The 283,189-nt window shown below is 45.9% G+C and overlaps 5 protein-coding genes across 11 annotated transcripts; all 5 read left to right on the forward strand.

Moving 5' to 3' along the window:
• Positions 1 to 23,794: 23,794 nt before the first annotated feature.
• PACS2 (phosphofurin acidic cluster sorting protein 2) lies at positions 23,795 to 74,221 on the forward strand. 3 transcript variants are annotated; one of them, XM_018079025.2, is made up of 23 exons: positions 23,795 to 23,892; positions 27,102 to 27,191; positions 29,582 to 29,707; positions 31,724 to 31,886; positions 32,954 to 33,027; positions 33,790 to 33,870; positions 36,194 to 36,253; positions 37,516 to 37,673; positions 39,722 to 39,812; positions 40,541 to 40,618; positions 41,096 to 41,217; positions 41,981 to 42,113; positions 42,811 to 42,915; positions 44,432 to 44,538; positions 45,260 to 45,414; positions 48,704 to 48,814; positions 50,807 to 50,915; positions 57,998 to 58,040; positions 61,357 to 61,399; positions 62,594 to 62,729; positions 65,610 to 65,836; positions 67,825 to 67,938; positions 68,881 to 74,221. In XM_018079025.2, exons 1-23 carry the CDS (start codon positions 23,887 to 23,889, stop codon positions 68,997 to 68,999), a joined length of 2,451 nt encoding a protein of 816 aa, XP_017934514.2. In that variant the 5' UTR covers positions 23,795 to 23,886; the 3' UTR covers positions 69,000 to 74,221. The 3 variants fall into 3 exon arrangements, with proteins under 3 accessions (XP_017934514.2, XP_017934515.2, XP_017934516.2); XM_018079026.2 differs by having other exon boundaries at positions 33,790 to 33,846; positions 41,978 to 42,113; XM_018079027.2 differs by lacking the exon at positions 48,704 to 48,814 and having other exon boundaries at positions 41,978 to 42,113.
• A 3,135-nt stretch (positions 74,222 to 77,356) lies between these two features.
• Positions 77,357 to 154,488, forward strand: MTA1 (metastasis associated 1). 5 transcript variants are annotated; one of them, XM_029962241.1, is made up of 21 exons: positions 77,417 to 77,508; positions 92,545 to 92,612; positions 95,009 to 95,102; positions 102,819 to 102,945; positions 103,111 to 103,174; positions 108,500 to 108,617; positions 110,241 to 110,343; positions 112,367 to 112,466; positions 113,574 to 113,762; positions 114,915 to 114,989; positions 121,721 to 121,779; positions 128,552 to 128,667; positions 129,534 to 129,685; positions 131,313 to 131,502; positions 131,889 to 131,978; positions 133,896 to 134,048; positions 134,798 to 134,833; positions 140,544 to 140,555; positions 145,441 to 145,472; positions 148,326 to 148,477; positions 152,802 to 154,488. In XM_029962241.1, exons 1-21 carry the CDS (start codon positions 77,481 to 77,483, stop codon positions 152,938 to 152,940), a joined length of 2,097 nt encoding a protein of 698 aa, XP_029818101.1. In that variant the 5' UTR covers positions 77,417 to 77,480; the 3' UTR covers positions 152,941 to 154,488. The 5 variants fall into 5 exon arrangements, 4 of the variants coding, with proteins under 4 accessions (XP_029818104.1, XP_029818101.1, XP_029818102.1 ...); XM_029962242.1 differs by lacking the exon at positions 140,544 to 140,555; XM_029962244.1 differs by lacking the exons at positions 140,544 to 140,555; positions 145,441 to 145,472 and having other exon boundaries at positions 77,357 to 77,508.
• Positions 154,489 to 162,863: 8,375 nt separating this feature from the next.
• On the forward strand, positions 162,864 to 177,582 carry CRIP2 (cysteine rich protein 2). Its single transcript, XM_018079114.2, has 8 exons — positions 162,864 to 162,978; positions 172,524 to 172,618; positions 174,525 to 174,582; positions 175,095 to 175,235; positions 175,413 to 175,481; positions 175,893 to 175,987; positions 176,271 to 176,328; positions 176,470 to 177,582. The coding sequence occupies exons 1-8, from the start codon at positions 162,936 to 162,938 to the stop codon at positions 176,535 to 176,537; spliced, it is 627 nt and encodes a 208-aa protein (XP_017934603.1). The 5' UTR covers positions 162,864 to 162,935; the 3' UTR covers positions 176,538 to 177,582.
• Positions 177,583 to 186,081: 8,499 nt separating this feature from the next.
• CRIP1 (cysteine rich protein 1) lies at positions 186,082 to 190,077 on the forward strand. The gene is made up of 5 exons (XM_018079115.2): positions 186,082 to 186,189; positions 188,930 to 189,024; positions 189,134 to 189,191; positions 189,323 to 189,370; positions 189,727 to 190,077. Exons 1-4 carry the CDS (start codon positions 186,150 to 186,152, stop codon positions 189,361 to 189,363), a joined length of 234 nt encoding a protein of 77 aa, XP_017934604.1. The 5' UTR covers positions 186,082 to 186,149; the 3' UTR covers positions 189,364 to 189,370; positions 189,727 to 190,077.
• A 3,858-nt stretch (positions 190,078 to 193,935) lies between these two features.
• TEDC1 (tubulin epsilon and delta complex 1) lies at positions 193,936 to 269,745 on the forward strand. Its single transcript, XM_029962231.1, has 8 exons — positions 193,936 to 194,148; positions 199,491 to 199,569; positions 206,191 to 206,393; positions 219,194 to 219,364; positions 224,969 to 225,067; positions 244,380 to 244,466; positions 247,441 to 247,653; positions 268,526 to 269,745. The coding sequence occupies exons 1-8, from the start codon at positions 193,936 to 193,938 to the stop codon at positions 268,883 to 268,885; spliced, it is 1,425 nt and encodes a 474-aa protein (XP_029818091.1). The 3' UTR covers positions 268,886 to 269,745.
• The last annotated feature ends 13,444 nt before the right edge of the window (positions 269,746 to 283,189 follow it).

The raw sequence follows: 283,189 nt of genomic DNA on the forward strand, positions 1-283,189 counted from the left end.
CAGAGTGGGTTTCCATTCAGAGTAGGTTTTGATTGAGGCTATTGACTTAATTGTCACAAACTTGTAAAAGTTCCTGCTAAGCTTTGAACTGTAAAGTGAATTTTAGCGTACTGTAACCAAACTGGATGTGGAGCAGGTGTGACCTGGTGTCCCTTGGGGATACAAAGGAAGAAGCTTGTGGAACAGACCTGTGAAAAGGCAGTGCTGGAGATCTGAGGTTGTTGACTGGGCACTGCCTGAGCATTTCACGTGTTGGCTCACCTCTGTGGTTTGCCTGCTCTGTAAGGAAACATGAAGGGAACCCATGCACACCCCGTGAACTCGAACAGGAGGTTGGTGGTGTGGGGATGTGACCGCTCAGTGTGCTGTGACATGGCCTTGCAGCACTGGGACATTCACACCAGCCCTGGTATGGACATCCCCAGGGGGATGGAAACTAGTTAGGGTGAGACTTTGGATTCACAGCAGCTGAGTGGATCCTAATAGTTTGCCCATGCCCCAGGCTATGTGCTCTTCTCTCTCTGCCAGCTCCCATGTTCTTCCACTGATCTATCTCCTGTGACCAGGAGGGACCCAGTGAGGACTGCTGGGGTGTGGAGCCGCTCCAGCAGTCTGCAGGCTTGAACCCCTACATGGTAATTCCCTCTGCTAGCAAAGTGTTGAGGGGTTCTGAGTATTGAGGGGTTCTGACCTATGTGAAGTCCATGGCTGACTCTTCACTATGAGTATTTGGTGCAAATTCACTTGGAAGTGAAAGACTTTACCCCTTGGTGTGAAGGATGCGTGCCTACAATGGGAATGGGAGTTTGTTTTGGCCAGTGAGAGCATGTTCTGTCCTGGCTTGAGCAATGGCAGCTATGCACCATATTGGTAGAGAAAGGTGGACAACTTGCTAGAGTAATAATTATGTTCAGGTGATGCTGCATAATTAAAAACATTGATTAATTCAGGTAGGGAGAGATGTTACTTGAAATGTATCTTAACCTCCTATTCCATGGAGAGAACTCTTGTTTGTTAGGATAACTGCTGGCACATTCACTGGGAGCTGACAGTAGATTTTTCAGCACATTTGGAACTGGGAAAATGTCTAATTACTCAGATGACTAGGTACGTTTCAGAAGTGCTTATTTGGAGGCTTTGTTTTGACTTTGTTTGAATAGCATGAAATGCCTAACATTTTACCACGGAAGGAAATTGAATACAAATGAGGGCACAGGATAGGCTTCAAAAATATCACTTAGGTGATGTTAAACGTGTGAGATGCATGAGGAAAAACATCCACAACTGAGCAATGGAGATGAACTGCTTGGAGTAAAGCACAGTGGCCAGAACCAGCCCCTTTATTCTTGGAGATAAAATATGCTGTGTTTCCCTCTTAGTCTTTGTGGAAGAGATCAAAACCAAAGTAACAGTACTTTGGGCGAGACCTAGTGATCCCTATGTAAATCCTATCACAGCAGTTATTGTCACTTTATGTGGTACTACTGAATGTAATTTGGACTCTTGTGTTATTCAGTAGAAAAGTTCTGTCTAGAGGCTGAGCTGTTTGTTGGAGTCAGATGTCCAGTTAGACCTGTTTTGGGGCATCTTTTAAGTGACATAAGGTGAAGCTTGTGCATGTCATGAACAGTTCTGGAAACATCTTAAAATTTTAAAGCTGCTAGCCAAAGTCTCTGGGTGGGATTGTGTGTGGTTTTCACCTGGATGTTTTGCACATGGCCAGTGCAAAAGGATTTTGGGAGTAGAAGGAATGGGCTACTCTTTTGAAGGGCCTCTTTTCTTCTCTTCCACCAAATGAGGGTGCCCAAAGGACCTTCCCCTCTTGTCCCCTGGCAGGTCTGGCCTGTGTTCCTGTAGCCCTGCTTGGCAGGAGGCGACCCTGTAGCTGCTTGTCCAGGGAATAAAAGTTCTCTCCAATGGAGCTGTTGATGCTCCACCTTTCATTGGCTCTGAGCAGGCAGATGATTTCTGTGGCAAGCTTGTGGCTGTATCAAATTAGCTATGAAATGATTTGCATAATAGATTAATCAACCAGCAACAAAACATCCCTCTTTTCTGCCAAGAAAAGAAAAGCAACAACTCAGCTGTTACAAGAGGCCATTATGTTCCTTGCAACCCTTAATCTTTCTTTTTTTCCAAGAGCGCTCCCTGTTTTGGCCTCATGCAGGAAGCTGGCCTGCTCGCTGGCTTTATTTGCGTCACATCTTGGCAGCTTTTTCTAATTCTTTTGGGCCAAATTTTGCCACCGTTATGGTGACCTTCTCGGGAGGGTATTTCCTATGGAATTGGTGGCTGACTGCCAGACACCTCTGTATTGCCAGGTCCTCTATTAGCCTTCACCATTCCATTGAAATTCCTCTGGGTCCCTCGTGCTTCAGAACTGTCCCATTTCCCTGGGAAGTCAGGGAGCAGGAAGACAAGGGCGAGCAGGTCTCCTCAAAGAGCATATAACTGAGTGGGCAGGAACTGGTCACTGTATTTTATTTTTCCTGTGTTTCTACCTCCTTACAAGCCAGCAGTATGAACCTCCTAACCTCTATGGTCCTCCTGCAGCCCCAGATGCAATATCTGTGTGTCCTTGGTTGGTTGAATAGTGCCACCTCCCAAACAGTGCTGGGGGAGTTTCAGTCTGAATGGATCCTAACGTGCAGATGATAAGAGGCTTAACTGGGTAATTGAATGTGATAGCATGAAGCTTCTCTCATGGTGAGGTTTAATTGGATTATGATACTGTACAGTGGTGTGGAGGCTTGCAGGGCATGCAGCCAGTTTTGCAAGGAAGAGAGTGGATCCTTGCTAATCACTCATTTGTTTAAAATAATGAATTGCCTGGAGAGCTCTGATGGGCATGCTGCGCTCGATGCAGCCAGTATCCCTGGAGGAGGGATTCCTCAAAAACATGTAGGACCCTGTCCTTGGGTTGGTGCAGCTGTAGCAGGTCTGCCTGGTGAGGAGGAGACAAGCTCCTTGTGTTTGGAAAAGTAGATGCATGGACTCTCTCATTGAGTGCTGTGATCTGGAACCCTTTTTCTCCTCTAAAACCATTTCAGCCTTTCCTGCAGTGCTTTGCGTGGCTGTGTCACTTGTAATGAGCTGTGCCTTGCTTCTGAGGTGGCCTCCTTGTTCCTTCTCATCTAGCAGCTGAGAATCTGCAGGCCAGGCTGCCTTCCAGCACAGTTACTTGCAGGGCAATAACTATTTTTGATCAGGAGCTCAAATGCCTCCCCTGCTGCAGTGGGAAAGCAATCTAATTTTTAAAGTGTGCAGCAAGAATAAAATTGAGAGCAGCTTCTGTATGCTGTGAAGTTGGCTTAGTGGAGGCTCTCATGCATGTAAACCATAGCTGGGGTCTGCAAGCCAGTCAGTGTGCAGGTGCTCACCTGGCTTGGTGTGTTGGCAGCACTTGTGTTTTGGGTGCAGCTCCTGGGGGCTTTATGCTTTGTGTAACTCACTGCCTGAGCTGCAGAGAGGCTGTTCTTGGGAGTTTTTGCATTGAAAGTAGGAGTGTTTGGTCTACTGGTATTTCAAAAGAGTTTGAAATCTGCATAGTTGCTCAGATCTTACTTCAGAAGAGTTGTCAAGGAAAATAGCATTTGTTCTCCCGTAAGCAGATAGATTAGCATAAAATATCAGCTTTGATGTTGTGTGCAGTGTGCTACTCATCCATAGCCTCTCTGTGGGTTTGGACAGTTAACTGTTTGTCTCATCAGTGTTTGAATGGACTGGGAAATGCCCCCAAGGATGGTGTATGCCATTTGGGCAGGGAGCAGCACCTGGGCACTGGGAGGTTTTGAACAACTCATCCTGTTTCCTGCAGTGGCTCATCCAAACTGTATTAAAGTTAAATAAATGTGATTGCTTTACTGCTGCTGGCTGGGAAATGGTAGTCTAGCCACTTTTCCCCCAGTGCTTTAAAATGTGTGGGACCTCCCTCCCCAAGCTCTAGTTTGGTCTAAAGATAAACCAACTTCCCTCTCCTCCTGATTTTCCTTTTTGACAGTCAGGTGCTCTGGAGCCCGTAGGAGGTAAGTGGAAGGGAGTAGCCAAGAGGGAATGTTTAACCAAAGTCTGCACAGCTTGCAGGTCCTTCTGGACCTCAGGGAGGTAGTTAGCTTTGTTCTAAAAAGAAAAAGAGGAACAAACCTGGTGACCCAGGATGGCTTTTTTTTTTTTTTTTTTTTAGTGTGTGTTGCTGGGGCTGGGGAGAGGTGAAGGTTTGAAGGTGTGAGGCTGTGAAAGAGCAAGGGGATCAAGTGTGTGCCTGTGTGCAGAGTGAAGTGAAACGTGCTCACTGCTCAACAGAGCACTTAATTTTGCTGCTAAAAATCTTCTGAAGAAAGACACTGTCTCCTTTCATCAGATCCCTCTGCTCTGTTGAGCTTGACTCTTAAAAATCCTTCTCTGCTCTTTTTATTTTTCTACAAAGCCATTGCAGTGCAAGGGCTTGGAGATGCTCCTCACTGCTGGTAAGTAAATACCATGTGCAGGAGAGAGATTTCTAGAGGGATCTTCACCTCTGCAGGGAAACACATGGAAGGCTGCAAATGGAGACATGGGAAAACTGTGGAGCTCATAATGGGGTTCTGGCCTGTGTTATAGAGGTTTCTAGTGCAGGGCTGTCATTAGTGGCCTAAATGAGCTGCAGTTTGCACATATGCCTGTCTGATATGTGTTTCCCAACAGGCACTAGGCCAGATCTAGATATAGAGCAGAGAATAACCCCCATGGAGAGATTCTTAGGAAGCTTTATCTATATATAGTCTATATAAGTCTGTATCCCCTTTCTGCTGAGAGGACAGTCTGCCCAGGGAACGTGGTTAATGCGGATACACCCCAGCTTCCGAGAACCAGGCAAAGGTCCGTGAGTACCACGTCTGCCACATCCTGTGAGCGATCCCTGGCGTGTCCTGGCTCCTGCTGCGGTGGATTGCAGTGGGGAATTCTCTGCTGAGGGCCCCAGCTGTACTACCCTGTCGTGACCGTGGTGTTGTGGCAGGCTAGTGGCACGCTCCTGTGGCCACCCAGGCTTGTCCTCTGTGGGAGCACGAAGCAGCCGTCAGCCAGAGGGAACAGCTGCAAAGGCTGGGGCACAGCATTCGTGCAGAGCTGATGGTGCCTGTGCCTTTGGAGCACGTTGGTCTGTTGGGTGCTCTCATTAAAGCGATGAGATCGTAGCTTGGCAGTGACTTGTCATGAGACAGCCCTTGTAGGATTTGTATGCCAGTGCAGTTCCCTTTCTTGCGGCTGCTTACCAGGGTGTTCTGCGAGAGGAACCTGCACAGGCATACTGCTGCTTCTGGAAGGAGAAACAATTTACAGTGCTCAGCCCACCTGCAAAAAAAAAGCACAAAACAAATAAACAAACAAAGCATGAGCAGGTGTCTTAGATCAGAAGTGGGAACACACAGTGAGGTGTACAAGGCTGCCCTTTCACACTGCAGTGTGGCCTCATATTAATTTATGTATGGGTGCAGTTTCACACTTTGGATGTCTGAGGCCATTCCCAGCCAGCCTTTCTTTCCACTTAGTAGGTGAATTTTTCCAGCTAGTGCACCACCATATTTTGTAGCTGTCCTGGCAGCTGCTGAGTGCCAGCCATGGGGGAGTAGAACCTTCTTTCTAGGCGGAGTTTGCAGCCCACCAGGCAGTTTTGCAGTGCATCCTGAAAACACAGAAGTGAGAGTCTGGGGAGCTTTGTACCAGCTTGAAATGTCAGTCTGTGAACAGCTCATGAGGTTCTGTTGGAACTACTGGAGTTATGGCTTCTCTTTGGATGCATTTGTCTTTGGGATTGTGAGTCTAGGTCTTTTTAAAAGAGCAGCCTCATTTTCTACACTGGAGACACTGATTCCTTTCTCTCTTAGGGAACTGGTCTGATGTTGTAACTCCCATTAAAGTCATAGGGTTGCTGGAGGACGTCTCCTCACACACGTTTTTACAAATATAGCAGGATCGTTTGAGGTCACTCAGTCTTGAGTTTCTTTAGGGATTGCACACTGTAGCTGGAGGCTGTGCTGGAGCTAGATTTCATTGCCTCTGGAGGGGCTGCGCTGAAAATGGGCGTCCGTAGCATAGGGTCTGATCTCGAGACAGTCTTGCAAACTTCCCAGCTCCTCAGATTCACATGCAGTCTTTATTTCACCTTGTCATGTGTGTCCTGATTTCAGTGCTGCCTCAACCGTGTGAACTCAGTGGTTTGTAACAGGGACAGGGACACTGCTGTTCTCAGCAGAGACAGTAGTACCCGTTTCCCAGCCACCATCAGGGCTCTGTCTTTTTACAGTTCCATCTGTGCAGTGGGTAGTTGGCAGTGTAAGACAGGAGCATTTACCAGTTCTGCCCATTACAGCAGGGCTCCAGCAGGTCACTCACTGGAGAGCTCTCTCAGATGTGTGCAGAGCTGTTGGACTGTCCTGACACCCTCCAGGTAAGGTTATAGGTAGCTTTTATGTGCTCCTCTGAGGCTGGTGTGTGGGGTGTCTCTGTAACCTGCCCACTTAGGCTGCTGCTTGCCATTGCTTTCTGCCTTGTGCCAGTGTAAGCATTTGAGAGTTCACATGGTAAAGTGGCTAGGGATAGAGGGTTTTTGAGGGGTAGAGATGAGAAAGTGGACTGTGTTTCAGTTGGATCAATTCTCAGCTGTATTTTGAATGGTCCAAATGGTTGTCCAGGCAGAGTGTGAGGATGAGGATGGAGCAAGTAGCCCACTGCAACTCCAAAGTCAAGTGGAAGCAGTAAGTGGTTCTGCACGCTCCCAAAGTATGCACCACGCTTCTAATTTAGCAGAGTTTCCCTTTAGGCCGGGGAAATGACTTTCAATGACTGTGGGAGGAGAAGTCCAGCCCTTTGTTTAGAGGCTCATGTTTTAGCTCTGTGCTAGAAACCCTGGGTGGTCCAAAGGCTTGTGTGTGTTCTCCAGCTCAGGGCTGCTGTTGTCAGAGCTGCAGAGCGGGTCAGGGGGAAGAGATGGCTGGGCTAGAGGTGGTCTTGCCTTCTTTTGGGCTCTAAGGGGAGGTCTCTGGTGGGAAGAAGGTTTAGGGAGCCTGACTCTTTGTAATGGGGATTCTCAGACAAGCACTTTCTAAGTTGAGTAATTGACAGTGTAACCAAAGCTACTGGAGATTGCCGGGGATGTAACTGAATCTTTCACACCGATTCTTATGCAAATTTAAACATGTGCTCCTGGCTTCTAATGGGACACCTACAAATACAACTGGCTCCATTCAGAACTCGGCATTGGTGCACTGGAGTTTTAATTGCTAATGGCTTTATAGTAAGAGTGTGACTTGCAGAGCTGCATCTGTAGCAGTTTCTCAGTGCTGCCCTTGCCTATACAGGTGAAGTGTGGCACGTGGTTCGATGTGTTTGTTGTCGAAACTGTCCATTGCCATACTGCTCTGGTTCAGTAGCAAATGAGCCTGAACGTTTCAGTGCTTTTTTCCTTGCTGTTGTGTTGGGGCTCATTGAAGGTAAATTAAATGACCTTGAGGTCTGCAGAAAATAATTTAGTCTAATTAACACTGAGTGCAAATTTTCTTAATTTTCTACTCAGTAAATATATAACTGTGAGTTGATAAGCCCATTTGATAAGTATTATTTTGGGACTCCTGGGGGAGAATGGTGTCTGCAACCTCCTGGCATAGTTTCAAATTCAGGCTTTTTTTCCTCTCATAAAGGTGCCGCATGGTAACGGGGTAGTTGGTCAAAACCACGTGAACTTAATTTCTGTAAAGTAAAAACAGCCTAGAAATGTTTATGTACAAAATATTCAGCCAGTGACTGTAAGTATTTCCATCTTTCTGCAAGAAATGAAGGTAATTATATAATCAGCAAAGATTCATATGGCTTAACTTGTTTCCCATCTGGCATTAGTTAAATTGATGTTTTCATCTGCATGACCTTTCAGGGTGGGGAGAAATGATGAAAATGGAAAACATGGCTGAAAAAGACCTTCCTAGAACATCCAGCCCATGTAAAGGCTGGAACAGGCCCACTGAACAGCCCCTGACAGCTGCTTGTGGGAGCAACTATTCCCCCTCTGCTATGGTCCATGTTACTGGGTATTGTAGGAGTTTTAAAATGGGTGGGTTTAGTTGACCAAGGAGTTGCCTGTCCTGTGTGCAGTCCTTCCCCTGTGCATAAATGTACGTTCAGACTAACTAGATTAACTACAGCAGGAAGAGCTTCCTTCTTAAAAGAAAGCTATTGTTAGAGCATTGCTTATCATAAATCTGTAGCACTTCTAATCCTGCTCTCCTCTCATGGCACTTTCCACTCTTCCATCCACCCGCTGATTTACAGTTTGCAGGGTCTGCTTCTGAGTTTCTTGGGGCTGTCCTGCAGCCTTCCTCTGTCATATCTTCCTCTCAGGTGGGCAGTTTTTAGCATCAAAAGGATCCTTCCAAAACGTCCTCTTTCATGAGAATACACCTGCGTGCTTTCTAACTGGTAGAAAGATGATATGCGGCTTTCCCGATCAAGTTGCACCCACTGCTTCAAAATGAAGGATTTGCAAGGAAAGCTGAGAACTGCAAGAACTGGATCATATATATTTCATGTTGCTAGTGGCTTGCTAGGGGCTGAACTCCCTTTTATTTGCTCTGCTACCTCTTCCCTACGCTGTGCCTGAGAGCATGGCAGAATTTAAGGTGCTCCGATTTCTCTTTAGACTGGAGGGATCTGTATCTTCTTTCTGCCAGGATTCTGCTTTATTTCGCTCAGTAGAGTTGAAGACCGTTGATACAGGCTTTATTCTTTCTTCATAAATAGACTTTGAGTGTGTCCAGGTACTTGGATAAGCTTTGTCTGTTCGTGTTCAGTCCCAGGGAGAATCTGAGACAGCCACTTGCAGATACCAAAGCAGATCAGAGGATGTTTTTCCTCCCAACGTAGCATTCAGCAGCTCAAGTGTAAAGCTGTTCACTGAGACATAACTTTGGTGGCTCTGTACCCTTGGCCCATGGGGGTGTGCTTGAGGATCAGAAGCCTGACCAGTGCTTCGTTCAAGCAAGTGGGTAGAGCTTTTTCCAGGGAGAAGAGATTTCAGAGCTGGATTTTCTCTGTTCTGCTTTTGGTCAGCATGCTCCTGTTCTTCTGACATATAAATGGCAGGTCCTGCTGAGTGTCCTTAAAAAAAACCCAAACCCAACATTTATAATAAGCTTTTACTGTTCATTCAATTGTTTCCTTGTTCCAAGATCATAACCTAAATGTCCGGTAGCTGTTTGTGTTCCTGCTGCACCTGTGTTCAAGGCCAGCTTTCTAGTGCCGGTCCTTTGCTGTGCATGTGTGGAATGCAAAATGCTTAGCTCTCCTTGATGCCACAGTGGTGACATGTTTCAAAGATGCACCTGCCTTGCCTGGGTTTGCATGCTCAGGTTTGCTCAGCAGCACTGCTCTCCTGCAGGTCCGAGTAGCCTGATTCCTCGTGCTTCCACCTTTGCACAGCACTTGCACTCAAGAGGATTTCTGGGTCAAAAAACCACACTCAGGTACTTGAGTACAGGCTCTGGTCCAGAGCTGGGTTGTGGGGAAGTTTAGTCTGAGCTCACCCATGTCCCAGCTGCATGCTGCCTCCAGTGTTCTGTGGTATTTCCTTGTCCTCTGGACTCTCTCAGCATCACCACAGGCCACTGTTGTGGCTTTGAGCCCTGAAAGCAATGCAGAATGGACAGTAAAACTGTCTGGTGAACATTGGTAAAGCTGTACAGTGCTTTATAGGGCTTCTAGGGAGGCAGGAAAAGGTGCTTTTTATCTTGTGTACTTTTGAGTGCCATGTAAACAACTCTGGCAGTAAAGCAAACAGGAATTGTGCTTTGCTTTGCTTTGCCAAGGAGTGAGCTGGACACTGGGCAGGTGTTTGTGTGAGGGTGCCACTATGGTGAGCTCTCAAAGGTAGCTTGAGTTTGCACAACAGTAAGATGATTTCACTCTGCTTTGCTTTGCGTCCACTAGGTCGTCGTATTTTCTCTCTGGTGGTGGTCAGATCTGCTGATAATTCGTATTTTAGCTGGGAAAAATGCCCCTTGTTGGGATTCTGGTATGTCTGTATACAGTCAAAAATGTTGAGTGGGCTGGGAACAGCTTCCAGCAAAGTTGTATCCGTTTCTTGGAGCTCTTTTGTTCGGTAGAAATTCCTTTCTTTTCTCTCCCCCTTCCCATCCCCCTGACAGCCCACCTCTTTTCTGCAAGGACTTGCTGAGGTATAATTCACAATTGTGTGATTGAAGTGAAATATGCACAGCTGCAAATGCATTTTTAAATGATGCTTCATCGTTTAGGCATCTCTCAGAACAGGTTGGCAGTTCCAGTAGCCATCAGAGTGTGGTAACAAAGAGGATTTTGTTGAAAACATTTGACTTTGATTTTTATCAAGCTCTGATAATGTTTTGACCATTTGCTAATTTTGAGTGCAGATAGAAAGTGTCTGGAGCAGGGGAGATCTACAGTGGGGAAATATGTTAGATGTGTTCCTGAGAAAAGGGTACGTAATTGAGTTTTCCTTTGTTCTCCCTGTGTTGTATTGTGGAAATCATATGACAACTGGAGTGCAATAAAGGACAAAAGTTAGAAACGAGTTTTTTTCTGATGTTTGAGGCATTAGAAATATCCAGTCTTGTATGCTGCATCTTTCCTCTACCTTCCCACTGAACAGAGAAATTTTGCAACTTTCCTCTTTGAATCCATCAGACTTGATGCTTTTGTGATGCCTTGCTTTTTCTGGTGTGTAACAAAGCCCAGGAAGTGGAAGCTGCAGGCATACAGTATCCTGTTGCAGCCACTATGGCCCAGTGCTGCCAAGATTTGGTATGGGACTGCCTGAATCACAGCCATACCAGGAGCCAACGTCTGTTTATCGGTAGGTCAGAATAGATTTATTGACATGCAGGGCATCACAGAGGGCTTGAACCAGCTTGCAGGGCATCACAGAGGGCTTGAACCAGCTTGAATGGCAGAATTTGGTGTAGTTCAGTGTAAACAGTTCTCTAATCTCTGGAAATTGAACAATTCAGTCTTTTCTCCCACAGTTACTGACTCTTGAATAGCGAATTGAGGCTCCTTCTCTAGCTTTTGTTTCTCTGTGTTCTGTCTTCTGCCAGCAGGCTGCTGCTGCTCCTGCTAGCAGTCTCCTGGGCTATATTGGTTCCAAAATTATCACCACATTTTCCAAGTTATTGCAGGAGTAACTTTGGGCTTTTCTCCTGTGACTGAATTCATACTCTCCACCAACCCTCCCAGAGTAGAAGCCAATCTCTGTTTGACTGGTACATCTGCAAACAGAGGACCCCACTGAATATCAGTCATGGGGGTCCATCTGTGTCTGCAGCATTCTTGCTGATTTGGATGTGAAAACAGAGAAATGGCTTAGTAATTTGTAGTTATATGAACACTTATACATGGTCAGAGTTCTCATATACATTACATACAGCAATCTGTTAGTGAAGCAGTTGTAGCATGAGCTCCCTTGGCTCCAGTGTTACCCTTCAACCAGTTTCAAGGTGCTTGCTGTGAGCTGACCTTTGTTTCACAGTGATGGAAATGAAGGCTCAAACACCCAGGGACTGGTAGCAAATCTACACTGGCTCTCTGGAGAGCTCACCAGGATTATGCCAAAAACATATAATGTGCATAAATACATTTCTTATATGATTAGCCATAGGCCCCATTGCAGAGTTTGTGCTTGGTGTTAGCTGCAGTCATACGGTGAAAATCAGAGGTTGAATGTGATCCTGTGAGTGAGGACAGCATAAAATTAAGGATAAATCCCATCCTGATGGTTGAAAAAAATGTTGTGGCACTTATCCCTGTCTCATCCCCCGATGATCCTCAACTGTTCCTGTGACAGAAATGCTCTTTGACAGCCTGTGTATGTGTACCTAGTTTCAGATGTGCCATGCCTCATCCATGAGCAGAAGCACTGACCACAAAATGATGGTGATATCTATTCCTTGGTCTTAGCATCCCTGTCATGTTAGTGTTAGCTGATTGCACCAGGCATTAGAAGGGAATGTTTCCAGGGAGCTGAGACTGGTTCTGGCTGTTGACTTTGGTCTCCAAGAGTGATCTAATGGTGTGGTCCTGTGCACAAATGGAGTAACTATCTTATTCCTGGATGGGCTCCTTGGTAATCCCTCCTAGCAGTGAACCTTAATATTCTGCTGAGGAAAAGCTGCCTCACAGCCCCTGCTTGTTCATGCCTCATTTACCTCTGCCTGCTTATTTTGTAGAGCATCTACATCTTATCTTGATAAATCCTGTTTCAGTGGGAACTCACAGGCCTGGGGACCGAATGAGTTATTGTTATAAATTACTTTTTGCTTTATTGCTTATATTCAGCATTAAAAAATCCAACAGGGGTCTGGAACAAGTTCTGAACAAGCAAAGATGAGCATTTTGGAACACCCTGTGTCTGTCACAGCTCACTGTTTTACTGGCTTACACAGGTCACACTGATATTTTAATAAATATTCTTGACAGATCGAACTAGCAGGTTCACACACTTGCTTTGCTGCTCCCTTATTGCTTTCAGGAATGAAATATCACCAGTAATGATGCTGAAGAAATGTAATCTCTAAATAATATTGAATCTCTGCTTGCCAGCTCAACTTCCGACAGCTGCTGAAGAGGTTTAGAGTATTAAGGAAATGCAAATGTTTTTCTGGAGCAATTCAGTGTGTTCTGCCTGCCACTGCCAGTGTTTGGCACCGGGATTCTTCTGAACTCCTTCAGTAAAACCTGTGGTTCCTTTTTTCCCTGATAAACCTAAAGGTCATAGTAGCTTTAAGAAAAGAGGGTAAGCAAAGTCTGAGTTGCCAGGTTTTCTCCCTTTTTCAGGAGAAATGCAGAGAAATCTGTCACGGGCGGTTTTTACAGAGAAGAAAATAAACAGAAAATCTTGTGCTGAGTTATTTCCAAACAAGTGCTTTCTTTTCAGTAGTGATTCTTTAAACTAGAGCATACAGAATATATTTAGATGTGACGAGAAAGACTAGGGGGGTAGAAAGAAATTTTTTAAGTAGTGTTGAGAGACATTTTTAGATCATCTGGAGACTGGGATTTTCTCTAAAGGAAGCTGCTCTTATTGAGAGAGGATCAGAAGTGCTCTGAAAACCTGAGCTGTTTGCAACCCCCCTGCAAGGTCTGGAAATGCATCTCCTGGCTGTCCCCCAGGCTATAAGGTTAGCCTGGTCATGGAGGTGCCTTCCCACTCAGTTATCTCCTCAGAGCAGGGAGAGGATGTTTTGTGCAGTCTTTGCCAATGCAAAATCTGCTGGTGCTTCACTGTAAAGTGACCTCCACGGGTCATCTTTAAAGACTGAAGAGATCCCGATTTCTGTTCATTAGTGTGCTTTTGGTGGGTTCTGTAGTTTTCAGGGCTATAGTTGGAGAGCTTGTGTTGTGCTTGGCAGCAGGCTGGGCACTGCACTCTCTGTGAGCCTTTTCAGTTCAGTTCAGCTGGTTTTGGAAGTTAAAATATTGGTTCTGGTTACTGCTGAAGTTCCATCCCTGGCAGTAGCGCTGATAGTTTCAGTTCAGCCATCTCATTCTTGCATCAGCTGGGGTAATGTGGTTAACTATTTGGCTTTTAGAATCTCATTAGATCCCTTTTTCCTGTTCTTTGGTAATTTCTTTCCCAGCTTATCTGTGCTCTTCTGAGCACTCCAGCAGACAGTGTGGCAAATGAGCAAGCGCTGCCCAGAATATTTGATGGTAGAAATGCAAGGGATATGTGCTGGAGCACAGTGCAGCTTCAATCAGAGGCATCGAGGCATTTCTTTCCTTGCAAGGAGCACTGAATGCTTTGGCATTTACAGACCTTTTTTGACCACTGTTAATGTTGCAAAGCTCTTCTCAGTTTGCACCTTCCTTTCCAGGGAGACAAATCTGCCAGGGACAGAACCTTTCAGCTGCTCTACCCTCGGTGTTTTGTTCCAATTTGAGGGATGTTAACCAATGTTTCCAGTGTGTTAAATACTGAATAGAGTTCCCCAGTTTAAGTGGCAGGATCCAGAGTTCTTTGTGAATTATATTTAGCGCTGACGGAGGCTGCTTTGTCAGCTGTGTGTCGTTGCCTTGTAAAAACCATCACAGTTAAATAAATGCTTCTGGGAAAGAACCACCTTCCTTTTATAACTGTTTAATGTGTTTGATTTGGAAGCATCCTTTGAGTTGTGGCCAGCATTGCAGTCCCATATTTAAAGCACCTGTGCACAGATGAGCCAGAACTGTGGGGCTCAGAGGAGCTTGGTGCTGTCAGAGCACACAACTGAGGGGCTGTGAGAGTTACACAGGGTGTTTGGTACAGCTGTAGAGATTGCTCTTCGTGGAGCTGGTGGTTCTAACCTTCCTTTTGACTGCTGTTGAATACATTGGGGTTTGGGGTTTGTTCTCCCTTTGCTGCTCTTTCCCTGTAGTTGGGATTGCTAGTGTGCTGTATTTTTGGAACATCTGCATGCTGGAGAGAAGTCATACTTTGGAGTGTTAAATAGTTCTGTTGTATTTGAGGCATGATGAGAATTTTGCAAAAAAAAAAATTGTTTCTAACTTGGGTAATGAATTCTGATATTTCTTTGACCGACATCCCATTAATCTCTGGAGTCAGAGAAGGAAGGAGCCGGCATTAAACATGGGGCAATTAACAAAACCGTGTAGACCATCATCTCTGCGAGCTATTGGGGTGGCTGGCTGCACGTGCCTATCTGGAAGAAGGCCAGAATGGCAGGCTTGGACAGACTTGCTGCAATGAGAATGGTATTGGGATCTGTGAAGTGTTCTCCTAGTTTGAAAACAGGCCTGCCAGTGAGATGCTTTGCATATTTGATTGCTATGCTGGCTAATACCAAATGTACCATCAAAGTTCTCAAATGTTTTTTACTGCTGCTGCATGTTCTGCCTGTATTCTTACAGGATGCTTTGAGTTCTCAGTAAAAAAGCAAACAGCCATTTGGGGTCTAAATTATGCCTGTATGGTTCTTCCAGCTTGTATACATTGGGCCACATGGCAAACTTCACAAACAAAGCGATGTTCGTTGGCACTTGATGCAACTGGTTTAAATCAAGGTCTGTTAGGAATGGGCCGACTGCCCTGGCTTTGCTGCCTTGGGTCCAAGGAAAAGCAAACTCAAAAACAAATGTAAAACCCACCCCCAAAATTCCTTTTAAAAAAAACTCCTACAACAGTTTTCAGACAGTCTTGTTTATTCACAGTGGTGTAAGGTGGTTGTCTTCCAGAGAAGCGCCAAATCTTAAGAACTATGTGGCATCAAGATCTTGACTTTGACTGAGAGGGCAATGTTTGTGTCTGACTTGCTCGTGAACTGGGAATTGTTCTTAGATGACTGAGTGAGAAGTAATTTGATGTGACCCATGGCATGAGCCAGTCTGGTCTCTGGAGTGACGGGCTGTTCAGCTCGCCTCTGCATCGGGTGATGTGGAAGCTATTCAAAGTGGAGAGAAATAAGGCAGAGAGATGGCAAGTTGTTCATGCCTTGAGAGCAAGCTCAGCCTTGGGTACAACAAGAAGCCATCTGTTTTTCCTTGACTGCTTTCTTAACTGAAGGCTTCCTAGTCCTGTTTTCTTATGATGAAGAGATCACAGTGACAGATAACCCGAGCCCTTCGTTACAAGCTCTTCTGACATGGGCTTGAAGTCAAGGCTCCTGTTGGCATAGTTTTTTCCTCTTGATGACTGATTTACAGACAGCAGGGAAGATCAGGATATTTCAGGCTGAGCCCTGATCTCTAAAGATTTGCAGGCCTTAGGGACAGTGTGTGCTGTGGCTGGGAATGTGCTGTGTCCCCAGGGTACCACCAGGTAACAGGAGTGTGCAGAGAGCACAGTACCAGGGGCACAGCAGCAAGCTGTCTCTGTGGGCGGCTCAGCAGTGGGAACAAAATGCAGAATGGCACCTAGTGCAAGAGTACTTGGAGACCTGTGCTTCCTGCTATCGAAAAGAAAATATTGAATACTAAACCAGACTAACTGGTGCAAGACCTCCCTCTGAATGTGCCTGCACTGTGGCTCCTTGCTGGGATAGGTCAGGGGAGCTGCTGGGGAAGAGAATGTTTGGAGAACAGAGTTTTGACGCAGTAGCGAAGGAGGATTTGCCATCACTCTGCTCCAGAGGGAGTGAGCAGGAACAAGCAGGCTGTCAGAGGAGCTGGTCTCATTTGTTGCATGGATGCAGAGAACTGGTCACGTGCGGGCTGTGACATCCCCAGTTGCTGTGGAGATGTTACAGCTCCCAACCTGATTCTGCTGCCACTGTGTTTGGGGATGCTGTGCTCAGGGTTGAGGCACAGATGTGGTGGAGGAGAGGACAGGGAAGAGAGTGAGGGTTATCTGGACAAGGCACATGCTGGAGAAAACATGTGCCTTGAGGCACTTTCTTTAACCCTTTTGTCTCACTGACAGGTGCCTGTAACAGAGCTGGCTACCACTGCCAGGATTTCCTTGGGTGTGTGCTGGAAGACTGGGTGCTGGCTTTGTTGTTGCAGGTGGCTGCAGCACTGTCAGCTTGGGAGGGGGATGCTGGTACAGACGAGGATGGATGTGCTGCTTCATGCCCTGAGGCAAATTGGACTTACCAGGAAGCCTTTAGCTGTGATGGTCCTTCTCATCAGCTGGTGACTTCAGGCAGCTCCTGCTAGTCCCACAGGGTTCAGGGGCAGATGGGACTGGCTCCTGGCAGGCAGGGAGTGTTCCTGTAGCATGCCTGGAATAGTCGATCCGGGTGACCAGGCTGCTGTGTGACAGGCACGGCTGTCTGGAGCAGGAGGCCAGCGAGAAGGCAGGTTGCATAAGGAAGGCATGCAAGGGAGGGGTGAGCCAGAGAGTAGAGGGCTGTTGGATTTGTTCCAACTGTGAAGGTCTCTCCTCTTCATCCCTCACGCCTTGATTTATTTTTTGCATTCTTCCTCTCAGTCTCCTTTTGGTTTGGGGAGTGATTCACTTGCTCATTTGTGTATATGCTTTTGCACCAATGTGTGAGGCATGTGGTGGGAGCTGCCCTCCACCCTGGCTGGCTCACAGAAGTTTAGTGGGTTGTACCTTTGCCTTGTTGCTGGCTAGCTGAGAATTGCAGCCCTAGCTACAGAAATGGTTGACCAGCCCACATCCTAAAGGCTTTCCCTCCCTGAGGAGGTGTTTTGACTCTGTTCATTTGCTGTTCAAATGGGAGACTGGCATTTCAGTGCTTTTAAGAGTTTCTGGGCTGTACTGCAGTCCATGGATATCTCTGCAAGCTTGTTAGACCCATAGCTACCACTGCCTTTTGGTCAGATGGATGTGGTTATGCCTGGTCTGTCTCCATCTCATTCCTTGGTGGTGGTGCCTCTGGCTACTGCAGCTATTACTAAATCAGTACAGCAAATATCAGGTGTGTTTGTGTCTTCTGTAATATGGAAAGTGTAATCCTGATGTCTGTCAAAGGAGCTTTAACTATGAATCAACTTTTCATTATTTGCTGACTTTAGTCTTTAAAGCTAATAAAGCACCTTCCTACTGCCTCAAAGCTTTAACAATATTGATCAAACTTAGTTCACCAGTACCATAGGTGCTTTCGTTGGTGCTCACTTTGGTATCAGGTCGCCATGCAGTCCTGTTGTTCAGGATGCAGGGTTTGGAGGAGGCAAGCCAAGAGAGGTGTATTTAACTACACTTAGGTCTATGCTTGGTTTTGCAGGCAGCACAGTGTGAATACATAGGTGAGTTTGCCTAACTCCTTTACACTCCATTGCATGTCTGAGAAACAAACCTAGTCCCTGCTTTGTGGCTGGTTGGGTTTTTTTCCTTCTCTAAGTGACCCTGTAAAGGGGTTTGAAACCATAAAAATGAAGAGTGAGAAGCTGAATGTATTGTGTGTGTGTAGGAACTGAGATCTGACAGGCCAACAGATGTGCTGAGAGCTGCTTCTGCTCTTGCTGAGACGACTTCTTAAAAGGAGAGGAAGCTGCTGCTTCTCGGTAGCACAGTTCAGAGCATGTACCTGGAGGTGAGCAGTTGGGGACAGACATGCTGATTTACTGGTAGTGTGACTTGGAATACATCACATCTCTGTCAGTTTGTCAGAACATGGTGTGACACAGCTGCCAGCTCGCAAGAAATTTTGCTTGGCTGCCTGAAGAGTATGTGAAACTGTGGAGATGCAGCTTGAACCACTGTGGGTTTCACCAGCATGGCTATATCTCAGTAGTGCCCTTTCCTTCCCAGACTACTGAAGCACTAACAAATGAGAAGTGCCAATAGAATATGTAAACTCTGTTTTGTGAGCTGGATTGTTTGGCTTGCAGGAATCCTGATCTCTTTATGCCCTTGGTGAGTCCCCTGGAGCCAGCCAGCAATGTCTTGCCCTAATGAAGGTCGACATCTCTCAGCATTTTCCAAATGATGTGCTGGGTTGGAGTATGTAAGCTCGGATGCGCTTTACTACTTAGTCATATTAAATTCAAGTAGCAAATGTGCCCATGCAGAGTTCTAGGATCTTGTAAAAATTACGCTGATCTGCAAAACTTTAACAGACTCACCCCTTTTGTATACTCAGTTTAGAGCAGGTATATTTGTAATATATTTGAAGTGAGCAGGACAGTATTTCACCTATAAAAGGATAGTGTCTGGCTGTACATGTGTGTCCTTCTGAGGTCCAGGGTAGAGCCTGTTGCATAAAATAAGCTGCCATCCTCTTACCTGTCTGAACAAGACCTGCTTGGTACAGCATTTCTATGGATCTTAGTCTCTAGAATCTTTAGAGCTTAATTCTCTGTGTTAATGCTGGGAAGAGGATTTCAAGATCCTTCAGAAAAAGAACAATGGAAATACTGGTTCTGCAATTGTTTCCTGGCTGCTTAAACCTTACTCGAATGGATCTGTAGCTAGAACAGCTGACTAAAGGTTAGCTTGGTGGGAAGTGTGAATGAAGGACTATTGGGTTTCTTTGCAGGTTGCTCAGGTTATGTTTCTGGCATGACATAAATTGGGTTGCTTGACCTCTGCATCCTCTCTTAATTTCATCTTGCCTTGGAGCTTCCCTGAGAATGGGACCAAGATTAGATCACTTTGATTAAATTAGCACATTAAGCTTTGGAAAGTGAGGAAGCATCTTTCTGCAGCTCCTACCACTGCTGACCTTGCCCAGAGGCCCCACTCTGACATCAGAGGACAGCACTTCTCCCCTGCTTTGTCCCAAAGCTAACTCCTAAGCCAGAACAAAACCCCACCTTTAGCATGTCAGTGCAGCAACAGGTTCAGCCATGTGTTGTTCTTCTCTCCCTGGGCATGTGTGGAGCAGGCACAAGAAACTTATGCAGTTGGCTGTTCGTGCACTGCATACATTCATACCTTGCTGAAGCAGCTGTCTTCGAAAAATGCTGTGCAGGGCTCTTCACTCCAGCCTCTCCTGCACAGGCGCCCCCTTAGCTATGTGCAGAATGGCTCTGTTTGTCTGGGCCAGTGCATGTGTAGGTGGGTATCTCCCTCCACTTCTCCTTCGAGGGACTCGCAAATTTTTTTTGGGGGGGGGACTGACTTGGGTGTAAAGTGTCAGCTCAGAGCAAAACACTCAAAGTTGATGTTGAAAGCACGAGGCTAGTCCTGAAATGCTGAAAATAACTTGGATGAGGTGAAACTGTGCAGTGGCCAAACGGAAACCAATTCTTCCTTATAGCCATCGGTGGATTGAGGTTTTCAGACCTCGGAGGAGAGCACTCTTGGCATGAAACACTTTCTCTGGGGACAATATCTTCACAGCTTTTAACTTGGACAAAAGATTTCTGTGTATTAGAGTCTTCCTGCCCCAGCTCCCATTTTGCACTTGGAGTCCCCTCTAGCTATGGATGCATCCTGTTATTATTCTCCACTTCTGCGGGGTTTAATTAAAATGCAGGTCTTTAATTTTTACTTTTTCCTTCCTGTTGATTCGACTGTCTCTGCGTGAGCGAGGTCTTGCTGCAATTACTGTGCTCCCTGTGGAGAAACAGGCATTTAATTCAGCGAGGCAGACTCTTTCTTGGAGGGGGTTTATTTTCCTGATTTTCTTACGCAGAGGGATGCAAAAACAAAACATCCAGCAAGTAAAGAATGTGACACTTTATTTGTTGTTCTGGACACGTTTGCTGAATCTCGGTTACTAAATGTGATGTTTTTGCAGATAGCTGCCTCCTTAAGCAAAGAGCTCATGATGAAGCTGCTCGGCACGGCTTGCATTAGAGAGGCGAGTTGAAACTGTTGGGTCAGGTCCAGGTTTCCTCTTGAAAACTGTGTTCTTGCAGCAGTGATGTAAAAAGATGGAGTTCTGTTGTAGAATGCATTAAGCATGATTTGTTAACCTGAGAATGGGGTCAGGCCAAGTAACTTGTGCCTGCTTGCCATGAGGGGCACGTGAGTGACCAGAGGGGACACAGCTCCTCAGCAGGCAGTGCCTGCTGCTGTGTGGGACCCAGCTGTGCTCCTAGCAGGGAGATCTACTATGAACCTTCAAATAAGGATGGAAATATTGGCTCTGATTTCCACTGCCCTTATTTAACACTGCTTCAGCTAACTTTGTGCTTTTGCTAGCTAACCACCCCCATGCAACTGTAAGTCACTGCTGAAACAAACATGCAAAGAAAGTTTCTCTGCACCTCCTGTATTGCAGAGGTTTCATAATACTACAGGCTCTTTCAGGTCCAGACTTGAGGCTTCCTCAGTTCCCTTGTGTGTGTATGATAGGTTATTTCCTGTGTTCACAGGTTATTTTCTGTGTTCACAGAGATCATGTCTATATGTATTAAAAACTTCTGAATGTAGCCTTATTCTGAATGTAGCCAGGTGGATCTTTGCACATCCACTTGTGTCTATCATGCTTTTCTTACCAGCGTCTAACCTCAACAGGCTTGTTGATAGAAGTGGTTGCAAGATTGGTCCCTTTCCTGATCCCTAAGACTTGATGGACTTACAGCAAAACCAAGGCAAAAGATGAGTGTATATGAGGAGGTGCCACCATTATCAGAGGCAGTTATGATACGAATCCTTGCTGTACCTGTGTGTGTGAGTAGTTCAGGATCCTTATGCTGATGGCAGGGACACCACACTGGCTCTGGATGCAGTTGACACACTTGGTATATGCCTTTTCGTGATGATTTGAGTAGGATATGGCCCCTTTCTGCCACATATTCTGAAGATTGCTTTCATTTGTAAGCTGACCTGAAACAATAAGTATGTTGAGGGTAAAAATGATTTGGTGGGATTTAAACTCTGATTTTTATCCATCCCCACACACACCCCCGCTGATGGAGAGGATAAACATGTCATTGTTTTTTTGTGTGAAGTGCCTTTTAGTACCAGCAGCCCAGCCATGGGGGATAAAGAAAGCAGATGTGTCCCATGTCTTTTTTAACTGCTTTTGTTTTTCTGATCAGTTTTTTTCTCCAAGCAGCAAGTGCTCCACAGGGCTTGATCAAAGCTCATAAATGATGAATTGAAGGAATGCCCAGCGGAGAACAGAACGCCCTCCTTGTGCTCTGCTGTGTATGCTGAGAACATCATTGTTTCTTCCCGTACCTTTTCCATTCTCAGCTCGGGGCTGAAGAGAAAAACCCTTTGTTCCTTGTCCGTCAGCTGAGACAATGCCAGTGTGTTGTCCTACCTCTGCTCTCAGCACCTGACTGGCCCAAGCTCTGTGGGTTTTGGCAAGCTGAGCGCAATTGTCCTCCAGCTACAGCATTACAAAGAAAACAAACGGCTTCACAGCCTCCTTCCTCCAGATCCTGGCCTGGCTGGTCCATGGCAGCAGCCACGTGTGCCTGTGCTTGCCGTTCTGTTCAGGGTGAAGAGCACCCTCTCCTGCGCTCCAGGTTGAAGGATGCAGTTTCATCTTTCCCAGGTTTCCAGTGCCCATGGACACGTGGGTTTGCAGTTGAACATGCTGGTCTTTCCTGCTTCGCTCAGGGAAGGCTCCAGCCGTGGGGAAAGCGCGCTTGGTTCCCCTTCGCCAGCCCAACCCAACTGCAGTTGCCCTGCCCTCTTCTGCCGTCCCTCCTCCAGCACCCAACGCCATCTCCAGCACATCTGTCTCAGTGACACTGCACACAGCTGCTGGGGGTGTGACAGAGGGGGACAAAGGCCCAGGCAGGCCCAATTTTCCCACCTCCCTTGTAATTTCTGCAGCATCTCTGGTTTTGCTGTCTTCTGGTGCAAAATTCTGCAAAGGAGAGAGCTTGTAGATCTCTTTCTCTTGGTTTTAGGGGGCTGATAGCAAGAACCGGTACTTTGCAAATGAGCAGGGATAGCAGATGGCATGGGCTGGGGTGGAGAAGAGGCTGGAAAGGATGTGCTTGGAGAGGTGTTTGACTGCAACTCAGACTGGCTCTGCCCTGTTGCTAGCCGTGTTCCAGAGCTCAGGCAAAGCCACGGCTGTTTCTGGATGAGGCAAGCGTCACTTGCTTCAAAATCTGCCACAGCTCCTGTCAGGAATAGCCTTTAGCTGCATCTCCCCTGGAGTTCTGCATCCAGGCTGATCATGTCAACCCTGAGGCATTGCAGCAAAGCAATGTTTCAGCTTCCCACTGTGGTGAGAAGGTGGTGGAGGTTCAAGTCACCCCTTGGCAGTACTGACTTGTTGGTATCCTGGCACCAGTGTGGAGTCCTGTAGTTCAAGTGCAGGCTTCAGTCAACAGCACTTGTGCTAGTCCTTCTTGGTCATGCACCTAAATCCAGCATAAGGTCCTCTTCCTTTCCCATCTACTGCTGGACTTCAACCTTTAATGAACACCCCTCATGTTACACTTGATGTGGGAGAAAGAACTCTGCAGTGGATTTCAGAGGAGCCATGCTGAAGCCTGCTAATATTTGCATGTCAGAGGCCAAAGATGCCAATGCCACGGAGTAGGAACTGGACACACAAAGACCAGACATGCTGGCTCCTGGCCAGTGTGACAGATGATGTCTAGTCACTAAAGCCCACCCAGCAACTTTCTCTGGCCTCTGCTCTCCTCAAACTGAGCTGCCTTTGCTTCAGGTTTATCTTTCCCTGAAGTTTGTTTATGGGTGTGCCTTCTGAGTTCTCTCAGCTGGTGGTAACTTGTGTGAAATTGTGGCGGTGCCAATACAGTGATCCCTTTACCTCAGAGCCTTAATTTGGCTGCACCAAATCCCAAACTTCATCTGCTCTCAAGCTCCCTGCACTGGAAGTGCAAACAGCTTTAATGAGAACAATGTAGCATTGCCTGGGTAAAGAATGTGATTTACTTGCATATGCATGCCATGTGAACACCAGGGCCAGAGGGCACCACTTGAGTCCTCCTCTTCTTTCTTTCTCCTTTTTTTTTCCCCCTTTCCCATTAGAGACTCCGCTTGCACTTCTTTTTGGGGATGAGAAGGAGAATTCCTGGGTTGACAGGAGGTGGGAGCAAGATCTTTGGGAGCCAGGAGTCTGAAACTGAAAAAGCCAACAATCTAGGAGAGCTTTGTAGATGAGTTTAAAATTAGACTGACCCAGTGCTTTTATATTGCTGGAATTTAATTCCTCTGACCTTGAAACTTTTGGTCTGACTGGGGGCAAGAGTTCCCAGGCTATGATCTGTGGAAGTCAGTGCTATGTGGTGCACTCATGTGGCCATGAGTCTGTATCAGAGATGTATTTATGAAAAGTTGGAGAAATTCAGATTGAGAAGCCAGGGAAGCCTCATATGTCTCTATGTCTGTATAAGTGTGTGGTTTGTGTCCAGAGCCTGTTCACCCTCAAACTGGGATAATGCTGCATGTAAAAGCTGTTCAGAGCTTTTCCTTTTTCAGGCATGATTGTAACTTTCTTTTCTGTTCCTGTTTGCAGGTTGTGCAGCTTGACATTAAAGAAACTGGTAGTCTTAAAGGAATTGGATAAGGAGCTTATTTCTGGGGTCATTGCTGTCAAAATGCAGGTAATTGCTGCTCAGTTCTAAGAATTGTGTTGTTTGACTAAAAATACTGGCAGATGCCCAAACTGAGCTTCCCCTCCACGTAAGGTCCACTGCAGCCACGAACTTCTTCCCAAGTCTATCAGGGCATTCTGGGTGTGTGCAGTCTCTTCTGACCCTTCCCCCTACCACATTTTGCTGTTGTAAGCAAAGAATATTCACTGATAGCTCAGCATGAGATTATTTCCATGTAAAAACGCTCTTTACAGTTCATGTCCTTCGCCTCTTCTTCCCGAGCTGGCATTAAATCCAAGCCTGGTTCTCTATTTAACGTGCTCACTTTGGGGATGAACGTTGTGGTAACTTAGTCCTGGTTTGGGGGGTCTGGAGTGTGGGCCTTCCTTTGCTGGTGGGCAGCTCTGCTGTTGAGTCCGTAGCCAGGTCCTTGTCGGTGGATTTGTAGGCTGCCTGTACATGTTAATTTGTTTCCCTGAAATACAGCTGTCATCCTAGGTAAATAACCCACTTTACAGCATACGTTTGTGCCATTTAATTAGGTGCCTTCATGTAGGTCACACTGCCTGGAGGCAGGCTGGGAAGGAAGGGGACTCGGTTCCACCGTGCGTCACAGCATCAACTCAGCTCACGTGCTCCCACCACTGCAAATGCTAAAGTGCTTAACGAGTAAAAGCCTAGCAGTCCTATAAGTAGAAAAATACCATTAACCAGGCTGGAAAAGCTGCTGCTTTTCAAATAAAAAACTAGGCAAACCCCTGCAGAGATCTGGTGGTGTCAAAGCACACAAAATCTAGCTTGGAAGGTGAAATCTGTGGGACAGAAGGACGCAGCTGAGGATTTAATTGGTACCTCTCATCTCCATGAGTTATCCAGCTGGGGTAAAAATGTGCCCCTCTGTGTTGGAGGAGGTTCATACACCCATGCAGTGAGCAGAAAGGCAGGGAATTGCTTCACACACCTAGATTTGCAGGAACCTTGGAAGAAGCACCGCTGTGGGTTTCCAGGCTGACAGATACTGCTTGTCAAGGCTGAAAGCTTTCCATATGTTTGTGCTCCTAGATGGTTAATGCATCACTCTAAGGACCTGAGTCTTGTCAGTGAATGATCTACACCCAGAGCGTGTCAGATGTGGGTTGGAGAATTCAGTATCTTTTACTAGAGCAACACCTTCTTTTCCTGTCCAGGTTACTGCTGACTGCTTGCACTTTCTGTGGGTGAAAGCTTGCCCCAGACCTGCAAGTCCAGAGGGAGTTTTAACACATGGGGCTTTTGGGGTATGTGTTGTGACCTGCCTGGCTGCAGTAATTCAGATGCTGGAATCTGAGCAGTCCTCTCCACACAGGGCAGATCCCTGAGGAACTGGAAAGCAGAAGGACTTACCCTGTTCAGGATGTGCATCTGCCAAGTCCTAGGCTGCAGCTCACATCACCAGGATATCCTTATTTTGCCCTTTCTATTTGACCTAGAGGTGACAGTGGCTGGAATGACCATTGTCCAGAGAGTGCCTCACCTTGCATGTCCCTCGTGGGGGACTGCACCCGTATTTCTTTTGGGATGTGATGTCAGTAGCAGTGCAGCTGTCAGACATAGGCAGGTTTGAAGCCCTGCTATTAAAAGTCCCTTTATAGCTTGCAGGTTATGATGCTGACAAGCTCTTTCAGGGATGCTTTGTTTGCCAGCACTCAGGTTTCTGACATGGCTGTTGTTTGAACCTGGTGATACTGGATCATCAACTATATGATCTCTGTCAAATGACTCACTGCCTTTGTGTGGGGAATTGCACGAGAGGTGTCAGACACCAGAGTCCTTCCAGAGAGGATGACTGAGTTCAGACCTAATGAGAGCATCTTACCTGCATTTCCCGTGTCTCCTTGCAGCCTCCTGAACAGTGATGTTCAAAGAGTTGTCAACTGTATTTCCCAAGCCGTTGCTCTGTTTATCTGCTGCGGTCTTATAAAAGCAACTATATTTGGTCTTTCATTAGATTTCAGGTTGCATAACCAGTAAAGCAAGATTGCTGCTATTAGGAGCTTTGCACAGATGGAGCAGCTGCCACTGTTGCCAGCGGCCAGGCTCGCTGTGCTTCACTTTCACATGTGCTGCTTGGCCTGGGGACAGCCCTTCGGTCCCTCGCTCTGCTCTGCTGTCTGTCTTCTGATCTGCTGGAGCTCAGGCACCTCAGCTTTTCCACAGAGGAGCTGGTGCTGTGCAGGAGCTGAGGCACCACTGCAGATCACAGCATTTGCTCTGGCTGCCTGAGCGATGCGTTTGGGGAAGAAGGGATGTAAACGAATCTCTGCTACTGTCTCATCTCATGATGCTATTTGAGGCTGATATGAGCAGACCACATTTCCCTTTGGATGTAGCTTGGAGGTGTTTGCCCCCCCAGTCTGTCTCCGATTTCCCAGATGCTGCTTTTTTGAGAGCTACAGTTCTGTGCTTCTGGGAGATCAGCCTGTCTGGACAAAGCCAGATCTGCAGCCTCAGCAGAACATTGAGCCAGAGACCTCTGAAACTTGCCACTGTGTTTGAACAATGCAAAAGGGTTTGCTAGGCAGCAGTCTGTCATGTTTTCCTGCTAGTTTTCCCTCAAACATTCCCTGAGATGAAACACTCACACAGTAAATAGCCCAGTAACTCTGTTAATATATGGCAGTCCACATACAGGGCTGATTTGGAGTTGCCCTGTGATACATTAGGTCTCCAGACTCCACTGAGATGCTTAGTGGATTTTTTTTCTTTTATGTCCCCAGCTACTCGCAGTTGTTTAAACAGGTTAAAGTCTCCTCTTTCCCCAGGGAGGGGTGTGTGCACAAACAGAGAAGCTCAGTCTGTTGTGGCTAACGCTGGGGATTTAAGCATAATGCTGCAGCATCCAGACCCTGGAGATGAGCCTTGTACCTACTGGCTGAAGTGAAAATATGAGACTTCAACTGGAGGGGTGGGGGTTGACTCACAGCTTTTCAATGCTGGTGTTTGGCAGAACAAAAGTGCATTGTTGCAGTTAGGGACAGTAAATATGCCCAAGTCTTTATTAGTCAAATATCTCCCTTTCATCTCATTAATATTTCACAGAAGTGCAAGGGCAGACCCATCCATTCGCTTCTCCGTGGTAGTCCCTGACAACGTTTCCTGGTTTGCAGTAAATAGGACTGGAGTGGGATATGAGGGCTGGCTTCTGGGGAATTCACCTGATGGACTTTGTTTCCGTACAGGGCTCCAAGCGCATCCTGCGGTCTCACGAGATTGTATTGCCCCCGAGTGGACATGTGGAGACAGAGCTTGCACTGACCTTCTCGCTGCAGGTAGGGTGGGATGTCTGTGCTTGCAGTGAGCAGGGATATGTTGTGGGTCTGAGGTGAAGATCCCTCAGCATGTTCTCATGTGCAACAACACAAACTTGTCTGAATTGCCTCTCAGCATTGAGAGCCTGAAGCTGGGTGCTAGTTCACAGTATTAGGGGACCTTCCTTGTTGTGCATCCTGGTTTTGGAGCCCAAGATAACCATGAAGGAAGAAGAACATGAAGACTGTCCTCTTCAAGTTATGGACAGGAATGTCCGTAACAGGAACTGGAGCAAAACAGGATGGCTCTTTTTTTGCCTTTTGTTGCTTGCTTTATGAGTAAGCACTGGAGGATGGCAGCCGTGGGGGTGACATGGAGTGCCAGTCTGACAGAAGGCAGTAGTAGGAATGAATCAGGGGAACTTCTGATTTGGAGTTGCCAAAGGAGGCACCATTTGTGGAGGCAGGAGCAGTGTGCTTATAGTTACTGCTGGCTCTGGAGTCACAGAAATAGCTGCGAATTGGAGCCACTGCATTTCATTAGTTCTTCTTTTGCTCAAAGTGTGCTGCTGCCCTGGTGCTACCTCCTGAGCAGGAAAGTTGGGTAAGTAGAGGCTAGCTTGCTGCAAGTAAGAGAAGATCCTCAACACAGCAGAGCCAGACAGACACTCAGAAGCATTAATATGTGGAATCTCGATTATCTGTGTTCTGGGACTGTTGGTTAGATCTTGACTTCAGGAGTTTGGTCTGGTAAGGAGAGAGGTTGAAGTGATGATGTGAGTCTGGTTGTTGTTACTCAGACCTGTGCAGACCTGAAGCAGGTAAGATTTTGTTGCAGACAGATGATAACCCTGCAGCTGCCCAAGCAGATACACAGATGGTTCATGCTTCTGGTTCTGTCCTGATGCAGCTCAGACTGGGTTAACTGCATTCCCTCTTTTGTGAGCAGGAATGACTGAGCCACATACCAGGAATAGGCACACCTGGGTCCTGCGGCTGCAGGTTTCCCATGGTTGGGAGCAGAGCTGTAAGATGAGCCAGGTCTTCCTTTGCCAGTCCTGTGTCAGCAAGGAGCAAGTCTGCAGATCTTTTTGGAATTAATTGGGAATATGGTTGGAGTTTTTTCTGGATCTCACAGCAATGCTGCAGCAGGATGCAGAACATTGCCTTTAACTCTATTTCCCCTGACGGGGCTGGGAATTGAGCCAGAATAGGAGAGAGTGATGTCCATGACACTGAGGCTTAAAAGAGGTGAGTGAGCTTAAAGCAGAGATGTGCTGCTGATGTCTGCCTGACTGCATGAAGGATTGGTTGTCTTGGATGCAGTAAGGCTTGGGAAGCATTCTAGGATAGCAGGATTTTTATGACAACTTTTATTGTTACTTAATTGAACAACGGCTGGAAGCTGCTCCTAGCTAACAACCACAGCTTAATTCAGATACAGTCTGAATTTAGTGTCTGGGATGTATTTGAGAGTGGTGATGGGATGGGCCACAAAGTAAAAGCATGTGGGTGTCACAGACAAAGAAGATTTTTGGTGTCTTGCTGCAGCCACTATCGTCATATGGCACTGTCAGCTCTTCAGACCTTATGCCTTGCCTCTGACTTTTTGAGCCCCTCTTACCTCTTCCCTCTAATAACTTTCTTCCATCCTTGTTTAGGGATGTTGCACATTTGTAAAGTCACAGGCTCTGTGTGTTTTGAGGTTGTCTTTTAATTATGGGGAGTGCTGTTCCTCTCCTCTGCAGGGTTGCTTCCTTGGGCAATGAGCAGTAGATCCTGCCCTTACAGAGCATTCAGCTAATTAGTATTCTTGTTTGTGTGGCCACTGCTCCCAGCTCCCTGCGGAGCAGTCAGGCTTGCTCTGGACTGCAAATTATTATCTCAGGGGTTTCTGGTGGCATTTGGTATTTGTATTTGTCAAGTGTTTTGATGGGCAGGAAGTTATTTTCAGAATGTTCCAAGGAAAAAGAAAAAATAGGTCTTGCCTGCAATGGAAGCGGCCTTTGCTTGGGAATGTCCTATTTGTCCACTGTTTGCAGGGCAACCTGTGCTCCAGGAGGCACCTCTGGGGCTCCAGTTCTGGGCAGCCTCCATTTAGCTGTTGGGGAAAGTGTCTCCTGAAGGCTACTTATCTCCCTGGAACCAGGCTTGGGTTCAACCCTTCTCAAACTGAACAGTTCCTCTGTGCCCCTGGACTGTGTTTTTGATGTGCTTGGCTGAGCTGTTCGGGCAGAGCTGAAGTCTTCTGGGCAATAATGAAGGACTGTCCACTGAGTGCGAGTTTGACGTAGGTGCTTCTAAAAGCCCTGGAATTAATCCCTGGGAGTGGAAGGTACTTGTGGAGCAGGTAACTCGGGAGATACTGTCAAGAAAGGTAATGAACTTTTCTATTGTGTTTCCCATTGCAGTACCCTCACTTCTTGAAGAGAGAAGGCAACAAGCTTCAGATCATGCTGCAGCGGCGGAAGCGGTACAAGAACCGAACCATTTTAGGCTACAAGACTCTGGCTGTGGGGTCTATCAACATGGCTGAGGTGAGCTGCACTTGACATGGTCTCTGTTTACACAGGTGGATGTTTTCCCTTCTCTTCAAACTCATTTTTATCCTTTTCCTCATTGAGAAGTACCTGGCAGGATTTCGTATAGCTGTCGTAATAGCTGTAATCAATATTCACAGAGCAATATTTTAAATGGGTTTTACTACTGAGTAATAATATTGAGCGTTTTCTGCATCATATCTTGAGAGCTAAAGCTTTCACAAGGCTAGCTTATGACCTTGTGAGGGTTTTGTTATTGTTTTGTGGCTCTTTTTAGAGTTAGGGGTCCAGATCAAAAGTGCAGAACAAGACAGATAGGGTCACTTGGGCAAGCCTTTCAACCTTGAGAAATGGTAAAGTTAAAGCAAAGTTTGCTGTGCTTCTCAGTGCAACAGTATGACAGCTCAGCATTAAGTAATTCCTCCCATTTTGCTTAAAACACCTTTTACCATTCTTATTTCATGGCTGTTGGTAATGTAGGTGGAGTTCTATTCATGAGAAGTAAATGATAAAGTTAATTCTGGAATCAAGTAGGGATAAATTATTCACTAAGGCTTTCTGAATGGTGTAGCTCCATGCTTCATTATTTCATGCCCTGCTTAATGTCTGCTGTTTCTGTTTCTGAGTATTTAGGGGTGGGCTTAGCAGTAGCAAGTCCAGCTTAATCCCAATATTTTTCATCAGACTGCATTTTGTCAACAAATCATTTTTATCCAAAATAACCTGGCCTTACGTTGTGGTGAGTTACTACTATACTAAATAATTCATTATAAAGACTACTTCTCTTCTGTGAGTTCAGCTTCCCTCAACCTTGCAGTAAATGGTGAATTCCTCATTTGAATCGGTCAAGTTTGTGGTGTTGCAGCTAACATTTTTCCTGTACTGTGTTTGAGTTGTTGAAGAACCAGAAATTAAATACTGCTGTAAGGCAGAAAACATGTGGGCCCATTAATTAGAACCATCAGGGAACTTCTAAGTGTTGGGCATTTGCTGCTGCATGTGGTTTCTCTTATGTCTGTTTGTAATGTCAGCTGACTGAGATCAGAAGGTCAAAAATGTTCAAAGGTGCACCATGTTAGGAAATAGTTGCTCTCCAGCTCATCTGGAATATTTATGAAATTGAAGTCTTAAGGAAAACAAATTTTACAAGCTCCCCCCCTTCCCTTTTCAGTTTATAGGATAATGACCCCTGAACTGCACTGACTCATTCCTTAAAAAAAAGAAGTTCTTGTATCTGTTGAAACAAAGCAGCGAATTGGAGTTGAGGGTCTGAGCAGAGTTTCAGGGCAAGGGCATGTGTTCCTCATCAGCTCAGGTCTGTTTAGAGCCACGTGAGGAGCTGACAAAGCAGCCTGGTGTATGTTGGAAAGCTGAGGTGCAAGAGAGGGGATATGCTTGCTGACTTACATTCTGGGAAGAGCCCTGTGAGTGGCAAAGGAAGGAGGAACCTGCACTGAAATGTCCCTTTGCCTCCACCACTGTCTTGTTTTTCGTGACCTACTGCTTCATTATACTGGGGTAGCCAGTTCCTCTGAGATTCATGGGCTGGCTCTTTGGAGCAGGGATTTTTGCTTTAGGAAGCACTTTACGTCTGTATCTCACAAAGAATTTTTGCCTTTACTGGCTCTTCTGCAGGGCTTTAAGACAAAATTATGTTCCTTAATTAGGTGTTCATAAGGTGGGTGACTTGATAATTCAAATCAGTACTGTGCCATGGAAGCCTATACATGGTAATGAGGTAGTCAAGTACTGTGCTTCAGGGATGAGCTAATCACCTGTTAAGCTCAGAATGTTTTTTCTTTCCTTCCATCACTTTCATTAGTAGTCAGATATAATCTCAACTAACACTGTGTATTGCCTGCAAGTGGCTCCTGCAGTTGCAGGGTCTTGGCTGCTTCTGTTCTTTGGAAATGTGGAGTAACTGTGTTAACATAAATAACTCTTGTAGTATGCAAATGATGCAAGTGTAAATACATTTAAATGCAGATTTGTACAGCTTAATTTCTGTCCCAGGTCATGCAGCACCCAACAGAAGGTGGCCAGGTTCTGAGCCTTTTCAGCAACATCAAAGAGGCTGCAGTGAAGGTAGCAGAAATCTGGATCTTCTCCTTGTCCAGTCAGCCAATCGACCATGAAGACAGCACCATGCAGGCCAGCCAGAAAATCAAGTCAACAGGTAAGAGTTACAACCACATGCTCTGAGGACCAGAACCAGCTGCAGTTAAACCCCACCTGAGTTTAGATGCTGCCTGAGACAAATGAGAGCTGGTTTGCACAAGTTCCTGTGTCTGTAACTGATTAATACAAAGAGAACCCACTTTGCAAACGAGTTGCTGTGTAAGCAGGGAGTGTGACAGGAGTGGGGGATCAAGTTGTTAAAGCTTCTCCTGCATACCAGACCAGGCCTAAGCCATCCAGCAAGGGTTAGCTGTGTTCTCACCAACCCTCTACCAGCATTACTGGTGGGTGTGTTGAGAACCTGTAGCTTCTCACCTGGATAAGTGTTGTATTCAGGAGATTCACATTTAAGCTCCTCTTCCATCTTTTTTTTCTTTTGAGTATCCTACAGTAAATCTCATTAACTTTAGATGAGACCTGCAAACCTGCAACGTGTTTTGCTATGGATGATGGCCTGGTTTAATGAGTGTAGATGGCCTGGTTTAATGAGTGTAAATCCATGGTGTTGTGCACTATATAGGGAAGACACTGGGTTTCTACTTCTGATCATTTTTTTACATGGCACCAGCTTCTACTCACTGCTGCAAGAGTGAACTGTTGAAGGTAGTTCACACAGGTGCTTGTGTGTTGTTGCCTGAGTCCAGGCAGCTCACCTGAAGTGTCATTTCAGTAAAGGATTTAGACTCTCCTGTCATGTTTTACTTGCTCCTTTAAGCCAGTTATGCCCATGTTAGGGGGAAAAAGTAATTTCACCTGTGGAGAAACCTCTTTACTTGCTGCTGTCTACTAGGTGATCCTTTCTAGGGTAAATTGAGGTGATGTGTCAAGGAGCCTTATCTATGTGCTGGTCATTCCTTCTTGCTGGAAGTGTTTCTCCTTGTTCCTTACCTCCAGACAGTTCCCATCTCACTGGTTCTAGCACAGATAGATGCCTGCTAGTTTATCTTCTCCTTGTGTGCCTCCTTTCTTGATTTGTGACTCGGCCTTTTCTGCTCCTGAGATGAGACCATGTCCTCACCTTAAAGGAGTTTCACAGGATCTCTCCCCTCTTTCCTTCCCTTTCAGACAACTATTCTGAGGAAGAGTACGAGAGCTTCTCTTCTGAGCAGGAGGCCAGTGATGATGCCGTACAGGGCCAGGTACTGTTTAGGGCATAGTTTCTCTCTGTGAGCTCAGTAGAGCAGGTACACTCTCAGCTCATGCTTGAAACTAAAAGTCTGTTTCTTTAGCTAAGCCATGCCAGTGTGAGACTGTAACCAAGTGTTTAGCTGTGGTGGAGAAAGCCTGCACAACAACCCATTTCTTCTACTGTGCTGTGATTTATCTGTTCACATGTTTGGACATGATCTCCCTTAAAAAACATTAGTATCCTTGTGTTTCTCTGCTTAATGGTCAAGGCATGACTCTATTGCTTCTATAGTAGTGATTGGATTCAAAGAGCCCAACTGGATCCCCAGCTGTAGTTAAAGGGCCAGTGGGGTCTGAGGCAGTCTTTAGTCTTTAATACCTTTTGCAAAATAGGTCCTTACAGAGAACTCACTGGTTAGATGCGAGATGCTTTTGAGTTTGGGTCTTATTTGCCTTCAGACTCTGGCATCACCTGCCTTCCACCTCTTGGAGGGTACCGAGAGAGGAACCCACCAAAATGTGGGGTTATGACTGTCCTTGTTCCTTGAATGTAAAACTAGGGCTGTTTTGCTTCTCCAGGCTGTTATTCCTGTGTCTGCAGACCTGGAATAACTGCCTTTTTCCCTCTACCATCGTAATTGCAATTAAGGCAAATGCTGAATGCCTGGAAGACAGGGCAGCGGGTTCATCTTCATAGAAGGAACATTTTTAGTGCTTAAATGCTCATGTGTCACAGAATCATAAGGTAACACAGGAATCCTCTTTCTGTTCAGGATTTGGATGATGATGAGTACGAGCTGGGGAAGCCCAAGAAGCAGCGGAGATCGATAGTAAGAACGACGTCCATAACCAGGGTCGGTGGAAATTAGTTATACTAACACTGACGGGGTTTGGCCAGGATGTGCAGTGCATGTGGCTTGTGGGAGCAGCAGTACTAGGCATGCTGCCCCGCAGAGAGCTTGGGGGCACTGTCACAGCATGCAAAGAGCTAGGAAAAGCAGCCAGTTCAGGGAGTGGGACCATCCAAGGTTGTGTGCATGTGCTGTCTTCAGTGTCCTTTGGCTGCAAAGTTAAGGAGCTCTAAAAATCATGCAAGTGTATGAACTTCCAGTCCCATTGAAGAAACCAGTGCAGGATCCATGCTCATGTAAGTCCTGAAAGTAGCTGTAACTGAAGGAAAGCTGTTTGATCTCTGCATGGGAGAGGCCAGCAGGAGGGTTTCAAAATGAAGCAGCTTAGTCAAGGCCTGGAGTTTGACAGATGAACATGAGGTGTTGCATGTGGTGCTGAGGCAAAACAAATAGCTGGATATTATATATATAGAAGCTTTGGAAGGATGCATGCAGCTATCTACCCGCTCACACAAGCACAAGTGTGCCTGCAATGCTGCACTTGTATGGAGCAGGGACTTGTGCTTGACCAGTCCATAATGCAGCTTTCTGCTTGTACAAGTGTTTGTGCATGTCAGTGATGACAATAACTCAGAATCAGCGAGATGCATTAGGTTTGGTTTTGGTCTTAGGACTAAGTTTGGAGATCATTCTACCACCTCTAAGGCTATTTCTGAAATGCATGGTTTTATAAAGTTTGAAATAAACCCTGTTTTGACCTGAATCTGACATTATAAAGATCCTTTCTGTGAGACCAGGAGTGTGCTAGTTCATATCCTTGGTGTCTTTAGTATTGTTTTGAAGTATCAGTGACCAGCCAGGACAAAATTCACCACTTGGTTATTAAGGAACCAACTCATAATAGGAAAGTCTTTCTGGCCCTGATCTGTGAACTGATACTGAATCTCCAGTGTGTGCAACTGGTGCAAACCCGGGTTTGGTGCTGCTACATAAGTTAATATCAGTGCAGCTCCAAACCAAATCTCCTTGCTGTCAAACCATTCAGGCCAGCAAACAGCTCTTGTCACGTCACCTTAGCTACTGCATTTTGTGTCCTCCCTCCACAGACTGACCAGCTGGTCCAAGGTGATCTGTGTGATGGATGATTTTGCTTGATGTCCTGAGCCAGAGGAAAACCCTCACTATCGTGAGAGCATCTTGGCCTCACAGGTGCATTGGAGACAGAAATAGGGCAGTCTTTGAAGAGTCTGGGGCATTTATTCCACCTAAACTTCAGCTGTCTAGGAGGTGGCTGCAGCTCACAGGATGTGAGTTCAGAGGTAAAGGGCTAGTTTTGAAGACATGGGTTTGTATGAACTGTCTGAGGCCAGAGTGGGAGCGAGCGGTTGGACTTGCAAGAAGAGCTCATGTGAGATACAGGAGAGCCAGCAAATGAACAACTTTCCTCACTTAAATGTGTCCTGGTACCAGCCACTTTCTACTCCCTTTCCTTCTGACACAGGGATGCCACTTCAAAAGCTCTGTACCAGCACTCAAACCTAGGCCCTTCTCATCTTCCTTTTATTCACACTGTGCATATTGGGTTGGTCAGTGACAGGCAGAGAAGGGTTGGGCAGCTCATGGCAAATCTCAGCTGTTTCATCCTGCAAAAGAGGGGCTCTTAGGGGCAAGCAAACACAAAAGAAATGCAGTGGTTTGGCTTGTGTTGTTTTAGACTTGGTCCTTGCTGTGTCTAGGATCTGGGTCTGTGACTTGGGAAGCATTTTTGTGATAGGGACAAGAGCTAAGGACAAGCCCCACAGCTTTTCTCCAGTGCTACTACTCAAATAAATGAACCTGCCAGGATGAACTGCGAGCTCCTGCAAAAAAACCAAACCCATGCTTTGGTGGTAAAAGACATAGTTGTTCTTTGGGTCAGTGGGTGGATGCCTGTGTTGGCTCACCCTTGTTAAGAATCAGAAAAGCTGGCAGTCAAATGTTTGCCAAAAATCTGTCGAACAGGTATAGGAGGTGATCTGGCAGATAAAATGATTTGTTATGCCCTGTGTGTCCAACCAAGAGTAATGTGCCATCTGTCAGGGCCAGAAGACTTATATTGCTTGGTGGAGTGGGACTTAGGTTGTGGTAATGCAGGAATGAAATTATCATAGGTGTGGAAAAGCTGATTTCAACGTAAGAAGAGCAGAGATGTAGTCTGTGGTGCCAGGAGTTGTTTGATTTGAGGCAGCAGCTAGAGCACCAGTGTGAGATGTCTGGGCTTCTTGCAGACTGAGAGAAAACAGTTCACTTAATGCTTTACTTATGTAAAAGTGTCTTTAACTTACAGCAACAAAACTTCAAACAGAAGGTTGTGGCATTGCTGAAGAGGTTTAAAGTGTCTGATGAGGTGAGTAATTAATTCTGTAAGCCTTCCTGTCTTCTGTGTTGCCCTCTGCTTGGAACATCTTGCTTTAGTCTTCAGAAACACTCTCCCATTTTCCCATAGTTTCCCTCATTTTGTTTATAAGTCTGCAGTGGATGTGACCTTTCCTTACACTCTGGCCTTGCATGGAGGCTTGAGGGCCAGCTTCTAAATGTCAGCAAACATTTTCTAGATCAAGTTTTATCAAAAGTAGATTTTGGCAGCCATCTGTGTACCCATTAGTTTTGCAGACTGCTTTGAAATTATCTTTGACCCTTTCAAAGGCAAATAGTCTATGGTGTATATTGCTTGTGAAGTTAAATCCCAGCCTATTTGATCATCTCACTAGAACAGCCAGGCAAGACATGTAAAACTTGGACAGGGAGCACAGATCCCCAGGAGTCAGCTGTTTGGTCATAGCTGAAAATGATGAAACAGATCCAGAACCCCTGTGTAACATTAAGTGTCTAATATAAAAACAGTTAACAACTCAGTTGGCTGTTTGGCCGTGTGTTGATTTTGTGGCTTGTGGGAAAGAGTGAGTAACTCCTCGTGCTTCCTTATGCTTTCAAACAGTCCTGTTAGCTTTGCTGTTCTTCCCAAGTTAGCTCGGCAGAGTCAGCACCCATAGCTAAGGGCTCAGACAGCTGAGCTGCTGCTTTTCCAGAGCTGCCACTCAAAAAGCAAGTCTGAACTGAGCACAGCTCCCTGCTTACTCTGGAGGATGTGCAAAGCAACCAGGAAAGTTTAATGTGAGGTGTCTGTTCTGCCTTGTGTGTGGGTGGCAGTGGGTCCTCGTCCAGGTTTCAGGTGCCTCCTGTGGACATTTTTGGGTATCAAATGAGAAGTTGTCAGGGCAGCTTTTTCAGTAAAACCCAGGACAGGTTATGCTGTTGGGAATACTGGAATTTTGTAGTGGTTCTAAGAAAACTGGGACTCCCTTGCGGCCTTTTCAAAGCATTATTTATAGAATGGGGTTGAATAATGGACATAACCTATAGTTAAATGGCTTGGTCATGGATGCCTAGTCCAATATGAAACTCCTGCTTAACCAGACACTGACAAGCTTGATCCAAAACATGCATTTCTCATACACTTAATGTTCTTATCAGATATAGTATCCAAGCACCAGGAGTAGAATCTTACTCCCAGGACTGTGTACTGCAGTCCTGGGGAGAGTACAGGTGATGTGGGATCGATCTGTCTCCTGACAGACTCAGTGATACCTGTTTCTGTCCTGTGTGTAGGTTCTGGATTCAGAGCAGGACCCAGCAGAGCACGTTCCAGAGGTGGAGGAGGATTTGGACCTTCTGTATGACACACTGGATATAGAGAACCCCAGTGACAGCGGGCCAGAAATGGAGGATGATGACAGTGTCTTGAGCACTCCAAAGCCAAAGTTAAAGTAAGTGTGAGGCAACTTATGCTGGGCCAGAGAGAGACCATGCACAGTGTCAGCACAGATCAGATGTTGGTTTCATACCCACACCTCCATTCTGGTTTTCCCCCTCGTTGGAACCCTAGTGTGTGTTGTGAGAATGGGAACGACTGCTTGTGAGCTTGGGATAGTGTGTGTGGGGTCTAACTTCTCCTCAGTGTCAGTTCTTCCCTGTTCCCTTTGCAGATGTTATGCTGCCCTGCCACCTGAGCACAGGGGGTAGGAATTGCTGACAGGCAGGCAGAGTTTTGAGGAAGTGGTAGAAACAGATAGGAAATGTGTGCTAAGGTAGAAGACAGTGTTGTTGGAAGCTGCAGAAGTAGTGGCAGAGATGGGCAAGGCAGACTGTCTTTCTGGAAAGGCCGGTAATACCCTGTGTGGAAAGACAGTCTTTGCAAGGATTAAGGAAACAGAACTGCAGAAAACAAATGAATTCCTCAGGGCCCAAGGGCACTGACTGCAGCACACGTAGATACACTCAAGCCTGTTCTGAAAGGGCTTTTGTGGGCACTGATGTGTGGGTCAATCACAGCACTGTAGAGCTGAGCTGGGGATTGCTGGCTCAGGGTCTTGAGCAGATACAGAACCCTGAGCTAACAGGGTTCTGTGTCACATCTCTGCCCAATAAAGACTGGAGACATGAGACTGTTTGAGCTGCACTCATGCTTCTGACTGGTGTGTGGTTGTGTGCTCAGACCTTCACTGTTGTGATGACTGAAAAAAAGCACTGAGGTGCTGACCGCTGCAGTTGGTCAGTACAGCACCTGCTAAATGCTGGCTAATTATCAGGTGTACTAATGTACTCATTAATGTACAATAACCTAGTTGGTCTGAGAATAAATTCTGAGTCTAGAGTGACTTGTTCCCTATCAGTGAGCCAGAATATCAAGAATAGATTGGAGCAGCAGTGATAAGTGATGGGGTTGGTGGCTTACAAAGGTTTGGAGCTTGACCCAAGATATCACCAGTTGTTAGGCCCTACCTTGAAGGGATTTGAAGTAGATGTGTTGTGGTAAGCAGCAGTTTGAAACAAGCAAAAAAGTTTTACTGTACACACAGAGTTCATATCCTGTTCCCTGGAGCCAAGGAGCTAACTGTTCTGGGATATGTGATTACTGGAATAATGCTGGAATTGGAACTTTACTGTGTCTGGTCCTGGAGAGATGCTTTGTGGTTTGCTGCATCCAGTTCTTGAGTTCATATCTTGAAGAGGATGTAATAAATGCTGATGGCTTGTAGGTAGATTTTTCCTGCAACAAAAAAAATCAGTTCCTTAAATTGTAATTGAGTCTTGTAACCTGGTGTGATGAGCTGCCTCTTATGTGGAAGCACAATCTGATTGTGTGTGTGCTACCTTATCTTATTGAGCAAATGTGTAATTGGAGCCTAGGGCTGAGAGCCAAATCCAGATGCAAGCTGGAAATAAAATGCATATTAACACCAAGAGTCACTTACCCACAGGAGCAGAGTATCAGGGGGATGGGAGGGGAGGCAGTAATTCTAGTTGCTGTATTTCAGTCAGGAGCTGGACCCTGTCTGGAATGTTGTGTAGTTCAGTCAGCATTTGCTACGTGAAACAAGATGGTCATTGTGAAACTTTGCACCTGGTGCTTGGGATAGTAAGGACACAAATGCTTGTGTGGGGTCAATGTGCATTCTGTTCTGCTGTGGGAATATGCTGGACCACATGCCCACCCTGGATCTTATGGAAGCAAAAGCTGCTGTTTACTGTGTAGTGTGAGAGTGTGCAGGCATTCCTAATAAGAGCTTTATAAAAATAGTCTCCTGTGTGACAGTCAGACAGTGTCAGGGCTAGACAGGGATCCCTGGACTTTTTGGCTTCTCTTACTGTCCTGGAGATCTTCCTCTCCTTTCAAAAGTAGCCTATAAATTTTACTGGAACCACTGGGGAGCAGTAAGACCCCCTGGGAACAGTCATGTTGCTTTGCTGTGAATGTGGTGGACTTCTGTGGTGTTTTTGATAATAAGGAAGTCATTTTGCTTTTCTTATTCAGACCTTATTTTGAAGGACTGTCACACTCCAGCTCTCAGACAGAAATTGGTAGCATCCATAGCATCAGGAGCCAGAGAGAGCCATCAAGTCCTGTAAGTCATGTTTCAAGAGTTACCTGTCTGCAGGTAATATAGCAGACCTGCACTAGCTCTATTTGCATGTGTAAATTAAAGCACCCTCTCTGACCTCCTCCAAAGACTTGGATGCAGAGATATGAATTTTCTGCTAAGGAAACACGTTTGGTTGTTGGTTTTCCTTGGGGGGTTGGGGCGTTTTTTTGTTTGGTTGGTTTGGGTTTTTTGTTTTGTTTTCTTTTTTAATGCAAATATTGTATTAACTTAAGGATACATCTTTAGGTTATGTATTAAACACTCGCTAATGGTATGATTAGTTTCAGATTCTCAGGTGAAGTGACTGCCAGGGTGAGAGGTGTTGCCTGGGAGTTTTAGGGACTTTTTGGCACTGTTTGGAGGAGGCTTTACCTTACTGTTTTTGGCATATTTTTCATGGTGGCTGAGAGTGAACACTGAGAGGCAGCTCAGCCCTTTTTCCATCCCCTTGTGGATGGGCATATTGGCTGCATAAAGGGTCAGTTCCATTCCAGGGCACTTCCTTGCCTCTACTGTGTATTGTGCATGAGCTCAACTACATCCCACACTAATATGTTTGGTCCTGGTGTGGCCAGGAAGTGCTCCTGTTCATCCTGCAGAGCTGTGCCACGTTTAAACAGAGAAGTCTGTCTCTTGAGTAGCCTGATCCAGAGAGTGTGGCTGGAAACTGTCCTCGTGCTAAACCTCCTGATGATTTTTCTCCTCTCAAGCAGGTAGAAGTGCCTGAAAAGACAAAGAGTCTTGGAACCAAACATACAGGAGACAGTATTTCTGACACTGTCCCTTATGTAAGTTGAAAATGCATTTGTTGATGTTCCTCCTGTCAGTTTGGGTGTCAGCTTGGAGCTGCGTTCTCTGCCGTGTTTCTGTCTGTCCATGTAGTTGCACGTGCAACACAACCTCCAAGCTCAAGTTGCTCTACTGGGGACATGAAGTGTGTAACATTTATCCCATGTCTTTCTCTCTCTGCTAGTTCATTTGGGTAAACTGAATTAATCTGCATTGCATGAGGAGTCATGTCCCTGGCTTTTAGCTGGGAAGAGGACCTGTTCCAAATAGCATCCTACCTTTTCTACCTCAAGCTCCCTTGTGAGGCAGAGCTGGGAACTGGTAACCCCAGATAGCCAGTATTGGCTTCTCCCTTTTGGCAGTGAGTAGCATGTCTGGAGGAGGAAGGCTCAATGTGCCCCAGTCAGAGCAAAACTCTCCAGGTGAGAAGAGGGGAGGGTTTGTTCCTGGTAACTCTGTACCCTGTGTTTTTGCAGGAGTCTAACCAGCAAGCTGAGGTCCAGGAGGCTGAACTCCCCACACCAGATGTGTTTGTTGAGAAGCTCCCACCGAGCGGGAAGATCACTAAGACCGAGTCCCTCATCATCCCATCCACCAGGTAGAGAGAGGGGGGACAGCGTTGTGCCTGCTGCAGGGCTGCTCAGGAGGTCAGGGACAGCGTGCTAGGGTTTGGTCATGATGCCACTGACTGCAAGGACACCCTCCTTGTGTTTGGGCATTTGAATGATGGGTCTTGAGCACTTGGTAAAGGAATGCTCAGAGCCCTGAAGGGCAGCACTGCTCTGAGGCTGCTTTGGTCTCCTGTGTTGTACTTGCTCCATGACCAAGGAAGTTTTATAGAACTCTGGAGCTGCTTGCTTAAAGATACTGTTGCTAAGTCAATATCTGATGCTGATTTTGGCCTGAAAGGTGGTTGGTTGTCAAGTCTAACCTTTAAACCTTCCCAAATAGGATAGTGAATGTGGGCGTCAGCAATCCAACAGTATAGTTTCTCTAGTTTGCAAGTAAATAGTTGTTCTTTTGGAGGTATTTCTGTGCTGCTTGGGAGTGCATGACTGCAGTTTGCACGGCTGGATCCTATTATACTGGTGTAGCAATAGCAGAGCAGTGGTGTGGGTCTAAGCATGGGCTGTGGAAGTCTTCCTGGGACTTCTGGGAACGTGCTTTGTAGCTGAACCTTGCACTCTGCACTATCAGAAGCAGAATTAACAGGTCTCAAGCTAACTCAGATCTACGTGCACAATTCCCCAGTGCCTTCACTCGCATTATTGAGATTGCCAGACTGGGAGATCTGGGATTTGGGAGGTGGGTCTCGCTCAGATACGAGCCGGCTCTGGAATGTAAGCACATCTCTCTAGCAGGTCTGAAGGGAAGCAGACGGGACGTCGGGGAAGAAGCACATCTCTGAAGGAGAGGCAGCCAGTGAGGCCACAGAACGAGAGAGCCAACAGCCTGGACAATGAGCGCTCTCCAGACACCCGGCACCACTTACAGGTGTGAAAAAGATTACTATGTCTCCAGCCACCCATAGTTTTTCCTCTTTTCCAACTATCTCCCATGGTCCTTTTCATTCTGGTCCGAGTTCTGTCCCTGCTGGAAAGGAACTGGGCCCTGTAGCTTCAGGAAGGAGGGAATTTATGTCTTGGCTAAAACTGCATCTTCCATCCAGTCTGCTGGGATTTGCCAGCTTGTTGTTTTGTCAGCCAGCCATAAACTGAAAACACTGGAACAGATTGTTAGAATGAGAAATGAATAGGAATGTGTTGAGGAATTACTCCTTTGAACTAAGGCAGATTGCTAGGGATTGCAGTAGGGGACTGACTTGTGCACAGCATATGTGCCATGCTTTTATTAGCTGCAGGACTCACTTATTTCCCTCTTTGGAGGAGACTGTTCCTGGCTTTTATGAATCCTAAATTGTTGGGCTACTATCAGTTGGTATAAAGTGATGTAAGTTAAAGTGCATGGCAGAAGAAGTAATGGCCAACCAGTCCAAGGTGGCTAATACTGAAGAAGCTGCTGAGTGTCAGTCCCAGCAGCCCATGTGCTGCTAGTGTGCCTTTGCTGATGGGATGACTGGCCAGCCATGCATGCACAGCCACCTCTCATGAATTGCAAGAGCTGGAGGTGGTGGCTTGATGGTTACAAGTGACATCTTCTACTGTTCTCTTCTCCATGTCTTTATTTCCAGATCCCCAGGAAAACAGTGTATGACCAACTAAATCACATCCTGGTTTCCGACGACCAGCTGCCAGAAAACATTATTCTTGTCAATACATCTGACTGGCAAGGCCAGGTAAAGGCAGGAGACGTTACCTGAAGCACAGTTCTCCTGCGCTGTTCCTCCTCAGGAATGGACAGGCCTTGAGCTCTACCACTAACCAAGTAGGTTCTGTTGCTTGGTTGGAAGAGCAGTGGTGGTGCGTGGGGGCTGGCAACCTACTGAGTGCTTAGTGCCTACAGGTTGGATTTCATTTGACCTGGAGATGCTGTGGGTCTTGTAAAGCTTTTGCCACCTAAATGTTTCCACAGAGGTGTTTTCTCTTCTATAAAATGCCGTTCCTTCTGGTTAGCAGCACACTGGGAATGTCTTGACCCTTGCACTTAAACCCCTGCTTCTAAACTGTGGCAGAATGGAACAAAAGCAGCAGGGAGGTCTGACCTGTGGTTTAGGCTGAGATTTCTAAACACAGGTGGTGAACACAGGAGAAAATATTTTGGGTCAGCTTCGTAGCTGTGCACATGCACTCATGATTCCTGACTGCAGGTCTGTCACCCCATCCTTTCTGAGTGCTAGTTTTGTTAAGGAGAACCCTGAGCAGTATGTTTTTTCGCTGGCAACAAGGGGTGGTTTGTTACAGGTTTGGAACACATTTTTCTCCTTTTGGAACCTTATTCTGAGAAAGCAATAAATTATGTATGGCAGAGGACCAATAAACATGTGCTGGGTGACTGTTGCCTGGAGAACTTGTGCCAGGCATTTGGAGTTACACTGTCTGGTTTGACTTTCTGCTTCTGGAAGAACTAGGGTCTCAATGTGTGAGAGAGCAAAAATACCAGCTGAACTACTCGTTCCAGCTTCTCTATACTCGGAAGACAGAGAAATGCCTTCTAGAGATGAGCAGAAAGCATTGTAGGTCATCTTCCAGTGGTTCTGGCAGCTTGTACCTTCAGTGTCAGATGACATGCACTTAGCAATGACTGGGTTGTATAGATTAGCAGTACAGAATTTGAAAGTGTGAGATAATTGCTAAGTGCCATAATTATGTCCGTGTGTACCCAAGCTGTGTGTTGTTCCCCATTAGCTGCATGGAGGGGAAACAGTCCCTCGTGAGGAACATGTATGTTGATAGCACCCATCCCTTTTTTCAGTGCTCAAGGGTGGGCAGAACATTGCATTTGTTTAAAACCTCTTGAAATCTGGGAGAGATGCAACTGCAGTTCTAGAAGCAGGCAGGTAGACAGTATCTGCTCTTACCCAGTGCTGTCTGCTAAGTGAACAGCCTTCTGCTGGAGCCCTGCCCTCTGTGGCCATAAAAACTGTGCTGTTCTGGAGTTGTTGTTGCTGTGTTTGGGATATGGTCTTGTTGTCTGTCAAGAAGGTGTTTCCATTTTTCTAGAGGAAAAGCTTTCCTTTGGCTGCTGCACAAGGACAAGGTGTTTGAGAAACAGCTATATCACTTACAAATCAGACACAGGGAGAGAGCCCAAGTTTGGGTATGAGAAGACCTGGGAGGTTGGGGGAGGCACATTTTCTTCTTGTGACAAACTGTACCAAAAAAGGACTATAAAATATTCTGTTCTCTCCTCAGTACCTATCAGATGTCTTGCAAAAGCATACATTGCCAGTGGTCTGTACATGCTCCTCCGCTGATATTCAGGCAGCTTTCAGCACTATTGTCTCCAGGATACAGAGATAGTAAGTTCTCACCTTGCTTGTGTTGTTTGTCTCAACTCTAAAAGCCTCTCAGTTCCTGTGCCCCAGGGCCCAGGGAGTTTATTTCTCAACTACTGGATGAAGCTTCTGCCTTTCAGTACTTCTTCCAACCTGCTCTCCTGAGGTCAGAATTGTGTGGCTCTTTAGCCCTCACCAACCTTGCAAAGTTGTTCATGTTCTGCCATGTGTGGGGGGATGCAAGTCACCCACACCAGTGATTATAAAAGGTTGTGCTTTGGAGGCTGCCTCATAGCTCAGATACATGCAGCAGTAAAGCATGAAAAACTAATAAGTGTTTTTTAAATAGTTCTTGCTTCCTCCTCCAAGTAATTCCCAAATTAATTCCTCAAGGCACTCCTTAGTTATCTGCTGATAGCTGTGGGTACCTGAGAGTGTTCTCTGACCCAGTAGTTAGTAGCAGTAGGGTACATCCTAACCTAGATAGTTGAATCCAGCCCTTTAGATGATCCAAATGTGTGAAAGAAGAAGCAAGGAGACCAATTAAGAAACTACTGAAGAAATGTTGTATTTTATTAATAATGTTTTAAGCTGCTGATTATCATTGTGATACTGCTGTTTGTATTGAAGGAACTCTCTTCTGCCATAATTGTTATTAACCTTTTTTTTTTTTTTTTTTTGTTACTTGGTCTGAAATACGTGGTTGAAACACGATTACAAATATGTTTCCTCTTTTTCTGTCTAGCTGTAACTGCAATTCACAGCCTCCAAACCCAATTAAAATTGCAGTGGCAGGAGCCCAGAATTACCTCAGTGCTGTATTGAGGCTCTTTGTAGAGCAGCTGTCTCACAAAACTCCTGACTGGCTTGGCTACATGAGATTTTTGATCATCCCTCTAGGTAAATAAGGAACAGTTTTTCTTCATAGAAAGATGAATGGCTTAAATGTGCTGTGTTTGCTCAGTAGAAGGCTTTCTGGAAGCTTTGGCTATAGGTATATGTCTGTTAAATGAGGCAAACTGTTGTATTATTGTGTAATGCTGGTGTTGCTGCTCCTGCGTGAGTGAATTTCATCTTTACGTTCTTGATGCCAAAGTCTACTTTGTAAACCTTTTATTTGAAGCAAGGGGTTAAGTACTTCTTCCCCATACAGAGAGATTCTTATATATCTTTTTATCATGGTACAATAAATGCACAGAATAATGTCCTAGAAGCTCTTTCCCTGGCCAAAATGTTAAATTCATTGGGCACCATGTTTCCCAAAGCGATAACTGTTCTGGCCTCCATGAACCTGACTCCAAAAATGTTAGTGGAGAAGGGGTTGAAAATTTTTTAAAGGCTCTGAAACTGCTGAGAATTTCAATTATTCAGATTACATGCATCTTTTGACCTTTCCTTTACGTGCTGTTCTCCTCAGGTTTTTCCCTCAATTTTTCTGCACCTTATCTCTGCCTTTTAAGCAGCTTAACAAGCCTGCCTGGCTGGAAAGTTACCCAGCTTCAGTCACCTGTGTTGAAGGAAATAGAGTGGACTGATAACAACATTAAGGGTCTTGTTCTAGTCAGAAACTTAAGGAATGTTGTAGTGGCAATGCCTGGGAAGCCACACAGTCACTGATGCTGTGGGCAGGGACCTCTGGGCAGTGCTGGTGTGGTAAGAGTGTGAGGCCAGGAGCTGGTCTAGTCCAAGTCTTGGCTTGTGTGAACAGAGCACTTGGGTGATGTAGGCAGCAGAAAACTTTGAAAAGCCTTTTTCTCGATGTTTTCCAATCTTCTAGGATTGGGACCAGGTGATGGCAACTCCTGTAGGAATCAGAAGCTGGTGGCCCAGCACCATGAACAGTGGAGTTAGGCTGCTGATTCAGTGGTAGGATTTGCAGAAGTCAAATGAAAAAGGCAGAAGAGAGTTGGATCCTTCTGTAAGGAAAGGCATTTAGTTTCCAAAGTGGTTGGCAGGAAGAGAAGAGAGAACCCTTTTGGGACTAAAAACAAAAAAATATTTTCTGCAAGGTTCAATGTGCTTTGAATGAGAATCTGTGTGACTGAGACTTTGATCCTCACTTGCTGACTGTCTCCTGGCCTCAGAAAAAGAGTTTTCTGTCCTGCAGTCATTAATGATTTGAAAAACGTTCTCTCTTTGGAAGTGAAACACAAGGTTCAGCTAGTGTGGCTTTGGGTTGACTTTTTAATCATAAAACTTTGTTTTGTAATTTAAAAAAAAAAAAGAAAAAATTAACAAAGAACTTTGATAATGAAACTGCTTCAGAACTCTGAATCCTTTTTAAATGTACTTCAGATATAGAAACTTCTCTAACAGGGCCTTTTCCATAGAAGTCTGCAGTGTTTCCTGATCGAATCAAGAGCTTATTTCTGACCAGCCTTCTGGCAGTTCGTTAAAGTGATTGAGGAGCAGCCTCTCATTTCTGACAATTGAAAAAGCACCAAAGACAGAATGTCTTAAAGGAAAAGCCTCTGTGCTGCTATCAATACTTTTGAACTAGGGATGGTGGAATTTTTCCTAAGGTGGTTTTACCTTCTGAATCCACAACTACACTCTGCAATGACAGTGGTTTATTAATAATGAGAAATGCTTAGTGTCTGTAAGCAGCTGTACTGGGAGGTTCAGTCCTGCTTCATACTGCTGATTCTATGGCTGGAAGATTCTTTGGATGTCCAAACCACTGTATAAACAACTGAAAAGGGGCAGGTAAAATAAAATAAGAAGTTGGGGGCTATTTTGGCTGTTTGGGGTATCCTAACATTTTATTTAGCTCCTGTGTGTTTTCCCAGCATGTGGGAAGGCTTCTCCAGTGCATGGGGCAGAGCTGTTCTGTGTGCACTGTTTAAAAGTTCACTGCAAAAGAAATGATGGGTGTGAAAGTAGCCAGGAGGGGCCGGGAAAGGATTTAGGCCTCAGTCTTTAATGACAATGAGGGGAGCTCAGAGAGACCTGCTGCTTGAACCTTTCCTGGAGGTCTGAAAATTAGCACTTTTTTTTTCCTGAAAATTATCAGATTTTTTCCACAATAGTCTTTGCTGGAGCACAGTTAGTCCAGTTAAACAATTGGAGTTGCCTCGAGAGAATTTGTAAGGTTACCAGTTACCAGCTGGTGACTCAACTGTTGCAGCCTCTGGAAGTGTGAGATGTGAAAATGGAAGATGTGAGAATTTCGTATGCAGGAAAGATGAAAATAATCGGATTAGTAGGAACATTACAATGGCTGATTGTAAATGTACAGGATTCATACTGAGCATGGCTGCCATGTGGTGACTGGGAAGTGTGATCCTGGCACACCTTTTCTCTGATGTTGAAAGACTGGAGAGGTAGTTGCAAGAGGGTACTGTCTGTTTTAGGGACATAGGTGGCCTAAAATGAAAATTTGCCACCTCCCAGGGCAGAGTTTGTCACTTAAACACCTTCCTTCTCCTGCTCAGTGTAAGTGTAAAGTCAGATCTCCATCCAGAGCTGGAGGCTGAACACACAGAGCTTCTACAAGGAGGTCTTTCCATGCTCACAGAGGAGCTGAACCATGAGGCTTAGCTAGAGCAAGCAGGGACCTGATGCATATGCCAACATTCACTGGGGGCTGTAATCCTTGGACTCTGTCTTCTGTCTTTAATTGCAGCACATTTATTGAGCTTATAGCCCTTTTCCACCGATTAAACAAGCCTCCCTGGGTTGTTTTTCCTGGTTGAGGGCAATTGCCTCTTAGTATTGCAAAACACCTGTGGTGTGTGAATGGTGTTGGGAAGAAGAGGTCTGGCTCCTCCTGGCAGAGGTGACCTAGCCATGGCGTGTGTGGTGCAGGAAGGGCTGTTTGGGAAAGCCCCTTGCAAAGCTGAGAGACTGAGATGGAGAGTCATAGGGCCTCTGTGTCTTCCAAATCATTTATTTCCTCAACAGTTTCCCAGTCCTGTTTTCTTTGGCCTTCTAAAATTTAATTTGTTGGGGTGAGGGGGGAAATGTCAACTGAAGGATATCAGTGTGTTGAAGCAGTCTCTGCTGGGAAGTCTGTTTGCATGCTCTTGTAGAGATAAGCTGCACTAAATTACTTGGTTATAATTGAAGAAGTTTATTTCTGGGATGTCTAGTGTAATTTTGATTTTGGAGTTTAATTCCTTACAAGTAAAAATCATGCTTGTGTGAAGTGCTGGGAAGAACAACTGTCCTGTTTTCCTTTCTTCCTTAGGCTCTCATCCAGTGGCCAAGTATCTGGGGTCTGTAGATTATAGATACAACAACTTCTTCCAAGATCTAGCCTGGAGAGATCTATTCAACAAACTTGAAGCACAGACCACTGGTAAGACCATGTGTCTGTGTCTGGCCTGTGTGGGATGAAAAGTTTGAATGAGTAATTTTAGCAAAGGTCAAGTAAATACAGGAGGAAGCAGACAAATTTCTGTTCCTCTTTTCTCCTCACTCCACCACATTCTCATTTCAGATCTGACCTTTGTAAGCCCTTCACGTGGCGGTTTGCAAAGAGTTGTTGGCTCCCAGAGGCACTAACTAGCTGCCTCTGAGTCATGCTGTTCTTACCTGGCTCTCAGCTTTGTTCTTTGATGCAGACATCTCTCTGCCAAGTTCAGTACATTGCTTTCCTTCAGAAACTGTACAGCCTAAAGATTTGGAAAACTGGAAAGTCTGGGAGGATTAATTTTTCTTAGTTGTGTGTGAGAATGTTCTGAAGTCTGCTGGCAGGACCTTTCTTGTTAAAGAATTTTGTTCTTCACCGGTGTGGTAGCAAGTGGGAGCTGCCCTAGGTCAAATCAACAAATTCCTGTTCTGATCTGAGACTGTTCTAGGCCAGGTTAAAGCCTTACTCTATGTTAAAGTATTCATTTGCTTAAAATATTAATGCTTATGGTTTTTTCATCGATTTCAAGAATGGAAAGAAACAGGAGAGAGGGGGATTTGCATCTGGCATTTAGGGCTACATGAAAGCTTGAGATTTGATGCTGTCACGGCAGCATAGCCCATAGGGAAATTTCACTAGAAGGAGTTTGTGGAGCACTGTGAGTGTGGGGAGGTTGCAGTGTGGTTCTCCCTGTTGGAATTGCAGTGCCTGAGACTCCCAGGATGCTCCTGGAAGTCCTTTAGCCATGAGAGGAAGAGAGAGAGACCTCTTCACAGGTAAATCTGCTTTCTTCAGCAGATGGGAAGGTGGCTGGACAAGGCCCTGGGCACCCTGTACTGAAGTGAAGTTAGTCCTGCTTGAGCAGGAGACTGGACTAGAAAGAGAGTCTACACATTTCCTTAATCCTAAGCTTGTAGAAGAACAGGTGTATGGAACTGGTTTCTTTTAATTCCTTACTGCACTTGAAAATGCAGACAAATGTCAATACAGACTTGATTTTTGTGTCTAGGTTAGGAATGCTTCATAATACAGTACAAATCCAGCCAGAGAGCCACAGGTGTTCCTTAGTGAGATGTCATATGCTGGTTGTATGCTGCAACCCTTATTTATTTTTGCATTATTGTTCAGTGCAGATCTTGTACATTCTGTGTTTTCATCTGTGCAGTGGGAACTGCACAGAAACCCTGTGATGGCATAAGAAGATCTGGCAGAGAATTGTAGCTCTTAATTAGTTCACTGTTCAAATACAAAGAGTTGGGTTAAAATGCCTATTTATAAGGTATGGAAGTGCCTAGTGAAGGTCACTTGCATTCCTGTGATCTCACATTGAGGCTCTTCACTGGAAACCAAAGAAATATTGAAGGTGTTTAGGAAATGTCTTCCTGTCAACTTGAATCAAGCACAGTCTCACCTATCTGGAGCATTGCTGCCATAGATGTGATCTTTGTGCTTTCCCTATCCTTGCATGTCTCTCAGTCTTCTCAGTGAACTCAGCAAGGCCATGAGGTCATTAGGAATTCAAGTCACTGAATGCTGGTGTGAGCAGAGCAGCTCACCTGGGAGGGGTGGCCAGGCACTTTCTTCAGCAGATATCTGCAGTCAAGGTGTGGAAAAAGCCTTAATCTGACTCTGGGCAGGTACATGTTTTCAAAGAAAAGCTTTTAACCACTATAAAATACCCATGACACTTCAGTCAGTAACGCTGTGTGCAGATGTCTGTACTTATGTACTTAGTGTTCCTTCCCAGTGTTTTCACCTTAATGCTCTCATAGGATGTTTGCCTTTGGTTGGACAGCTTTACTGTGCTCTGGAGTAAGCAGAGCTTCCTGGGGGAGATGCAGTTCAAATGCAGGTGGCAGGGCACCATCAGCAGGTGGGAGGACAGTGGGGCTGGTGGTTGGAAAAGTCACTTAAATGCTTTTCTTTGTTCTCTTGCAGTTCCAGAGGCGCCCGATGTCGTCTCCCGGATAACCCAGTACATAGCAGGGGCAAACTGTGCACACCAGTTGCCCATTGCTGAAGCCATGCTGACATACAAACAGAAAAGGTATGTCACTGCTGTCATACTGGCTCCCAGGGTGAGCAGCTGGTTGAAAACAGAGTGCTTTTCTCATCTCATGTGCCAGCAGTCTTAAGATCACTCCAAATGGCAAAACCCTTGGGAGCCTTATGGTAGCCTGCACCCAGTGATGTGTCCCACTTAGTGAATCTACAACAGGGGGGTTACTTCAAGTGCAGTGATTTTCTTGAAGATATGAGAGGTTTGGGAAAATGGGGACTAAGGAGGATTGGGGACAGACAGAGTATATCTGCTTAGGTTCCAGAGATCTCTTAACCACAGAGACCTTAGTGTGTAAGACTGGACCTCAGCATTCCCCCTCAAAGTATCTCCCATGAGATCTAACCTTTTTACATCAGCATTGATGGAACTGAAACCCTTTCTTTTTGGAGTGTAAATAACAGAGCTTCTCGCAGGAGAGACAAAATCCTTGTTGATTGGCAGTTGCAGGCTACCAGGACTCCTTCTGGGGAGGGCTGACATTCACCAGGTTTTACCTCAGCTTCTCTTAAGGGATAAGCAGCCTGCAGGAAGGACGTTTGGGGTCTGAAAGCAAGAGCAGGAGTGTGTAGAGCCTCATGTGGCCAGGGTCCAGGAAGAAGAGTAACTGTCACTGAAGGGTAGAGAAGCATTGTTATGAAGGGACAGACAGAATAATAGATTCCAACTCACATCCTAATAATTTCCAAGAGTAGGACAAACACTCAGCTCATGTGATTTTTCTCAGTTAGGGACTAGCAATTTCCTATGAGGCATGGATGGTGTTAACTGTTAATCACTTCTATTTGATTTTTCATTTTTGGTCCATTAACATCCCTCGTTGGTGTCTCCTTTGTGTAAGAATTGTGAGGGATTTAAAGTGTGGATAGAGTAACTTTTTTCCCTCTTTTTGGAAATTCTCATTGTATATTGCTTTTCCATTCCTGTGTCTGTTCTTACATTACTTCACAGAAGTGATTCAGTAAAATTCTGCCCATTCTACATATTTTCCTAGGGAAAATATTTCTGAACTGACTAGTCCAGTAAAAGAGACTAGTCCAGTCTCTTCATGTATTTGTGAACTTCTGTAAAATTAACGTGATAATAAGAATTAAATTTGAAGAGCCACAGGGTACTTGAAGCTCTTGTCTTCAATTTTCCATTTTGTTTTTGGTGTGAAGATTTACCCTAGTTACCAGCAGGGAGATCAAACACCCCTAGTGCAGTGTGAACCCCTTCTCAGGGCAGCCTTGTTCTTTCTCTGCACTCCAGGGTTGCTGGGTTCTGCACTGGTTTCCACTGCCTCCTCCATTCTGTTGCAGATTCATTTTTGTTGTTAACATATATTTAATCATTTTGAGTTTCTAATGTGCTCATAAAGATAAACTCAGTACTTTGTTGAAAAACATCTGAAATGTACTTGAGCAACACATGCCCTTAGTCCTCCCAGCAGTGTGCATGACAGCTTTAGCAGGCTGGTCTGGTCCATTTGGATTTTAAATCCTTTGGGCTCTGGTGCCATGCCTGAAGCTGTCGATAGGTTTAAGTCAGGCTCAAACCCTGCAGAAGGCTACTGGGAAGAGAGATTGCTGAGACTGGTAGTCAGACTGGCACAGCTGGCAGTCTCTCAGTGTCTCTGTGTCCCCGCTTTAAAGTAACTTCTGCGTTCAGGTCAGTACCCCATGAGCAAACCAGAGCGAGTTAGAGTAACAGGCTCTCCCATGGAGCGTGGGCAGTTGTCTCCCAGTGTGCCTTCCTTTAGATATGCCTGTCTCTCTCACTGGCAGCAGCTTAGGGAGGGTATTGTGAAAAACAGCACAGAAATTGTGTCTCCATTAGCACTATCTAAATGAATGCATCACTTTGTTGTAAGTATAATAACGCATTTATCTTTTTCTTTGGTTGCTTCCTGAAAAGGAAAAAGAGCTTTCATTTTGATTTTACCTTAAGGTATCAGTTCCTTTTAGGTTCCCTCTCCCATCTCCTATCTCTTTTCCCAGTGAACTGGTCTTTTGTGCCTTGTTTAACAGTTCCTGCGGATCTGGGATGCACAGTTTGTGCTTTAGGTTAAATTCTGCTCGCTGCTTTGAAACTATGGCATCTGCTGGCAGAATGCATAACTGAAAGTGACTGCTGTGCCTTTGGACCACACATTTGGGTTCCCAGCATGTAGATTGAATGGGAACGAAGGAGTTATTGAGAGAGTAGCTTTGAGCAGTAAAATATGGAGAAGGTAGGGTTTTTTTCTTGCCTTTTTCCTGGCTATCAGAGGATATTGTGTAGCCCCAAAAGGATCAGAACTGAGAAAAGGCTTTTCAGTTCCCGTCTGTTGGAACTGGAGTGCTGCAGGTGGCACTCAGTGGCTCAGGGTGGAGTTCAGCTGTGCAGTGTCTGAGTGCAGACCAGCAAATCTCCTCCCTGTAATCAAAACAATTGAGGACTAGTCTCTTACTGGCAGGGTATCCCAAATGAATGGGACTTAAGAAAGAGAAGACAGATGTACGCTAGCAGTGGAGTTGTGCTCTCTGAGCTACCTCCAAGACCCCCTTGCTCTGCAGGGTCCCATCCTTTCAATCATATGATAATTGGACATTGTTTATTTTGTCCTCAGCTCACAAAGTTACTGCAGCTCCCTCTCCCTTGAGGACAGAGGTGAATGGCTTCTCCAAGTCCAGCTTTCAATGCAGTGGTCTATGCAGAAACAGCAGCACTACCTACAAATTCATTGCAACAGAAATCTCCCAGAATCCTAGCATTTGTTCTGTTAAACAAGTCCTAGTGGTCCAAGGAAAGCCAAGCCAGTCTTTAGGATGTAGCTGTATGTGATGAGCTGCTTTATAACTTTACTGCCAGCTATCCCTATTTTGACCTACCTACACTCTCCTTCCCGTCCCCGTGTTCTCTTTGTCATGGCAAAAAGTTGGCGCATGTGCTGCCTGTGATGGACTGCAATGGTGCCAAAGCTTTGTCCTGTTCTTTTGGAGCATTTGCTGGCCTTACCTGAAATCAGGGGGGCTGGCAATGAGGAAGGGGTTCAAGAAGGAAATGAATTGCCATTGCAGCTCCTCTGCCTTACACTGGGTGACTGACTTTGTCTGTGAGCTCTGGGTGCTGGTTACAGAATTGTCAAGGAACAGTGCAGCCCAGGCAACATCTGGGGTGCTGAGACCGTGGTGGTGAGGTGGGCTTCTCACTAGGAGAGGTGCCTCATTGATGTCGATAAACTCTCTGCATTGTTTTCCTGAAAGAGACACTGTGGTATTTGAGATCTGAGGCTCACCAGACACTCATTCCCAGTGCTAGATTGCTGATCAGCTCTGTCAACCTGGGCTGGTGTCACCCACTGTAATTCAGTGCCCAGCACAGCTCATGCCATGTGGCTTCTGGATAGCCCTTGCATGAATCTGGGAAGCAGCTTGGCTACTGGAAATGGAAGCATTGTTCACTTGTCAGGACAAAGGCTGGGTCATTTCCTGCCTGGTTTACCAAAAGCTCTTCACTCTGTCCTGTAGAGCACTTCCCAGCTTTTGCTCCCTGGAGCACAGTTGCCTTGGGTTGGAGGGTTCCTGAGCAATAGGAAGCAGGGGTAACACTACTTTCTGCCTGCTGTGTGTCTTGGAGGCTCTGCAGAGTCCAGGTCATTGCTCCGAGTTCTGCTTCTCGAACACACCCTGCAGCAGTCACTGGACATGAACGCAGCTGGTGAAGATGGCCCGGGTCTCTCCTCTGGCTCAGCAGAGCCCATGTCATCTGTCTGGTTGTTTCAGGAACCTCCTTGGGCAGCTGGTGGAAACGTAACAGGAGTTCACTGTGCCCCTGACCTGGCCAAGCAGTGCAGCAGAGGAGAATCAAGGCTCAAGAAAGTCTGGGTGTCCTGTTGAGTATGTCCAGCTCACTGTAGGAACGTCAAGAGTGTTGTATGGGAGGTTTTGGGGAAGGTTGAGAGGTGACTCATCTGATGTGTCCTGAGGACCTGGAGTTGCTTTGTCCCTTTTTTGGCTTGACCACTGGAGACTTGGTGGAACTGGGACAGTGTTGGCGAGCAGACAGCTGCAGCTGCCTGGTGATAATGCTTCATACCAAAAATAAACCTTGGACAGTTTTTGGTAGTGCCTGGTCTGAAGTGGCTCAGAGGTGATAAAAGTCCCCTCTTTCCTATTGCCCTGCTTCAGGACTTGCCTGGAGTAAAGGTAGTGTCTGAGACCCTCCTACTAGGAAATCACAGGTGTTTGGCTTCATTTGAATCTGTTTTGGGTTGCTTAAATATTAAAGGCTAATAAGTGGCATAACTACTCTAAGTGGTAATTCAGTCTCTCTTACTGTAATATCCAAGTGCTTTGCAGCTTAGCTTGTACACTGAAAGGTATTATTCCTTCTGCTTGTCAGGTGGCTGACTCCTGGTGATACAGCTGCTTCTCCTTTCTAAGAGTCCTAAAACATAAATCCGGATATCATGTCTTAATCTGAATTAATTTCTTGGGGTAGGGAGGGAGCCTGCAAGTCCATTTCTGGACAGGTTACCTTTGAGGCACTGATTACAGTTGCATGAATTTTGCCCAAGCAAGAATAGTAATTAGACAGCTCCAAAATCCAGATAAAGATTTTCTTTCTAGCCTCTCTGGTTTTTGTTGTCCTCTAGAATTCGTTGGTTTGTGGTTTTTGTTGTATGAGGGTTTTTCTTCCCCAGAATTAGAGATGTGAAATATCAATAACGCTGTTGGAAATCACAACCTAGGGTCAGGTCTGGCTTTAAATTACAGCTGAGGCACCAGGGCCTTCAGAAGCCCTGTAGGTAAAAGTAAAGCCTGGGGTTAAACCTCTGGAGCCTGGGAATCTGTGCAGCCAAGGTAATAAGGGGGAGCTGCCTTTTCCAGGGACAGGGGATATTTTTCATTGCAGGGCTGTGGTAGGAGGAGTTGAAGAGGCTGTTACAAAGGCAAAAGGATTCTGGATTAATATTTTGGGATCTTGGGATCCTGAAGAACAAGAATTGTGAAAGAGCATGAAAGAGGAAGTGGAGAACAAGCACGATCATCTCATCTTTCCTTTCATCCACATGAAGAGCAACTGTTTTGAAAAGCTGCATTTTCAGAAGTACACGTGCAAGACCAGAGTTCCCAAGAGGACATGTGACAGGACTAGGCTAGCTGAGCTGAAATCCAGCTGGATTGCTTCAGGAACAGCCTGTGCATCATTGTGAGCTGTGATAAATGGTGACTGAAGCAATGATTTATTTCAGAATTTCCACTGAGCTCTCTGCAGTGGGAGTCAGAGCTCCCAGGGGAAACAAGAATGAGTTTTCTGCTGGAATTGGGCATGGTTTGTTTTTTGAGAGCTTGGAGTAAAGCCATTAGTAGCTGAGAGATGACTGGGCAACTATTGTGCTTCCCTCACTTGGTCAGCAGGACTTGCTTTCTGCCTGCTTCTCAGCCCATGGAGCTCAAGGAATGAGAAAAAAACTGAACCTCTGTTCTGTGCTGCTCCCAACAGCTCAGTGGTTTTCTTGTTTCCCTTTGCAAATGAAAATATCACGTGGAAATATCACGTTTGTAGGAGATGTGTTTGCTGGGGGCCTGCAGCTGTGTTTGCAAAGATGTGACCTTTCTACCTTCCAACACAGAATCGGGGATTTGGTCACTTTGTCCTGTGGTTTGGGGGAAGAATGAAGGGGTGTAGTGCCTGGGTCTGTGAGGTAGGAAGGGAGTAAAGCCCTACTGTTTGCCCTAGGAATGGATAAGAAGAGCTGAGCCTAAGTGAGAGGCTGTTTGCAAAATTACACTGGTTTGGACCAGGAGGGAGCTCTGCCTGAGTCACATTCACTGCAGTTCTATGCCATTCTTTCCATGAGGCTTAGAGGAAAGTGTCCGGCCTGTGCTAATCACACAGTGGTTGACAACCTTTGTGCATTTGGTGCATTTCTGATCTGTGCTGGAAACAGCACAAAAACACCTGTGTTCCTGCAGTAGTCATGCTGCCACAAGCTCAGTTCTGGATGGTTTTTCTGGGAGCAGAGGGATGCACAGAAAGAGAAACATGAGAAGTCTCAGTGTTTGTCTGCTTCCCGCCTGTCTCCTGTGCTTGGTCACTGAGAAATGAGTGTCTTGCCCGTGCAGTCACTTCCGCTGCTGAGCTGTAGTTCCTCGGAACATGTGGATGTGCTCCTGTGGTTCTCTCCTTATCCTGTGGGTCCATCTTAATCTCTGTCGCCCTTGAAGGGAGCAGTGGCTCTGCAGGCCCTTTCAGCCTGCCTTCCTCACTTAGATCTTGTTCCTCTTGTGTTTGTTGAGTCTTTCCCTAATTCCTTCTAGGTTTGACCGTGACCTTTGTTGCTGGCTCTTCTCTACCCTCTGGCTTCTGAATCCTGGGCAGGGCCAGAGCAGGAGGGGCTTTCCAAGTGTGTGCATTGTCTTCAGTTGTCTCTGGGACATGGTGTGCCTCTTGTTCGGTTTGGTTTAGCTGTTTGCAGTTCTCGAGTTGGTGTCCTGACCTGCCCGGTGTGCTCTGGTGCCTGACCTCTCCAGTGTGCCTGTGGAAGGGACTGCCAGCTCCCGGTGGCCTGGGACGCGCGTGTGTGTGCGTGAGGGTGTGTGAGCACGTCCTTGCCAGTGCTTTACCAATAACCACGTGTCACGGCTTGTAACCCCGTGGCAGGCTAACTGCTTTAGCGGTGCCGGGATGTGCAAGGTATGGCACATGGCTCCAAAGGTGGGACGCGGGAAGGCCGTGCGTGCAGAGCCCTTCAGGGACTAGTAAGTAACGCACAGTTCTCCGTGTTGTTGTGGCACAAGATCCATTTCCTTGCAGTAGGAGGTCGTGTGTCTGTGATGACTGCCATGCCATCAAAGCATGTTTCTCTGTCAAGCGTGAGGGAGGGAGGAAGAGACTGTTCCCCGAGGGACATGCCGTAGGCTGCGTGCTCCTCCCCACCCGTGCGGACTCTTGGCGTGCTGGCAGGGGGCCTTGAGAGGAGCGTTGGACTGGCGCTTGCATACTGTCCGTCCCTGCTGCATGCTGGAATGCAACGTATAAAGTGAGTATCGTGACCGGGGTGGAAGCAAAGCTGCTAACAAGTCTTTTCTCTTTCCCTTTAGCCCTGACGAAGAATCTTCGCAGAAGTTCATTCCCTTCGTCGGGGTGAGTGTTGCTGTAGTTACACTGTCTCAAGTCAGCTAGAACGAGTCCATAAGTGTTAACCCGAACTTACCTGGTTTCTGGAGTAGAACAGAAGCCATTGGGTGCTCTAAGGCAGAACATCAGCATGAGAATCTGATGGTTGGATGCAACTGCCTGATATGTAAGCATATCCTTCTAAGATCCCTCAACAAACTGCAGGGCGTATTTTACTTCTCCCACGTGAAAGTGACGTGTCCCTGGAAATCTGATTGCTCTGGTTGATTTGACCAAATTTGCTATTCTGCTGTCAGTCCTCCGTGTGCTTGTCATGAACAAACTCTTCAGTCCTCTTAATATCCCATCCACTCCTGGGATGTGGGTAGTACATCCCACCAGGGAGATAATTTATACCTCTGTTAAGCTTGAGTCTGGGGCAGAGCTATTTAATGCATTTTATTACGTGAACATGTATTTGGGATAGTAGTCCCTAGTTTTCCCTCCTGTCCTTATCTTTAAGTGTTCCTGGTAGAGGTGGCCAAGTGCAGAGTATCTAGGCAGGGCCATGTTTGTTCTTCTGTCCATGTATTTCATGCACTGTGTCCTTTGCCTTTTCTAGCTTCCCTCCCCTTATTTGATCAAGCTCTTCAGTTCATTAAGTTTTAGGTACAAAGTCATTGACCTGCAACTAAAAAGGAATCCCCTGGCTGCTCTTCAGTCGTTGGATGTCCTTTTCACAGTTTTTGCTGCTGTCTTGTAGCTTCTCTTTCTTGCATGCTGGCTGCCTTGCTCTGCCTGCTCTGTGTTTAGCTGACTTGTGTGCACTCCCGTTTGTGTCCCTGTCGTCAGAGCTAATCCGAAATCCCAAGGCATTTAAAGAGCTTAGCCTCTCTTGCCCTCAGGCTGACCCTGCTTTCACTCATGTGTCTCCTCAGAGTGAGAATCTCTCCTTGCATTATTCCCGAGAAGATACATCTTCCCAATTTGTTCCCTGCTGATGAGCTTTGCTTGATCTTGTCCCTCCCATGAACTGCAATTTCTAGTGAAGAACTGTTTTTATAAAACAGCTGTTTCACCTTTCCTAATAACATGAAAAGCCCAGAAGGGCGTGGAAGCTCCCAGACTCCTCTGATAGCTGCATGGCTCTGTAAAGCTTTTCTTTAGGACTGATTTAGTTCTGTGTTACGTGCAAGCAAATGGGGCTCGAGTTGTTTATCAAATTGCTCTAAAGTGATCATTGTCCTGACATTAGCACTGCTTTTCCAGTCTGGCTGTGATTGTCTGAAAGTGGTGGAAGGTGAATGACTTTGTTGTTTATATAACACTGCCAACCCCCCAAAAAACTTGCCTTGAAAGCACAGACTGACTTCCTATGTCAGCTGGTGATGAGGGCCAAATCAATGCTGCTTGCTCTTGCTTCTGAGGTGTTCCTGACACAGTAATTCCCCATGAAACACATGTAAAGAGACTCTGAAAGGCCAGTTGCAGGTGTCTCACAAAGTCAGAGGCTGGACATGAACACCAAGGCTCTTTCCCTCAGCTGCAGCCTGCTTGGAACCCAGAAGTGAGCAGGGCAGTGCCTTGCTACTCAACTGGGCTCTGAAGTGGTGGGAGTGGAGCCTCACAAGGGGCCAGGGTCAGGTGGTGGAGTCTGCGTGGTCCAGTTGCCAGGAGAGTTAACAGGATGTGCCTCTTCCTGAAAGGAAGGGAGGCTGGCTGCTGACACATTCATGGATGGAAGCATGTTGGAACTGCAGCAGTCTCAAGGGCCTCCCTGAATGGAGGGAAGGGAACGTGTTTGTGTTCCTCCTGTGTGTCTGAACTCGAGTATCTTCAGTCAGCCAGCAAGGAGGAAAAGGCCAGAAGAGATTTCTGTCTGGCTTGCAGATCAAGGTGGCTGTAGGCAGCTTCCTGTGTTGCTTGTCTTTCCTAAATCTTCTGCCTTGACTCCTCTTGCTCACAGCCAGTGACAGTCTCTGAAACATCCTCTTGGTGTTTAACACATACAGCACAAATGACTGCTGGATTCCAGAGCATGATTTGTTGCCCTTTGGATGGAGACTGGACAAACTGAGCTACAGCCTCCTTCTCCCAAGCCAGTGACCCCTCAGGGAGGCTCAGTACACACTGCTGAGTTCATGATGGCTTTTCCAAGACTGGATCTAACAGAGAATCCACCAGAAAGCCTGAGAGCTCTCCAAGATCAGCATACCTCTCCCCACCCTCAAAACTCTGCAAAGCTTTCTGCTTATAATAAAGTTTTTTGTTTTTTTTTTGGTCCCATAGCACAGAAACATGTTCCCTAGAGATGTGGTCCAAACGTGGTCATGTCTGAACTTAAGGACCTTCTATTTTCAAACTAAACAGATTGCATGGCATCGTTTCTAATTCTAAAGCAGATTTTATTGACTTGAACTCCCTTTGCAGCTCTTTCCCATTTGTCAACATTTACACAGGGTAGACATTAACCCTGGATACAAGTTTCTTAAAGACCTTAAAAAAGGGTCTCTGCTGTGTTAAGAGGAAGAATCCCTGTGCACCATAGCAGATTATCGCTACAGAAGGTCCTTGCTTTTGTATCACCAAGAGGCATTTTATCTTTCTAGGCGTATTGTGTTCTTGGGAGCTTGTTTGTAGCATGTTCTGTTCCACAAATTATCACCAGTGGCATTTATCATTAATCTTAATGTACTAGCTGGTGGTTGGTTGGCCACACACATTTGTACCCTTATTACTGTGTGATTTGGATCGTTCTGACCAGTCCGTGTGGTAGTTTGTCCATGTCTGCATCCAGAGGCTTTGCTAGGAGCTTTATCTTCTTTGCCTGACACTCCCCTTGCTTAGAGCATAGAAAACTCTGAGCAGAAACTGTACGTTGCTGCTTCTTTGGTTTCCTGACAAACCCCAGCTATGCTGCACCCTGGAAGTGGCTGCACTTTGGTGGTGGAAGCAATGTGTATGTAATTAGCAGTGCTGAAGGGATATTTATGTCCCTTTCTCCTCCCTGACCCACTCCCACAGGTGTCACAGGCACTGTAGTTGCCATAGCTTGGGGCTGATGGTGAACTGTTCAGAGCTGTCAGGTCTGTAACAGCTCCATAGGGTCTCTGCTGTCCCTTGTATAGGTCAGGGATGGGCTGTGAGCTCATACTGCTTGGCTGGATGCTGCTGGAACCTGCCCAGCTCTTAGAAGACTCCACCTTTTCCACTTACTTCAACTACTCTGACTGCAGGGACAGTGCCAAGGGGACTGCAGGGATGAGCTTAGGTTTGGGGTTGTGGGTTTCTGAAGTTCAAGGGACTCCTGTTTCATAGAGCTCTTCTGTTTTGCCCCCTTTAGGTGGTGAAGGTTGGAATAGTGGAACAATCTTCTGCAACATCAGGTAACAAGTATCCTGTGTGCCTTCTGTGTCCTACAGGTGGTAGGAGTCTGACTTCACAGGCTGAACAAACTTGTCCATTGCTGATGTCTTGGAGTGCTTTGAGGTGGAATTGGATTTTATTGGCTCCCAGTTCCACTGCTTTGACTCTGTGGCTTGTCTGCAGAATGAGAGCCCTCTCAGTTGAGAGAGGCCATTTTTCTTGTTACTTTACGAGGAGCTTCAGGCCAGATGAAATTCCCACACTCTCATCCAGGGAAGCTCCACTCACATTTGTGCAAGCACCCATTTTTCTCACGTGTTCTCAGTGGGGTGGATTCACTGCTGTGGTTCCTACTCCAAAATGTGGAAGCAGGCCATCAGAAGTTCACGCCTGTCTCCCTACACTGGGCTCAATTGCCTAATAAAATCAATCTCAGACATGTGCCTTACACTGGGAACTTTAGGATGGGCAAAATTTGGACCCTTTTATTTTTTAATGGGGAATGCAAGGTGATTTACACCATACTGCCTGTTTACACACATGGATATGAGGTAGTGCTATTTTGTCAACGTGAACTTATTTTTTCCTCCTTCATACACACTACTAGTCAGGATTATTTTTTTTGTCATCTGTTGGGATTGTTTCTTGTATTGCTTCACTATTAAACCCAGATTCTTGTGGCCTGTGTTACACATAGGTTTGTGCATGGAGGCAGCCCTTCTGTGAGTCACTCCTTGTGGCCACAGTGATCCCTCCATTCTGAAGGGCTGACATGGAGGGAATGATGCCTTGGTTGTGGAGGGTGGAAGCAGATGGAATGGGGAGGTCCCTGTGATCAGCCCAGAGGTACTGCATTCTAAAAGTGCTGCTGCCCTGCAGTGGTTGCAGGGGGAGATTCCCCATCAGAGATCAGTGAGCTGGGCTCTGACTGTGCAGGAGGCTTAAAATCAGCTGGGAGCAAACCCTAGGAGAGCAGATGCCACATGAGGATCCCGGAGGAGTGTGAATGTCTGTGCCTGCCTTGTACCCAAACATGGAAACCTGGTGGTTGAAGTGTGGAGGCCATCAAAACTGGTGGGCTGGCTGATCTCTGGATTGAGTGTGAGCAAAACCTGTGCAGCAGCAGTGTGGGCAAGGAGACTGAGCTATCCTGGTGTGTATGTGCTGGGCTGTGAGACAAACCCAGACAAACAGTTTGACTTCCTTTTTTTAAGGTGACTCTGATGATGCAGCTCCCTCAAGCTCCAGTGTCCTTTCTTCTACCCCACCTTCTGTATCTCCTGCTGTGAAAGAAGCCTCCCCCACACCCCCTTCCTCACCATCTGTTACAGGCAGCTTCTCGTCCTCAAGGTAAACCATGTTTTGTCTCCTCACAGCCCCCTTGGCTGCTTATCTGGCATATGCATAAGAGAGAGCTCCTCTAAAGGGAAACCCATAGCTCTTTCTTCATCCTTAGCAAACACTCAAAGCTGTCACCTTTCCCCTTCACCTCTTTTGCCTCTGGAGTCACGATGTCTTTGCTGACCAACAAGGAGCTGGGGAGGGCAGGGGGGATCTTGCACTCAATGGGAAGGCTGCATGTCCCAAGGTCAGACACACTGGAATTACAGGGGGCAGCCTTGTTTCTGATAGTCTGGCAGAAACCAGAGCTGAGCCATTGTGGCAGCCATTTGGGTAGGTTTGTTACTTCCATCTACTGGTATTTTCCCTTTGAGACTGGATTCTCTTGAGGAGATACGTAGTCAAAGAAATTACTGACCCTGATACATGTGGGTGCCAGGCTAATCCCTCATGATTCTTATGTTTTCAATGACCAGGTGAGTATAAGGTCAGAGGGACTCTTGAAGGAAGGAGCTGACCCCTTTCTCTGTGAGGGGAGATCTGGAAGTCGTAAGGTGACATAGTTGCCGTTCATGTGTGTGCCTGAAAGTATATCAGAACTGCAAGGAGGCTTCACCTATAGCTAATATTAAGTTCTGGCTTAGCTGAAATTTTTAGGGGTGAAGGGAGGAAATCTCTAGAAGACTGCCAGTAAAGACTTGCTCTGGCCAGGACTCTTCATTTTGTTGCTGCACAAAACATTGGCATAGCTGTCTAACACTTTGTGTGCAGTTCTTGTACTCAGAAGCACTTGGTGAAGTTCCCCTTGATTTGTTAACTCCTCTGAACCTTTAAGGCAACATAGCAGCACTCTTGTAAGAAGGGGAAACTAGAAGCACTTGGACTCTCTCCCTAAGTAGCATCTCCTACTGTCCCTGTTGGAGACAGAATGGGGACCTTCTGTGCCACCCCTGCCCTGCAGGGACCTTTAACCTCTGACTTCTTCAGCTGCCTTAAGAGTTCCCTTTTAACAAGAGGAAATGTAAATGTGGAAGGCCTAGTTTAGCAGGTGCTCAGCACTGGAAGGTGTTAGTGGCTGTTCACATGTGCCAGGAGGTCCAGTTCCCTGGGTGCCTCCTGTTGGCTCCCTGTGCTTTGGTGGCAGGAGAGCCCTGTGTGCCCCGGGCTGGTCCCAGCAGCAGCTGGAGGCTGTGCAGGCTCTGGGGAGCAGACCTGACTTCTCCTGTGTGAGCTTTGTATGGACTTTCCAAAGGTGGAAGTGCTTTGGGAACCAATACACACAGGAGTGTAAGATGTTGAAGTTGTGAGCCGTGGATGTGATGTATCCGAAGTTGACACCCAGGCTCTAGGAGTCTGGTACTTTTTGGTTCCATACTGTAGGGTAAAATCATCAAGAAATGAGGAAGTTTAGGTTCAACATTGTTCCATCTCCCCTGACCTGTAAGTGACAACACAGGGGGTGGAGGGTGACCCAGACTGAAAGATTAAGCCACGTGTTTAACAGGGAATGGAACATAAAATCCTGCCTGGGCATAGTGAACACTAGGATGCTTTGTCTTTACAACTGAGTTGAGAAATGTGATGCAAAGGAGTCTTTAAACTCAAAACAGCATCTCCAAAGCGTCATTCTTAAAGAATCTCACTTCTGAATATTGCCCTGAGAATCCAAAACCTGGTTTTGGTGATCAAAGATGAACTCAGCTTTGCAGTCTCTCAGCTGAATAAATGGCAAACAAAAGGAAGTGCTGAGAGGACTCTAATGATGGGATGTCCTTGTTTAACCTTGAGAGTTTCTTATTAGACAGGTGGTGCAGAGGGATGCATATTTCATTCAAGATCAGATTTATCTTCCTTAACAATTGCCATCTCTCAAACAGGGGACATGGACTGGTAGATAAATTTAGCTTTTTGTCTAGTACTTGCATATTATTCAACACTGATTGTCATTGTATAGGAAGAAGTATAGGCTGTCAGCCATAGGTCTGCTCCCTTGGGGTTAGCTGGCAAGAGGCAGGGGCAGGCAAGGGCTGGAATTTCCCAGGTTGCTCATCTTCCCCTTTCTGGCTCAAGAAAGGCTGGCAGTGTGTTTTGGTGATGCACAACTGTTACCACACAACGCGCGGGAGTTTTCAACAGCAGATCATGTCCTGAAATCTACCATTGTTTAGCAAGCATCACAGGACTGGCAGAGCATTTTTCCATCAGTGGAATTCCCCAGCAAGTGGCAGGGCTTGGGGGGAGGCAGTTATCGCATGCCAACTCCATAACAGGGACCTGGGGAGAGCAGAGATGCTGTTTGATTCTGAGCCAGAAAGGAAGCAGCTGGTGGCAGGAAGAGCTCAAGAACATAGGAGATGGAAGCAAGTCAGGGAGACTGGGAACTGAGTACTGGAGGAACTGAGTTCAGGGACCCACCAGGTCTTTGCTCACCCCAGTTCAGGGTTGATTTTGGCAATGCTGCACCTGGACAGAGTCACTCATCAGTGCTCAGGAGGCAGCGACAAGTGCTTGCAGCCTCTTTTCCCCACTCAAAAGACGAAGTGATCTGGGATGCCTCAAGGGTTGCCTTTAATGGCTGGGTCACTGAATTCCACATTGTGGAAGGAAGCTTTCCCACTGCTCATCCCTATGGCTGTGCAACAGGTCAGCTTGTCTTGGCTCAGTGCAGTTCTGTGCTGCCAAGCTGATGCCCCTGTGCTGCGTGATGCAGGTTGCATCTCTCAGGGATGAGTTCTTGGGCTTTTGTAATTGCTGGGTCTCTGCTGCCTGATTCCCCAAAGAGCCATGTGTTTATCCTTTGATCAGGAATGCCAGCCACTCTGAAAAAAGCACAGATGGGGGGAACTGCTGAGAGCTGGGCAGAAATTACCTTCTTGTCTTGTTTTCCAGCCAGGGCCTCGGTGCTGAGTTGATGGGCCTGCAGGTGGATTACTGGATTGCAGCTCCACCCGTGGATAGAAAGAGAGACCCAGAGAAGAAGGACCCCTCCACTACCAAAAACACACTGAAATGCACTTTCCGGTCCCTCCAGGTCAGCAGGTTACCTGCCAGCGGGGAGATTGCCACCACTCCAACCATGTCCATGACTGTCGTGACAAAAGAAAAGAACAAAAAAGGTAAGGTGAAGGTGGACACATTTGCTGCTGCCTGAGGCCAAGAATGCAATGCTGCTCTCCCTGTCCTGCTGCTCCAGGGCTGCCTGACTTGTCAGTCCTGCGTTACAGCACCTCAGTCATATTATTATCCTCAAAATCCTAATCTGTAGATGAGAAGTGACTACATAAGGTGATAGAGTTTGAAAGGGTGGTTCCTCTTTGTGCTGTAAAAAGGGGATGTGTTCACTCTTACGGTTGAACAGCTAAGATGGTGTAGCTCAGAAGAACAAAGGTGGGGACAGTGCTGGAAACTTGGGAGAGCTATGCTTACTGGGATGATATCCCCATCCTGTGAGCCTTCAGCTCAGAAGAACCACAGAGAATAAAAAAGGCATGTAAGGGGAAAAAAAAAAAGGGGAGGGGAAGACTATAGCCCAGCAAGTACCATGGATCCCTGTGAGATGACAAAACAGGAGAACCCCTTGAACTGCAGTCTAGGACCTCCCACTCTCCCCCTGCACACAGCCTCACTCTAGAACCAGTGGGGTGATCTAGAACCTGGAGCAAAGTCATGTGGGAGTGGCTGAGGGAGCTGGGGGTGTTTAGCCTGGAGAAAAAGAGGCTCAGGGAGACTTTATCACTCTCTACCACTACCTGAAAGGAAGGTGGGAGTCAATCTCTTCTCCTAGGTAATGAGGGACAGGACAAGAGGAAATGACCCTGGGTTCTGCCAGGGGAGTCTTAGATTAGATATTAGGAAAATTTTCTTCACCAGAAGGATTGTCAAGCACTGCCCAGGGCAGTGGTGGAGTTGCCATCCCTGCATGCTTGGAGGTATTTAAAAGATGTGTAGATGTGGCACCTGGGGACATGTTTTAGTGGTCCACTTGGCAGTGTTAGGTCAGCAGTTGGATTTGATGATCTCAGAGGTCTTTTCCAACCTAAAGGATTTTATGACTCTTATGCTTTTGTATGGAGTACTTTGTTGGTCAAAAGGAAGTAGAAGAGAAATGCTCTCAGTTCAAAGCCTCATGTTATCTTTTTTCTTTTTCATTCTTCTTCTTAAACTCATGGCTTTAAGCTTATTTTCTCAAAACAAACTAATGAAAAAGGCATTTTAAATGTTGTCAGTAATTCTGTATTTGCTCCTGGCCTTGGTAATGTGAAACATTTTTGAAACTGAGAACAGTTCTGAAGCGAAGTATTTTCAAGAAGCAGCAAGGCAGTTCTGCACTTACATTCAGCTGCCAGTAGCTGTCCTTCACATCTTCCTGCCTGTGGGCCTGGGAGTCACTCTTGATGGAAGCAGGGGTTTTGGGGGCTCTGAGAGGAGGCTGACAGAGCTTCCTTGCATAACTGTGTAGCTAGGTCAGTCCTGGGCCAACACAGCTGTGGCACTGCTGGTACCAGAGCTGCCACCTGTGATGATACCCTTTAAGTGTCATGCTGATGGGAGAAGCAATCCTGAGACACTCCAAATGTTCTTCCCTGGGGCTGGCCTAGCCTACAGCAGAGGTGTTTAACACCACCATTGTTTGTGGAGCTGGTTTGTACATCTTTGCTCATGCATTTGGACAGTTCTTAGGGGACTGGACCCTTTTTTAACTTCCCTTCTGCCTTCCCTCTCTACCAGCTGCCCCCAGTTTGTAGCCCTCCTGCTCCCCAGGTGTCTGTGCAGCCCAGCCCAGTTGGGGTGCTGTCAGTGCAGCAGACCTGCCACTGCAGATGCAGATGTTTTCCCTGCATGGTGTCTCAGGAGCAGGAGTTACCCTGAAGGTGCCCTTTGGGACCTGGGTTATGAGCTGGAAATGCTTCACAAAGAGACACTTAGGGCTAAGATGCTCATGTGCATATAGGTGATAGTGCTAAGCACTGACAGACTCCTGCCAAGAAGAGAGGATCTTAGAATTTTCAGATGTGCATGTTTAAATACAAAAACTCAAATAAGTGTCAGTGCAGCTCCTGTGAGTGGCATAGATTTACTGTGTGCTGGTTTGTTTTTCTTCCAGTGATGTTTTTGCCCAAGAAAACAAAAGACAAGGAGGTTGAGTCAAAGAGCCAGTGTATTGAAGGAATCAGCAGGTTGATTTGCACAGCAAAACATCAGCAGAACATGCTGCGTGGTAAGTGCATGGCTTGCATCCCGTTAGGCTCTGGGATGAGGCTCAGATGATTGTCCTCCAGGCAGAGGGCTGACTTGGTGTCCTGCCATGTGCCCTGGTGCCAGCATGATGGGGGTGTTTCTGGGGAACAGGCTTAGATGTATCCAGCGTGGGGGAATGCTTCAATAGGTCTGGGATGTGGGAAAATCTTCCCTTACCTATGAACTTCTCTGAATCAATGCTCTGGATGAGGACAAGGGCTGGACCAGGCTCCATTCTGCTCCCTTACATTCTCTATTTCTCTTGCACAACTGGTACAAGTGTTGGTTGGTGGCAACTGGTGAGAGTGTGGCTGCTCCTATGGGCAGGTCACTGCCACACAGACACGCCACAGCAGGAGCCATATATTCATCTGACAGGCAGATCTGAAGTGGCTGTCACTGGAACTGAGCATTCAGGATCAAAAATATCCCTGTAGCCTGTTCAGTTGAGAATCTCCAACAGAGGGATCTGCCTGGGTCACCTCCTTAATCCTGGCCCAGTCTGAGGCTGGTGAGCATGAGAGGTACTCACAGAACATGTCACCCCTCTGAGAGACATGGGTCTCCTGGTTAGAGTGCCAGTGAGGAGAGACCGATGTGCAGCTCTGTAAGAGTGCATTTGCCCAAAAAAGAAAATGAAGTGTGTTTAGGAAATCTGAGCAATCGGATCAGATGACACTGAAATCAGCAGCCTGGGGAGCTCTGGTGTCAGTGAGCAATTCTGGAACAACAATCTGAGCTGTTTTCCCTAAACCTGGTCTAATCCCGAGCCTTTCTTCCCCCACGTGTGCAGCTGGGTGGGGTAGTCGGGCAGAGCAGTGCGTGGCCAGGCCTCCCTCTGCCGACTGCAGGGAGATTTCCAGCAAAGCCATTTCCCCTCCCTATTTCCTAACTTTTCCTCTCTTTTTGCCCTCCCCTGCAGTCCTGATTGATGGGGTGGAGTGGAACGATGTCAAGTTCTTTCAGCTGGCAGCACAGTGGTCCTCCCATGTCAAGCACTTTCCCATCTGCATATTTGGACACTCCAAATCTAACTTCTAGCTGTGCTCGGCGGAGGGACCTTCTGCCTGTCCCAGGGACTGCACACCAGGAGCCAGGAACTGCGTGCCAACTCTGACTCGCGTCGCTCTGCCCTCTCCTGCAGAATTAATTACAGATGTGCTTGGATTACTTTTGAATTACTTTTTTCTATTAACTCTTTAAGTTTACTACAAGGGAAGGAAACCCCTTTAAACAAAGGCAAAAAAACCCAGTCTTAAATATAGATGTGCTGACAACGTGAAGTCGTGGGGGAGTTGGCAGGAGCAGGCAACCTGCCCAAGAACACCTACCACTTACAAGCAGATAGCTGAATAACTGCACTGCTTATTAACCTGAGACCTCATTGGTGTGAGTGGGCTGGGGGAGCCATGGATCAGCTCAAACGGATTTTGCAGAAGATCATGTGTGTTACTGTACATTTGGCCCCCTCCCTCTATATTTCTAGGAGAAAAGGGTGGCCAGTCTGCCTTCCTGCTGCCAAAGGACGGGAGATCAGTGAGTCTGGAGGGAGTTCAACGGTCCAGTTTGGAAAACAAACCACTTACATAGCTAGAGAGGTCTGGAGAGGGGATCCCCTTTGGAGCATGGAGCCTGCCATGGGGACAGGCAGGTGTTTGTGCTGAAGTGATGCCTGAGGAGGGTTGGGCAGGAAGAGTTAGGGAAACACTAAGAGGAAGGAAACTCCAGTGTCCCAGGTCTGTGACAATGACCAAACCAAGCCAGTCACCATGTCCCCACAGCTGGCTGTGCTGCAGAGGGACACCATGTCAGTGGGGTCGCTGCTATTTACATACTCACACCAATTATTTACCTGTCAATAAAACCTCGTCCAGCCTCTAAAGGGAAAGGATTTTTTTTAACAGCTGCAGATTTTTTTTAATGCTTTCTAAAAAAAATAAAACAAAATAAAAAATAACAGGAAAAAATTAATTTGCCAAAAACAAAAAACCAACAAACCCAGGAAGATGAGCCGTTGTCTGTGGAGTGATATATCACTGGAGTGGCTGGACTGGGAGCCAGCCAGGCGCTCTGCGTGTCCAGCTGCCTTCCTGTCCATCTGTCAAACTGCACACATGAGGTAGCGTGGGATGCTCTGTCTGCTGCCCTGACCTGCAGACCTCTGTCTGCTGCCCAGACCTCTGTCTGCATCCTGCCCTGACCACACTGCTCCCTGGAGCCTGCCTGGCTTCAGGGCCCTTGTCCTCGAACCACTCAGGATCTCTCCTCATGGGAACTGAAGGAATTTAACAGAAATGAAGGGTGCTCAGGGCAGGCAGCCTCCTGTGGGCTGCTCTGGAGATGGACATTGTCCTTAACTTCTGCTTCCTGAGTATTCCTCCCCACAAGTGTTTCTCTCTAGATCACATCCTTTCCCCAGCAGAATATGCTTTTCCTCTGGCATGGTGTTGCCCGTGGGTTGAGGCTTTGTGAGAGACTTCAGCTCCAGGGTGCAGAATGGAAGCTGTCATTGGAATGTGAGTGAGAATGAAGCCAGACAGGTTTTCTGTCCACTTTGGTCAGCGAGATGTCCTGTGAGATGGAGGACTGAAATTTTAGGGTATCTCTGTTGGCTTGGCTCTGGCTGCACTTGTGTTCAGTTTGTATGCCTTGTTGCTGCCAGGGATGCTCTTACGAGGAGACAGCGGGACAAAGGTGCTGCAGATTGGACCTTTTGCACTCCAGGCTTCCCAAAGCTTACCTGGGAGCAGGTGGCAGCTGGGATTTGGAGAGGAGAGTGTCCTTGCTATGAGGAAGAACAGACATCTGTGGCATTTCAGGGTAAGAGACTAAAATTTCTGATGGGTGCTTTTAGTCCCACCCCTGCGGACAAGCCAGGCACTGGGAACATTTCCAGAAGGCACTTTCTGAGGGCAGTGATGCTTTTTTTTTTTTTTTCAATCTGATTCCTTACCTTTGGGTTTTTAAAGGCTTGGGGCACCCACTTTTGTGCTGCGTAGCTCTGCACAGGGCCTACACGGGTTCTTTTGGGCAGGGCAGTGGTGGTGTGCTCTGCTGGGCCTTCTGCTGACAGGGACTGAGGAGTTAAGAAGTGAGAGCTGGTTCTAGTGCCTGGCAGAGCTCACAAAACCCTTTCCCAGCACAAGTGCAACCTACTTGACCAGGGGCTGGGTATTCCCTTCAAACCATACAGGGGAGGAGGATACGGTCCCCTGCCCAGTGACAGGTTGCTGGGTAGGACAGATTGTCTAGCTGCAATACTCTGTGCTGCAGGCAGGTCTGCCTGCTGGCTCTTGGCTGTGGCAGAAGTTTGGCTGTAGTTGGGCTGCTGTCAGGTCCCTCAGTTCACGTGTTTTTGGTTGACCTGAGCTGGTGCTCTGGGACTGTATAGCATTGCCTAGCAGCGGCAGTGTGGAAGATGGCATATAAGCACATCACTTCTTTATCTTTATTGAGGCTGCTGCATCAGAAAAAGCTCTGTAAAGGAAATTAGTCAGTTTGTGATTTCTTCCTCGAGTTTCATGCTGGTGTGACAAGAGCAATCGGGCTGGGTTCCAGCGTCAGGAGCCGCATGCAGCCTGGGCAGCTCTCAGTGCTGGAGTGTGTTACTGCTGCAGAGCTGGGGTGGACTGACTGCAATAACTTTTGTTTACTGGGGGGTGAGGGGAGAACCATCACTGTGCTCCTCTTTGTATTTCAATCTACTGTAAAGAAAAAACCTGGTAGCTAGGACAGGATTTCCAGGGTCCTGCCTATCAAATGTGTGTTGCCCTGCTGTACTCTGTGTGTGTGTGTGTGTGTATGTGTGAGAGAAACACTTCTGCTCGTTGGATTTCATGTTGGTTTGTGTTTTGTTCTAACTATATACAAGCAAATTCAGTGGGAAACTTTCCGTACACCTGAGGGCTTGTGTCTCTGCAGGGTTTCTCCCCTGTGGAATGCTGTTGCTCTGAAGTGCTCTTCCATGCAAGAAAACATCCTGAAGTCTCAACCTTGTCATCCTGGAGGGAGTCCAGCAGTAGCAGGCTGGGCTTGCCCAAGGGCAGCTGTGTGCCCAGGGTGTGAATGTGGTGTTTCCTGGCCCTGGAGGGCAAGGGCTGGCCGTGCAGATTTGGTGGCAGCTCAGATCAGGCTGTTGTGCCTCTCTTGTTTCTCTTGTATCACGTGGAGCCACTTTGTGTGGCTGTTTCTGTCCCTGACTGGAAGAGAAACAGATTTCTATCTCTAAGGAAAATGAGTGTCACAGCATGTATGTGGCTCAGACCTTTTTGGAAAGGGGCTTTGCACCTGGTGAATAAGAGGTGAATGAGTGACTGACCTCAGGTCTCCCACCCTCCCACCTTCCGCAACAGTTTCTGGGGGGACCCTGCCAGGAACAAGCCCTACTAGCCAGAGGGATCCCTGCTGCAGGACCAGGGAAAGCTGCTGGGGCAGCAGTGGGCCTGTGCCTGTAGAGCTGTGCCAGCCTGTGGGGTTGGGTGATTGCAAGTCGGTGAGTGCAGAAGGATGGCTTAGAGCCGAGACAGCACCACTCTGCCTTTGGCTTTCTAGAGTTTGGGCAGGGAAGGTACATCTCAAATGAAGAAAGGCAGTGGGGTTGTCTCCCAGGTCGGGCTTGCTTTTGAGCTGTGCAGTCTGACAGTGAAGGCAGGGGCTGGGGTGGGCAGCATCTGAGTGGACCTGAGAAGGGAGGTGCTCTTGAAGGCAATGTCTGTCCCCTGGTGTCCCTGTTCCTTTATGTCCCAGAGCTTGCCCCTGCTCCCTGTGGAGCCTGTCTCTCCAGCTCCTCTGGCTGTGACTTCTCAAAGCAGCCGGTTTCTCTTCCAGCTGCAGTTGGAGAAGGCCCCCGCCTCGCTCGGAGGTGAGCTCTCGGGAGCGGGCTCGCTGCCGCGCCGAGCTGCGTGACGCTGACCTACTTTAACAGCGCTGGCAAGGAGATGAAAGATGGAAGGGTTTTGTGGCATTGTGTTGCACCTTGAGTGCTTCCTGGTTTTCTGGCTTAAGTTTCCTGGAGACAAAGGCTGGGCTTCAGCCCTGCCAGCGCTCAAGCAGGGCTGGCTCTCCTGCGGTGCTGGCGATGTCATGGACATCTTGGGCGGCTGTTTTAGCTCAGTGCTGCAGTTCCCATCCAGTTCAATTGTTACCATTTACATTGCAGTGGTAACTGCAGAGTCCTCCTTAATTACACATGAGTTTGGGGAGAGCCATGGTCTCTTTGGCTGTGTTTTGCTGCTTTAATTAGAACAGAAGATAAAGCTTGTGCCTTTATCCTGCAGAGAGGGCATGGGTAGGTGGCTGGGAGGTTTCTGGGGCTGAGGAGATGTGCCTGTTTGCTTTCTATCATCAAACTCAGCCAAGAACTACAATGCCCTGTGCTTAACCTGCGATTGCAGCACAGACCCTGTTGTGTTTCTCACCAGCAGCGTGTGCTGGAGACAGCACAGGAGAGCCAGGGCAGAGGGCATTGCACCTGGCATTTCCAAGTTTAAGAAGAAAATCCTGTCAAAAGGCAGCAGAGGCGATGGCCTTCTCCTGCTTCTTGGTGTGCTGAGGGATCGGAAAGGCTGGGGTTAGGACAGTCCTGCCATGCAGTAGTAATGGACTGGGGGTCCTGGAGCTTTCTTGAAGCAAGGTAGGATGCAATGCCTCTGTCCCCTTCGGGGGAGGGCTCGATCTCAATGGATGGCTTCGTGGTAGTGTTTAGTGTGGCACTTCCTGTGGGCTTACCTGGCAGGAGAAGGCCAGAAATGAGCAGCAGCATCACCTGGAGCCTCTTCAGCAGTGTTGTCATGGGAGATGTTCCTGGCAGGGCCGGCTCCTGCAGGATCACTTGGGTGCTTTGGGACACAGCCTGGGGTAAAAGGGGATGTGCCACTTGCAAAGCAGCAGGTCACTGGCTTCCTTAAGGAAGAGCACCAGTTTGGGGCCACATCCAGGAAGCTGCTGCTTTGCTCCTTGGCCAGAGAGCTGCCAGGGCGTGTTGCCTGCCTGGTTGCATATACGTGGTGGCTGTGGGGAAGTACCCTGTGAGCACAGTTCCTGGGCTGCGTGCCGCCAGGCTTGTCCAGACCAGGACATCATCACTTTGTAGATTCTCGAGTTGTCCATCTGTTTCATTGTTGTATTGTTTGGGTTCTAGGGTTGTTTTTTATGAAGACAGATTAAATGTAAATAGCCTTTTTTGGAACAAACTGCAATGTGCTCGACCTCGTCAACTATTTTATGGTACTAATGCAACACTAATAAAACTGGACATGAAAGCACACACCCGTCCCCTGAGTCGTCTCTCAGCAGGGGCTGCTCTGGCATGACTGGGGCAGTTGTCTTCAGCAGGAAACAGCAGCATGACTTTCTGACATGGGGGGATCTCTTGTGTTATTTATCCAGCTGCCTGGCAGCACTTCCAGGGCAGAGCTGGTGGCTTGGCACGTCCTGCCCAGCACTGAGCTCTCCTGTAGTTTTTGCAGCCCTGTTGCCCTCTCCACTGTCCCTGCTGCCTCCTTTCCCTGCAGCTCTCCTGGATCTGACAGCCCTCTCCAGTCCTCACCTCCTCGCAGCAAGAAGGGACCAGGCTGGTGCCAGTTTCTGGTCTGGGGGCTGTGTTGGATGGACATGGTGGTGTTTGGGTATGAAGAAGGGGGCATCTCAGTGGGAGAAGATTGAGGCTGTGGTAGCCTGTGTGCGCTCCTGGGAGCACCGTGGGAGAGGAACTGGGATGTATGGGATTCCAAACACCTAGGCTTGGTGTGCTGGGGAGTCAGAAGGTGAGAAGAGCTAAGCAGCTGTTTTGAGGCAGGGAGGTGAAGAAATTTTGGGTAATGGGCCATGGCCTTGGTCTCTAGTATACAGCATGTTGAAGGCAGCGAGGAGGATGCCAAGCCAGAGCAGCCTGCATCCCTGTGCTCCCCTGACCCAGGGTGAGGGGTGGAGGAGTGGCTGCTGATGGAGCAAGGAGCTGGGGTGAAGGGAGCCCCTTGCAGTGGGCCAGGCTGCTCTCAAAGCACTCGGGTCTCAGTGGATGTTCTAGCCCCTCCGTGTGGCTTGGCCAAGTGCAGGCACATTTACGACCCAAGCCCTTTGCTGTAGAAGGGGACACAACTCTCACCCAGGTGGTACGGAGCAGGCATTGGCTCATTCCTGGCAGAAGGAAGGTGGGTAGCTCAGGAGAGGGCAAATTCAGGACTCTTGAGTGCAGAAACAGCACCAACAGCCACAGAGAGAGCCTGGCTGCTGGTGAGATGGGAGAAGCGCTGTGGGGCAGCTTGTGTAGACAAGCGTGTGAAGGCTGTTTTGGCTGTGTATTTTTTGCACAGGTTTAGCTATAAACTTGCACTGAGGGCACAGCTGTGTGAAAGAGGCACATCCTGAGCTTCACTTTTTAGAGTCCAGGGGGGAGCCCATCTCAGTATGGGAAGGAGGGTGCAAGTGGAGGGGACTGAGGTGATGGGAAGGCTGGTGGGGGAAGCAGAGGACCAGCCCCACATCAGTGGGGAACACACCAAGTCAAATGCCCTGGTTGGACCCCGGCTGTGGCCACAGCTGTTGCTTAACCTGGAAGAGGAACGGCAGGGAAGTTCCGACACGTTTTTGCTGCTGTCGTTTAAAGCACACTTTAGCATCTGGAAAAAGCAGTCAACACCACGTGACCCTCCGCTTCTTCATGTGCAACTACCAAGTGCCCTGTGATGCGATTTGTAAATATTTATTGTGGATAATTTTCCTGTGTCCTACTGGATTATTTTTTGCTCTGCTTAATGGTTGCTGAAGCAGCCTGGAGAGAGCCAGCCCTCCCTCGTGTCCTGCGGTGTGCTCGGTGCCTGTGCCGGCACACGCTTTCCTGGCTGGCTCAGAAAGGAGGAAATATCACAGTGGTGCTCCCTGGTGCACTGACCTTTTTTGGCTGACCAACTTTCACCCCCAGAAGTGTTCTCCTCACTCAGCCGTGCTCCTTGCACACGTTGGAAACATGTAAGCAAAGCCCTGTGCCCTACTGGGATCTGAGGACTGTCAGATTTGGTGTTGTAGGGGTTTTTTTTCCCTAACACGCAAAGCAAATTTTAACAAAAGCCCTGTTCTTTCCAAAAAAAATATGTATTTTGGCAGATGTCAATGTTTAGGTGGTCTTGCATAGCTGTTTCAGGACTTAGGAGAACCAGGGTTGAGAGTGCAGGTAGAGGCTGTGCCCAGCCCTCATAAAGGGCTCCAGCAAAAAGTTTCATGACAGATATTTTTTGGCCATTCTGACCTGTCTGATTATGTGGAGGGGTCCTGGACTGACACCTTGTGCTGGTTTAAAGGTAAACCAGCAGGGGAAAATGAACTCAACACTTGGACAGGAGCTGTGCACAAGTGAGGAAGAGGTGTACCTGTGTGGTGCAGCCCTGGTGCACACAGGACCGGTGACCTCCCCGGGTCAGTGGGCAAGGGAAAGCTAAAGCCATAAGCTATACTTCACTTCTAAGGTTGACACCCGAAGAGGGGGGAAAGCCCCAGCGTGGCAGTGGGTGACACAAGTGCAGAGGGAACAGGCACCCTGTCACCATTGTGGGGATCCAAGTGAGGCAGTGGAGGAGTGGGGCACCTGAGCAGGAGGTGTATGTAGGGTATGGGACTCCTGTGTATGCAGGGCTGGAGGGACGTACAGGGAGAACAGGCAGCATGTGGATGTAGGTGCAAGTGTGAGGGGCATCTCACACAGTGTTTGAGAGTGCGTGTGTGTGTGTGTCGGGCTGTACTTGAGGACAGGCTGTTGTGTGTGTATGAGGAGGGCTGTCCATGCCGGAACAGGGATGGTGAGCAAGGATGGCTGAGCATGTGTGGGGACTGGAGAGCTGGGTGAGGAGGACTGTGCGAGGACAGGGGTGTGTGTGTGACCGAGGGGTGGCCAGGTGTGTGTGTGCGTGTGACTGTACGTGAGCACAGGTGGTCTGTGCACGTGAGGAGGCTCTGTGTGTGTGAGGAGAGGCCGTGTATGTGCGTGTGTATGAGGACAGGCAGTCTGTGTGTGTGTTTATGTACAGGCAGTCTGTGTGTGTGTGTGTGTGTGTGTGCAGGCAGCCTCTGTGCATGTGCGAGGACCGGCGATCTGCGTGTGCACACAGGCAGTCTGATCCCGTGTTTGTGGATGTACACGCAGTCTCTCCCTCGCTCCCTCCTCCCGCGTGTGTAGGAGGCCGTGCTGCCCCCAACCCCGCTCCCTCCCGTCCCGTCCCGTCCGTCCCGTCCCTCCCCTCGCGCAGCCGGAAGCGCCGCCCTCTCACCGCCCGGGCGGGCGCTCCGGCTCCTTCCCCTCCCTCCCTCCCTCCCTCCCCTGCGCCGCCGCCGCCGCCGCCGAGGCCCCTCCCCGGGCCGCCGCCGGGCCGCCGCCCCGCCCTCCGCCTCGCTCCTCCCGTCCGCCGGCGCGGCCCCTTTAATTCCCCCGCTCTCCCTCCCCGCCGCCCGCTCCAGCCTCCATTTTCCAGCGGATCCGGCACCTGCGAGGCGGCGGAGCGGCCCGCGCCCCGCACTCGGCCCGGTCGCGGCATGGCCGCCAACATGTACCGGGTCGGAGGTTAAAGGAGCGGTCCCGGCGCGCCGGCGCCGCCCGCCCCGCGCTTGCCTCCCCGCTGCCTCCCGAGCTGCTCCGGTTGGCGGGCCGACGGCGCTCGGGGCCCCGGCGGGGCAGGCCCGGGGCGGGCGGCGGCACCGGGGGGGCCGGGGCAGCCGGGGGAGAGCCCGGGGGGGCTCCGGGGGCGGGAGCGGGGCAAGGCCTGGGGGCTGCGGGGAGGGAGGCCCGTCGTGGGTTTAGACGGGGTGAGGGGCTGCGGGGCCCGCGAGCGGGGCGATCCGGGGCGGGGGCCGCAGCGGGATGTTCAACCGAAGTGGGTTTTTTTTTTTTGAAAAGGAAGGGCAACGATCCTGCGGCCGTAAGGGGGCTCGGGCGGGAGTGGGGCATGTGACAGATGCGGCTGGTGGGGGCTCGGGAGGTTTGGGCAGGTCCAGGACTGGGGCAGGGAGGTGGTGGAGCGGGCTGGAAGCGGGGCAGCCCTGGGGCCGCGGCGCCGGGATGGGCCCGGGGAGCAGTGGCTGCTCGGATGGGCGTCATGGGAGGTTGTCGGAGTGGGGAGCCAGGAGGAGTTGCTGAGATAAGGAGCACAAAGATGGGCACAGGCTGCTGATAGACCGGGGGGCTGGCGTGAGGCACGTCCTGCAGATCTTGGCCTCCCCTTCCACTCTTGCTGTTCTGTTGTATGCTTTCCCATTAGTCTTCTATTCAGGGTTGCGCTCCTGTCTGATTGTCCTTTGTTTTGGCTCACGTGAAGAGAAAGGAGAGGCGATGGGGTTTGGGACTGCATTTTATGGAATATAAACTGAGGGTGGTCTGGCATGAATTTGTGCTCGGCCATTTTCCTTCCTAAAAGCTGGTCCGTGGAGCTTCCTTCTCCCCAGGACTACAGGATGTACGGGAAGATGTTTTCGTGGAGTTCTCTCCTTTTCTAAATGCCTTGTTTCTTGTGGAGTTCTGCAAAACTGGAGTAAAGTAAACAAGACAAAAAATATAGCAAAGGTGGCCAAGCCATCCTGTCTGGCTGTGCTCCATCAACAACTACTTTCTGATCTTTCTGCTGTTCTGGCCTAGCCTTACTTTGTGCTCTGAAAAATGCTACTTCTTTTGTCACGTTCATGCTATTTTTTTGGTTGTGCCTGGTTTTGTAGAGGGATAAGGGATGACTCTTGGCTGTCCCAGCTTTGCGTCTTGGGTTGCTCCAAGCTGATAGTGTGCATGTAATGTTGTGTTGGGATGGACATGCTGAGAGCAGAAGGATAGTGGACAAGATGAGTTGTGAAAATTCACCCTGGTGTGACTTGCAAAGGGAGTTGTTTCCTGGAAATTATTGTTCGTCTTTTAATGGCCAAGTTTTGTGGGGAATGTCATCTCTTAGCATTTTGTATGGCTAAATCTGTACTGTGCATCCCACAGGAGGTGGGAAGGCACCTCTGTAGGTCTCTAGGCCAACCTCATGCTAAAAAATGTCCTGTTAGAGCAGAGTGCTTGGGGCTGGGTCCGTCCCAGGCTTTCTCTAAGGGTGGTGATGCCACCCTAGCTTTGGGCTGTGTCAGTGTTTGACCATGCTTATAGCAAATATTTGTTTCCATGTGCCTGGTTGGATTTTCTGTTGTTCAGCTGTTGTCCCTTTTCCCCTTATCCCTCATCCTATTCCTGCTTTTAAGGAGGGTTGGCTGATCCTTGAGGGGTGCCATTAGTAATGGGCAGCCAGGTGAAGGTTGTAACTGCTGATCATTATCCTTTGAGCCACGTTGCAGGTTTCCTCCCACCTTTATTGTCCAGTTACCCAAGCATTTTGGTTCAAAGGATGCTGTGGGAGACTTAGCATAGCCTTTGACACGAAGTCAAAGTGTCCAACACCCCCTGCTCTCCCCTCAACCACAGAGCCAGTCTCCTTGTCCTAGCTGGGGGAGTCACGTTGGTCAGCTGTGGTTTGTCTTTGGTATATCCGTTTTGGCTGGTCTGAGCTACCTTATTGTCCTTCCTGTGCTTGGAAACGGTGTCCAGGATTTGCTCTGTAGTCTTTCTGGGCAGAGGACAAGGCAGGTGGCTGACAGCCAAGGTTACAGTGCTCCATTATGGCTCATATGGATGAAGTCTTGATTTGATGTATTACCAAGATCAACATATGGATGGATGCAGCTGTTTCTGTGTGAGCACTCTGTTCAGCCTGAGCCCAGGGGTGTGTATTATCGAATTGTTTCTGACCTCTGGTGCTGGTATCTCCCACTAATGGCTTTGTGCGCCGAAGTTGTGTGTGAACTCCAGGGCAGGATTAAATCCTGAATGGGATTTGTGCATAGTCATTTCATACACTTCCCACTGGAAGACAAACACTCAGCAGATAATCTGTTATTACTCTTGTGACTACCTTATTGTGCCACATGAACTCCAGGCCCAACAGCTGCCAAAAGCAGCTTCCTCACTAGAGATCAATACCACTCCTAGAAATGAGTGTTGACTCAGAAAGGCTGGTCATTGCTTTTGGCCTGGTCATGAAACACTGAATTTTTGTATTCAGAAGCCAGTGGATGTGTTGCACCTCTCTTATACATCTGATTTTAAATGTATAGTTGAAGGGTCTTCCAGAGGACAGGAAGTGTCTTGCTCTCTTGACATGCAGTAGTTTCCTGGGTAGACGAGCTGAGGAGCCTGGACTGTGGGAGCTGAGGGTGACATGCAAGTCTTCTCCTCTGTGTTGAGTACAGTGAGCATGCTGGGGGCTTAGGAGCTGCCCCTTGAATGTCAGGCTCTGTGGGTAAATTGACTGGTGGCATCAAATTGTTTGGAGAGAGCAAATGGTTCCCCTGGTTCCTGTCAAGTTTCTACTGATACATTTCTGATGGGGAGAGAGTTGGTTTCCAATACAAATGGGACTGTCACAAGCTAGCACAGCTCACAGGGGATGCGAAACTTTTAAATATGTAGGGAAGATGCCAGGGTGTCGCATTCCAAAATGAGGTATGGGATCTTACTCGTTGGCCAGAAGGAAATCCTGGAATTGCCTGCCTCCAGTGTAACAGAAGTGAAGATTTTCTTAACAGCTGCTGTAGAACCATGAAATAAATGGCAGCATGATGAGAGTGGAGATGGTGGACTGGTCTGCACGATCACAGACCGCGTGGGAATGTTGGATAAACACCAGATCTGAGAAGCTTGGGACCTCTCAGCTGGAATTTGGGGCCTCTAATGAAAAAATGCATGTGGGAGAGATGTTCATTGTACTAGCTAGTGCCAGGCTCCACTTTCAGGAGAGTGCTGTGTCAGCTGCCTGGAAGAGAACAGGTCATCTTGGTATCAAGAGACTTTCCAACAGCTATTCTGTCTCCACCTTTTCCAGGAGAGTGTAACTGTAGTGCGACAAGTATTTCTTTAGTGGTGGCATTGACTGAGCTCCAGTGCATGTTTATGCCCCTGTGGCATTCCCTGGATGCAGTGAAACAATGATTTTTTTTTTTTTTGGATTTCCATCTTGCAGTAATTTGAGGAACTTAATTTTTTTCCACCTTCCCTCCTCCTCACTCTTTGTTTTTTCCTGGATTATTTTTAATCTTGCATCAGACACCCAATCTGGTTCACTGTGGGACTGTGTGAACAGCTGAATGGTCTCAGTGGGAGGGCTGGTAACAAGGGGATGGGGAAAGAAAGGAGAGGAAGGATGGAGGAAGAACTACTGAAGGCAACACTTTTGTCAAGACAAATGTCAGTTTATGCTTTTAGATGAAAAGCTTTTTGTATGTTCTTGACTTTTTGCTTGTTTGGGAGAGTACTTGGCTACAAAATTATCACTGTTTTTGAGTCTGTGGTATATTTAAGGTATGTTTAAATGGCATCAGGAGATCCAATCACAAGTCAGCCAGACACATCAGTACTTGCTGCATCTAACATGTTTAAGGTAGGGGAAATGATGACCCACAGTGCCTGATGTGGGCACCTGAGGTTCCCAGCAGCTTTATTCCAGTGTGCTGGAGGCTGAAGCTCCACAACTTACTTGGTGTTATTCTCATTCGTTTTTTCCTTCCTGGTGGTGATGTGCCTGCCTGTGCTGCAGTCATACATCTTATTTCAGTGTGAAAAACTTGGGTTGTCCCTAAAGTTTTTAAGAATGGCAGTATAACATCATCTCTCTGTTATTATAGGGTGTTATTAATGTGTGGCTGGGGACTGTGGTTTGACCTGCCCCCCATCCCATTACATAGTCCCACTTGGCATCCAGACTCTCATGGCAGTGTACAAGTCTTGATGTCCATACTCTGCTGGAGAGCTCTGAGCAGAGCAAGTGGTGCATCAGTCCTCTTGACATCACAGTAGTGTCAATAATAATATTCTGAGCCTTTCCTGGTAAAGAACTGAGAGCTGTTAAGGAAACTTGCATAAAGTATGTTGCTGTGTCCAGATCTGAAGCAAATTCAAAGCATTTAACTGCAGGATCACATGTAAACCTCCTGTTCACTTGCTTTGTTGTCAGTGTATATGTGGTTTGGGTGGCAGGAAGGCTTACTGTGGGATATCCTTGTTTTGGTTGTGTTTGTTGGGGTTTTTTTTCTTTTTTAACTTTGCAGGTAACCTGAACCGAGGGTGGGTTTCATTGAGAGAGGTATTAAATAACCAGTAAAGATAAAAATGAGAGTTTATTCTTGAAAATTACTAGTAGGCTTCTGCAGTCGTTGGCCCTAATAAATTTAAGACAGCTTCTAGCTTATCACCTTTCAGCAACAGCCAGGCAGTGGGTTTCTTCATCTTTTCCTTTCATTGTTTCTAGTTGCACAAGTTTATCTTCTCCTGTGTTACAGTCTTCCTTTCCTTCCCTTCCCTTCCCCCTCTCCCCCATATCGAACTTCTTCAGCATTTGTTAGCCTTTTGTTGGGAAATGCTTCATGGTGGACAGTGTTGTCTGCCAGCTTAGGTGTGTCTGGGGCTGGAGCTGTGACAACTGTGTCCGTGGGCTTGTGATAGCTGTCAAACCCTTTGCAGCTGGCAAAATGGAGCTAAAGCACTAAGCTTGCTTCTGCCAAAGTGGGGAAATCCAGCTTTCCCCTTCTTGTCCCAGCAAGGTGGTGCTCACCTGCTGCCTCTTGGGCCAGATTCGTGTCACTGGCCCATTGGAAAGTCAGCAGAGGAAAGGAGACAGGTTTCTACTGGGTTGGTGAGTTTAGGCAGGTCCCGGGCTGGTGGGTGGGAGGCTGTGCCAGGGCAGCCTACCAGGAGGGCTGGGGTGGGTGGCACTGCCTGCCGTGGGGGTCTGGGAGGAGGACAGGTAACACCTTGGCAGTACCCATTTTGCTACTGGGCAGCCCCTGGGTCCTCTCAGTCTTGTTCATGTGTTTTGCCTTTCAGTGATGGTGAATAAAAGACACTTTAATAAGAAATTGTGGGGAAAGGACTCTTAAAACTTTTTTGTTTAACTAGTGAGATTTTGTGTGAATGTAAAAGATTCTCCTTAGCTTGCATCTAGTCGTTTTTCAAGCAACTTTCGATGTTTAAGCATCCTGACTTGAAATAAATAGAGTGTTTAGTCTCTCCCCAGTAGGATGAGAATAGTTACTGTTTTTATTTTGATTTACAAACTACTCCTGAGCAGTTCGGGGTCACTTGAAAGCATAGGTAGGAACTGTTGGAGGTCACCTCCTGGTAGTTCCGCACATCTGCTGGCAACAAGTAACCTGTGAAGTCAGTGTTACTTCTGCACCAAGTAAAGTGTTTGTTTTTACACTGTATCTTATTGCTTTGCAAGTGCATTATTATTTTTTTTTAAATCCCCAAGCAGGTAAGTGACCAAACCCTGCAGCTGCTTTGCCTCAGTTTCCCGTGAGGTTTACATAACTGGAACTGTTGGGAAAAGTGCTGTTGTAAGATATCATGGTTCTAGCTCTTTATAGCTCACTGCCATAGATCCAATATACAAAAAGGCCCTGCTTCAGAGTGTCTTTGAAGTTCTGGTATGGTTTCTCATCCCCTCTTTACTTTTAAAACCAGATCCGGAAGGACCTGTGAAGCTTTTGGGCTGTGTAACCCAGCCCAGAAGGAACCGTGCACGTGTTCTCCTTTTCCAGTTCTTTGGCTGGGCCACCATCTGGAAGGAGAAGTGTTTCTGAGATAATTTTTACTTGATGTTGATCAATGAAGCAAAGCAGAGAAGTTAGTTGGCAGCTTAAAAGTGAGTTTGCAAGTGGAAGAAAGATTTGGGCTTCTCCGGTCTCGTTACTCACAAGCTTTTCAGTTGTGATGCCTGAGATTTCATGGCTCTGGTTCCGTGCATTGCCAGATCACCAATCATGATCTCTGTCAGATGTGGCCCATGGTAATGTTTCTGTTAAATTGCATGTGATGTGCTCTGGTTAATTTGGGGACTTTATGCTTTTATGCAAGATGCGGGAGAACAGATGATACTTGACCAAGCATAAAGTTAGTGTGGCGTGAAGAGATGATCCCTGATTTAGCACAGAGCTTGTCGTTATAGAGTTAAGTTGTTAACATCTGAGCAAATTTGAGCCAGCCAAGTGAGACAGTTTCTGTGGATGTTTCTTTTGGTAGGGTGTTGATTCAAGCATAGATGTGTTACTGTCCTCTCCTTCCTTCCCTTGCCGGGCTCACGCAGCTCGGCGAGGCTGTGCAGCGCAGGTCAGGGAACTGTTTTGGTTGGAGACAGTTGTTTGACCTGTGTGAATTCCCAATGAGGTTTACCACGTGCATGTGTGCCTCCTGCCATCCAGGGAGAGGCTGTCACAACTTGAGGGGGTTGTTTGAAGGGCAGGAGATGAATCAGCTTCACTGGCACTCTCATTTGAAGAAACAATTGCAAAAACTATGGCAGGAGTTTATACTTTGTCCATGTTTTACATTGTGAAGCCGTGATGTTTCTGATCTGGCACTGAAATCCCTACCTCTGGACTTTATATTGTCATACTATGGCCAGAGCAGTTAATTCACATTGACTAAGTGAAATTGAACATTGCTCTTAAACAAACAAGCAAACTCAAAGAAAAAAACACAACATTTTTTTGTTTGTTTGTTTCTTGAGGGTGATACCAAACTTGGTGTCCGGGTACTTCAGAGGTTCTTGTTTTGCAGCTCTTGAGATACTTGCAGGAAATATGAACCTGATTTCTTGTCATCTTCTGTGTTGCCTGAATATCTTTTGGAAAATAATGTTTTTCTTATCTGTCCTTAGCACTGAGAATTACAACAGAACAGGCTGTTCTCTTGGCTGCTACAGAAGATGATTGTTAGGGTGTAGCTTGAGGATACTCCTCTTCCGTCTCCCCCCCACCAAATACTCCCCCATGATTTGAGGAGCTCTCTTCTGACTAGTTTCTCCATCTGCTCAAGTGTTTCTCTGGCTCTTCTGTGAATTAGACCATTCTGCTCTCTTTGGGGGACGTTTTTCTCTTTTTAAACCCAAACTATTTCCATGAGCTGGTTCATGGTATTGCCCCACGAAGAGTGGTAGTGGATGCAGCTGAAATTACATAGGCTCACAACTTTGCTACTGCAGCTAGTGTTTGTATGGCTACATCTCTGGAAACTGAAGTGGCAGAGGAGACAATGCAGACACTATGCTTTGTGCCCAGAGGCCTTAGAATCATGCTTAGATATCTCATGAAGAGCACAGATTAAAAAAGTGGTTCTCCAGGAATGTTTAGCATATGCTTGTCCTGCTGGAAGCTGGATGAGGTTGACTTAGTGAACCTGAAGGGTCAGTGCCACATGCAAATGTGCCTACATTACAGCTGGGATATTGGGAATGGATTAATTGAAACTGGTTTTCTTGAACTGCCATATAATTGATTTCTAACAGCAGAATTGCTTCTTTATCCTCGGGGTAGTGCTTTGGAAGCTTAATTTTATTTCCAGGATTCTCGTGGTCTCTTTTCAAATCTTGTTTGTACACAGTCTCCTACCTTACCTTTAAGCTGGCATCCCTAGTAGCAGTTACTTCAGCATGGCACAGCTCTTATCTAAGAGCGACCCATGAAGTGCAGCTGGCACCTATAACCACTCTGGCAAGAGGACCAGCAGGCTTTTGTCTTTGATTTTTACCTCAGATCACCTGTGAGTGAAAACAGCCAGTGGTGCTGTGAGGAACAGAAAGAAGGACACTGACAATCTAAAAGTTGTATTCTTTCTTCCATTACGTGATTCTTCGCCGCCTTCTGTTTCCACTCCTTTGGAACTTACACTTTTACTGGGAAAGGTACCATATGCACCATTTGTGCCTCACCCATGCTGAGATCTTCAGTCTTTAGACTGTTGCTGTGATGCAGAATACCTGCCTTCTTCCATGGCAGAGGGGGAGACATTTGGGAGCACACTTGGCCATCATGAACTGGTTCAGAAGTTAATTGAGCCCAGGACCTACCTTGAGCAGCACTGACAATGCAGGTGTTGGGAGGTGCATAAGAAAGCAACCACTTTTGATAATTCTTCCAAACACTGTGGAATCTCTAGTGACTTGCTTTAAAACCTAGTCTACTAATTGTTTCTGAAATGGGAACCATTTCATATCTCTAACTTATCTATCTTACCTTTCTCGCTTTCTCTTGTAGTTTTAGTATCTATGTCTTTAAGATAGGGAACAGTGATCAGAACTTAATTATCTTTGAGACTTCTGTCCCTCTGTGAAATGTCTGAACAAAGGGTTCAGGAGTTAATAGAGAAGAACTAATGCATGGATAATGGAGTTGCATAAACCTTGTTTCACTAAAAATCAGGCAAAAAATGATATGAGATGGCTGGACAGGAATTTTTCCTCCCCCTGCCTTGACATGATAGAAAACAAAGAACAGAAGACCTCTGGGAAGTTCCAAATACCTTAATGTTTCAGAGTTTAAATTGGATCAAGCAACCGGCAGTTTAACCAAGCAAGTTGCATGTTATTAACTTTGATTTGTTTTGGTTTTTTACTTCAAAAAGATAGAGAATATTTCTTAGCTTGAGCAGATTTCTGCATGGTAGATACTTCAGTTTTTGTTTGTAGCCATTACAGGTCCTTCAGAGGTTTGGTGTTTTAGTGGGGTATTTTTGTTGTTTGGGCAGTTGTTTGGTTTTTTTTTTGTTTTGTTTTCTTGTAATAACTCTTGCTATAAGAGGAGAGCTTGCAGAGATAAACACTTGTATCAACTTTTTAATAGATCTGTGCATAGTCTGTACTCCTGCTATGTGGACTTTGCCATGAATCCCTTCTCCTTTGGGTGGTGGTTTGGGTAATATTGCACCTGGATTTTTGGAGGCGAGTCAGAAAAAGTGATACATAGGTTTCATCTCAAAACATCCAAGTAACATTGGCTGTCCCTCTCTAGTTCTGCACATTTGGAAGAAAATGTAACATGAACATATTGTTTACCATGTTAGTGTGTAGATAGTCCTTACTCAAGAAAGAAGAGCAAAGCTGTCTTGATTTAACTGGGATACTTCAACTTATCCTTGCTAAATTTACTGATGTTTTGCTGTTGATTGAATGGAGTGGAGATTTCTGCCGGAGATGGTGCTTGCTTTTGCCATGTTCTTCGCTAATTGGTCATAGGTATTTCAGATGTTTGTGTGCTTGGCATTTCCACACCTTTTTTAAGGAGTTGAGTGTTGCCCATAGCCTGTGCTGCCTCAGCCTTAGCTTGCTGCACCCTGTGCATGCAGTAATCACAAATACTGCTGTCCTGTAAATACAAATTGAGCTTGTACTGACAGTATGTCTTCAATACCTTTGTGGATCCATGAAAGACATTCGCTTGTAAATACCTGTTTTGTGTATACTGCTAGATCTATTGGACCTCATAATTCTTTTAGCAACAGGAACAGCTGTTTCGGTGTTGTCTTTCTGGTAATGAAAATATTGTGCTGGTAAGGCTTTCTCTGTTGAAACTCTGTCTGCTCTGTAACTAAACATTTCATCGTGTTTTCAACAACCAGAAGGCAGTGGGACCTGGGCTCTGCCAGGTGAGATTGCAGGACTATTGGCTGAAAGAATTGTTGCCTCTGCAGCCTTCTCTTTCATGGGAATGTGGACCAGGAGGGATTGTATTACCCAAAATATAACATCACTGATGGTTTAGGGGCCAAGCTGGCGAATAATTTAAAAACTGGATCTTAATGAAAGAAAATGTCTCAAAGTTGAATTGGAAACCTAGACTATGAGGAGGCATATATTTCCCATAAGAGAAGTCATAAAATAAGCAGGTCATCATAAGTTTATGCACTCTCTTGATGCTCATCTTTAATTCAGGGCAGCAGCTCTGTGGATTGGGCAGGGGAAATACACAGCTGTGAAGTTACTGCTTTATCACGTGTCTGGAAATGCACCTGTTACCCAACAGTGGTAGTGAGTGTGGGAATGGAAAGGCTTCAGCCTCCCTTAAGTCCTGAGAACGTTTGTAGGCTGGTGAAGTGTGTAAGACTTTCTGTGGGAAAGGTAGGGAGTATTCAGGCAGGTCAGTCCTCAGAAAGCACTTGTAGCTTGAAAGGCAAATGTACATCGGGAAGGATAAAAATACTTTTGGGCATTTTTGCGACTTGATCACCTAAAAGCCTGTAAGGTTATTAGGTAGCTCAGACATGTCTAATCTTATAAATATATGACCTCTAGACAGTGTGTGTTCTTTATTTTGCTGTACCGCTTCCTGATTTTTCTTTCCATGTACTGATGTAGACATAATCAACAGCTGACATGAAGAAGGTAGAGGAGGAAGTTATTTTGCAATAATGTATTAAAAGTATTCGAGAGCAAAAAGAAATTCTGTTATGTTCATTGCTAATTGAGAACAATTATTTTACCGCCTTTATGAAAAATTTCCATCTTTTGTGGTCTGTAGGCTGCCATTCTAGTTTTAGCTGCTAGACCACTGCAAATGTTCTTGTGTCTGTGTGTTCTTGCAGTTCAGTCAGTACCTGTGTAATACAGCATTGCTTTCTAGCAAGTTGTGCACATTCAGGAAAACCATTACAGGATATAAAGGCTTTTTTTTGGGTAGATTTATGTACGTGGGTACTTCTGCTCCATAACAGCACAGGCAAGAGGAAGAACTACATCTTGAGTTTGAGTCAGAAGATGACATGTGTGATGGTCTTTACTGTCTTGTGGTATTTCCATACTCCTCAGTCATTGTTTTAGCCTTATCACAGATAACTATAATGTGCATGAGCGATGCTGTTAATTATGATCGTGATGTGGATGCGTGGCTGATTAATTTGGAGATCGAATTAATGTGTTGTGAAGGTATGGGATTGAAACTCCAGCCTCTCTTTGGGCAGTTGAGTGGTGAGGGGTTAGCTTCATGTGCTTTTTATGGTGGTTGCTGTGTATAGGCATATGTCATCCTTGTGGGATGCAGAGCAGTTAGACTAGTCCTTTTCTGCAACTGTGTAAGTAGGAAAGGAAATAAATCAGCAAGGATAGACAGTATGTTGAGCTCAAAGGGTCTGACTTGTTTTGCTTGTTATCAGGCTCTACTTTTCTGTCCCTAGACCTTATTTTTTGTTTTAGTGAACTCTTCCTTCCTGTTCTTAGTAGGAGCTGAGATGCCTATCTCCCTGTTGCCTAGAGATTTGCTAATTTTGTCTCCTTCCCCATCCCTTCTTTCAGTCCAGGGCACAGAGACCCTGGCAGTTGTGCATATACAGCGTGTCTCTCATTGACAACTGGATTGTTGGGAACCTGTGGAAGGTTTCTGTTATCTTGTGTATGTTTGTGCACATGCACCTGGGAGTAGTATTAGTTGGGAAGACAGTATGGGAAGGGTGCACTTTCGTGGCGTGGGAGGAAGCTGGAGATGAAGGGAAGTGCTGCTCAAGGAGAAAGATGGTGTTTTGGAGTGTGGGACCAGTGCTGTGCCTCCTTTAAACCTCCTGTGCAGGAAACCAGCCTTTGTGGGTTTTGTTGCTCTTGGAGCAATTTTAGAGGACTGTTCTCACCACCACAAGCATCAGTTTGGAGACTGGTTTGTTGAACTTAAAATTTCCTTGTTGTAAATGTGGAAGAGTAACTCAAACAATTTTCTATGCAGGATAACATTTTAATTTTAGTTCAAATATATAAAGTCTCTATGAAAAATGCAAATCAGCCCCCTCTGATCTGCTCACGTTCTGAGTCATGTGATTTGCAGTGTGCTCTGCATTACTTGCTGAGAGGAAGAAACCCTTTTCCAGGTAATTTGAGTAATGGGAAATAGGTCTCCATTAGTTGCATAGCTACTGGTGAAATGCTTAACATATTTGTGGGATTAGTCTGAAACATGGATGAGATGTACTGGGCTGTGGATTTGTGTCATGATGAAGTCATCAAGCACTGGCCTAAGCACGCACCTCTACAGTGTCATGTGTCAGCTCCTGAAGCATCCCATGGGACAGCTTGGGCTCTGCCTTTCTGCCAGCAGTGTGCAGTTGGCTGGTTCCTGTGAGGTTGGTTTGCTGTTGGTCACACGGTGTGGGTTTGGGGATGTTCCTGCTGCTGACTGAGACAATGTTAAGGGGTTTTATTATTCAAAACTGTTGGATACCACTGTGAGCTATTCTTTGGTAAACCATTCATCTGTGATAAGCTTTTTTTAAATCCGTGCCAGATTTTACAATCAATAAACTGTAGTTACGTGAAAAATTGAGTTAATGTTCACTTGAGGTATAAAATGTGTCTCTGAAAATATACACACGTACATGCACACAAAAAAAGTTGATTGCAAATTATATGAACAATGAACATTTGTAACAGCCACCTGAAGACCATGGAATTCAAGACAAGGTTATATTTTCAAGACATAGATCGACATTTCCTTTAGTTTTAATTTTTAATTTTCAAGCATAGTGTTTAGAAAAGTAAGATTTTTCCATCTGCCTCAACCAAAATATCTGAAGTGAGGAGTAGCTGGTTGTCTTAGGAGTTATTGGAGGGGTGGAAGGAAAGAACTTATTCTTTCTTCACAATTTGGAGCCTTCTGGTGAGAGGTGGACATTGAGCTTGGAAGCACCTCAAAGCTTTTAACACCCTCCACTGCAGTGCCCTTGTAGGGCATGGGTAGTTCTGCTGTGGAAGAAATTTCTCTTTACTCTGCTGATCAGTAAATTGCTTAATGCCCATCATTGTTATTTCAGTCAGCAGTTGTTATTGCTGAAGCTGCCAAATATCTGTTTGGTTTTGGGACTTTTGGTAGAGTTGGTCGTAGTAATGTTGAGCCTGTTGTTTCCTGTTTGAGGCTCTGCACAGAGCCAGGGTTTGGGAATGGAAATTTAGTGTCTAGTTACTTGGGCGTTTTTAACCATTTCTGTGAACTTTGTTTTCTACAAACCAGAGGTCCAAACTGTATTCCTCATGCGAGATCATTCTCCAGTTTAAAGCCTGTAGGGATGTGACATTTAAGAGGAACCAACTCCTACAATTGGGAGGGAAGTTTTGGAGTCACTCAGATGCATGTTAACGTGTGTGAAGATAGCTGATGGTCAGTCTGAGAGGTCTGGAGGAGAGAGTGCACAAAAACTGAAAAAATCGGGTGTGCTATTTCAATGCTTTCTTAGCCCTGGTTACACTCTGGTTGGGTAACCCAAGATTTGTGCTGAGTACTGGCATTGCAACTTGTCACTTTTCACTTCAACCAAGACCACGTTGAGACTTCGCTGTCAAGGTGTCTTTGTAACTCATGGCATACAGCACGTTTTTTTGCAAAGACAAAAGCTTGAAGAACAGATTTGTTAAAATTTGATGCTCTTGGGATTGTAACCCCTGGGATTCCTGACTAGTGACCTCTCTCCTAAGGCAGCCCAGCCCTGTTAAAGGGACACTTGAGTTGTTTGCAGGTAGTGCAAGCTGCAGCTTCCTCTGGGTCATTGGCCCGGCAGTCACTGCTGTGCTCTTGTGTCTCACGTAGCAAGTAGCTTGGTCTGTAAATCCAGGGAGACCTGTGGATAACAGGAGCTCTAAGCAGTAGTCTAAAAAAATCGGTGTCTGTAGCTTGAGTAGTGTTACACGGGGAATTGGAAAAGCTGCACCAGGAGAGTTAAGGAGCCCCCTTTTATCTTCAGGGTGGCCAGGGAGACACCAAAACATTCACCCATCACATCTTAACAGCAGCAAAGGCCCTTGGGAGGATGTCTTCCTTCCTGTGGGCCGGGGAGGAGGGAACAGTATCTCTGCTTCCTACAGCCCTTTTAACAAGGATTTCAGGGAGATTGATGCTAACAGCTTTGGTAGTTGTCCCTGTTTACAGAGGGCAAACACTGCTAAACACTCATTCATCCTGGAGCATCATGCTAATGTAGGCTATGCAGAAGATACCTGAGGCGTGCCCAGAGGCTATGGGTGTTTTGCTCCAAACACAAATGAGCTGGGAGATCTGGAGGGAAATCGTCTTAGGTAGTCTTGGAAGGAATTCTTGTTAGATCTGTGTGCAAGGTCAGCACCTTGTCGGCGGGAAGGTGGATTCAGCCCTCTCTTTGCCTCAGTTCAGGCTTAGGGTTTGGCTTCTGGAGTGTCAGGAGAGAGAGGCCAAGTCCATTTTGGACTCTAGAGTATCTGTTTCTTTACCTGTAAAAAGCAGTGTTGAAGCTTTTGGAGCTCAGTAATACCCCTAGTAATTTATATGGCACTCCTGGATGTTTCTGTGATTTTTTTAAAGGTGCTGTCTTGGGTGAAGAACTCGTTTTCTTCGTGTAACTTTAGATGTTTATCCTGCTTGAAAATATACAGGTATTACTGAACAGTTTGTATAGTTATATGTGGAGTTTGGTTGAGGCATTCTAGGATCATATAGGTGTAAAAGACCAGGGAGTAGAGAGAAAGATGAGAGAGACAGAGTGAAGCTATTTGTATTCTAAGTAAATGACAGTAAGTGTAAACTGGGCTGGAAGGGGAGAGAAGGATCACATATTACTGCTGAGAAGTTTGGCTGGATTTTGTTAGGAAGAGGAAGCAAGTAAAAAAACAACAGGGTGACCAAAGTGGAAATAATCTGATCAGAGAGAGAAGGAAGATCATATGCTTTGCTTTCCAGGCTGACAGAGGTTTTGGGTTGATTTTTAGCAGTTCATATTTTAAAGAGTCTCTTTTTTTCTTTTTGTCAGATTATGTCTACTTCGAAAATTCTTCAAGTAACCCTTATTTGATACGAAGAATAGAAGAGCTCAATAAGGTAAACATTTTTTTCCATCAAGTCTTTGAAGTTAATTGAATTTATGATCTGTTTGATTTGATTAAAATCAAAACAATTCTTTAGCAGTTCACTGGTAATTAGAAGCTTAAAAATACTTTTGTTCTCTGATAATTTTCTGGAATGCTTTAAGACCTTTTTGTTCTCCTTTGGTATGAAAGGACTGAATGTCAATGGCAGGTCATTCTCAAGGTGATTATGCCCCCCTTTAGGGCAGGAGATTTCTGAGGTTCTTCAGTTCCATGCCAGGATCGTGGAAGATAAAGATAATATAACAGTTTGCCTAGAGGATAGAGAGCTTTAGTGTGATCTTTCTTGGGGGAGGCTCTTGCTCAACAGAAAGATTTGTAACTATTATCTGCTTCCTCAGACTTTATCTTTGCTGGTTGTCCTTTGGGCCTGTGCATTATTTCATCTGCCAAATTCCCTTTCAATGGATCCGAAAGGGTGATGGTTTGTATGTGGGAAGGCAGCTGAAGTTCTCAGTGCTGAACTGAGCTCCTAGCTGAGGAGGTAAGACTGTTCTGAAGCCATTGGCTGTGTCCTAAACATACCACTTCGTTGGGTTTAATTACCAGCGTTGTTGCAACCCATACAGAAGGTTTGGATTTGAATTTTCATTAGCTGACTAAAATTAAGTATTTTTCTTCAGCAACCAGTGATGGAAAAGCATGTAGTTCTAAAAGAGTTACTTGGAATGCAAAATGTATCAATTTGATGACAAATAAAGAATCTGAAGGTAAGGACATCCTTGTAAACCCTTCTTTTTTTTTTTTAGTGGAGGTCTTTTACAGAAATATCTTCTCTCTTCCCTTAAAGAAATGCGAGTGAGTTCTTAAAATTTTCCCAGTGGATCCTTAGCCGTGAGGTATCACCAGCTGTGCTCCACTTGTCACAGGGTGCAGATTTGTCAATCACTTCCTAGAAAGCATTGTTTTCCCCTCTTATTTTTCCTCTTCATTCTTCCCCATACCTTTAAAGAAATGAACTTTGAGCCTGGATCTCCTGTCTTGGTGCAACTCTTGCTTGAGCTGTAATTTCTCTGACCTACTCTTTGAAATGGGTCTTTCAGGTTGAAGTTAATCCTATATCTTGTCCTGCCTTTTTTCACTGAGTGCAAATGAAACCTGGATAATTAAATAAATCAGATAAATTTCCATTGTAGCTGTCTGTGTTTTAAGAAGATGGCTCCTGCATTTGTATTTTAGTTCCTCAAAATTTGAAAGTTCTGACATATTTAACAGAAAATGGTAGAAAGTGTGCATGCTCTGTCCTAAAAACTGTTATTCTGCAAGGGAAATACTTGTGCATTTATGTGTTGTCTGGTGGTTTTTTCTTTGTGGTAGGAAAACTGGTCTTATAACAGTTGAAACTTTTCCTTCATTCACATCTTAGAAACAAGCATGTACATGAGTTTTTGTTTCCTTGTGGACACTACCCTTTTTGGACACTTCCCAGCATGGAATTTGTGTTTTAGTCTTCTAGTTTCTGAAACTGTGTGCCTTCATTATGATTTTCCAAGACTCTTGAGCAGTAGGATACAATTCTTAAGCTACATTTTCATTATTTGGTTTATTTTAGAGATCTTAAATTGTCTGGTGCTGTTACAAACCAGGAGGTTTATTTCCCCTAGAGCTTGTAAAAACCCAGTTTCACAGTTTACCAAGTGCCATCTTACAAGTAATTGATCACCTGTATAATATTAAGAGTTTAAAGAAAACAGTCTTTCAAAAATTCAGACCTTTTTTGTGTGTTGTCACCAGTGTAGAGTTTATTGCCTGATCCAGCTTCCTTGGTTCTCCTTCTGGAATGATTTTTTTTTTGTTGTATGTTTGTCATTGTTTAGCTTAGCAGTGCTGTTAGATAAAGAAAACCTTACTTGATTTCTTTTGTGAAAATAAGAATGGCCTGGTTCTTTCTTGCTTTCCTGCTGCCCTGCAGAGTTTGGAGGACAGTCTAGATCTGAATTCTGTTGTTATATTTCACAGTTTTTTATTAGGATTTTAAAGATGCATTTGAATTTCGCTTAATGTAGGTATTGCCTCAATAATAGCCAAGTGGCTTTTTAATATGTTGTAATTGCAGGTAAGTGTGGGGTTTTTTTCTTACCCCTTGAAACATCTGTAACCTAAAAATGGTGATCCCACAGAAACAATTAGGAGGGAAGGACCAAACTACCTGGAATTTCCCTACCCTGGAAGGGATCGTGCTGGAGTTTGTGTGTTAGATAACACGTGCAGAAGGAAGTGCTAAAAGTAGATGCTGTGTAGCTCCTGTGCAAAACTCCAAATTATTTCTGCAGTTCCTAGTCAGTGTGAACAGTTCTGCTCTTGATTAGTGGTCAATTTTTTTCTTTTTTTTTTTTCCCCCTATTTCAGACTGCCAATGGAAACGTGGAAGCAAAGGTGGTGTGTTTCTACAGAAGGAGAGACATATCAAGTACACTTATTGTATTGGCAGACAAACATGCAAGTAAGCTTGTTTGTGTTCAAATTAAATTGCTTCTATGCAAAATTGTCAAACTTGGATATGACTTTGATATTTGAATTCAAGTATCAATCTTACTATTCATAAATGTCTCTTTTCAGTGATTTGCATTACTTGTTTGTCTGACTTCTCTTTCTACTTGCCCCCCCCTTATGTTATTTTTTGTTTTTCCTTTCCCCTTTCCTTACACCTTTTAAAACCTCATTTGTGTATAGTTTGATTGGGGGGGACAACACAAAAGTTTTCAGTTAGAGCTGAGTAAAAAGGATCATCCTACTTGCCCTAGAGAAGTGAATTTTTTAATTTTTGGAATGAGAAGGGAGTATTCTCCCTGTCTCATATTACTTCTCATGAATTACTTGGTTTGGTTTGTAGATTAAAAAAAACCCTCAAACATTCTTTATAAGTAAATCAAATAGACTGATCAGAGGAAACCGACTTGAAATGTGGCCAGCTTGAAACCTGACTAACAGGATTTCTCTTTACATTTCAATATTAATATTTTTTGTAGTGACACAGCTTTTGTCTGAACTTGTTCAGTAAATACACTTAAAAAGCAGAGAATTTTAGGATCTGCTATCTCTGTTTTGAATATTTCAAGCCCTTTTGTTCAGAAAAGAAGTGTCTATGCTGAGAGGAGACTTGAAGTTTAGAACTTTTTTTTTGAGTATTATGTTCTGATTTTTAAAAAAAGCATGAAAATATCATAAAATTCAGAAGGTTATTCATGCTACCTTACATCAGCCTCCCTTGTGTGTATACATTGTGTAACTAATTTCTTGTTTGTTTGTTGATTTTTTTTTTATTATTTTTTTTTCTTATTTTACAGAATGTTGTGTTAGGTAGGCATGTAGTCCTCTCCCAGGATGATCAGAGGCATGTGGGAAAACTAGCTGAGTAAATAATCATAATAAGAATGAATAAATTCTTATGTCTAAACAAGAATTTAATGCTACAATTCTTTTTCAATTATAGAAACAGTTTTAAAACAGAGCAACATATTTACATGACGTTTGCCACTTTATGTGAGGTGCTTCCAGCCTGCTTGACTCCATTCAAATTGCCAGGGAGAATTAGATTTAGGTTTATTACACCTTCCTCTGCCAGTTCAACGTCCCTCTTGCCCCATCCTTGCAAGGTGATGGATACAGTACCAATATAACACTTTCCAAAACAGACATATTGAAAGGGAGAAAAAGACTGAGCGGGTGGAGTTACAGAACTGTTTTTTCCTGTAAGTAGAGGAGTGTGTGAGATGTAGCTGTTCAGATCGCTTAAAATTTAGCAAAAAGCATGGACAACCATATGAATCCTTGTAATTCAGGGCACATGCATAAATGAAAGAGAAGCAATCAGATATGGGCATGTGAGAATTATGATTTAGCTGGCAAGCATTATTGTCTTTTAATGTGCTGCTTGGTGTATATATGAATAGAGTGATGTATATGTAATACAAATCTTACATAGTTTTACTGCATGGGGATTGATTAAATCAGATATTCAGTTTTAACAATGAATATAGTATCTTGCTGTGTTCTCACTGCTGTAATGCTATTGGGGAAAACATGCAGCAAAACTAGTCCCTTCTAATAAATTTGAGTATTTTCTGTTGTAGATTGGAATCTGTCCAAATAATTCCTCCATTGCTCCCATACCTTGAAGAAAAGGTCATGAGGCACTGAGATGGGGTTTGGCTGCCTGGCAGAATTGTGGTGGCAGGCAAAGCTTTTTTGATATCTCTTCAATACAGCAGTATCTGAGAATCCTGAAGCTTAATAGGAGCTTCACCATAAACAACATGACTATTGATTCCTTCATCTGTGTCTCACTTCACTAGATTTAGTAAAGGAAGCAGGTAGGAAGGATTCACAGAAACGCATGTCTGAGACTGGCAATGAAACATGTTTGAACCCATATAAATGCTCTTTGAATCTGCAAAGGCTGATTTCTCTTTGTGATTAGAAACTTAAATGGTTTTTTTTTAATGCAAACAAATAATTCATTGTTCATGTTCATATGTGTTTGAAAGATGGGAAAATTCTTCTGTAGCACAATCCTATTAATGGAGCCACCAGAGACAACTGAGGCTGCCTCTTAGGGTAAATTTCATTAGTAACTAACATTTTCTCCAGTATGTTTCTTTCTGGTGCAGAATAAAATTGCTACTCAATGACTTCCATTTATTTAGATAGATGTGCTGTTCTGTGGCTTCCGTTCTTCCTAAGGAGGGAGAAGAGAGTAAAATGAAGGTTTTGGACAGCCATTAGTTCTTTACTCTGAAAAAAATATCTACATCTTGCATGATATAATGAAATTAAATTTTGTGGATGTTAAGATTCTAGTACAGATACCCCACACTGTCACTGACTTTGAATTCATTTCCATAAAGTCTCCTGTTGCCTCATTTTGATGCATTTGCAGTAGATGTACGTATCTGCATCGCTGATCTTTTAACTGCCTTTGTTCAGCTGATTAATGGAGCTTTCTGACTGCAGACATTTCTGGATTCACACAGTCTTCTGTTTAAGATGCCTTTATTTCAGACCTACTGTTGAGATCAGTGCAGTGAGAGAGCCAAGTAATGAGAAGATACGGCCAGAACGTGAATGGAAAAATTATATATATATATATATATATATATATATTACTCTTCCAATAAAGGAAGGAAAAAGGTGTGATTGTGAAATGAATGTTTTGAAGTTTAAAGCAAAAAAAGCCACTTTAGCTTGTATGATCCATCAGATATCTAAAACAGACAAGCCTGAAATGTTGTCTTTTCTCATAAGTCTTTACACAGAGAAATGGATTGGAAGCACCTTATTCTGTAGTTGGTGGCTGTAAATTAACGCCTGATGTATGCAACCTGATTCTTGGATTTGATCTGTGATCTTACTATTTTTATCATATGATATAAAGCTTATCTGGGCTGTCCTGTAAATCTTTCAGCCTCATAATGTCTTCCATACATTGTTAGCACTTTTTGTTCATAAGCCTTTTTAATCACCTTGCAAATTATTCTAGGGAATTTCTCCACCTGTTTCTGAAATGAACCTGCTTCACCAGTTGGAAACTGTTTAATGTTCTTGCTCAGAGACTTCATAGTGGTTTAAGAGAGATACTGTATGCAAAGAAGATTGCAGGCAGGTCTTGATGGAAGAGAAATGGGAAAGACACTTTACTCCTCAAGCTGCTGTTGGGTGCTATCACTACATACTTTCTCTATATGTCTTATATAGTTTTTCATAATCAAGTTAATATTTTCAGCAGCAGGAATACAGCTTCCTATCATCTCTTCTAATGATCCACCCCCATCCATGTCTGGATACTTGTGGGTTGCCTTAGGACACAGTTTTCACTTCATAAAAATGTTTATCCCGATTTGCAAAGCAATGAGTGACCAGTTGGAGAACTGAGTAGTTAGTGCTGGCTGGTTTGGCAGATTTGTAGTTAGTTTTCAGCAGCTGATGTTTGGCTGCCAGGCACACATAGCAGAATGGTTTGGCAAGTGCCAAAGCTTCTGAAAATAAATGTCTTGTAGCAGTTAAATGTCATTGCTCATTCAGTCCATGAGCTGCATGATACCTGCATGCCTAGAGAGGTAAGGAGTCTATTGAGAATTTTTTTTTTACATTTTAGATAACACCAATCTAAATAAAGTTTGACCATAGCTTCACAAATAAGCTGTTTTTATTTTATTTCTTCCATTTTATTCCCCCTTTCCATTTTTTCCCAACACCACACTTGCAGATTTAAGAGGAGTCAAATTCACATATCCACTAATGACACTTTGGCTCTGTTGTTACTGGGAGGAGGAAGCTGTGGTTTTTCTCTTTGGGAGCAGTGCAGGGAGGGAAGATACAATAAGTGTCCAAAATAGTGTCTGTTTTGCAGCCATGGCCACTATTACAGGTAGCAAAGATGATGACAAGGAATTTGTGGCAGGAATCCTAGTGGGATGTCTTGATGATGTGGCAAACTCCTTCTAAAGTGTCAAGGTATAAGGATTTTTAGTTGTTTAAACTTTCATCATATATTCTTTTAGCTACAAATCAATCTGGTTTTTGGTAGAGAGAAAATAAATAAGGCTAAGGCTTCATACAGACCATTTGAAACTGAACCTGGAAGAAGGAAACTGGTTTTGTATTGTTCATTTATTCAAGTGCAGCATTTCTTTAATGTCTTTCTAAGTTCCTTAGATGAACTGTTAGAGCAGCAAGAGTTACAACTTCCTTTGCTGCTGAAGGAGCTGTTATGCAGGTCACCAGCGCTGGCTTTACTGTGTTTCCCAATGTTTTGGCTCCAGTTTTTTCCTTTACATTATTTTGTTAGTGATAACCTTGTTAACTAATTCTTCTGTCACTACAGACTGTCTCCCTAGTTGGACAGCCTGGTGTGCTCTCTAAACCTAATTTCTGTATCTTGTTTGCCTTTGTGCATTTCTGAATTCTGTCATGTAGCTACTTGTAAAACACCCAGAATGCAGAGAAAGGGCTGATGCTTTCTGCCTCTGATGTTGTTGAGAGCCCAATCTGATCTATGGCAAATTGCTATTCTTTCTAGTGTCTAGCAAATATTGATGTTTAATTTCACATCTCACACACCCAGTCATTTTAAATTACAATTACTGCCTCTTGGGTTTCTCCTGCCAACTCAAAGTTTACTCTTCCTAATTATTTTCCCCATATATGTTAGCTTTCACATGAGTCTTGCTGTTTGTGCTCAGTCTGTCTGTCTCTTGTTCCCAATATAAGTCATCTTCAAGCTCTGTTAATGTCCTATTAATGATTCTGTCATCAAATATCAAATAATACTTAATCTAATATGCTCCTTGCAGCATTCCCCTGGCTGTTTCTGCATAGCTGATATATCACTGTTTGTTATTACGGTTAAATGTTTAGTTTCAAATCTGCACAAGCACATCTATCAGAGAGATTAATTTTGAAGTAAGGCTTTAGGAGAGCATTGAAGTCCCAATATACTGTACCTCCTGTATTCCCATAGCACTTACTCTACAGTACTGTCAAAATGCAGGCAAGTCTTTCTGAAAAGATTTTTTGGATATTTTATAAATATATATATATATTTTAAGACTATGGTTCTTACTTCTCATAGGCCACCATTCTTGAGGATGGAGTCTGCTTCACTTAGAGTGTGAGTGGGTGAGCTGTAGGAAGGTGAAATGCAGATGTGTCAGACAGACTTGACCTGGAGCTGTGGCTGGGACAGACCCTGTTGTGGTTTATACTCTGATTTAATAAGCTTTTGCTGTCTGTGCAGAGGTGGTGATATGGTGTCAGTGGGGTGGGAGGTGGTATTGGTTAGTTTTTGTCAAGGTGCTTTTGCATGACTTCAGTGAGGTAGAGGTTCCTGTCCTGGATCCAGTCCTGTGTTCTCCCTCAGTTCCGAATGCATTTGCCAGTTTCATTCTTTTCAGTGCTAAATCATGCCAGTGGAAAAGGAGAGAAGATGCTTGTGTAGATTTATTTGTTTGTTTGTTATTTCTTGGAATATTCTTACCTCTGTCTGTCTGACAGTTTTGCCTCTGTGCGTGTGGGGAGTTGTTTGTTACCTGTAGAAACTCCTGTCTGTTTTTAAGAAAAAATGTATTGTGCTTTTTGATTTTTAAAAGGCTGTGCATAGCAGAGCTGGAGTAAGAACAACATGTGTGCTTCCCCCCACCTGTATGTTATTACAAAAGCTAGACACATAAATAAAACACTAGTTGAAAGGCAAGCCTACCTGAAGAGGTGCAGTTCCTGGGATTAGCTTGGTTGTGCTGGTGCTTTTGTTTTGTTTGTGGATTTGACTGGCACGCAGCAGTTGACACACTTTCTGGAAAAATGTAATTTTTAAAAGCTCTAGGCTATCAAATATACTGAAGATATTAAGTATTTTAGGTTGCTCCTTACAGTGTTTTCCCTGCATTACACAGGGCACTGCTGTCATTCTCCAAAGCTGTTTTAAGTATAAGCACGAACTGCCTTTTCATTTGTGCATCCTTCGGTTTTCAGGAAAGCAAGCTTGGAACTTGCTGACTTGTTTGTGGATTGCTGCTGGTGTATTTATAGTGCAGGATAGCAGGCACAATATTAATTTTCAACTAAAACAGAATCCACTTCAGTAAATAAATTGCAGACCCATGAAACTGTGGCACAAATGTAAATTTGGTGTTCCAGTTCCCAGGAAAATATTAAAACCTAAAGTGCCTGCTGCTGTATGCTTAACAGCTTGTGTGCTGTAACAGCTATTGTATGTTGCAGTCTGGTTTAATTATGCTACTATTTTTTTCCTTCCTTGCTGGAGCAGCCTACCTGAGGGACAAATAAACCACAGGTCTATTTTCAGGACAGTAAAACAGTGATAAATTGTGGGGAACCTGTAGGGTACATAATTTTCTGTCACCCCCTTTGGCATAATGTTGGCCTATTTAAAACTAAATGCAATTTTAGTGTTTTATAAAATTGAGAGCTCTCATTTCTGCTTGCTTTATTTTTTTGGATAACTATAAGGATTATAGTTAACTAATCTTAAGGGTATGTAAATCATAACTGTACCTGTGTGTGTTTCTGACTAGCAATGTTTCTTGGCAACAACTGTTGAATTAAGCTGCAGGCAAAAGTCTGCTCTTTGAGAGTAATGCTGCTGTAAAATTAGAGTTTTACAATTCACGTATGAGGCTTTACAGCTCATTATGCTACAGTCTGGGAAACCTTTCCCATGATTTTGCAAAATCCAGTAACTGCCTTAATTTCTTAGAGAAGGAAAAGTCTGATATCTTCTTTCTCAGTTCATCATGGAGGACCTTTGCAGCTTTTTTTAATGAGTATTTTGCCTTTTACAGCTTTATTTTGCATAACTGGCAGGATACTTGCTAATGAACACAAAACATACAATTTATTTCTTACAAGACAGGTGCCTGGAGATGTTTTGGATCAGTTGTGTATCGGTGTGGATGTGATTTCATGTGTTTACTTGGGCATACATTTAAGAACTGGTTGGATGGAAATTGGATGCCTTGAAGCCAGACATGGTGGATCCTGACTGTTGAAATGCTGGAGTGTTGCAGTTGAATGTGTGTGGTGGTGTGGTAGGGTGGAGTGGCAAGACTGGCCTTAGGCACTTGGTTACATTCCAGTTAATCTTGTGGCTGTGATCTATTGGCTGTGGTTGGAGTGAGGAGAAGAAAATATATTCATTAAATAAACTACCCTTTTCAATGGGCATTTCCTGCAGATGCTGTTGAGGTCAGGATGGGACAGTGTGATATCCTGAAAGAAGAGTTAGGGTTTAAGAGAACTGATGCCTGGAAAAGAGGAAAGACTTCACTTTTATTGCCTCACTCAAAGTGTGTCAGCTTCTGCCTGATGAATCTGATGGTGCATTGGTGGTCTCCAAAAGCAGCTCTCTCCCCTCAGAACTTCTCTGTTGGTAGCAGATTTGTGACTTTCAGCTTGGTGAGCCAGTGTGACTGTGTGAACCTGAGGTGATTTGATCCCAGTGGTGAATGAATAAATACCTTCTTCACAGGCATCATTTCAATTATGTAATTGTTCAGTTGGCTGAAATGTGAGAATTCAGATGAAGGTAGATTTAATCTGGTTGTTTATTATTTAGCAAAGGTTTTAGAGCAGCTCATCCCGATTGGCTCAGAATCAATTCTTGCCCTGTTCTTGATGATCAATTTTGTCTCTTTATCACTAGGAGAAATGGAAGAAGAGATGGAAAATCCAGAAATGGTTGATTTACCAGAGAAGCAGAAGCATCAGCTACGACATCGTGAGTTGTTTCTCTCACGACAGCTGGAATCTCTGCCAGCCACACACATTAGGTAATGATTGTTTTCTTCCATCTTATTCAAAAATCAAATAGCATTGTTATTACTCAAGCATTCTTCAGTGTAAGATCAAGTTCTGTGTATAACTTCAGCAATACCATCTTGTGAATCACATGAGCATTTACGATGTTTTTTCATAAGATGTTTCTCTTTTTTTAGAGGCAAATGCAGCGTTACTCTGTTAAATGAGACAGAATCCCTTAAATCATATCTGGAACGGGAGGTAGGAGCCATTTTGTGTATTGTAAAGCTTGAACAGTTTATTCTGTCACAATTTAGGATTGGTGCCTTTTTACAGGTTTTCTAGAAAGAGGACGATTTTTTCATTTCTACACGTACTGTGCATTGTCAGTGGGAAGCTCTAGGTCCCATACCATTTGCATTCTGCTATAAAATTTTGTGGGTCCAGGGGCCAGACCTGGTGTTTACACCCCTGTGACAATAAGCTGCCTCTCCTTCTGTAAAGAGAGCCCAACTTGCTCCTTACTTTGCCAGACTGAGGGTTCAAACCCGGGGGCTGATGCCCCAGCCAAGACAAGGTGGGAGATACAGTAACTAGAAGGGGGAGCAATACAGCAAGCTGTGTTTCTATATATTTGCTTTATCCTGAAATCATACAGATTTATGTTAATATGCTTTAAGCTTGATCTTGCCTCAGATTTGAGGAGCTTAGTTCCCTGTTCTTTGAGTTCACTGTTTAAAATACTTATCTGTAGTCCTTCATATGCCACCACAGACACTCAAATCCCTGAAAAACTGCTTGTCAGGTGATATCTGAGTCCTGCAGAAATTTACTCAATCTCTTTAAAGGTACCTGAAACCAACCACTTGAAACTGAATTGTCTTGCACAGTTAATCATCATTCAGAGTATAAACATTGGGGTTTCCTTTTTCTAGGTATTTTGTTATATTAAAAATTGCTATTGTATTTTTTAAAAAATATATTTATATACCTTTAATTGTGACCAGACCTCTGACTGTGTCAGACAGTCTTGGAATTTGACAGTCTGGGAGCTTTACTTTGGGAGATTAGCAAAGAATTTCAGTGTATTATTATTTGAATACATCTGCAAGCAAATAATTTGCATTTGAAAACTTTAAAAGGTTATACAAGAAAGGAAATCTTACAATTAAAAACAGTAGGGTGATGGTCATTCCTGGCTTTTAAGACAAGGAGAAAACAGGTCATTTTTTGCAAGGAGCATACTGTAGTTTCTCTCATAGCTGGGCTTTCTTTTTAAATGCTTTTTTAGCTTTCTTTAGTATTTATTTAAGCATAAGATTAATTTTAATCTGATACTTTAGTTTAAGAGAATTTTAAACAAAGCATAGGGATTAAGCAGTCGAGTTTCTCTTTGGAATGTGAAACCAAAAAAATCTTGGGTCTGCTGAAGGCTGCCAAATGGCAGCACATCAAACAAGGGACATTGTATGCAGCAGTGCTTGTAACCAGTTAGCAGCCCGGGATATGCCAGTTGGAAAGCAAAAGTTAATCAAACTGAAATTGGTTTAGATTTTCTAGTACCCAGCTTTTAAGTCGTGTTTGCTCTCGATTGCTCCCCACGTGATTTTATTATCGCTGATGTTACAGGTGGGTATGCTGAGACAGAAGGGAGCTGCCTTCCTCTAATCGTGCAACTGCTCCGTTGCATATGTAGGCACAAAAAGAGATTTTATTTTTTTTTTCATCCTTTTGAACTCTCAAAATGCAAGATGAGTGACGTGGGTTATTTTTAAAACTGAGCAGGCACTTGGAAATTTCACAGAACGAGAGAGTTCCCTGAGTGTGTCCTGTCACTTAGCATGGCATTTTGCTGTGGTGCAAACTAGCTTGGACAAATGGCAAAAAAAAGCTCAGAACACAAATGTGCTTGGGTGGAGGGTAAAGAGATTAAGAAAAGGAGATAGTTTGTTGCCTGATAAATTCCTAACACTGGATGGTATTGTTTTGAACTGTTTCTTCTTTCCCCACGCCTCCTGTTCTTAATCCATTCTTTGCTTTCAAAATGTTTCAGAGCTGTTGTTTTGTTTTGTTTTTTTTTAACATGGCTACTGTCAATAAAGTCTAAGCAGTCCCAGGGAATCTGTCATTTGATTTCTTAAGTGTTATGACCAGTAAAAGTAGGCTTTCAGCCCAAGGGTGTCTGCCTTGAAGCAGGTTAAGCACACAGACACAAATTTTTAGCGAGATAGTAAGCATAGCAAAATTACATTTGTGTTATCTCTATTTTCTTCCTTCCATCCCTCTGTCATCTTTCTCAGGAAGATTGCCTTGTTACATTTGAAAAGCAGGCTGAAGGGGACCAGCACAGACTTTTTATTGTGTCTGGTAAAACTGGGTTTGTAGCAGGAGTGAGGAGCAGGAAGAAAGAGGGGAAAAAAAAAAAAAGTAACTGGAAAACCTGAATTTTCTGTAGATACCAAATTCCCATGGAGATCAAGAGAAGGGCATAGCCAATTATGGCAAAAGCACTAGATTTCGCTATTCTGCAGGAAACTATTTTATATGTACCATCTACTTTACAGCTCTGCCTGAATATATCCAGACGCTTGTGTGAATTTGCCTGCTGAGCAGATGTCTGGCATTTCTGTTCCTTTTGGTACCCCCCTAAAAATAAAATGTTCTCTAGTTAAAATATATGAAATACATGAAAGTAAGTTTGCAAGCTGTAATGAGCTAACCATTATTTCTGTACTGTACTTTCACTTTGGGCCTGTCTTTTTTTTTCTAGTTCTTCTGCCGTTTCTTAGTGGCTTTGGTTCTTGGCTGTAGCTTTGGGTAGCTTAGGGGCTTGGGTAGAGAAACTCTGAGCATATGTGTCTGTCTAACAGCTGGGAGACGTAGAAAGTCATGATTCAGTTTTAATTCTCTCTTGGCAGGTCATGTTAATTTTTCCGAACATGTTGGGTGTTTTCTGGAGTCTGAAATTAAAAGAGGAAACCCTTCTCTTTCTTGACTACTGCAGACTCAGCATACACAGTTGTGAAAGCTCAAATGATCATGGAACATCTTGAACAGCTGTTTTTTTGTTGGGAACATCACTCTTGTAAAACCCTTGTGAAAAATTGTTCTTATCAAATAGTGGTGATCAAGAGTTCACAAGTGCTGTCAAGTACACAAGGATCTGGTTTGTTTCTTAGACCATGGTTTGCATTGGCACTAAACTGACATTTGTTAATGTTTTCAGAAATCCCACTCAGTTTGCAAGAATGAATTTCATATCTATGGGGGAAGATGGTAGTGGTATTTTATTATCTCTGGAGGTTACAGTTTCTGTTGTATTCACACTTGGACCCTCCAACTTCCATCTTTTCCGTGTTGAGGAGGTTCTGGTTGGGAAGAAGCTTTTAGTTCTTTTGTTGAACCTGCTTAATTTGAGACAAAAATGGATAAGATACAACAGGATGACCTGAGATTGGTAGAGAAGGATGGGGTTTATTATATATATTAGAAAATTCATAGTGATAACCAATAAAAGAGAAACAATAGGGCATCCAGCAGTCAAATACCATGGCAGAAAACCCCTCCACAATGTGTGACTTTCCCTGGCCAAGAAAGACTCTAAAGAAATTACCTGTTGAATAGGTCTTCCTTGGGACCCACTGTGTTATACTACAGTGTTTGGGTTGCATATTTGCTGGGCAACGTGCCTCGAAAGCATTAATGCTGCACTGCATCTACTTTGTCCTGCATTTAGGTATTTTAGAGCTGAAACAAATAAAACACTGTATTTATAACCTGTAAACCTGTGAGACAAAAGCTTTTCTTACATTTTATTCATGCAATAATGCATTTTCAAAATATTGTAATGTCTTCAGCTTTGTGTATGTCAGGGAGCAAGAGACCCAGATTTCTTTACATAGCTGTAATATAAATAAGTTTTCATGTACTCTGAAGCTGCCTTCTGTCGGGAGGTTGATGTAATTTGACCCTGGTGCCTGTGGGAGTAGGAATCCTTTTTGTCAAAAGTATCATTTATTTAGGATGCAACCAAATCCCCCCACCCCAAACCCAAATACAGACAACCCTTCTAGTAGAAGTTCAGTTCCTTTCCAGAATTTTTGCTATGTTACTGTGGAAATTCACAGCAATTTCTTTTTTTTGTCTGGGGAGGTTTTGTGTGACAGATTGGGAGACTCTCTTTTCCTTTACCACCTCTTCATAAAGCTGAACAGGGCTTGAAACTGATGCTGGTTTTGTCCTAATTTTTGTTGCATGCTGTTGACACATACAAATATAGGGAAAGGGAAAATGAGGTGAGCATGAAATGAGATGTATTTAAAGAGAGTGCCTGCTAGTGACACAGAAATATGGGGAAAGGGAAAATGAGCCAGTAACCCAAAATGTGAAAAATGGCACATCACATGTCCTGTTTCTGTTCAGAAACATTTCTCTTCCTTGGTGATGATGTTGCTGTGGACAGAGGTTACAAAAGGTCTATTATGCCATGTCCTACCAGAGCTCTAATCCTGCCTAGTATCCCACACTTTGGTGGAGCATACCTGGTCTCTGATGTGTCACTCAATAGCTACAGCTAAGTACTTATCCATGCAGAAAAGTTTAATTACTTATACTATGCAGTTTTAAGTAGTTAAAATATTGGCTGTTTTCTTTCCTTGCCCTGGCAGAACATTCCCATTCTGCTATGTCTTCTAGCTTTAATTTTACACACCCAAGTAACAGAAGCTAAGCAGCTATTTTAGCCTTTTTCTCATCTACTTGAACAAAAGCCACAAATTAATGTATTGCCACCTGCAGCTAATTACTGCTGCTGCCAAATCTGCTGCCCCTCTCCCAGTAACAAACAGAAGGAAACACGGTGATTTAAGCTTAGATGGTGGCAGGCAAGAAGCTGGTCATCAGTGCATCTCTGTGACAAGGAAAGCTGAGCACATCCTGGTCTATATTAGCAGGAATGTAGCCAGCAGATGGAGGAAAGGGATTCATCCCCACACTTCATCACTAGTGAGACTGTTTTGGAGTGTTATGTCCAACTTTGGGCCTTCCAGCATGAGAGACATTGACAGACTGGAGCAAGCCCAGCAGAGGCTGTAGAGGTAGTCTGGGTCTTCATGTCTCTATGGGGTTGCATTAGTCTGAACTAATGTAACACTCTGAAGTTATGCTTCAGTTTGTACCAATATTTCTTTGCAGATAAGTCACTGGCATCTAGTACTGCTGTTTTGGGATATGGGAAAATGCAATTTTGTGTTCTGAAACAGCCGATAGGACTAAAAATTGTCTCCTGGCCCTTCTGAACTTTTCTTGTGCAAGAGGATCCTTGTTCACTTCAGTTTGAGAGACTTCATGTTAAGGGAAGGGCTGCTGTTAAGGAGAGCTGTTACACTTCCAATGTAGAAGGAAATGGCAGTGTTTAAATAGGGTTTTAAAGCTGGTGGTTCATTTATTGTTTGCTCACCCAATTTTAAAATCTGTATATAGGTAATAAAACCAAGCTTAAAACGTAAAAGCTGGGTAATACCTATGTAAAGCTGAAAATAAAAGCTAATAACACTGTTTACCTTTTTGCTCTTGTTTTATTTTTAGGATTTCTTCTTTTATTCATTAGTATATGATCCTCAACAAAAGACTCTGCTCGCTGATAAAGGAGAGATTCGAGTTGGAAACCGATACCAGGCAGATATAACAGACTTACTAAAAGAGGGTAATTTCTGTAATTTATTTAAATTGTCAAGAGTCCACATTGAATGTGGCCACTTCTTTGTGTGCAGCCTGCCAAGGTGTGGGAGGTGGAGGTTCCCACTGCCAGGCCATGTGTACAAGGATGGTTGGGTTTGTTGAGGCTGTTGCCCACTGAAGGCAATTAGTTCTGTTTCAGACTGGTCTTTAAATGGGCACTTGTCCAAATCACAAATGTTGTTGAAATAAATTGAATTAATGGGCTCTCTCGGAGTTTGCACTCTTTTTATTAGGAGATTTCAGAATTTCCATGGGAAGCACAAATTTCCATCGTGTCTGTAAAAGCCTTTTGTGTTTTTAATCAAGACTCACTTCCCTATGAGAGCCCCTCCCAAATTACTACCAGTTAAATGCTGTCTGCCCTCATCAATCTGCCCATTATTGCCAGGTGCCTTTTCCCTGGAGCCCTCTCCCATTCCCAGTGTTGGCTGCCAGCCTAGACTTCTCACCTGCAGAACAGGCAGAGGGAAGAATTTGCTGGCTGGAGTGTGTGGTGAGACCTCAACCTGCCCCCACTGTGTCATGGAGCAGTAGGACACAAGGACCCTGGCCCAAGGAAAGGGAGTAGCAGCAGTAAGCAATACTAGTTACCAAACAGTAACTAACTTTAGATTTATTTGTCTCTGCACAGACAAATCCAAAAGATCACCACCCTACAGATCCAAAAGTGGGTGGAGAAACTGGGAGGGATGGGGAGTGTTGGCACCTAACTGTTCTTTCCTGAGCCCTGTGCAATGCATGGGGAAAGGTCTGTCAGTACCCTTCTCCTAAGAGACCAAGGGTTGTGACCCATGTTGGAAAGGCCCTATCCAGACTGAATGGGCCAAGATGTGAAAGCAGTGAGATGCCTCTGCTGTCTTTAGGAGCTTTGCTGATATTGTTAGTCTCATGCTAGAACAGGCAAACAGATGGGTCAGGACTCTTGTTTAATTTGTCTATGAAACTGGTATTTATTCAACAGCTGGGCAAGCATCCTAAGTGAGGGTGAACTAATTTGAAAGGAATCCTCTTCCCTCAGCAGGCCAACATGGGGCTTCAGAGAGGATAATCTCCAGATGTTTTAAAGGGAACAGAAAAAAGAGGAAAAAAGTTTCTCCTGTGTTTTTCCAGGGTGTTTTGGTTTGTATAGAATTGGGAAAATAAAAACAAGAGTGTCTGATGCCATGACTTACCCCTTAGAAAGCAGCTGATGTGAGTTGAACCAGTTACTTTTTGCCTGCTCAGAGCAGCTGGGAGTGTGTCTGTTTTCCTGAAATTGCTGCAAGATAAAGGAGGAAGAGAGGAGCTGAGGAAAGAAACTGGAAAGAAACTGTCTAGTTTGGAGAAGGATGTACTGTTTGCCATGACATGTCCTTTGAAACCAGTTATTGAAAATCTGATTGCCTGATTCAGACGAGCTGTGTTGCTGTGTCTGTCAAGATGAAACTGTCACGTACAAATAAGTGAATAAAATTTTCTCAGTGGCCTGTCAGACAGAGTAACTGAGATGGACTACGAGTGACATTATCATGAGATAAAAAAATAATCTAGAAAGTACTCTTATTTTGAAAGAACCATGCTAAGCATTTCTGATTTGTTTTTCAACCAGGTGAGGATGATGGAAGAGATCAGTCAAAACTTGAAACAAAAGTTTGGGAAGCCTTTAACCCACTAGTAGACAAGCAGATAGACCAGTTCCTGGTGGTAGCACGGTAAGAAGCTTTTACCTCTCTTTTGAAGAAGTAAATGTCAGTAACTCTTCCAGGCACTTTAAGTTCTTTATTAGTATGAATGCGAGTTTTGGTTGCTTGATTCACTTGCTCCATTTTGAAAGATGGACATTTAACATGCCTTCCTGGGAATTGCATGACTTTAGGAACAGCTTCTCAGATTTACAACTTAAACAGTTTCATTAAGGAAGAGCAAATGGCATGTAAAACCGATCCTGAAATTGGTGAGGTTTTTCAAATGCTTTGGCCAGCGTGCAGCAGACTTAGTGAGCTAAATTCTTGGCAGTTGTTTGCTCGGTCCATTTTCTGCCTTTTTCAAATCCAATGACATTTTGACATCCATTAACAGTTTGCTAAGAATTCTAGTAAATGCTTTTGATGGAGCAAGGATGCTTTCTAAGGCCTAGATTCAAAAAGATAGGCACAATAAAGTAGAACCCTGCAAATCTGTACTGATGATGTTTTTATTTAAGCCCAAAGCAATCTTTCTTGATCAACTTTTCGTTTTTGAAAGGTTCTTGAACTAATTCATTGTTATGCATTTATATAAACAGAAGACTATATTAAATTTTAGGCCATCATAGCAATTGGTGACTGAATAATTTGGAGAAAAAAATAAAAAGGTAACACACTTCACATTCTGTGTGGTTTAGGTGCCTGCTGCAGCCAAGGGCTTTAGCCCTGGAAAACAGAGTTAAGCCTTTTCGGATGAACCCTGGATCTGTCAGCCTTCTGGTTCTTTCTTTTTCCCCCCTCTTTTGTTTTCGTGTGGGTTGGTTTGGAGTGACTGTAGAGCTCCTTTGTGGTGGGGTTTTCCACCTTGTGTAGGCTTCTGGTGGCAAAGCTGGTTTTAGTGGTTCTTTCTGTCTGTTCAGTGCTGCCCGCTGGGTTTGCCGGTGCAGCCGCTCTAATGAGAAGCACTGAAAAAATTCCTTCTGTCCAGAATCAGCAAAGCATTCCAGTTTATAATTAGTTCACACACACACACAAATATCAGTTCAGCTAAAGCTGTGGATGGGGGAGTTGGGAAGTAGGGATGATGGGTATAGTGACTGGGAGGCCGAGGAGAGGGTGAAGTGTGAATCGCCACAGACACTGGGATGGGGGAGGCTGCTTTGGATTTTGGCCAAAATTAGATGTTTGATGACAACTGGTGCTTAAACATTTACCTTTCCTATTCCTGCACTGCTTGGCACTAGTGTGTTCCTCTGTGGGCTCAGCTAGTTTTGGGAAGTGATCTGAGTGGAAGGGGAAAAACCTGACCCACCTTCTTTTTGTTGTTGTAGTTGCTCAGAGGAGTTCAGCTCCAGTTCCCTTATGCAGGAGGACAAGTGTTTCACCCATGTGATGTAGCAAGCAGGCAGGGGAGTAGGAATGTCGAGAATCGATGTTTATGTTAAAGGTTCCTTCAACTAATTTCTTTGGGAATAAGATGAAGAGCATGGGGATCGTAGCCTCAGATGCAGAAATGACTGGTATTGTGAAGTATCTGAGAATTGCTGTGTTCTTATGCAGGCTTTATAATAAATATTATATAATATTAAGTTGTAAAATAAATATTGTTTTTAATGTCACTGAAACCTTTAGAAAAATGTTTGCATTACTGCATTTTTCCTGTATGGTCTTGGCATCTGTCTCTATACCTTCAGACAATGCAACACTGCTCTTGTGATTGTGGAAGAGACTATGGCCATTCATAAAGCTTGCTTGTGCTCAGTTCCTTTTATAGCTTAAATCTGTTGAGAGGTAAGGGATAAGAGAGCAGGTCAGAACTCCCTGTTGGTCATCCTTCAGTCCTTCTCTGTTTCCTCTCCTATGCCTAAGCCTCTGTGGTCATATGAATTAAGTAAAGCGTTGATAATAACAAACCACATCGAAGAGAACGGTCTCTGGCTCAGAATGAGCAACAAATCACATCCTCTTGTAACTGAGAAAGTGTTGGCTGGGTGTTTATATTTGTGCTGGGTTTGCATGCAAAGTTAGTGCTGTGTTTAATTTCTTTCAGGTCTGTTGGTACGTTTGCCCGAGCGCTGGATTGCAGTAGTTCTGTCAGACAGCCAAGTTTGCACATGAGTGCTGCAGCAGCCTCCAGGGACATCACACTGGTGAGATTTTTTTAAGAGGACCTTAAGTTTGTGAGAGATGCAAAATATTCACCTCAGCAACAACAGTTGGCAAAGAGAGAGGGGCAGATGGATTGTAATTGTGGCCTGCTGTGAAGCAGACCTTGTCTTTGTAAAGGAATCCTTTAGTTACAGATGAAGTAACTTTTTCTGGCCTTGGGCCTCCTATGATCCGTCATGGATAGTTCTGTGAGGTTTTTTTATTGCTGTTTTTTAGTTTTATTAAAACATGCTTTGCAGCCCGTCTCTTGCATGGGCTTGGTAGCTGCCTTGAGAAGAATGCAAATGATTGTCTGCTTGTCTGTAATGTTACAGTGCTGGAGTGCCACTCCTCATCATTTCCCCAACACCAGACTGTCACTGGCATCCTTGGGCAAGATTGTCTAGGGGAAAAGCTTGTGGTCAGATAAGAAATGCCAGTGGATCCAGTTGTTCTCTTTGATGAGCTCCATTTTAGAATACCTGAGGAGTGGTATTGTTGTTAACATTTTATAATCATAAATGTTACTGAGTAGATCAAGGAAAGAGAAAACTTGAACTTTTATGCATTTACTCATATCAATTCCTCCCTCGCAGCTTGTTCTCAGCCCTTGTAAATCACAAGTTGCTCAGCTTTCTGAGGAGTAATTGCTCCTGAGAGTCATTCTTTTTTCCTACTCAGCTGTGATGTGCAACTTAAATCTTTTTTGGGGCTTCTGGCCTTTGGGGGGAACCGTATGTGCATGTTGCTACTCTTATTTTTCATATAGGCAATTTTTGTGGTAGTTAACAGGGCTGCTCAGTCTTTGGGGGAGTGGGTCTATCCCTAACTAACAGTATTGTTGCAGTAGTGGTGCTGAGTAGGAATTATTGATACACAAGGGCTTGTATTCCACACCCCCCACTATTGCTAGTGAATGTTAGACTTGTACGCTGACAATTGCAGTGAGTCTGAGGTTGGAACAGTTTTTACTGACTTTGTTTGGGGTATAGAATACTGCACTCTCAAATTTTGGTGCAGCATTTGTCATTGCTGTTTCACTGCTAAGCATTTCCCCCCCCCCCAGATGCTTGTCCTTACATTTCTCTTTCTCCTTTGCAACCATGTAGTTCCATGCTATGGACACTTTGCACAAAAATGTCTACGACATTTCCAAGGCGATCTCTGCGCTTGTGCCACAAGGTGGGCCGGTCCTGTGCAGAGATGAGATGGAGGAGTGGTCTGCTTCAGAGGCAAACCTCTTCGAGGAAGCACTAGAAAAATATGGAAAAGATTTCACTGACATTCAGCAAGATTTTGTAAGTATATAAAGGAAGGGCCCCCGTGGTGACCGGTTCTGATCAGTGACAGAGCTGGTTTGCAGCTTGTCTAAACTGTGTTGTTTTTCCTCGTGTTGAAGAAGAGGGCTTTGAACTAGAGCATGTGTCTTGCTGTAAAGTGGGGAAAGGCAGACCTCATACTGATGACAGCCTGTTGTACAGTCAGAATTTCAAATCACAGATGATTGCTTTTCCTTTAGAGATGTTAATTTAGAATCATCTGCTCCACTACAGCTGAGGGAGGATTTAGGAAAGTGTTGTGACAGCCGAGCTGCTCTAGATTAATTTGTGTTTGAAGGAGAGTAAGTACTGGGCCTTCTGAAATATGGAAATGTAGTCACTCTTACAATGTGATTTCAGAAAGGGCCTTTGAAAGTGTTCAAATGGAATCCTGGACATCCCAGGGAAGTGTCCTGTAGTTTGGCCAGAGCTCCGTGCTAGGTGCTCAGCCCGTGGATTGAATGGAGCACTGTAGGGAGAGCCAAGTTTCTCTGTGTCAATGATCAAGTCCTCTGGAACAAAATAAGTAGTTTCACTGTTGCTTGTCCAATACTCTAATCTTTTAGACAGAGGGACTGGAAAACAGCACAACACTCTGTGGTCCTGCTGAAATCCTCGTGCTTCTCATGCAGAGAATAGAGCTGGCAGAGCATGATTCTGTTAGTAGTTTGTTTTGGTTTTGTGTTTTGGTGGGTTTTTGTTTGTTTGTTTGTTTTTTTAATAGACCAGCTCCATTGAAGCCAAGTAAATTGGAACTGGGATACTGTAGTTGTGGCTCTTGCTTGAGTCTCTCCTTCTCAGAGAGTCTGAGCCTGTGGGCTCCTTTCCACATTGTGCCTCCCTTGAATGGTTTACTGTGGAGCAAATGCACCATGAAGATTACCTGTAACCTGCTCCACTTCTACCCTGAAAACTATGTTTCTGAAAGGGCATTTAATTTAACCTGTATCCCATGTGCATCTTATGTCCTTGGGAGATTCAGACACTGACTTGTCTTCTATTTTTTTTCCGTGAGGAGGGTTAGTAGTTGCAAGATTCTGCTACAAACTGTCAGTGAGAGGAATCCTGTGAATTTGTGAGTCTGTGTGCCAGCTCCCTTCGATGACTGCTGCTTTTCCTTTGTGTCCCTAGCTCCCATGGAAGTCCTTAACAAGCATAATAGAATATTACTATATGTGGAAAACTACAGACAGATACGTTCAGCAGGTAAGAGAGTCAGAATCACCTCTTCCATTCTAACCAAAGTTGCTTTCCTTGCCTGTGAAACTGAGCCTTGTTGCTTTATTCTCCCTCTTGGGATTCAGCCTTTCCATTAGGTGGGTTCTGTTATGATCTGAACGATCTCCTGACACTAAACTCTTCAGCTGCTCTGTAGATACAAACAGGTAGCAGTGGCAGGAGTACATTGTTTTCATGTTTGCTGCTACCCTGTTTGTTTGGAGCTTTCCAATGTCTGTTTTGGAATTCAGCAGAGGAAGGCAGTGCAGTTACTTTCTGCCTGTAGAGTTCAAGGTCAGCATTAACTTCACTGACTTTTTTTGGGGGGGTTAGCTGCTGTACAAGAGGCACCCACGCTGATTCTCTGCTGCTCCTGCCAATGACTTTGGTGGCAGATGCATGAGACTCCCCCATGTAAGCTCTGCAAGTGAAGTGTTTGTCTGGGAAGTGTTGAGGGCTCAAATTCCCAGACACGTTATACTTGAGAATCAACTTTGACTGGTGTTTACAATCATTTTTATCTCTACGTGTTTAAATATGAAGGCTGGTTGGTTCCTGAAATAAAGCAAGCACAATTGAAGCAACACGCAAAATGTTGCAGAGTGTCAGTTGCTGAAAACTACTTACAATATTTAATAGGAAAATCAAGTAAAAGAAGGGAGAAATTTAAAATGCTGAGGCATCTATTTGAAGTATCAGAAAAATTGGAGTTAATGAAAATACTTTGCCTTAACATGCTTCCTTGGATATTCAGCCTGGGGTAAAGACTAGATGCCTGAGGCATTGACCAATGTTTGCCATGTGCTAATATTTGGGCACCTTGATCTGTAATGTGATTTTTTTTTTTTACCATTTTCTTTCTGGTCAGGACACTGTTTAAATTGTAGAAGGGTCCTCAGGACAAACAAGAAACATAACTGATACAAAAAAAAAAAGACTTTACTTTTAATAAAATTATTAATGGCATCTTCATTCCAATATTTTCCCAAGTTCATTCTTTGATTGAAACTTTTCCTTCTGACAAGGAAGGTAGGAAAGTGGGATGGTGATGGAAGCTGGTGGGGAAAAATGGTTCTGGAGAAATGAAGGCATGGTCTTTCCTTCCCCATTGCTATTTCCACTTCCATAAAGTTTGTCATTACATAAGGAAAACTGCAGAAGGGATAGCTGTGCAAAATACTTTATTTGTTCTTGCAGCAGTTAAAAAACACAACAAACTTACATTTTCTTGTACTGTTTTGCTCTATTCCTGTGCACTGGGTTTTCTATCGTGGTTATATGATACCTTACATGTACTGCCCAGGAGTCTACCAGGGAGTAGGATTTGGGGAAAATTTCCAATTAGAGACTCTGCACTTAGGAGACAGTATGAGTGAGTGTAAGCTGAACTGGTTGAAATTGCAGTGCAGAGATACCACATCAATTAAATCTGAACTGAGCTGAAGACCTCATCTCAAATCCTGGCTTGTACGAGCAAATAATACCATGAAACATTTATAAAAAAACTTGAAAGGGCTATCAATATGTAACCACAAAGAAAGCATAGGAAATTGTAGTTGAAATAATGGTGTATTACATTTATATTCTACTTGATGAGTGCAAAGTCTTTGGCAAAGCACATCTGTTGCCACTTATTCCATCTGTTTCTTCATCATGTTTGATCTATGCAGAATCTTTCCTTGGTCTATTACCACAAAATGGTTTGGGGGCTAATAGCATTTGTGTACATAAGATATTGAAAATATGCAAAGTAAGGATATGAAAAGTGTGTATCCCAAGTTACACTTCCACTTCCCTCTTTCCAAGAAGATGATTAAATTATATTTCAAGTCTGTATGTTATTGTCTTTAATAAAAGTATTGATAACTTGCTTATTCTCGTAGAATCTTTGAATGAAGACTAAAAGTCCATTTAAACTGTCTGTTTCTGTGAGTTACAAAACATAGGAATAAAGATTTTTTCTCACCAACCAATTGCCTGCTTGGATGAAAAAGCAACAGTTACTTGGGAGCTGTTTACATCCTTCTGTGTTTCCCTTGACAGTTTCTTGGCATGAGAAAGCACTGCTATAATCCTGAAGTAGAATCTATCTGTTTCTTGCCCCTGAGGAAGGGACATTTTGAGTTGCCTTTAACAGAAGGCCCATTCTGAGAACTAAACAATAAAGTGTACTCATGCTTGGTGTACCTAAGATGGAAAGGCTTATTGCAGCACTTCCTTGTCTTGTCAGTAGGACACTCACAATATTGAGATAAGTGCAAATTGACTTCTTTTGGAGCGTGCACTTGGATCTCTGATCCAGTAATTTTTATTTTACCCCATGCTTTTGAAGATTACCAACATAATCAGGAGTTCAGTCATTTCAAGGGAAGGACTGACCCTCCAAGAACAGAACTGCTAGAAGGAGTAATTCTACTGCAATGTCAACACAGAATTTGTGGTTTAATGTAGGCTCCTGAACCCCTCTCCAAAGTGATCCCAAGAGCTATCCTGTCAAAGACACCCTTTCAGAGTTTTTCTGAAGAAAATGAGTGTGGTGCATTCCAAATTCAGTATCCCGGGTCCCCTTTGAATGCATTCTTTTCTCGGGACAGATTTCTTGTGTTAATTCACAAGATAATATATTTCTGACTCAGGAAGATTTGAAATGGCATTGACCAATTTATCTGCTGTTTGTTGGCTTCCTTCAGTGCTTTGAAAGCTTTCCGAGTTGATGTGATGTCTGGCTACATTTTCTTTCAGTGTAGAGGTTGAGTTCTTACCTAGTGGTGAATTTCAGGGTGATTTTTTTCTTTTTTTTTTTTTAGATATTTGTAAATGCTTCTACTGTTTTGCATATCATGAGGGGAAGTCCTAAAAACTTTAAAAACATTAAACTTTTCATAGGTTGAGAAGAACTCTGACATGGAGGTGGTAGATGACTTGGAATTAGTCATATGCTTTCTGAGAGTGAAAGGCTTTACTTCTTGCATTTTATTTGTGTCTGAGGAGCAGGTAACTTCAAGAGGAAGGTCAAATACTATGAGTTTCCACTGTTCTATTTCTTATGTGGAAGCGCCATTAGAAAAGTGTAGGAGGAGTAGACAGAGAAAATCGATTTTAAGGTATGTATAGTATTGGGAAGATACTGGAGAAAGTGGAAGTGCCCTTATGTTTGACTCAGTGAGGTAGGGAGCTCTGGGGCAGTCTTGATGCAGATAGGAAACATCTTTATTAAGGAAACAGGCCTGCTTTGTACCTAGCTGAGGGCTGTGAGTGATGTCTTAATGTACCAGCCTTCATAAAGTCCTGTGTGTAGCAATGTAGAAATAACATCAATGAAATGTTTTTCCACATACGTAGGATATTTTATCCCCAAACAACTCCTGTTAAAACTGCAGTATTGTGGAACTCTGTCGCTTGCTTGCCAAAACTGCCAGAAACTGTAGGTACCACCCCTCAGTTCTGAGATGTGTTGGTGGAGCACAAGCAGCTGGAAACATTTCTCCCAAGTGCATCACAGACTTAACTCCCTTTTCTGTCCCATCTCCCCATCTGCCCTTGTATATACCATATTTTTATATTCAGAGGTTTGAAAAAGATTAAGCAGTGTGAAAGTTCTCCTCTAAATCCAGAAAATGCAATTTATTTTCCCTATCATAAAAAAATAAAGGTTTAATATTTGAGAATGTTTGAGGCATCTCTGTGCTGTCTACCACCCCAACTCTTGCATTGTGAATGTTGAAGTATCCCCAACGTTCCTGATTTTCTTCTGTTATTTCCTCTTTATAAATGGCTCACTCTTTAGAAAAGGACCACAAACATTTGCTCTTATATGTCATGTGTTATAAAACTCTTTCAAGCCCAGTGGATAGAGTGAAAGATATCAAATCTAGAGAGAGGATATATAAAGGACAGATGTTTGCACCAACTTGAATGTACAGTGCTTAGTACTTTAATCCCTTGGTCCCCAGGGGATAGACAAGTTGGTAATATCTTCCTTTTATAGATGGGGAAAATATGATGAGGTAAATAAGTATATCCTCTTAAGATGTGTGTATATAAATAACTGAAAGAGAAAAGATTTATTTTAGGCCAAACTACTAGAAAAAGTTACAAATGTTTAGGGTTTTTCCTCTGGGTGAGGACATTCATAACTACATCAGACAGCATTAAGAATTTATAGTGTAAATATGCTTCAGGCACAGATCAATTAATAACTGGCAAAGGACCTAGCAAAGCACTCTCTCAGGGAAGGGATTATTCTGAAATTGTGCATGACTGCATCTCAGGCCCCCTTCTTTTGTACCTTCTGGAATTGGCCACTGTCAGGAAATAGGAAACTCATCATATCTGGTCTATCGATTGCCCACAGCTGCAGGTACTTAGTGCAAAACCTCTTCTTATCCAGGACATTGTGGTACCTTCTGGAAACCTTCAATTTTCCTTGTATACTATTTGTAGTAAGGGTGTATGCTTCATGTTGTACACTGTGCTGATCCCCAGGCAGCTGCAGGAGAGGAGGGTATTGGAAGGTCCAGTGATCTATGGCAGTTGTTAGCTCAGAGCTCATGCCAGGGTCATCAGTAACAAAGGAAATCTGTGGTATGAGGTTAACATTCATCACCTGTTTACTACGAGAATGCTACTTAATACTCTGAATTAACCACGTCCCCAAGGCAAATGACTTTACATTGTGGACAGTAGAATATTTCAGATGCTGATAATGCTGCATGCTTGGGTGAAGCTCTTTTATTCATGTATTTCCAACACTGTCTTAACATAATGGGAGATGTTGTCGAGAAAACTGCAGCTTTTCCCTCTCAGTCTAGAAATTTAAAAAACCAACAGTTCTCCGCTAGTGTAAGTTTTCCAAATTTCTTGCTTAGGTCTCAAGGAAGTTGGTTTCTTGTACTGTTCACCAAGCAGTATTTTAAGCTGTTAATCAGTATCTGATGTTGGGTTTCCATGTATTTCCTGGGGAGACTATGAGCTCTATGACTGTTCATCTCCTAATGTAACTTCCCTACAGCAGTCTGTGCCTGGAGCATCAAGTCCTCCTTTTCATTTGAGGCTGTGGGTGGAACAGCCCCCAGTTCCTGAGCAGAAAGGCACCTGAGCGTATGTTTTGTTAAAGGATGGGGTTTTTTGCGTAGTGCCTCCTGTACCTCTGGAAGGTAGAGGAGGATTTCTGATGCTGTTTGGAGAACCATTATCACACCAGTTTTTGAGGCCTCTCGTTGGGTGCTTTTGTTTCTTACATAAAAATGCTCAGGTAGGGTAGCTTGAAAACGTTCAACTTGAATTTGTAGTTTGTATTCAAAAGGAGAACTCTTTAGTTCCATTACTGATTGCCAGCAAAACATTTCTTGTTGGTTCCTCCAAGTCTGTAGGATTGATAAGGACTGTCTCCACAAAGTCTTCATTGGGGTTTTCTTGAGACCGGTTTTCAGGCAGCAGTTCCTGTCCTAGGTGAGGTTAAACAGAAGCAATCTTGGAAACTGGCCTACACCAGCAGAAGGGAGTCAGCCAGAGAGAGTGCAGCTCTCTGAAGGTGTACTTGTAGTCCCAGGAAAACTTTCAGAAGTTCTGTTTTCTTGGTCCTTGCTCTGTTGTCTGACAACTTAATTCTTTGATTTCTAAGATAGGTCGACTATTATTTGCAGGAAAAGTGAAGAGGGGAATTCTTTAGGAACCTGGAGAGCTTTGGTGAGGAGCTGTCAGACTATCAAATGGAAAAACTGTTGTTCAAAACTGTCCTGATCAAAGCTTTATGCTCACAGAAAACATTTACTTCATCATTATTATGTGTGTCCAAGGTGTCCCTGTAAAAAGGATTTTTATGTTTGTCCATTTCCTCAGAGACACACTCTTCAATGTTATTACATTTTCTGGCACTTCCTGCTTCTATGAAGATAGTGACTTCAGCTTTACAATTATTTTCCTAGACTGTGCCTTGAGGCTGCTGCTTAGCAAATGCTAAGCTAACCTGTTTGTCTGGAATATCACAGTGCTGCTTGTTTGCCTGGAAAACATTGTTGTGGCTTTATGCAGGCCATTGTTACCAGCTTTGAACAGAGGGTTGGACTAGAGACCTTCAGAGGCTCACCCTAAATTTATTTTGCAGATGTAATAAAGAGCAAGCTTGAACCTCAGTGTCTCTCTTACTTTTTAAATGGTGAAGGTTTGAAGCTCCTGGCCTTCTTAATGCTTAAATAAAATCTTCTGTGTCAGTTAAGCCTCAGAAGTTCAGGGGTATCAACACAAAAGTCTTCCTTGAAACTCTTTGAATTGCTGCACCTGTTCAGGAACTATGATGGAGAGGGTGCATTGCTATATCTGTTACTGTCCAATTACTGAATGTTATCATGGAGAATCAACACACTGATGTGTCAGATCTTCCTCTGCAGGGGAAATAAAAAGTTAAAAAAACGGTTGTGGGGGGGAACAATTTGTGTTGACATGAATGTGAATGAAAAGTTTGTCCTTATTAATAGTAGCTTGGCATCTCTGACTTTTTTGAAAAGCTGTGTACAGAGTTATTTGATGCCCACGATTATCTTGGGTGGATATTTTCTTGTTGGAAAAAGGTTTAGTGGTAGCTGCTCAGTAAAAGGTAAATGTCATAAGAACTGCTAAAATTTTTATAAGTGTATTACTTGACTCTCCAGTAAAATAGCTTTTATTTTATTTTATTTTAATTCTAACTGTTTTCTTTTTTCTATTCTTTCTACATAAAGAAACGATTGAAAGCAGCAGAAGCAGAAAGCAAGCTAAAACAAGTGTATATACCCAACTAGTAAGTATCTTTTTGTATTGTTTTGTTTCCTATCTCATTGTAGAGGGACTGGTGTAGCAGTTTCCATGGCCTGCCAGTACTGTATATTTGCTTTATTTGCATAATGAGGGACATAGTTGAACAAACATGTCAGAGAACTATTAAATTAGGATACCAGTATAACCAACCTTCAGCTGATGCTTGAATTCCTTTTTATTTTTGCTGAGTTAATGCTGACCACTCTGATACTGATAAACTAGGTGCCCTGTGGAAGAAAACACAATAGCCTTGGTATTTCAGAGCTGGCTGGAACAAAGCAGCTCCTCCCTCTGTGCTTGCACTGCTGCTTATGAGTGTTGAGGCTGGTTCCACATGCTGACCTTCCACTGTGGGACCCAGGGTATTTCCTCCATGGGCAGCAGAGGACTTTCCCTGTGGGGCTTTCCTGCTTAGGATGCTGTGCTGTCATGTTGCTCCCTTCCTTCATCCTGTGTAACATTCCCATCCTGAAGTGACCGTTACTTAACTTCTAATTTTTTATTTTTATATGGGCTAGGAGCTGGGGGCTTGCTGGCAAGGTCACAGTCATGAACAAAAGGGTAGCTAATTAACTGCTCAGTAACTTCTGTTTTTCTTAATTCTTGTCAGCAGTGGATCACCAATGCGTGGTTGTTCTCTAATGTAATTTTTTTTTATATACAAATTTCTCTCTCTGTAAAAAATAATATATTAAAATATATACTATATAGAGTATATATTGTATATAATGACATATTATTCTTAATATATAATGCAGGTATATGCATTTTAAAACAAAAATCTTAATAAAATGTTTTCTATTACATTTCCTCTGCATAGCCAATCAACAGTTGCTATAATGCAGAACTTCTAGTCTGCTCTGCCCTTTCTCTTTTCAACTTTCACTCCCAGCTATGTTCCCCTGTGTATTATCCCCAATAACTCCTTTACTCTTTTATGCTATCTCCTTTTAAATATTTATGAACTTCTACCATCTGTTCTGCTACTTTAGACAAAACTAATTTTTATATATTTAACTTACCAGACAGTCCCTTTTTTCTTCTGAAAATAGAGGGTTTCTTTTTTGCTTTGAAATATGTCAATATCTCTCAGGTGAATTTTCTAAAAATGAGGTGTAATATTCAGAGTGAAGCCAAATAGATTTCTTGTCATGCAGTTTCTCAACAGTATTGCTTTCTGTGGACGCTCTTACTCTGCAGAGGGACACTGGACCTCGACTTAAACATGAATTCACAATGTGATAAGCTCGTAAAGCAAAAGGCAATGTAATTTAGACTGCAGATGCAAAAGGATATTGCAGACAAGAGAGCCTGGTAGTCCTGCTGCTGCTCTTGGATTATAACGTATGTAGGTAGGGCTTTGCGTTTGAAAGGTTGTGGTCCTCATTCAATAATGGCTGTCTGGAGTGGTGTCTTATCCCTCAGCACTGTACCTCAGCAAGGTAATTGTTGTTCCTATCTAGAGAATACAATAAAATCAGCAACTTACCTCCCTGCTTCGGGAAAAGATTTCTGTCTCTACCCATGTCTCTGGCTCTGATTTCCAGTCATGGTTGATTCTGTGAGTGTTATACCTTAACTTACATATTGTTTAATTGATGAAATGGGAATCAGATTTTCCTCTTTCTTCAATCTCCTTTCACGCCTATCAGGAAAAGTAACAGTTGTGTATGTGATTTATTAAATGCTGCATGAACGTTTCTGCTGCTTTTTTGCTGTTAATATCTCTAAATGTGGCAACAATTAAGTATTTCTAAGCTTTTGGATTATTTCTACTCAAGTTTCAGTACGAGGTCTGGCACATAGGTAGTGCATGCATACCTAGAAGAAGATTATTTTCTTGGCTTTTAATAGCAATACACGGTGTAGGGATCTAAATATCAATGTTATTGATTTGTCCTTATCGTGTTACTGAGCCCATTCCTGTTTCAAGGCTTGAACCATAATGATTCACTTGTCACCCCGAAAATAAATTACTTGATGTAGACTGTCACAAGACCTATGCAGAAGCAAATCAGCTGATTGACTGAAACCTATTCCAACAGTAGCTGGTGTAGAATTGTTGGCAGGGAGAGACCCCAAAGGATATCAGATTTAAACAGTTTTATCTTTTTTTTTCGTCTCTGGCTGTCTTCCATTGATAGGACTCTTTTGTCGCGATGATAATAAGAAAATGTAGGAGAGAGGAGGATAATAATAAGAAAGAGAATAGAAGCTACCTTCAAGGGTCACATACATGTTACACAATGAAAAATAACAGCTCTTTGTGAAGCATTAGAGTTGGTATTTTTTAACTTGAGGCTGTGCCCCAAATTTATTAATGCAGGTAACTGAAGCGTGGAGAGTCATACAGGTAATTGATGTGAGGTTATCAAGTCGTAAACCAACATCTTAGAAAAAAACACTTCTGTCCTAGATTGGACAAACACTTATGTGCCTCTTCCAAGAATAACCCTGGTTTTGGGACAGACATTTGTAGTTGACGTGACTGAACCAAATGTCTGTGTATACGGCTTTGTGGTGCAGCCCTTTGGTTGAAAAGCACTAATGTGCTTTCCTGGTGAAAGGAAAAAGTATAAAACCAGTTAAGTTCTGCATTTAGGAATTACTGAAAAAAATGGTTCAGTTGTTTTCTGTAGCACTGTCTCTGTCAGTGGGAGTGGTGTTAAAGCAGCAGCGGCAGCCTGAATGCACAAAGAGATTCCACCTTCTCACATGCCTCATTCTGCCACCCTCCAATGTGAATGCAGGGCTTGGAGACCTTTCTTCATGCAGGTGTAGTCTCAGTCTCTTTCTCCTTCTAGTGTGTACCCAAACATACCCTTCAGGCTGTTGTGGAAGTCATATTCTGGTTTTACTAATCTTACAGGCATCCTATGTACTTGCTTCTTTTTGATGACACTCTGGTTGTGTAGCTGGTGCTTTTTGGGATTAGGACGTCTGAAGTCATGGAGGCTGAGACATCCAATTTTGTGTGGCTTTTCTCTCCTTTGCTTTGATCTAAGTGATATCAGAAGGGCTAAGAACAGAAAGGGAAGAATGAACTGCTCCATACAATCTTTAGTCTCCAAAATGTATTGATGTAAAACATGAATTTTAGCTGTACATCTGTAAATGTAAATTAATACATTCTATTTACAGTATTTTATCCGAGAATCTCAAAGCGCTTTGACAAGCTGCAAACGCTGCCTGGCAAAGACATGTGAAGCAGGGAAATACTGTTCTCCCTGCTGTGCCCCTTTTGTGAAGCCAACAGGGAAACTGGAGGAATAGTTCAGAGAAGATAATGCTTTGTTTCTTGGCTGTCCTCTGCTGGAGGAGCAAGACTTTTTTTTTTTCTTCCCTGTTTCATTGTGCAGAGGTCTATTGCAGCATGGAAAACTTGAAGGTGTAACACTGCTCTTTCTTCTGAGCTGTGCTAGTTAAAATGGCGATCTTCAACATTTTGTTGGAGAAAGCTCCTCTTCAAAAAGCATTGTTTATAGGGGTCATTAGACCTGTTCTTAGAAGTGGGTATTTCCAGGAGCCTGGAGAGTTGTGAGAAGAGCTCACCTCTCTGTTGCCTGGATAAGGAATCCAGACAATTGCATTTACCTAGAGATAAATGGCATAAATGTGCCTCACAAAGGATTTTTAATTGTTTTTATTACTGAGGCTTTATTTCTTAATTGTTCTGGTGCATTTAGCACAGATGATTCCTTTAATAACAGGAAACATTCACTAGGTGGTATTAAGTTTATAATTATTTCTAACAACAAAAATTTTATCGCTGTGCTGTGGGTCAAATGCTAGCCAGTCATCTAGTGAAGTGATTTCAGTCTCCTGTGGGGTTCAGGATTATCTTCAGGTTGGGTTTTTTGGAGGCAGGGGCTTCAGTTCATGTTGACAGGCTTCCAGTGCCTTCTTTCTGCTTGTGCTTTATTACCTTAATCTCTTCAGTTGAGACTGATCTTCTGCAGAATACAGCCCAGAAGTCTGCATTTCGTGGTCCCAGTTCTAGCATAACTCACTGCTCCTTCACAACTGAAGCCTCTTTAAGAGTTCCATTCCTGATACAAGAACTAGAAATGGTAGTTTGCCACACCATCAGTATTCTCACTACCTTATTTGCATCTTTCTCTTCAGCTTCATTAATTGCTTAATGATTCATCCTCTTACTCATTCGATTCTCTTGTTAATAGCTGTAGCAGGCTTTGGTTATATCAAGCAAGTTTAATTAACATATCGTCAACAATTACGAGCTTTTTGCTTCTCATATGATGAAAACATTATCTTCCTGAATTTTATTATTACTGCCACTTTGAAACTTGACCTTAGCTTTGGAGCAGGACAGTTTCTGGTGCTTGCTGCATCTTCATTAATTGTAGTGTTTCAAAATCCTGAAGTTTGGCACAACTATAGCATGTTAGTCCTGCTGATCAGGATGGTTTGGTGATCAGCTTTCACCTGGGTATCCCTTCCACTTGTGTTTAAATACAAGCTTGATAATGGTCATAGAGAGGACAGTGGAGTCAGGCCATCACCCTCCTTTCTGATCTCAGTTCTTTGAATGTGCTTTGCTGGGATTTACTGATGGATTTCAGACTCTTTTACTGCCTTTTTGGAGGATAAATCCAGGGTTTAGAAGGGAAGCAACATGCCTGATGTTAAGCCATAAAGCTTTAATTTTCTTTACTTCAGTCTTCTGCTCTGTCAAGCAATGCCACTTGTAACAGTGTTCATCTGTGAGGGCTGTTTGTTTTGCAGTGTCTTTGGTAATGTTTGCACATGGAGTTTGCTAGTGAATCATTGGCAAAAGTTCTTTTGCTGCAGGTTACTATAGTGACATCCCAGAGCAAAGTAGTGTGTGAATGTACCCTCTTTCAACTGCCCCTTTGTTAAACGTGCCTGCAGATCTCCTGCCATCTGTGGTGTCAGAATTTCATGCCATTCTGATAAGCACTCTGAAACACTTTAATCTTTGTAAGAGCCGGGTGAATTAATAAGCAAAGGGAGATGAAAACCTTATCAAGCTTGTTAATTAATCTGAATGCCTTTTTCTTCGCCTCCTGTGCTGCTTTTGGGCTGTGTATGTGCTGCTCAATGTACTGCAGCAACAACTACTTACAGTGTTCCTGTGCCACTTGGCCTCCTGAGCTTTCTCTGCTGCAGAAAGGCCCTGAGCTTTACAGTGAGAACACTATCAGAAGTTTTTCCTCAACTGGACAAACACCCTCGTGCCTCCTTACACAACATGTGTGTGGTTCCTGTAGTTCATTCACAGCAGAACCTATTTTGTCTCTATAGAAACGGAGCTTTCCTGAGCTGTGTATCTCAGGACCTGATTTGACATTTTCTGATAAGAAGGGTGACCTTCTGGCTTCCAGGGCAGTGTCAGCTTTCCAGCGGCATTTGGGTTTGTTCTGGAGCTGGGAGGGACAGTTGTCTTCAGAATTATAGCACTTGGAACTCCTTTGCTTTCAGGGGTCATTGCTGAGAATGTGAAACCTAATACTGATACCCCATTAGAAAGAAATTATTTTGGCTGTATTCCCACAATGCTGTTTTTGCAGCAGTAGCCAGGCTGAAGCGTAATAAGTATGTTGGGTCACTAAAATCACTGGGACTTCTGTGTCAGTGTGCAACTAATGTGTAAGAAAATGGGTTTTTAGAAAGCCACTTAAAGATATTTCTGCTTGAATAAACAGATTCCAAATCACAGAATTTATTACTTGGAAATAAAAGGAATATACCCACTCCCTGCAGTCTTCAGGTAAAAGAATATGAGGGAAGTGTAATCAGCAGTGCAGTTCGGGGTTGTGTTCAGCAGTTGGCTCCAAAGCCAGCCTGCTCTTTGTTGCTTCTATAATGTGAAGTCCTAACAGCACCCAGGAGTCCTTGCATATTTGATAACTCCTTGTGTATTCTTGTCTGAAACTTTGTGTGTGACTTCTTCCATCTTCCTCCATTCCCCAGAAGTCCTGTCAGTGCAATATTGATACTCTGTCCTTCTCGTTCCCACCCATGCCAAGGATTTTTTTTGAATGTCTCATTTTCTGCCTCAGATACCTCTTCCTCTGCAGAGATTCTGTACCATTCCATATTACTCTCTGTGCCAAGGTTTTGTTTCCCCTTCCATTCTCAGCTCCTGCTAGTAGGATTTTTTTCCCCCCTCTTTTCCTGAAATCAGCGTTTTAAAGAGGGTATAGGGATAGGGTGAGGTGATTCGGATGTTGTTATAATGTGTTGGATGTACTTGTGGGAATTGTGGCCACATGATGCAAACCTTTGCAGTAAGACAAATGGAAATATTTGTGACTGCAGTTTAGGGTTATATTCCCCTGAATAAAGCAGAGGTTACTCTTTCTCTGTCTACATTTCCTGCTCCAGTCCCCAGCCTTCTTTTTGGAGGTTTAAGTAAAATATCCCTCATGTTAAGAACCTGTAGGTGAGATCTTTTTTTCATCTAGATTTGGATGTCTGGGATAGTTAATAATATACCTACCTGTCCTCACTGATTTATTGTTTTCTAAAAGGTTTTGAACTCTTGTAAACGACATCCAATTATCATTATTTTCATTACTGATGTTATTTAAATATTATTGGAGAGAGTGTGTTCATGGAAGTCAGGTTGCTGGTAAGTACAGCTGGTTCCAGAAACCACGTGTCGAATGAAATTTAAATCTTCAAACATTTTGGGCCATACTTTCGAAAGCCGAGTAAGAAATCACATGCCTCAATTAATGCTTGTCCTTCTTTTTGCTTTGTGTTTTAAGTAACAAGCCAAACCCCAACCAGATCAATGTAAATAATGTCAAACCAGGAGTGGTAAATGGTACTGGAGTCCAGACACAGAACACAGGAGCAGGACGGGCCTGTGAGAGCTGTTACAGTAAGTGCAGTGCCAGCATGGCAGCTGTGTGTGCAGAGTGAGTGCTGCGTTGTAAACCTTAAAGTAGCAGCTGTGTTGTGGTGGGGGTGGCAGACAAGGCTTTGCAAGGGTGTAGGGGCAGAATTGAATATAGCAGCTTTTAGGCAAATCTGCTTTTGTTGGGTTTTTCGGGGTGCTGTTTTCATTTGTTTGGTTGTTTTTTTCCTTACTGGTGTTATATTTGTAAATAGAATTATAAAGTATGAAAGGGGGAGTTAGTAAATGTTCTGCATAGTTGTGGGTAACTATTGAGTGAATACTTACATTACCAAGGTGTGAATTTGACAATTTTTTCATCATTTTTTAGTAGATTTCAAAATATGTGATACTCCTATATCAGACTGCTGCCTGATATTAATATATAGAGTTCTAATGATTGTGTTTCTTTATGGGGAGCTGGAATGTAAGACTGTATGAGAAGTCAAGTCACAGATTCTGAACTTTCTTTAGCTGTAAAATTAATGTATGGGGAGTTCCTGAAGACAATCCTCCCTCTCTGCTATGCTCTGCAGATGTTGTTGTCTACCAGTCCTCCAAAATGAGAGCCTTCAGTTCCATTGGCAGGAAGTTTTCCCATCCTAATAGTTGTTTTTTTCTGTTTACGTTTTGAAAGGGGTTTAGATTAATTAATGTAATTGATTCTGCTGAAATCACAAGTATATTTAACAGTGGTGATGACAGTGAAGCCATTATCAGTTTTTTAAAGTCTGTTTGAGCTTTGCTCTGTCTGTGTGTGGGTTTTCTTTTGTGATGGTTCTAAAGAGAATAAGCTCTGAAAAGTGATCCTGTGTAAGGATATATATAATTTCCACCTTTGTTATCTCTAGCCACCCAGTCTTACCAGTGGTATTCTTGGGGTCCCCCTAACATGCAGTGTCGCCTCTGTGCATCCTGTTGGACCTACTGGAAGAAATACGGTGGCTTGAAAATGCCAACACGGTTAGATGGGGAGAGACCAGGACCAAACCGCAATAATTTGGTAGGTACCCACAAAGCAGGCTGCTGCTCTCACCTGGAAAGCTGGGTGTCATGGTATCTAACTAGCTGTTCACTGTTCTTAAATATTTAACAGCCCAAAGAATGCCTTCAGCCTCCATTGTTGTCCTTGGGTTTGGTATTTCGTGTCTTGCAGAAGTTGGCACGTTGGCTTCAGCTAGAAGTAATTTGTTGCCAAGTACTACCCTGAGAAAAAAAAAAACAAACACAACATCATTTGTTTAGCAAACTAGCCATCAAATGCATGGGATGACTTAATGGAGATGGGGAAAAACTGAAATGCCAGCCAGTGTTTCTGGTATTTGGTTTCCATGATTTTTGCTGTAGGGGGAAGAGGACTTTTTTTTTTAAATCCCAAAAAGGAATTAATTATTTCCTGAAAACTGTTTGCTTTCCCAAGGCACATTCAAAATTAGATACCCCAAATAGCTAGTGGCTTTTTAGAGATCCCTTATCTTGTTTTTCTGTTTCAGCCTGGGTTTTTTTTAATAATCCTCCTTTTTGGGTAGGTTTGAGTAAGCATTGTATGAGCTGCTTCTGTTTCATTTTTCCTCTTTTATTTGAAAATCAAAATTCTTGGATTTTTATTTGAATTTGTATAAGTTCAATCTGGAAGCATCAGACATTGGGCTGATTGGAAAAAGTAGCTGCATCACATGGGCAGGAGGATAGTGCACACTGAACTTTGGGTTCAGGTTAATTTCTTTCCTTTCTCCTTTTCTTTGCTATCATTCCCTTTCCATTTCTTCAGTTTAACCTCTGTCCTTTCCAGGCTTCTCCTAATTGCTGAGATAACTGCCAGATTTTATCAGCCTTATGCTTCTTGTTTGTTAATTAAAAAATATGTAAATAGTCAGAAAGGGGAAAACCTTGTTCTCCCCAAACTGAAATTTCTTCCTGTTTTCCATCTGTGGGATAGGTTTGAGATAACAAGGTACTACTTGCATTATTTTTTTGGTTGATTTAGTTGCTTTTCATGAAGAATATACTGCTTAGGCTCTCTGTAGTTGCTAAGTGTCTTCCAGTAGTATTCTTTATTATGTGCAGCCAATATTTGACATCTGTGAGTGCATTTGTTGAGTTCAAAGTAAGAATTAAAAATAATTCTTGTAATTTTGAGCCAAAACCTTTCCTGCATGCAGTATGTTTGCTTTGGGAAGTGAGTTTGTGGTGTATATTTTCATCACGCAGCCCTTCCTGATTTTCTTCTCCTTACAAAAGTTTTGTTATAAGGAGCTTGCATTGTGCATCCAGAGCAACCCTAAGCACCCAAAGTTGCAGAGTCTTTCTGTTGTCTCTATAAACACTGCATCATGTGATAGCACCAGGTAACTTCTTTGGATCCCTGCCTTGAAACTTGGGACAGAAATAAATACTTCCCTGTGAAGTTAAAAGGTTTACCTTCATTTTATCCTTTGAGATATTTTCAATAAGATTTGGGAAATGGGGAATAGCTGGGCTGAAAGTATTTTTATCTGCTATACCATTTCTGTTTTCATGTCTCAGAGTCAGTAGTTGAAAGTGATTTTATATGCTATTCTTTCTCTTCTTTAAAACCATACTTTCTGATTATTTTTTTAGAAACAGTTTTTATTTTGCTTTCTCTTTAGAGTCCTCACGGTGTGCCAGTACGGAACAGTGGGAGTCCCAAGTTTGCTATGAAGACACGACAAGCTTTCTATCTCCATACAACAAAACTGACAAGAATTGCCAGACGTTTATGTCGAGATATCTTGCGCCCTTGGCATGCTGCAAGACATCCCTATCTGCCTATTAACAGTGCAGCAATCAAAGCAGAATGTGAGTGGTGCTGCAGCTGGGACCTCCTTGCAAAGGAGCTCTTTGAGGCTCCTTTCCTGTAAAGTTCAAGTTGCAGCTTGTTGAGATGCTCTCTTGCATGTAGCTAGTGGTTTCACAAACTCTAGCTATATTTGCAAAGCCTTCTAACTGATTGTGGGCTAGGCAAATAACTTTGAAAATTCATATAGTTGTCTGTTTTAATTTATTCATGTTTGCTGTTACATCGAGTTGTTCTCCTGCATTTGTGTCATGTTGCCAAGACATGCTTGCCACCTGTAAAATTTCTTTTAATGGGAGAGCTTTTTCAGGACACTGGAGTTATTAATTTAGTTTTACTCTGGTATCTAAATGTCTTTACCCTCTAATTATTTTTCTGTGTTTTACAGGCACAGCACGTTTACCTGAGGCATCAGAAAACCCATTGCTATTAAAGCAAGTGGTTCGAAAGCCTTTAGAAGCAGTACTCCGGTATTTAGGTATTAAAAAAAACAAACACCACCAAATGCAAAAGCCCCCAGCCATAGAAAACACCCTCCTGGCAATTCTGCTGACCATCTGGTTCTTCCATTTGGTTCTAAATTTAGATGCTCATTCTGGACTAAAAAAAGCCCAACAAAAAAAATCCCCCAAAGAAAACAAAACCAAACATGAAAACCTTCCCAATAACTTGTCCTTTTTCCTTTTCCTGCTTAATCTGACAGACCTAGTGGCTCCACACTCCACTCCGGGCTCATCAACCTGTGTCAGAAATTTTTTCATGTGAGGGGAGGGATGTGTTTGCTGTGGCTTCTGTTGTATGTGGGTACAAGCTACCAGCTGCTAACAGAGGCATAAACGTAATATTTTGGGAATATTTGGTTGTCCACTTTTCCAATTTTTGGGCTGTCTGGAGGCAGTTCATACAGTTGGGTCCTCCAAGAAACCTCTTGGATTTAGAACAGCACTGTGTCCCACAGCTTGTGACTCAGTTGCTGGCTGTTCTGTTCTGAAACTAAAGGGGACTGTATGTCCGTTCTTTACTTTCCCCTTGTTTTTTGGAATTTTTTTTTTTATTATTATTATTATTTTAATTACAATTTTGTAGAGGACTTGGGCCTCATCAGCTGATCTGTGGGAGAGTACTGAATATCTCCATCCAGGACTTGGGTGTAAGTTTTAGGTGCTGGAAGCATCTAGAGTGATGCTACGTGACATGGCAGCGCTGACTCCAGATGAATGCAGAATCGTTTTCCCTGGTGTTGCCGGCTGCTGTTGATACCCTGCAGACATTTCCCGGGTTGTTCCAGCAGCCAAACGCGAGTCTAACCGCAGAAAGCCGCCTTGGACGGGGGCTCTTTGAAGGCTCCCGGCCTAGCAAGGAAATTGATTGCCTTCTTATTTAGATAAGCAACACTGGAGCTGATTTTAGGTTTCTTTGAACATTTTTGTTTATGCAATATTGTAAGGCTGAGGGTGTATTAAATATTTACTGCTTCTCTGTTGAGTGTTGTACTTCTGCTGCAAACTAATGGGATACACAGATTGAGGAACCCTTGGATACTTGCAGTGCAGCAGAAGAAAGCCAGTAAAGGGAGAAGTTTGCTGTTGGATAAAATTGTTCTTTTAATAGTTGTACAGAATGTAGCAGTAGATTTTGAGTTTTCATTGCACTGTGTCAGGGTCTCCATTGGATTATTGAGGTAATGATAGAAATGGAAGGAGGCTGATGCACTGGTAAGAAATGGAGGGATGCTTGTGGACTGGCAAGAATGTATTTTTGGAGATGTTGTGCTTAGTGGGCTTGAAGTTATATGTTACTCTGCTGTTGGGCCTGTAAGAGAAAAAACTCAGTTGAAGATCCCGTTTACTGCTGCTGGTAACTTTCTCAAAATCTTTTCAGTTGAAGAGCGTGTGCTTCACCTCTGCCTTGGCCCAAAGCTTAAATTCAGACTCCATGGGTTCTTTATGTGGGTCTTCGAATCCTCACTTGTTTGGCCAGTTAGGAAATTTTATTTTTTATAAACCTTGCAAAACTGGCAAAGTTGTAATTTCCCCAGGGTTAAGGAGTGTTTCATGACTGTCCAAAGTTGGCTTTTAATATACAGCACCCCCAAAATCACTCCATGTTGTCAGAGAACAGTATTATGGAAATAGATACAAAGTGCTTTTGTTATCAAATCTTATTTTAGGATAATATAATGACATTGATTTTAACATCTTCAGTAGCGGTGAATTTCTAAATATATGTATATGCTTTGTATCAGTAGCAAATGCAAGTCAAAATTATTGACTGAAATCACTTGAATATGAAGGGAGGTATACTTGGTCACCTTGGAAGTTTGCAGGGTGTTTTCAGATTTATAATTCCAGTATCTTTGCTAATAAAAAAATACCACTTTGCTCTTTTTCAACAGAGTCTCACCCATGTCCTCCGAAACCAGACCCTGCGAAGAGCTTGTCCAGTTCTCTCAACAATTTGACTCCTGCTAAGTTTACGCCTGTCATTAACAATGGATCCCCAACTATCCTGGGAAAAAGAAGTTACGAACAACACAATGGAATGGATGGTAAATATTTTTCCACAAAATGTATATTGTCTGTATAGGCTTTTCCTTCTGCCCTTTCGGTATACAAAGAGATGATGTAAACCCACAGTCCTTTATATAAATTCCAAGTTTCTTATTCTTGAGGGAGGCTATTTTTTCCTGTTGTACAAATCGCCTGTCCCACTTCTCCTTCTGGGTGAGACACATGATGTGGACTGCCTGGGAGGTGCATGCCCACAAAAGTCACTGTGCTAGTGGAACTCTGCCTGGCTTGGCCAATCTTGCAACTGGGATAGTGAAGGAGAAACTTGAGTTTTTAAGTTAGTAGTACAAAGAATAGCTTAATAGCTTTTTCCAGTGATGTTTCCTTTTTCTTTTGAGGTTTACAGCTTTTTAACCTGTAGGTAGTAGCTATGCAGTTCCCAGGTGGCTTTCTAATGTGTGGGTCACCTGGCTTTCAGCAAAGCTACCAGGGGCTGCATGGCCACAATAAAGGCAGGCTGCTGCTTAGCTGAAGGAGGCAGAGGAGCCAGATCTGGCATGGCATAAACTTGTTCCTGCCTTGGAGCAAGTGACTCAACAGGGAGGGAGAGCTAGACAGTTTTTCTCATTTTTACCTTTAATTTTAACTTTATATGTAGCTTATCTGAAATATAATTACGAACATTTGATATCTGATTGTGTTTTAACATTAAGAACTTTTAAAACTGCTGCTGTTCAGGTTGCTGATGTGATGTTTTTCTCTTTTCTGTTCACTTGTGCTCTATCAGGCAACATGAAGAAGCGCCTGTTGATGCCTAGCAGGGGTAAGACCTTGAAGCTGCGCTCAGCTTATGCTAGGAGAGTGATTTTTAGTTTCATCTGCTGGCTTGTCTGTGCTTTGTGGCTAATGAGTCTGTGTGCACCTTCTGTGTTGATGTCTAAGTGTTCCTTGGGTAACCACTTCCACCCATGGTTATGCTGTTCACCTTTCAGGCTTTTCACGTGCAGGCGACAAGTCGTACAACCCTACTGAAGACACAAAATCCTGTGTTCATAATTAATTACTAATTCCTCCAGTTGACAGAGCAGTCTTCTAGCAGTTCTGTGAAACTGCTGGCAGCTGTGATGGTTGGTTTGAAAATAGGTGTTGTTTCACTGACTTTTAAGAAAACAAAGTTTCACGGATCTCGAACTACTTCGAACTCACTCTGACCAAAAGAAATAGAAGACAGTATTTACATCAAGTCTCAAAGTCTCTGTATTTTCCACTGAGAGTGGACAGTCTCACTGGTGAGAGACTCTCTTCTCTGCTGGCAGTAGAAGACTATTTTCAAAATTTCCACTGCTTAAAAATTAATCTGTTCTGAGTACTGAACAGACCTCAGAAGCTTTCATTCGTGATAATGCAGGAAATGTATACATGATGTCACTTTACCAACTTCAATGGAACAAACCCATTTTGAATATTAGGCTAAACAAGTGTCATTGTGAGACAGGCAAACACAAAAACTTAAGCTTACCTGTTCCCATGAGCTGGCCAACACTGCATGCCCTGATGTTGAGCTTTGTGATTAATGGCTGAGGCAGCGGATGGTTACCAGTATTTACATGCATGCATATATGAGTGCATGTGGAGAATACAACAGTGAGGACAGTGGTTGTTCTACTGTCTGGCTGTCTTTGGGAATTTATGCCTTGATACCACGTTGCTGAGTTTTCATGTGCTTTGTAACTTGTCTTTTGGGAAGAATAACAGAGCCCTGCTGCCTTGGTCAGTTTTGCTTCCTTGGAAGCTTTGTCCACTAATGAGGGATGTAGATGAAGAGTAGCTCATTGAATTTCCACAGCTCCCAGTGACTACCTGCTTATGGGCATGGCAGCTGCTCCCTGCTAAATGTCCTCCTCAGCAGGAGGACTGCTGAGTCGCTCAGCAGATCATGCACTTGTGAAGCTCAAAGGAGGGAAGTAGAAGAACAGATCCTTCTCTCAGGAAGGCTCTCTCTGCACTGAGCACTGGACTTAATAACCCGAGACGATTCTCTGGAAATGGAGGTTTCTTATTTTAGTGTTCCAAGATACAGAACACTGCTCGTATAAGTATTTTATTAGATACATTTCAGTCATAACTGTCGCTGAAGCAGTTTGCAGAAAGATTTTGGAGGAGTACCTGTTCAGGCTCCTCAGAATACGTGTTTCTCTGAAGCAGATGTGTGTAGGTCTCCCTGAGCACCTGCTGCTTTACCTGCTCAATCTGTTCTCAGCCAGCCACTGAAATACTTGCAGTAATACTTGTCTCTGTAACTGCTAGGTAGGAGAGTAGAGTTCAGTCCCAAAATCTGTTTACCTGCTGAGGGAGTGAGTGTTAACTGAATATTTTTGTGAGCAGTTCAGCTTAAACTTGTTGGTTGAGATTTATTTGTGAATGTAGAATGTTTGCCACGCTGCAGTTTGACATCTGAAATACTTCCTGACCCTGGGTTGCTGGAAGCTTTGCCAAGACAGGGAAGGAAGGGAACCACCTGCAAAGAAACAAAGTTTAAAGAACTTGGATCGAGATCTGCTGGGCACAGGGAAACAGATGGTGAAAGTTTGGTGGATCTCTTTCTGTCCTGTTCCCATTTTGTGTGTTAGTGCCCCTTAGCACAGGTTCCCAGTTGCCTTGCATGTGAGCTGGTGAGCCTTGCTGGCTGGTGGGCATGGCTAACACTGGTTTCCTGCACCATACAAGAAGTGGGATCGTGGTGCTGAGAATGGAGCCATATAGGTTTATAGTCTGGGAGGGCTGTTGGCAGGAAGGGAGAGGAAGAGCATGAGTTGAAACTGTTCAAAAGAAGCAGCAAATAGCAGTGAGAGTAATGAAGCCTTTTGACCGGAATTTAGGAGCCAGCGAGTTACTATAAAAGGATAGAAATAAACCCATCTATCCAGAATTCTGGATTATAACTGACCTCTAAAGTAGAAGGAAAGGATTAATGAGGGTAAACTGAATTGGTAGAACCGATCAGATTCTGCATTTACACGGGTCCTATAGATACTATGGGAAATTGTGGGGGTTTCTTTGTTGTTTTTTGTGTTTCTCCTCTCCCCTTAGTGATACCCAGTGACATACTGGCTTAGGTCACTGTAGGAGTGTACTGCAAAGAAAAGCTGGTGTTCCAACAACTGCACAGAGGCTGAAAATACTATTTCTGCACAAATTTAGGTGCAGGAAGACACTATATCCACCTATGTTGAAGTAGTTTTCAAGGAGATGTTAACCTACTGCAATGTTGGATGGGTTATCCAGGTTTTTCTGTGCTTCCTGCTGCTGTGCTGTGTTGGTGGCACCTGCAAGGCACCTTACAGTTTGGACAGGTCACTGTGTCAAAAGTCTCTGACAGGTGACAGTGGACAGCTGTTGTGGTGGGCTTTAGCTGAACTCTCTTTGCTGGTGCTGGGCTATTACTTCAAAAATCAGAGGAGAAGTATGTACACTGTCAAGTTATGGCTGCTTGCTGAGCTGATGACATGTGATGAGTTTGTAAGGCTTCCTCATGGCCAGGTTGTAAAGCAATATATAATCAAGAGATTTATTTGCAGGAAATGAGCCAAGTAGCAGCTTGTATTTTTGCTAAGTGTAAATCATTAAGATCCATGTTTATGCATGGTAATTGCTGAATTTTAAGGAGTACTTCAGGTTTTTCCTTTGGAATTTTGTTGTTTAATTGCTTGGTTTTTTCTCTTGCTACTGTAACTCCAGCTAAGTAATTTTAACTTTTCTTTTTCTGACTCATCTCTGCTTAACCCTTGAGACCTTAACTTTTTCAGGCTTTGAATATGATTTGTCTGGCCAGGCATCTTGAGTTTTGACCGGTGCCTGAATTCCAAGTGCAGGAAAATATTCTTAATCTCATCTCCTCACTACCTGCACTCTATTTTATAAGAAGGGTGTAGTCCTTTCATCTATTTTGTTTTCCTCCTCTTTAAATCATCTTGGAGGCATCACTAGGCGTACAGTGCCCTTCCCAGCTCTCCTTCAACATTAGATTAGCATGGACAAATTGCTGCAGGATCCTATTTTTGGAGCATGAAAAGTACAAGGAGTCCCCTAAGCTGTCAAATACAGTAAGATTTAAAAAAATTACCAGTTTATTGCTTTTTCACTAATGTTCTGGAGCTTGACTCACAATCTTCACCATGAAACTTTCCCTAGAGAGACAGAGAGGATGTTTTATGTTCTGGAACCTGTTTACTTGATTCCTTACACCTATCCAGTGTGGGATCCATGTGGTACTTGTCTATGCAAATTCCTGCTGGGGGAAGGGAGGGAGCATTGTTAGATTTTTATTTTTCTCCCCTCTCTTTTATACCATGTTAGCTTTCATGTAATCAAATTTGTTTTTCAGGGTCATCACATGCACTCTAAAATTGGCAGAAAGAGGGAGGACATGAATGAGTAGCTGGAATAAAGGGAAGGCTTTTCCCAGCAACAAACTTGCATTGATAACATGGTAGTGGATCGAATGCTGAAAATTGGAGAGGGTTTATAGAAGAGCTGTGAAAACGGTGAAGGGACTGGAAAACACACTGTATAATGGAAAATGCTTTTACCAAAGTGGAAGTTGTAGATGTTTGTCTCTGCTGACAGGAGCAGCAGAAGTATAATAATAGAGGGCTTTTTGTCTAGCTGGGAATCTAATAATGAGCTGCAGTAACCAGAAGGTACAGTAGAAAAATTTTGGCTGGAAACAAGCTGCAGATTTTTGAGCGAGGTTAATTAACTGTTGGAATACCTTGCTTCTGCTGCTGGGGATTTCTAAACCCAAATGGAATGTCAGTCCAATTTAACGTATTCTGGTTCATTGTCTCTCACCTCGTTTTTGGGAAACGTGAATGAACTTCTAGAAACTGAAGCATTCATCAGCCTAGCATGGCTTTAGTTCAGTTATCAAGAGATGAGCATGACAGTGGAAAAACTGTTCTTGAGGAGAAACCAGCTGTTGAAGTGGGAAAGTAGGGAAGTTCTGTAACATCAGCTATGTGAGGGACCAGAATTATCTCAGAGGTTTTTTTCCAGCTGACTTAGACCTTGCAGAAAATGCATCAAAATTCTACCTTTATCAGCAGTGACCCCAGTTGTCCTTCCAAAGCTGAGGCGGGTGTATTGGTTTTTTAGTGAAAAGTGCTATACAGGGGGTATGGGGCAAAAGTCCTGGCCTTAGCTGTTGATATCCAAACCACAGTAATGCTGACTCATGACAAGAGAGAAAATGTTCAGTGTTTTTTAATGGAATGACTGTTTCTTGCCAGCAACAGGGAAGAATGGCAAGTTGCTTGAAAAGCTTGTGCCTGTGCAACTTCCTTGCTTTAGGTTATTTGACAAAAGTACTGATTATTTTTGAGAATTTTACCTACGATTTTGTATTCAGATGTTAGGTGAAATTTTTTTCGCTTGCCTTCAGTTTAGCCGTGATACTGTGTTTAGTTTCTTTTGGTGTTATGGATAAAGATCTGAAATGAAATCAGCAGATGGGCATCATGCTCTATGGATCAGCTACTAAAAACTATTTTATCTAGGAGCAATGGGATGGAGTAAGGTGCAGATGTTGACTGAGAGGCGAGTGTATATCCCAAGGCAGTGGTAGAGAGCAGGTGTAATTAATGTGAGAGGAAATGAATGTATAACAGTGCAAGGGCAGAATTGCAAAGTCCCAGACAGTACAAAGCCTGAATTTGTAATTGAGTGGAATCTACCTATGTGACGCATATCATTCATATATATATATATATACACACACACATACACACACACACATACACACACACATATATGTATATGATGTATAATACTCCTAACTCTAAGAATAGTGAATAATTCAGTGCTTTCTAGTTTACATAGCTTGGATCAGCAAATCCTAAAGCAGTGAGGTGTGCATGGTTTTGTTGCCTCTTTTTAACCACTTAGTGTGTTACAGCCAGGCAGGATATATATGATGCTCTTTTTGGAATGCGAGTGGATAGTATTGATTGGCTCAACTGTGAGACAGATGGCAGCTCTCCATTCTCAACATCCTTGTCCAAGGGTAGCTGCTGACTTCTTGGAGTTGGCTGTCACTATCCAGAAAGTATTAGCAGGGTCCTTGAAGTACTTGTAGCAGGAGGTACAGCTTTGCATGAAGAGACACATCTGTGAGGTGGTTACAGTAAGTTAGTGAGACCTGTTAGACCAAGCATTTTAGGAAATGCTGTCCAAATCCAATGAAGTTAATATGCAGGGGTTAGTGGAAAGAGGTGGGTAACAAACCAATACTTACTCATCCAAAATTAAAGCCACTCTTTGCAAAATCTCTCATTTGGAGTTACTGTGTGTTTAATGTTGTCTTGGGTTTATCTGTGCAACAGAGAACTGTGATCACTTCTGTGTTTCTTTACAACCAAACCAGTCTGTATATCTCTATTTGTTGCATGGGGCTGGGCTGTATTCTGAACTACATCAATCTTTCCCTTTTTTAACCTTAAACCTTTTTTTTCCTTTTCCTTTGCCAATCTTGGTAGGAACTTACCTAGGTAAGTAAATTGCAAATTTAACATTGTTTTTATGTACCACAGAATTTGAAGGAAATGTTAGTCTAGGTGGTGTTTGGTACAATTTATGTTCTGTTCTGCTTGTTGCACTTGCATTCCTGAAAGTTTGTAGCCTCTGATTGTTAGAAGGTGGACACTCAATCTGCTCACAGCAATAACACACTCTTGGTAGTTATAAGAAAGGGAGGGGTGCTAAAGTGTTCTTGCAAGCTTGCAAAAAGTGTATGTATGTATATGTCAACACACTGAGACTGCCTCAAGTGAACCAGTAACCTGGAATTGAAATCCTTGTTCATCAAGCCTCATTCATGCATGAACTTTAATATTTTTTTTCTAGCTTGCTCACAAATATGATACTATTGATGTTTTTGTTACTGCTGGGAAGGATGAAATCCCAGGAGGAGGATTCCTTTTGGAAAAGGAACATGCATATAAAGAGTGTATGGATTTTTGAAAGGAATGTATTTTAGTGGAGTAAAGTTGCTGGTTGTGAAAGTGTACGTGAAATTCTCTACATTCACTGTGACTGGAGATGCACTTATGAATCTTGCTGCATATTGCATGCTCTGCATGATACTTCTCGTTGGTAAACAGAAGGTAAAAAACCAAAATGCCATCTGACTGAAGTTAGTAACTTTGCATAAATATAAATTTAACAACTCCAGGTTGTGTCCAGTGGCTGGAAGCTGGGCTACTCTTCCTCCTTGGTACTTGGGTCAGTTTTGTACAGACTTGTGTCGAACTATGAAATGGACTGTAAATATCCAGCAACAGCGTTGTATGTTCACACATGGAAAAGCACTGGAAGGTTTCTACCCAAGCAGAAAATTGTCCATGCTTCAGCTTCTTGAAACTTGCTGTAGTAACTTCATGGGAACATCCCTGCACTCCAGCCTGTGCTGGGCATGCTGCCGAGGGTTTAGGCTCTTCCGCTTCTGAAAATGGCAGTTGTGTTTCGTGTGGTGTTGGCAAAAAAGCAGGCAGAAACTGAGCAGTGGGAGTGGTTTTTGTATGCTGCCATTGAGATGCTGAGGTCCTCTCTCTGGAGTCGCAGGAGGTGGGACTGGCTCAGCAAAGAGCATGTTTAGTGTCAGGCTACCAATGGGAACAGATGTGCTGGTTTGCTTTCCATTGGGAAATGAGATTCCACCACTTCACTCGATGTTCTTGGGTGCCACCTATCCCCTCCTCCCTCAGTGTGCTCTTGGGGTGGTGCTCTAATTGCTGCTGGAAGTTTAGGTATTCTCTCATTCAGAATTTTTATTTTAAACAAATCTGAAAGCACGAGATTCAAATGAAATGGAGAGTGTTAGAAAAGGAACGGGTTGGTTGACTGAGAGGTAGTTTCCCAGTAGCAGCAGACTTGTGTTGCTGTTTGTGGTAGTCTTTCCCCACCTGTGCTTCCTTAGGTGAAAGTATATTCATCTGCAGCTTTGATACTTCAAGAAGAAAGGATCATTAGGGCATAGTAACCTGCTGGACTGGTTTTCAGCCAAAATCTCTATGATTGTGCTTATGCTTGAGGAACAGTTCTGAGGTCTTTGGCACTAAGTTGTGGGGAGTGAAAGCCTGCTCTGAGGGTGTCGGTTAATCTCTGTACAGGGATTAGATGTTTTATTACCATTTCAGTAACAATGTAGAATCATCTGTGGCAAAGGACATTTATGATTCTCTGCAGCTATACCTTCAGTTTGTCTTCATTGTTTCCTCTGGTACTTCCTCTTTATTTCAGAGACTGGCAGGAGGAATTGGATGTCAGGAGATTTTCTGGGGCCTTGGGTTCTTTTCAGTGCTATGGAAAAAGCCCTCAAACATTTAATCTGGAGTTTTCAGAGTATATTTCAATTTCTTTGGCCGCAAAAGAGCAGAAGACCTACTTACAGGCACAACTGTAGACCTTTACACTTTGTGGTTTTAAAGGTTTGGTCAATCCTAAAAGCTTCTTTTGCTGTTTGTATATTTCTGTGTCATTTGGAGGAGGTCAGTGTTGTTTCTGATGTGGAGCTGTGTAAATTCAAGCAGTTGGACCTTAGATTATCATTTTAGCCCCCCAGATGATCTTCTGATGTGGATAAGGTGAGGTTTGCCTCAAAACTTTCTGCCCCATGGCTTCTCTAGACATTCCACCATAAAATAAAGTTGGACAGGTTTTTTTTCTTGGAGAGGAGCTGCCAAAACTGTTGTATTCTGCTGCTGATTTAAATTCCTATGCTGTCTTACTTTTAACCTGCTTGTGGATGCATGTGTGTGAGACATCTCTCTCTCAAACCTTGATCTGTGAAAATGGAGCAGGCACGTGGGGCAGGTCTGAGTCTGAGATGGTGAGTTACCTGTCTGTACCCTGATCACCCAGAGACAGAGGATTGTTTTAGTTTGTAGAGGTGTCTGCATCTCACAGACTTCATCTCTCGCACAGAAGCCACCTTGTTTCCAGATGCATCCCGTTGACTTGCCAGCTGTTCTGCAATGGGTTACAGATGTTGTGCTGTCTCTCTGCATCTCTTTGGTGCATAAAAGTTGCTCATTTAATAGCAGTGCTTTGGCTTCATATGCTTTTACTGTAATTTTTTTTTAATTGCCAAGTGAATAAGATCTTTTTAGTGCCTGTTTTCATTCTTTCAGACTTCAGTTATCGAAGTGTGACTAAAGGGAAAATTCACGGATTAATTCACTAAGATTAACATGCTAATTGATACCTTACTGCTGTGATACCAAGAGTATAAATTGTATTGAAACTGTAACTTTGTTTTGTGTCCTATTTTACTGGAGCAAAAAGTTGTCATGGGCAGCTTTATGCTAGAAATGGCAGATTGGGAGCGAGGTGTGTACCCGTTGTTAGCACTGCTTCTCTGCTGTTTGAGGGCTCTGAAGCTTTGGGGCTCAGAGCAAGCAGCACTTCTGCTTAGCCTTTGCTCAGTTTGCATCTCTCACTTCTCCCCATGGAATATTCTGGGTTAATTGTGGTGCTTAGGAATAGCACTGTTTACTGTCTGTCATACATCCAGCAATAGTCATCGCAGCAGCCACGTATCAGCTGCTTCTGTAGCCCAGTCTTTTTTGGCATCAGGGATGGTCTTTGTACAAGAAAAGAACTGATCTGGACTGCAGTTAAAACAAAATGTGTGGCTTCAGTCCAGGGACTAGCATCAGTTGATTTACATCTCTCAGAGCTCCTGTGAATGGAGAAAACATTATCTTTCAGTTATGGAAGGGGGAAATAAAAGACGAGTGCTGGAGCTTAGCTCTTAAGCTGACAGATTCTGGTTGCATCCTGCTGGCTGTGCTGTTTCCCAGCATCCGTGGAGCTCTTTGTCCATCCATCTCAAACGGCTGCTCACAGCTGTGTTTTGGATGCAATTGCTGCTCCCATGTAAAAAGGAATGATTATCTGACGCCTGCATTGCCTTTGTCAACATCCAAAGGTTGTTATTGGTCTTTTAATTTGGTGCCTGGTACATCTGTCCTACAGATTTGGTGGAAATCTTTTTGGCAATTACTTCTCTGTGGATACTTAAACACAAAAATGCAGCAAAAACTGAAACCATGTGTCTTCCCATTTGGGGTAGCTGACAGCATACAGCTACACAGAATGCTAAATACACTTGATATAAACTGTCGATTTTAATGTGGTGTCATGATACCCAGTGCTCAGAAAATGTCCCCTGTTCCGCCTTCCTCCTTCCTGATACACTGCTGTGGCCTGTGTTTCCTGTCATACCTGATGCAAATACAGTATGTTTGGTGTTACAAAGGAGAACCTCAGGGGACCTGTTGGAATACGGACCATGAGCTGGACTCTTTGAAAAGTTTTGCTCTCTCATCACAGCTTAACTCACTGGCAGTGGGAGGGTTCAAAGGTCAAGCTGTGAAGCTTGCTGTGAATGTGAATGCAGAATTCATAGTGGTACCTTCTGCAGCCAGTGACAGCATTTGCTGATGCCTGTCGTGTAGTACCTGTTGGATTTGATGTACTGATTGTTGGTTCTCAGACAGAAGGGGATGAGAAAGGTTTGGTGCACGGATGTTAATGAAATGCTGTTTCCTGAGAGCGTGCATCTTAGAAAACCAAATAGTGCCATACCATGCTACCTTACAGCAACACATCCTTCTCCTAAACCCCCAGACCTTTGTTTGTCCTGCAGGGTCTCGTGTCTGCAAAGTGCAGTTCAGTGCATGCACTGTGGCAGTGTGATGGGGCACCCCATAGTGCAGCGAAGCACCTCCTCAGACCAAGCTGCTGTGCTCGGTGCTGTAGGGTGCTGTTTGTGTTGCTGGGGAAGGGCTTTGTTTGGTAGCTGGAGTCACTGTGCTCTGTGGCTGATGGAGCTACGCCTGTGGAAGTATTTGCTCGTGGTAGGTTCAGCAGATACGCTCTGTTTGCTAACAGCTTGTAGCTGACGTCTGAGCCGAGGGGTTCCCAGGGGACCCCAAGGAGGATGGAAAGATTCTGTTTGTTGCTGTCCTGACAGTGAATAATGCCTTCCACCTTCTCCTCCTTGACGTCAGTAAATTCCTCAAAGTAAAAACAGAACGTCAGATTTTTCCCAAGACTTGGGGAAAACCTTGGATCTGAAAGAGGAGGTGTACTTTTTAGTGGTAGTTTGAAGAAGGTGAGAGTTAACGGAGAAAAGTCTGGGCGAAGGGAACGTGTTTGTGACTTGGGGCCTCTGCTCTTCAAACCATGCTGTTAAGGAAGCTCTTTTCTCAGACACTTTTCTAGGATGGGAGAAGTTAGTTCAGTAGACAGCTCTAGCCTTAGCAAAACAACACAGTTGCAATCATAGCTGCGTGTGTTTTGATTTTGTACTTTTTTCTGTCTTGGAAAAGCAATGGTCTTACCAGCTCTATTCTCTTTCCTGTTTGTTAGGTCTGCCTAACCACGGACAAACCAGACAAATGGTAAGAGAATGTTCATTTAACCAAAACAGGGAAAAGAAGAATTATTAACCCGTGCTAGATAGAACACCCCATTAAACCGTAGTGCTCACTTCCACCTTTGCTGTTTGCAGCTGGTCACATTTCCCAATTAACTGAAAAGTTAAAAAAAAAATAAATTTCTTTTTGGGCATACGAAACATCCAATTGGTTAAATACATTTTAAACCTCAAATCTATCTACCTGTTCATCTACAAATGAGATCCTGTTTTGAATGGAACATTTTGTTTCTGCTCATGCAGAAACTGAGTGGCTGTTTACAGCAAAGTTTTGGGATGTGTTTCTAGGTGGAATGTGTTTCCCTGCAGGAGAAAGGTTTAAATGATGGAAGGTTTGTTTGGAAAACAGGGATTTTTGTTTGTTTGTTTGTTTTTTAGGAAGTTGGTGTGCAAGTTGTCTGCTGAGAATGCTTGTATTTTATGTTCCTTTTTTTTTTTTTGAGTAAAAATTATTCCTAGCCTTTCATCTATTGTGCTGAGTTTAATAAAGGACAGAAGCAAATAGCCAGTCTCAGTGATGTGTCTCTGGCAAAATGCTTTCTCATGAAATTCACCCCAGTGTGAAGGGGCCAGTGCAGAGGCTGTGCATCCCCTTTGGCCCTTACATGTGGCTTATGGGAGACAACTTCAAGCATATTTCCCCCCCACCCCCCAAATGATCTTCTGATGCTGATAAAGTGAGGTTTGCCTCGTTAGCTGAACTGTCACAATGCATTGGTGTCTGCAGAGTCCCTGTGACACAGGTTAGTCAGCAGCAGGTGTGACTGGTGGTCACTGAACAGCGATCACAGGCATTATTAAATCTGACAATGTTCTGGGGTAGTGTTTAGAGTCCTGAGGGGAGGCTACAACTTGAGCATGCCAGGCTGCTTGTAATAACAGAGTATTCCTTTGGTTTGTTCCTTGATCTGAAGTGGTAAATTGTATTCCTCCATGAATTCAGCTTAATTTTGTGTCACTGAGGAGACTGGCTACTTGTTTGTGTCTGCTGAATAAACCAGCTCAGAGCAGTGGGAGAAATCTGTGATGACCTAATACTTTTCAGGTGTTTTAGAGTGAAACTCCCAGAACTGTCTTGATTTCTGGTTGCCTGATAAAATGTGCTACTGAATGAAAAATAAAAGGTCTGCATTTCAGGATGTATCATTTGAAATAGATTTCACTGTGCAGGTAGAGAAAAGGCAACCTGGAAGGACAAGGGTGCCCTTTCTAGGTATTTTCAAGAACGTTTTCCGGAGTTGCTCTCCTGTGTATGTTGCACATGTGGAAAAAATATCCTTTGCAACTTCAACAAAAGGATTTTCTTGGAGAAGCCTGGTGGAGGAAAAAAAAAAAAGCCATCAGAAAAGCTTTTATTTGAAACCTTTTGCTTAACAAATGCCAAATCTAAAAGCAGTTGTTGAAGTATTTCAGTGGTCTGCTGTGGTGCCGAAGTTCTCTTGTTTCACATGGAGCTGGGCAACTAAGAAATTAAATTGTTATTGCACTCATATGCAACAGTTTTAAAGAGCTTAGGATTTTAAAAGGAGGGATTTTGTTTGTTTAGCTCTAAAGCCCTGATGTTCTACAGGAAGCAGATCTTGCTAGAGCAGTTGATTAAGGCTGGTCAAAAAAAAGTCATCTATCATTTTTTATTTTCTCCTCAGATAAAAAATGAAATAGATGCAGGGTTTTGTTGGGTTTTTTTCCCTTGGTTGTCAGACTGAAGTTTTCCCTTTGTAAGTCAAGGTGTTAAAATTTGGTTGAGCTTTTGCAATGACGTGATACTTAAGGATTTGAACACCTCACGTCCCCACTGTTCCTTCTGGGGTGGATCTCCCAGTGCAGACATCTCTGACTTACATGCTCAGTTTCCCATTCTGTGGGCAGAAGGGGAAGCCTTGGTGCATCTGGGGAGATGGTCTGACTTCAGATGAATTAAATTTATACCAGGACATTTTCTGACCAGCTTTAATTTATTCATATCAAATTTTCTGGGCCTTCATTTTGCATCTTTCCCGACTGTTCAGTGTTACTGATTTCAGTGGGATTTCTCAATGTGCTAATCAGCTGGAAGAGGGGCAGCAGAACTGGACTTCAATGATCAAGGACAACTGCATTTGAGAAGCTTAACACTTTTCTCCCTTTCATCTGCACCTCTCTTAATAACAGTTCATGTTTTTCCAGTTGAGTCAAAGGGGGGTTACTGTGGGTCTAGAAAATTATGCCTGTGTTCATCCGCAAAGCAAAAGTTTTGTTATTGGAAATCTGTTATGGGAAATCTGTGGTGTTCAGTAGTAAAAGGATTTTATTATAAAAGATTTGTTTTCAACAATGTATTTAATTCTATACTATCCTCATTAAATATTAACCTCCCTAGAACAAAAAGGATATGGGTAAGTTTAGTACCACAGAATAACTGTAAATACTGATTTTTGTGTTTGATTTGCTCTGTAGCTAGATTTCCTTCCCTGAAATCAATAGAGTTGCTCTAGATTTATGTAGTAGCTGAAATCTTAATTCTTATGCTCAGTCTTTTGAACTTGATGTCATCTTTCAGACACAAGCAACAGATTATTGGTAATGCCTGCCATTTTATTATTTGTCCTGTCGCTGGAGTATTGCTGTCCTATTGCATATTGAAGGTGCCTAACTTGTATTGCTTGTGAACAATTGCTTATATGTGAATTCTGTGTTCTGGGCCAGAGGGGAAGTATTTTATCATAAACTCTCAACAAGTTACCCGAAAACTTTAATTCTCTTTTCCTTTGAGTGCTTTTCACATGCTGCTGCAGGTTTGTTGCAGTCCGTAACTGTGCATTTTTATGTATCACGTTAGGGACCAAGCCGAAACTTGCTGCTCAATGGGAAATCATACCCAACAAAAGTCCGATTAATTCGTGGTGGATCCATGCCTCCAGTGAAAAGGAGGAGGATGAACTGGATTGATGCACCAGACGATGTTTTTTACATGGCCACTGAAGAAACCAGGTAGGAAACATGGTCTTTCAGAGGATTTAAGGGGAGGCCTTTTGGTTTGTGGGTGCTGCAGCTGATGTTGTGGTTAGACAGGGATCTCGTCAGCAGATCTGTTGCTACAAACTGAAGGCAGAGACCACTGCCAGTGTTGAGGTGAGTAAAGGCTGGGAAGTACCTCATCATGCACTTGCATTCCAGAGAGAGCAGATTCTTCTTCTTCCAGAGGAGTTACTGTAAGAGATGGGCACAAAGGGGAGGAAGACTGGGATGAGAAGTTCACCTGGTTCAGACCCATCACTTCCCATGGAGGTCCCACTGCAGTGGGACAGGATTGGGGCCCCCTGGCTCACAGGTGATGCTGTGGAGCAGAGCCACCTATACACAGAGCTCTGCGTGCCCTCTTGCATGTTGAACTCTCCTGTATTACCTTTCAGAACACCTCCTAGTGTGTCTGGGTACTGAAATCTGCAAGTGACAGAGGGTTTCCGTGGGCTGAGTTGACTCATATCTTTGGTGGTTTATATTTGCCACCACTAGTGGTGAGATTTAGCCCCGCAGTGTCCTCCTTTGATGGTACTGCTTCTACTAGTCCCTCTTGTTGCTCTGCCCACAGGATAAAAATAGCAAAAGAAACTCCTTGTGTGAGTTTCACATTAAACTCTGTTTACAGACTGCTGGCAGAGTGGTAGAAGCTATGTGGCCTGATCCCTAATGCAAATGCTTTGTGTGTATGTTCCCAGTATTATTATTACTAGGGAGGGAGGGAGAGTTGCTCCTGGGTGTGGTGAGAAGGCTTGTGTGGTTTCCTCCCAAGAACTTGATGTCTCTCTCCTGGGTGACCTTGAAGAAGGTCAGAGCAAAGCTGCAGCCCTGCTTTCCAGCCTTCTCTGAGAGCAGAGGTGTCGTCTGGCTTCTGTCATGGTCTGAAGCCTGCAGTTATCAACACTTGCAATATCAGTGCCCCAACAGCAGAGAAGCACTTACCTTTCTCTCCAACTTCTTGCAGAGATGGACCTGACAATTACTGGATGTCTGAGTCCTTACAAGTGACTGAGGAGGTCAGGAGTTTTGAGTGCTTTGTCTCTTCCGGTACTACTAATTTGGCACTACTCTGAGTATTGATTTGTTCAGCATGAAGTGAATAGTCAGTCTTGATATCCCCAACCTCCATCTTAGCCTGCAAAGCATGTCAAGTGTCTGTGGGCCTAGTACCAACGGTGGGCTTCATAGACAAGCTGAGACTGGTAATGCTGGAGCTACTAACCACTGATCTATTGGATCATCAGATTTCAGGGCAGGAAACACCCTGTAAGAACTCAGAAGAAACATGAAATAAATTTCCCTGTCAGACTTGATCCTGTGGACACCTCTAATGCAACTATGCATTTCACACCAGCTCATATCTTGACCATGTCTTTCCCTTCTTTCTGCGCCTGCAAGGTGCTGTGAAAGAAAGCAGTGGGGTTCCATATATGATTGAAAATTAAGTGAAAGAAGTTTTTAATTTTCAGGGGAAGCAGTTTCCTTATTCCCGTTGCCATCTTGCTTTGATAAAGAGGTACTAGAACCCTGTTTCAGACCTGCAGCTCTGGCAGATTCACATGCCATTTGTAGATGCAGGCTGTATGGTCTCTGATTCACTCCTTAGATGCTCAAGGCTTATTTCATAATCCTACATCTACGAAACACTTCTTGATATCTTCATCATCCAACCCACGTGAAATACTGCAGGTGTGTGGTAGCAGTGTGTCAGTACAAGGTCCTGCCCTTTGACCTGTACAGAACAGTGAGAATATTCATCAAGTGTGGTGTTGGTCGTGCAACAATTTACTGTAAAGACTCGGAATCATTTGCTCATACAGAACCACTGACACGGGAAAGAGGAGTCCCACAGCAACCAGCACATCTCTAATGAAAATCGTAGTTCAGCGATAAACATCAGCTCAGTAAGATCTTATCTCTTCTATTTAAAAATAGAGAAAGAAAGAAAGAAAAGAAAAAGAAAAAAAAAGTCTTCTTTGTCTGACAGCCTTGCTGCTTAGCTGACTGATGAGTGGTGAAAGGAGATTTTTGGCAGCCTGTTAAAGAGCAGGGAAGCCTGAGCACTGTAGCATTGTCAGCGGCACGGGTTTTCTGTCGGGCATTTCACCTCTAACTTTTCCCTGAACCATCTGCTGCATTCCAGTGTCAAGAATGTAAGACTTGTTTGTGAGCTCTGAAACAATTTGAGCTTTGTGTTGGCTCCGTAGCAATCAATCTAGCTGCAATATCTGCATATCATCCTCCAGCTGAGGGTCAGGCTGTGTTCTCAGTCGCAGAAAGTAGGTTTTTCTGAAGTTTTACATGCTCCCTCCTCCCCTTTTTGTGTAGTGCTGTTGAGAACGGTGCTGGAAAACTGGATGGCTCTGAGGGAGTAGTTTGAAAAGCTGGTCGAATGAAAGGAGTAAGTTTCTGCATTCAAGCCTCACAGTAAGGAACTTGGCATTTATAACTTATGCAAGTGGAGGCAGCAAGTGACCTGATCAGAATCTAGAACTGCTACAAGACATGTTTCAGATGGTGGCGTGGCTAAGAAAGCACATGGGGGTGCTGCAAGGAGCTCTGCTGGCTAAAAGGAGATCAAATGCAGCCAAAAAAGTCTTGGAAAAGTCATTACATCAAGGTTTTATTTTTTTTCTCCCCCACCATCACTTTGCCACCTTGTTCTCTCCTCTCCCTGTGGCCTTCCAACTTCAGAGAAGAGAGAAAGAGGAACACTGGGCAAACAAAAGACATTTCTGTGCGAGTGTAAGTTCTGTGCAGCAACTTGTCTTGTTCAGTGGGCAAAAAAAACAAGTGAAGACATGACCAAATCTGACAAGAGCCAATTCAAAATCTTCAGCTGGATTTGATGATTTGTCAGTTGTTGTGATGCTAAGGGTAAGTTTTACAGGAGAGAAGGACCACTTTCTTCAGCAACCATCGTATCTCAAAGACAGAAATCATAACACAGGGATAGGCATCAGCTCAGTAAGAATGTATCTCTTCCATTGACAAATAAACCAAACCAACCAACCGAAAAAACCTCAACAACCAACAAAAGGGATTTTTGGTCCCAGCAATGTTCACTAACCAAATTTGGGGGATAGATGGCCGAGATGTGAACTGTAAAGCCCTTCTCCTCAGGTCTCATGCTAAGCCAAAAACTCATTCCATCAGGAGCCTGCAAGGGAAGGCAGTGCTGCTTTATCAGACCCTCCCTGTTGCCCCAGTTCCTCAGCTCAAGGTACTGGTGCACTACTCTTGTGAATATTTATTACTTTCCTCTCTAATCTCTATATGCCTTTGACCACTACGACATCCTCTGTAAAAGAATTCCTCATTCTCATTACACAGTACATTTTTTAGTGTTGCAGGTTTTTTGATTTTGATGGGGTTTTTTTGGGGATACTTCCTTTAGGTCTAAGCCTGGTATTGACAAAAAGAAACAAGCAGTTATTCAGTATTGTCTCTGTCTAACTTATTTTGGTAATTTTAAAACTTTGGTGTATCCTCTCTCCCTTTTCTCTCTCTCTTTTGCTTTCTCTCCATATGGAAAACTGCTTCCTGCATCTGATAAGACTTGCTGCCAGTCTTGTAACATATAGGGAAATCCTTAACAAATGCAAGATATGAATATTGCCCATTTTTGGGATGGGCATACATAGTGTGGAAGAAATAAGAGGAGGAGACATCCTATTAGTGTTCCCAGCGGGGGGGAAAGGCTCCAGTACTGGTTCACTGGTTAGAGGCTGTCACGGAGCAACCCTGCACAGCTCAGCCTTGAGGCACAGCTCCATGTTGTGCTGTGGGTTTCCAGGAGCTGTGTGCTCCTGCTTGGGGCTGAGGAGCAGCAGAGTGCTCTGCATTAGCAGGTGGGAAGTGACCAGCGTTGCCAGAAGAGGTTTGGTTGTAACTTGGCTTTATAAATTCACACAAAGCTGCCTCCAGCATGTCCGACTGATGAAAATAAATTCAAAATAAATCGGTGGTATAGAAACAGACTATCCCGACCATTTCACATGCTATATTCACAGCAGTAGACCCTGGTGCTACAAGGCTGGACCAGAATGCCTTCTGCTCTGAGGGGGAAGGATTCTGGAACAGAGTATGCAATTTCCTCATCATTGAGGGGTTTATAATCAGAAAACCTAAGTTTCCCAGGGAGGACGTAGCAAAAAGAACCAGAGTCAGCCTACCCCGGTAGCGAGCAGCCCCTGCATGTGTAGGCCTGGTTTCCCTTGGAGAAAGGGAGAAACCTGTGCTGCCTTAGCATCCAGTCTCTGTAATCCCTTCCTTTCTTCCTTACTGTCTGCAGGAAAATCCGCAAGCTGCTTTCCTCCTCCGAAGCCAAGCGAGCCGCCAGACGCCCTTACAAGCCTATTATCCTCCGGCCCATCCAGACAGTGCAGCTCCGCCAGCCCATGAATGATGAACCCATAATCATCGAGGATTAACACACGCTGCGCACGGCGGCGGATCTGCCCCACAGAATCTCTCCTCCAGTATCTACTTGAGTTTCTATGGCTACAGCATTGAACTAACTGTTGAAGAGAGGGAACTTTTGAGGAACTGTTTTGCATCTTTTAAACCCTTAAAAGGAACTCAGCCCTGCTCTGAGCCTCTGACCACAGACTGCTCTCTCTCTGTCTCTCTCTGTCTTTCTCTCTCACGCTCTTTCCTTCTCTTTTTTTTCTTTTTCCTTTTTTTTTTTTTTTTTTAATTTTTGGTAGCCTCTTTTCCCTTTTGCTTCTACCCCTTTTGTAGACAGGGGGAGGGAAAGTAAGTTTAACTTATTAAGAGAATGTGGACTAGTACTTTTTAGCTTTGTTTCCTCTTCTGATGTACGAAGAGCTAGAACCCTTCATTTTGTGACTGAGCTCTCATTGCAAAGCCATTTTTATGAGGCTGTGTTGTAAGATTTTTCTTTTCCTTTTTTTTTTTTTTAATTTTGTGGACGGTGCCATTTTTTTATTTCATTTATATTATTTCTTTTGTAGATAAATTTCCAACCTTTAACTGCTATTTGAAAATAGGAGCTGAAAGCCAGCCCCAGGTTCAGCCAGTTTTCTTTGGTCCTGTCCCTTCTGTTTTTTGGATCATTTTGCACAGCCGGTTGTGCTCATGCACAAGACAGAACCAACTCAGGCTGAGAAAGGAGTGAGCTAAGAACTGAAGAACCTTGCAGAACATTACACTAACGTTGTGTGCAGTGGAGGCCAGGCTACCAGAATTAGGTGTCCTTACTGTAGTTGCTCCCTGGGAGATGTGGCCCGTGGCATTTCTCCCAGTAACCAGCAGTTTGTGTGCTGCCTTCTCTATGACACCTGGAATCCTACGTGCTGTTAGGCCACCAAGAGCCAGCAGTAGGCCCAGCAAGTGTAATGAGTTGCTTTGCTCTGGCTCCAAGAGTCAAGTACACCAATGCCCAGGGACATTTTGCTTAGAACTCTGAACCTGTTTGTGCATCAGTGCTTTTGGACACGTTTCCCAGGATGAGACCTGGTTTCTCTTTAATTGCATTACTGTATGTTTCCCATTTTGAAGGGACTTTGAATTACAGATGGCTTTTCATTTGAACACATTGTGTCTGAAATTAAGTGGTTTTTTTCCCCCTTGACATTTCTTGTGTTTGAGGTTTCTTGCATCTCTTGAACTTCTTATGTATTTGCAAGTCTGTATCATTTCTTTTTCATATGTCTTCTCATGGCAGTGCATTTGCTGAATGCCCTGCTTGGTTTTGAAAGGATGTAAACTATCATTTGCAACTTGTGCTGATCTGTACATGTACCTGCCTCAAGCAGACACAGCATGTAATAACCCCCAAGTCATTCCATATGTGTCAGCGGTGAGATGAGCCAAAGTTGTATTTGGGTTATCACAGTCCAACCGTGATTCTGTGCAACTCTGCTAACCTGCCAGGTTAGACGGAAAGGAATCCCCACAAAATGAAAACAATTCAGTTAACTTTACTTAATAAACCTGGAAAGTGAGCTTTTGTGAAACATCTGCTTTTTGTCTCTTGTGAAATAGCCGCCGCAGCTCGGGGACCATCTGCCTGGTGCACGCACCTCTGCACCTTCCTTCCCATCCTGGAGCCGTGCTCTGCTCTCCAGTGTTTGTGCATCCCTGTGCCACTGGTGCTGTTATGTTGTACAGGGCAAGAGTCACTCACAGTTTGATTCCCCTCATGTGCAGTTTAAACATTTCCAGCGGTTCAAGCTCCCTCCTCAGCATCTCCCTCCCTCCTCCTCTGAAACGTGGCAGCAGATGCAGCGCCGGGGCTCTGAATGAGCCTTTTGTCCGCAGAGGCTCATGTGTCCTACTGCTCAGGGCATGACTGGCATGTGGCAGAGGGAGATCCCTGGAGGTCAGCAACCCAACCCGGGGGCAGTTCTGTCATTCTGTGTTGCTACGGCCGGTCCTTGCTGGGATGAGCGGCGCAGGCTCCATGTTTGGTCTTGTTTGCTGCTCAGCAGTGGTAGGATTTACTCTGTGGCTGTGAGTAGCTGTGCAACTTGGCAGATGTAAGTGTATCCTATATTACTGGTCATGTTTCCTGTCCATAACTTAGAAGTGGAATGGAACAGCCATTCCTGAAGGATATGCTAATCAGGAAGGGCACAAGCTCCAGGGCACAAAAGCCTCCAGGGCAAGGCACCAGTGACAATTGGCAGTTTTACTTTAGTCTCCATCAATCTTTAGGATTAACCTTTTGTACATAAGAAACATTGTCAGCTGCAGGAAGGTTTTGTAACGCTTTTCTCTGTGAGGGAAAGCTCTCATAGGGATTCCTTCCTGTATCAAAATGAAATCTGAATACATCACTTTGAAAAACTCCATGCCCAAGTTGGCTTCAGCCCCTCTGTGGTGGGATTTTTAGCCAATGCCTCTGCGGTAGCAGAGACCTGTGCTCTGCCTGGGGCTGGGGCAGCTCTGACACCCTGGTGTGCCAGAGTCTCTGCACTGTGATTCCTGGTGGATGAACTATGGATGAGCCTGGTGAGAAGCGGCTCCAGCTGCACCGAGGGCTCAGGAACCACATGGGGGTGCCAGCCCTGCAGTTTCCAGCAACTTAAAAGCTTTCTTGGAGCAGCTCCAGAGATTGCTCTGGGAACAAGTCCAGGCAAGGAGAGAGCATGTCCTGTGCTGCCCTGACTTTGAAGGATCCTTGTGTGTCCTTCAATAGGGATGCTGTTTTTTGGCATGCGGTAGCAGACTCCACTGCCATGTGTTTTACTGGCTTATGTTTGTACCAGCTTGGGAGGAGGGGTTGGAAGATACCTTTAGCAACGGAAGGAAAATGCTGGTTCTTGGGAAGTGCAGTGAGTGGTCCTGCCACTGACCTATCCAAGCCTGAGGCGTCACTCTCTTAAGCCGACTGCTGTCACTAAGCCTCTCCTGTACCAGCCTCTCCTGTATTCCCATTCATGTTCTGTAGCTGCAGGAATTGCCTGTAGTTATTCACCCTCCTGCTCTAAGCCCTGTAAAAATAAAAAAACATTCATACAGCTGGGGTACTGTCCCATTTTCTGTGTCCCTTCTGCCCCTTGCTTCTACCTCCTTAAGAGCCCCTGAGGTTGTAGGGGACACATTCTGCTGGGAGCTGCAGTGAGGGCCAGGCAGGAACTTGGGTGCATTAGCTCCATGTGCAGAGCCTGGAGTTTGGAAGTGCTCACCTGGAGCAGGTCAGGTCTACCACACGTGTGTCCAGGACCGTAGTAAATTTTGCCACATGCATTTGGGTGTTTCCCTTCAGCCATGTGTCCCTGGCATCCCCATCTTTCACTTGCCTTTCTTGCTAGCAGACGTGGGAGCAGGCATGTCACAGGCTCAGCTCTGATCCCTTGGAGAAGGCTGTGCTCCGTGCTCACGTGGATGGAGCGTGCTGGCCTCCAGACTCAGTACCGTGCTTGCAATTTTACAGGCTTAAAAGAAGCAGGAAGCTGGTCAGGAAAGTATTTAAAAAACAAAACAGAAATCCAAACATTCCAACAATATTTTATGCCAAAATGCTTTTGTTACAGATTTTGATTTTTTTTTTTGAAGTTAACTGTGGTATTTTGGGAGCTTTTTTTTTTACGTTGCATTTTGCATTTTACCAGCCTGTCAGTAGCAGCTCCCTGTGATCTCTGCTTTTGCTGCTGTAACATGAAGGCAGCGCCCTGACTGTAACAGCACTGCTGAAACAGTATGAAAAAAAGCAAAGCATGACCAAAACTAACAATTCAGAACCTGGCATTCCTGCTGTGGGAGGAGGGCTGTAACCGGGACACTACTGGAGAGTTGTAAAGCAAAATACACGCTGAAATTGCCTTTGAAATGGAAATTTGGAGACGGTGCCAGCTCTGCTGCGGGCTCTGGCTCTCAGAGAGTGTTACACAAACCAGACCTTGGGAAGCTGGAAAGGCTTTTTTGGATGGTCGGCTTGCATCATGGTGGAGCTGCCTCCCACTGCTGTGGGAGGAGAGGGCACTTACCTGCTTACACAGGGATGTGGGCCTGAGCACTGGCATGGGAGTTGTGCCAGCCTGGGGGATTTCTGGGCGCGAATAAAAGCTTGCAGATTTTGACTGGCTGGGGGAAGCAGGGGTTTGACACAGTTACAGAAACTGGACCCTGCATCTTTTCTGGTTTTCTTAATCCATCAAGAGGGCACAGGCTTAAAAACACCATTAACCCAAATAAGCTTTGGCAGCAGCTTTAGAGAAAGAAAGGAGAGATCGCTGCAGAAAGGCAAGTCGAGGCATGACAGTCCTCTCTAGCTGGCGAGGGTTTGTTTGGGGTTTTTCCTGTAAATGTACTTTTTAGTCAGTGTTTTTCTAGGTGAGCCTGCAAGAGCCAACAGTGATGGAATCTACTGTGATGCCCATCTTCAGGATATAAACATGTCTTGGGCATGTGTCTTGAGCATGTCTTTACTGCCCCCCCTGAGGGAGGAGGCTGGCATGGCCCATGTCCTCATGTTCCTGTTGCCCTCTCTTCCCTTCCTGGGGGCTGACAGAAGGGGTTTGCCCTGCTTGGCCACATTTGAAACCTGGTGAAAGACTCAGTCTCTGATGATCACATTTTATGCATGCAGGGGGAGGAAAGCTGCCACAAGAAGAGCCACACAGTAAATTCAGATGGGCTGGGGGCTTGTCTCCACCTCCTCTTCAGCCTGGAAGAAAGTCAGGCAAGGTCAGGGTTGAAGCACACTTGATTCCTGCCCTGGGCTTTGCAAGTTCATTCACCACATTCCTGGAGCAAGTATGAATAACGTAAATTCAGCATCTTTCTGCAGACAGCTTCCTCCCTTCCTGCCTGCAAGGGGACTCTCCACCTGGATCCAGTGCTCCGTGGGATGCTGGCAGCGTCACAGCGAGCAGATTTACAGGTCCTTCCTGGAGGGTTCCAGCCAAGTCGTGCTGGTTCAGAGATTTTCCATCTGAGCAGGAGCGAGTTTGTTCCCCCTGCCTGCGTCTTGGCTGCCCCCGGGCAGGACACGCGAGAGAGGAACGTGTGGAGCGTGCGGACAAGGAGCCGAGCCGGGGGTGTTGGCTCGCTCCTTTCCCTGCATCCCAGGAAGATGCCCACATTGTTTGGTGAGCGCTGGGGGCAAATGCATCCTAATGGGCGGGTCTTCCCCCTTGTGATGCTGAAGAAGAAGATGGTGCCATGGAGACATCACAGCACTTGTGAGGTGCTGGATTATGTGTCCAGCCCCATCCCTACCCCAGGAGCTCGCTGAGAGCTGTGTCCTGGAGGTGGTGTGCATGTGGGCCACAGACAATGAAAGCTGGGCAGCCACTTTCCACACTTTTCCTTCTGCTGTGCCAGCCCTCGGAGCTGTGTTGCACCGTGGCTGGCCTGACCTCTGGCCACAGCATGTCCAGCAGGGGCTGTGGGACTGGGAGGGCTTAATGACAAACTGCCCTGAGCTGAACTTTGCCACCGAGGCCTGGCTCTGAGCACAGCCTGTTCCCTGGGGCAGCATTTTCTTCACGTGGAAAAACTGAGGAGGAGCCACCAGTGCCAGCCACCCCTACACCTGGCCACTCCCTGCACAGCCTCCCCGCTGCAGTCCCGCCACGGTGCCTGGCTCTCCTGGGGGTTTGAGTGCTGGTCTCTCCAGCTGTTTTCCTGCCTTTTTTTGGTTAGAGCACTGCTCCTCAGGCACTGCGATACTGCCTCACAGAGGCATTGTGCCTGCTCTGTGGAGGTTCACGTGCTCCCACATGAAGTATCTACATGCTTGGCATCTGCATGCAGCCTGCTGGGGATGCTCACTGGCCCTGGGTGGGCCAGCAGCCACAGCCCCTTGGGAAGGGGTCGCAGGGACAATGGGGACATCCATTCCAGGTTGCAAGGACAAGTGGGATATCTGTAAACCTGTTTATTGCAGGCGTGACAGTGCTATCGACTGCGCCTGATAACGGCAGGGACTCGGGTACCTTTTAAAGGAGAGAAGCGACAAGTGGATGGTTGGAGCTCCAGATAACGGGCGCCGGGGCCAGGCGGTGACGTGCCGAGCCCTGGTCGGTGGCATGTGCTGCCTGACAAGAGCCAGCTCCTGCCAGCCCCTCGGCACGCTCTTGCTCTGCTCCTCCATCTTCCCATCTCTTGCTAATCCTTCTTAAGCCCCTGTGCTCCCCTTCCCGACCGTGTGCTTATCCTGCAGATGCCCTTCATCAGCGAGGCTGGGTACCCGGCATGTGTGGGCTGTCCCTGCTCCATCTGCAGTTCCTCCCCACCTCAGCCCGCCCTGGGCTCCTTGTGTTGGGAGGTAGGTTTCCCCTGCTGCAGGCAGGCTCCCGTGCAGCCCCAGCGCCCCAGCAAGGCCCCAGCAGCCCCAGCTCCCCATGCAGCCCCGCCTGGGATGTAGGCTGCCAGATCCAGCTGGCAGCCACTGCATATCCAGGAGGGCGGTGGAGAAAAAAAAGAAAGAAAGAAATGTTTTGCCAGGTTTTGTGAAAGGCTCCTTCTGTCACATCCCTGAGCAACCACAGGGAACTGCTCCCAGGCCATGAAGGGAAGCTCAAACAGTTTTTCCATGAAACTCCTGCCTAACAGCAAAGACCAAGGCAAAATGCAGGCAGAGCTGGGGCAGCCAGTGGGCAGTGTCTGTCACTTGCATGGGTAGCAGGTGGCTGCTCTGCCGTTTGTAACCAACCAGCACCTGGTTGTGGGTGTGTCTGGGGGTGCAGGAGCTTTAGGGGGTGACAGAGAGCTGCAGCGTGTCACCCTGGGGTGACCCTGTCATGGGGGACAGGGGGCTGGGCATGTGGGTGGTCTGCAGGCCATGCATAGATCACTGACCTCTGGGCACACCCAGCCAGCAGCAGGGGTTTTTGCCTTAACCTTTTTTATTGGGTACTTTTTTCCCTCAGTCTCTTCTTGCCCTGTAACAAATCCAAAGGATCCTAGGTGCCAGAAAACATGAGAGAAGAGGAATGCTGTCCAGCTCCAACTCCCCACATGAGCAGCTCTGTCTGGGTCCATGAGTTTTTGTGGTATGCATCTGAGGGAAGAAGAAAGAGCTGAGGGGCGTCAGCGCAGAGAGGGGGATAGAGGTGAGCCAAAGGAGAAGCAGCCTGAGGGGAGTTATTCCCTATTTATTCCTTACTTTCCCTTAATCTCTTTGCAAAGCTCTCTGACCTGCCCTAGGCAGAGGTCCCAGCCTCACGCCTTTTGCAGGCTCCCAGTGGAGCTACAGACACTGGCTTTAGGATGTGGGCTTGCTTCAGTCTCAGTCCCATCTGGAAAGGATGTTGTAGGGATGTGGCTCCTGCTCCACTCTGTGCAGCACCCCTGAGGGAAGGGGCTGGGTTAGAAGCCCCCACTTTATCGGGGAGGGGGATGCTGGGCTGCCAGCTGCTCAGTGGAGGAAAGCCCCCTCACGCCCCCGATGTGGGTAATTGAGGGCACAGCCAGATCAGCAGAGCTCCAGCATCAGTGCCCTGCGGAGTGATGTGTCTGGGCTAGGGAGCCAGCTGGCCATGGCAGCTCAGGAAATCCTGAGGCTGCCCGGGGCTGGTGCCATTGGAGGAAAATGGGTCACCTACGTCCATGGGGGTGAGGGCCGGGGGGATGGTCCCCTCGGCCAGGACACCCCCGGGCACTGCTGCACGCCAGAAACCTCCCAGGGCTGCTGAAAGGCAGCTTTGTCACCCGCTGCCAGGGAAACTCCAGCTCAGCCCTTGGGCAGGGATGAGGGCCCATAAATGTCTGATGTAAAATGCATCCTTTGGTGAAAATTACTCCCCAGCCTGTCCCCTGTCTGGGGAGAGGCACAGCGAGGTCAGGAGTGTCCCTCGTGTCACTACACCACTGCCCACACCTGCATCCCCCTGGCAGCAGGCTGTCCTGTGCCTGGCACTGGGTGTCCTGTCCCCAGAGAAGCTGGGCTGTCCCTGCTTGCTCATTTAGTGCCATCAAAGTCACCTGTCCCCGAGAGAGCCCTGCCCTCAGTGCAGGAGCATGCCGAGCCTAAATCAGGGCAGATTAAGACACGACCAGCTAAAGCCACTTTGCTCCTGAAGGAGCATATCCGCTTGGGATTTAGCGCATTTGCAGACAGGGATTCACACCTTTAGGTGATTTGTCTTAATTCCCCCCAGCTCCTGTGTGTGAAAAGCCCTTGGCCGGTGTGAAAAGCCCTTGGCCGGTGAGAGCTGGGTTGGGTGCTCGTTCTGCAGCGTGGCAGAGCCCAGGCTTTCTCCTGTGGCCGGCCCACACATGCTATTGGGTGGATGCAGCCTCCTTCCTCCTCCTCCTGCCCCCCAGCCCCCACGGCTGGGAAATCAGCTGAAATTTTCTATGGATCTGGAGAATTTAGACAGCAGACCCTTTTCAGAATGTCCCTCATAGTGCAGGCGAGGAGCTGTTGCAGGCACAGGGATGCTGCCGGTGCTGTGTTGGCACCTGTCTGCTGCCATGGGCTGCTTTAGGGCTGCAGATAAACTGGGTAGCACAGAGGGACCCACTAGAGCGCCGTGGGGCTGTGCTGAAAGGGGCAGCTGGTCTCCCAGAAATCGACAGCTCCAAAAAAACCCCAGCTCTTGTCCTGCCCTGGTGGCTGCTGGCCTGGGCTGGGACATGTTGGCTCTGTTGTGGGACACACAGAGCTCAGCTGCCCCTCCCAGGGGCTGTGAGGGGCTGGGGCGCCCCGGAGGCACCTCTGCCACCTGCCCTTGTGCAAGGACCCCGCAGGCCACAAAGCCACACATTGTTGTGACAGCAGCTGGGTGAGGAGTGACAGGGATGCCTGGGCTTTTCAACCCAGCAGGATGCATGAGTGATGGAGAAACCCACTATCAAGCATCCCTGTCCTGTCACCCCCATGCAACTCGCCGGCAGGGTTACCCTGTCCCATCCCGGAGCCTCAGATTCCCTTCCCAAGCCTGTCGTTGTGCCGGGGGCCAGGCAGGCGCTTGGCAGCTGCACCAGCTGCCGGCAGAGAAAGCAGGAATTCTATGACAATGGCGGCGGAGCAGAGCCAGGCTGCCGGCTGATGAATAATACAAGAGCTCTGCTTGCGGAGCGGCAGATGTCCTGTTTACCAACACCCGGCCACAGCCTGCGGGATGATGGTGCAGGGACGCAGCCCCCAGAGCACCCCAGTCAGAGGCCCTGCTGCCCCGCTCGCCTTCTCGGGACACCCCCTCCCCTGCGCTCCCCACAGCCCTCCTCGTGGGGCAGGATCTGGCCGGGCGGGAACAGCGGGGCTCCCCCGGGTGCAGGGGTTCTGCACCCCACCATGGGTCTGTCCTGCCTCGCCATGGCTTCACGGATCCCTGAGCATCCCTTTGCAGCCTGAGGGGTTTTTGAGATGGGAGTTTCCATGGCAACGGAGCGGGATGGCGCCAGGAGCCGGGGGCGCGGGCGCTTGGTGGCGGACAGCCGAGCGGGGCTGGGCGGGTCCGGGCTGCGGGTCCCGCGGGGGCGGTGGGAGATGCCCGGCCCTCCGCGGGGATAGCCCGGGGCCGGCACCGTCCGCTCATGCCCCGGGGGCGGCTGCTGGCCGGAGCAGCCGGGGGGGCTCTCGGGCCGGTTGCCTTTCGGGGCAGCTAAAAAACCCATAAGGTCGGGCTCGCTGAATGCAACTTGTTTATCATTTTTTTTTTTCCCGGGCAAGGGCAGCTCGGGAACACCGCGCGTGCCGACTTTGGACTTGCGGGTGGGGGACAGGACCAAGCGGGGTCTTTTCGCCCACCAGGACCGGCACCTGCTGCGCTGGGCCCGCGCCGGCCGGGCGAGCCGAGCCGTGCCGTGCCGCACCGCGCCGATCGGGGAGCCCGTCCGTTGCCGGGCCGGGCCGGCGCTTGTCGGGCGGCCCCGCCCCATACTCCCCCCCGGGCGGCCGGCGCGGCGGGGCCGGGGGCGGGGGCCGGGCCGGAGCGGGGGCGCACGGGCGCGGCAATCACAGCACGGCTCGGCACCGCGCGGCTCGGCTCGGCTCCGCTCTCCCGACATGGCATCCAAGTGCCCCAAGTGCGACAAGACCGTGTACTTCGGTGAGCGCATCTCCGGGGCCCGGCCCCTCATCCCCTTCCCCGCGCCCAAACGCATCGCCGGGACCTCAGCCCGGTTCCCCTGCCCAGAGCCGGCGCTCATCCCTGCCTTCCCCTTTCTCGAGTCCCGGTGCATCCCCGCCTCCTCTTCTCTTTTCCCCTGGGATGTGTTCCCACACCCGCCCTCCCCTGGCCGGGGGCATCTCCCGGATTCCTCTCCCGACGCACTCGGGAGACCTGCCCAGCACAGCTGCTTCTCCCCGGAGCGCCCCCGGCAGCGGCCGCGAACCCTTCTTGCTCTATGCCCTTCCGCCCCCCCCCCCCCCGGACCCTCATCCCCGGGCTGTGCCTGGGGGTGCTGCTGGCTGGCCCTGGACAGGGGACACGGTGGGTGGAGGTGTGGGTGACAGAGGACCACGGGCACCCTCCCGTGCTCCCTGGTTCGGACACGTGCCCGCAGTCTGAAGTGCTGAGAATGGGGTGGCTCATGTCCCCGGGTACCTGCTGGCTTGGGTCAGGGGAACCCAGCCCACCCGACACGGCCGGGGTGCTGGGCAGGGGGAGCCCATGATCCAAGGGTCTCTTAGGGAGGAGAAGCCGGCGGTAGCAGGTGCAAACAAAACCTTCTCCCAGCCGGTTTCTTTGATTCCCTGCAAGCCTGCCCCCAGGTGTGCCATTCACCCCTCCCTGTCTGGCCTCGCAGCCAGCCCTCAGCGGGTTGTTCCCATCTGGCGAGCTAATTAAGGGTTTTGGGGTTTGTACGGGACTTGTTCAAAGGCAGCGCCTGGGCTCAGAGGTCCATCTTGACACGCCCCTGGCTGGGTTAGGGCAGCAGCGAGTCCCTGCAGGTCTCCGAGGGCCCTTCTTGGGGTTGAGGCTGGTCAGGATCTCTGGGAACCGGGGCTGGGATGTGTCCCGTCGGGCACCCCGGGCTGAGCGCCGCCGCCCGGCTTGCAGAAAGCCGGGAGTGGGTGGGTGGAGGTGGGAGCAGGGGCTGGCTCTTTGTGCCTCCCTGACGCTCCCCATGGAGCTGCCCCAGCCTGCTTCCCCCTGAGCGGCAGTGCCTGGCCGGGAGCTTCCCGGGGAGTGACCTGACCCCTCTGGGTGAGCACCCTCGAGGTGGGCACCCATGGGACTGTACTGCAGACTCAGGATGGATCCAGCACTCCAGCCCAAGTTGCCTCCTGGGACCCGCTGGCCACGGAGTCCAGCTGGCCTGGCGCTGCCTCCCTGCCCCCCTCCCTGCCCATCTCCCCGCTGTGCTCCGGGCTCCAGCCCCTGTTGCCTCAGTGCGTTTGTTTGGTGAAGAAATGCCAAAAGATCCTGATGGTGCCTGAGCATTGGAGGCACTGGTGCTTTCATTCCTTTCCGGCCATCTCCAAGTAAACACAGGGAAATAGGAATTTGCTGTCTTCCTCCTTTAAATAAACCTATTTGTGTGGGGGTGGGAAGGGCTCGGCCCCTTGGATGTCTTTCTTTGTGTGAATCTTTTCCCTTTTAAGCAGAAAATAGTGCCCGCCCAGCCAGCTGGGCACTGACCCGGGGTCAGAGTTGCTCCTCTCTCTCCAGGGATGAGCCTGCCCTTTGTGGGGGGTTGGGGCTGGGCTCTGGGACCCCCCCCCCCTTGCCTGCGGAGGTCGGGCTGTGCCAGGAGGTGAAGCAGCAGCCCCCAGCAGTGCCCGTGCTCTTTCTCTCTCCCCGTGCTGGGGGCCTTGTGGGTCTCCTGAGGGGGTGGAACAGGGCTGTACCCCATGTCCCCAGCTGCGTGCCGGCTCTCTCTCCCCAGAAGGGTTTCTGTAGGTGCTGTAGGTTTCTGTAGGTCTCTGCTGCTTCGGGGCTCCCTGTTCCTGCCCCGCAAGGGGTGGACACCTTGCCCTACAGGCAGGGAGGAGGCAGGTGCCTGGCAGCAGAGGAGTGGCAGCCCCTACCCCACACCTTCCCCCAGGAACTGTCACCCCTGCTGCCCCTAAGAGAGACTGGGGCAGGTGAGTTGAAACGGGAGCAAGCCAAAAACTTCTCTGTGCTTGGAGCTGAGATAGGCTGGAGCATGTCCCTGTTGATGCCTTGAGCTTTTCCTTGAGGAACCGCCCAGGCTCTGGCAGAACAAACCTAGGTCCGTTTATTCAATGCATAAAAGCTAGATGCAAACTCTGAGCTGTCTTTCCGGGACGCGGCCCCTGGGCTTTCCTCCTGATGGACCGTGTGGTTTGGTGGGAAGGTGATGGCAGCTCTGTGTCCAGGGTTTGATATCACTTGTGAATTCCTCGGCTCGCCCGAAGCTTAACGGGGAGGTGATTCATAAAGCCCTGCTTGTTCGGGAGCCTCCTTGCCTGTGCTGAATGAACGCTGGCAGCTCGTAACTTCTCGAATGCCTGGGATTGCAGCCGTGGGTCATGTGTGAGAAATGCCACCGTGTCCTATTCCCAGCCCCGTGCAGTGCCAGAGAGGCTGCCCAGCGCCAGCAGTCGTGGGTACCTATGGAAAACTCATTTCCAGCATGCCTGTTGCTTCATGCTCCCTGGAAAAATCCAGTGGGCTCCTCCCTGTGCAGTCAGGAGGATGTGGGCGTTTCCTGAGCTACAGAATGAGCTTTTTTTCTTTAAAAAGCACAGGGAAATATAAAAATAGTTTTCTGGCTTTTTTTCCCTTTTTTTTTTTTTTTTTTTAAAGCAAGCTGAGGTCTGTGACATTGTTTCCAGGAACGGCCAGGGCTAACTTTCCCGCTCTGGGGAGGTTGGCGGGATGAAGTGAATGTTTAACTGGAGGAGCAACACTGCTGGCGGCTGCGGGATCAGCTCCCATCACGCTGGCAGGTGGCAGCAGCCTGGGATTGGGTTTAGGTTATCACTTCTGGCAGGAAGCTCTGGAGGGACTGGAGTCTCCTGCAGCCACATTTCCCTGGCTCCCTTTTGCATTGCTAGCCTTAAATGAGTTTTGCAGGGTCACTGGGAGCCCTGGCCAAGCCTTTCCGCCTCCTGTCCTTTCTTCCCAGGGAACTGCGGGGGATTGCAGCAGCAGGGGGTTTCCTATTTTCCCATCCCAAGCACAAGGCAGGGAAAAGCCCTTGGGATGTGGCAAGCACACGTGCAGTGGGGTCCAGCAGTGGGCGACTTTTGGGGAGCTCGCTGCACGTGCTGGGGAGTGTGAGGGCTGGTGGGAGGCTGGCTGCACTATTTGTTTGGAAAGGGGCATCCTAAAAGCAAATGGGAGTCACTCAGTAGCGCTCCAGGCTTGTCCCAGCTGTGTCTGCAGCCGTAGATTGGGTTGCTGGTGGAGTGCCAGAGAGGGACTAAGGACATGGACACATCCAGCTGGGAAGCAAGGAGGGTCCAAGCCCAGCATGCTTCAAGGGGCCTGCAGCAGATGCCTGACCCTGTGGTCACGCTTGGAGTGCAGCAGGACACAGGGTGCCATGAGGTGTAGGGTGCTCTCCCTGCAGAGCACTGCATTGGCAGGTCAGCCCAGCGAAATTCAAGCTGCAGAAGCTGCTCTGCAATTAATAAGTAACCGCTGTCCTTGGCTCCAGGCACTGGCTGTTGGGAGACGGTGGGGCAGGAGAGGCAGGAGGGCTTGATTTCCTTTACAGCTGTCCCTAACAAAGGAAGTGGCTCTTCAAGTGCAGCCGGTGTAGCCATTGGCATGGCCCTGGCTCACCAGCACGGAGCTGGCTGGGCTCCTTGGAGAACCCTCTGCTCCCATGTCTCAGGGTGGCTGCTCTCAGAACAAATGTGGACCTTGCAAAGTGGTAACTAAGGATGCTCCAGTTCCCTGCTCCCTGCGCAGGGCCCTGCTGGGGGGAGGGATGCCTCTGTGGGAAGCTGAAGAACAGGCTGATTAGCGTGAGCTTTTCCCTCAGGAAAATAGCACGAGCTGTAGAAAACGATCTGTGAGAGGGTGGAATGGGATGGTGTGAGTTCTGGATCCCCTCACTCATGTGTGCTGTGCTTTGCTGGAGCTGCTGGGGCTCCTGCACAGTGTGGTGCTGGCATCCTGGTGCCATGAGTGTTGGAGGCTTGGGGCTAGCAGGCTGTTCTCTGCAAGCCTGGCTAGTCCTGAGTGACCACCGTTTGTTGTCTGGATTATGAAGTCCTGCACCCATATCTCAACTCCTAGACAGGCAGAGATCTTTGTGTTCCTATCCTGCTTCCCTGTCCCTGGCAGGAGCACAGGGGTGGGGAGAGGCGAGGTGATGGGACTGGAAAGGAAAGGCAAGGAAAGGCGGAGCAGGAACGCCTAAGCAAGAAGTAATGGAAAATCTGTCACTGCAATGTTGCAATCGAGTGCAGAGCCTGGAGTGTGTGCCATGGTGCCATTTTTGGCTATGGTGTGATGGTGGTGCCCATTGCTCCTGCCAAAGGTCCTGAAGCAACCAGGGAGGTGATGGTAGGGGATAGATCCTTGTATGTGGATAGAGGAGAACCTTCCCATCAGCTTGATGTGCACTTGCTGGTGGGGAGCACCAGTGCTGCAGGTGCTCCTTTCTGAGTATCCTCTCCCCCTGCTGTCTCTGTTGCCCACAGCCCAGGGTCAAGCCTTGTTTGGAGTTGGGGGGGACCAGCAGGGTGGGGAGGTGAGTAGTCATGGGGCTGGAGTGGCACTTTGACAGGCTTAGCTGCTCCAGCATGTCCCAGAATCCTACTCTTGCCAAATGGGCCAGGAAGCTGTTTCATCCCCCTGGCACTGCTTTCCAGAGATGGCATCTCACTGTGCAGAGGGAACGCAGTGCTCTGGACCAGCAACTACCCGGGGAGTGGTTTGCTTGTGTGCCTGTGTGTGCCCCCCTCTCACTGGTCACTCTGCCCCCCTGGCCGTGTGGTGGGCAAGGGAAGCACCGCTGGCTGTCAGGCTCCTGCTGCTGGCCGGGGTCCTGCCTGCTGTGCCTCCCATGTGGGGCCGTTGTGCAGCTGGAAAGCAGCTGATTTTTTAGGCTCAGCCCTGGCTGAACCCAGTGCCTGGCTGGAAACACTGCTGGTCCTCTCCCAGCACAAACACATACACAGTTGAGCTGCCTGACCTCAAATGCATTCCATGCAGATGCTGCTTGATGAAGCCCTGTGGAAAATGGAGAGGGACTTGCTGGAGGCTGCCCTGGTCCTGTGAACCAGAGCAGGAGGTTGGAGGCTCACAGCCAGAAAAGTGCCTGCAGTAGGTGAGGTTCTGTCAGAGGAGAGGCAGGAAGCAGTGGGGTGGACAGGAGCCATGCTGTGCATTAGGGCTGCACCTGGAAATCAAACAACTCTCCCTTGCACCCGAGTGACTCAGCTACATGGGGGCTTGGGTCCTGGGGAAGATCTTGTCCCTCCAGTTGGCTGGAAGCGGGAGCCTCTGCCTGGGATATTCCTTGTTCCCCCCTGGGCTGTGCTCTGTGGTGAGGCTGTACTGAGCTGGCTTTGTTGTGCACTTGGAGGGAGCCCAGCAAGTGAGTGGCTGGGGCTGGAGGGCTGCCTTGCCTTGCCTTGCCTTGCCTTGCTGCAGGGAAGCTAAATATATATGTCTTGGCCACAAAATCACGGTGCGGTGTAACCGTCAGCACCAGCTGTGGGATGGGGGAGAGTAGCTGCCTGGCCATGCCTGAGGAGGGCAGGGGTGGGGACAGGGTGAGGGACATGGGAAAGCAGTGCAGACCCTTGGCAGGGCAGCATGGCTGGGATATGGCCCGGCATGATATGGCATGGCAGGAAATCCTTAAGCTGTCCCTCTGCGTTTTTCCTCTCCCGGCCACTTTGCGAGGAACAGGGGAGGGGACGAGGCTGCCGGCTGCCCTGGTTCTCGGCTTTGTTTTCATTTACCCGGCTCCTTTCCCTGCACTTTTCTCTTTTATTCATTCCTTTGTGTTCCCAAGCAACTTGCTCACGTTCCCAAGCAACTGCTTTGAAGCGCATCTGCTGTCGGTCTGACAGCATCCCTCTCCTTCAGGGATGCCCGTTGCTGGATCCCTGTGAGAATTTGGCATCCTTATTGTGAGACTGGGCTTTGTCAGCCCTTCCCTCTGCCCTTCCAGGGCTGTGGTGGGATGGATGGCGCACAGCCCAGCCCTTTGCAGGGATGCAGCTGCAGCTATGGTTGCTTTTGCTGAATAAGCCTCCAGCTGGGAGCAGTGCTGACATCAGGCTGTGGAAATACCTGTGCAAGGGCCTGGAGCTGGCTCGGCAGGGCCGGCGGCGCAGAAACTGGAAGGAGGGATGCTCCCTTCCCATCCCGAGAAGATGCGCTCACCTCTGGCCAGCGCCAGCTGCCTTGTCTGGGCAAGGCAGATAATTACGGGATGAGCCGCGTTGTCTCTGGGGTGGGGCTGCCGCGGAGCTGTGGGAACAGTCTGCCTTGACAGTCCCCTCGGCTGCTTTCTCGCTCCTGGCCTCTGATTTTACCCATCTCTGGTGCTGTCCCTTGTCAGTGTGGGCTACACCCCCCGCGGAGCAAATCCTACTCACAGCTACATCCTGCAGCCGGGCACGTACCGGCCCTGCCTCCCCCTCTCCGCGGGGCATTTCTCTTGGGGAGAGGTTTATTATGGATGGGCACCCAGTGCCCACCCACGGCGAGGTGGGTAACCCAGGGCTGGCAAACCCCGAATCACACACGTGTGGCAGAGGCGAAATTCCTGCAGCCAAGTACCCTTAACTCTGCCCTTCCGGAGGGTGCTGCACAGCTGGTTTAAATTCAGCTGGCTTGAGTGCAGCATCTCGCCATGGGCTGAGTGTGCAAGTGCGGGATCCAGCAAGCAGAGCAGGATGAGCGTGCACTCTGTGTGTTGCTGGGAGGACGGGGGCATGGCATTCAGAGGCAGAGGCTGCGTGTGGTGCGACATCTGCACCGGAGCCCGGTGGCATCCCACGCTCCCTGCGCAGAGCTGGATGCAGCCCGGGCACTGCTTATCCTCAGGCTGCTTTTGCAGTGCCGATGGTGGGGTGCGGAGCGGGGCTCCCCCCAGCAGCAGGAGGATGTGGCCAGACACTTTTCCTCTGGAGCTGATGCAATGGTGGAGCAGATGTGGCCGGGTGACAGGAAATCTGGGCGCTGGTTCTTTCCCTCCGCAGTGATTTATGGGATGCCGTGGCCGCGGGCGGGACGCCGCTGCCCTGGAAATGGGCTGGGGTGGTTCCAAGCTGCTTCCTCTGCTCGGCTCGAACAATGCCTCCTGGAAAGCCATCCCGGCTGTGCCGGTCCCGCACGCGTCCCCCGGGAGTCCTTGTTTGCAGCTTTGTTTGTTGACCATCCTCTGCGTGGCGTTTCCATCCGGAGGCAAGGGGCAGCCCCCGTGGTTCCCGGGCTGTCCTTGTGCCCCGGGAGCAGGATGGGGCACTGAGCCACCTCCTCCCTCCTGCCCCATCTCCAGCCAGGGACTGTGGGTGCCAGTGCGATCCCTCTTACCCTGCGGGGCCCGGGGATGCCTCGGCGGGGGGTGCATCCCTTAGGGGGGAGCAGGGATTTACAGCTGCTAAAACATTATGGAGGGGGGACGTTGGAGGAGCACCTCCTATCGCGGGAGCAGGAGGGAGCTGGCGTGGGCCGTGACCGGCTGTAATTGCAATGACCTCTGGAAAACATCCGACCGGAGCTTCCTCCTTGCTTTGTACCCAGGGCCATGAAGGCGCTGGGTCGCGGTGGCGGGGGGAGCTGGGGGTGACGCAGCCGCAGCGCAGCCTGGCCTGGCTGTGCATCCACTTTGACAAAGCCGAGTGGTTCTTTGGCCCCGAGCCCCTGGCTCAGCTTTCAGCCCATCACGCTCTGTTTCCCTCCCCGGTCACCCTGGGGAGGGACCTGATCCTGCCAGGGAGGGCTGGGAGGATGCAGGGCTCCTGCAATGGCCCCACGGCAGCAGCACGCTGGGACCTCTGTGTCCCCCTTGCTTTTGGGGAGTACTTGTAGCCTGGGGGTGGTCCTCTGCTCCCAGAGACAGATAAGGGCTACAGAGGAAAGGAAGGGCCCCTTCCTCATGTGCTGCCTGCTGTGAGGGGCTGGGAGATATGAGCCCTCCTGAGTCCCTGGGCTTGGGGCCAGTAAGAATTTGCCCTGGCAGCTTTTGGCAGGCAGGCACAGACCCTGGCTGTCGTGGGGCATCCCTTCACCCTGCTGTGTGCTCCCACCTGGGTTTGATCCAACAGCCTGGACCCATCTGTGGCATCTGGAGGGTGGATCTGGAGCTTCTTCCAGCTGATACCAGTCCCCCAAGTCCATCTTCGACGTGCTTGCTTGGGGATACTCTCAGGGGTCTCCCTTGCACCCTGGTGCAATGACTCTGGCTCTGCCCCCTAGTGCTGCCCTCCCCTGCTACTGGCCACCCTGCTGTGTGCTGGAATTGAATTTTTGGGTGGTGATGACATTGTTTCGGCTTATCTTGGCCCTGTGGCGTGCCCTGGACACAGCTGTTTGCCTTGGGAGGAGGGTGGCTCTGGAAGCCAGGACCTGCCCTCGAGGAGCTCTTGACCCCCATCTTGACCTGATGCAAACAGGTGACATTTGCTGAGGTCCTTAGAGGGGAAACCCGACATCCCAGAGGAGGTCTTCTTGTAGAGTGGGGCTGGCTCTGATTGCGCTTTTATTTGCTTGTTAAGTATTTTATTTGGCCCTCGTGATTTAGTTTTACGGTGGCTTTAACGGGCTCACACTGTTTTCCAGCTGTCTCTGCACATGTGCAGGGGAGGGGGAGGGCAAACAGGAATTGGTGGGGGGCACAAGGCAGCCCTCGACCCCCCAGGAGCTGAGAGGGAGAAGGGATGGTGCAAGGCTGGGGATGCAAGGAGCACTGGCAGCCTGTGCTGCCTCCCAGGGTGCGTCTGAAGACGTACAGCTTGGGGCCAGTCTCAAAGCATTCGCCCTCCCTGAATTTGCCCACTGATACTTTGAAACTGTGTTCAGTGCCAGCAGAGAGTTGCTCTGCAGGTTCCTGGCCATGCATGGATGGTGTCTACGCACCCATCTGCACGTTGTGCCTATTCCCGGGTGGGAAGTGAGGGGGGAACACCCACATGCCCAAGGGACAGGTGTTTTCCAGGGCCAAACGTCCATCCTGGGTGACAGTGGAAGCTGTCTATCATCTTGTCCTCCTGGGAGCAGCTCGGGCTGAGGGCTGGAGCTGTGGCTGAGGCTCCCTGGGCAGCCTGAGCAGCTGGAGGTGTGTGTGGGAGGCATGACTAAAACGGGCGGGGTGGGCATGGAAACGCTAAATATTTGAATGGGAGCAGAGTCATTCTGGGTAACGTGGCGGGTAAAAATAGACACAGGGAGTAGGAAGGAAAACGCTACCGTTGCTGGACTGGCTCATGGGAAAGGGTGTCTGTGGTATGACAGCCGGGTGGGTGTCCTGGCTTCAGCAGGGATAGAGTTAATTTTCTTATTAGTAGCTGGTGCAGTGCTTAGAGGTCCCTCACGGCTGCACAGACCCTGGTCCCTGCAGTGTGGCTGATGTGTGCAGTGTGCTGGTGATCAGCCCCTGTCAAGCGCAGCACCCCGCACTTGCAGCCCCCTGAGGTGCCTGGAGCCTGACTTCCCCAGGGGCTTTAGCAGGTGCTGGATGGCAGCTTACCCCTCGCTCGTGTTCCCTGCAGCCGAGAAGGTGTCCTCCCTGGGCAAGGACTGGCACAAGTTCTGCCTGAAGTGTGAGCGCTGCAACAAGACCCTGACCCCGGGCGGGCACGCTGAGGTAAGAGCTGCTGGGGCAGACGGGGTGGGAACTGTTGCTGGCATGCATGGGGACTCCCAAGTATAGGGCTGGGGCAGGTATTTGATGCCATGTGGGTGAGCTGTCCGTGTGACATGCAAGCCCAGGACTGCATGGCGTGGCTTCAAACGCTGCTGCTGCAACACATGGTGCTCCAGAGCTCTTGTGCACAGCCCTGGAGAAGCCACAGAGTGGTACTGGCACCACATGTAGTGTCCCAGCTGTGCCACTTGGGTGTGGGCTCCCAGCAGCTGTGGCAGGGCTGGGCATACCTTGTAAGCACTGGGCAGGCTCTGTGAACTGGGCAGGCTTGTTTGAGCATTGAAGGCGTGTGGGTGCTGAGAGCCTGTGCTGACCTGTGGTTAAAAACACCAAGCACGGGGATGCCTGGGTTGTCATGGTGATGCAAGCTTGGCAGTTGTGCTCTCTGTGCCCTGGGGCTTGTGCTGGAGTGTGCTGCCACTGCCACTGCCACTGCCCGGCACTTGGGAGCGTGAGGGTGCCATGCCAGTGGTGGCAGGTGCTCAGGCTTGGGAGCAACTGTGTTTTTCCTGTGACACCCCAGCATGACACCCAGTGCCCTGAGTTTGCACAGCACCTGTCACGCTGCAGTGTCACCAGCTCTTTAGCATGGTTTTAGCAGCCAGCACAGCTGGGGAGCAGGTGGTGGTAGCAACAGCTAGTGGGGGAAGTGGGGCCTGTCTTGCCGGGGAGAATGGGGCTGCATGGGTGGATCTGTGCTTCAGGCCGGGTTAAGCCCAGAATTGCTGCTTCTCCATATAAGGTTGGATTCTGCTCCCATGGGGGATGGCAGCCAAGCCCCCACCGACTGTGCCGACAGCAGATTTGGCCTTTCCCTGCTTTTTCTCCCTCCTTTTGGAGGCTAGGTTGGAAAGGTGTCACAGGGAGACCAGCTAAATGTTTACCCTCTCCTCTGGCATGGTAACGCTGCAACTATACTGATATTTATGCCTTGCAATATTTTATAGCTGCCTTTGGCCAGCCCACAGCCTGCTCACTCCCCCAGCCTTACCTCCAGCCATCCCAACCCTCGCCTTTGGCACAGCACTGCACAGGGAGGCGAGGGAAGGGACAGCACCTCTGCTCACCTACCACCCTGCCCGTTTTGGGCAAGGAGTCCTTGCCTTGCAGCAGAGGGGGTGGAGGGCAGGAGCACAGGGCAGAAGCAGGGCTGAGATGCTGAGTGGAGCCGAGCAGGCAGTGGGGTGTGTTCCTGCCTGAGAACAGGCTTCTAGTGGGTTTTCTAGACAGAGCAGTGTGTATGGCAGCTCTGCTGGCCCCCTGCTCCAGCCACAAACACTCTCTCTTTTCTCTTGGACTCTGTTCCAGCTGGCCCATGAGAAATGGCTGTGGGGAGCTCCGGGGCTTATCGCCTGCCTCATGCCTTCCTGTGATAATCGCCCCAGACGATAGTGGGGCCGATAGCAGCTGGGCTGGGACCAGCGCCCATGCAGGGCCTCTGATCTCAGGCCAAGGCGAGGGGGAGGCGAAGCTCAGTGCTCTCATGGTGCTTTGTGCCCCCAGTAATGGCCTGACTGTGCACAGGATGCTGAGAGGGCGAAGTGATGCCTTGTTGGGTCCCAGTGGCACACCGCTGGGTCGGGGCTTAAAAATGCCTCTTGGCTGAGCTGCTGCAAGGTGCTGGTGCTTCAGCCCCATGGCATGGCACACACAGAACAGCCTGAGTGTTTATACTGCTGGAATCTCTGAGTGGTCAGGTGAGGCTGTCACTTCAGACCTGCAGCTGGGTGTGTTTTGGGGTGTTGGCAGGGCCATGGTGGTCTCTGAACACCAGTGGGGGATGAAAGCAATCCTGTGGGAACTGTGGTCACTGCTCAGCATCCTAACACTAACCCTCTCTCCCCAGCACGATGGGAAGCCTTTCTGCCATAAGCCCTGTTATGCTACGCTCTTTGGCCCCAAAGGTACGTCTGTGCCCCCCCCAGACCTGTGCAGCTGTGCTCAGGGCTGCAGGAGGGGCCAGGTCCCCTCAATCCCCACTGGCAGCCCCAAAAACATCCCAGGAGCCAGGCTAGCATGGGCTGAGCATCAAGCCAGCAAATTGCAGTCCCAACCCTGCTGTTCCCTTGCGCAGAGGGAGAGGAGAGCTGCTGGAGAGGAAGGGAGGGAGGGAGGGAGGGAGGGAGGAAGGAAAGAAAGGAGGGAGGGATCCATCCCGACAGCTGCCTTTTTTTTTTTTTTTTTTTTATATGTATGAAAACAAAATTTCCCATTCAGACAGAAGGTGAGTTCACTCCTATCCAATGTGGCTGGAGAAAGCCTGGGTCAGGAGAAAGCAAGGCGGGGCTGAGATGCAGCAGTGACTGAGCTGGCCCTTGGCTCAGTGAGCCTGAGGGAGGAGGGACAGGGGGCTGGGGGGAGGATGGCGATCCCGAGTGCTCCCAGGTCATCGCAGTCTCTTTCTGCCCCCCTGCAGGGGTGAACATTGGCGGTGCCGGGTCGTACATCTATGACAAGCCGCAGATCGAGGGGCAGACTGCGCCGGGACCCATCGAGCACCCGGTGAAGGTGGAGGAGAGGAAGGTGAATGCTGCACCTCCCAAGGGACCCAGCAAAGGTGAGGGGCAGGAAAGGACAGGCGGCCTGGCCCTTCGCCATATGGGCAGTCAGTCCAAAGCCACCTCATTTGGCAATGGTGTGGGGTGCAGTGTTTGTATGGGGGGACCTTCCACACCTCTGTGTCCTGGCTGAGATGTCCCACCACTTCCCATGCCCATGACCTCTTTTTTTCCAGCTTCCAGTGTCACCACCTTCACCGGGGAGCCCAACATGTGCCCTCGCTGTGGCAAGAGAGTCTACTTTGGTAAGGTGGTGAGCAGGCAATGGGTGATGCCTCGGAGTGGCACGGCCCATGGTGCTGGGGCTCTGTGCAGGACCCCTGGGGCATGCAGAGTGGCTGGAATTGGGGCTTAGGGTTGGGACTGCAGAGGGATGTGCCTGAGGAGCCTTCAGGAGTGGGTCCTCTTGAATGTACTCCTGGGTGCAGGGCTTTATCTGCATCGTACCCCTGCTGTGACCTCCCATGTGGTAATAACTGTCCTTGGCCACCATCTGTCACCTGCGAGACAGCAGAGGGGTTGGAGAGATGTGGGAGGCTGGGTTGCACGGGGCTCTCTTGGGATTTTGAATGTGGAGGTGACATCCCCACGGGGAATGCTCCCCGTGAACATGCTGCAAGGAGCTGGTGTGACCCTCCCTCCTTGTCCCACTCCAGCTGAGAAGGTGACTTCACTGGGGAAGGACTGGCACCGTCCCTGCCTACGCTGCGAGCGCTGCAGCAAGACACTGACCCCGGGGGGCCATGCTGAGGTAAGGGTGTCCCAGCCCCAGGATCCCTGGGCAGCACACACGGGGATGCCAGTGGGGTATGGCTGAGCTGAGCTGTGCCCAGCTGTCCCAGTTGGCAGCCCCTGCCTTTGCAGGAGGGCAGGGCTGTGAGGAGCAGCTCTTCAGCTCCTGGGGGAGTGCTGGGGGTGCTGGGCTGTCTGCAGGGACGAGCAGAGCAGGAGAGATGCCCAGTCAGGGGGACGTGTCCTGGGGACTGGATTTTCCCTGGCCCTGGGTGACATGCTTCTCTCTCTGCCCCACACAGCACGATGGACAGCCGTACTGCCACAAGCCCTGCTACGGAATCCTCTTTGGGCCAAAGGGTGAGTGCCTGGGGGCATGTGGGGTGGGGAGCCAGTCCAGAGGCACTTGCCCTGCCTGGGCTGCTACTCTCGATGCTCATGTCACCACCCAGAGGAGACATCCACGCAGGTCCTTACCTTCTTGCATCTTCCCTTGTGCAGGTGTCAACACTGGAGCTGTGGGAAGCTACATCTACGACAAAGACCCCGAGGCAAAGAACCAGCCCTAGATGGCATCCCCCCTCCTGCCTGCCTGCACGCTCTGTGCCCCCGTACTAACCTCCTGCTCACAGCCAGAGCAGACCCTCACCAGGCTGGCCACGGAGCTGTGCCCTCTCTGCTGTCTCCACAGCCCTGCCCGTGGGTTATATATCATAGTCTTTAATATAAGCTTCAGTGTTTAAAGGCAAAGATAGAAGGTATCTCTGGTGGTTCCCAATGCGCTCTGCCCTCCCCAGCCCTCCCACCAGCCCTCCCAAGCATGGGAGGCAGCAGGGCAGGTGTGGGGATGTCACCGTGTGCAGGGGACAGCAGGTGGCACCCAAGGGACTCGGGATGGGGGGAAGATGGTGTCAGGAGGTGCTCCATGCAGTCTCGCAGCACTCAGGAATGGGGGCTGGGGATCAGAGCGCCCAGCCCTATTCCTCACCAGTTGCTGGGGTTGTGTGCCATCTGCAGCTCTGCCCTTCTGGCCATCCTGGGCTCCATGCCCTGGCTTCCACTCTCCCCAGGGTCCACAGCTGACCCTGTCCGCTGTTGTGTCTGGCACCTCCCTACATCCCCATCCTTGAATCCCTGTAGGTGCACCCAGGAAAGTGCCCAACCTGCTCTGCTGGCTGGTTTAGGTTGGTGCCCTCCCCAGCCTGACCCCCTTGGAGGCAGAGCCTGTGCTGGGGAGCACCTGGCAGCTGCAGCCCTGGTGGAGTGGGCTCTCCCCACCTTTGGAGGACAGAGCGCATTGGGTTGGAGGCTTGGCAGTGGGATGCCTGCCTGCTTCCTGGAGCCAGAGGTTTCTTGTTGTTTATTTATAACCAGTTGTAAATGTGCCCCTTGCTTTGGAGAATGACACGTGCCCCCATCTCACCCGTCCACCCCTGTGCACACCCCCCCTGCTGCTGCCCAGGAGGCTGGGGAGGGGCTGGTGTGGGGGACCCGCAGGGGCAGTGAGCCCTGGGTGCCAACACCCTGCTCTCTCCAAGCTCCCTGTGCTGCTGCAGGGCTGACTTTTGTTATTTGCTGACAATAAAGGTTTTGAGAGATGCGTTGTGCAGCTCAGCTCTGGGTGGAGGTGGGGGAAGCTGTGCACGCCATAGAGCATCCCCCTGGTCCTAGGACAGTGTGGAACCCTGCCACTATGATCCTATCCCAGCTGGCTCCTCCTGGGGCCAGACCAAGCAGCCTTAGCGCCAGCTGAGCCTTAGTTGCCCAGGCCAGAGCTCCTCTAAGTGCAGTGCAAGCCATGGCTGCTCCTTGGGCTGTGAGCATGATGGGCTTGTAGGAGGCTGTGCTGCCCTGGCAGCTGGGGTGGGATGGGATGGGATGAGATCTCTGGCTTTGGAGGGTGGAAGACTACTGGGAGAAAAGTTACGGAGCAGGTGACACTGTTCTCCCTAGGTTGGGCTTGCTCAGCAGGCGCAGTACCTAAGCAGGGCTGCCAGTGGGAAAGCTCAGCCTGGCAGCAGCAGGGCAGGAATACAGGGTGGGCCACTCTCCATCCCCAACCCCTGGGAGCCGCCAGGTCCCCAGCCAGATACCAGCATGGCTGCCAGGTCTGGTTTTAGACATCTAGCTATTCCCCCTAGGAGCTTGGTGTCTGGAGAGCAAGGCACAGAGACTGGTGCTGCCAAGGCAAACACCAGCTCTGGGAATTGCTGCTCTGGCTCCTCCCTTCCATCACATTCTTGCAAGAGCCCGGTTATGCTGCCTGCTGGCTGTGCCTCCCCCAGGGACCTAGGCATCCCTCTGGCCCCCTTTCTGGGGAAAACGGGGACCTGGTGGTCTCTGCAATATCTTGCATCCTTGGAGTAGCCCCAGCCCTGGAGCTGCTCCACTGCCATGAAGGAGAAGGGGAAGTGGTTGCCAGCCACAGTCCCTGGCCTTGCTTCTCACCTGGGCACAGCTGGGAAATGCAGTGGGCACTGCAGAACTGGAACAGCAGGGAGCCTGTGGCCGCAGCCACATTCCTGGGCTTGGGCAGAGCAGTGGGGGTGAGAGCCACCAGTGTTCCCCTCCCGGCAGCAATCCCAGCAGCATGAAGCCTTTTCCCAGGCACAGAGGGCTCAGCAGTGCAGTTCCTGGGCCAGGGAATGGCCTCTGTGTGTTCATGTTTTGGTGGTGTTTCCATAGAGACTTGACCCCTCTGATGCTTTAGGGACAAGGCTGCTGTGTAAATCAGAGCCATGGCTCCTCCCCTGACCTGCAGCACAGACCTGGGCCCTCACAGCCCAAATTTGCCAGGTTTGCCCTGTGTACCAGCAGCAGTGCTGAGATGGGGGGATTCCCACCACTCATCTGGGATCCAAACCAGCTGCCAGCAAAACCCTTGGCATGAATCCATCTCTCCTTACAACTCTTTATTTCCCATCATTAATTAACAAGCTTAATATGGCAGCCTCTTTTCTAGCCTGTGGCAATCCCCTGCAGCAGAGAGTTTCCCTGATGGACTGCAAAGGCTAATTTTCCTCCCCAGCACCCATCTGGCTCCACGCTGTGCACCCACCTGGGTCCAGCAGCCCTAACAGCATCGCCACTGTGGGCACTGGCCCTGGCCCCTTGAGGGGGGGGCCAAGCAGCAGAGCCCCTCTCCAGTGCCTCCAGTCGCCATCAAACACAGGATTTTATTTATTTATTTTTTTATTGCTTACATTTTCTTTTCCCCATGAGAGTTTTACTGTAGGAATGCAATGAAATTAAAAATAGACAAAATTCAGCTCTGCTGCACAAGGGGGTGCCAGGAAGCCTGCATCTGTCACAGCATCCTGCTACCCCAAAGGGGACAAGCTGGCTGCTCAGGCTCCAGGTGGGAAATGTTCCCCCCTTCTGAGGTGGAGGGGTGGGGCTGGGCACCCCTTGTGACAAAAAGTAGTCCCCAGGTTAAATCTGTTAAAACCAGGAACCTGGAGGCTGTAGCAGGGCTTTGGGATCCCATGTGGGATTATCTGTGTGTGTGCCGAGGGGTTGGGGCAGTGCCTGTGCTACCAGGTCAGTGTGGGGGCCAGGGCACAGAGTGGCACTTTGCTCAAGCAGAGAAGGCAGCTCTGGCCTCTAATCCTTGGTGCATTTTTGTATTTATTTTTGGGAGGCCTATGTGAGCTGAAAATGCTCCTTTACTTGAGGCTTGGAAAACATCCTTCCCCTCAGGGATGTCAAATACTTTATTTTTTTTCAGCTTGGACTCACTAGTGGGATAAAAAAGTTACAGGCTCTGATGATTACAGACATGCTCTCCAGGGTACAGAGCAAAATAGAGAATAAAGTGGATGCAGCTTTGCTTGGAAATTCCCCAAGCCCTGTGAACTTCTCCCGGGGAATTTTACTTGCTGGCTCCCAGGTTTCTTGGGAGCCAGTGGAGCTCAGCAGGGAGCTGGCCTTGGAGCTACTCACAGGGCAGGGATACCACCAGCTGGTGAAGGGTGTCAGCCCAGACTATGGGTGCCAGCCTGGGTGATGGGTGCCACTCCAGGTACCCCATAGCTGCTGGAAGAGCAGGATTGTCACCTAGTAGTGCTTCTCAACAGAAGGCTGAGGGTGCCCATGCTACCAAAAATGGGTGCTGCTTGTGCTGTCCCTAGTAACCCAGAAAAGGGGTGGTGAGTGTAAAAGGCTGGTCCCAGAGAGGCACAGCAGGTTACACACATGGAAAACACCAGGAAAGAACTTGGTGGGGGCAGGAATGATGAAGGCAGCCCTGTGCTACAGCATCTGAGCCAGTCCATGCAGGGACCCTTCTCCATGCAGGGATGGGAGATGCAACCACCATGGTGTGGAGGGGTCCCAAAATACAGGGAGATGGCAGGACAGCATGGCTCTGATGTGCTGTGGGCCAGAGCAGCACAGCTGGACAGCGAAGCAAGACAGATTTAAAACATTTGCTGGGAAGTCAATAAACAGGAGCCAAAAGGGATGAAGTGCTGGAAGATGTGATTTAAGATGGGATATTAAAAGCGACCGAGTAAGCACAGCTTGTTTCCACAAGGGCCGAGAACCAGCTCAGATACTCCCTGAAGTCAATGGTGTGGCTCTCCCTGGCTTGGATGAGCTTTGGCTTGGTCCCAGCAGGAGGTTGAATTATTGGGTGTAAATACTGGAGAGGGTGTAGGAGAGCAGGCAGGGATGAAGGAGAAGGAAAGGCACAAAACCAAGCAGAGGAGGATTTGGGTTCTAAACCCCCCTGCCAGTGCAGCACACTGGGCTGTCACGCAGGGTTGAGCTGCTGGTGCAGGCTCTGGCTGTGGCACAGGCAAGGACGGTGCTGCCTGCCCGGCTTGTTACTGCCTGGGGGCATCCATGAGGAAACCCCTCCACGATGTAGGCTGATCTCTGCATCACCCATGTGGGGTGAGTAGTTGGGGACCATCTTGGGGGCCTTAAGGCCCTGGGAGGCTTGCTGGGGGAGGAATACCTGTGCTGGTGGGATGGTATGCAGGCTGCTAATGGGTGTGCAAGCCTGCGGCTCCTGCTCTCCCTCTCCTCTTTTTTGCTCTGTCCTGGCCTTCTGTGTTGCCTGGGTGTGTCAGAGCACAGTAGCCATATCCTTCTCCCCTTCCTGCTCCACTGCCATGGTGTGACCACGCTGAGCAGTGTTGCTGAGAGAGCAAACACCTCTGCACCCCTTTGCCTCACCTCCTGTGAATTTTTAACCAGGAATAAAAGGTGTGGCATCAACAGCCTGGACTCAGCCCAGGACAAATGGCACTGCTGGGTGAGTGGCCCAGGGCAGGGAGTGCTGGGGAGGTGATCCCTGGCATAGGTCCCCCGTGAGCAGTCCCTGAGCGGTGCCCACGCTCCCTGCCCATCCCCAGCATCCATGTGCATCTTCCAGGCAAGCAGACGCAATGCTTTGCAGGCACTGGGCAGCTTTCCAAAGCAGCAGGCGTTGCTTCCTTGACAATCCCGGCTCCGTTTGATAGCCACAATAGAAACAGCTAGGCTGTGCCAGGAAAATGCACCAAATCCTCCCTCAGCAGGATTTAGCCAGGAGGTTTCCTTGGGCTGCCGCTAATGGAAAGCTTGCAGAAAAGAGCAGATGGTAGTGGAGACTTTGGCCAGACTGTACTCAGGGAGACTGGGGGAGCGGTGCCTGGATGAAATTGGAGATTTTCCATGGAGCTGTGTCTTGGAGGGGTTGGAAAGGCGGCTAAGGTCTGCCACACCCTTTTGTCCTACTGATGGAAATCCCAGACATGTCCCAGTTGCAGCCCACCATGGGCAGCCCTGTTGTTTCCATCCCCACCAAGCCCAGGAGCTGGCCCACGGCTCCGTGTTTGTTATTGCTCATGCAGTGTAATATTAACCGCGTGACGATAATTCACGCCTTGGCTCTGAGGGTGAGAGCTGACCTGACAAGGGCCTCTGTGGGCAGCCAGCTGCCTGAATGTGCCTGGGAGCGTTTTTACAGTTTCAGTTGGAAGCAGCCATGTGACTGCCCATGCCCATGGCAGGATGGACTCTGCACTGCGTCCCTGAGGGCAGATCAAGTTTTGGTGTGGCAGTGAGCGTATTTTTCAGGCTCAAACCATTTGGGGGATCTACAGCAGCAGTTGGCAGCGTGCTGGTGGGTGTGCCAGAAACCCCCAGAACACCTCTTTCTAAGACCCTTCCCCAAGTCCCCCACTCCCAGAAGGCCTTTCCTGCTGCCGTACTGTTCCCAATTACTCCCAGCCGTTGGCCGCCTGTCAGCTTTATGAAGATGTATCCCAGAAGTTTTCCTTAAGGTATAATTTGCCCTGACAGCCGCTTTCATGCTGTTGTTTTCCTGGCTGTCTGGTAATGGGATTAGCCGCGTGCATATCCGGAGGTGATGGAAGGCAAGTGTTGGGGGGGTGCACGCCAGCCCCCGTTGAAGGGTACACAGAGTACACCGTGCTGCTCCACAGTTCTGCGGCACCGGCATCTCGTGGACCTTCTGATGGGATCACGCGCCTGGCAGCTCTCCCCAGCTTCTGCGGGGGCTTGTTTTAAGCCATCCTATAATTTTCTTGTCAAATTAGAGTCCCATGCTGGGCTGTGTAGTGCATATTTTACAACAAATAGTTCTTCGCTGAGAGGGCCTTTGACTTGCACAAGTGTTGGTTGAAATACGGCCAGGGAGGAAGATTTCACAGACTCACAGTTGTGCAAGTGCTGGGAAAGTGCTGGACTGGTGTGCCCCTGGCCCCCAGGTCATGCCTTCACTGGTGCATCATCTCCCCACTGTGCAAGTGTGCTGGGGGGCTGTGAGAACTGTGGGAGCCCCTGCCCCACTCCCGCAAGGCGGGGCACAAGGGGAGCTGGGAGCTGCTGCCCGGGCAGATGGGCTGGTCTGCTACATGGAAATAGCTGTTTTTTCTTGCTGTGTTAGCAAAACAAACCCAAATCGGCTTATGTCACCGCCCTGCCTGCTAAAATGCCTGTGGCTTTTCCAGTTGTTACTCCAGTAGTCACCAGGGGCCAGGATGCTTGAGGGAGATGTTTGGGCAGGCAGCGTGTGCCCACAGCTCCAGCACACCTGGGAGCTCTCAACTTGCAACTCTGGCCCAGGAGCTCAGGAAAGTCTTGTGGGCTGCGAGGACCTCGCACAAAATATGACACAGTTGGAGCTGGGGAGCTGGTGCTGGCTCTTGCCAAGGGACCAGGAGGGGATAACTCTTGGCCATGACAGTGCCACCCAAACAAACAAATGGGACAGCCCAGGTTTTTACGAAGGCTGATGCCATGCCATCAAGGAGCACTGGCGCCTGATGCTCCAGGATAGAGCCTCACCCACAGATTCCTATCAGAGGGCATAGACAGCTGAGGCATGCTCAGTCTAATGGTTAAATTAGCTGGAACAAGGTCTCCAGATAAGATAAAGCTGAGGTTTGCTGAAGAGGCTGCTCTCCATTGGCGCTGACTGGGTTGTTTCCTTGACAGGCTATGGACCTTGATTTGAAATGATGCTTTGGGTGGGACCTGGGCTGCTGAAAACATCACTCTTGCCTGTCTCCTGCTGCTCCCTGGAGCTGTCTCTGCCCAGCATCAGAGCTGCCCACTTGCCTGTGTGCATGGGCAGGGCACCATGGGCAGCATTCCAATGCAGAGGGATGAGCTTGCTGCTGCCCACTGCCATTCCAAGAAGTCTCACACACAGTTGCAGCTCGGTTTTGGGTCCTGGGGGAACCCTGGATGGCAGAAGAAGCAGTGACACCAATTATCAGCCTGCTGTATTGTTTCCAGCCAGCTTCCTCCAGGGCAGGCCGGCAGGACCTCAATTTATTGCCCTGCACAGAGTGCTGATGGGTTTTGCACATCAGCATTTGTAGTGTTTATGGACTCTCTCCCTGTAAAATGAGCAAGAGGCTGTATCCCGTGGGCTCCCGAGGTGCTGCTCTGCTCCAGGAATGCCTGTAGCTCTTCCTCCTTTCCTGCTGGGGCTCTCTGCCAGAGGGCTTTGCTGTGCTGCCCTGCTCCTTTGCATGCCTGCTGATCAGGAAGACAAGAGCAGTGTCACAGCCATGAGCAGAGGGTAGGCACAGCTCCCGTGGGGTGTAGGAACCGGGGCTGTGTCCCAAAGCAGCCTTCACTCACTGAGATTCATGTAAGTTTGCAGGGCACACCAACACCACGCTTTGGTTCACCCCTTGGTGAAGCGGTATTGACATAGCCCAAGGTCCATGGATTTTGGTAGCCTGGCAGGGCAAGCTGAGATAATCAAGGAGCAATGAGGAGCCAGCAGTCACACAGCCCCATGCAGGCAGGGCTGGCAGAGAGCAGCGCGTGGCTCGGTGGTGCCTACTTTGCGAGAGCTACCCTGGTTCTGTGCCTGCTCTGTGGAGTGAACAGAACAGTCTCCAGAAACTCCATGGGGACACTAAGAGGAGGGGGTGGCCAGGCTCTGCTTCATCCAGGTCACTAGGCGTGCAGTGCCATGTAGGGGCACCTGCTGCCCTGGCTGGGGCAGGAGCGTTCCTGCCACAGGGGGAGCTGGGCTGAGTGGTCCGTGGGGACTGGCCACAGGGCTGGCCAGCTGGAGGAGACTTTCAAGTGGGCAGTTTTCAGCTGCCTGCTAACACAAAACCTGCCTTAAAAGGGAGTGCAGCTGAAGGCGTCTGTCATAGCCAGGCAGTGGTCCCAAAGCAGCCTGGCACCATGTGGAGGGGAAGCAGGGCCACCAGAGAGGGGAAAGGACATGCCTTGCCCCTTATATTTCATCAAGGTGCCAGGTGTACCCCATGTGGTGTGATGAAGGAGTCCTGACCCGGGTAGCACACTCACTGGGTGCTGTGCCCCGGTGCAGGGGGACATGATGTGGCTTAAATACGGTGCCTGCCTGTATGTGGTGCCTAGGGCGGGAAGAATGAGGAGGAGGCAGGGTGGAGGCCCTTGTAGGACACCTCTCTCCTTCCATGCTGACTGTCTCAGCATCTCAGCATGACTCATGCCTTAGCCGGGAGCAGGCTTTCTGGTGATGTCCCGCCAGCATGGGTGCTGGCACCCAAACAGTGCCCTTGCAGCAGGATGCCAGGGGTGCTCCCCAGCCTGCGCTGACGCTGCCAGCAGGTGGGGTGAGCCCGGCACCACCAGCGGCTGCAGTGAGCATCAGTGGGACAAGGGATCCTGCTGGCAAGAAAGGCTGGAGCCAGGCTGGGTCATAAAGCAGTCCCAGCTGAACGTGAACTTCGCCTCTGGGCACAGCTTGCCGCCTCTCCTCCTGCACCCACGGGTGGGATCTGGTGTCAGTAGGGCCCTGTTTGTGGAGGCAAGGGATGCCTCACATTTCAGGAGGCAGTCACTAGGCGTCCTGGCGCTGGGTTTCACAAGCCCTCATGACCTTTCCAGCACAGCAACGTGCCCTGGGGAGGATTGTTTCATACAAAACAGACCTTTGGATAGGCTTTTCATTTCCTTCACAGCCAAACACAAAGGAACAGCAAGTCCTCCCTCCTAATAAAATGACAACAGCCAGTGACACAGATGGGCTGGCTCTCCACAGTGAGCGGAGCCACGTCCCGCACCCACGCCATTCCCAGCGTCCTACAAGAGGGGGATTATAGCCCCGCAGCTCCCTCCTGCTTCATCTTGCACCTCGAATTTCCCCACGTGCAGGAGACCTGTCTGAGGGTTGACTTTTACACTCCTTTGGGAAAAAAAAAAATAGATCTGCGCTCCAAGGGAATGAGCCCAGGTGTTCAGCATCCCATGAATCTTTATCTGGCAGTGTGGTTGATTGACCGATGCCAATCACACCTCCAAGCCCCGCTCAGAGCCGGGCTCTCGGCTACCCGCACAGCACAAGAGTGGGCAGGGAGCTGGGGTGCAGAGGGGAGAAGGGCAGAGTGTGGGCTGTGCAGGCGGCGTGGGGAGCACTGGATGTAGCGGTGCACGGGGTGTGGAGCTGCAAACTGCAAAGGCTGCACGAGGTGCAGGTGAAGGGATTGCATGGGCCAAGGGGTGCAGGGGTTATAGGGCTGGAAGGGGTGCAGGATCCCATCCTAGGAGCCCCTGCAGGGCTATGCCCCGGGCGGGCGCTTCCAGCTGCGGGCGGGGCCGCACATCTGGGCGGGGCGGGGCGGGGCCCCGGGCAGGCAGTGACTCTGACGGGGCCGGATGCGGGAGCATCCCACAACCGGTGCGAGCAGCGCCCCGAGCCCAGCCGAGCCGAGACCATGCCTAAGTGTCCCCGCTGCCAGAAGGAGGTCTACTTCGGTAAGGGCTTCCTGCCCCCTTCCCAGCCGCCCGCACCCCGCGGGGAGGGCAGGGCTGTCGGGCACCGATGCTGCACCCCGCCCAGCAGCGGGTCCCCGGACACCCCGGCGCTGCGGGTTCTGGGTGCCCCGATGCTGCGCGCCTGCATCTTTGCAATTTTGGGGTCCCCAAAAGTTTCTCACCCTTGCGCGGTCGCCGGTGCCCTGGGTAGGTGACCCTATAGATCCAGCCAAGGAGGTGCCTGGCTGCAGAGCGCAGGCTGCACTGGGTACTCCCAGCAGAACGTGGGAGCTCAGCCTCATTTTCTTCCCAGCACAGCCCGCAGCCCTGTGCCAGTCTGGAGACCAAAGGCCCAGCTGGTGCAGCTTGCTGCTCTGAAAGCCAGGGCAGGTGAGCAAATCCTGCCCTCTGGCAAGTTCCTGGCTCAGTGGGTTGCCACACACTGTTTGGTGAGGTTTAGCACAGCAGGATGACACCTCCGGGGTGTTATTTTTAAGCCGCGGTTGCAGGCTAGTTGTGAGACTTGTTGGGCTGCTGTCTGCTGCTCGGCTTTCTGCAGATGTCCTGCCTCCAAACTGGGGCCCTGAAGCTTCTTCCTCTTCTGGTGCCATGGTCCTGCTGTCCTGACAGGGTATTTGGGGGGTTCAAGCCTCTCCCCCTGCCAGCAGCTGCTGGAACGGGCAGGCTCTGGCTGCCAGACCTCCCCACTTCCCTGATGTAGCTGAACTTGAGGGGAGTTTGCTGGGAGCAGTTTATACACACTCCCTGCTTTTTAATTTACTAGAGACGAGTGATCTGGAACCTAAGTGCCATCGCTGACTTCTCTCTCTTCTTTATTTGTGTTCTACTTGTGCGTGTGCCCCAACGACTTGTGTTCTTCCAAGAACTCTGAGGCTCAAACACAGGAGCTGCTCTCCTGATCTAACAGTTGTGTCCATTAGCACACCCTGTGGGTGTGCACTGGGTCTGGCCTGGGCACTGCCCGGAGGGCTGCTGCGAATGTGGTTCCTGCCACTGGGGAACATTGCTTTGCCTAAACTTGAACTCGCTTTGAGATGAGGTTTTGGCACGATATAGTTTGTGTCTCCCTCCTGTGACTGAGGGTCCTGGGGCACCTCATTTACCCATGTGGTTTGATATCAGGAGCTACCAAGGTGGTGGTGTCAGTATCTGCCTTTCCCTGTGGCTCTGTGTCAATCCCAGTCGGGCGGTCTGGGTTTGCCGTGCCCACAGGTGCGGCTGTGGAGACGGCGTTTGACCAAGGAGGGGTTTGAGCTTGTGCTTATCAGGCTGCTCTTACGAAATGTCTCTGTTGATGCAGAGGCTGAGAAGGGTTCAAAAGCTGCTGGAGGACCAGGACTGACGCCTGATTTCTGTGCCTGCAGACAATCCGGAGCACTGACAGAGGAGGCAGAACAAGCCTCACTTCAGGGCACGCTGGGACTCTCAGAGCCTGGCAGTCCTGCTCAGGCGTGCCTCAGGCTGCTTTGGGTCAAAATCTGTCTGTAGAGTGCAGGGATGAGGAGAAGGTGATGCTGAGAGGACTGTGCATAGGGTTTGCAGGAATCTCACCTACGTGTCTGAGCGCCAGAGGGGCCCTGCTGCCGTGAGCATTGACAGAGCTCCTGCCCAAGTGTTGGTGCAAATGTGTGTGTGAGAGCTGGGGACGCTGAGCTCCTTCCAGAAACCCTGTAATGAGAGGGCCCTGCCACTGGCCAGGCTTGGGCTCCTGGGGGTGCCCAGATGGGGAGGACACTGTGGCCTCTGCCAGGCTGCGGGCACAGGAGGCTCTTTGTGCCACTGGGGAATGGCAGCAGGGCTGCCTTGTGACATTTGGGCGCTGCCCCCGCTCCCACCTCTGCAGCCGCCAGCTTGCTCCCTGCACAAGCTGTTGTGGGCATATTTGGACTCCAAAGAAGAGACGCGTCAGGCTGCCGAGGGCCCCTCATGGCACGCACTACCCACAGTGGCTTGGTCCCATCGCTCGACCTCCTTTTGCAGGCATGGGGAGAGTGCTCAGACCTGGCTCTGGCAGGGTTCCTGTGGACAGCTCTGCTTAATCGCTTAATAAATTCCCAGAAGCGCAGTTGCCAATATGAGGAGCACACGTCTGCAAAAAATACCCTCCTCCCCTGCTGTGCTACAATTAAAAGCCACCCTGCGTTCCCCCCTCTCTCCGTAAACATGTCTTGGCTCCAGGATGTTGTCCCTCCCACGGCAGCCTGAGCCCCAGCCAAGCTCTAGCTCTGCTCTGGTTTGCCATGGTCCCTGTGGAATCAGAGCTGTGGCTGGAAGGGACTGGTTCATATTGGCAGGGCTTGGCAATGGCTTTGCCTCCCCAGTCCTTGCCAGCATTCCCCTTCACCCCTGCCAACTCTAGCATTCGCTCGGGCTCCAGTTTGCTGGGGAGAAATTAATCCCCTTGCAGGCTGATGTTGGAAGGAGGGAGGTCCTCAGATCTTTGGAAGATAGATCGAACTCAGCCCATCTTCATGGATGCAGTAGTGTTCACCCTGGGCGTGGCACTGCTGTTTCGGATCTGTGCGCTTGGATGTGTCTGGCATTGTGTGTGCACAGTGAACACTTGTGTTTGAAACTCAGTGCCCTCTGTCCTGGACAGACAGACGTGAGAAAATGCCCAAAAATGTCCTCCCTAGGGTTGATGACAGGGAGACCAATCTGCCAAAATGGACTTGTGCCTGTTCAGTGCCTCAACTAACCCATCTCCCTTCTGTGGCAGCCGAGAAGGTGACTTCTCTGGGGAAGGACTGGCATCGGCCCTGCTTGAGATGTGAGAAGTGTAACAAAACCCTGACATCTGGAGGTCATGCAGAGGTGAGGTTTGCTGCCCAGGAGGTCCCAGTCCTCTGCAGCCAAAGGCTAGGATGGGCGGAGGTGGAGCTGAAGGGTGGTCAGGGCTGATGCTCTTTCTCTCTCCCTGCAGCACGATGGCAAGCCGTACTGCAACCACCCCTGCTATGCTGCCTTGTTCGGGCCCAAAGGTAGGGTGCCTGTGGCTGGTGTTGCAGGAGGGAGGGCAGGGGGCTCGGAGATCCTGTCTCTGGGCAAGTTGCAGCTCTCAGTGTGCTCCCCATCCCACAGCAGTGCTGACCCTGCTCTGCCTCTCTTCCAGGGTTCGGCCGGGGAGGAGCTGAGAGCCACACGTTCAAGTAAACCTCAGGTTGGTCCTTCCCTCGGAGCTCCCCTCCTGCCTCTGGCTCCATGGGCTGGCTGGGGCTGTCCTCCCTCAGGCAAGCAGGGAAAGCAGGCCATGCCACAGCATCTCTCTGGGCTGGCTGTGACTCCCAGTCCTTGCACTGGTGTTTGGGAGCAACCTGCTGGGTGCCAGCTGCTGCTCTCCACCAGCCCCAACTGACTGTCAGCACCCGCTTAGCTCCGGCACTGGATGACAAAGGCTTTTTGCTTTGTGGCTTGTTGGCAAAGACAGGGTCTGTCCTGGAGCACTGTTGTCCCTGGGATATCTCTGCTCCCAGCCCAGCCTGAGTTCATCCACTCCTCTTTTCCATCCCTCTCCAGGTCTGACGGCCAGGGTTCTCAGCACAGTCTGAAGACAGCACAAACACACCGCGACAGACATGCGTTTTTGTTTTTAATTCACTCTGTACTAGACTAGAATGTTCAAAGCAATAAGTAACCAAGGCTGGGGCTGGTGTGGAGAGGAGCGTCTGCTCCAGATGAAGTACTGCTGGGGTGGGGCCTTTGGGTTGCCCTGCCGGACAGGAATTTGGCTGGTATTGCTGAAGGCTGCCTGGAGAGGAGACCACACCCTTCCAGCCAAAACCTAGCTCTGCTTCTGGCACCCAGCTCTTGTGGCTGGGCCCACAGTTGTATTCTCAGTCTTTAATAAACCAAAAGATGCTTCCCCCATGTAGCAGCTGTGCTCTCTGTAACGGGGGTCCCGCAGGACTCACTTGTGAAGTGCTTGCCACTTGCTTGAGGACTCCTGTGTCCTTTGGATTGAGACACTGTGTGATGGCTCCATGTGCTTCTGCTCCTGGTGTGTGCAGAGTCCTGCCCTTGGCTGCCCAGCCAGGGGCTGCCTGAGCCCTGGGGCAGTGAAAGCAGTCCCAGGTGCTGTGGGTGAGCATGCCCCAAAGGAAGGGGTGATGGATGTTGTACTGGTGCTTGTCCAGGGTTGGAGTCTCCCTGCTTTTGGGAGCAAGGTCCTACTATACTCACAGCCTTACTGGGTCTCTGTGGAGACATTTACAGAAGTCTAGAGCGTGGTTGCTCCCACCATAAGCCAGCTCTTGTTGCCTGTGGCTGTCATGGGGTTAAAGTGGAGGCATGCAGTGCTGCTGAATGAGGGGCTGAGACTGTTGACCTGAGGTCTCTGTGGCACTCCACAGCCTCCTGGCTATGTCCTGGCCTCAGGCACTGCCTGGTGGAAAGCCATGCCCATGGGCAGCCCCCAGATCTGCTCCTGGATATGAGATGGCCCTGTGCAGCCATTTTTTGGGGCAGATAAGTGTCTTGCTGGGAGGGGGTTACCTGTCACATCAGGATAACCTGGTATTTGCTGCTTTTGCTCTGAGCAGGCATACAAAAAGACCAAGTGATCTGGGAGATTATGGTTGAGGCAGAGCCAGCCTCCCTTGGTAGGGAAAGCAGACGTGTGGTGCTACAAAGCAAGTGCTGGCTCATAAGAGCTTTGCTCTTTCGTGTTTTAATGTCTTTGCCCCATTGGAAGAACAGCACTCACAGATGTCAAAGATGTCAACTCGAGGGATGTTTCTAAAATGGCTTCTTAACCATGTCTTTCCCTAATCTGAGCCACCCATTTACATATTCAGAGATACCTCATTACCCACTGGGATATTTTTGTCTACAGTTTATGCATGCATTTCCTTAGAGACTGCTTTGCATCTTACAGTCATGCTGGCCCTGCTGGGACTTGGCCAAAACCCTCAGGGGTCAGCGGTACATGTCCAATGTCAAAATCTTCAGTGTCAAAAGCAGCCTGATCGGATAAGCATCTCAAAACTTCCAATTAAAACTTGCTTGATGCTACAAGGCTCAGCACCCACTAGGAATGCTTCAGTGGGATGAACTCGAACAGCCGGCGCTGCGTCACCTCCCACCCAGTTAGCACAACAAACAGGCGTCTGTGTCAAAGGCAAACCCCAGCTATTGCTGTTCAGCTGTCACCAGACTTCCCAGCCAGCCAGGTCTCGTAGGGTCCCCTGCCCTCCTGCTCCCAGCGCTGCCCTTGCCAGCAGCCTCCCGGGGGTGCCAGCACCCATGGACCCATGGCTCCTGGCCACCGCTGCTGGCACCCAGCCACCCCTGGGGCACTGGGACACGGCTTTCCTCTGCCAGCTGAGCTTCAAAGCAAACTAGTGATAGAATCCCAGCAGCTTTGATCGTGCCAGTGAGATAGTGTTTTCCCTCAAGCATTAAAAATAATGGCAAACAGAAGCCTTGTCATCCTCTTGATTTGCATAAGTGTGTCCAGCTGGGAAAGGGACCTGTAAATTGGGCTCCTGGTCTTTCCCAGCAGGGCCTTGCACTTGAAACTTCAGGAGCAGCTAATTCCAAGTGTAAGGCACCAGGCCATCAGGGATGACAAGAGAATCAGTGAGAGGTATGGAAAAGCAAGTTCTGCTGGGGTGATCCAGCTCTTCATCTGCCAGCCCTTTCTGTGGGCAGTGGCTGCAGCTGGGGCTGGAGGCAGCGTGTTGCTGTTTGCAATATGTTGCCTGGGGCTGCTTTTGTCCCTGCCATGAATTTGAGGTGTAGTTGTGGTGGCTAGGGACATCTCTCCCTGCCTTGACTGTGTGGAGGGATGTAGGAACTGAGCTGTGCCAGGTCTGTGCAGCTGCAGCTAAACTTGATCCTGCAGCTGCCTCACTCTGTGCTGCACAGGGGAACGTGTGTTAAAAAACAGGGGTCTCTCAAGCAAGGTCTGTGGACAAGCCCTTGGGTATTGATTCCCAAAATCTCCTTCTTAGTGTCCTGTTTTTCTGCCTACCCTGCAGTAGAAGCTCCCTGAGCTGGCTTTTAGCCCCAGGACTCACTGCTGGCATATTCCCCTCCAAAAGCTGTGCTTGTATAAGCCAGTCTCTGCCTGCTCCAGCCTTGATGCTGTGAGGTTGGGCAGTTCAGGCACAGGTCACATCCACAAGGAGCCTTGGTCAAAGAAAATATACGATTAACCTATTTTTTAAAAACTTGCTTTGGTCTATAGAGAGGAAGCAGAAACAGCTGTATCGCATTTGGATAGGAAATCCACACCCGAGCGAGGCCTCCCCTCGATGTGCAGGCTGGATCAGCAGCGGCCAGTGCGCCAGGGAGGTGGGGTGTCACCACACACAATCTTTTCTCCATGGAACAGGATATCTCTGTGTCCTGCAGTGTGAGCTGCACAGACATGTAGCAGTCTGGCTCCCAGTGCATTTTGTCTGTGATGCTCTCGGCTCTGAGCTTAGGACAGGCAGGGATGGTCCCTTTGCTCTTAGTGCAGTGATGCTCTGGCTGTGCTGCTCCTGCAACAGGGAGAACAGGATGCTCAGTGAAAATCCCAGCTTCCTGGGGGGAGCAGCCAAAGGATGACAGCTTGGTGTGCCCCACCAGTTGCTCCCAATGCTCAGGGCAGAGAGCAGACCCTGGGGAGGTGGCTGGCAGCCCCCATGTCCTGCCTGGTCACCAGGGAGCCATCATGGGGATATTGCTGCCATCGCATGGTCCCAGCCCCAAGGTGCCTGCCTGGGACAGCAAAAGGTGTAGGGTAATTTACAGTGTGGTGATGCCCAGCTCAAAGGTCCCCTGCTTTGGTGACCCGAAACAGCACCATTACTGACCCTGGAGAAAGGGGCTGTGCTTTCTCTGCCATTATTTCGGAAGCTTGGGCTGAGATCAGTGACGTCTTTGGATTGTGGAGTGATAGTTGCTATAAACACTTCATCACTGTGACAAAGAAAACAAACAACATCATCCGTTTCTCTGGCAGCTGGGTGTGGGCGAGCCTCAACGCCCTGGGTAGGGAAGCAGAAGAGGTTTTGGCAAAGGACAGGAAACAGGATGGGCTCAGAAACTAAACGGCCGTTGCTCCCCACCCTGGCTTTGTGGCTTTCTCTACAGAAGAAAAAAGGAGAGGCAGACAGAAAGGGGCTTGGGGGTCCTTCAGCTGATCTATAAAATGAATGGATGCTATTTCAGCCCCACTGGGAGGCACAGTGCAGGGAGGAGGGGCTGGTTTGAGTCACCTGGCCCTGTGTCCTTCTCTCAGCATAGATTGACAGACTTTAATCCAAAGCAAGGGACCCACACGGGTCATCGACTCCAACCTTTAGTCCTGCACAGGACCATCCCCAAGAGTCACACCATGTGCCTGAGAGTAGCAAGGACATGAGAGCCCCAGAAGCACAGATGAAGCCGGGCACCTGCTGTGGGGTGGCAACAGTTTGTTTCCCTGCAGTGTTTCTCCAAATAAAGCCGTGTCCCTTCAGGGACAGGCACGTGCAAGCAGGGCTGGAAGAAAATGGCACAGGGGCTGTGGCTGCAGGTGGTTCCTGCTCTTTCCTGTTCAGGGATCGTGGGGATGAAGCCAGTCTGTAACTGTGTGGTATCCAGCTCACCACTGCTTTGAGTATTTTTAAAGCTGATTTGTGTTAAGTTCAAAGAGCTCTAATATCTCTTAGGTCAAGAATGTGTCTGCCCATCTCCTAACACCTCAGAAATCTGCCTTCTTATCTAGACAGTGTGGTAAGAAGGACTGTGCAGCCGATGTCAGGCATCAGGAGCTCTGCAAGTTCTCGTGGTGAGCCAGGACTTCACGTCCCAGCTCTGCAAAGCAGTGGGTTGGGGAAGCCCCATCTCACCAGCGGAAGCAGCTTTGCAGAGGTGGCAAAGAGGGGCTCAAACTTTGTTCCTGATGGGGAGCAACATCCCCAGCAAATATTGAAGCAGCTGAAGATACTGAAGGCAGAAGGACTCTGGGTAAGTGGGACGACCAGGGGCATAATGAGAGGTGAATGAGCCCATGAACTAGCCCTCAGTACTGGAGACTGAGATCTAGTCAGGGAGCAAGGAGAGGAGGGGACAGGCTGTTCTACCCTAACCCTGTTCCCATTGCTCGTGGTCCATGTTGGAGAGGAGCTGGGTGGGGAAATGTGGGATGGGTGGGATGTTTGTCAGGTCCTTGGCTTTTCCAAGGAAGGAGCCCAAGCATAAAAGCTGACATCAGGCACTTAAAGCTGAATTTTACTTTCATCCCTCTTTTGTTATTTTCAAGGAATCAGGGAGAGTTTCCAAGGGGGAAGGGTGCAAGAGCTTCCTGCCAAAGCCTCTTGTCTTTCTTTGGTCTTTTGTTAAAGGCCTGGGGGGAAGAGGTCAGAGGGAGTTTCCCTCTGTGCAGAGGAACGTCAACTTGTCTATTAAAGTAAAAAGGGTGAAACTCTGAGAACAGAAAGTTGCTGAGATCTCAGATCTCTTTTCTAATCCTTCCCAATTCACTTATCATACTGAAAGTTCAGACCCCTGCGTCAGAGGGCCTGAAATGCCAACGCCCATCTTAAACATCCAACTGCTGGGAGCTGACCTTGAATTTTGGCGCTACAGCCCACACACAGGCCTGTTGCAGACTAACTGACTGTGTATAGGACAACCTGCACTAGTGCATTCGTGGAGCTGTTACGGTCCCTTTCAGGGATCTCAGTCATGTAAAATTGTGACACGATGCAACTCAGCATGCTGAATGTGTGCTGGCCATGCCAGCAGTAGCAGCACCTCTTGCATCCACTGGTGAGGGCGGTGTCAGGAAGCAGCTCAGTGCTCTCTGGCAGGGAGATGCCAGGCAGACTGTATTCACAGTCCCTGTGCTGCTCAGCTCCCTCCTGCCAGCATCATGTTGGCCCTGCTGCCATCCAATGCCTTTTCTCACTCTGGTTAACCTGGTGTCTCAGCAAGGGGAGAGAGAGTGCATACAAAAGAGTCTGGAGGGCGCAGGAAAAGGGCTGGAAATGTTTGCAACAGAAAATGATGCAGCCTGCCTGACCTGCTCAGGGTGTAAAATGCTCTGGCCACCCAAGGCCTCCCTTGAGCAGTCAAGGAAAGAAGCTGTGCTCTGCTAGGATGGCTGCAGAGGAGGAGAGGGGAGAGCAGAGGAGTGAGGAGCTCCGGCTGCCCAAGCCGTTGATGGAGCGTGGGAAGCACTGATGCCTGGCCTGGGGGCCTGGCCTGGAGACAGGCTGGCTCCTGCCTGCATCTTCACGGGGATAAAAGCATTAAAAAAAAAAAACAAACCACCAAAAGACCAAAGGAGTTGTTTTCCCAGAAGGAGAGCTCACACCTTCCCCTCGGCAGGGCTGGGCTGAGGTGAAATCAGGAAGCCGTGCTGCTGCCGGAGCGGGCAGAGATGGCCGTTATCACATACAATCGGCATGAGGCAATGGGACGGGCTGCCGTCGTCTCTGGCAACGGTGCACAGAGTCTGTGGTGGCGGGTTGCCATGGCACGGGTGCAAACAGGCGCCCTTGGCCCCGCTGAGTCACCCAGGGCGGAAATGACCCCAGCTGACACACCGCGCCAAAAATGTGCGGCTGCGTGGCTGTGCAGCATCACATGAGCCCAGGAACCCGGGGAGGGCGAAGTCCAGTGGCTTCTCCCCAGGAGAAGCGCCCCTGGCCCCTCAGTTTGTAGCCAGACTTTCCCTTCCTGTTGTGGTCGCCACTGCCATGCTCACTGCTGGGGCAAACTGCAGCTCGGTTTGTCCCGAATCTGTCCCAGTGCTGGGGGGGCCCAGGGCAGTGGCCAAGCAGGTCAAGCCAATGAGCCAGCTCTGTCCTGCTTCCCCCTGCCATACAGAGGGTCCTGGAGGCTTCCAGTGGTCTCTTGCGACCTCGCAGGTACCCATGGTGACATCAGGGTGGTGTGCAGATGTCAGTCATCCATTGCTTCTTTCCATCTGCCAGTCCTAATGGGACTGGTGGCTGAGATAGGGGAGGGGAAAGAGGCCTGGATGCAGCAGGGCAGGGGCTTGCTGCTGGTGGGGTGCCATCACCATCCCCGCTGGAATAGCACACTGGGGGCTGTCACACTGTCACCTCCTTCATCTGTCCACAGCACAAGGTCCATCTCTGCAGCAGGAAACCATCGCCTTCCCATCGGCTTCTCCCACCCTGGGAAAACCACCCAGGGAGTCAGCAGAGCAGATAAGTGGGGCCTCACATGCCGGGACTGAGCCCCCGCCACGCTGTGCCGCGCCAGAGAGGCTGGGATTTGCTGCCTGGCGTCCGACTTGCCCATGGCCAAGCGCCAGCTCTCTGCAGCACCAGGCGTGTTGTGTCAGCTGCGCCCACAGAGCTGTGTGCTGGGGGAGCCACGGGGCCAGGGACCAGGGGATGGTGGCCAGGAGGGCAGCCAGCCTGGCTCTGGGGCACTGTGGGGTTGGTCTGGCCAGTGGGATGGAGAGGCGCCACAGGGGCTCTGGGAGTGCTGGGATGGTGTGGATCCCAGCTGCCACTCCATGGTGGGTGGTGATGCTCACTGGCCTGGGGGACCAGTGAGTTGTTGGCCTAGTGTGTTGGCTGGGGGACAGGAGCCCAGAGGAGGGGTGACGGCAGAACCATCTGTGCGTGCAGTAGGTGATGCAGGAGAGCCCTTGTCTCGGCAGCTGCTCTGGGGAGGAAAGGGCTAGACAGAGGATTGTGTGTGGGGACAGGGATAGCTTTGAGCAGGGTTTATGGAGTGGTCAAGAAAACACAGGAAATTGGCTCCAGCTGAAGGTCCTCCTGCTTGGAGATTACAGCGGGGACGGGAAAATAGACAAGCGATGTGTCATGGAAGGAACAGACAGCACCCATAAGCAGCAAGGTATGGAAAGCCAAGGAGGATGCCAAAGACAGCAGAGGATTGTCCAGGTTCGATAAGGCTCTGGGCAATAAAAAAGGACTTTATGGGCCGTTGGGAACCAAAGGCAAAGAACTGTGTGGAGGTGCCAAACCTGTTAGGAAGGAGAGCAAAGAAGTGGATAGAGATTGCTGAGCTAGAACTGGATGAGGGATAAGGAAAATGCTTTCCAGGCCATTAGGAAAGGAGGATGTGAGACAACAGCTGCTAGAGAAGATATTTTAAAAATCCTTAAGCCTGGATAACTCACACCCAGGGGTCCTTTGAGGGCTGGCTGGAGTAGCAGCCAGGATCCACAGGACTGCAAGAGCTCTAAGACAGCACTCAGCGTTGGAAAGGGCTGCGCTCCCCAGCACAGGGGTGGGAGGCAGGAGAGGAGCAACTAGAGGGAAAGAGTGCAAACACAGTTCATGTTGGTTGGAGGTCTCGTTGGACCACTGTGATTTCTCTCCTCACTGTGAGCAGCCACTTGGCTGCAAGAAGCTGTTCTGTAGCAGGAAGGAATTTCACATGTTGTTTCATGTTGTTCAGATATTGGGGGAAAAAAAAGGAAAAGCATCACGCCAGATCCATAGCGAGCATGTTAAATGGGCTATGAACTGGGACTGGGTAGCTGGCCAAGAAACCACCAGTGGGAGTTTCCAGCAGGTCTCATGTCTAGGCACAGGCAGGACCCCTGCAGTGCTGATGGAGCAGACCGGTGTCCCTGGCTGTGCTCCCTCTGTAAACCCTCAGCGGGAATCCATCTCTGGGCCAGGTTTTGGCTGTGTAAACCCTGGCCAAGGGTAGACTTTCCCTCTCAGGTACTCCCGCTGTCTCCCAAATGGCAGATCCGTTTCTCCCCCACTGCCACCCAAGGATTAATCCCTGGGATTGCTTCAGTTAAGGGGTTCTATGCCTGGGTACCCGAACTTGCCGCATCACACCCTGCTGAGCCAGCGGCAGATGGGAATATCCGCAGACCTGCTGCTGCTGCCAAACCCCGTGCTCTCCCATCACTCGAGAAGCGGCTCCCTGGTGTGCCTGCGGCAGAACCGCGTTTTTGGAAGAACCGAAACAGGGTTTTTGCAATAGCTCTTCCCGCCAGGAAAGGATGGATGTTTTTTTTGCCGGGCGGGACGCGCGGCCGTGGCTCAGGCCACGTGCGGGCAGTGGGAGGTGACATGTGCGGGTCACTGACTGCCCAGGGATGGCGGGAGCGCTCTCTGCCCCCGGGCCGCCGCCGCCGGGCGACGAACAGCGGGACGAGCCGGGATCCCGGACATATCCAGGGAGGCGGCGGGGAGCCCGCAGTGCTCCCTCGCCGGCGGGCAGGGGGAGCCGCAGCGGGCGGGACGGGCGGGACGGGCGGAAAGGCAGCGCGGGGAGGGCGGGAAGCAGCGGCGCGGGATGCGGGGCGGCAGCGGCGTGCAAGCACCAGGAGCACCGGGAACACCGGGAGGCCCCGGGAGCGGGGCCGGCGCTGTCCGCCGCGCTGGGGCGCTGTGCCGGCTCTGCCGCCCCGCGCCGGCCCGCCCGCCGACACTCTGCGCCGCGCCAGGTTCGACCGGGCCGCAGGCGGTGAGACCCCCGCCCGGCGACAGCGCACGGGGACCGGGACACCCGAGTGGCACTGCCCGGGGGACAGGGTCTGGGTGGGAGGGCGAGAGGGACTGAGCCTCGGGACAGGCGCCTGGGTGGTGAGGCTTTGGAGTGGTGCTCAGCTGGCACGTGTTAGGGGGCTCTCAGCTCGCTGCTCCGGTAAGGGTTTTATCGCACTGTGGTTTTAATTTAGAGCTTGGTGTTTCACCGTGGTCTGCAACACCTTTCCAGTGTCACCTGAGGTTTGCTGCCCTTTACTGTACCCCAGCTTGGGTCTTCCTGCTTTACCTCCAAGGCCTGCATCTCGCACACAGGGTGCCCCCCTTGCTCAGTTAGCTATTTTAAGGATTTTACGAGTGTTGACTGAAATTCCAGCTGTAAGAATCACTGTTTCAGTTTGTCAGCGTGCTGCCCTTGTGCGGCCAAGAAATTGATTCCCAGTTCCAGCTCATTCTGTGCTGCCTCTTGTTTGTGAGTTTTTGACACTATCGTGGCTCAGATCTTTTCAGCGTCTTCAAGTGCTTGTTTGAGCACGGGTGAGTTGTGCCATATGTGGTTATATCATAGCAGATTTGGGAAGCTATGCTCCTGTATGTATGTGCCTCAGAGTAGATGTGCTGAGTCTTGCTGCACAACCAGCATTAGCCCTTCTCTTTCTGAGTGCACCTTGACTGTAGGTAGAGTTCATAAGACAGGTAATACATGAACCTGCCTGATTCAACGGTGTTGGCAGGATGCAGGTGTGCCCTTCCATGCATATGATGCTCAGATATGGATTTGTCTAATTAAGGCTAAATATATGGCAGATATTTTGCCTGCTGATCTTCTCTGCCTGTGTCTTTCTTTTGCAGAGCCTGGATTTCTGGAGGCTGCTCTATGCACTTCTGAAACAAATCCACGGAGGCAAATGGACAGAGTCTGATGCCATAGGTAACCTGGCCAGTCTGGCTGTGTGATTTCCATCTGTCCCAGTATGTACTGGCACTGGTTTTGTAGCACCTTTTCTTTGGGTCCTTGCTCCCTGTTCATAGTGCTCCATTTTTAGTACCTGTGCCACCAACATACTGTGCATCACAGCTGTGCAGGCAGGTTTACTCCTCTTTGACTTGCTTTGTCCAGGAAACTGGGGTGTTCTTGTGTCTTCCAGAGGCTCTTGCTTCCATTTGACGTTTTGTTGCAGGTAAATCTCTGCAATGATCTTGTGCATTCTCAGCATCTACAGAGGGATTTACAGAAATAGACTTGTGTTTCCTTTGATTCCTTCTTTCCCCATTCCACATATGACACATGATTTGGTGGTTGCTTTTCTATCAAGTCCTGTGTCAGAGCTGTGAATTGTAACATGTGAACCATAAAGGCAGTGTTTTGTATTGAAGTTCTAGACAAAACAAGAAGTAGAGTGTGTGTGATTATTTTAGGGAGACCATGAATATCTTTGTGGACAGGACCAGTACTCCAGAGAGGAGCTGAATGTAGATTGGCTTCTCACAATGACAGAGCACTATTCCTAAATACATGTTATTTCAAGTACGACATGACTCCCCAAACTTCTCTTTTGAGACATGTCTATCTAGAGCCTTTCATTGCCAGAGGAAGTTTTGAGAATAGGATTGTGATGAGTCAAGAAAACACTCCTCAGGTCGAAACCACTTGAAATCCACTTTTGCCATGAAAGCAGAAAACCCTAAACAACAATGTTTAAGCCCCTGAATAGCTGGGAGTCTGGTGGCTCTGCAAATGGAGTTAAAAAAGGTTAAGCATTGTGGAGTGTGGAGCAAAATCAGCATAGTTTTGCTGGTAGCTCAGCAGGAAATCAGCATGGTTCTGTTACTCACAGGACTGCTATTTTTCATTTGGCTGTTTTTATTTTTCCACTCATCCACAGTCTGCTGTGTATGGTAAGTCTGTTTATTGACTGTCTCCTACAGCTTTGTGGATGTGGTACTGCACAAGTGCAACCTCACTGGATTCTGGCTGCTTCCATACTAATTCCCTGTAGCATTTGGAGACAAGATTTCCATGTGCACGAGGTGGGTTGCTGGCTCTAGAGAGAGCAAATGCAGCCTCTGCTGGTACATTGTGGTTCTGCTCAGCACTGCTGAGCTGATTTTTAAGAAACTTGTTTAGTTACAACTTAATGATTAAAGCTGAAGTTCAGGCTGGGGAACCATACTGTTTTTCAAAAGACACTAATTACCTTTGCTTGGCAAATGACTGAGTTGTCTGCCGTGAACACGATCAATATTTTGCTGCTTTTTTTCTCTGCCCCTACTCTGGTCTCTTGTGTATTTAATGCAAATGAAATAAGGTCCCTTTGGTCCCTTGGGCATAGGGACCAAATAACTTTCTCAGGTTTGTACAGGATCTTGTTGTACAACAGAGAATTGAAATAGATTCCTCTAATCCAAGTCTAGTGCATTAGTCCATGGATCAGGCTTTCTTTTTCTTTGCTGTTTTTGTACAACCTCTTCATTAAAATGAGTAGAGCAGCAGTTGCCAGATCCCAGAGAAAGGTTGTGAAGACTCCTTCAAGTATAAAGGTTACCATGTGCATAGGAACAGCTTTCTGGAAAAGAGAAGCCATTCTCCAATGGTCTGAGATCCTTTATTTTTCCAAAAGAAACACTGAACTTTGGTCCGTAGTTAGCAAGTGTTGTGTGGGGTCACAGTGGTTTTTCTCACTTTCAAGGTGTGTATTTCTGTTTTGAATTAGTAGTTTTTAGTAGTCAGTTTTTGATCTGATCTTGTCATATGGGTGAATTTTAGAAGAGATTGAAATTTGCTTTGAACAGAACAGCTCCTAATCATTCTCTTGTTATGGCTGTGATGTGATATTTAGCAAAATCTTTCTGCATTATGTTTTTAATGGGTTGATGTATTTTATTGCCTAGCTAACAGAAAATAAAATAGTTCTAAAATCGTATCTAAAAAAACCCACACAGTCTGATGTATTAAAATATAGGAACTATTATGTTCTTGCAAAAAAGAAACCAGCAACCCCACTGAAGCCTGCCAGTCGGTGGTTATGAAATTCTGCACATGGCTCTTGGTTTCTCCTTTTGGAAGAATTTTTTCTTCACACAGTGAAAAGCACTTACTGTAAACTTTGGTGGGAAGCCATTAGTACACTCCAGCCCCTTAAATATGTTGTAATAGTTGGTCTCTTGTCGGTGCAGTATGAGTTAGAGTAAGCTGTGAAAATACTCTGGGCATAACCTTACTGATGAAGTCATGATTAATGGTTTCATGCTGCTTGTCATGCTTCAGGCTGACAGTCAATGAACTTGGTTAACAACCTGACAGCCACATCAGTAGGTACCAGTGCAATATGCATGTAGATACTTGGAGGAAACATTTCTTTTATGGAATGGCTAGTCAGTTTTTATAGTATGGGAAAGAGGTCTGGAGCTGCAGTATATTTTTGTTTGTTTGACAAACGAAGCAGAAAATGTTGCTCTGAAGCAATATTTCCCCGTAATACCACTACCTATGTAGGTGTTTCTTGGCTGAGTGAATGAGGTAATGTATCTGTGTCTGTTCTTATACTTGGTTTATAGTTCTTTTCCATTTTAGCCTGCCAGGCATGTCTCTTATTTGAATATCATCTTGTAATTCTCTGAAAGTATTTGTCAGGATTCTTAAAGCGGAAGAGCACAGCTTGAGTATAGTTTTAAGAGAGTTGAATCCTGAGGACAATCCCCAGCTTGATTTTACTTGCTGAACATACTTTTATAAAGAATATGTGTGAAGAAGCGGATTAGTTGGAAGGCCCATGTTGGGTCTTTCTCTATAAATTGCCTAATGCTAATGAAATGCCATCAGATGTTGTCAAAGAGGAGGTGTTTGAGTGATTCGTGTTATCTGCTGTCTGAGTGATGGTTTTTCCTCTCGGCTTTGTGTTGTGGAGGAATCCATCTTGGTCCTCTGGGTGCTTGTATAACCTTTACTGCCATATATCTGAGCACTGTTGCTTTTTCGGTAGAGCACTGTAGAGATGAGAAAAACTAAGTGACCTCTCTAAGATCATGGAAAGGCTCTTTGAGCCCCAGTTTCACATCAATGCTTTGACCACTCACCTGCAACTCCTGCCTGATGCTCACACTGATCTGTACCCTCTCCTGTGAGGGCAACGTGTTGCAGGGAGAGAGATGAAACGTGGGTAGGTAAAGGACCAGAACAACACAGAAATTCAGGTGGTGAATTGCCTTGGTGGATCTGTTCTGAGTTGTATATCAGAGCAGGGAGATAATGATAAAGGAAAGAACCACCTGGCTTGCTGTCCTTTCCTCCACTTTGATATGGGATTTTTTTGAGGAGCTCCTTGAACTGCAGATGGCAGCATGTGATGCTTGTTTGCTTTGAAAAGGGAGGAAAGCATGTATTGATCTTCCTTCCTTTTGGAATATTTCTACTTTTACCTGTTATGGCAGTTCCTTTCTTGACAGATGCACAAAGAAAAGGAAAGGGCAACCTGAAGACCCTGCTCATGTGAGAATGTTCAAGAGTGATCAAAGTAAAATCTCTAATATCAGAGTCCTCCTCTTGTGCATGAGGGATTGGAGTGCTTATCTACAGCAAGATGCTTAGCAAGCATAGACATTTCTGCCACCCTAACATTGTGAAGAGAAGCTGCTTTTTTCATTCACAGGCTCTGCAGAAAGAGCAGTGATTTAGGTGTTTAGGTTTCCTTTTTGTGTCTGTAATGCAGAAACAAGCTAGGTTTAAAACTGCCACCTGTCTCTGCAGAGCTCTGCTATGCAAAACATTAGTCCTGCAAAAAATTAGTAGCTCTGTGCTTAATCATGCTCCTGATCTTGTTTTTTTTGCTTCAGTCATGGTTAATGTCTTTGTCAGGAGTTCGTTTGTAGCTTTCACGTGGTCAATCACATATTTCTGGTCCTGCTGCTGAATATGTGCAGTAATCTGGTAACATTTTCAGCTGTGTATTTGGACTGAGGAGCACTCTGGAAGGAGGCATCTCCTTAGGGATCTGCACTTTTGTTTCCTTAAATCCTAAAGTTGGTCAAACAGTCAATATACCTTCCTCTGGGTTTTCGAGGCACAAAGGGCTTGTTGGCTTATTATGTCTCCAGCTCCTCCCAGTCTCAGCAGAGCTGTAACAATGTGCTGCTCCTGTAGGGTTACTGGCGTAGGTCTGTTTGTAGGTCCTCCCTGTGTGTTGGCTGTGTATTACTCCTGGTGGGTAAGACTCCTTTAGCATTTTGCAAATCCAGTTAAATCAACCTCTCTTCACTGTGGGAGTCTCTTGTAATTAATGAAATTCCTTTTGAGCGCAACATGGTTTTTTTTCTTGTTTTGTGTTTTGAAGTTGGTCGTTATGTGGTTTTTGAGCTTCAGCAGGTGATGCCAGATGCAAACAATATGTGTCAGTGCTAAGGGACACTTTTAAGACAAGTGTCAAGGACAAGGCAAATGAGTACGTAATGTGATGAATTGGTGTGTTAATTAAGGACAGCAGTGACAATCCTTGATTGTGCAAGGTTTGTACTTCCTGTTATTTTTGTGTGTGTGTGTTTTATATGAAAGGCTGTGGAGATAGTGAAGCATTACACTGGAAAAGGGGAGCAGCTTTCTTCCTTGCTTTGTAAGAATGCCTAAACTGCATCAAACTGTAGATTCCTCTAGCTCCACCCAGCTGTGACAGCTGTCAAAAGTGAATGCCCTGGGGAAAGGAGAGAGCAAATATAGAAGGATACTTTCAGGGTGGGGGTATTTTTTCAGTCTCTAATCTCTTACATCTTAGACTTCCCAATTCAGAGAGGTTATATTTGTGTTACATAAGCTTCCATGAACTCCTGTTCTGTAAATCCAGTTCCTCCTTGAGCCTATGTGACTCTTAAGAGTCCACAATGTTCCATGGCCAGAAATTTCAGAGCTTTGATGTATGTGTGAAGAGCTTCTCTTTAACTTGCTTTGACTCACATGCTTGCTAGCTTTGGTGGCTTGCAGTTCTTGTATTGCATATTATGCAAGCAAACTATCCCCTCTTCATCCATTCCACAGCACCCCCATCGTTTTGAAGAGTTTTGTCATATCCGGTCTCAATCATCATCTTGGTCTACTTCATCAGTTCTTACAATGCAGCTGTACTTGTGATTGTACCTGTCCTTTCTCTTTGTTTCTTTCTAAATCTTCTATAGCCTTTATGGGACCGAAGAAATAAGGGTCACAGTGAGTATAGGCAATGATGATGTGTTGTTCCTTGTGTTCTGTTTAGTGTCCTTAGTGTGTTTCTCATGTTGAGTTTACTTTTGGATGCATATAAGAAACAACTGTGATATTGTTATTAAAAATCTTATCACCTAAGATTGTGTTCCTGAGTCCAGTGATCAGCTCCAAGCCCATTCCTATGTCAGTAAAATTAGGAACGTTTCTTTCCTTGTGCACATCATTTTTCATTTTTTCTAAAAATAATTTTATCTATCATTTTAAAGCTTGGCCTCATTAGGCTCTGAAGCTCTTCACAATCTGCCTGCATTCTTGACTACTAATGTCACATCAGCACCAAGCTTTCTGTCACTGTCACATTGTCTGAGTGTCATTTTGAGTTGTTTGAACAGCAGCTGTTTAGCACAGAGTATGTGAAACCACTATTTGTTCCTGCCCTCTGGTTCTTGTCCGCTGGGCACTTGTCATTGATTTAAGGGCCTTTCCTCTCCCTCCACCACAGTTGCCTTAGTCTCTTTGTGCTAGTTGAATTCCACTAGGAAGTCTAAATGTCTTGCATTGGTTGAATCTTCCTTAATCACTTCTTTTTGCCTTTGGAGAACTCCTGAAACGTTTTGAGCAGGATTTCCTTTTACAGCTCTTAATTCCTAGCCAGTATGTGTTGTTTGTCATTGTGCCCCCTAATTATGTTCTTTATTCTAACCTTGCATTAGCACAGAACTGGGGTTTACTGGGCAGAACCTTTTTTAATAGTAACTTTCTCTCTGTTTTTGCTCAGTATTTTACAGTTCTGTAGTGCCTGTCTTTTAGCTGTCAGGTAACATTTGCTGGTGTGAAGGAATATGGATCAGAGCATTCCTAAGGATTTAATAGCACATGTGGTGTGCTGCTGTGTATCTGCCTGCTCACTGGAGCTCAGAGATTTGCAGCAGGCTGTGAAACCCCTATCTCTAAATTCCAGTTTCATTCAGGAGCAAAGTGATTCAGAGTGTTTACTAATTCATAGCATGCTTGGTAGCTCATAAAAAATGAATAGGTGAACTGGAGTCCTGTTGTAGTGGGGATGGCTAGTTACCTTTTTTCCCTTTGTTAATCTCCAAGAGGCCATCGCTGGCCTTGATCTCAACTTTGAATTTCTTCTATTCCCTTGGCAGTAGTTCCTGTAGATCAGAATGGGGCAGCTTAAAGAGGGCTTTTACCCTTTACCAGTTGCTGATAAAGACTGTAGTCTCCACAGACTTCCGGTAATCTGAGGCTTGATTAAAAATCTTACTCTCAGAGGAGGCAGCAGTTTCTGGAACTGAACGGATAAATGCAGTGAGTAGTGCAGTGTGTTATTCTCAGTTGTTTTCTTCTTTTCAGATAACCAAATCGGGTTTGTAAAGTCAGCGTTGTGGTACCACGGCTATGACAGGCCGGAGCTCTATCAGCTCCCTGCCGACGGCTCAGCGGGCAGTCGGGAGCTCCTGCTGGCGTTTTCCTGGATGCTGCACAGACTTGGCCTCTTGGAGCAGCTTTTGGCTCGGAACAGAGTGAGGACCGGGGATGAAACCTCTGTGTGCACGGTGAGCAGCACATTTGTGTCCTTTCACCTTATCCTGTCCATAAGTAACGTTCTGTGACGGCAGCTGTGTTATCACTGGTGTGTAATGGGTGGTATCTTGCTACCTTGGCAAACAAATGTCTTAAACCAGCTTTAAAAAAAAAAACTTACAGGGGCCAGCATCTGAAAACTGTTTTCTTTCCCTTCTCTAAGCTTTCTGTGTTCTGCAGGTCATCTGGGTTCCTTCTCATTCTCAAACTCCCATCCCTGCCTGAATTCCCTGATTTCTATTTCCAGTATAGGTGAGACCACAGTGGAGGAGTGCAAGTAAGTGAATGTCTTCAGTCTCTGCTTCTGAGTTCTGAGCTTCCAGCCTGTGTCTTGAGTGGTTCTGCAGTGCAGGCAAACAGGTTAGCAGTGAATGCTGGGTGTGTTGCCATTGGGTAGAGCAAGTAAGGGTAAGGCAAATAATACTTTAAAAAAAACCATCAGTCTCAAATGGCAGCTGCTGTTCTCGAGGTACCTTATGACCTTGTAACCTCTGTGAGAACACAGCAGGGTGTGTTGTTGTTTTCATCAATAAAAAGATGTTAGTACATAGAAAGTCTGCTCTGAAGTAAGCTAAGGATAGCTGTGTGTCTGCTTTAGCTGCAATATATATATACTTGATTAAAAAAAGAGAGAAAGAAAAGGAAATGCTCTTTAAAACAACTGAAGTGAAATTCTCAGCTGAGCAATGGCCTGAAAAATCTTCCACTGCATGGGGTCTCTTTAATGATTATGAAAACTGGAAAATATTTTCCTGAAATGAAAATGTTGCAAAACAAAAATCCAGGAAATAGTATTTGGTTCTGTGCATTGCTAAGATCTCTGCCAAAATGAGCAAAGCATGAAAGCCAGTACTTGCTGGCAAAGTACATCGGTTGGTCTGCTAGTGAGAATAAATTTGAGGTAAATCCTTACCCCTTATCCTCATCTGAAAAAATGGAGTCTCAGTGACTGTGGGCATAGCTGTGGTTCAAACTGATATTCACGTGGCTTGCTTTTAAAATTTTGTCTGAAATCCCCAAAAGTGAACAGGGTCTGTTGTACGAGAAGAGAGAATGCAGCTAATCCCTAAATTAAGGATGCAGTCATGTTCTGAGTATTCTTTCAGCCTAAATTTGAAACAAAGCCTGCAGCCTGCTAAATTGCTGATAATATGCCAAATACCCAACATATCAAGGGCCATTGAAATTAATTCATTTCATTTCGGATTACCACTTTCTGGCCTTTTTTTTTTTCCTTTGCAGTTCCTTAGCAACACTGTTTTCTTTCCCTGCAAGTTGAACACTTCCATCAGCTCTAAAGGATTTCAGGCCAGTTATTCATAGAGGGACAGGGGTGTTCATGACACATGATGGACATGGAGCTCAGCCGCTGCATGGAACTCATAATCTTTAGATCCTGAGCTGGGGAAGGCTTCCAAAAGCTTACTTTTACGTGCACTTACATCTTCAGAATCAAAAGCCAGGTGATTCTTGAAATTATAAACTCAACGTTGGTGAAAGTGTGATGAAAGGTGGTAAGAGGTGGTGCTTTGTGTGGCTAATGTAATAAATATCATCTTGAGGTAGTTGTTGGTAAGGATAGGTATGGTTAGTAGCCTAGGATGATTATGTGGGTTGGCTACTTTTGAAGTTAGATAAGAAAGTCCTTAAGGGCACCTTGGCTCGTGGCCTCCAGCTTGTATTTTTTGGAAGGGCAGTGCTGCAGTTTGTCCTGAGCCGGGATACTGGTGCCTGCAGCAGGATGCCCTGATGAGCAGGACTGAAGAAGCCTTCTCTAGCCTTCCACCCCGTGGCTCCCTTCCAGAATGTGAAGTTTATAAACAGTGGGGGAGACAGTTAAAAGAACAAACTGGAACCCATGCTGCTGTGCAGGAAGAATGAGAGAGGGAGGAAGGAATCGGTGCATCTCAAACACTAGTTCCTGGCTGCTGTAGCGCAGGTCTGTTCTCTGCATTTACTGTGCTGATCTGTCAGCAGGTTGGTGACTCCAGAGACAGTAAGTGAAAGTTCAAACCTTGCATTGGCCAACACTCTAAAAGAAGTAATCACTAACTCTATTAGATCTGTAAAGACTTAAGTACAATCTGAATTGGAGGCTCACATCGATTTACTGAAGTGTCTACTTGGGAATTCTCACTTGTTATTTCTTTAAAGCACTGGGCAATTAAGTGACAGAAGTGGTTTTCAAAGGCTTTTTACTCCCCTTGTGAATTTCCATCTCAGATATGCACTGTTCTGATGTCAGTTTTAATGTCTTTTTTTGCTTTGGTGATCATGTACAGGCAGATTATTGTCGAGTGCCATTCATTGATTCCTGTTTACACATATAAAATCCTAGTATACAAGACACATGAAAACCTGGATAGGAAACACTCTCCTTCACTGAACTTGTAAGGCACACCTGGGGAGTTCTCATTCTCTCTCTTTGAGAAGCAGATAATTGATATAAACTTACCTTTTTAGCACGTTTGGTATTTGACTAAATTTTTTTTTACCCGGCTTTTTAAATTTTAGTAATACCATCCCAGCTTTCTCCAAATCTGTGATGGTTTGTGCAGGTAATAGCAGTACTCTGTGAGCATGTATTCCTTCTGTTTCCAGGGAGGAATACTGCCTGTACTGGTATTGTTTACAGAAATCTTGACAGTCACTGCTGTTCCATAAACCAAGTTATTAGAGGAAAGTGTTAACATAGCAGTCAAGCTTGATGTTCCCCCCAGCAGGAAACCAGGAAACTGTTAGCACTAGTTTCAGAAAAAAATAAATTTTATGGTTTTTTTCCACCTCTTCACCTATTCCAGTGAGAATGGAGGAGGGAATTATATTAACCTTATTGATTCTGACTCAGAAGCATAATTACTTTCCAGATCTTTATGGGCTATTTTAGTCTGTCAGCTTTCATTTTTTGATTTCCCTCCCTTATTCCCTGTGCTTTGGTTCTCTTTGTCCTTCTGTCTTCCTAATAACTCTCACCATTTATGCTTTTGCCCTTTTTTTGCTATTATTGTTGCTGGATTCAGTAGCTTCCAAGGAACACTTTTTTAAAAAGCCGTCTATAAACCTGAACAAAGGGTGTAGGATCTGTAAAGTTTCTCCTGCAGAATTTTCCTCACTTCAGTGTGGCTGACAGGTCTGTTCTAGCACTCCTGATTTGCACTGCTACCCCTACTGTAGAGGCTTCTGCCTGAAACTAAGGGAGGAAAATGCTTAAGCTTTGATTGTCTGCCTTTTTTACTTTGTAAAGTCACTTACTGTATAGGTAACAAACTCTGAAGTGCTAATTTTTGTCTTTAGTTACTGACATTGCCTGTAGGCTTAAAAATGTTTTGTGGAAGAGGTGATTAAATTAGGAATATATTTTTGCCATACAAGAACTGGAGCACATTTCAGTTTGGACTCTTGAAATACACTTTTTTTGTGTGTGTGTTAAAGCACAAGTTACAAATGATAGCTGAAATTGTCTCCCCGTCATTCTGTGTGTGCATATGAACATGCTATTCCTTCTTATAATTTTTTTTTTCCTTTAATTTCATGCTTTGAACTAGTCATGGAACCTTCTTCCCAATGAAAAACAATTTCCTGTGCTGTGCTGGAAAAGGTGTAGTTACCAACATTTTGCTTGACACAGTGAATACACAATTAAGAGGTGGATTTTTTTTCCCCAGACAGAATGTCAAAGTAAAATGCTCTAGCAGATGAGTCTGAAATGATCAGAAAAGCTTATAATTTATTGACTCTGCTGCCTCTTTGAGAAAGTCTGAATTTCAAATAAATGCAAAATGTCTTGAACTTGACATTACAGCTGATATGTTCTGGATGGGGTTTGCTGACAGGCACTGGAGTCACTTGAGCTGTGGGAGAAGAAGATGAGGACTGGTGTGCTAATAGAATTTAGTGTGGCCAAATTGGTACTCTGCCGAAATCTAGTGTAGGGAACTCCTTCCTTGGCTGTTGGGGAAACAGAGGGATTATAACACGTTTCAGTGCCTCTCCTGCCCTCCAGTGACGGGGAGCAGCCAGTACCTTTGGTACCTTCTGATTATATCCTTGGAGCCTTTTAATTTAAATGCAAACATCCTCTGTGTTTGCTGTCACACTGTAAGTGATCTGGGTTTAACTCACATTGGAGGATCCTTTGAAATAAAGCACATTTTCCTCAGGAGAACAGAAGGACTGTGCAAAGAGGGGCATGGCAGGGCTCCTACCCATGGCAGAACTCTGCCTCTCCTCTCCTGGAGGACAGGTACTGTTTCTCCTGTTGGCCTCTGGCTCCAGGTGTGCTGCTGATGCAGAGTGCTGCATCTGCCTCCCTCCATGGGCTACCCCTGCCCTGCAGCTTCCCACAGTGGAGCAAATGCACATGGGCAAGCAGGGCTGCAGCTGCAGGCAGAGGAAATGCAGTACAAGCCATTATCTGTGTTGCATTTCTTGAGCCCTTTAGTGCTCTCTGAGTTAAGATCTACCCTGTCATGTGTTTGTCTTAGTATATTTAGTTTCCATGTTTTGTCTGAATACTTAACGCAGTGAGCACTGAATACTTAACGCAGTGAGCACTGGGATTTTCATGTTCTTTTAAAACCTTGCAGCTCCAAAGATTAGGCAGTGCTGCCACGCTCTTTTGAAGGCATAGTGCTTTTGCTGTGTTGCAGAGCTCTTAAATAACCTCCCAAATGAGTGAGGAGGGACGGGATAAAGGGCTGACTTGCTCTAATGCCTGAGGCCTGTGGCTACTGCCAGACAGTCTTGTTTGAACAAGGCAGGCATTGGTAAAAACTGTGTTCACATTTTCTGTCTTCCCTCAGCACCTTCTCTTTTTCACTCTTTGCCAAGAGTAAGCTCTTGGGAGTGCTGTTGTAAGTAGTAATTTTTACAAAAGACAGGGAAATTCGAAAGCTAAAAGGCCTTGCAGAAACACAGGATTTCACTTTTTTGGTTAATTGCTGAGTATGCTGTAAGCATAACTTCTAGAGCACTTATGTTTGTGGAAAACTTACCCTTCTGTGCAAGTATCTGGAGATTTAATTGGTACGTGCATCACGTGGGAGTGGATTTTTACACCATCTATCTTTCCATGCATAAATTTAATCTGGATCCTACCTTGTCTAGGAGAAAATCCAATTAGTGTTGTTTATGGTGCTATTAATGAGAATAGTGCTTTTCCCTTTTGCATTCATCTGTTCAGATTGCTCCTTTTCACATTTTCCCCTCCTGCAGATAGATATATGACTGTATTAATTAAGAAAGCATGTCTGATACTGTTATTTCTGGCTATGGTGTTTAATTTAAAAAAAAAAAAATTATGCTCCGTTTAAAGATGTGTAATTACAGAACTTAACATATGTTATGTCACATCAAAACCATTGTCTGAATTATGAGTGGTTTGGAGCGAGCGCTCAGTAAGAGCTGCAGGAGGGCTTTATTGGCTTGATTTATGTGGTTGCTTTGCCTTTCCCGAGCCCTGCAGTGAGGATCTAAATATGCTCCTTTCCACCTTTGTGATGCCAGGCTGTGTGCTTAGTGTAGTTGAGTGGTAACTGAGTGAATATTTTCTGTCTAGACCCAGAGTAGCTCCTCTGCAGGAGAGGGATGGGCTGGGAATGTGCATTGGAGGTTTCAGCTGGCAGTTGCTCTGTTTTGCTCTGCTCAAGGATTAGTGTCAGGAAGTTAGCACAGGACCTAGTGCAGATCTCCGTGGGTTGAATGTCTTATCCGTGTTTCTGTAGGCTTGTTTCTCCATGGGTAAAGTAAGCAGCAGGTTGTTTGCTGGCTGTTCAAATGTGGAAGCAGAGAGCTGATCCTTGGAGGGATTTAGAAGATGCCCAGGGAAAAGCCACAACTCTGCTCTCCAGGTATGAGCTGGAGGCGGCTGGGGCCTGTCCTATACCGACAGAGGGCAGCTTGTAGTTAGAAAAGAGCATCTCCAGCCCTGCCATAGCCTTGTTTTACAGCAGTGCAGGCAGCACAGGCCTTTTCTTTTCCATTGCATGTACAGGGCATAGTAAATTTATTAAGGTAAAAATTTATACGTATTAAAGATTCCCGTATCAGTAGGAGTAGTACAGAAGGTGTAAAAGGGTGGTGAAGTTGCACGACAGAGGTTACCTCTACAGCGTTGCTTGTGACGTATTATAAGATCGCCCCTGACTCTGCAAGGAATTTTACATTAAAACAGTATTTGGAGTTTTGTTTAATTCAAAGTGTATGAACAGAGCAACTCCATACCAGATCACTGAAATCCTCAAATGGAGTAAGCAGTGCAAAAAATGCTCTCTTCTCACATGTCTGCAAACACACTGATGATTGCATTGTTCTTTTAGAAGCTATGTGATGAAGTGCTTGTTTAATTTATCTCCATCCACTCTTGGTAGACCTGTTCTCTGACTTCTGGTAACATGGCATTGTTTTGTATTTCAAACTGAAAAGAAAAGCTTCATTTCTGCTGTAAAAGTTGGAACTCTGTAATCTTTAATTTCACTCTAAGCACGTTGCATGCAAATTGTTTGCTCAGATGTGTGGAATGTAGATGAAAATTGATATATCACCATGTCTATTTTCACACCCTCCTTTCTCCCACCCCTTATTCTTTTCCTCTAAATACTTTTATATCTGATGGCTTTTTTCAGTTCAGTGTGTTTTGTGAATCTGACTTGTCTGCTCAGAACAATTCTGCTATGAGGACTTTGGCAGTGTTGGCCTTTTTTTGCACTTGCTGCATTGTATAAGCACAAGTCTGACACGTTTTGAGTATTATCTGGCACCTTTTTTCATAACAATTCGACTTGAAATAGCCTGGAGAGGAATGCTTAGGGGAAAACTCATGTGGCGTTGGAGACTGATTTCTAGTCTACCTTGCAAAAAAATTTTAAATATATGATTTTAGGACATAAACCATGTTTAGCTCTGACAAAGCCAGAGATGTGTCTATGAGCTTGGGATAGGTTCTGTAGTTTGTGAGCTACCTTAATTGGGATGGTGATGGATGGTGTCCTGGAGCGTGTATTTGTTATCGTCTTCACTGTTTATTTGCCTGATCTTTTACCACACAAGAGCTGGTTCTGGTGAAGTGTGGGCAGGGTGACAGTTCAGGAATTGGCTTGAAGGAGTTTATGTAAATATATGCTTGTCACTTCTATCAGGCTTGTGCTTGCTTTTCTGAGCCTTACCAATAAATGGATATTGAAATTTAACAGCAGTACTTTGAGCTTTTAGGATAGAAAGCTCATTTGGGGTGAGTTACAGTGGAATTGAGGGGGTTCATTCTGACTTCTGCTTAAGTTACACTAATCACAGGTGCTTTGGCAGGTCCAGATTGTCCAGATTGATAAGACTAGTTTGGATATCACCAGTCTGATGGGAATAGACTTGACATGGTGATGAGAATATGGATATGTGTTGGTATGGATTTTGTATTGCAAGCCTGTGCACCATTCTGTAGCTGGATGCCTTCTCTGAAATGAAATCAAAGAGAAACATTAATTGCAGCAAACAATTTGCAAGCAAAACAATTCTCTGGTAAGTGGCTATAAAATGATCTCTTCCAGAACTGGTGTGGAGTGTTCCAAGTGTGGGAAAGCCATCAAGGTGTCTGGGTAGTTGCCTTGGCTGCTCTCTTTATATACTGGACTAAAAAAGATGTACTTTTGTATCTCAGAAGTGAAGGTAGGTGTGTACCTGTATTGCTGCATAGATTAGATAAATTCACAGTGGTATTTGAAGCAGAGGCTCTAGATTAGTCTGGTATTTTAGTGATTTTTCTCCCACTGGAAGAGCAATAAATAGACTTAGTTTGTAAAGATGGGACTAGAAATTGAGGTCACAGTATAATATGTAAGACTTTTTTTTTTTTTTTACCTTGTTTACTTTATGCCAGGCTAAGTATTTCATAGCAAAATTATGTTTTTTGTGCAGTTTGTGGAATAAATAATGGAGAGATCCTGTTAAAAATGCATTGGCTGGCTTCCTAATTTTAATATTAATAAGGCAGGTTGCTACAATAAAATTAGCTCTGCATGGTGTTTGTCACTGTACTGCCAAAGCAATTCAGTCTAATGCCATTCCTTTCTGAGATCAATCCGCAGGAGAGCAGTATTTGGGCTGTTCTGAAACCTCTTAACAGGGAAGTTGGAGCAGAACTGTAAATTATGGAAAATGCAGATTTTAATCTGGGATTCCCAAGTCTGTCTTTGGCCTTGTGGCTTTCTGGCTGCTTATGTGAGGTTTTTTTAATGTTCTTTACACATGTGTTTTCTCTGTTGTAGAGGCTAATATCCAGTTGCTTGGCTTATGATGTTTATGGGCAACTTGTTAATCAAAGCTCTATGGTTTCATAGTCTCCTGGTTGGGGCAAGACAGTCTGAACCACGGAGGTACTTGGCTAGGACTGCAGTGCCCAAGGACACAGTGCCTTGGTTCAGGAGCTGAAGGAGCAGAGGAAAAAGAAGAGCATTGCAGTTGGCACAAAGGGGATACTGTCTTTTTTTTGTTGCTGTTAAAGATGAATCTGTGCCTTTAAAAGGAAAAGCCCTTTACCAACCCTGCACCTCTGTGATTTATAGCCTGTGTTTATCTGAGCTACAGAGCAAAGGGAAAAAACCTGTAACATTGATACATTTTGTTATGTGACCAGAACAGCATTTTTGTACTTATAAATAATAGGAACACTCATTGTATTAGAGACTCTGTCAACTGGTGATATTTTAGGTTAAAAGAAGGGTTAGGGGGTTATTTGATCATGTTTATAGACACACTTCTGTTGAAAGACACACTTCTGTTGAAATGTGCATTTAAAGCAAGATTAAACTCTCTTAATTTTACAGTTTCCATTGTTACTTCCAGTTTGGATCCTAAATTACATTCCAGCTTTGCCTGCCAACTGGATCCTTTAAAGATGTTATTGAACGTGGAAATCTGTGAAGCAGGGAAGCACATATGTTTAAATACCATCAAGGTCTGTGGGTCCAAATATGTGCTTAAGTGTTTTCTTGAAAACAGTCATATTTCAAGTAGGCTTTTTAAATTTCCACTTTAAAGAAATGTCTTGAGGGTCCAAGAACTGGGAGGCGGATCCTTACCTATCAGACACCTGTTCTGAATAATCAAGTCTTTGCAGTTCTCTGTTATTTCTATTTCTTGTGATATGTTGTAGTAAAAAAATTTGGAATTATGGGTTGTGTTTATTGTGTGTGATTTCTGTAGACTGTTTGAAACTGACAGCCTTACTTTAAATGGTGTTACAAGCATCAGAAGTAAAACTACCCATGTCTTCTTCCCCTTTTAATTTGCAATCTGCAGGAGTCAGCTGAAAATGGAGGGATCTGTTTGTACATGTGAATGATCTCTTTGTGCAAGAGGCTGGAGGAGGTGGAATTCCCCGTGTTCCTTGGGAAAGAGATATGATAGAAATGTGTTGCTTTATGCTGTTGGCCAAGCAGAAATTTCATCCAGTAGATGAAGGTGTTGGTTGTTGTTGGATTTTTTTATCTGCAGCAGAAGGAAAGCGGGACAAGATGAACAAGTGGAAACTCTTTGCTTCTCCCTTTGTTATAGTGTAGGCTGCAGTTCTCTTTCACCTGGAGGGGTTGCAGTACACCTGGAACCTATTGCCCCAGGGGTGGAAACACAGTCCCACCCCCTGCCACAGACTGATCCAGGCTGCACTAGAGAAGGGTGAGGCTCCAGAACATCTGCAGTATATTGACGACATCATCATATGGGGGGACACAGCAGAGGAGGTTTTTGAGAAAGGAAAGGAAATTATCCAGATTCTTCTGAGAGCCGGTTTCACCATAAAGAAAAGTAAGGTCAAGGGACCTACCTGAGAGATCCAGTTCCTGGGGGTGAAGTGGCAAGATGGGCGTCATCAGATCCTGACAGAAGTCATCGACAAGATCACAGCGATGGCCCCACTGACCAGCAAGAAGGAAACTCAAGCCTTCCTGGGTGCCAGTATTATGTGTCTGGAGGATGCACATCCCCGAGTACAGTCAGATAGTAAGCCCTCTCTATCTGGTAACTTGTAAGAAGAATGATTTCCATTGGGGCCCTGAACAGCAGCAAGCATTTGAACAGATCAGGGAGGAGATTGCCCATGCTGTAGCCCTTGGGCCAGATGTGAAGAACGTACTCTATTCTGCAGCTGAGGATAATGGTCTTTCCTGAAGACTCTGACAAAAGGTGCCTGGCGAGACCCGAGGCCACCCACTTGGATTCTGGAGCCAAAGCTACGGAGGATCTGAGGCCAACTACACCCCAACAGAGAAGGAGATCCTAGCAGCTTATGGAGGAGTGCAAGCTGCCTCAGAGGTGATTGGCACAGAATCACAACTCCTCCTGGTGCCTTGACCTCCAGTGTTGAGCTGGATGTTCAAGGGAAAGGTGCCCTCTACACATCATGCCACTGATGCTACATGGAGCAAGTTGATTGCTCTGATCACACAGTGCGCCTGAATCGGAAACCTGAATTGCCCTGGGATCCTCGAAATCATCACAAATTGCCCTTAAGGTGAACACTTCAGTCTAGCAGATGAAGAAGAACCGGTGGTACAGGCTGAGGAAACTCCATCATACAGTCAACTGCCAGAGGGAGAAACACGTCACACCCTTTTCACTGATGGTTCCTGTCGCATTGTAGGGACGAACCGAAAATGGAGAGCAGCTGTATGGAGTCCCACATGACAAATTGCAGAAGCTACTGAAGGGGAAGGTGGATCGAGTCAATTTGCAGAGCTCAAAGCTGTCCAACTGGCCCTGGACATCGCTGAATGAGAGAAGTGGCCAAGACTTTACCTCTACACTGACTCATGGATGGTGGCCAATGATCTGTGGGGGTGGTTGGACAGATGGAAGAAGGCCAGTTGGAAACACAGAGAGAAACCCATCTGGGCTGCCAATATGTGGCAAGACATTGCCACCTGGGCAGAGAAGCTGATTGTGAGAGTCCGCCAGGTAGATGCCCACGTGCCCAAAAACTGAGCCAATGAGGAGCATCGCAACAATGAACAGGCAGAGTGAGCTGCATGAGTAGAGGTGTCACAGGTGGATCTGGATTGGCAGCACAAGAGAGAGTTGTTCCTAGCTCAATGGGCCCATGACACCTCAGGCCATCAGGGCAGAGATGCCACCTATAGATGGGTGCAAGACCGAGGGGCGGATTTAACCATGGACACTATTGCCCAGGTTATCCATAATTGCGAGACACGTGCTGCCATTAAACAGGCTAAGAGAGTGAAACCCCTGTGGTATGGTGGATGTTGGAGTAAGTATAGATACAGGGAGGCCTGGCAGGTTGATTACATCACACTGCCACAAACTCACCAAGGTAAGCATTCTGTGCTCACTGTGGCGGAAGCCACCACTGGATGGGTGGAGACGCATCAGGTGCCCCACACCACTGCCCGAAATACCATCCTGGGCCTTGAAAAGCAAGTCCTGTGGTGACATGGCACCCCAGAGAGGATTGAGTCAGATAATGGGACCCATTTCAAGAACAGCTTTGTTACCACCTGGGTGAAGGAGCATGGCATCGACTGGGTGTACCACATCCCATACCATGCAGCAGCTGCAGGGAAGGCTGAACAGTATAATGGGCTGTTGAAAACCACCTTGAAGGCGTTGGGTGGAGGAACGTTCAAGCACTGGGATCAGCACCTAGCAAAGGCTACATGGTTAGTCAACACTAGAGGCTCTGTCAGTTGAGCTGGCCCTGCCCAGTCAGAGTCCCTTCACACCGTAGATGAAGTTCCTGTAATATACCTGAGAGGTATGTTAGGTAAAACAGTTTGAATTAACCCTGTCTCAAGCAAAGGCAAACCCATTTGTGGGATTGTTTTTGCTTGAGGACCAGGCTGCACTTGGTGGATAATGCAGTAAGATGGAGAAACATGATGTATACCCCAAGGGGACCTTATCTTTGGGTGAACTGTGCATAACACTGTGCCTATATTTGTATGTAAATATTTGTAATATGTGTATAGTTGGGGTAATGTATGTATTTATATGGTTGGAAAGGTTTAATTTGATATAGTGCGTTGGTATGAAAAAATTTGGGGTGGATATTGTTACAGCTTCTCTCAATTTCAGACTTATAATTACTTAGGGGGAGGAGCTTGGTCTTCTTCATAACTTGCCCTCCTTAGCAAACACTTCTGTCTCGTTAAATGGAGACACCCTTCTTCCTTCCAAATTACTCTAGAGAAAGGCAAGGCAAGCAAGACAGGCGATAAAACTGTAGCCGGGAGTGCCTCTGAGGCCATTGCCAGCTGCATCGTTTTTTCTTTTCCTCTATCCTGCCAGATGGGAAGTGCTAGATGGAGAAAAGAAAATAGCTGGGTAAGCACAGGCCCACGATTTTGTCCTTATATAAGTCATTGATTTACAAAATAGGGTCTCAGGAAGACACTGGAGGAGCTAAATCTGTTCTCTGACATATTAGAATCTAGTCAAATGTGATTTTTCCCATCTGGGTAAAGAACATGCTTGCTGTCTCGGGAACACTGTGTCTTCCTGGGTATGGAAAATGAAAGATGGGAGAGGAGACGGCTCACCAAGTCACAGCTGAGAAGCTGATATTTATTCCACACTTCTCTACTTGTTTAGGCTGTTCCCAGTCCTGTATTCTAAAAGATGACAATTTCTCTGTGCTGCTGAAATTGACTTCATTGTTGGGGATTTTTTTCCCTCTTTAGCCTATATAGCTTGTATGTTTTTCACTACCAAATGACTTGAAAGTGTTCAAACTAATTTAAATCGTTTTTGTATTCTTTTCTCCTTTTAGTGTGAAGATGATCTGCCTAACATCCAGAAGGGTACACCTGAAACAACACCTGAATCTGGGCTGGAAGACAGAGTGGATGTTCGATACCTTCAGTGGTTAAATGGGAGACTGAGGTTCCAATGGCAGAGTCTGCATGCTCAGCACCAAGAGCAGTGCAAACTTTTGCACAAGGTAAATGATTCTTCTAACCCACTATGACGTTGTTTATTATTTAAAAGCCTTGTCAGCTGGAGCTAAATGTACAAATTATTCTTGTTTGCTAGTTCTGCCTTTTCTGTAGATAAGAGTGAATTACTCTAAATGTAAATACCTCCACCTTTCCCCAGTGCAGCAGAACCATGAGAAAATGCAATATGTACAGTTATGTTTGTAAAGTTATAATTGTATAAAAGTGTCCTTTGCAGGTTTGCACATTAGTCACTTCTGCAACCATAGGCTGTTCTGATTGTTCTAGAAAATGCCTGGTAGAAACAAGACAGAGCATTCTGGTCCCACAGACAAGAAGTAGTGATTCAGAACTCTTAACTTCCCTGGAAAAGTGGATTCAAAATACTGAGCACAAATATGGAAAGTAATAGCAAAATAAAATGCAGTTTCCCATTCCAAAAGACTAGGCTACATCTGAGCAGAACCCAGAATCAGCCTGGTTTTAAATCAGGGATCAGTAATAATCTCTGCATTGCTAAGATTCCAGTTCTGTTTCTGGTTATGAATGTTTAGATGCCTGTCTGGAAATGACACACATCTGGGAGCATTATGTCTGTTTAGGATGGAAACAGCCTTCAGTCCCAGAGTTGACAGTGGTGGTGACTGCAGAGACAAAGTAAAAATCTGGTTCTGAAGACAGTCTTATAAGTTATTAAGCATTGTTTTCCTTGGGCCACCTTTTTCCATTCTTACCTCTTCGGATAACTTAAATGGAGTCAGTTATTACTGTACCCAGAATCCTCACAGAAAACCTCTTTTTTTGAGACTAAAAACAGTTTTGGGAAATTTCTTCTCCAAGAACATTTATCAGAAAGTTGTCAGGATCGTCTTCACCTTTGAATGAAGGTGCCTTCTTGGTTTTAATCCTGTGTCTGACGGAGCAGTGCTGAAAACTAACGAGGTTACATTTTGTTCTTTCTGTGAACTGATTGCTAGGGAAGATGTCTGATTGACAGCACCAGGGGAAAGATCAGGTACTCTGTGTGCAGCATCTAAAATAACCTTTTGCTTTGCATTGACCACTGCAGATGTGCTTCCCTGACCTGGGAGCAAAAGATAACAATTCACTGTAAGTGCAGGTGTAGTCCTTGGCTTTTCATTGTGATTACAGACTGTGATGTTATTGAGAGAGGTGAAACCCAAGTGAAATGATTGGCATCTTCTCCCCCTGATAAGCTGCTTCTGTGCAGGGTATGTTGATTTTTATAGTAGGTGAGGCAAATACCTCCATAACCCATCATCAGCTGTCTGATTTATGTAGTACTTGACAGTAACAAGTCATTAGGCAGCTCCAGTGCCTCAGCTTGCAGTTAATGAGCCCAAGGAAGAATTAAGAGCAGGGCAAACCTAAGACCTCAAGTACGAGCAGAGATACTCTCAGCGGTCCAGATCAAACTCCGAAATAATGAAGAGATGGTGCTGATTGGCAACATGCTAAACTTGTTGACAGGGGAGATGAGGAGATGATGACCTTCCTGGGGGAGGCTGTACTTTGAAATAAACTTGGACTTATTTTTTATCTCTGAAGGAAAAACGTCTTCGAAAGTTAGGACAGCTACAGTCTTACAAATCTAAGAGACAGGTTAGTTATGGTGCCAGGTCCCTGGACCATGATTTCCAGAATCTGGAAGAATAAGCAGGAAGGAGATTGTTTGTCTGTTCATCCAGTTTCCTAAAGCTGCCATTACTGCCTTCTCCAACAATCATCACTGGACTAAACTGAAAGCAGTAGTGGTGCTGGTGATGACTCTAGTGGTTAGGCTGTTTTGCAGTGTGTAGAGGGGCTGCCACCACGGATGTAAACAGAGGAGGGTAGAACAGAGCCCAACCTCCTTCCCTCTGTGATCCCACACTGATATTATGTGTGCTCAAGTACATGTGTGCAGCTGTGGGAGTTCTGTTCAGTGCTGTAATGAAGTGCAATGTCCTGATTTATATTTTAGTCTGAATTAAAAGCAGGAGAATTGGAAGGTAAAAGGGACTTTTGAAGGGACTTCACTACAGAGCCACATTAATGTTAACATTTACAGTAACACAAAATATAACATACTTGCACAATTTAACAGCTGCCTAAACTGTAATTGATATTTCATGACTCTTTCTGGAGAAATTCCTCCTACTGGTGCATTAATTTCAAAACTTTTAAACTATTGCATGTGTTGAAGTCTGAGCTGACCCAATATGACCTCTACGTGAGCCGCTCCTTTTTTCTAATAAACCACAAACACAGTGTGCAAAAGGCTAATGAGTGTTATGTTTTTTAATTATGCTGACAGATTTACAGAGGGCTTTCTCTACAAAATGATAATTATGGCTTTTACTTGCTCTGTTTAATAACTTACCAGGTTATCTATCTCAGCTGTGGAACAGTCTTATTTACTGCTGATCATGAGCCATAATTCTTGCCAACTAGTGGCGACACTCACACAGATTTCATTCTGTGACTCACGCGGGCTCTGAAATACCATGTTCTCTATTTGGGGCTTTCTGAGAAAAAAACACCACAGTTGGAAAATATGTGCTTATTCAGAAGATGACTGCTCTTCCACTCTTTTTCGGTATGGATATTGCTGGGGCCTCTATCTACTCCGTCCTGCCCTTGCCACTTAAGGTTGATGGTGTGAAGTTCTGCAGTACCCAGAGCAGGTTGCGGAAGAGGGAAGCCTCCCTGGAGCTACAGCTGGTTATGTGCTGCAAATTGCTTGTTAGGTGGTCTGACTGGCTGTTCCTCTCTGCTAGTTCTTCTGATGAGCTGCTTTTCAGTGATTTCAGCTCCCAGAAGGCATGTTGAAGCCTACAGACGCACACATGTCCTGCTGTAGTAGGAAGGCTTCCTCAGGGAAATCTTAACCTCTCTGCTGCTGAGGAATTTTGCAGCCTGAGGGTATGAGCTGTTGAGTAACATTATAATGGCTTCTCGTTGCGGACAGGTTGGCTCACTTTGAAAGTATAATGTAGTGATACCATTATAATTCCCTCGAAATTCTCAGCGGTACGTATTTACCTGATATGCCTTCAAATGACATGGAAACGTGAAGGATCAATTACCGTGTGAAGGCAAGCCTCTTGGTTCTCCTATTCTGTTTCTCCCTCTTTCTGCCAAGTGCCAGAGGAATATCTGTCTGCTCAGTTTTTGATCCCTCTTGAATTCACGGGAGAGAGCAGCTGTTGTTACTTAGTCTCTGAGTTACAGCTTTGCCTTAAAAAATGTGCATGAGAAACCTTACATAGTTTCAGAAAAGCAGGTAGGAACTCTATAGTTTCAGACTGGCATTTTTTGGGCTGTCTGTTAAATGCACTGTTCCATGATCAGCATGTGAAAAGAAAGAGCCTAACAGGTGAGTTTGTGCAGAACTGATGGATTTCCTGGGGGTATTTTTAGCTATCTTCCATCCTGAAATAGTGGAGGGTTAAATCAGGTTCAGAGATTAATTTTTTTTTTAAGTAGGTGAATATCTGATTGTGCATATAGAGTAAAATGATATCAAATGGAATTCTATACAATAGAAGAAGAGTTCAACATGATTGGAATTATCAGATCATGGTAAGGCAACAATAAGGGTTATAATATGATTGGAAACTATAAGAGTTTTGTTTTGTTGGTAAGAATGCAGAGGAGCACTGAGAGCCACTACCTTTGAATGGAGTGATTTCTTGTGCCTTCTCCTAAGATAAACAATATAAAATAAGATGTAGTGCAGTGGATTGGATTGGTCATATCTATATACCTGATGATGTGGTAAGAGTAAAGGAACAAGGATAAAGTCTTGATCTCTGAATAATAGAGGGCAGAGACTGACTGGTGCTGAGTAATTACCTCATTGTCAGTAATTCTTGAGTGAGCTAAACTGCAATTGTTAGATGCATCTCTGTCTTGACATGAAGAATCTACCATGTTCCTCTGTAAATTACTACAGTGGTTATTTGTGTATTTCTTGTCTATTTGGTTTGAAAATCTTTCCTTTTTTTCCTAAATCGAATCTACCATTAGATCTCAAAAGCACGTCCTTTGATGCAGTGGAATTTTTTCCTCTCATGCAAATGTGTGTGAGCTATGAACAAGCCCCCTTTTCATCTTCTCTTAGGTGGATTAGACACCCTGCAGGGAGAGCAGCTTGTCTAAACTCAAGGGCGTTTAGGAGTTGGTACTGGAAACTCCCCAGAAGTGGTGCTAAGTGGGGGGCTGTGCCTGTACTCTCATGCCAAGGTCAGTGTGAGGTTAAATCAGAGTCTGATTCCTGCCTCCACCTTGGTGTATTCCAGTGCCATGAAGCAACAGCTATACGTGCTCTGTCTCTCACCCTTTCAACCTGCTGCTTTTACCTTGGTACAGTTTCCCTCTTTAAACGTTGTTTTATCTTCGGTACGTCGTGGTTATTAGTAACAGATAGCAAAAATACAAATACTGGATTATTCCAGTATCCATCTAGACTGGTCTCAGGGGAACACCTTATTACTCTGTTGTTACATCTTCAGTGTATTTGTTTTGGGCTTTAGCCAGTGATGCTACTGCCACGTACATTTGAAGATGGGCTGGAATTCATTGCTAGTGGGGCCCAAAGGTTTGGCAGCCGGTTGCACAAGAATGCAGCAGGGAGGGGAGTGGCAAGAAGAAAGGAAGAACATTGTGTGGGGAGGTGCTCTTTTATTTTTAAACTCGCATAGCTCTGCACATGTGACAGATGGTTGCCACCAGAAGTGAGTTTTGGGAAAGGAACGCTAAAATATTCTGAAGTTTCACGGAAGGGTTGATAATTACCCAGTGCCTGTCAACTTTAAAATAGTTGTCAATACCCAAGTGTGTGATAAAGTTCATATTAGAATAAAGAAAGAAAAGCAGGAAACATTCTCTGTCTTCTGGCAGAAATATTAATGAAATATGAGTGATTGTCTGACAAATGTGCACTGCTATCTTGTTTGGCAGCTGCAGTTATTACAGTAACAAAGGGATCAGCTCTGAATAGGAGGAATTGCTTTTTATTGTTCCCTTGACTAACTTGGGAAGCTTCTTCATCAAGTAATTGATGATACCAGCACCAGTGCAGCTGGGACAAGGTCTTGGTAAGCAAAAACCAAGTGCATAGCAGCAAAAGAGAAACTTACTGTAACTTAAGTAGCATTTTCTACTTTAAAGGAAGAAATAAAAAATTATTCTGAGGGTATCCTTTAACTCTGTTAAGACTCCTGCTATCTGTGTAAATGGTTTCTCCTTTCATGCTATGCACAAGAGCAAGAGCATGTGTACTGGAAGGAAAATGACTTTAGGACAGGATGCAAAGAGAAATCTTTCGGTTTTACTGTGTCATCAGCTATTGCAATGCCTGCATGTGGTAACACTACCAGATGGACTGTTTTGTGAGATAATTGTGGTGCATGTTCATCCTTTCCATTCTGGCTGTTTTAAAAAGGTCTGTTGTATTGGTGGTAGTAGTTACATTGGGAATGGGCTTGTAACCACTGGTTCACATCACCGTTCCAATCCATACCAACTGTTAGATGTTAGCTAATGATCTTGCAAATGGTCTGGTCCTTGCACTGACAAATATCTTTTAAATCAATCTATTTCAGATCCATTTATTCACTAGTGGCTCCCATGTGGACCAGGTCCTTGGACATTTTTCTGTCACGGAAACAGATCTTGTTAGACAACCAGAGAACTACAAGCAGGTAATGCTTCTGTAATTCTTGGATGCTTGGTATGCTTTACACAGATGTTGTTCAGGAGAAGACTGCACTCCCTGTAACATTTTTTTAACTTGGTTTCCAACAGAAGTACGGACTTATATATTGAATTGTCAGTTTCCTCAGTTATAACTTGTATTCACCAAATCTGGTTTGATAGAACATAAACTCAAAGGTATTAGGCCACGTCCAGATGGCTTTTTAATATCTCTGAGGCTGGAGACTCCATAGCTTCCCAAAGTGACCTGCTCCATGCTCAGTCATCCTTAGAGTAAAGTGTTTCCCTAATGTATTCAGAGAGAACCTCTTAGGACATCATTTTTCTAGTGTACTGTTTTACCCTTAAGTGTAGATTTCTGCTGTTCTCAATTATAATAGATGTTTCAGTTTATTGTTTGAAGTAGTATAATTCACTTCTTTTAATACAGTATAATACATTTGTTTTAAAAATCAGTTTGTAAAAGTTCATTCTGTGTGAAGCTGAAGCAAGGTGGAAATTTTAAGCTCATCCCTAACAAAATCAATATTTGGCAAATTTCTGCAGTCTGCCCAGGTCTGTTTGCTCAAAGAAGGTATTCTTTCTGCTGCTAGCATAAGAACAAAAGCGGGCATTGTAAATATTGTGCACAAAGAAGTTCAGAGCAGTTGATTCGAAGGTGGGAGGATAGTGTTATGTTCAAACCCCCTAAAGTAAAGTGCATGTTAGTCTTTCATTACTGAGCATTTCTTGGATGAACAGCTCACATCCAGCCTCTTGATAAAATTCATCTGTTTAGAACATTTTCCAGGAAAATTATTGTTTTTCTAGAGCAAATGACTTTAAGTCAACTTGAGGTTCCTTTTTTGCTTCTGCTTTGCAGTCCCTCTCCTACGGTTTGCTCAGCAGCTTGGAACACACAGCAGCACATTGCTCTGAAGTCTATACTTTGTAGTCTTCCAGATCTTACAAAAGTCTGTAAGGTATGACAGGCTGCTATTAGAAACTTACTGGCTGTGTAGAAAGACTTTGCAACTACCTTTTTCCCAAAGCCTTACCTTGATTATGGCACTGACCTGTGACAGTAAAGCGTAACAATGCTCCTGCAAAGCCTAACTGGTTTTGACTACTCTGTTAATTGATCATTCCAGGAGTTTTTTCTTGCACTCTGCCCCCTTTCCTGGATGTCTGCTCCAGGTGCATTGTTCAGGGTGGGGCTCGGGATAAAATGGAAAGAATCCTTCTGTACTGTAAGCATTGTGGTTAGGTAAAGTGCTGTAGTCAAGGAGGTTTAGCTGGCAGCTATGTTGCTTGGTTAAAATGAGTAGAGCCTTCAATCCACTTTTTCTAGGCTTAAACAGCAAATACGTGAAACAAAAGCGGGGTGATGACTGAGAGGCACAGAGGCAGGGTGGCAGAAGAAGTTTTCTTTAAATAAACTATGAGTGGCCACAGTGTCTATCTCCAGTTTGTGGGCTCTGACAGGTGCAATCCCAAACAGGTTCCAGCTCCAGTGCGTGTGTGTTGGAAATTCTTTTCTTATGTCGCTTACTGCTTGGACTGATCCAAAATTGGAATTGTTTGTCAGTCTAATCAGCTGTGAAATTCTTAACCTCTTGAAGCTCTCAAACCCATTCAAGAAGGGAGGTGTCCTCTAAGCTGCTCTCATGTGCCTGATTCTAAAATAAACAGGCGAAATTGCAGGAAATGATCACAACACTTCAGTATACATGTTTTCGAGAGCCTCATCATTTTTATGGCCACCATATGAGCAATCTTTGTAGTTTTTGTCTCCCCTTACCCTTATTTCCCAAAAGCAGCTTCCAGAAGTCATATGTTCGGTATGTATGAATAGCCTGATATAACAAGGTGGTACGGACTTGAAAAGGCATCATTGTTTCAAGTGTCACTTTTCCAGATGGATCTAATATTCAATATGCAAAGTGATGCTGCTTTGGAAAATGTAATAAAAAGGCCTCTAATTTTCAAATATCTTGTTAAGATTAAGTACATTATGCATATTTGAGTAGCTTGGTTTTCAAATATTGGTGCAGATGGTAGCACTCTGCCAAATGCTTTTTCCAAAAACTGTGAAATAGTTTTTTTTCTTTTCAAGTAATGTGATATTTCTCTTTATGTTACTTCAAGTAAGAACCTGCTGCATGGATCGATAAAAAGAGCAAGCATGTCAATATGCCTTACTGTAATGCACCTCTCTTGGTGGATGGTGTTATGAATTCCTTCTCATCTTAGGCATCCTCTAAAGCATAGTAATGCAAAGTGGATCGAAGCGTCAGAAATTAGCTATCACAGAAAGGACTTTGCTCTCTTTTTATTGAAGCCCCGAGTTAATTTTCCTCAAAAATATCCTGTGGAACACGTTGCTCTTGCAGCAAAACAAGAGATGTTTAGTCTGACAGGAGAAGTGTCATAGGATATAGAGAGCTGTGAAGTTAAGCTTCAGTTTATGAAATGAAAGAGTCATGCTGTTCCTTTTCTATAGGAGTTGCACATTAATTTCTATAAAATGTTCTTCCCTTGGATTTCTGACTATAAAACTCTTTTAGTGCTTTTACGTACAGGGATTTTACTGGACATTATTATTCTTCTATCATCATAAATGTCTTTGTCAGATTCACGGAGCTGGAAGTTTTCCAAACCTAATGGTTTTAATTATGTTTTTCTCCAGTGGGACATGATCAAAATTCCAACTTTTCCTGTCATTTGGTTTGGCTGTGGTTATATATGTGTGTGTGTGTGTGGCTGGGAGTTGCAGGTCACTGCTGTGTTTAGTTCCAATGCTGCCCAGGGGTGTCAGTGTAGGGGAGGTGGTGTTATTTCAGCTGGAGTTCAGTTTCCAGTTGAAGTGCATGTGCATGCTCATGTTAGCTCTTGACCTCTGCACATATGTCCTTTCCTTCCTAAGATGCTGTTGTGTGTTTTTGAGCCCCCCTGGCTTGCAGAGTGTTGCAGAAATACACTGGTGGTCACCTTCTCAGCAGAAGCCCCTCAGCCAGTGGTGATGGTTGTGGAGCTGTTTGCTTGCCAGGCTGTGTTGGAGCGAACAAACTGGGGACACGTACAGGGAGCTTGGGTGGTCATTGTGTTTTTTCTTGAAAATCTCTTGCACATGTCACTTAGAGTGTCCTAGAAGATAGTCCAAAGCATCTTAAATGTCTTGTGTTTTGATGCATTTTCCAAGCTGATCCGTTTTTTAAATGATTCCCTTAATAAACTGGGGTACAGTTGGGGTGCTGCTGCTATTTGCCAGCCTGAAATATCTCGGGGCAGAAATGGAGTTCTGGTCTCTGGCACTGCAGCTAAAATAATTTGGAAGTGTACTTGGAAGAGCATGAAGAAGATGTGGCTGAGGGTAAGCAGCATCTGCCCCAAACTTTGCTGGGCAGTAAGAATTGTCTCTGAGGATGTGGTCTCATTCCTCCTGCGGCTGTAAGGACATTGGCTGTGATGTGTGACCACTTGGGTAGCTTTTAATTTTTAATATAGTCCCATTCTTGTCTATCAAACCTATTTACCTTAATTCTTCATTGCAATGTCACCAGTTTTGAAGTTTACCTTGAGCTTGCAAAATGTATGTTGCAGCTGAGTCCCTAAATTAACTTTCTCATCAAATTGTTACCATATAGAGATCAATGAACTTTGCATGAGAACAGCATAGTCTTTCAGCGTCTTCTGTCTCTTCATATACTGCTTTATATGTGGAATTCAATCTAAGTAGAGATTAAATGTTGAAACTCAGGTCATTGGTACAATGCTGGCAGTGCTGAAGTGATCATTGAAATTGTAATGAGTAAAGATGGCATCTTTAAATGCCAGTAAATCAATTTATTAAGTGTGACAGCAAATAAATAATGCAACTGTCTGCCAGATGGACATGCAATAGAGTTGACAGAACTTGGATGTGGATAGCTAATAATTTTGTTTCAGAAATATATGAAAAATATTTATGTTTGTTGATTGTTAACATGTTTTAAGGGTGATTTATTTGGCTTAAGAAACTAAGATCCTTGGTAGCAAATAAATAGGAGCAAACAAGTAGTCTGCCTGACTTTGCATACATAATGAATCATCAATTCCATGCCCATAAAAAATTCAGGTGAGCTTTAGCACTCCAAGCAGCAGGGGTTGGGTAGGATGGGATAGGATGGTGCAGGCGTAGCACTGATCCTCTTTCTGGGCTGTTGATGTATCAGGGAAGGAAGCCAATGTAAAGTATTGCTTCCTTCAGTCAGGTGGGATCCATAATTTCTTATTGGGTCATTCAGGGGGTAAATGATCAAGATGTATGATCAGTTGATTGTGAACCCTAAATCTCGTGGCAGTTTCCATTTAAAACATCTGTCCCAGATGGCTGTTACAGATGGGTGACACAACAGGTTTTATTCTCTGTGAGTTACAGCCAATGATTTGAATTCATGCAAAGCACTAAAGAGTTTCTGTGCCTTTCAGAACAAGTGCATTCAAATTGGGATCATTAGGAACTGATAAAGTTGGAATTTTTAAAATTGTTGACTGTGCATTTACTAGTTACTTTGCATGAAATTTGAATCTTCAGCTGTTGTCACGTGCATGCACACGTGGGCTTGGGCACTTGCATAAAGTCCCCCTGATCTAGTGAAGTCTTTTATCTGCATAAATATTTTACACAGAAAGAGCAACGAGTGTATTCAGAGCATCTGAGGGACAGCACCACCTCCTGGCATGTGTGTGAGGGCAGAGGTGCAAAAGGGAGGTCTGTTAGCTAATATAAGTTATTTGGTTGGCTACTGAATAATTACTGTGGTATTCCATTATCTCCAGAAGTGGATCCTAAGTTGCTGACCCTCTTGGATGAAATGGGAGTAACTATGGCAGGATAGCTCCAGCTGCTGTGTCCCAGGCTATATTTGGTGTCCTTGTGCTGATGGTTTGGGACCTCATGGAATGTTCCTGGTGGTGACACATGCTGCAGGCAGGTGCTAAATGAAAATAAACAGTTAAAACTCTCTGATAAGCTTGACACCATGTCACATTATTGATTTGACACAGACCTGTAGTAGTATTTCTGTAATCAACCCTGTTGTGGTCTTATATGGTGGGATGAATAATGTAACCTTATTTGAATCTCAAAGAGCCTGTTAGGGAGCCATCTGATATTTTATGATGTCCTTCCATCTCTTGTACAAGAAGCAGTCGAAGAACATATTTCTCAGAGTGTAGATACCAGTGGAAAAAAATTACATTAATCCTATAGACAGTGATGCTGCTGTGTGGAAGGTTAATTCAGAAAGTGAAGGCTTGTACTGCATGTAAATTCCAGAAAAAATATTTGTTCTTTAATGAAAAAATGTCCTTGAGCTTCAAGGACAAACTGCCTTCCTTGCTATAAATTATTATAGATTCAAAATCTTCTGTGATGCTTTGGCAGCTAATTCTGTTTGATCTGGCCCTTAGCTTTTTGTATGTGTATTTCTTCATTCCCTTAGTAAAAGCCATAGTTCTGTCATTTTCATCATGGAACAGTATTTTTTGTTGTAACTACTGTTCTAATTAAGGGCAGCTTTGCCTATTTGTCATCGTGTTTCAGGGTTTTTTGTAAAAAAAAAAACACTTGAATTTTTTCAAGTGGATGCTGCATAAAAAATAATACAGCATAAGAGGAACCGCATTGAGGCTTGTGAATGTTTGTGAAAACATGGGATTTTCTTGTTCTGGTTTAACTTTTGTGCATTTTCTGTACAAAATCCCTCCTTGGCCAGTCCCGACGCCACAGAAATCTTCACGGATTCATTTTACTCGGTGTTATGCCGGGGTCTGTGTGAGCTCTTCACAGAAAGATTGTAGTGTGAACTGGTTCTCAAGGTGAGGAGAGACCGTGTTGCTGCGAATGAGATTGTAAAGGTGGAGAACAATCCCCCCCAAAGGAACAAAAAGGTCTGTGACGCAGTTCTTGGAGCAGTAGGGCAGAAGAAACAGCCAAGCTCTGAAGAATGTAAACACTGTGAGATTTTAGACTTACTCTACGCACTACCAGAATTAACTTAGTTTGAATTAGTAATGACTCCTCATCATTTACCAGATATTCTTCTAGGGCTTCAAAATCCAAAATCTTTGGATTTTAGCCTTGTTGAATTTTCAGAACACCAAGTAAGCTGATAGTTTATGTAGCAAGAACAGTTTTTTTCTTTTCCTTTTACAGAACTTCTTAAAGGTACAGGTTTTTCTAGCCCAATGCATCTAAATTTTTACCTGTTTTAAAGCAAGTTTGTTTTTCATTGAAGATTGCTGATGGCTGCATGTTAAATAAGTTTTTTAATGATGAAATGAGATGCAGTTCTAGAACTGCTGACCTTTAATAAATTTCAGGGTTCACCAATGAATTGTATGTTAGGCCCATGGACACACGTGTTTTGAAAAGGTCAACTATGACAAGTTTTTTGAATTTGCATAATTATGCTCACCGCAGCTCTTTGAATAAAAGTAGAAAATGCTTTGCCCTTTTAAAGTATTCAGGTTTTCCTCTCCTGTTTTTAACTTACTTTTACTAAACCATTCTAACATAATTGATTAAAGAACACAGGGAACATGGACTGTGTTAGGAGCTGCAGACTGGGAGCTGAAGTAGGACTCTGAACAGGCAGAGGAAAGGGATAGGATGGACAGTAAGGAACCTTTTTGCTCTGGCTCTTGTTTAGTGAAGTCAGGAGCTGGGAGAGACCCATGGACTAGAGGCCTGCTTAAGGGCATTGGGGAGGCAAGGTAACTCTGATATGAAAGAATTCAGATTGTCTGGGTGAAAAGAGCACGAGGGACTGAATGTGGACAGGAAGGTCAAGAGCGGAGAGGAAAATTAGGACAGGGAGCTGTGAATGAGGAAGATGAGTCTGTCTAAAGACTTGAATCACTGTCTTGCTCCTTGTGGGATTCTGAGAAATTGCCTGCTTGCAGGAAAATGTCATCCCCCTCCAATGATGATCCAAGTGGACTAGTTCCTGATGCTGCAGGAGGAATTTTCAAAAGTATCTTTCTAAAAACATCAAAGTTATCAATAATCTAAATAGGAGCACAGCGTTGCACTATATCCTAATGTATTATATCCTATATTATATCCTAATAAACAAGATATGTTTATTAGGAACCATGTATCATTCAGAGAACAGAGTGCCTTATTCGTGAGTCAGAGCTGTGGTGAAGAAAGTGGTTGATGAAGGTGAAGAAATAGGAGTGAGAGTGGAAGAATCACTGGAAGAGGAAGGAAGCCGGAATAGCTGAGGCAACAGGGCTTTGTCCTAGAGAGCTACCATGCTTCTGTGTCATAGGATTCTCAAATTCCCCAGGGTAAGTTACTTAAACTAGACTTACCATGGTAGGAAAACTGCCTAAAGCATCTGCAAGTTGTGGAGTTGTGCTGGATAGACGTATCCATGGAGTGCTTTATAGTAATTTTTAAATTTCCTGAAAATCGTGTCTTGGAAGTCTCAGTTGAGGCATCAAAAAAAGGAATGGAAGCATTTTACTTACATCTCCTTGTTTTCATTTTCCAGTTGCAAAATGACATTAATGCTATCGTCTCGTCTCACATGGGTCATTAGGAAAGATAACTTGTTTATCTGAAAGATAAAAATTCTGCCTTCAGAATGGGATTTGAATGATGTGTGACAAATAAGTCTGTGGCTTCCCTGTGAAGAACAAACAGTAATATGCCATTTAAAAGGAAAAGGAATAGCATGTGGAGTGAGCATCAGCCAATCTGTGCCCTTGGTGAGACAGATTATGAAGGGAAATATTTCGGTTGCATAATTCTAGACCTTATACACATGGGATGGGCAAATTAGTGTTGTTTAGGCAGCTTGAATTCTGGCACTTTTTAAGTTTGAATGCTTCAGTTTCCAACTTTAGCATTTTTCCTGCTGGGTTGTGCATTAGAGGTGTAAAACATGCTTACTGCCATGTGCTCTGAACAACCCTGCCAGTCAAAGGCAATGCTTTTTTCCCCCTTGTTAAGTGACTTAATGCTTTGTGTTGTTCTTCCAGCCACAGTTACTTTAGACATTTTACATGCATGATAGTCAGGTTGGTGAGAAATAGCATGGGCACTGACATTAATATTGCAGGGGAAAGCAGATCTAATAATGTATTGCATTATAGATGGGGCTGCAGCTCCTAAATGCAGGAGACCTGGAGGCTCACACAAGAAAGCTTGAGGGAGCTGAATGATTCAGAGCATTCGATCTTTGATGGTGGTGGTTCAAATAAGAAGTGGAGGTTGTAAGGATGGGTTTAGTATGAAGGTCACCTGCAGGCTAAAATGAAATGTAGCCTCTGTCCTGTTTGCAATGAGCAGGGTCAGGAGTGTGTTGGTGACCCTTGGCTGGTCTGAGCTGACTTTCTGACCATGTTAGAGACTCCTGCCCTGTCCTGGACTACTGCTTTCCCGTTGGTGCCCTGGTATCTGTAATCTGAATGATGGAGCAAGGACTAGCTTTAAACCTCCATGAGTTATGCTGGTTAAAAGGCATATTCTTTCTCTGTAGATATCTCTAATTTGGTGTTTTGGTGGTGTAACATCAGGAGTAGAGTGGCTGCTCTTGTGCTGTGCCCAGTGAAATTGCTGCCCTGGGATGGGTAGAGTTTCAGACCCTCCAGGGAGGATGAGCTGTACCAGGAAACACACGTTTTCCTGGGAATGTTCAACACAATAAAAGTGTTTTGGTTCTCTTAGTGGCACTGCCTAGATTACCTTTAAAATCCAGAATACTCATTACTTATTGTTGTTTTTCTGGGAGAGGGCTCTCTTGGTTCGGTTTGAAGCTTGGTACCTTGAAGGTTATTGGGAAAAGCTGTTGTATTTTGTTTCTCTTGGCTGTGTACATGGGAACCCCTCCTTACACTGACTGGAGCTGACAGTGCATGCTGTCTTACAAATGAAGTGATTCGGTGGTTGTTATGCATTTCCCGTAGAGGACGAGAGGGGCTACTGAGAAAACAATTTAAAATGGAAATCAAAAAGCTCCGGGCGATTCAGATATAATTTTTCTTTCCCACATGTCGTTGCAAGGCAAGAATAAGTGCTAAGAAAGCAAAGAGGCTGTCAGTGACAGCATGTGCTGCCCACCCCGTGCTGCGTGGCAGGAACAAAGAATGTTATTCCTGCCTTTTTTAATGAGTCACTCCACAGAAGGAGCAGGTAGGCTGCCATGTCATTTTCCTTCTGAAATACTGTAGGCAATTGGTTTTCAGTTCATTTGCTGACATTTGTCACATAAAACACGGTTTGCTGTAGTAGTTATTAAAACGTGTTGGAGACAGTGGATCCAGGTACTCATTTGCAAAAATGAGGCAGAACAAGATTCAACCCTTGTCATCTGTGTAAAATTAGGAAGAATTACAGAGGTCAATGGCTTCAAAGCTGCTTTTAGACAGTGTCTATTTGTAGCTGAGTTCCTGATCCTTGTTAAGAAAATGAAAGGCTCTGATCAGCTGTGTGCTGTAGAAGCAAGAGCAGTCCAAGTGCAAGGTAATGTATATTGGAGTTTCTAAGGCAGATTCAAGTCAATTTTAGAAGGAAAAACTTTGAAAAAAAAGTTAAAATACAAATGAATTGCCTTTGAATGCTTTGCGTGGTCTCCTCTTGGGGCAGGCAGTGGACCAGTTGTCTTGGGTGAGGAATTCCTTTCCTAATTTCTCTGGTCATTCCTGTAGTGGTAGTGCTGGAGGTTTTAATATCCTTCTGGAAACAGGGGGGCTTGGCTTCCAGATCCTGTCTGAAAGACAAGCAAGCATTATCCAGAGCTAAGAAACAGATGCTAGTCGGGGTGGAAGTTTAGGCTTGATGACAGGAGAAAAGATGCCCGTGGGAGAGTTAATTTAGGGAGGTTCAAGAGGTCAGAAATGTATGGAGTGACTCTCCCTCATGCTGTAGAAAGAAAGAAAGAAGCCTCTGCAGGAGCTAAACTGCTTTGAATTTCAAAAGATGAATATGATCAAAACAATTCTCCTTCCCCACAACTGTCTGTGGCATCGGATGGTTTCTGTTCCTCTGATGCCAGCTGTTACCAGCTGGTTCAGTTCTGACTGCTCTGGGACGGGCACTCCCCACCTCTGCAGTCCCCTCGGATCATGCTGCTGGTTCTCTTTCAAAGCAGTGTGGAGTATCCCATCCCAGAAGGAGGCAGAGACAGGTAATTAAAGAGCTTTGAAAAGCAGGTAAGGACAGAGAATGACCGGTGTTTATGTGTCACTAAAGGAAAATCCTTATATCCTTTTAGCCAGCTTCGTTAGAGATGGGCTGGATTAGTGAGCGGGAGCATGAGGGGAAAACTATGGGATACTGAGCTCAAATTGGTTCCTGATTGTTAGTGGTGTCCCTCTGGGATCAGCTTTCGGTCCAGTACTGTTTAACATCTTATTCATGGTTTGAATGATGGGATGGAGCACACCACCAGCAAGTGTGCTGGCAATACCAGATTGGGCATAGCAGTGAATATTTGCTCAGGGGGTCCAAGATGGGCTGGAGAAATGAGTGAGAGGAGCCTCGAGAAGCTGATCTAAGGCTGGTGCAAAGACACCAGCTATTCCATCTGGGGTGGAATAAACCCTTGCTGGGAGCTATCTGCTTAATAAGCAGCTTTGAAAAACACCCCACACAGGGGAAACGGAGAGATCCTGTCCCTCTTCCCAGTGCTCGTGAGCCTGATTGCCAAGTGTCTGGTTTGGACTCCCCAGGACAAGGATGGTGGCACACAGGAGCAAATCCAGGAAGGCCACTGAGGTGGTCAGAGATGGAGCATGGGCCAGGCCCTTCTCAGAGATGCACTTGGACAGGAGAAGGAGCAACAGACACAAGTTGGAACACGAGAAATTCTGGCCAGATAGAAGAGGAAAAAATTACCGTGAAGGTATTCAAACTCTGGAACCAGATCCTGGAGAAGGGGTGAAATCTGCATTGTTGATGTTCAGGACTTGCTGGGCAGAGCCCTGAGCACCTCGCTCTCTGCAGAGGATTGGATTAGAGACCTCCAGAGGTCCCTTCTCACCTGCATGGTTCAGCTCAGCAGCTGGTGGTGAGACCCTTAGCATGAGACCAGCTTCTTCACTGACAGGCACTAGCTTGTCACCAGCCATGAATCATTTAGTTGTTGAACTTGCTGCCCAATTTCATTTTCCCAGTGCCTCTTCTGAAGGAAGGGTGCTTTATTTTTTTTTTTATTACTCCAGACATGTTTAGTGCTAAAATATTTCTTTAGATATTTTTTAAGCAAGGTGGCCTCTGGCTGCAATTAGTGTCCAGTTGGAAGAACTGGAAGCATTATATAGCAATGCTAAAGCAAATCATTCTACCTCATAGCATTATTACCTTGATCTGAAAATTTCCCCAGGCTGCAATTTGTCACTAATATTGCTTTCAGCTAAACTTATCCATACAAAAAAAAAAAAAAGGATTTAATAGAGCTGCAGTTCTGTAGCTGCCGTCACCATTTTTTTGGTGATGAGTTATTACTTAGTACATTTTACTGACCAAGCTTATAGAGTTCTTGGACCTTGAAAAATGATGCAGTGGTTTATCACAGACTCCATAAATTCTTGGACTACGTAGCAGCAATATCTTAGTCTCCTACACCATAAGAAAGAAGGGTATCTCTGAGGCACGATAGATACATACTGCACTGATACAAACACTTGGGTGTAATTGCCAGTGGCAGAACTGATAGAATGATATTGAGCTTCACTGCTGCTTTTGTGCTTTTGCTTGTTTTATGCTGTACTTAACATAATTTGAATGCTGTGACAGTGGCAATGACAGTGACATACTATAATATAATTCCATGTGAGACAATGCAGCTGGAATTAATAAGCTGGAGAGACAAGGCTGAGGTGCTTTGTCATCAGTTGGCATTAGATTTTTAATTTTTTTTTTTTGTGGAAGTACCAGCAAACCCAGTGGTGGGAGCAAGCTACCCTGGCTCGGGTGATGCTTTGGGCCAGCACACGGAGACCAGGCAAACTCTGAGGTCCCATACAGTGCTACAGAAAAGCTTGTGCCAGCATCATATCTGGTGTCTGTAAGCTGAATGATGAAATACCCACTTATCAGCTGAGGCTGCTGAGGTGTGAGAGGTGTGTCTTGTATCCACATTTATATCAAAATACCCTGGTCATGCTGCCTCTGAACTTTTTGTGGTAGGAGACTTTGGAGTGAGAGTGGCTCAGTTGCTGACAGTCTTTAGCTAATGGAGTCTGAAGTGGTCTCAGTGGTCCAGCCAAGTTGATTTTAAAACTGGAGTATTGGACCCTGAAGGAACAAATTAAATAGCAGGAAAAAACGTTTAGGTAAGGAGCTTTCAAACTCATAACTCATCTCTTGAATTGTACCTTGAAGGTCACAGTAACCACTAGAGAGTGCAGAGCATCTTTGCTTGTGGAGTCTGTACTATTGTTTTCATCCAAAAGAGAAATCAGTTATCAGCTTCTAACAGAAAAGGGACCTCAGGCTTGTCACTCTTCTCTTGTGCCAAAATACAGCTGTGGATCAAGTCTGATCCTGAAGTGCCCCAGAGCTATGATGACCTTGTGATCTCTCACTGAGGCCTCATGTTGTCCTCCATCCACCTTTGCATGACTTAACCCATCCAGAAAGTCAAGAAAGACAAGACCACTGCATTCTCCAGCCTCGTGCTGGTTAAAGGAGACTACAGTTAAATTCACACATTGCAATGGCTTTGGCTACAACTGAACTGTTTCTGGAAAGCTAAACTGAACTGAACCCTTTTTCTGGAGGCAAGAATGCAGCTCAGATTGGGAGGAGCTTTTTTTATAGCCTTGTAAAATTAAACTTTGTGTGCAGTTGGCCCATAATGTTAACTCAGCTCTACTGGCAGATATTTTTTATTTTTTAAATAGCCAAGGAAATAGAGTTATAAAATCAGCTGTTACTCATGCTTTGCAAGAGGTTTTGGATTTGTGGTTCTTTTTAAATGTTTGTTGTTTAATTTAAAGGACTGTGAAAGAGACTAGCAAGAGAAATGAATTGACATGAGAGACTGTAGCACATTTTAAATTAGTACTTTCTTTAGTCATTAGTGCATATTTTGAAATGTGTGAATATACCTGCATACACGACAGTCTATGATGGCTTGTCAAAGGAGAGCTAGGCTGGGAGACACTATTCATATCAAGTTGGCAAGCTTAGACTAATCCACATATTGAATAAATTTCTAAATTAATAAAGTGACATGAACATCTGTGATAATTCTGTGTGGATCTCCCAGGGTAGAACCATTCTTCTTTGTTTCTTTTTCTGTCTTTGGGTGAGAGCTAAATTTTATTTAACATTTCTATATGAGAGAGCTGTGAGGTACTTGGTGTCAGGGCAGACATGGAACACATGCACAGAAAACACATACGGCACATGTACATATGGAAATGCTTCTCCTATAACTGGCACTTCTTGGTGTAGTAACATCCCATGTGGAAACACAAGGAATCCAGGATGTTGGAACTGTTTGGGAGTGTAGCATCAGTGCTGAATTCAGAACAGTTTAAGAAGCAAATTAGAAATTACTTGTTCTTGTTGATTTCTATGTGTGTTTCTGTGGTCTGCTAAAAATATAGGGAAATGTGCAAGTATATGGGGGGGAAGGAAAAAATAAGTATGGATAATGCTTTGTTCTGTGTAGAGGAACAGTCTGAATAAAAGCAGAAGAATAATGGTCTTTTTGACATCTGCTACATAGAGGTTCTGGTTGGCAGTAGAATAATAACAGCTGTCAGGCAGTACTGTGATACAATTTGATGCTTTTCTTTGAAATCTTTTGGCTGAGATTTCTCTAAAGTAAATTGTGATTTTTGGTATTTATTGACTGTGCTTTAACTGAGCTAAAGGTACTTCATACTACCTGAAAATGTGGCTCTTCAGGAATGCCAGGTTAGGCACCCAAAATCAGCTGTACCTTAAGGGGAGAAAATGTGTACATTTTCCATTCTCCTATATCTTGATCTTGGCTGTTGAAGTAAAAACTTGCACTTTAGTCTTCTTTTTCATAATAGTTTTTCCCTGTTTTAATGTTCCATTTCCACAGGGAAAATGCCAAGTGGTCCGTTCATTGACCTGTTCCTTTGCAAATGAATGTCGTTGGTACAGCCCAGTTCATTGCCTGCCACTGTGAAAGCTGTAGTACAACTTTTATCTGCCAAATGCCTCGTTTTGTTTGTTTTAAATTCCGTTTTCTTTCAGTTGCATTTTAAACAGCTGTTTTCCGAATCCCTCCACAAATAGCAATTATGTTTTATAATGATGATCTTTGTCACTTAAGTCTTTAATTAGCGGTTTGATTTCCTGCTCTCAGCAATGAAAGACTGAGATGGCTCAGTTGAAGTTTGAGCTGCGGTGATATAAAACTGGTGTTGGCGAGTGCAAAAGTCACATACTTTGGTTTAGGTGTTGGAGTTTTTGCACGTGTCCTGGCATCTGGAATTACACTCCTCCACCCAGAGTTCCTGTGTTTTGTATTTTATGTATTGCTAAAGTTCCAAATCCTGCTTTCCCTTAACAGTCTTGCACCACAAAAAAAAAATACCGTTGCAATTCCAAAAGAGGTGATGCTCAGCACACGTAGAAATATCAGCTTCTGGAGCCACAGAGGGCTTTCCCCACTCCCTGCTAGGCCAGGTGCCTTTCAGATTCACCTGCCTCATGATAGTTGGGCTGTGGTGCTTCTCCAGCTCTGTCTCAGCCCTCAGCTTTCACAGGCAGAGAGAGATGACTTGAGTAGATCCTTATTTGCCTTGTGGCTAGAGGCTGCTTATTGTTCTGTTGGTTTTTGCTCTTCAGCTGCTACTATTTCACACTACTCCAGTGTGACTTTCTAGTTTTCAGGCCTATTTATTTTTACTTTAGCCTTCAAGGGATATAGGGCAATGTCTTAAACCAGCTTTGCTTCTGGAAAAATCACAGTGTGGAACTGAATCTTGGAGCACTAGAGTGTGTCCACCTACGGTGTTGTTTTTCTGTCCCAGCCTGAGATGTTTGTGATACTGAGATCTTCTCTGGGGTTTTTTTTTGGTGAAGGCAATCTCAAAACTTTGCCCTGCTGAAAAGCAATTTGGGCAGTGTGTGACATTTTAAACTGAATGTAATCCACCTAACAACCTGCCTGCCGAGAGGCTCTTATTTGTCAAGGTTTAAGTGTTTTTTTCGGTAAGGGAGTTTTGTACTGATGGAGGTGAAGCTGTGTTGAATTTGTTTGTTTCATCTGATGCTTGGTTATGTCTCTAAATCCTTAATCCCAGTAACGGTTTTCTTCTGATAATGTGAATTGTGTAACTCTCATGAACATTTACCTCTTTCTTTGCATTTTTTGGAGTGAACTTCTCCACTTACCTTTTGTGGTTGTTAGATATTCAGAACTAGGATTCAGATTACCAAAATTCACATTTAATAAAGCCATTTCCTATTAAACAAATGAAGTTATTAAATAGTTTTGATGGTTCCCCCTATAAGCCTTCATACTAAACCAACCCTGTCTCAAGCCTGGAGTAATACTCCAGAGATGCTGGCCTTTGGAGTGAGGTTTGCAGTGCTCAGGAGTCCAATGCAAGTTTTTTGTCTACAGACATATGTGAATAGGCGATGAATCAGCAGCAGTTTGTCTCTGAGCCAAGAAACATAATTTATTGCTGTAATACCATTTTTTTCTGTCTAACAATAAAATGATTTTCTGAACATTTAGGCAGAGCAATTTTTGATTAAAAATACTTTTGCCAGTGGTGTGGTAGCTGAATTATGATTTGTGGGCATTGGAGATTAAGTACTTCTTGTGGGGAGCTCTCTGGAACTAAGCCTGTGAAAAGGGTGCATTATGCTGCAAATTATGAAATATTGATTTCTGTAACAGTCTACAGGCATCAATGAATTTTGTAATATGCTAGTAAATAATATGAAAGAGATTAATATCTCAAGAGCAAAAGTAATTACAAATGGGTTTAAATGGCATATGCGTTAGATTCGTGGATACTTTGACCTCTTGGTGAGTACCACAGAATGAGTAGGGTTGGAGGGGACCACTGGAGGCCATCTAGTCCAAACTCCTGCTCAGAGAGGGTCCCCTGGAGCACATCAGGTTTGTGTCCAGATGGCTTTTGACCATCTCCAGGGAGGTATCCAAAACCACCTAGAAAATCTTGTCACCTCAGACTTTTGCAGCCGAAGTTCCCAGAGCTTCCTGAGGCCTGTGATCTGTGTTGGATGCTGGATGTTTGGCTTTGGAGATCACAGCCACATGCCAGAGGAAGCGAGGCATGTTCTTTACAAAGCTGGCATTCTTCTGCATCACTCTGAGGTTTCCTGGCAGCCTGCTCTGAAGCAGCTCAGTTAAGCACAGTTTACCCTCTATAGCAAAGCTGTTGCTTGCACCAGGGATGGTTTCTTTATAATGGTTTAAAGAAGTCGTTACTGCAAAGTGTTTGCTCTCAGCATTCATTATGAAATTGCTTCTCCACAGAGATTAGCAATTTGAATTTGTCATTACTTTTTCTCTCAGTGTAAATATTTTAGAGCAATAACTTCCTCCAGAAGAATGAAGGAAATGGATTTTGTTGTCTTAATTTTGCGTAGAGGGAAAGACAATTTTCAAACGTTGTCCTTAAGCATCACTTAGATCCATGTGATGCACATTTCTGATTTGCTACCTTGCTTTGTTCATGAGACAAAATTAATGCTTTTCTACAGACTTCAGTCTTTAAATTTCATTAGGAGGCATGATAACATCTGGGTCCTTAGGTCACTGAAAATGGGCAGCCAGCTTTAGTTATAGCTTATGAATTTTTTTTTTACATTTTGAGGGGTTTATGTAGTAGCAGAACTGCTTACTGTATATGTGTGAACTCTTGTTGGTACTAAATGAACAAGAAAAGGAACTGTATTGGGGGGAAATGCAGAGGTACAGTTTGGGCCATGGTTTCCACAATTGCAAATACAACTGAAATACCTGCTCTGGTGTGACTTTCAGTTAGTGACCTAAAAAATGTATGCCATTGACCTCAAAGTCACAAAAAGCATAGCTTAGTTAAAGAACAAGAAATACTTGTGAGAGGCTTGGGTAAAGGATGGGGGTGGGGGAAGGAAGCTGTCTGATAGAGATGTTCATTCCTGAGTGCAGGTAAGTCTGAGTGAAAGTCTGTCACCCCTGGGTCATGTGGAGACTAGACTGTCCTTGTGACCATGCAGTCACAAGGCATGCAGACATACGTCCCTTCCCAGCCTTGAATATTTATTTGCTTTTATGATTTTAGCTAAGATATCTCAAGGATATTTGTAGTACATTAGTTTTTATTGTGTTCTGCTTCATTCTCTGTGTTGCAATAACATCAAAGTCTTGCAAGGCCCATATAAAGGATGGCAGAGGATATTGTCATTCAGGAACAGTGCCTAAAGTCCCTCCGGGTAAAAACTCTAATGTTGGCTATTGCAGGCTTGCCTAAGGCTGCCAGGGTGTATTCCTTCTAGGTTGGAAACTGTCCTGGGATGAACAGTGCAGTGATCCCATTACTGATTTAAGGCTGAAACAATCTGGGACACAGTTGCTGGCCTGATATTTCTGAGGGTGGTAATACCTTAGTGAAAGGTGAGGATGCTGTAGGTAGGTGAGTCAGATGAATGCTTTCAAATGAGCTATTCCAGTTTTGTATAACTAATGGAGCAGTTAAGAAAAAATAAAGGCAACAAAACCCTCCCAAATGTAAAAGATCCTGAAGGGTTTGAGGTTAGGGGACTGCTCAGAAAGCTTTGATTATTGCTAAGGTCGGTTAACTCCAACAGATCCTTTACAGGTTTGGTGAAGTTTCAGAACCACATCCTTCCAGTTGTGGTGTGAAAGCAAGTGGCAGTGGCATATGGCACTTCTAACATTCAGGAGCTCCTCTAGTGAGAATAAAGATGATGACTATCTTTTTACTAAGATTATTTTTTTTGAAGGCTCAAAATGAAAGACTCCCCATTCCAACCCTCAGCCCTCTTTAGCTGTAATAAGACATGTTCATAGTGCAATCACACACAGCTTGTGAGCATATTACAAAGCTGCTTTAAAATCAAGTAACTTAGCTGTTGCCTGAATATTTAATCAACTTTTTGTCTGGGTTTTATTGCCAGCCTCAGATCCCATAATGTAAACCATTTGTGCTGTAGCTATACCTATGAAAAAAAAGTAGAAAAGAAAAAGAAGGAGATAGAAACTCATTCTTCCACCTTTTATATCCCAGCTGAGCTTGAAATTAGCAGTCATTAAGTGTAATGCCAAGTGTCAGTTTTGCAAACAAATGTGTAATAATTGTATTTTGGATGTAACAATGTTTTAGAGGAAACTGCTTATAATTTCCAGCAGTTACTCTTGCATTCCTTTCTTTGGGTCCTTTATCTTCAAGTTATATCTGCAGAATAAAATTGCAAAGTCAACTCATGCTTTGCAGTTACTTAAATTAGGTGATGTAGTAAACTCAACAAAGCTAGCAGAAGATAGTTATCAGTATAAGGTGGATTCAAGCAGTACTGATCTGGTCCTTATCATTTTCTTTGAGGCCATAGTTTTATGTGTGTCATCTTAAAAAGTTGTCTTTGGTGTCAGATTGGTGCTAAAATTGTTAATTTCAAATATACATCCAGTACCAAAATTGTTAAATCTTATAAGCTTTGATTTATACCTGATTTGTTCACCTTATCGTTCTTTCCAAGAACTTTTGTTTTACTGATATATAAATATTTAGTCTTGGAATGTTTCCTCCGTATATGTGTGTGCATACATATGTGTTATGTATATATTCATGAAAAAATAATAATTCATGTACCTAGAATGTAGGCAATGTCTCTTTCAAGTGCTCTCAGGTAAAGGGAGGGATTCCTCATGCAGCAGATCAAACAGTTTATCACATTTTTAGTGCTATTTCAGAGTGAAGGGGTAGATGGGGTAAAAGTACTTTTGGATAAACAGGGCTTATTTTGGTAGTCAAGAAACATAGAAGATTTGAAGATGGTCATGCACCTAATTATATATCAGAACTATGTCTCTTTGATCCCTCAAAACAATATGGAAACTCACAAATACGCACAGAAAAGCTGATCAAGGTTATACATTTGGACTGAGGGTGATGCTGAGAAAAGTGTTTCACATCATGTTTCCCCAGCTGGTTTTACAATGTCCTTGTAAAGCAACCCAGTGCTGTCCCATGTACCACTCACTCTTTTTGTACTTCAGACCAAACATACATTCCATTCAGTTCTCAAGTGACCAATGTTACCTTATTTCCTTTCCTTTGTCTCCTTTTCTCTAGCTTTTACAGCTTCTGGAGTCTGAAACCATGCAACTAGAAGCCTTTCTGGAGTGGAAGCAACTGGAACCAGTTTATTGGCAGTGGATGGTAATGAATCAAACTGATTTTGAAATGTGCAACTTTCTTGACTCTAACATAGCTAAGTATGTCCAAAGGCCCCTTTCCACAAAATAAATGTTGCAAACCAGCTGTTCAACAGCATTTGAGATAAAGTCAAAAAGCCTTTGGTAAAGTAATGTTTTCTTAGTCTTCTTTTGTTCCTATTTTCTTCAGTAGGACTCACCCAGCTAAGCTGAGGAATTGCAGAACAGAATGGCAGAATTTCATGTAGTTAACACAAATGTAAACGTCTGATCTTCATCTTGTTAATAGTTTTCGAACATAGCAATCACACATTTTCTTCAAATTAAATGGCTTTTCAGAAGAGGGCCTCTAAGGTTTATTGCAGTCTTGAGAATAACTAAATTTGCAAGCAGCTGATATTGAAAACAACTTCATTTTTCCCAGCCAAATAGTGTGTTGACATTGCTGATTTCCCCTTGAACTGTGTTGAATGATCATAAGAAAATCAATAAGCCTCTCTCTGTGCATCTTAGGATTTCTCAACTAAGTGCAAATGATGCCATCCATCTCACTTCTCTCTACGACTTTTGCCCGTTCGCTGTTGCTGAAATAATTCTTTAGAGCACCACATTACAAAATTTTCATAATCAGTGAGCTGACTGGTAATTGCCCATATGCCTCCTTCTACACTAAAATCAAGGCACAGGGCAGTGTAAAATTGCCTCACTTGAAAGATGCTTCTAACTGCTGTTAGTTCTCTAATGGCTTTTGCTTTACAAGTTTACCATCTTAACGTTTTTTTTGAAAAGGATCAACTCTAGCATAGGCCTGGCTCCCAACAGGCAAAATATAACTGCAGGTGTTATGGCCAAAATATTTGCCTTTGGCATGTTGCATGGTGTGGGGAGTGATAGGGAACTTCCTGGAGTTAAGTCCTAAATAAATACTTGAAAAAAAATCAACTGACCAGCACATCTTTTTAAATTATTCAATATGCTGGATGGTGAATTTGCCTTTTGTTTCACTGGTGGTTGTTCCCAGATGCAGTAGGATGTATGGAAATGAGATGTGCTTTGAAAATACACTAGTTTTCACTTTTCCCTTAACCTGTGTTTTGCACTGCTGATCTGATGGATGGGGTGGTTCTTGCATAGCTACTGCCAGGTCTGGATGACAGAGCATGATATCATTGCAGTAATTATAGAATATCCTGACTTGGAAGGGACCCAGAAAGGATCATTGAGTCCAAATCCTGGCCCTGCATAGGACAACACCAAGAACAACACTGTGTGCCTGACAGCGTTATCCAAATGTTAATGTTACTTCAAAATTTTGTCATTTAATGAATTTAAAATGTGAACAAAAAATGCCTCCAAAATGCAACAAAACCAAAAAAGCTTTGTTTTACTGCCATGCAGTTTGTTATCCTGTCAGTGTCCCCCCATGTCTGTGTTCTCCTGAGCTGGGCCTTGGTCAGCATGAGCTGCTGGCCTCAGTGATGCTTTGTGCCAATTTGCAATGCTGATGCTTGCTGAGAAAGGAGGTTTTGTAGGGTATCTTATGTCATTCTTAGCTGTCTTATGAAGTTTTTTTCTTGTATGAGCCTAAAAATCTCTTGCTGTGAATTAAGCCAGAGTTTTTAACCTACCTTCAGAGAAAAGAGAGAAAGAGGCGAAAAAATAAAAATTCTCATCCTCTTTATAGCAATCTTTTATATAAGTGAAGGCTGTTAGCATGTCACTGCCTTCCCAGTCCCTGTTTCTAGGCCAAGCAAAAGTTCTGATGTCTTTGTGTCTCTTTGTAGGCCATTCTTCCAAACTTGTGATGGTTGTTGCTGCTTTCATATAGGACTTTCCCTCCCCTTTATCTGTGTTTAATTTCAGGTGCCTCACCTGTGTGTCAATGTTACAGTCATTGCTCTTTTATCACAGAGACTTGTGTTTATACTTGCTAACATGGTACTTGACTTTAACAGTGTGATATTGGTGACTTCTGGCTTTCTGATCTCATCCAGCAGTGTTGCTGCTGAGCCAGTAATTATGCACTTGGTTTTTCCTCACCTGCGTGTAGACCATGCTGTTCAACTGCTGAATTTCCTCTCAGTGTTTTTAAATTACTTCTTCAATTACTAAAGATAATTCTGAATGCAAATTATGTCCTTAGAAGCGATTATGACTTCTCCTATTTAATGTCTTCTTGATAATGGTATGGAAATAAATATTTAATATTCTGTGAGTGAGGCCTGGCTCCTTTAGTTGTGCTGTGCTACCCTGGCTTGAACACTGTGTGTTTCTACACAGTCTGTGCACCAGAGTAAATATATGCATTTCAAGGACTCTGAAGTTTTGTTTATTTGGTTGTGGTTTGGTTTTGGGGTTTTTTTTGAGTATCTGAAGTATCAGTTGCTATCTTGGAAAGCACTTGCAGAATTAATTATCAAGTCAACTAGATGGTCATGGTCAGCTAGAGCTGACAGCTCCTGACCATCATGGAGCAGGGATCTCTTGGGGTTCCTCGACTTGTGGAGTTTTCCATGGGCACAAGTAATCCCATGGGTGTTATAGCTTGCTGTGCCACGTGTCAGGTGAGGCTCTCCTGTACAGTGTAAGCACTTACCTCCTTCCTGATCATCACTTTGTTACAAAAAGCCATAGAAGTGCATCTAGTCTCAGAGTTTGAGAGGAAAGGGCTTATCTAGAGCTGCTGCAGTACTAATCACCTCCATCTCATGAGTGTTACTTCATGCTTTAAAGCAGTGGAGAGTAGCTGACTGTGCAGTGCTTTTTAAAATAAGCTAGGTTAGCAACATAAGTTTTCTGTTAACTTGGAAATGTGTTACAGTGAACTGAGGGGGTTCTCTCTTAAAATAACTCTGAAATTGTGGAGCAACTGTGTATTGAGATGGCAGCAGTGAATTCCTAGTTATGAATTACCAGGAAGATGGGGGGGAACCATTTTAGCTCCTGCTGAAAAGTAACTTTTATTGTTTTGCCTTTAGGAAACTGTGTTGGATAATATGGCTGAAGAGGGAAATATGTGCCAGTCCCAGGACACTCATGTCGAGAAAAGAAGGCTGCCAAAGCTGACCTCCTGCTGCCCCTGGGCTGACAACCTGACTGGGCAAATTGACAGATTATCCAGAGATCTAATGACTCTCCAAGACCAACTGCATAAGCTTGTAGCCCACCGAAAGGCTGCGTGGTGTGAGAAGGTGAGGCTTCAGGTGGTGTTCATGATCACTAGTGATTCCTAAGATCATTCCTGGTTTTCATCTCTCTCTCTTTGGCCCCTTCTGGGGCAGGCTCCCTGTTGCTGCTCTGTGTCAACCTTGCTGCAGTCACGATGTCGGATCTGTGGTTACTTGTCTGTTTATGCCCACAGCATGCCAAGTGCTCTTTCAAACACAAAGTAGGCATCTGTCCCGGAGAGGCAGCATGCTGAAACAAAACAAGTGTTCTTTTGGAAAGGAAGGTTTCAAAGGAGAGGAGAAGAGAGGGGAGAGGAGGGGAGGAAGAAGGAGATCATGGCAGCCCCCAGAGGGGATAGATGCAGTAGGCTGAAAGCAGTAATGATTATAGTGAGAAAATAAAGAAAGGTATTCACAGGGAAAGAAGAGTGGGAGAGGCCAGAGCTTGTCATCTTTCACTGAATTAGGAGTCTTTGAAATGTCTGATGGGGGAAGGAATAAGAGGGATTTGAAACCTGTGAAGTGAGAGAAGAGACTAGGCATAAGATTTGATGGAAGAACAGACTGGCTGTGGGAGGCTGGCTGTGGAGGAAAGCAGGTGATATGAAGGAAGTGTACATGGTATTCGCTGTCATAAGGATGGGGAGATACTGGGAAGCACCCGAAGGGGGTGGTGGGGCATAAATAAAGGAGATGTTAATGTAGATGTAAAAGGTGAATCTGAATATGTTGGCACAAGGAGAAATTACAGTGAGGATGCAGGCATAAAAAAACTAACGATTCTTCTCAGGCATCAAGAGGAGAGAATCACAGAATCATAGAATCAACGAAGTTGGAAAAGACCTCTGAGATCATCAAGTCCAACCCTTGATCCAACACTGCCGTGGTTACCAGACCATGGCACCGAGTGCCACATCCAGTCTCGTTTTAAAAACCTCCAGGGACGGAGAATCCACCACCTCCCTGGGCAGCCCATTCCGATATCTGATTACTCTGTCCGTAAAAAATGTCTCACCCCGCTCTCACTGCCATGCCTGTTCCCCACGCTCCGGGTCACAGCACTCCCTGCAGCACTTTAAATCTCCCAAAAACGACCTCGGCTCCACTCCCTGATCGGCTGATTAGGCCTCTTAGGGCAGCTGGGCTGAGCTGGGCTGAGAAGAGGATGCCAGAGAATTTATGATACGTCTGGATGGAGAAAAAGTGAAAGAAACAGTTTGGGCAGATGGAGCAGTAGCAAAATTGCTGTTTCACTATTTTGTGTCTGTATTAACTCAGGAGAGGGTTTTTTTGCTTGAGGTGTTAGACTTCTTTCTTTTCAAGAGAGGGGGGAGTATGTGCTTTTAGATTGAAGTGTTGGTAGACAGGATTGTAGATGAGCTGACAAAATGAAGATGGCAGGTTGTCAGATCAAGAAGTATTTGCCCAGAGTTCAAAACAGGTCTGGCGTGGAAAAAGTGTGTGGAGAGCTAATCACTCTCTTCCACTGTAAGGAAAAGGAAGTAATTAGGATCAATTGGACAGGGACAGGCCCAAGGAGCTGCTGCTTCACATAGAGTACAAAACCTCTTCCCACAGGGCACTGTGGATATAAGCAGTGTACACGGATTCGAAAATGTTGCACACATTCTTGGAAGTTGAAATCCATCAAAGACTATAAAATATGCAGATAAAAAATACAGCATTACGAGTTAGCAGGAGAACAAATCATTGCAGGCTGTGGGAATATTCTGAGGAAGTATCTCCATATATTTGCCTTTGTCTTACAGTAGGCACTTGTGTCGATCACTGTCAGTGATGGGGTACTGGACTAGGCAGATCTCAAGTATCATCAGATTTGGTTGCTTCTGTGGCAAAACGGACGTGACTGTTGTGGGACAACTCAGACCTAGAATTCTAAAAATAAAACTTGCAGTGTGTGATTTCTAAAGCAAAATATGCTTGGACTTCTCTTATATATAACACTATGTATGCTGTTAAATATGATGTTAGATATTATGCAATATCACACTGAAATTTTTTTATGCTTAAAAAATTTAAGTCCAAAAAGATTTAACTGATGATTTCTTCTTTGAAATAGATGCACTGATTGGATTTGAATAATGGTTGGTCATGTTCCAGTGTTTCTGAGATTCTGTGGGTATCATGGGTTTGTGACTGGGTAGTAGATGGAGTGCACTTTAAGCGTGTTGTTAAAAGGATGGATTATCGCAAATGCCTCCTCTTCTACATGCCCTGAAACAGAATGGTTTTGTAATGCTACATGACAGCATTTTTTGGAATGCTGGGGGTCAGACGACTCTCCATCAATCCTCTTCATATCAGGCCTTCCTTTGCATAGTGTTGCTGCTTATGTGATGCTTTTTGCCTGTGATCTGTCTTTTTTCCCCGCAGCCAGGCTGCTTGCTGAATGCAGGCTCCTCTATCAATTGGATGTTTCTGACCCCTTCAGTCTTTTCCCTGGAGAAATAAGCTTATCAAATCTTTCCTTCTGTATTATTTTTTTAATCAAACAAAGAGAAGATACAGCGGTGACTAAAGTCATTATCACTGACTTTGTATCTTGCAGTACTGAGACATCTGGAAATTATCTTGGCTCTTACAGGCATGCCCAGCTGAGGGACAGTGCAGTTTATTACAGCTCTTGTGTCCACTACCTTGTACTTCACAAAGAACATGATAATCCACAGAGTATTTGTCTGTTTTTACCAGTGGGGCTGATGCCTGTGCCAGGCAACCGGGTAGAAACTGCTCTGAACAACAGAATTGAGGGCACAGCATTCAATGTGATATACTGGGGAAGAGACAGCACAGGTTTTTTTGCAGAGAGGAGTCATGACTCTCAAATCTGTTGGAGCTCTCTGAAGGGACCAGCAAGCATGTGGGCAGGGGCGGTTGGATCGATGTCGTTTAATTGCATTTACAAATGGTATTTGATGAAGTCCCTTTCTGAAAAGATTCCCAACAAAAATAAACTGCCCATGTGATTGTCTTTCCTCTTTCCCTTGAGCAAACAGCAGAGCAGGAGGCAGAGAGGAGGGGGCTGTGATGGGTTTGTGGAGGTGGTCACTGGTGCAGCCTCATAGCCCTGTGCCACTGCTCTGGGAAAGGGCCTGTATGGGGAGGTGCCCCAGTGGAGAGGGGAGATTAAATCCCTGAGAGCACCTGAAGGAAAACAGCAAAGGATTATTGAGGGTCCTTGTACTGAGTGGTGAAGTGGTAAAATGTCAGATGAAATTGCGTGGGGATGAATCTAAGAAAATGCATCTGAAGGGAGGATCATAATTTTACATGTGTTTCTTCTGATTGTCTTGGCACATGAATGAGCTCTGTGAAAATGTCAGTGGTCAGAAATAGTAAACTGAATCATAAAAAACTGTTAGGAAAGCAGAAGAAAGGAAAACTTAAAATATTCCCATCTGTTTTTGGAATGCCATGTGCAGTGCTAGTCCCATTCATAAATAAATAAAAAGGTGGTTGAGCTGAAAAGGCACAGGGAGGGGATGCAGTGATGACTCAAGTTGTGAAAGGGTTTCTCTGTGAGGAAACTTACCTGGGCTGGACTTCTTGCACAAGGAGAGAATGAAGAGGGATATTACAATGGAGCAGGAGGAGACAGGATTTTTCTGTTCTTCTGATGCTCCTTGGTTTTCATGATGCATGAACCTAGAGGGAATTACTGGACAAATTAATGAAGAAAAATGTCATTGTTAGAAATATGGAAAGTTCTCTCTGTTCAGAAAAGACCTTCAGCCATAAGCTGCTGGAGTTTAGGAAGTTGTATCTTTAAGTGAGGTATTGTTCTATATTTGTCTATTCCTAAACCTATTCCCTAGTTATTTGCTATGACTACTGAAGACAGTGCTGGGTTAGATAGAGCTTTGATCTAATCAGGTACAGTTCCTCTTTCCTCATATCCATTGTGGAGCATCACCACTGAGGAGAGAAATTAGGGAGAGTGCAGAAGACAAAATAAGTGTGAAATGTAAGGTCTTTGGAAGATCTTTGTGTTAAAAATGGCAAGACTGAGGTGAGGTATATGATTCTTTGTTCTTTTTTTCCTCCCTATATCCTCAGAGAATGGGACAAGAATGTGTATAAATCACAACATAGAGATTCTAATTAGATACTAGGAAATATTAGATACTTAGGAAAAACTCCTAATATCCAGGGCAGAGAAACATTGGGAGTAGGTTGTCTGGTGAGCTGTGAAGTTTCCATTCTTGGACCCTGCATAAACCAGGTTATCAGGTATCTGTCAGGGATGGCTCAATAAGAGCTGGACCTGCACTAAGACTGTGGATTTGGCTTGAAAATCTGTTGAAGTGTCTTTAATTTATGAAAGCCTGCAATTGATTGATTTGTTTCTTTTGGACTGTGTAGAGGTATTTCAGATGTGTTACTCATTGCTATGCCATGATGCCTGGTTTGCACCACTAAGCAACTGCTTATGATTCAAGATGTGGTTTCAGGGGCAATGTGTCTGTTTGTTGTAAGTTTGGTCATTTGCACACTGTGAGTCTGATAATTAAAACTATCAATCTTAAATCTCTTAAGATTAAGAAACTTTTTAGTTATTTTGTTTCTTTGCTTGTTTCCTTATTTCCTTTTGTTTGTTTCTGCCTGCCCCCAGCTGTTTCTTTGGTTATGTGCTTGGAATGACCCTGAAACCTTTTCCCCTTTCAGGGACGTTCAATTGAAGACATTTGAATGTTACAATAGGATTTGGTGATTTTTGAAATCCTGATTAATATGACATTTTAACTGATATCCATCTCTAGGCAGCAACGTGTTCAGTAACTTGAAGGAGGGGAAAAGGTATATGAGAGAGGTGTGATCTGAATATGGGGCTTTTTTACTGTTAGCTTTGTTCTCTTCTGTGCAGTGCTGGGCAAATAATCATAATTTCTTTGGTGACATTTTGGAGATCTGTAAACTATCAAAAAGTGGAGGAAAATGGTTAAGCTTTAAGAATGTTTCTCCTCTCAGAAACAAACTTAACCATGAGAGATGAAATCTCCTATTTCCAGAAGAGCAATTGTTTGTTTACTTTTTCCTTTCTGAATATTTCATGTTATCTGCTCCTCACTTAGAGGGGAGGATTTGATTTCAGTCTTCGTTAAACATTTGGCATCCACAAGCTGGAATATGGAGTATTTGACTCCAAATGGTAATGGTTTCAGTTTTCATCACATAAATGCTTATACCATTCTGAGCCTTTGTTGAAACTTGGGATATTGTATCCTGGGATCCTCTGTGTTCACTAGCATTTAAAAGCAAGCCAGAGATGGCAATATGATGGGATGGAGCTTGCTCATGCATACACCTCTGGAGCACGTACCAGAAAGGCTTAGAGTCATTAATCTGAGCTTGAACATGCTCTTTTCACACTAGAATTCTCCCCAGAAATACTGTTGGCTGTGCTTGCGTGCTTGGCTGATGGTGTGTCCAAGTACCCTGAGTTGAGCCCATACCAGACCTCCTTAATGACAGTGGAAGAGCACGAAAAACTACATTCTGTCTTTGGTTCTGTATTTTTCTCCTGATTGATCACCTCCCCCTCCATTCAGTAACCTCTAACCTTCCCAAACTGTTGCACCCACAGCCTGGATAGGGATAGGAGAGTACGGGGCTGCCTCATTTCGGAAGAAATACCCTTTGAATTTGTAGTGTGTTAGGGAGGGGCCGTATGGAACTGGGATGTTTTGTTTCTGTCAGAGGAGAAGGAGGGTGCAGGGGTGTCAGGAATGGCCTGGGACACCCCAATGAGTGGAGGTGGTGAGGATTGAAATACAGAGGCATTTTCTCTCCATCCCAAGAGTTCTGTGATTCACTCAAAACTTTTTGCCACTGCCAGCTCATCGCAGAATGCTGCTGGAGATGTCATAGAGTCTAATAAAAAGATCTTTTTTCTAAGGATCTTACATTTCTAAAAGACAAAATAGTTTTTGATGCATTTTGATTTGAGTCTTCAATATTTGAAGTAAGGAAGCAGCTCCAGAGGCTGATGCTGAAACATAGTCCTACATCCTTCTGGTTTTGGTTGAGTTTTTTTCTTACCAAGATTGAGTTGAATTTTATCTACTCAGGCAAGTGCACTTCCAAAGTTTTTCTGTATGACTTACAATGAATCAGAGAGGAGGGTGAGGAGCTGTGGGTCCCTAGCAGCCACTCCTAGTGTTTGCTGGCTGTACTGTGGCTAACCTGCATGAAGATAAAGGCATGTGCAGTATGTATGTGGGTGAGGGAAGTATAAATTCTCGTTACTGTCTCCACCATGCGAACGTTGAGGAGCACTGGTGGGGCTGGACTGCCTCCTGGTGTGCTGCTTTCCCTCCTGCACTGGTGTGGGGCTGGATTGTTTCTTCTGCCTTAAACCAGGGGCTTGTGGCAGAGACAGCTGAGCTCTCACTGAAGAACTCTCTGAGGCTTGTCAAAAACTTTTTTTTTTTTTTTTAAGCAAACTGTTCCCATTTCATCTTTGATATTGCTGCTGCTTATTCTAGTTCTCTGGGCTTTCAGCTAATATGAAGATGTTAGTGTAGCGAGTAGTTAATTATCCAGGCTGTCTGGGGTGGAGGAAGTGGAGGAGTGGTAGGGAATGGTTCAGTGCTGGTGTATTTCCTCAGTCAGCATATTCTCTTCTCTGGTCCCAGAGCATTTCTGTGTTCCACTTTGTATTTGCAAACCTCCATCTGGAGCGCCAAGCAGCTGTCAGTGGAGCTTCTCATGCGAAAAGAAACTGAAGAATTAGCAAGACCACAGGAGCAGCTTTTGGAAGTGCATGGTTGGCTGGGCCCAGATGCCTGGGTAGGGAGAGGAAACCCGCAGAGATCATCCAAAACATCCATCAAAGGGAGCAGTGGAGGACATGGACAGGAGGATGGCAAGGGGGGACAAGGCTAATGGCTCTTACGTGTAGTTCTTATTTAGTTAAATGCAGGATTAAATTTGCAGCTGATGGAATTGCCATGGTATTAGCAGATTTAGGTTATTAGAAGTCATGAATCTGCTCTACATAGTGGGAAGTAAATCCTGATCTTTGTGTTCAGTCTTTGCTCATGCATTTTCCTGCATTGGTTTATTTGTCACTCCTCAGTATTCCTAGCAGGAGATCTGAGGCTTCTTGCTTTTGGTAAGTGCCTGTAGAGATCCAAGTGATTGTTCATGAAGGGCAGTGTGCTGTCTTGTGATGGAAGGAGAAAAGGAGTCATCTCTCTGTGTCGGTTCTCTGTTTGACAGCAGGATCTAACATCTACTTTAGCCCTGAAGACCCTAGGGAGCCTGGTTTAAGGCTGGTATCCATGTGGAAAGTTACTGCAGATGAGCAGAGCTGGGAGATTTTTGAAAGACTTTTACTCGCTTCCGAGAACTGTATGTAGGTTGGCCAGACTTGAGTAGTCAATGTTAAGCTTGCAGCGTACAAAGGGTTGAAAAAGATAAGTATTTATTCTTGGTTTGCAGATGCAACTTGCTGCACAGATTGCTGAATAAGTGCTGAACTGTGTGAGAGACAGAGACACTCTATGTACCAGTAGCTAAATCAGCAAACTGATTTCAAACACACACAAAAACTGTAACTGAAAATAAATTACCCAGCCTGACATTTTTCATGGGGCTTATATATGCTAAAAGACTCCAGCTCCTTAGGGCGGAGAGAGACATTAAAAACTTGAGTGCCGTCTCCTGTTTTGTGTGCAGAACTCTGGGGTTTGAAATAGGCGTGGGTGAAAGGTTTTCTCAGTCCCCAGAAGATTCTGTTTTCCCTTCCTTTGCCAAAATGCAGAATGTTTGCTCAGGTGACAGGAACAGTTAAAGTTAAATAACCAGTGTTAATATTTTACTCGCATTATTTACGAAGACGTTGGATACTGACCAAGGCAATGAAACATGTAGTAAATGCAGCTGGAGAATTATACTCCAATAAATTATAGATGAGCTTTATTTAACGATAAACTGTAAAAAAATCCCGTTGCATTGAGAGAATGTGTTTTGTAGCCACTGTAAATGTTTTAGTGCATTTTAAAGAAATAAGTGTAGCACTTAGGTTGTCACAGTAAAAGCACACAATAAAACAAGGATGAAGACTAGGAATGCCTGTAGGGTCAGATGCACAAGGCATGTAAGGTCCCAGCACTGCCTTTATCATTCGAATGTGAAAAGCTTGGAGGCTGGTGTGTGGGATTTGAGGTACCAGCAACCACAAAGTTGATAGATTTGGAGGCTGTCTTGGAAGTGGTGAGCCACTGCAACAAACCTTGTCCTTCACAAGGGCAGTCCCTTGGGGATGTAGCTAATTCTGGCTGACAGAGGCAGTGCCAAACACCGTAACCAGTGGCTGTGTTTTAGATAGCTCTGCCTGAAACACTATTAGTGTGCTTTACTGAACCTTTCAGAGTGGGTTTTGGGGACAGTAACTTCCAGGAGGTAGCTGGCTTGCCTTGCACCTCTAGGCAAGCTTTCAGCATGGGTTCCCCCTCTGCCAGCAGGAGTTAGTCATTGCCTGCTTTGCAGCACTGCTGTTTTTTTTGGGGAGTTGACAGAGGTGTTTTTAGAAGGACTGTTTGCATTCATGCATTCAAAGCTTAACTTTGTTTCCTTTTTTTCTTGAAACCTTGGCCTTGTTCTCTCAGTCGTCTGTCTGAAATCAAGGGTACTTGATCATAAGAGGAAAAAGTATCCAACTGGTTTCTGCGTCTTTGTCCCTTGTGCTTTTAGAAGAGCTGACATAAAAGTAAGTCTGTAATTTGGTGTTGTCACATACTTTCTTTCCAGCCAGAAATGCATCTAAATAAAGCTTTAGTACACTTCTGAGCTCAGAACTCACCGCTTTCAACTCTTCCTCTTACTGGCTCTCTCAAAGCCCTGTGACCTGTTTGGTTTCTCTCCTTGCAGGGTAGCTGTCAGGCCTGGCCTTTGGCTGCTGAAAGAGTCACAGTGGCCACTGAAGCAGCTTCACATCCACCTGCAGCTGCTGCTCACCATCAGATGGTGAGATAATAAGAGAAACTGCTGAATGCACTTGAAGAGTAGTGGCTTTAGGAAAATGTCTGCTTTTTCACTGAGATGCTGAAAGTGTTTTCAGTAGACAAATCTCTACCTGGGAGTCAAAGTTCTTTTGCCTCCTGCTATAGCTGTGGATAGGCTGGGCTGCTGGAGTGACCTTTGATGCTCTGGGTGCACTGCTCCTGCCTCCCCCAAAAGCAGGGAGAAGAGCTGCAGGGCAGGGTGCCGGTGGAGGTTCTGCAGTGGTCATGCAAAGCCCCTGAAGGGGACAAGGAAGTGTTTTCTAACTGAAAACCAAAACAGTTTGGGGGTGAAGAAATTCCCTAAAAGCTGGGAGGGGTGGTTGGTTTTTTTGGTACTTTTTGCTTAAGAAAAAACCTTTTCTGAAAATTTGTATGACTAGGGGGTAATGCTTTCCTCTCATCTCTGTATTTAGGAGTGGTTTGCATCAACATTCCTTGTTTTGGCTGTCTATACAGGGACTACATTGCTTGAATTTGTTTCACATCCTGTTCTCCCAAAGCAGGGTGATATAGAGAAGTGCAAGGCACAAGCAGCACTCTTTCTGAAGGGGTTACTTTTATGTTGCACAGTGATAAAGGTCTTCTTAAAACAAAGTGGGACCCTCCAAGCCTCTGCAAGCCACTTAGATCTGAGATGATCTATCATCAGTGTTTGTCTCTGCTGCCCAAGATAAAAGTTTGGTAGAACAAATTGAAAAGTAAGCGAGCAATTTATTATACGAAGCAATACTTGTCTGTTGCCTTCCTTTGTAATTTGTAGTTGTCAGGGTCTTTTTCAAAATAGCCCTGCAGCTTTTCTGCAAGTGTCTGAATTACTTACATATTCTGGGGTTTATATAATATATTTTCACTGTGTGCCTATTACTACTTCAATTTGTGTGATCTTCTAATTAAATTCAAGGATTTGGGAAAGTCTAGAGGTAAAACTACATTTAAAAAGAAATGCATTATGAAAGGCTGGAATGTTAGAATGGAACTTTTTTAATTACTGCAAAATGCTGAAGATTTCTCATTTGGAGAGGGAAGTAGGTGTTTTTCTCTTATTCCCTATGGTCTGCATTCAGAATTGTGTGGCATATGGGCCTTTCACGAGTATGAACTATGTCTTCTTGTAGCTGATGGTAAAGAATCTGGAAGTTTGATATTCCTGCTTGGAGCTGTCCCACTTCCTTAGAGCAGTGGCAGCCTTCTTGGGAAGAAGCTGTAAAGTTTTAGATGAGCTCTTGGCTCCAGAGCACAGTGATTCTGGTCATCTTCTTGTATGCTCTTGCTGAAGCTTCATATCTGCTCTTTTTGTGCTGGAATCCTCTTCAGGTGAACAGAGGTGATGCAGAAGTTTCTTTGAGGACCATCTATTATTTTAAGATTTGTCCCTGACTGGTTCTGCAGAGTTGTTGCAATAGCATAACATTTTTGACTCCCATCTATTTTTTTAATTTGATTTCAGTTGTTCTCCTCAAAAGTTAACCAGTGGAAAAGCAAATTACATGCCCCAAAAGCTCAGTCACAGAGAGTACAAAAATATCATAGAATAGAATCGTGGAATCATGGAATTGCTTAGATTGGAAAAAACCCACGAAGATTGTCAAATCCAACCCAGCACTGCCACGCCCACCACTAAACTGCGTCCCTTAGTGCCACATCTACACATCTACACGTCCTTTAAATCCCTCCAGGGATGGTGACTCAACCACTTCCCTGGGCAGCCTGTTCCAGTGTTTGACAACCCTTTCCATTAAGTAATTTTTCCTAATATCCAACCTAAACGTCCCCTGGCACAGCTTGAGGCTGTTTCCTCTTGTCCTGTCGCTGGTTGCCTGGGACAAGAGACCAACCTCCACGTGTCTACAGCCTCCTTTCAGGTAGTTGTGTAGAACAATAAGGTCTCCCCTGAGCCAGGATACATTTTTGTAGCTTTGTGGAGGAGGAATATGTCTCAGGAGGCTTTCAGCATAGCTGCCTGAGTTCTGGGCTGTTTGCCTCAGGTATGTCCTTAAGCAATCCAACCTAAAGGCTATCCTTGAAGGAGCTGCCTCTGTGCATCTCTTTTAGGGTAGATCCAGTGCAGCTCCATCACAGGAGGAGAGCTGGGTGAAGCCCTCACTGTAAGCAAGTCTGCTCACACAGGCTCACGGTGCAGCTGTCATAGAGTTCAGTTGCTCTGAGGCCAAAGAGGATTAATTTCCCCTTGGCTTTGCCTGTGTCATAGTTATTTGTAAGCTCAGCACACAGGCAATGCTTTTATCAGTCGTGAGCTTTTGTGTTGATATTTGGAGGTATATTTGTATTTTGCTGGTAAAGTCCCTGAAAAATCTTAATGTTGTTCTTTCCTGTTTTCCTAATCCCATATACTTTTTCTTTATATTAAGCTAAATTGACTTTTCTGACTTCCATCAGTGTTTAGATACATGAGTCTTAAGTACAGACCTATTGGAATATCTTAAAAAAAAACCAACAAACAAAAACAAAGCAAAAAGCCCTCAGAAGAAACCAAACAAAGCCAACAAAAATATGTTATCTTTTCAGAGAAGAAGAGGTCACTCCTCTTTATGAAATTCTGTCATCTAGATGCTTTAATTAACATCTAACTTTCCATTACTGTGCTTCCTTGCTGTCTAAAAGCTTTCCATTGTAGAACAGTGTGGATGTTGATCTGAAGGCTTAGGAAGTGCTTTGCAGTGTTGGATGTATAATTGAAACAGAGCAGCAGTGCCCTGCCAGACCTTGGCAGCCCTTTCTGTCAGATGCAGCTATGTACGTTCTGGGTATTAAAACTTAGTTTCTTCTCAGAGGACTCCTCCCCCAGTTAAAAGATCTATTCCTAGATAAAATAGGTACCTGGCCTCTCCTTGGCTTCCCTGTCATTTTGTTTTGGAATGACATGTGTGTGCCTGGGAGTTAGCATTCCGATAGTGAATGTCTTGCCTTAAAATGCAAAAGATTGGAGATGCACACATTCCTTTCTAATTGCAGGAAATTGCAGATCTCGGGCAAAATTTGGAATGCAGCTGCCTGTATAATTACATCTTCTGTCAGTTGCTATAGCTCAGCTTTACAACCCTTCTAAAATATCTTCATAGTTTATGGTACAAATAACGGCCCCATCAGTATTACTTTGGGATCACCCCTTTCATTTCTTCACCACCAATTCCAGAGGCCTGAGATTTTTCCTCCTGCTGAGCTAATAAAGAGTGTTAGAAATTACTAATTATAGTAAGGTGAAATTTTGTTTTAGCTTTTGTAATTATTGTTAAGCTGATTGAGTTTCTTACTGTTGCTGGGGTGTGAGTTTAGTAAGAAATATGTACTTCAAATGAGTTTTATCTGCCTACAGCATCAGGTTTTGGATATGTGCAAACCTTTCCATTTCGTGGCCTTAGGAAATAGAGGGTAATGGGTCATGGAAGAGTTGTTAGGTTATTGGCAACTAAATGTTGCTGTCTGCCACTGGGCAGATAAGATATAGATCACAATTCAGAGCTTAATGAAATGTGTTGGCCCCACTTATACCACCCTCACAAATGCTTGAAAGATTGGAAAGGATTAAAGGAGGGGTAATAAGGGATTTAATTTGGTCCAGCTCTTTGAGAAGTGAGAATAGTGTAATTTAACCAGGGCAAAGTTCATAGCTGGATGGTGTTCTGGAGGTTCTTAGGCAGAAGAGGAATTTCGAGGGTATTAGATGAAAGATGGTAAAAGAAGACACAGTGGCTGAGGCGGAACTTGCTGAGAAGGGACATATTTTAAACCATAAATGTATTTCACTGCTGAGGTAATGCAGTGATAGGGAGCTGGAGCCTGTGTTTAAAACCCCTAAAGTATATGTTTCTACAAGAAACCCTGTAGTTTACCAGGAAGTAGCACAACATTGCAGAAATTACCAGGTGAGGTACTGTAGCTTGTGCTTTTAGTAGGTTAGACTATTCAAACAGTTTATTATGACTTTAATCCATAAATGCATGAAAATTGGTATTAAATGGGCTATTTCAGGTCTCTTTGTGTACAATCAAGGATCTCACCAGAAGAAAGAAACCTCATTTAGGCAGGACAGTGTGGGAAGTCTTCAGCTTTTAAAATAGCAAGTGATGGTTTCCAGCTTTTTAAACTGGTTACTCTTTAGTGTGTAAAATTGCTGCAGAAAATTAAAACCTTTGAAAGCTTACAGCAGAGAAGCTTGATTCAATGAGACAAGGTTTATAGAGCTGCAGTACTAACTCTGTAGCTTTCTTAAAGGTTTGAAATTACATTTGGGCAAGTTACTATAGGACATGAATTTGAAATTAGAGTAAGGTATTTTTTTATAGTAAAACACCTGCTTACTCAGTGTTGTAGTGTTTCCAGAACAGCTGATTGCAGATATTAGTTTTGCTTTAACTTATGGACTTTTGTGTATAAGCAGCAAATGGCTTTAGATGATTTTGGAGGCCTGATTTTCCTGCTCTGCAGGGTCCTGTCCCCCCTGCTCTGTAATTTTTCCCAGCAGTAGGAGCTGCCGGATTTGATTTTGTCAGTTATGCATTTACAGCATCCCTTGAAATGGTGCCTTTCTCTTTTCCTCTGAGGCTGAGTGGGTTACTGTCTACAGCTAAGGAAGGGGAAAGCATTTGTCATATCCTTAACTGTCATTGTTGAAAAAAAAAACAACTGAAAAATTTTGTTAAAAGAAGCTGGTGCCCAGCCAAATTATTGTTTATTGTTAAAGAACTGTAAAGTCCTCACCCTGCTTATGTGTGAAAAAGGCTTTATTTTTATGTCTTTGGGGACACACAAACTTCTTGGGTTATTGATTTCTGTTCTGTACAGTGAGAAACACGGGGAACAACAATGCTGGCATGTTCAGCTCTTGCTGTCCCTAGTGATCTTTGGGATTCTGCTTGGACATCTTCTGTCACAGGCAGACCATGGTGCTGTTTCTCAGTGTTACTCTGTGTGCAGCAAGGTGCAGAATGCGTGTTGTATAGCCAGGAAATTCCTGTATGGGAGCGTAAAGTGGTTGTGGGTGGGAATTGTGGGATCCCTGTGACTATTTTGATTGCATTCCACTCTTATTTAATACTTACAGATGTTTCTGCTATGCTTATAGTGACTCTGCTCTTCCCCCTAATATCTTATTGATACCTTTGTTTATCATTTCCTTTTGCTCTTTTGTCTTGTACTTGATGCTGTTTTTTCAGTGATGACAAGGAGGACTTTCTTTAAAAGAGTTTGCAAATCCTTCTCTATCCTGTTTTGTGTATCCTGTTTTCTGTATCCTGGATAGACTGTCAGCTGGGATTGCAGCTCTGCAAGGCTTTCCTTGGGGGTGCTGGTGGAAAAAACACTAGATATAAACTGTAAGACAATACAAGGTATAAATAATGATCCTTTAGAAAGTGTTATTCAGAGTGTATTGATTAAAGACAATACTGACTGACCTGGATTGCATAGTGGAAACTGAAAACTCCTAAACCAGCCTCAATTTGCCATGCCTGGTTTCCAGTGGTCAGCTGGCAGGATTTGTGCACAGCATCCATGCTGGCAGCCTCTGAGCAGTGCCAATATCTTTATGCTTATCCCACTTCCATTTTTTACCTACAGACCTTTATCTAAAATTGATACTTGAGTGTTGAATGAGAGTCTACTCAGTTTACAGGGAGACTGGGAGCTCTGGGCAGCTCCTCTAGGCTGGGGAACCTGTGCTTGGGGTATTGCAATGTGCTGTGGAGCTGTTCAGAGCCAGGCAGGTGAATGCTCCAGCTGACCTTGCAGGTCTCTTCTGTTTATGCAGGCTGACCCCTCATTAATCTTCTGTTTCCAGGCATGTAATATTTCACTTCAGGGGCCATCTTAGACGTGATAGCTTTAAAATAAAGCTTGGGAATGAGCTTCCTTTAGGAGTAAAAAATTCTGCAAGTTAAAATACTCTATAGTGTTTTCAGAAGAACTAAATGAGTTTATGAAATGCGTTGGGTTATTATGCCCTGATAGCAAAGGAGCGTGACTTCGTGGCTTGGATATTGCATCCATTTATATTTCCTAATTTCCTTTCATTCTCCAACTCGAAAAGACAAGATCTGAGATTTTCCTGTTTGTTCTTTGTGAGTAGAAGCACAAAGGAGCAAGCTGCACTGTTTTTTCTGGCAGAGGCAGGCATTGCAGTTTGTAGTATCTGTACAGCATGGCAAGGATAATTTGTGTTTCATACTGTATGCATGTGGGGTCTTCTCCCTGTTCATGAGAGAAATACGAGATGAGTGCACTGATAGGACTGGAAACAGAAAATGGGCCATTTTTAGGCTTTTCTGAAGAGTGATTTTCTGAGTGATACTCTTATAACCATTTCTACAAAATCCTTAGAATAATATGAAGAGATTGTGACTTAAAAATAATGACATGATTCTAGTCTTTATCATCTACTTCTAAAGGAACTCCAGCCATTTGGTTCTCTATTCCTTCTTTGAAGCTGGCAACAACGTGATCATAAAATGGAAATGCTCCTGTGCCTCTCCCCCTTCTTTTCCTCAAAGTAGGTGTTTGGACCTTTCCTTGCTGCTGCTTTTTAAACCTCTGTCACTAGCTAGTGGCTTCCTTCAGGCTTGTAACTGTGAGGCAGAGCATTCAGTTTGCTTTCTGAGGCTTTCAGGCTGCCACGTGAAGTTTTAACAAGCTGAAATGTTCACTCTCAGCATTTGGAAGATTGTCAATTTTCCTAGGTCATTACTGGAAATTATTTAAGTAACATGATGTGGTTATCTAGATCTCTTAGCATCTCTTTGGGATGTCTTGCGTGCTGGTAAAATTCCCTCCAAATAAGTTCACGTTCAGCTTGCTTCTGAGCAGAAAGAGAACCATTTTGTGTGTAACTTTTACTGCACTTTTCAGTATTAATACTGTGAGAGAGATCAGGCCCTCTGGGATGTTTCTGAGTGCTACAGAATGAAACACAAAGCTCTGGGAAGCTCATGACCAGAAAGGTTGCAGGCAAATGTGAGGGAGCTGAGGGGCTGGAAATTCTTCTCTCTGAGGAGAGATCAAGTGAGCTAGATGTGTAGAGCATCCTAAGCCACTGATGGAAGTGGAGCTTCACAAGATGGGCAGTGGAAAGACCGGGGCAGTCCACATGACAAATTATCACGTATCCAGGGGAGGTGAATCTGGATATTACTGTTCTGGCCTCAAAACAATGGAACATGCAAATAAACTGGAAGGCAGCTCACTTAAAATGTGTGACATGTTACCTTTTCCATGATTTGCCCACTGAACTCATTGTTGTAAGATTTATGCAAAGCCAGAGGATTCCCAGTACTGCAAATAGCTGGGATAGCTGTCTGGATGAAAAGGACAGACAGTGATATCTTTGGTTAGAAGTCATTTCAGAGAAGGTAGGGATGATGAAGTGATGGGGAAATTCATCATGTTTGTTAGTGTTTGCAGGCTTGAAGTCCCTTATGTGCTTTGGTGCAAAAGTTAATTCACTGTGGTGGGGATTGAGCCAAGCTGCCTGCTCAGCTTGTTTTTTGGATGTGCCTCACCTTTGGAAGTTCCCCTTTCCAATTTTACTGGGCCCATCCTTTTCTGTTTTGGCTTGGCCATTTTCCTCAATCAGATGTCAGCCTGAATGTTTTTGGAAATGCGGCATCTGTATAATGATGTCCTGGGGAGATGGTAAATCCTTTCCACACTTGATGGATGTCTTGCCTGGCTTGATCCCACTCTGTCAGGAATGAGAAGGCAGCTGCCCACCCTCCAGCTAATGTTGAAGAGATCTGTTTTATTATGGTGCTTATTCCTTTGCATATTCCTGTAGGAGAATCTGCTAGCATTATCTGTGCATGTGCATACTGCAACCCCTTGCACTGTGCCAGGTTTGGTTGGGAAGGGCAGCACAGGCTGTCTGTAACTTTGGTCCATTTTCAATCTGATCTAAGAAGCAATCCTGCTGTCTGCAACTCCACTAGCTTGTTGGCTTTTCCTTAGAACATGGAAGTTATTATAGTTTTCCCATTAGCTTTTAGTTTCTAATACCTTTTGAAGACTGAAGTTATTGAAAGGAAAACATTTACGAGCACTTGGGGCAGTTTGTCCACTGTCCTGTCCCAAACAGCGGTTGGTGACAGGGTGATGTGAAGAGCTGGAAGGAACCCAGCAGGAGTATTTGCCTCAGTGTGCACTCATGGCACCTCTCCATCTACAGCCCTTGTAGAGCTGGTGAGGATGCCTGTGTGCCATGGGAGGTTCCTGCTCGCTTATCATGGTCTTGGGAGAGTGAAATCTGGTAGAATGTGTCGATGCTGGAGTGCACAGAGGGACAGCACACTACCATGGACTCAGTGTCTGTGAGTGGCTGCTCTGCTGTGAACAACTAACCAGGTCAGTACCCTCTGCAGAGCGGGATATGTGTAATTTTGAAGATGCTGGTTCTTCATCATTTGATTCCCTCTACATTTGGAGTGGATTTTCTCAAAGTGCACCAGCTCCCTTTGGGATGAGGCTGATTCTGTAGAAGTGGAAACGATGATTATCATGTTGTTGTATTTATTTGGAGAGGATGTGCAGCAGTTGTCAGACAGCACTACGCACCTAATTGGGAATTCAAATTCCGGCTGGTAGATTGAGACTGAAAGGCAGAGCTGTGGGATAGAAATGGGCAGGCACAAAATGCTGAGGCTCCTAATCTTTTACAATATGTTTGTTTAATACAAAGTGGTCTATTGAGATTGTTTTGCAGAGGAGAATAATCATTGTGTGCTGACTAATGGGAGACAGCAAGCTGTTAGAGAGCATCAATTAACCATACAGGAGGAGATTATTGAGTATTTTCACAAGCATTCAGGATGTGAAGAGTAAAGGATATTGCTTGAAGGTAACCCTCAGAGATTTTTAGCAATTGAAATCTATAAACTGCAACAAGAATATATTTGTGGCCATACATATGGCTGCAGAGCCTTCCAGGAAGAACAGTGTAGGAAAGAAGTGGAGGTAGCTTTCCAACTCCAGATTGTGCTGATAGGAAATAAATAGTGCTTTGCTGAACTTGTTCTCTTATTTCATATTCATTAATTTGAAAATTTTCCCTCTTAAATTTATCTAAATGTTATCCCAGGAAATACTGGTCTTCTTTATAGAAGACAGTATGTGCAACGCCCTTCTGATCCTCGGATGTAGGAATTTATTACACTTCCTGACTGTAAGGCTGTTTTTCCTGTCCTTACAGCTGGTCCTGCTTCTGTACAGTAATTCTTATCCCTACTATTGCTGTGAGTTAGAACTCAATGCACTTAGTGCTGAGAGGAGCATGCTGCTCCTCCATCATGTGCCTCGTGTATGATATTAAAATTCTCCAATTTTGACCAGTGGAAAGCATGAAAACCTATGTTTCATTAAGAATGCTTTTATACAGCCCTACTTTGTTTCTACTTGAGTTTAATGCGAGAAATAAATAACATTTTGTGGGCTCTGTTTGCTGAGTGATGTTGTTATTTGTAAGTAACTGGAAATTTTTCCCATCCTGGATTCCAGCATTAAATCCACTTTGTGCAAACATAATTTTCCATTTATTCATTGGCTGTGGGGAGACTAGATGACATTGAATTTATTTTTTCGGTTTTGTTCCTTCTAGAGTGGTGTCAGAGAATTGGACCTCAGATATTCTTTTAGCCACAGCAAGAGATGTCCTGGGATTCCTTGGGGATTATGATAAAGAGGGACCCCTGGTTCTTGGACAAAGATAGACTTCTCTCAGCTTCAATTCTCTATTTAAATGCCTTAATCAACAGAGGTCTCCTTTAACAGATGGTTCTGCATCAATAAAGCCTTTAATGTGTTAGCAAAAATTCAGAGAAATTTACTCCCTCTCTGATTTGATTGATTTTCTTAATCTTTTTTAAGCGGAGGCTGAGGGGTGACAATAACTCATCAGAAGACTATGGAGAGGATTAATTACTTGGCTGCAAAACTCATGAAGATACTCTGAAGGAAGATGTGGGATGAGTGAGTGAAGCCCTGATGAAGTTGGTGTCACTGGGGAAATTTGACTGTGACTGCAGCCCTGGCACCTGCACTTTGCACCTGTTAGAGAATGTAGACTGATCCCCTGTATTTCGTAAGCTTGTGTCAGTAGTAAAACCTTCCCCACTGATCTATGGAAAAAAGCGCTTTTTCTCCAGATACAGCAGCTGGTTTGACTCTGAGCAGCTGTAGCCTGATGGTGGCAAAGGCGAAGGGGCTTTTCTACCTTAGGACTCTTGTCCTTGCAGCTGTGGCTGCTTTGAGCTCTGCTTGATCTCTGGTGCTTCAGAGAGCTGCCAAAATATCTCTGACTTTACAGGGAACTTGTCAAAGCCCTAATGCGTGAGGTGCCGATATCTTAATGCAGATCTGCAGATTTAAAACCCCAAGGACTTGTTCAGCTTCACCCGCGGCCAGGAATGGGAGGGGTTGCAGAGCAGTTTCAAGGCTGGAAGGGGTATCATTAGCACTGAGCTTGACCTGAGCTGAGCTTTGGCCAAAGGATTCATCCCTGGAGCTGCAGTGAAGCATTTCATGGTTCATTATCCTCACAGTAGGAAACAATGTCTTACGCTGAAGCTGAATATCTAACTTGAATTTTCATCCATTTGATCTTCTTATGGCTTTGTCAGCAGTCTGATCTCTCACCACCTTCTTTTCCACTTTTTTATAGGAACTAAAACTAATTATATATCTGTCTCCATAAATGGGATATTTTGAACTCTTGAAGTTTCATACTCTTAAAGCTTGTTTACTGAGCTGTGGGTCATTGGGTGACCTGCCTTTGAATCCTACTCTCTGTTTCTCTGTGGTTTTTTGAAGCATGAACTCCAGAACTGCACACAAGTCTCAGGAGAGCTCTGGGATTTGTGCAGGTTGCAGAGGCAGCATCCCTTTTCTGAAACTTTGCTGCTTTCTGGCTGAACTGATTTGGCAGCTTGTTGCCGTAGCAGAAACAGAAAATCCCATTGGACCAAGAACCATTTCCCTGCAGGCCTGAGTAGGGTGCCTCTTCTTAGTGATGTTTCCCCACTGACAAGTGCATTTTGAGATGAGTCACTGAATTCATGTTTAATCCACTAGTAAAATTGGCAAGGCAATTACCATCTTGCAAGTTCTTCAGCTCAAATTGTTAGAGAACATTAAGTCAAATGCTTTGGAGAAATCCCAGTATATACTATGGCTTTTATCATCCAGATAAAAGTGATTCTGTTAAAGAAAAGCTTTTGTTTTATTGGGGTCTGTCTTCACTGAAAGTGTGCTGCCTGGTACTCATTTTTGTCTTGGCCTCTACTTCTTTGTCTCTGGTCCTTTATTTTCCTTTTCCTAATTGTTACCCCATAATGGGAATTGAGAATGAAGGAATTGCTAATTTACAGTTGTCATCCCTACTTTTTAGCATTGCCAAATGCAGAAAGCATTTGCAAACTGAAACAATGCTGTTATTCACAAGGTAATTAATCTGTTATGACAGCCTGGTGGCTTAAAGCACAACAGTGATGAAGGTTGCTCTGCTGGGTCCCCCTTTTTGCTCCGTGTGTTTTGCTCTGAAGCCAAACCACCCACTCCTCAGTAAGAGGGAAGCATGCAGAGCCCTTGTGTATTAGTCATCAGTGGAGAGGCTGGTGGACTGTGAATCTGCAAACAAATGACTACAGACAGCTTTTTGGTTACTGAGGCTGCTGCCTGATAGAAAGCACGTTATCTTAATTCAGTTTTCACTGCCACACGCTTTAGTTTGTACTCACAGTTGGCTCTTCTTTTTGGTACATCCTAGTCCAAACATGACATTTTGTGTTGTTTCCTGGTGGGAGGATTTTTTTTCACAGAAATGTACCATACTCTTCCCCTCCTGTTTTTTTTTTTTCTTCTCTCTACAGGTGAAGGCAAGAGAGGAAGAACTACAGAAGGAGGGATTCTCTGCCACTGCTAGAAAGATACAGGAAAGCGTTGAACTAAAACTACTAGATCTTACACACCTTTGTGCTCCAAAAAAATATAAAATGCACGGTTTGTACAGGCTGGTGTTGAGGAGCAAACATCCTGCCAGCAAAACGGGCTTTGGCCAGTGTGTATCCAAGGAGCCTGTTTCAGCTGTCAGTGCTACAGAGGTGATCAGAGAACTGCGGATGAGAGAGGCCAGCCTGCAGAGAGAGCTGGAGCAGCTGCGGGAGGAGTGCCGGCACAGGCTGGATGCAGTTGCAGAAGGGTTGGATGGAGTGATTTGTATCTCCCCTTGAGGAGATAAAGCTGGTCTGAGAAGAGCAAAGGAATAGGCTGACATGATGAGAACACGTCGTGCAGCCTGGCATGGGGGAGCGCGAGGTGAGGAGCCAAATGTAAGTTCTGATCTTTTAGCCTGGGAATCATAACTTGTTATTGCTTTGTGACTTGCACTGGGGCCATAACCTTTGTGGCTCTCTCTGCAGCCCCTTTATTGCCAACCTTGCCAATTAAATTCTGCATTAGGCCTTGGTGGGAGTGTGCATAAATCTCCCTTTTATCTTTGGGATTCTTCTGCCAAGCAGTGTGCTCTTTTACAGTGCTCAGCTGCTAGGCACAGCATACATTGAGGCTGTGCACTGAAGTACTAATTGCATTCAATATTTTCCAGCAAATAGAAGAGTTCATTAGTCAGAAAAATCCAAGTATTGGAGAACATGTAAAGTACCAAGGCTTAGAGGGATTGGAAATATTCAAGAAAATATGCTGTTTCAATTCAGCTGGTTTGAGTATTTGTGGCAGCTATAATGCAGTCATGATAAAGAAAAACAAATGCCTAATAATAAATAAAGCAGTGCACCAATTTCATTTACTGGTGTGATGCACTTGAAATAATTGGGTTCTCAAAGAGAACAAACTAGAAACCCATTCCATCAAGTTATGAGTCACAATGAGATACATAAGTTATGGATCTGCTATAGGAAATTTCTGTGGTATAGAAATATGACCTTAACTTCCAAGCTTGAGGAGTCTCCAAGTTCTGTCTCAGGAGACTTCTTCTCTTGGAACATGCAAATGTTTTTCCCTTGACCTTCATTTCCTACCGTTTTCTATTTTGCTTTCACCCAGGAATATTGTTATATTCTGGTTGTACACTTTCAGGAATAAATATATTTTAAAAAACCCAGTTTGCTTTTCATTTGTGAATTGCTGTGAGCAGTGGGCTCTCCTCCATCTGGATTTCTGTCTGCTACCCCAGCTCAGGGGTGTCACTGATTGCCAGTTGCTCTTGGCTCTCAGCAGGCAAAGGTAAGCACCTTTAAGGACCTACTTCCAGGCATCAGTACTGTTGCTGCTCCATGGGGAGACCATGTGCAGGTGGGGTGGGTGGACAAGGCTCAGATCTCTTTAAGGAAATTTCAGATGCTTCCAGACCCAGCTGCTGCTCCTGGAAGAATATCAATGGCCTTAAAAAGCCAATGCACACCACTCTGCTTTCCAGACCATCTCTGTAGGTGAAGGGTACCAAGCTCAGAACTGTTCAGGCTGGTACAGTTTTGGGCAGGTGTTGGATCCAGGGCTGCTGACATTTAATGTACAAGAGGACTTACTCAGACACAGGTTTCACAGAAAATTATTCATGAATGGGAGAGAAACAGTATATCCTAGAACTAACAAGAGTGGCAGCACCAATCTATCTCTCTTTGAGAATTTCATATCCTCCTTTAGCTTTTATAGAAGGAAGTTTTCATACTGCATCACATTTCAGTTTAAAAACATTGCCCTCAGAAGACCCTTTGTTCTCCTGAGATTTTCAGCAGAGAAGAGTGTGCAGATATTCTTGAGCATGGCAAGAACACTCAGATTCAAGTGCAGGTCTAGCTCATGCCTTGCTGTGGCTTATCAGGGTTGGCTTAATGCCGAATGCCACAGTGTATTATGCTGCTGTCCCCTTGAACTGACAGTAGTCATTTCTAGAATGACTTACTTTGGATTATCAACTCTTGTCATTGTGCACTTTGTGCAGTGTGTTCATCCAAGGACTCTACCTCATCAGAGACCACAGCTAGCAGTGCCTTTACCCTGCTTGATCCTGAAGAAGTGTTTTTCTCTCTGGTGGAATGTCAAGAATGGCAGTGCTCAGTATGTCTGTGTATGTGTGTGTGTGATGTATAGAAGTGCCTACAGTGACTCACAGAAGGCATAAGCTGCTGAACTGACATAGCCACTGAAGCTGTCAGGATAGCCAGTGGGAGCTGGAGCTGCTTGTTCTGGCTTCTACATCGAGAGGGGCTGCAGCTGAGGCAGGTTAAAAGATCACCTTTCCAGCTGTGGGGCTCTGCTCGTGTTGCATGCTGTGGACACCTCGCACTAAAAGCACAGGCAAGTACAGTTTTTATTTTCTGACACCAATTTTCTGCTGCCTTTTGTTTCAGGTACCAATTAGCTTTAACCAGAGCAGCTACTCTGCAGTCCCTGTTGAAGGTCAGTGGGGCATTTTGAGCTGGCAGTGGTTTTAAAACCAATACCTGTAACCTCCTCTTTCCTTTGCCCCTCTTCGAAGCACCAGCACAGAGAGTACAAAGCAGGAGGTACTATAAGGGCTTGGTGCTCTCATGCATCAGATTTTGGAGGGTGGTTTTCCTGTGAAGGCTGTCTTTTTAATATCACAGGAATTGGACACACAGGGTCATGTCATGTGGTCATGCCTCAGTGACTGGTCACACAACTTTTGATGGCTTTGGAGGCATATTAATACACCTGAAATACAGATGCTTTCCAGCCTTCATGAGCTTGGCCAGGCATCAGCTGTCTCTCCAGTACTGGTGGGAGATGCTGTATGATATCACTTGAAAGCCTAAGAAAATACCCCTGCATTAACACCAGCTGCAGTGAGAGCAGGAAAGTGAACTGAGTGACCACAGTCACACTTGATGGGATATAATCTATGAACAAATAGGTGTTTGTCACCTTACCGTGGCATTTGTTCAGGCTGACTTCTCTCACCTGCCATCACAGCCCAGCAGTTTTAAAGGCTGCAGTGGCCCCCTCAGTCACCAGGGCTTCGCCCCGTGTCAGGAGTTGGGGATGCTGCAGAAGTGGGAATGGCTGCCCTGGGAATTGTGCGACAACCAGTAGCCAAGTGACTGGTTGGTCTCTGGCAGATGCTGTGGCAAGTGGAGGATGACTCAAGGAGTACGTGTCATCCATGGGCTCCTGCATGCTTGGTAAATGTTAGGTATTACTTTACAGGAATTGGGGAGTGTTGTAAACAACCCACTGCAGGCTGAAGGAAAGACAAGAGCTGTTAAGAGGTTTATCCTTTGCCATACCACCGTGCTGGTTGTACATTTCTTTGTGAAAGCAGGGATCTGCCCTAAAATTGTTGATGGGGTTGAACAGAGAAGAGTGGGTATCACTGGGCAAGCTGAGTGTTACATTGTGTGCAATTGGTTGTTGAATGGTGGGAGAAGGCTCTTGGTGATGTTGTCTGAACATCTGAGACAGGCAGCAGGGTTTGGTTTGGTTTCTGCTTTTTTGAAGGAGCTACAGCAGAAGTTGGTGCATCCTACAGCACCCTGTTGGTGCATCCTAAAGGGAGTTAGTTTAGTTTGGGTTTCGATGCAGAGTTTCTAAGTGATGTTAGGGAGGGAGGAGTCTATTAGAGGTGATGGCTCATGTTGGAAAAGCAGGAAACCAGTGTTAAATCAGTACCTGGCAGAGATGCTGCACGTGGTAGTGGGGTACACCTGTCAAGGATTGGGCAGTGAAGAGCTGTCCCAGATGTTCACCTGGTGACAGCTCCCAGCTCAGCCTGTCTATGTGAAGACCCCATCACAGCTAAGCCTCCTTGTGGAACTGGGAGTACTTGGCTTTTGTCTTCATGTTCTGGTGATGCTTCACTGAAGACAGGCTGAGTTACTGCTGCAGTGTTTGAACTACACTCTCTGGTGATGGAGTGCTTTCAAGCGTAGCCTTAAGAGAACCTTTTACAGGACTTCTGTGTGTGCAGGTTCTGGTGTGCCAGCATGGAGGTGTTTATAGAAGAGCTCAGTTTAACCTTTTGCTCTGATGTAACTGGTGCTTGCTTTCCAAGCATCTTGCTAGGAAAATGGAATTGGCCATAAATACTTAATTGGCTGATAACTCTGGCTCGCACTGTGTAGCTGGAAATATTCCTCCCCAAATAACTGAGCATCAATCAGCTTGCAGTCAAAACAGGAGGTTTACTTTGCAAAAGGCAAGCGTGGCATCCGCAGTCACCGCTCCTGACAACATTGTGCCTGCTGGTAAATAACGGCTGCAACCTATGTTTAAAAATAAGAGCTGCTGGGAGTAGTGATTTCCAGCCTAGAGTGTTTTGGGTTCCCTGTGGGATCCCTCCACCAGCTCCTGCTGGAGGATGAGCTGCTAGCAGTTGGTGTGAGCATGTGTGTGTGGCAGCGTGGTGCAGGCTCAGTGGGAGTTAACACATGCCTGATGGTTGAGCTCCCTCTCCTCTGACCCTCAGCCACTTGCAGTGAGAGCCTCAGGTCTTTCACCCTCACGCTTCGCCTCCTGGAGCCAACAGCTCATATGGAGCTGTCTGCCAGTACTGCTGCTCCTCAGCTGACAGCCCAAGCCCCTTAGGGATAGTGTCTTGCCCCTAGGCTGGGAAACCTCTCATCCTCCCGGACACTTCATACCCACCCTGTGTCACAGCCACCAAGACACGGCCAGATCCCTGTCCCTAAGGGGTTTTGTTCTCCTGCTTCTCTGAAATGGGAGGCAGGGAAGATGAAGGTGTGCAGCCCTTGGAAACTGTGTGAGCATCCAGTCTCAAGTGCAAGCTCGTGGCCCAGGCTGGGGGTGCCTGTTCCAGCCCCACCTTCTGGCTCCAATGGGATTTGTGCATACAAATCTTTGCCAGTCTCACCATCATCCCCCAGCATCCCCATCTCTTCGTGTCCCACTAAGGAGCTGTTGCAGGCAGGTGCCTTTATTGTTAACTGTGCCACCTTATTTCCCAGCTTGAATCTAAGTGTCTGCCTCCAGTCCTTCTGGTTTGCTTCCTTCTGCAGGGCTGGAGAGCCTGCTACTCACCAAGAAATAGTCCTCGTGCAGGTCCATCTAGGCAATGAACAAAGGGAGTGCCAGCACCTGTGGAAAGCAACCCCCTGTGGCTCCTGGGGGCTGAGAGGGGCAGCAGGGAGAGGGAGAAAGGCACAGCCAGCCTGGGCTGGGTGGGCAGTGAGGCCGGGAGGAAGCCTTGCTCTCTTGGTGGCTCATGCCTTGATTTAGCATGACGTACAGCTAAGAAATATTTGAGTGTGGCAGCCTGCATCAGAGACAATCAAACAAGGGATTTACTAGGGTAGTGTCATAGCAGGCTCTCAGTCACTACTAATGCTCTCCTTCTCCCATCTGACCTTATTAACTCAGCCTGGTTGCTTCACAGGATGCTTCCCTTGCCTTGCAGCAGCCCACAGCTGCTCTGGAGGGAACAGAGCTGCAAATACTCTGGAAAGACCAAATGGCTTGGTGGAGCACAACCAAAATGCCAGTGGGGAGCAGGATGTGGGGGGTAAGCCAGCACAGCAGAACTGTGCCTGTTCTTAGGCTTGTAAAGGAGCCACCAAACATCCTTTATGTTACAAATACAAATCCAAGGTAAAAAGCTGGTATTTTCTGCCATTTTCTGCTCAGTTGGCAAAATCTCCAGCAGCTGGGGTGTGTGTGTGTGTGTGTGTGCAATTTGCTTAATCATGCTAGGCTGTTGTCATCCACCTGGGATTTGCAGCTTTCCTGGGCCATAAGCAAATGGGTGCTGGGGCTGTGCTGACAGCCAGGTCCCAGAAGGACACAGGACATGAGGGGTCTGGCCATCAAAAGGCAGCAGTCAGATGTTTTATTGGGGTGCTATTGCCTTAAGACGCCCTGTTGAACCAGAGTGGCCGTGGAGCATAGTGTGGGAGCTGGAAGGTCCCCCAGCCCCCTGGTCTCCTGCTGCTGTGTCCTCCTTGTCAGGGAGGGATGAAGGGCAGGTACAAGCCTCTGTGTTTTCTGTAAGCACAAAAATTGCTGCCTCTTGTGCTGGCTCAGCCCCGTCCCTCGACAGTGTCAGGCCCTGGAATGACGTCGCTTGTCCAGGTTGCACCATTAATGCCATAAAACAGCCTACTTCTGTCACGGGCTCAGCAGGGAGTGGGAAGAAGCCTTAGACTGACTGAGCTCTGAAGCAAAGTTCACCCTGTTGTTGGCATGAGGTGGTCTGTGACTCCTGGAGCAGGATTAGCCCCTGATCCAAAATGAGAGAAGAGGGTCCCACCCCAGCTGTGGGATGAGCCTCGAGGTGTGGTGTGAGGTGTGGGTGAACCATGAGCCTGTGGTGGTTCACTTTGCGTGAATGTTTCAATGCCCTGAGATGTGATATTAATTCATTAGTGTCCTCTAAGTAAATGAGCTTTCTAAATAATTTTTATAGAAGTATCTTTTTTGTTTATACTGATTAATATTAAAAATGCTAATATGTATTTTTTAATGCTAACCGCTGGCAAGGAGACCACGCTATCACCCTTGATTAATGCCAGCTTTCATGGTGCTGACATAGTGTCTTCTCTCTTCAAAAACCCTTTTTGAAATGAAAATGCACTGTAAAGCCCCCAGCCAAGGGTCTGGGCTGCCTGGTGGATGGGGGAGATGTCCTGGCCAAGGCTATGCCCGTCTCCTTCCCTGCTGGGTGCCACCACAGGGGGACAAGGCAGCATGGCCAGCCTGTGCTGTGCACGCTCATGTTCCCTATTAATCCTTGGCTCCCCGCAGATTCAGGGCATGCATTAATTTCAGGCTCTTACAGGTTTCCATTTGTATTCTCCCATTTTCATTGCTACCCTCTCAAGGCCAAGGCCAGCAGCAAAAGGCATCATAACAATAAAGCTCGATTGCAAGTTATTTGCTTGGCATCGTTGGATCTGCCAAACGGTGATATTAATTTTGTCTCTCAATGAAGGAAATATTCTGCTGATTAGCCATGGGGGCAGCATTTGTTCTAGAAAGCAGCTTTTAATAGGTCTTTATATCATGCTGTAATTCGTATTGCTAAGTCAAGAAGAGCTTTTCATTGACACACTCAGGGTCTGCACCTCCAAGGCTGGACAGGGGGGTGGTGGCTTGTGGCACTGAGATGAACACAAACTTGTGTTGTGGTGGAAAGTCAGGTGTCATGATTTGGACTTGTAAGTGCTGTGGGGAAGGAGGGGGCTGCAGGATGGGAAGGGCAAGGACTACAGTGGGGAGGGACAGCATCACCTTGAGCTGCCATCCCTGTGGGGGTGCTATGGGGATGTGCTGCTGCAGCCAGCCCAGCCCCAGGGATGCACAGCCCTGCTGCTCCCCCAGGAGCTGTGATGGGGACGGGGACAGGCTCACCGGGCTGTGAATCTTCCCAGGGAGAAGATTGCAGCGCCGAGGGGGTTGGAGAGCACGTGTTCTGCAAGAGTGCTCCACTGCCCACCAGCCATGGCCACGCTCCAGCCTCTGCAGGGAGAGGGATGGGAGTGATTTATAGTCTCGCTGCTCAGCAGGGATTTTTCTCTTGCCTATGTTTAATTTTGTTTGGAGATTATAGTGCTTTTTAAAACAACAATCTGTCGTGCACTTGAAGAGATAACCTGGGGCGAAAGTTTCCTGGTGCTGCCCTGGCACACAGTCGTGCCGTGAGTATTTAATGTGGGGTGCATGGAGCCTGCACCAGAGTGCTGATGGGGACATTACCCCCTGTTCCAGCTACAGCTCAGCATTTCTGCCTACGTCCTTTGTTGCCGCTGCTCTCACACATGAGCCCTGACTAGACGTGCACTTGGCCTTGGCTGCACTGCCAAGGGCAGCGCTGGTGGGTCTGGAGCCCCTCTCAGCTGCCCTTCCTGTCAGCAGTGCTGTGCATTTCTTCCCTCTCTCAGCACCATTTTCCCAAGCACAGCCATGTGGCCCTCAGCTTTGAGCTCTGTTTCTCTGTCAGCAGCCCCATGGAGCACAGCAGTGCCTGTGGCAGCCCGGGGGTCCCGGTGGGCACAAGTGGGAGCCAGCTTCCATCCACTGGCTGCTCAGGGGGAGGCAAATGCCCTGGACAATGCTGAGGGAGCAGATGGCATTCAATTTCTAAGGGTAAAAATACTTTTTAAAGTATTTTTTTTTCCCCATCTATTGCTCAGAAATTGTTTGCCTTGAAAGAAATGGGTTAGAACAGAGCAAGGAACAGGGATTTTGCTGTTTTGGCTGCAGGGACTCTGTATGCTAATAAATTATCAAAAGGACCCGAGTCCCCCTAAGAGTCCTGCTGTAAGAGATGCTCCAACTGCTGCTTATCCCTTCCATTGCCACCTCTGGCTTTGGGGATGGGGCCTCTCCCTGTTTACCCATCTCAAGTAGCAATCCCAATGAGAAAAAGCGAGGAGGAGGATGTCACCAGGCTGTACTTTCTCTCCTCTCACGTGTTGCTGAGGGATGGAAATTGAGGTGTGTGCTGCTGACCTGGACCAAGGGCAATGGTATGCTCTTGAGTCAGGTGAGCTGGGCAGACCTGGGAGCTCTGCCAATGGGGCTGTGTGGCCAGGGGAGGATGGTACAGGGTGCTCCAGGGCTGCATTTACCTGCTTCATGCCCTACCAGACGGGGCCAGTGAGGAATAGGCTGCCACCAAGCCTGAATGCTGCGAGCATATCCTCTCTCCTGCCAGGGAGCATCAGCAGCAATCCTCTGGGATGAGCTCGGGGAGGTTTTGGTGACAGTGCATGGCCTGGAAGGCTTGCTGGCACACAGGACTGCTCCCACAGGACCCTTGGAGCCCCAGGCAGAAGGCTGCTTTCAGGTAGGAGCTTGCTAATCCTGCAGTTGGAACATTTCAGCTTTACTCAGTGGGAGCATTTCAGTGAGATGTAGGCATTTTCCCCAGCTATTTCCAAAGAACTGCCACAACCTAGTCCTTGAGATGAATATTATATTCACAAAGTTATTGTTTCGTAAAGCGTTTCTTTAATAGTATGAAGTTTTAATGCAGTTTCAAGTGTGTTTCTGTGTGGGAAGTACATATATTTAGGAATGCTTATTTGATAACTGAAGACCTGCTTATCTGATAGCTCAAGACCTTTCCCCACGCACAAAATCCCCACTGTCTTGTAGAGCTCCCAGGCAGAGTCACGCATCATCATGTTCATTTGTTCTGAAGAATCTGTACAGAAAATTAGGCAGTATCAGCTTCTCTGCCTGATGTACTGGTGCAGGTTCAGCTCTCTGGTTTATCAGCCTCCTGAACAATCTGTATTTCATTCCTCATCCTGCCTCTTTGCTGAACTTGGAGACCTCGTGTGGCTGCCAATCAAAGGAAGAGAGAAATTAGAAATTATTTCAGATGAGGCCGGAGTATTTAATCATTTCAGTCTCCAAACTATTCAGTGGGGGGTCATCTAGATAACATCCCCAAAATACTGTCCAGTAATATGTGATCAAATAATCAGGTGGCCTGTTTTTCAGGTTGTTTGGGGTTTTTTGTTTGTTTGTGTGGTTTTTCTGGTTTGTTTTTGTTTGGGTTTTGTTTTTTTCTTTTCTTTTTTTTGGATATTGCTGCTGCCTGTGGATCCCTCCCAACCTTACACTCCATGCCATAACATGCTCCCACGTGAAGGGAAAATCTGTGGCATCTTTGCCAGAGCCGTGCATCCCCAGCGCCCTTCGGTTTGAGAAATAAACTAATAAAGGATAAAAGGGAGTTATGGGTCTAATAAAAAGGATTATTTTTCCACAGGACAGGCCGTGCTCCTTCAGCCCTGTTGCACAGGGCATCTCTGAGCCTCACTAAGTGTCAAATGAAATGGGCTAATGAAATGGATTAGGATCTTAATAGCACATTTGATTAGTGAAGCTCTCACCTCCGGGCACTCTCTCATGTGTGTTAATGGGCGCTGCGGGGGACGGCTGCCTAAATGAGTCTGTTAATGTGGATGAGCTGATGTGGGCTCCCTGTCACCGTGTCGCCCCGGCTGCAGCCAGAGCCCCCGGCTGCCCACGGGGAAACCTGCCTGTCTGGAGTAGGAAAGTGCACTTTTGTGTGAAAAGGGGGGGTGGGAGGTGAAGGAAAAATACAATTTTTTTTGTCTGTCGGTGAAAAGAAAAGGATGTGTCTGTTCTTGAAGTACGTCACCCTAGGAGGGTCTGAGGTATTGTGATGGATGAGGATCTATGAGTAGGGCTGCTGTTCCAAAAGTATTCATGGAGCCCTTTAAGAACGTGCTGGGATAATTCTTGTGTACTGGAGCACCACCTGTCCTTCCCCCGTGGCTGGATGTCCCCAGGGTCTCAGGCACAGGGAGAAATGGCTCTGCCTTAGTGGTGGCTCCTGATGTAATTAACGATTCCTAGGGCGGCACAGGGTGAAATCGGTGTCTGCCACTCATTAAGATGATTGTGCCCCGTCAGTGCCTGCTTTGCCATCCTGGAGGGCTTGGAGAAGGAGGCGGCAGGAGCAAGAGGGCTGCAGGGAGGGAGGGAGAGAGCCCTGCTGCCCCGCCTGCAGGTTGGGCAGTGGAGGGTTGGATGCATCAGAGATATGTAAACACTGCTGCACTGCATCCAGGGTGCCTGAATAACTCCTTAAAAATTTTCATAATGTTTCTTATTTCAATGTCAGGCAGTAAATAACATAGAGCCATAAACAGTTAGGATGCTGTAGGGAGCCAGGAGTTATAAATTGCTGATGCAATAAGCTATCACATATATTAAGGAAAGGATTTAAAATATTTAAATGAATAAATGTACAGAGCTGGCCTTGTTTCTTCTTGTTTTTCTTTTTTTTTTGTTTGTTTGGTGTTTTTTGTTTGTTTTTGGTTTTTGGGGTTTTTGTGTGTTTTGTTTGTTTGTTTTGTTTGTTGTTTGTTTTTTTATTTTTATTTGGTTTGGTTTGGTTTTTTTGTTTTTGTTTGTTTGTTTGGGTTTTGGGTTTTTTTGTTTGGTTTTGGTTTTTGGTTTTTGTTTTTTTTTAATCAGATGGCTCCAAGATCCAGCAGATTCAGAGAAAAGGAGTCCACAGGCAGTCAGCCCTGCACATGGCTGCTGTCTGCTGAGAGCAAGAGCTTCATTGTTCCGTCCTGTGAGTTGTCTCTGACTGGGGCCTTTTTTATGGTATTTGTTATTTCAAAGCAAAATAATTGAACAGCCAACTCTTTGAGTGCCTCTCACGTCAGCCCTTGTGGCAAAGTGCCTTCTTCCTAGAGTTATTCCTTGTTCTGAAGTCTCATGAATTCTCTGAAATTATGTACTGAGGGGACAACCAGCATCTCCCAGCCCAGACACTCACTGTGCTGTAGGATGTCTCAGACTTCTCTGTGGGTTGATCAGGCATATAGCAGCCTTCCAGTACCTAAAAGGGTTATAAAAAAAGGGAGAGGGACATTTGTCAAGGGCATGTAGTGACAGGACAAGGGAGAGTGGATTTAAACTGAAAGAGGGCAGGGTTAGATTAGATAATAAGAAGAAATTGTTTACTGTGAGGGTGGTGAGGCAGTGGCAGAGATTGCCCAGAGAAGCTGTGGATACCCCATCCCTGGAAGTGTTCAAAGCCAGGCTGATTGGGCTCTGAGCAACCTGGTCTAAAGGAAGGTGTCCCTGCCACCATTCTATGATTTTCTGGTTCTGCCAGAGGCAGAAAGGGTTCTTGAACCGTCCTTATGGTAGTGGGCAAGGCAAGTGGTACATCAATTTTCAGTCTTGCTGTTGAGATTGAGCTCTTTCTTCTTCACCTTTGGGGTTAGCATGCCACTGACAACTGTGGGTGCAAGTCCTGAAGTGTACTGTTGTTGATCCCTTTCTGAGCTGCATGGACACAGCTGCCCTGCCTGAAGTGGTTCTGCACACAAGGCTGGGTATGAAAGCTGGGAAGGGTTCTCAGAGTAGGAGCATAAGAAGCAGTTACCGTGAAGGACAGGAACAAGTAGGCACTTGCCATGTGTGCAGCTTCCAGCTGTGTAGCCAGAGACAGGAATGGCCACAGGGGTGGCACAAAGCATTGTGCTGGAAACTTGGGAGAGCTGCGCTTTTTGGGATGATAGGATCCTCATCCTAGGACCCTTCAACTCAAAAAAGCCACAGAGAAGAAAAAGCATGTAAGGAGAAAAACAAAATAAGAGAGAAAAAAGACTAACCAGACTACTGTCAGCAGCAGCAAGCACCAAAAGATGACAAAACAGGAGTACCTGCTAAACTAGAGTCTAGGCACTACCCGGGCAGCTCAAACAGGTAAAAACCAGCTCTTAAGAAGCCCAGAAAATTAAGATTCAAAGTAAAAGTGGGCTGGAGCCCAAACAGCCCCTCTGTGCCACACATCCAAGCCCAGGCAAAGGTCCCCAGCTGTCCTTTTCCAGCCCTGCTCAGAATCCCTGTAGGTGAGGGATATATTTTGGCATCTTCCTGTATGTTAAATACAGATCTCTGGGGCCTGGAAATTGTTTCAGTAATTTGGCTCACCGTTGGTAAAGCAATCAGTCATTGGAATAACGTTAGCAGTGCCTGATGTCACCACCGTTTCCATGGCAATGGGCAGATTCCTGAGGCAGAGAGGAGTGTGTATGTATGTGTGTGTGTGTGTGTGTGTGTGTGTTTGTGTGTGTGTGTGCATGGGAGCTGTGGCATGGGGTGTGCAGGAGAACAACCAGCCCTGAGCCAGAGCCCAGAGGTTTCCAAATCATTGCACCAGCAATGCCAGCCCTGCCAGTGTTGCAGCACAGGGCCATCCTAAAGCAGAGGGGTTCCAGTCCCCTTGTCCTTTGTCCCTAGCTGGCTGCTGAATGGTGCATGAGAAAATGATGCCAGGAAGGGGAATAAATCCAGAGCAGTGATGTGTCCCATGGAAGGGGGGCATCTCCCAGGGGTAAATGACTGAAGGAGGGATGCCCTGTGCTCTGCAATAGCAGTCTGAGAGCAGAGGGAAGTGACAGGCTGCTTGTTAATGACAAATGTCATTAGAAATGATGTGAAATACAGGGTCAGGTGAGTTATGGCCTAACTTGTATCATATTTTAGTATGCCAGCTCTATTAGAACATTTATACTGCTTTTCTCCCTAAGTGCTAGCATAGCACTGAAGTGACACCTTGCTGTCCAGAGCTCTCAAGACTCCAGGTATCCCCTGGGTCCCTGAGAACCTGTGGGGATGGGAGGCGTGACAGACTGAGCCTCAGGACACAGGAACAGCACCAAAAGCCCTGATTAGGAGCCGAGAGTGAGGAAAGTAGCATTGCTGCACCTCTGCTTCATAGAGAAGGTCTGCCTGGTCTCTCTCTTTCCTAAATTAACTCCCTGGTGAAGCTGGAAGAGGACCTCTGCCCAGCCTGGTCAGCTCCTGGCCCCTGGCTCCAGCCTGCATGAGGAGTCTGGGAAATCTGTGAGAGCTTGTTTGCATCCATCCTTCCCAGCCAGGTATGACAGGCAGGGCAGACACTTTTCCACTGCCTGAGCATTCAGATCTAATCCATGTTGAGGGCAAACTTCTCGAGCTGGTGGAGAGCATCCGCTGGCGAGGTACAATGACTGGGAGGGAGATAATGCAATTGCTTCATTTGGAGCAATTAGAGCGGAGCAAAACCATGTTTTTATAAAGGAACTCAATATTGGTAAGTGATGCATGGCTGCTTTTTGTTAGCACAGGGTTGAAAAGCAATTTTCCTGCGCGTTAGGGGCAGCGCAGAGGGCTGACTTGTTTGCAGTGTGGGCTGTGGTGGGAATTTTCAGTCTGCATTGGAATGAGCTGCTTCATTTGAATGAGCTGCCCAGGGAGGTTGTGGAGTCTCTCTCTCTGGAGACATTAAAAAATCACCTGGACACGTTCCTGTGTAACCTGCTCTAGGTGACCCTGCCTTGTCAGGGGGGTTGGACAAGATGATTTCCAGAGCTCCCTTCCAACCCTAACAATTCTGTGATTCTGTTTTCTGGTGAATTTAGAAACAGGCTGTGGGCAGGAAGAGGGGACAGTGGGCACCTCCCAGAGATTTCCAGGCTCTCAGTGGCACTTGTCATGGCTCGGGTCACAGCAGTCCTGCCTGAGCAGCATTTGTGCCATCGGGTTTTGGACCATCCTGTCCTTCTGGGACAACTCCTAGCCTAGAAACTGCTGCCAGGGACAGATGCAAGAGGACACTGGTGGCTGCTGGGGTGCATCACTGGATGCTGAGGAACATCACAGCATGTTATTCAAGTCAGCTCCTGGAATAAAGGTTGTAAGGAAAGCTGGAATTTAATCCCGTTGATCCAGCCTCAGGATCAAGGCTCGGAGAAGACAGCATGATGTAGTCAATCTGCAGATCAGGAGATAGCAGCAAGAACAAAAGAGCATGAAAGCAATGCCTTTTCCTCTGGCACTCAGAGATGGGGCCAGGAAATTTAGGAAATTGATACCTGACAGACGCCTTTTATTATGGCAAGGATTCCATGCAGGAGTCAGAGAGGATTTAAGCTGTTGCCAGAACAGAACCTGATAGCCTGAGGTGTTTCTATACCTGTAGAGAAGATAACAATAATGATAACAACAACATAAGGAACAAGGTAATTAATGCTCTAAATGGACTGCAAGGTCAATCC

The sequence above is a fragment of the Manacus vitellinus genome, unplaced genomic scaffold (assembly GCF_001715985.3).
Source record: "Manacus vitellinus isolate BGI_N305 unplaced genomic scaffold, ASM171598v3 scaffold_44_pilon, whole genome shotgun sequence".
In the NCBI taxonomy this organism is placed as follows: domain Eukaryota; kingdom Metazoa; phylum Chordata; class Aves; order Passeriformes; family Pipridae; genus Manacus; species Manacus vitellinus.

What these genes read in the sequence shown, in the direction of transcription:
- PACS2 (XM_018079025.2), top strand. An exon ending in ATGATGCCGTACAGGGCCAG is followed by an intron (nt 33,028 to 33,789) that starts GTACTGTTTAGG and finishes CTTTCTGTTCAG; the next exon opens with GATTTGGATGATGATGAGTA. An exon ending in CTCATCATCCCATCCACCAG is followed by an intron (nt 41,218 to 41,980) that starts GTAGAGAGAGGG and finishes TCTCTCTAGCAG; the next exon opens with GTCTGAAGGGAAGCAGACGG.
- MTA1 (XM_029962241.1), top strand. Translation starts at nt 77,481, where the DNA reads ATGGCCGCCAACATGTACCGGGTCGGAG. An exon ending in CAACATGTACCGGGTCGGAG is followed by an intron (nt 77,509 to 92,544) that starts GTTAAAGGAGCG and finishes TCTTTTTGTCAG; the next exon opens with ATTATGTCTACTTCGAAAAT. An exon ending in CTGACATTCAGCAAGATTTT is followed by an intron (nt 113,763 to 114,914) that starts GTAAGTATATAA and finishes TTGTGTCCCTAG; the next exon opens with CTCCCATGGAAGTCCTTAAC.
- CRIP2 (XM_018079114.2), top strand. Translation starts at nt 162,936, where the DNA reads ATGGCATCCAAGTGCCCCAAGTGCGACAAGACCGTGTACTTCG. An exon ending in CCCCGGGCGGGCACGCTGAG is followed by an intron (nt 172,619 to 174,524) that starts GTAAGAGCTGCT and finishes CTCTCTCCCCAG; the next exon opens with CACGATGGGAAGCCTTTCTG. An exon ending in CCCCGGGGGGCCATGCTGAG is followed by an intron (nt 175,988 to 176,270) that starts GTAAGGGTGTCC and finishes TGCCCCACACAG; the next exon opens with CACGATGGACAGCCGTACTG.
- CRIP1 (XM_018079115.2), top strand. Translation starts at nt 186,150, where the DNA reads ATGCCTAAGTGTCCCCGCTGCCAGAAGGAGGTCTACTTCG. An exon ending in CCAGAAGGAGGTCTACTTCG is followed by an intron (nt 186,190 to 188,929) that starts GTAAGGGCTTCC and finishes CTTCTGTGGCAG; the next exon opens with CCGAGAAGGTGACTTCTCTG. An exon ending in TGCCTTGTTCGGGCCCAAAG is followed by an intron (nt 189,192 to 189,322) that starts GTAGGGTGCCTG and finishes CCTCTCTTCCAG; the next exon opens with GGTTCGGCCGGGGAGGAGCT.
- TEDC1 (XM_029962231.1), top strand. Translation starts at nt 193,936, where the DNA reads ATGTCAGGCATCAGGAGCTCTGCAAGTTCTCGTGGTGAGCCAGGACTT. An exon ending in AGTGCAAACTTTTGCACAAG is followed by an intron (nt 219,365 to 224,968) that starts GTAAATGATTCT and finishes AATCTATTTCAG; the next exon opens with ATCCATTTATTCACTAGTGG. An exon ending in AACCAGAGAACTACAAGCAG is followed by an intron (nt 225,068 to 244,379) that starts GTAATGCTTCTG and finishes CCTTTTCTCTAG; the next exon opens with CTTTTACAGCTTCTGGAGTC.